At 33.6% G+C, this 243,176-nt stretch overlaps 6 protein-coding genes across 9 annotated transcripts; 3 read left to right on the top strand and 3 right to left on the bottom strand.

Moving 5' to 3' along the window:
* Nucleotides 1–98,283: 98,283 nt before the first annotated feature.
* LOC147065750 (pseudouridine-5'-phosphatase-like) lies at nt 98,284–106,981 on the bottom strand. Its single transcript, XM_085956799.1, has 4 exons — nt 106,730–106,981; nt 103,266–103,484; nt 101,486–101,718; nt 98,284–100,011 (listed from the first exon to the last, which is right to left on the bottom strand). The coding sequence occupies exons 1-4, from the start codon at nt 106,782–106,784 to the stop codon at nt 99,832–99,834; spliced, it is 687 nt and encodes a 228-aa protein (XP_085812925.1). The 5' UTR covers nt 106,785–106,981; the 3' UTR covers nt 98,284–99,831.
* Nucleotides 106,982–107,375: 394 nt separating this feature from the next.
* Nucleotides 107,376–129,399, top strand: LOC147065749 (uncharacterized). Its single transcript, XM_085957068.1, has 18 exons — nt 107,376–107,617; nt 108,937–109,069; nt 110,028–110,327; nt 111,997–112,085; nt 114,144–114,300; nt 114,766–114,979; nt 115,077–115,143; nt 115,578–115,796; nt 118,007–118,160; nt 118,252–118,375; nt 119,444–119,666; nt 120,869–121,048; nt 121,984–122,182; nt 124,290–124,369; nt 124,459–124,579; nt 124,814–124,977; nt 126,506–126,973; nt 128,691–129,399. Exons 1-18 carry the CDS (start codon nt 107,501–107,503, stop codon nt 128,814–128,816), a joined length of 3,135 nt encoding a protein of 1,044 aa, XP_085813194.1. The 5' UTR covers nt 107,376–107,500; the 3' UTR covers nt 128,817–129,399.
* Nucleotides 129,400–129,438: 39 nt separating this feature from the next.
* LOC147065748 (aminomethyltransferase, mitochondrial) lies at nt 129,439–130,692 on the bottom strand. The gene has a single exon (XM_085957073.1). It carries the CDS (start codon nt 130,690–130,692, stop codon nt 129,439–129,441), a length of 1,254 nt encoding a protein of 417 aa, XP_085813199.1.
* Nucleotides 130,693–144,208: 13,516 nt separating this feature from the next.
* Nucleotides 144,209–145,098, bottom strand: LOC147065747 (proteasome assembly chaperone 2). The gene has a single exon (XM_085956318.1). It carries the CDS (start codon nt 144,996–144,998, stop codon nt 144,285–144,287), a length of 714 nt encoding a protein of 237 aa, XP_085812444.1. The 5' UTR covers nt 144,999–145,098; the 3' UTR covers nt 144,209–144,284.
* Nucleotides 145,099–145,423: 325 nt separating this feature from the next.
* On the top strand, nt 145,424–147,425 carry Pex3 (peroxisomal biogenesis factor 3). The gene is made up of 2 exons (XM_085956940.1): nt 145,424–145,560; nt 145,781–147,425. The coding sequence occupies exon 2, from the start codon at nt 146,008–146,010 to the stop codon at nt 147,130–147,132; it is 1,125 nt and encodes a 374-aa protein (XP_085813066.1). The 5' UTR covers nt 145,424–145,560; nt 145,781–146,007; the 3' UTR covers nt 147,133–147,425.
* A 10,819-nt stretch (nt 147,426–158,244) lies between these two features.
* On the top strand, nt 158,245–242,532 carry FucTA (glycoprotein 3-alpha-L-fucosyltransferase A). 4 transcript variants are annotated; one of them, XM_085956304.1, is made up of 8 exons: nt 158,245–158,559; nt 222,080–222,286; nt 225,491–225,634; nt 228,970–229,416; nt 235,722–235,916; nt 239,868–240,103; nt 241,159–241,330; nt 242,157–242,532. In XM_085956304.1, exons 2-8 carry the CDS (start codon nt 222,197–222,199, stop codon nt 242,352–242,354), a joined length of 1,482 nt encoding a protein of 493 aa, XP_085812430.1. In that variant the 5' UTR covers nt 158,245–158,559; nt 222,080–222,196; the 3' UTR covers nt 242,355–242,532. The 4 variants fall into 4 exon arrangements, with proteins under 4 accessions (XP_085812430.1, XP_085812429.1, XP_085812431.1 ...); XM_085956303.1 differs by lacking the exon at nt 158,245–158,559 and adding an exon at nt 165,905–166,068; XM_085956305.1 differs by lacking the exon at nt 158,245–158,559 and adding an exon at nt 165,905–166,073.
* The last annotated feature ends 644 nt before the right edge of the window (nt 242,533–243,176 follow it).

Below are 243,176 nucleotides of genomic sequence, written 5' to 3'. Positions count from 1 at the left end.
CTCTTCAAAAATGCTGGACAAACTCACTGAAGCCTTGGCTGTTGTTATATTTTCGCATATATTTGTAATAAAAATACATATCAGCAGCAGTATAATCTGAACAATTGACTATGCAGAACATTTTCAGTGGGGATAAATTCACAAGCTTATTCAAATACTATTAATGATAGTGGATTAAGATAGTAGATAGATGACAACACTATGATGTATAATAATACTGATTGGATAGTCTACTTTATAATTTTGAACAGCCATTTAATGATCCACTACTCAATTTTTCTCTGTATCCAGTTCTGAATAATGCAGCAACCATAAACTGAACAAAGATAATATGATTAAAAAAAACATGACATTAAAAATATGTTAAACCTAGAGTTTGTTTTCAATAAGTTGTGACAAACGGATTTTATTGTGACTACTACTTTCACGATAACATCGTGTACCTACCTAAATAATTATATTACCATAATTACATAAGAAGTTATCTAATACAATTACTTAATATAATATTGTGATTATTTTGAAATATGTGTATTAATTCGAGGGCGTAATGTCAAACAACACTATCTACAATAGTGCAAGAAGCAAGAAGAAATCAGAAACGATTGACATAACGTTGTTTGACTATCATGTAGCCGGAAATGTAAAATAACATTATATCAACAACAACAAAAAAACACTTTTTTGTAGATAACGTAGTTTGACTTTAAGCAATCGAATTGTGATCTTTCGTAGGTACCATCTAGCACGAAAGACTGTATATAGATTACTTTGGTATTAGGTGAAGTAAAACGTCTTAATTAATATAGAAAGATCTTTTAGACTTTTTTTATCGAGATATCAGTGTCGCAAATTGTAAGTTTTCTTTCACTGATATCGCGTGTGTCTGCGACGTGAATACATCCGAAACAGTTGGTTTGTTGATAAAAAGTAATCCTGTTTACAAAATGATAGTGATTCGAAATAATAACATTATTAATAATAATATCATACTGCACTTTTTATCGCGTATAAAAAATTGTAAAACAGTTTAAAACTGTCAAGACAAAATCGTCTACTTGCTTACTACTACTTACTAATTACTCACCATTATTATTTAGTTATATTACACCGATGTCAGTTGAATTGATCGCATGTAATTTTATGAAAACAGGTGTGCGATGGTAAATTTGCCGAAACAATCAGGCCGATTCACAAAAGGCAGAACATCATTCAAGCCTAATCCAATTTCCATCGATCAGCACTTGGGCCATGGCCCCCACATCCTGAAGCGGCCCCCCAGACCAGGATGTATGGCGGCCCCCCTAGCTACCACTAAGGTTAAGGGCAGGGTGATTTTCGACAGTAGTGTTCCTCAAATGGTTTCCGCGGAACCCCATAGATAATGTGATTCTGTGTATTTTCAGCGATTTTCAGCGAAGCACTGATCGCGACCTCCTATTGAAGTAGCCAAATAATATGCAACCCTTCCTCATATTGGGTAAATATAAATTTTCAGGAAACACACTTAAAATGATTATAAAATAAAATTGTACACATGAATTATCATTTAATTATCATAATATCACATCAAATTGCAACGCACATCCATTTATTTTTAAATGTAAATATTCCTCGAGGAAAATAGAGCCGCAGTTCACTATTCGAGCAAATTTGTGTTGTGTTTTTCTCACTTAACTGGTTCCTGCCGGGCCCTCCTTAAGCCCGGGCCCCCAGGCTAGAAATCAGCCGACCCTTGTGGAGGTCATGACTTGGGCACTTGGGAAAAGCGATAATTAAGTGTGTCCCTTCAGTTGAATTCAAACAGAGCCTAGCCTACCCTAGAACTACATCATTGAAAGTGTGTAAAGTGCTTCCCAAACTCATGGGTCGCGGCCCCCCGGACTTCTGAGGGGGGCCATGAAATTATTTAGTAGGACTATAAAAAATTACTTATCAATATTTTTTACAAACATAAATGTAATGTATACTTATGTTTAAATCTGTCAGATAAGAAAATATTACGCAATATTTTTATTCAAATATTTATATTGACCGAAAATATGATGGAATTTTATAATAGTTAGAGTTACAATTAAATATGAATGCGATTTGCCAAATCTTTTAACATAATAAGCTCAAGAAGAATTATTGATCGATATGAAATCAGATAATTCACTTGAAGTGAAATTTATTGAAGAAAATATTTCAGAATTTTAGATTAGGCGACAGCTAAGCAGCATTGACAGCTATAATTCATTTTGCGACACCGTACCTGTGCGAAACAGCATTTTCGTCATTGCTCATATTAAAAATAAACACAGGTCATGCCATTCAACGGATACTTTCGAAGATTCCCTGCGAATTACCATTTTCAACATTGAATCCAATATTGAGAATAATGCAACCACATCCCTCTTATTAAGGCTTTACGTATTGTAAAATTTTCTTATTTTATTTTGTTTATGATAAAGATATAGGTATTATATAACGAAAATAATTTATTTTTGACGTAAGGGGGCCGGGGATTTTTTTTCCCATAATTTGGGAGGCTTCATATGAAAAAGTTTGGGAAGCACTTAAGCACGGTAAACAATTAATAGGCAAGCAAAATACACTAAAATACCTAAGAGTAGTATTATTTTAAAGAATGAAATCATTATTATATAAATAAAAAATAGGTATAAAGTTACATTTCTTACACTTCCGGTAACGGTGGCTGGTATCTAGGTTTTGAAAGAGACGTACGGATTTAGAGTTATAAACACATTCATCCTTATACAAGCAACTACATTTCAATGGTACACGTGTCAAAATCAACAATAGATCCAGCATTTATATTAAATAGCATTTGACCTAATATCATTCAATACTTTTTATATTGTAATGAGCTCAGTTCTAATTTCGAACACCTGACAATTTATGATGGTAGGTATATCATAAGAAAAATGTAATTAGTTGACATTGGCGTTGAAAAAAAATGTAATAAGTGTTTGGATCGCTTTACTATTCATAAATTCCATAAACTTTCATGGAAATGATGCCCTCAAGCTTAAAATGTTAATGGCGGTATTGTTTTATTGGTGGTAGTTTTATTTTTACATTCATATAAACTACATAATATGATTGTTGTTTTTATTTAATAAAACGCAAATTTCTTTTTTTGTACTTATTACACTTTTAATCAAGAGATTAGGACCGGTTTCGTCCGCCTCAGAGGGACATTTTCAACATAATATATATAAAATAAAAGAAAAAAAAACATAATATGACTCGCGAGTCGCAATTTGTCGACCTCTGGTCTGGAGCATTATGCACTTATTTAATGTTCACCATTATAGATGGAAACTAATATGTAATTTAATAAATTCAGATAGATTTTTACCTACCGTAAAGGTTTTCGGAAGAGAAAAACTGTCCATATATTTACATGGCATAGAAAAAGGCTATTTATGTTAATAGGAAAAAGGTGAAATATATTCCGCTTAGGGATAAAAGTCATCCATAGTTATTTATGTTAAGATAGTTTGTGTGAGAACTACAAACTGCCCACGTGAATAATTTTATGCGGCCATTGATCAAAAATTAAATTCAATGACTTCCGATACACATTTTAATAATACAAAAGTGTCTTGGTGTCATTGGAAATGAATTATAAAAAGCTTAGAATATCAATGGAAACCGGTTGTCAAGATGGATATAGGTATATTTAAATTTTAAATATATTTACGATTTTGGAATACATTTTTATTGTGCAAGCCACCACGTTTAGTTTTTAAAATAGAAATGTCATCTGACAGATTTTTACTGAGAAGTGTGAATGAATTGAAGTCAATATTAAAGTAATTATATGAGGCTATTGTTACTTATCAGAAAGCGCATTTACGCATACAAACAACACAGCGTAATGTAGAAGTAAATAATATTGGATTTTTCGGCTATGCCAATAATGTTTTATCTAGAAAATATTTATTACGAAAACTATAAATAATATATATTACTTGCGACTTTCGCGGTTCGTTGGTTCATTGTCATTAATTATACATATTTCGTGCGTCGTTCTTATCCGCACACGTAATAGTAAACACTACCATTACTAACACTAACCACTGCGAATTTTAATAGAATATCGTATATTGAGACAGTACGCAGAAGATACTTATGTCAAATATAAATAATTATAACCGTTAAATTAATAAAAGTAGCTTTTCCAAGAGAATATAGAATTTATCGTAATTTCGCTGGAAAGACAACATTTAAATTGAACCTAGTGACATTAGAAAACCTTGTTTTATATTGGTACTAAGATTAATGATTAAACCATCTACCAGTCATTTCATATTACAAATACATTTGTAAAAAAAATAAGTTTTTTTTATACAATAACCCGTCATTATTTAGGATGCCCACGATGACCGCGCGGCTTAAGCGTCGGCCTATAATGTCGTGGGTCACAGGGTCGTATCCTAGGTCTGGCAAGTACACATATTGTTTTTCAATTTGTGTATGAGTCAGAGTATGGACCTAATAGGTTGAGCAAGTGGCCAACATCCATTTCACGTAAAAAAATCTGTCAATACAAAACCTCAACTCTTCGAAGGCACATATGATCTTATTAGGATCGGGCATGGTAAAAAAAAATAGAATTAACAATCACAGAGCAAGTAGGTACGACAGGATGCCTTGCATTCCTAATGTATAACCAAACGCTAAAACTTACAACTATCTTGTAACTAGGCACCATTTTTAATGCGCTACCCGACTTATTAAATTGTCTATAGAAAAGTTCATGTATATCGCTCTAGTTTTGGAGCATTGTAGTTTTGTCGTTGATTGTGTAAATGCGTTTAGTTTGTAAAACTCATAAATCCCTTTTTGGTAAAAATAAAAATAGAATTTTAATGAATATGCCGGTATTGTCAAATATCAACTTTTATGTGAGATTTTCGCATTCATAACACATCTAATCATTTCAAAAACCAATCCGGAAAAACTGACTAACGCGTGTCCGGAAAACAATGGTAAACATTTAAATACCGGAAGTCGTCGGATATTTTGTGTCTAGAGAGTTTGTTCTATGTTTTTATTTTTCGAATTTCGAACGTTCATTCAAATTGAACACTAGACGTTTCAACTGTCACCGGAAAATTTGTTTTGGATTTTTGAGATTTACAGGATATAAAGACAGTATCGCTGTTGAATTCGTCGAGCATTTGGAAATGTGTTCGAATAATCACATCGTCCGGAGCCGGCCTTATGTAACAAGGTCAACGTACAGTATGGTATTTCGGGATATCTTTATAAACAAATTGAACTGCGTTTAATGCACACGACCTGCATTGAATTCATTTTTAGCGTAACTGCAGTGATGGAGCAATATTGACAAATAATGCAAATCCGCATATTTACACGTGCAACAAACTAAGATACAATGAACCCGACATTTTGCCAAAAAACACAACATTGCGATTACTTAAGTATTTACTTATCGTCATCATCAAAAAATCAATGATAATATTATTCAATTTGAATAGGAAGGTATCACTACATGTGTATGACTTTAATCTAATTAGTAGATACCAATAAACATATTTGATACTAAATTAGGTATTATTTCTGTACATCAGAGGTAAAAGGTCGGGTGTCACATTATTATAAATTTCATTGTTCATAAGAGAGCAACATGTAATATTATAATTCCACTGTTTTGGTACATATTCAGTGGTTAAAATTATGTGTTTTAATTATCTTTTTTATATTTCTGTATACCAGAGGTAAACTGTTGTAACTCCAAAAATCGTGAAATGGAGTTATTGTTATATTGTTACTTCATTACTTATCCTGCATACGTGGTAAACAGCTGTAACTCATATTACTCTTATTATAAAAGTTAAAAATTAAAAATGTCATTGTAACTCCATAACTATAGAGGTAAACAACAGTAAGAAAACATACAATTCTTTTGATGAAGCTTATAATCAAACTACAGCAGTAAACAAATAAAAAGGTTTTGATAAATAGATAAATTTTATCTTTTTCCATTCACGAATGCCACAAGTTGAAAATTCCAAAAATCACAAATTCGTCTCTCCTGTGAAGTTGTCATTTTGGATTTGCCGTAGTTTACCTCTGGTATACAGATTTTTCCTGTCATTATTATAATAATATTATGCTGTCATAATGAATTGACATGTTATATTGTTTCAGGCTTTGAAGTATGCACCTATCTGGGCTACAAAATTTTGTCTTCTAAAAATACTTTTGAGACCCGACTTTATTTATTTATTTAACTTCGTAATTTTTCATTAGGTGTATCCAGTGGCGGCTCGTCCATATGCACTGCGATACTGCAGCACCCCAAGCAAATTGAGACAAATGTAATATTATAATATACATAAATTTATGTATATTATATGAAAATATCAATATTATTAAGCGTGTAATCAGCTCGCACGCGCATCGATACATTTACTGTCCAATAATATTGGCATACACCGCGGTAGGTACTTGATTTTGCACAGTACCGATTTCAATAGAATATTCTCGAGTCGGCGAAGGAGGGCGCGGGCAGCGGTGCTCGCAAATGGAAGCCTAATCGGTACTGCGGATCAGACAGTCCGATTTCAGTATTTCTCCGTTTCTGCGTCGCGCGTGAGCACGCGACGCAAATATAGCTAGGTATAATGATTTATTAACATTGTTAAAATTTATTTCTGCAAGCAATTTATGCAAAATTTTTTGCAAAATTCAAAATTTATGCAATTTATCAAGTTCTTTTTTTAATCTAATACATAAAAAATAATATTTGTGTGTTTGTGTGTTTGTTTGTTCGTATTTAATGCGCAGCCATACCGTTCATCCGATTGCGATAAAACTTTGTAAACTTATTGCTTGCACTTGCGGAAAGAGTATAGGCTATACTAATATATAAAAATGAATGTCTGTCTGTCTGTATGTCTGTATGTCTGTCTGTCTGTGTGTCTGTCCCGTATGCGTTCCTATACCATTCATCCGATTGCAATGAAATTTTGGTAAGTGGCTGCATTCACACCCATAAAGGTTTCTGAATTAGAAAAATCATCATCATCTTCTTCTTCTTCATTATATTTTCTTTTATTCGTATGGTTCCTATACCATTCATCCGATTGCAATGAAATTTTGGTAAGTGGTTGTATGCACACCCATGAAGGTTTCTGAATTAGAAAAATCATCATTTTTTTCTTCTTCTTCATTCTATCTTCTTTTATTCGTATGGTCCCTATACCATTCATCCGATTGCAATGAAACCTTTGTCAGTTGTTGTGGTAACACCCGCAATGGTTTTTGAATTAGTACAACCATCTTCTTCTTCTGCTTCTATTATATATTCTTCCATTCGTATGCGTTCCTATTCCATTCATCCGATTGCGATGAAACTTTTGTCAGTTGTGTGCGCACACCTACGAAGGTTTCTAAATTATTATTATATAACATACATAGTTTGTTGTTTGTTTGTTCCATTCAATTTTGATTTTTTTTTTACTACATATTAATAACATTAATAATGTTTTCATATTTTGGATTCGATTTTAATTTAGTGTTCTTATGTTTGACCTTTACTCCTATTAGAATTATTTTCATATTGCCATATTGTATTACACAGATATTTTAATATTAAAAAAATAATTACCTCTTATTATTTTTCAAATATCTAATATAAATATAACCACGAAGCGACCCTGTGCGAAGCCGGGTACTTCAGCTAGTTATTAATATAATTAATTATTTATATTTAATATTGATGTCAATAGTAAAATATAATCCAAATAAACATTAATTTTTATTTTTAATCAACCGCAGCACCCCCAAATATTTTATCCACGAGCGGCCACTGGGTACATCCATTCTTTTGCCAATATTAAAAAAATCAGAATGATTACTTTCATAACTCATTCAAGTAAAAATGGACACCCTAACTTTTAATAATTATGCTATACATAATAATGTTCAAAGTGAATTAATAATAAATATGTTTATAATGACAACTTGTCAGATCAAAGATTTGAAAAACTTCGTATGTTTCTGTGTGAAATTATGTATTAATTCAGCAGTATTGTTTGTTGTAGTAATATTTTAGGCATATATATTTTTTTAAATTTGAATTCAAAAAGTCCTGCTATGTCTCCCAAATACTGTGTTTGAATCTTAATATTTCGTATTAATTCATTCTTCTACGTCTAGTAAAATTTGAAAAACTGGGGAAACTTTTAAATTTTAATCAGTACCTAATAAAATATATCGAAATCCAAAACGAGATGTTTTTCTCATAAATAATAATGAACTTCTGCGTAAAATAATTAAGTGTGGGTATTAATTTATTTTGATTGCTTAATTTGTCCTTGATGTGTAAAAATTGATTAGATGGCAAAGAATATGGGTTTTTGCTATCGTAATCGATAACAAAAAAAATCAAATCACATTTGTTCAAATCAACATTCATTAACAGCGTATTGTTTAAAATAACGATATCATCATCATCAGCCTGCATCTCGTCACTGTTCTGGCAGAAAACACTGATTAGAAAACATGACATATTGAGTTAGTACCAAAATGTTCCTTATTTCAAACTTTACCGTCTGGAAACCTTCTTAACGGCCCACATGCTCGTCGTAGGTCAAAATTGAGTTTTTATTGTATTTTCAAACCATGATCCTGGACACTCCTTAAACGTTGTAGATAATCTAGTTATATAATTTTTAAGCCTTATTATCCTTTATATTTATTTTAAACATTATTTGATGACTGCATAAAGTATTTTTGTTACATAAAATAGTATTCTTTTAAACCTCTCGCTCTAATGTTTTAGAATATAGTCATATTTCGGTACATGAATGTGCAGTGGTGTTAAGATTTTTTACGTTTATTAATTTTTAATTGCATTTATAAAACCATTAGTATAATTTATGACGAGATAATTTTAGTAAAATATTCACGATAAAAAATTATATTGATAGTCTCTGTGATCCCAAATTTGACAAGAATTAGGCATTTTATTATTCAAAAAATCGGCAAGATTAACACATTATAACACAAATATAAAACTAGGTAAGTCTGAAGTTAATGGGAATTAATTTTTTCAGTAAATAAATAAAATAATATATCATCATCAGCCTGAATCTATCCACCGCTGGATGATGGCCCCTTCAAGCTGCTTCCACTTCTCTCGGTCCTGTGCGTTGCATTGCCACGTACTTCCGCAGAACTTTATCATTTCATCAATCCAACGGCCCCTAGGTCTACCTTGCGGACGTTTTGTACCTCTTGGAAACCACTGGATGACTAAATTTGTCCAACGATTCGGTTTTTAATGAACTCTATTAATCGCAAACCCTTGTCTGCTTCTTTATCCACTCATTCCTCTTTTTGTCCTTTCGCGTTATGCTCAGAATGCACCTCTCCATACCACGTTGTGCTACTCAAAGTTTCTGGATCTCTCTTTTACTTGGGGTCCATGTTTCACACGCAAATGTGATTACGGGAAGCACACACTGGTAGAACATTTTGTGCTTTAGACACAGTGGAAGGTCACTTTTGAAGAATAATGATATATGGGTAATAAAATAAGTAATAATACAAGATGTTATTACTAAAAGTACCTAAATCAAATGTCCCCCCTCCCCTTGATATAATATAATATAAAAATATTGATTAAAAAATATTGATTAAAAAATAAGGATTTGTCAATTATCAATTGCGTCACCATTATTTCTGTATGACAAATAATAATATTAATTAAATAGGTAGCGATATTTCAAAATGTACTTATAAGTTATGAGTATTTATACCCACTTACATATTATAGAAGTCTGAAATTGTAATTATGAGATTAAGAAATTTTTATCATTTTCAATTTCCTGATGACTTTTTCAGTACTTACCTATCATATCGCTTGGGAGTTTATTAAAAACTCTAGAATATCATCATCATCAGCCTGAATCTATCCACTGCTGGATGAAGGCCTCTTCAAGCTGCTTCCACTTCTCTCGGTCCTGTGGCGTTGCGTTGCTACGTACTCCCGCAGAACTTTATCATTTCATCAATCCAGCGGCCTCTAGGTCTACCTTGCTGACGTTTTGTACCTCTTGGAAACCACTGGATGACTAAATTTGTCCAACGATTCGGTTTTTAATGAACTCTATTAATCGCAAACCCTTGTCTGCTTCTTTATCCACTCATTCCTCTTTTTTTCCTTTCGCGTTATGCTCAGAATGCACCTCTCCATACCACGTTGTGCTACTCAAAGTTTCTGGATCTCTCTTTTACTTAGGGACCATGTTGCACACGCATATGTGATCACGGGAAGCACACACTGATTGAACACTTTGCGCTTTAGGCACAGTGGAAGGTGATTTTTCTTTTTTTGAGAATGTTAATTAGTCCCATAGGCTCTTTTTCTTCTTCATATAATTATTTTCATATTTTCACAATACACGGCGGTATATTTGTACAGTTTCTCATAGTTTTTTTTGTTAAACCGTTAACCTCAAGTTAACCGTTGAGCGCATCATCAGCGACTGGCGGATCGGAAGTGACTAGCAGCAACCATGCTGGACATGTGCGCCTAGTATGCTAAAACAATACTCAAATCTTATCGGCTGTGCTACCCGCTTGGTCCAGAGAGCTACAATATTTATGTCGAATTCCACTGAAAAAAAATGTTCTTTTGATTTACACTACCATCGACTAGTGGGTGTAGTCGTTCTTTTCGCCGAATGTTTATCGTCGATTTTTGGTTTTTTAATGTTGAAGTTCGAAAATATTAATTGAAAACGGACAAAAAACGTATTAAGTATTGCATTTAAATTATACACAAACCTACTCAACACAACACAGCCTAATTTCTCGTTTATCGGTCTTTTGTCTTTTTTATAATTATCTCGGAATAAAAAATATGGAGTAAACTTACTTTGTGACTGCTACCCTTAATAATTGTGAATTTACCGACAGTCGCATATTAAGTACCCATTAGGTAGTAATTAAAGATATAGACCATTGAAGTTAAATTCCCTCCACCAAACCTGCCCCGTACCACCCGGTCGGTCTTTTGTCTATTGCACTCGGTGTACCTACACCATGGCCCCCACATCCTAAAACGGGCCCTCAGGCTAGGATATTTGGCGGCCCCCCTACCTACCGTTAAGATTAAAGGCGTTGTGAAATACTACATTCACGTTTTCAAATTGTGTTTTAGTTCAAATTAAAGGTACTTAATTATTGGTGATTTTTAATACATCTACTTTAATAATAGAGTTGTCAAGTATCGACACATAATAATCAGAAAATATGTTGCACAATTTTATAATCTAAAATGTTCATGGCCATGAAGTATAATAGTGCCGCAGTCGACTTTTTTTTACTATTAAAGCTAATTTATGATGTGTGTTTATCTCACTTATCTGGTCAACCCGACACGCCGGGCCACCAGGCTAGAGCCCTGTCATCCCTCCCCAGCCATGACCTACACCATTCCGGAATTCGGGTGGGTACCGAGATTTTTTTGACAGTTCCATTAAGGATTGGGTTTCTAAAAAAACCCGACATTAGTGTTTCGAAATTTTTATGTCAGAAATTAAAATCATTTTTTTGCCGTGTTTTTATTTGTATAAGCACAAGGTATAGTTTATTGGCTTTCAATTTCAATGTTTAAAATCATTCTGATAATTTTCATGTTTGGGGGGTGCCAGGGCCCCTTGCCCCCCCCCTGGGTGCGCCACTGGTAACGATATATGGCTAATAAAATAAGTAATAATACAAGATGTTTTTATTAAAAGTAAATGAAATGTTCGCCCCCCCTTGAGTAATATAATATAAAATATTGATTAAAAAAAAATCATCAATTGCGCCACTATTATTTCACTATTATTACACTATTATTACACTATTATTTCTGTACAACAAATAATAATATTAATTAAATAGGTAGCTATATTTCAAAATGTAATAAGACTAATAAGTATACCTACTTTCATAAATAATAGAAGTCTAAATTGTAATTATCCATGGTTCCATGGTTGCCGATCCAATGGTAGATTAATAATACAATATGTTGTTTTATTATTAAAAGTAAATGAAATGTTCCCCCCCCCCTTGACATAATATAAAAATATTGATTAAAAAATTCATCAATTGCGCCACTATTATTTCTGTACAATAAATAATAATATTAATTAAATAGGTAGCGATATTTCAAAATGTACTATGTACCTATACCCATTTACATAATATAATAAAAGTCTGAAATTGAAATTATGAGATTAAGAAATTTTTATCATTTTCAATTTCCTGATGACTTTTTCAAAACTTACCTATCATATCGCTTGGGAGTTTATTAAAAACTATAGCTAGTGAGTCGAATATATAGAATATAAATAACATAAAAAACTGATTTTTATTTCAAAATAAAAAACTGGAAAAAGAATTTAAACCACAGAAACACACATACCTACTTATTAGAAAAAAACCTAGAGGAGAAGTTGTACTTACCGAATGGATCTCAAACTCACATCATTCAGTTTTCGAGTTTTTTCGACATCGGGCTATCGCGAATTTCTTATAACTACGCTTTAATCAGGAGGCAATCTGCTTTGTAATCAATTGGGGTAATAATGACATTACTTTTGACATACCTACCACATAAGTGTGCAGTTCGTAGTTAGAGCGACGCCGAATGAAAGAAAACGATGCAATAGGGTTAATGTAAGAGCAGTCGGAAGTAATAAAGGAACCTATCAATAATTAAATTTACCCTATGTAATTCGTGCGCAGTAGAAGAAATCGAATCTGCGCAATTTCAAGTTTAAGTTATTTCACTATAACTTAATGATAACAGACGTGAGTCGCCAGCCAAGTTTCTATATATAAGAAGAGTCTAACATAATGATTTTATGATTTTAAAACTATTTTATTTACTGACGCGTTTTCATAAGACAGGGTTTGTCGTAGCTATGGCAACTTGACATGGTAATAAAAAAAAAACTCTTGATTCTACAATATGATGTGAACCTTGGCCGCCTCTTACTACCTTCTACATTTAAATGAAACGCGTAGTTACTTGACGCTCGAGTAAAATAAGTGCCCCCACAAATCCAAGCTCACGCGTATGCCGGCGTTATAATATGTAAGGTCTATAAACCTCTGCAGATTGTTGATACATCTACAATAGTTTTTAGTAAAATTTAAAATGAATCTGCAAACATTAAAAAAATATTTCATTAGGTACGTAGGTAAGTGGGTAGATATTAAAAAAAATCTGCAATTTGTTACAAAATTAACCATTTCGGTAGTAGGTATATGTTTGATCGAAATGACTCCTCCAATGACAATGTCATTTCGATCTTTAATCGAATTTTAGTTAAAATGAGGAATTAATTCAAAAATATTGTATATATTTCACAGTAGATTAATATTATATAAATTAATATCTACAATTAATATGTTGTCTACAATTAATATAGAAATATCTTGTGAGTAACTGTTTTGTAATTCATTAAAAGTAAATAAAAATATTTCGCAAACCGTGTTCAATTTTCACACACTAATCTTTTTAATATACTTTTTATCTGAAAAATGACAGAAATGTTTATTAATAATTATTTTTATTATTATTTATCGTTAATAAAATGTCAACAAAATTAAAAATTACCTACCTATGATATAGTCATATCATAACATTATATTATAATGATAATACTCACCTACAAATGTTTGATTTTTATTTTTATGAAAAACTCATAGCAACACTGACATTCTGACAACACATCAAAATTTTATTAATTGTATCTGCTTTAAAAAAATAATATACTTACTGATAATAAATTATTGAATAAATGTAAATTCAACTTTCGCCGTTGCCGATCCACTGGTATATTAGGGCCTTAACAAGTCTTTATCCGCTTCCTCTCGATCCATGGTCATCCGTTGCCACGTATTTCTGCCAAACATAGTTATTTCATTAAAACACTGACACTTATGATGGAATTTTAATCGTTTTTACTTCTTGATGACTGAACGTGTCCAAAAATTATCCTGTCTTCGGGATATATTCATTGTCATTTCATTTATTTGGCAAACTTCATCACTTCACTACACGTACTCTCGTACGTTCCCTTACCCATTGGTTCCTTTTTATGGCCTTGCGCATTATACTTCACATGCGCCTTTACACCTCACCCTGTTTACTCTATCTTTTTAGATTTTGGGAGCGCTATAATAGTATTATGTAGCAAGTCAGAAAATCGTATGAAGTATCGCCCGTGGGTATGCCATATAAAACTAGTCTCAATAGTCACTGTCATTGGTGTTATTATTATATTGTTGGTATCAGTGGCGAAGAGTGGAGGTAGGCCGTTAAGATCCGAGATAAATAGTGCACATTAAACTTTCTTCGTCATGCGTATTTGTTTTTATTGAACTAAAACTAGATTAAGAAGAATTTGCAGATGTTGTTGGTTAGTTTTTAAAAATCAATCAAGCCCTGCCTAAACCAAACCATAGTAATTTGGGTATATTTTGAGTGATTCGACAAAATTGTGCACACCCTTTCATTCACACTTATTTGTTTTCGTTGAATCAGAAATACATATTTCACATATTATTGGCAAAGTTCTTTAACAGAATAGGAGTGAGGACATGCTCGGCGTATTCCCTTCTAGAAGAGAAGAGGCGATATGACAGTGAGTCGCAGTCAAAGCCTCGGTAAAATCACAAAAAAAAAACAAATTATAATATGTAGGTACCTAGATAAAAAATATTATTCTATCTATACTTATTAATATCCAAAATTATGTATGATTTAATTGCATAATTTTATAGATACGAGGGTGGGTCAATAAGTCCTTAGAAAAGCCGACAGGTGGCGCGACTAGTACTGTAAGCGGTTTGTTTTCATGCAGCGGCACTACCGATTCAGTATGCTGCGAAGTTTCAATCAGATTGGTCGGGTTGTTGTGTGTTTCTCGTACATTTAAAAAAAAAAAATGCTTGTGGAAAATGGAGAAAATTGAGTTTAGAGCTGTTATTAAAAAATAAAAAATGAGTTGGATTTAGTTCACGGCATATCTGCTCCTTCACTTGCAACTATTTATAACTGGTTAAATGAATTTAAACGTGGTCGTACATCAACAAAGGATGAACCACGCTCAGGACCTCCTGTAGAGGTGACTACACCAGAAATGATCAATAAAATCCACGATATGGTGTTAAGTGACCGAAGATTAAAGTTGAGTGAGATAATTGAGGTTACAGGGATCTCAAAAGGTAGCGTCATTTCTATTTTACATGACAAATTGGGCATGAAAAAAATTTCTGCAAGATGGGTGCCGCGTTTGCTCACCGTCGACAATAAACGCAATAGGGTGGTGGCCTCTAAAGCCCTGTTGTCGCTCATGCAACGCAGTCCGGATGAATTTTTTCGTCGCTTTGTGACTGTAGATGAAACATGGATACACCACTATACTCCCGAGACGAAAGAACAGTCAAAGCAGTGGATTGCGAAAGGCGAACCATGTCCAAAGAAGGCGAAAACCGTAAAATCAGCTGGTAAGGTTATGGCTACTGTATTTTGGGATGCACGTGGAATTATTTTTGTTGACTATTTGGAAAAAGGAAAAACAATAACAGGGGATTATTATGCATCTTTATTGGACCAGCTAAAAAACGAAATTGAAGAAAAACGGCCTCATTTAAACAGGAAAAAAATCCTCTTTCATCAGGACAATGCCCGTGTTCACACATGTTTACGATCAATGGCTAAAATTGAAGAATTGAAGTTCGAATTGGTCGACCACCCACCGTATTCGCCAGATTTAGCCCCCAGTGACTTTTTCCTTTTCCCAAACTTAAAAAAATGGCTAAGTGGACAACGTTTTTTTTCAAATGAAGAAGTCATCGATCGGACAAATGCTTATTTTGAGGACCTTCCAAAAACTTATTTTTCTGACGGTTTAAAAGAAATTGAGAAACGTCTAACCAAGTGTATTGAGCTCCAAGGAGATTATGTTGAGAAATAAAAAAAAATACAAAAATAAAAACTGTTTTAATGCTTTTTTCTAAGGAATTATTGACCCACCCTCGTATGTAGATGAATATTTTTGACTATTATAATATAGTATGGGTTTAATTGAATTTTTATAACTAACCAAAACGAAATTGTAGTCTTAGTTTAATGAAAACAAATACGTATAAATGAAAAAGTTTAGTGTCCACTATTTATGGCGGATCTTGAAAGCCTACCTCCACTCTTCGCCACTGGTTGGTATTAGCAGAGTCTTGCCGATGTTTGATGTAAGCCATTTTTAGTAAAGCTGTTTTATGCGACCAGAAATTCGGAGGTTGAAAATATACTTATATTTTTAACATGGAGGTTCAGGTAATCTACCCCTTGAGATTTTATGGTTATATTTGGCGGTTAGGTACCAGTTTTCTCAGGCGATCTAATTCCGAGTTCGTTTCAGCTCCACAGAATATGAAATAAAAATGATAATAAAAAACACGCGAAATACAATACAGGGCTGGTTTTTGCGTAAGTTTAAAACGGTGTGTAAAACCTAAACAAGTTAGACTTTCAAAAAGAAATAAACAAAGAATGTCGGCTGCCCGAAACCGGTTTTTGCAAAACATCACAAATACAATTTGAAGATATATTATATTCATATTTTTTTAAGTGCGTTTTATTGTCAAGAAAGTTTCGGCGTATAGGTAGTGGTGGTCTGATAATTATGTAGTAGGTACTTATAAGTATATTAAAGCTTCTTCTACTCTAATTGTGTAAAAAATAATAATATACCTACCTACATTGTTAAAAATATATTTGAATGAATTAATCAATGATAAAAGCTCATCACAAATTTAAGGAGGTAGGTACTTGCTGGACACATTCTTGTTTATGTCATTTATTCACATTGAAAAGGTAATTTTGGACATTCAAATATGTAGATAATTTCAGAATAACACCAAAAATGCAATTATTTATTTCCTTTTTTGCACCTTGCTATTGAGAATTTCATTGTCTTTTGATATCCTTGTAACCATATTTCTAAATCACTTCCATCTGGGCAAAAAAATAGTTTTGTTCAGATTCAATTAATTAAAATGTACCTATTGCAATAATATTTTACAGCTATATGATCACATTTGTAACAATTGAAATTATGTTCGAATAATCCCTTTCAATGTGAAAACAATACATAATGTAAGCTGTTAAAAATTATTGGGATGATCCATTTGTATGTCTAAAATACCCCTATTGATGTTGATCAAAGAATTATTATGTAAAGGGCACTTTTCAATCTTGATGAGTCGCCTAGACTCATAACTCACATTGTCGCTAGGTACTCGTTCTTGGAAGGTGTGATTTATGGCTGTGCGGCAGACGGGCGAGTTTAGATGTGAGAGCCGGCTAAAACTAAGTCCAAAAAAATCTATAAAGTCACTTTGAGCACCATTTTTCTTTTTACGTAAATATATTTTGATCATTTGCAATTTTTGGGCACCCCAATACATTTAAACACAGAGCCATTCCAAGTGTCAATTTGACCATGAGAAGAAAGCTAAATTCTAAAACTAAAAATTATTATATCGTAGTCAATACTGTAAACATTGTAAACATAGAAATATGCATATATTTTAATTATTTTCTAGTCAGTTTTACGCTCTTTCTACTTTCTATATTAAACGGATAAAATTACCTTATCACTATATCGTCTACAATCTACACACTATAAATTCTAACATTGTAGGTACCTATTTACAATTTCCCAGAGGTTCTCAAATTTTTTTCGACGTCCTCGGTGTTACTTTTTGTTTTACATAATTTCCAGACAATCTTAATTCACTATTACAATATACATATTATGAGATTATTTGTATACTTTGGTGACTGTATTCTTTAGTTAGGTGATAATAAAATATCAGCATACTGCTCTTTGTTTCTCACAGACATTATGCATGGGACCGAAATTGGTTCTGATTTCATTTCACTATCTAATTAAAGTAATATGGAGAAGTTAGCATGGATAGAAGTCACATTCAGGATCCAATCCACATCTAACTTTATATCAGTAGATGAAGAGAGTGTGATGAATCTGTCTTGCGACTTCTTCTTGTCGGGTTCTCACGATCAACGTTTGGTTTGGCTCCACCTCTGTCGCCATTCAGATTCACGCAGAATCTGTATCAGCGGGTCGGTTTTATTTGATGGAAGCTCTTCCTCGTCCTTTCCGACCTTCGACCTGACAAAATACCACGTGTATTTCCAGGTTATCATCTTCCCCGTAGGCTATAAGACTAAAAAACTGTCTCGAATCTGGAGATTACTGATGATTAATTAACTCGTTTGTTTGTTTAGTTTGTACCTGTATGGTATTGTTTCGGTCTTCCAAATTAGTTGTAGTTTTGATGTTGTAATAGTTTTTTCTTTCTACTTTTGATAACAGCCTTGCATCCACCTCTATAAAAGATGCTCGGCGTATTGCGATAATAAATTAAAAATAAAATTCGTAGATATGGAACTGGTTGAGTTAAAAAAAAAATGACGAAAATAGTTTGCTGAATTCAGCGAATTCTGGTTCCATTTGCGACAGCTACTACAGCAGTCGTACTTTTTCGAAACTGGGTTTTTGGCAGTAGCTGTACCTAATACAAAGCAAACATTACTCAATAACCTACGTGTGTGGTGAAAATAGGCTCACCTATCCTAAAATTTAGTATATTTTTAGGGCGCCATTACAGATTGGAAACCACTGACTTGCACCAATAAAACGTACGCATGAGCATGCATTTCTTATAGAATCGATGCAACTGAAATCCTTGAATTACTATCTCTAGTGATAATAATAATCATATCCTTTATTTAGGGTAAATATTGAAAGCAATAAATACATAGTACTTACTTACATATTCATTTAAAAATAAAAAATATTTTAAACTAAGTATTATAGAGAAAAAATATAATATAATATTTTATATGTACTTATCGAATTTATTTATTTTCAGTTATATACAAAGAGATTGAATCTCTTTGGTTATATAGGTATTATACTGAAGTTCAACCACGCGAATGGTAGATATCTAATACTATTCTTGAATAAAATAATAAAGAATAAGTAAAGTAAAATGGCATAAGTATTTATTTAGTTTTAACATTGAGTTTATAAATATATGTAATATATTATATATTCTAAAAATAGTCATAATATATTAGTAAAATGTTATACAGTATTACGAGTAGGTATTATACTTTGCTAAAAATATGGAGCAAGGACATCTTATGGTTAAGGTGGAGTTTTCAAATTTAACACAAGGATTGTGCGTAGTAATAATACAATATTGTTCAAATAATAATATATTATTATATAGATAACGTGGCTTATCACAAAATAAAAAATGCACTTGGCAATAAAATGTAATGTACATACTGCATCGTTTACTCATTCAGATTCATTCATTCATTCAAATTATCATTTCCATGGCATGTTTTGTGTGTATATAATACATTGTAATCCTTATCATTTTATTATCTTCATTGACTTTAATACGGCTTGGATCATGGACGGGCCCTCGCTTCCGAGCAGGTTTCTCCGAGACGTTTACGAGAAATGACCATTCGCTATTCTTTCTTCATTTTATTTTTAATTTTTACTCCTTGCACGCTCCTTAGTTGAAGCATACAGGTATGGTATACATAATGTGACCAGACGTCCCGTTTTCAGGCGGCTTGTCCCGGTGTCCCCAAACACAGCTTCGGGACGCCAAAGTGTCCCGTTTTCGAAAAGAAGGAAACTTGTGACCAAAATACAAAAATATTTGATGAGTATTCACTTTTTTTCTAATTACATTACACCGCAAAAAGTGTCTGAATGGAACACTGGGAATATTTCAACCGAAAGTCATTGGGTGGAGTTGTTCACACACTTTCACATCACACATCACACATCACACGATCACAAAAATTTTCGTATAATTATTGAATATAGGTATTTTATGTCTACCCGGCACTAATGCACCAGTAGAAAGGGTCTACTCTCTTGTGAATAAGTTGTAAATAAGTGAAAAGACACACTTGAAAGTAGATGTCTTTAAAGCAATGTTAATTATTATAAAAGTAAATTCGAAAAAATCCTGCCAAGAATTTCATGCGCTTTTGAAATCAACACCAGAATTATATACTAAATTTGTTCATCGGAAAAATATAACATCAGATAAATTTTCATGTATTCATATACCTGTGTGTACTTTTCATTAATAAATAAAATAATATGTACATACTATTAAAAAATATGTAGGAACTCAAGCGTTGTATGCGCCTACTCAAACGTACCTACTGACAATCTTCAAATAAATAAATATAATAGGTAACCTAATATGATATGAAAAAACATTACAGGCGCCTAAAATGGATAAGTAGGTACCTACTTTTTTAAGTGCCCCGGTTTGGGGGAAAAAATAAATGGTCACGTTAGGTATACACCACGATGTTAGAATCCCGTAACTCTGCCTGTGGATGGTATTTAATCACCCTTCCAGGACGCCGGAATTAGGTTAGCTTGAAGAAAAGGCAGGGAATGGTTAACCTCTCTTGAGGCAGTTGTAGCACGCGACTGAACAAGGTCCAACGTCGCTTCTTGACTTTCAACGTGACGAAAGACTGCATGCTACTCTATGATTTCCACATTACTCTTAAATTGGTAACACTGTCATTTAATGTCGGGGTCACCACCGGAGTTGTATAGGGATGCTCCGATTTTCTTCGTAATATTCAAATGCATTCTTAAAAAATGTAATTCTTAAATATAAAATTTAAGAATAAAGCATTTCTGTATTGAATACAAATGGCACACTCAGCACAGCGCTTGAAATGCAATAATTATGGGCTCAAATACCATTCGGTGCAAATATTGAAAAAAGTATATTTCTTATGTGTTACGAATATATACATATGTGTGTGTTGTATGTACGAATAAAGCAATACTGTATTAATTATCGATTATCTACGCAAATACAAAATGAAAAATAGGTATTTAAATAATTTGCAAGTATTTAATCGGTTAATTTAATGGGAAAATTAAGGAATACCATGGGCATTGAATATTATTTTTTAATTTATGTGTATTGTGCACTTTTAATACTTTTACCATTGATTGTATACCAATTAAAATATGTATTTACAAGTAGATAATTAAAAAAAAAACGATAATATTTCTTATTGCAGGAAGCGGGATCGTCCTCTTAGTTACTTGTTTGCGATCTATCATTCAAATCTATGCATACCGTTCCTAATATTTTTTTTCGACCATGTCCGATCTTAATAAGATCATAATATGGGCCTCCACAGAATAGAGGTTTGTATTAACAGGTTTTTGTTTTTACGAGAAATGGATGTCAGCCACTTGCTCAAGCTATTAGGTCCATACTCTGGCTCATACACAAATTGTAAAACAATATGTGTACTTGCCAGACACAGGATTCGAGCCTGGGACCCATGACGCTATAGGCCGACGCTTAAGCCGCACGGTCATCGTGGCTCACTGTTTTTCCTAATAATTAGTTGTCCATAACGTCGACATTCTATCCATCAGGCAGTAGACCATAACAATCGTAAAATATGTGTAGGTATTATGCATATGAACCTACTAAAAATATAAATTATCAAGTTTCTAAATATATATTTAAAAAAATAAATATAAAATAGTAGGTACCAAATTATTGAAAAAATAACATAGCTGGTTTGTGTCAATTTATTTAACCATACGAGACATGATTTCGTCAAGAAAATGAACAAATGAGAGCAACCCCGTCAAGAAACCATGTCTACAATTTATACCTATTGGGTTTTATTTTTATTTTTAGAAGTATTAATAACCATGTCATTGCTTTTTCGTACAAGGTGGTTGTTAGTAATTTTGGACAATCACAAACACCCGGGCTTTGAGAAAAACACATAATTATTGTGTCCTCACTGGGAATCGAATCCAGAACTCTCGGGCGGAAGGCCAGCGCCTTACCCACTGCACCACGAGAGCCGCCTACCTATAGGAGTTACAATATCCTCGCATAGTGTCGTTTGTATACATAAATAATGTGCAATCTATGACAACGTCCTTGGTTAGGTTTCAAATGAAATAGGTAAGTAGAATAATTATCACAATTCCATCAAGGATTGGTAATGTTGAAAATATAATTATATTTGTTCCAGTTTTGATCAAAACATTTTTCCCTCGCCTAGTGATGTGATGTGGCCGATTAATAGTGATGAGTCGAGAGCTGACTCGATATCCGCAGGTGTTTGGTTCGGAATCCAAATACCCGGTTCTCGTTTCTAAATGATGGCTCAATACGGCTTTATTGACTTCAGGTGTATTCAAGTACTGCAAGTAACGCAGCCTCATAATTGAAATAAAACACGTAGCTATTATTTTTTATTTATTCAGTAAATAAATAATTTTGTGACATTATTAGTGTTATGGAACGGCGGGATCATTTTCATATAAACAACTTTTACCTTATTAGGCTTAAGCGCCGGCCTATAGCGTCGTGGGTCCCAGGTTCGAATCCTAGGTCTGGCGGGTATACATATTGTTTTTAAATTTGTGTACCTATGAGTCAGAGTACGGACCTAATAGGTTGAGCAAGTGGCTGACATCCATTTCTCGTAAAAAACAAAAAAAATCTGTTAATATAAACCTCTACTCTGAGGCATAATGATCTTAGTAGGATCGGACATGGTCGGAAAATAATACATATAGTAGATTATGTTTTAGAGTTTTTAGACGATAACTTGATAACAGTCTGGTTTGATACAGTGACTGAATGCAGTCGATGCATCCTTCTTTAAGGTTATAGGTAGTTAACTGAACTGAAAAGCTATTTTGATTAGGTATTTATAAATCAAACTTCATTAATACTATGCATGGCATTCTTCGACATTGTTAAAGAAGGTGGACACCTATACGACAATATCCGTTACTATGAAGTTTGAAACAATGATTGATAAAAATGCCCAGTCGATTAGATTGATAAGAACACATGCATTTACAGCCATTCATTATGCATGCTTATTAATACTTGATAAGCATACAAATGCAATGATAGGCTCAAAGTTGCAGGCTATACCAACATTTTAAAGCAGTGCTCCGCAACCGGTGTGCCGCGAGACAATGCTAGGTGTGCCGCGGAGCATTGCTTAAAAAACACAAATGATTTTGTATATTATACAATAATTACTTGATAGCCAAAATTGCGTACTTGGCTGGTAATAAATAAATTTGAGCACCTGCATAAATTTAATAAAACAATGCAAGGTCAGAATGAAAATGTATTGACGTGATCTGACAAATTAGAAGGATTTAAGACAAGGATCTCTACAAATGTACCAAAGGACCTACCAGACCACCAATGAAAACAAGCAATTAATTTTGGATCCGTCTCCAAAACATTTAACTTTGCTTTAAAAGAAATTTCATCATTACTTTCATCCAATCAATACGACTGGATTCGAAACCCTTTTGCAACCAATGCCAAAAATTCTATAGAAGCGCGTATGCTATTTTTTGGATTTCGGTTAATAAAGAATATCCTCGTATTTTTGACAAGGCTACCAAACTAAGTAAAAGGCTAAAAACTTTTACGTTCATTGAAACAAACTCTGGTATCATATTAATTAGTTATTCTATTGCTAATACAAATACATAGGAATATGTAGGTATTGTGGGGCCCAAGCTCAGGGGGGGGGGGGCGGCGTGGCAGGTCAAGCAGATAAGTGAGATAAACACAAATTACATTTTTGCTCTAATAGCAAAAAAGTCGTCTGCGGTGCTGTTTTACTTCGCTAACGTTACTATTTTAGCACATACAATTTATTATTATTGTGTCAATACTCGACATATAATTATTGTTAAAACGACAACTAACCGTAATTCAAGTGGATGTATGTATTAATAAATACAAAAAGTCGCTAAACATAAAATCAATGCGATTAATTTTACATCGAACGTCATTTGAAAAAACGCTATTTTTAAGTATCACACTGTCTTTAACCCTAGCGATAGGTAGGGGGGCGCCGAATATTCTGGCCTGGGTTCAATGTTCTGGTGTATAAATTGTTTTACGTGTGGTGTGCCGCGGAATTCCGGGAAGAACTGTAGTGTGCCGTGGCTGAGAAAAAGTTTCGGAGCACTGGTTTAAAGAGTCACATATTATTATACAATGAATTCAAACGCAAAAGAATACAACGAACGAACATAAAACATGCACTTACCTACTTAATGGCATGATCTATTAATTGCTGATACAAATATTTTAATAATAAAAGCTAACATATTAACCTCACATTATACAGCATAACGAAGCACCATGTGTGAACTACAATGAGGTACGAGGGTGGGTCAATAATTCCTTAGAAAAAAGCATTAAAACAGTTTTTATTTTTGTATTTTTTTCTTATTTCTCAACATAATCTCCTTGGAGCTCAATACACTTGGTTAGACGTTTCTCAATTTTTTTTAAACCGTCAGAAAAATAAGTTTTCGGAAGGTCCTCAAAATAAGCATTTGTCCGATCGATGACTTCTTCATTTGAAAAAAAACGTTGTTCACTTAGCCATTTTTTTAAGTTTGGGAAAAGGAAACAGTCACTGTTTGAAACGCTGAAACCTGGCTAATAGGGTGGGTGGTCGACCAATTCGAACTTCAATTCTTCAATTTTAGCCATTGATCGTAAACATGTGTGAACACGGGCATTGTCCTGATGAAAGAGGATTTTTTTCCTGTTTAAATGAGGCCGTTTTTCTTCAATTTTGTTTTTTAGCTGGTCCAATAAAGATGCATAATAATCCCCTGTTATTGTTTCTCCTTTTCCCAAATAGTCAACGAAAATAATTCCACGTGCATCCCAAAATACAGTAGCCATAACCTTACCAGCTGATTTTACGGTTTTCGCCTTCTTTGGACATGGTTCGCCTTTTGCAATCCACTGCTTTGACTGTTCTTTCGTCTCGGGAGTATAGTGGTGTGTCCATGTTTCATCTACAGTCACAAAGCGACGAAAAAATTCATCCGGATTGCGTTGCATGAGCGACAACAGGGCTTTAGAGGCCACCACCCTATTGCGTTTATTGTCGACTGTGAGCAAACGCGGCACCCATCTTGCAGAAATTTTTTTCATGCCCAATTTGTCATGTAAAATAGAAATGACGCTACCTTTTGAGATCCCTGTAACCTCAATTATCTCACTCAACTTTAATCTTCGGTCACTTAACACCATATCGTGGATTTTATTGATCATTTCTGGTATAGTCACCTCTACAGGACGTCCTGAGCGTGGTTCATCCTTTGTTGATGTACGACCACGTTTAAATTCATTTAACCAGTTATAAATAGTTGCAAGTGAAGGAGCAGATATGCCGTGAACTAAATCCAACTCATTTTTTATTTCCTTTGCTGTTAACCCTTTTATATTAAAATGTTTAATAACAGCTCTAAACTCAATTTTCTCAATTTTCCATTTTTCCATTTTCCACAAGCAATTTTTTTTTAAATGTACGAGAAACACACAACAACCCGACCAATCTGATTGAAACTTTGCAGCATACTGAATCGGTAGTGCCGCTGCATGAAAACAAACCGCTTACAGTACTAGTCGCGCCACCTGTCGGCTTTTCTAAGGACTTATTGACCCACCCTCGTATTTTATTAACTTCAATTTCATATATATAAAGTTCCCATGTCCACAGACAAAGCTTTACTTATATATACAATATAAACATACTCCAATTAGGTACTTGTTCTGAAAGAAATAATGGACAAATCTTTTATTTGTATAGTGTTGTTAATAGTATGACAATCGAAATAAATATCGATTAATACACCAACCGAATTTAATGTAATCCAAATAATTGTCATTTTGGACAAAACTGTCGTTTTATTTTTACAGTATGATTTATTGATTCTTAATGTCTTCTTAGGCGCGCACATAACAGGGGGGGTTTCTTCTTCGTCAGGGCCTTGTGACTAGGGATCGTAACCCGGATGTATTGGCTATCTCAACGGGTTGACCTCTCTCCTTTCAGCATTCTACGTATGTGTTAGGCCACGTGCACTCCATAGCTACTCAATGTGATAGGTCGAAGATGAGTAGGTGATAACTCGTGAAGTGAGGTGAGCATACGTAGTTATAGCTGCAGACCAGGTATTCATCGTTAGATTCAAAGTGAGGAGTGGAGGGTATGGGGAATGTGCATGAAAAACTGATAAATTAGCGGGGTAAATATGGTAAAAGTCAATGACACCCTCATTGTAATAATATGGAGAGAGTAGGTATTGTTCGACAAAATGAAGCCGTGTTTCTTGCGTATAACGTACAGTAGAACCTCAATTTTATTTTTAATAACTTAACTATCATCACTGTTGACATAGTTAACTATATTTTCTACTAAATTAACTAAAAATAATTACTTACCACTATCTTTATATCACAAAAACAATAAATTTCAGCAACACGTGCTCGCAGTTTTTATATGACTGTAGTCATTCAAATCAATGTTTACCGGCGACGTGAAAAAAATATTTAATTCAACCGTAGAAATTCTGTCTTACTCTAACGCATATTGCTAAATATAAACGTGCCGAATGCTTTCTCACTCGCACTTATGGTTAGTTTTTATTCAGGCTTTGGTGACACCTGCTAGATTTTGATAAACCACTCCGGATTTAAAAAAAAATGTAATAAATCATTATGGATATTTTTTCGAAAGGTAACCCTGTATAGTGTATACCATTAATTGTCTGTGTGCGCACATGTAACTATCTTTTGTTTCCATAGCTTGATCGAGTCGAATAACCATGTGCTTAATCTCAGAGTAGAAACGATGAAAAACTATTTTATTGCATGGAGTCCATATTATATTGAAAGCATCTATAACGTACTCATACGTAGCATTTTTTCTAAGCCATTTCGTCTGGAACGAAACCTATAGCAACCTAGTGTAGGTAAATACTTCACCTGGTTGAACATCGTATCCGAATGTACCTCTTCGTGATTGCTAACTCTTTCATTCTGGGGGTGAAGAGGGACAGAGGTAAATCGGACTGGTTGTTCGGGCAGAATGATCAGCCTTACGATGCATAACCAATTGGTTTGGATGAAGATTGTATTTCATTGGAATACGTTTGAATCTATGTCTGACGAAAAGCCTTCATTCCTTATATAATAATAACATTAATGTTTAGTTGAACAGATATTGCCAAAAGAAACTTAAATTTTGTTATAAATTATTATTATTATATTATATTATTAAACCTATTGTTTTATCAATAAATACATGAATTGACCATTTCTAGCACGAATAATTAGAATACCTACTATATTATATCGGTCGTGAAGGGTGAATGATCCGACATAAATAATGCACACTAAACTTTGTCAGTCATACTTCAATGAAAACAAATAAGCATACAATTAATTGCAGACGGTATTGGTTAGTTTTTAAAATTTAATTAAACCCTGCATTAGGTACTTAAAACATATTAAATATCTAAGATTATGACATTAAATCATATACAACTTTAGATATTTTATAGATGTACGAATATTTTTTTTATATGGTTTGGTTTAGTAAGTTTAGTTTATGCAAGGTTTAATCACATTTTTACCACGTTTTTCTTAGCTCGAATTCTTGTTTGTGCGGTGGTTGTTTATCCAGTACAAATCTCGCAATCGATTTTTAACTTCCCGACTAGCTAGACATTTGAAAATTTTAGAATAGGTATATCAGAACACGACGCCAAAACATTCTTTTAATACTTTTAGCCATCTTTAAGTAGAATTGAATTCATTTTCAGTTAATTCTGTTTTGTATGAAAAGTTATTTCGGAAGAAATCCGTAATCCAATCCACAATTATTGGTTGCTAAAGGGGTGGTCCTAGCAACTAAATTATTAATATATACGTGCGTTACTATGGGAATCAAAATGACTTTTAAGTATTTTATATTTGTTTGCTTGTTGAAAATTGCCTTATTTGTCCTAAATTATTAATAGAAAGATTTGTCTATTGTACAAGTTTATATGATTCAACAGAAAATTTAAAAACGTGGTATATAAAAAGTTCTTTTTATCTTGTAATTATTAATCTGTAATCTGTAATTTGTATTATTTGTTCAATGAAATTATATTATTTATTTATTTAAGAAAACAAAACATTGTGGACATAACAAATCTAAATTCAATACGTGCACAACATGTAATGATTGTCCTCTCCATCTCCACAGCATATCTCCACTAATTAAAAAACTAACCACACTGAGCACACTGGCACGAATTCAGCGTTTACAGGTTCAAATCCCGTCGTTTTCTAGTGTGTATTATATTATTATATGCATGAGATGTTTTCAAATTATTTATGTTTATTATGTCTTATTAGTTTAGACAAGAATAACTTTCGTTTGCTATTTTAATTATTAAGTATACTTTATTAATTAAATATTAACTCACAAAAGCATCATAATAATATTATATAGGAAGTTAGCGTTCCCACGTTATATTTAACCTCTTTTGATACTCGCGTAATATTAAATAATAAGTAATATTATTATTATCCATGAACATCGCCATAATAAAAAAAATGTTGCACACATTTATGCCATAATAGCACGTCTGCGAATTTACCGAAGTAGGTATACAAGAATACAATAGAAATCACGTTTGTAAAAAAATATAAAATAACCAGATGCCGTTTCTCCATGTTGGGATGCAATTGAAACTTCAATTAAAACATACAATGTTTCAATATTAGTTACTTACTTTACGCCATTTTGAATAATGTATATTGATTTATTTGCCTTTCACGCCTTTTGCACATATCGACACGAGTTGATACTTAAACTCTATCTAACTGCATCTTTGTGCATTTAATGCAATAGTACATATGTGCATACAGGGGCGGCTCCACATTAAGGCTTCGTAGGGACCATCCCCATATCGTTATCATGTCAAAAATACACGTCCGATATTTTTATCATTGTCATAATATACCCACATAATTACATGATTAAATGAACTATTTAATTTATTTTATCCATTTAAACCCGTCGCTATTTTATAGAGATATTTTTTATTTGTATACAAATGAATAAAGCAATGATGGTAAATTACGTTAGGTATAACACAATGATGATTGCACGGAATTGAAATAATTAATTAAAATTAATACTCCTTATTTCTACCGGACCAACTATGGCGTCTATTTTTCGCTGACCGGGGTCACTCAGTCCCATCCCGTCGCCGCAATACAAATCGCGTTGTACAAATGATGTGAATGCATTAGCGTTGGTATACGCATACTGGGGAGCGAATTAAATGACCCCGATGTGAGTAAAAACGCTCGCTGAATATCGTTGTTAAAAACTGATGATGGTAAGTCTATAATAATCATTATTATCAATTAAGTCGACTGAGTTTATCATATTATTATAAGTAGCTCGGTTCAGAGTGTATAATATGAGAAAGTTGGTAGGTATGTAGATTTAATAATTAATGCATAAACCCCACCACCTTGAAAGTCGTCGAGCCGCCACTGGGTACATACATTAAGGGATTCCAATACCCGTGGAGTGACCTGCAATACGCAGCCGACAATAAATGTACACATTTTAATTAATTTAATAATTTAGACGACCGTTATGTTTCTGTTCACTATTTATAGTGTATTAAATCTAAACTAAACGTACTTTAAATTCTAATGGATTTAAGTTTTGTACTATTCCATTTGAGTCGTTTTTTGCGACCCGGGTTTCGTCTTTCGGCATCTTCGGGCGCTGTGTGCACTCACCAAAGGCAAACGCACACTGACAACGAACACTTGACTCTAGCTTATATAATAAATCAATACAATAAAGTACGTAAGAACCCCATTACCTACCTATCAAGTCAAGGGTCACAATAAAAAAAATACAACAAACAATTCATGAATAGTTGAAGTGTTACTAAAAAATCTAATTAGTAATAAAGACCCATATCTTAGAGATAGGTGGGTAGATAATATAGAGTGTACGTATGACATTTGGATTCTTGAATGATTTGGCTTGTCGTATGATGAATCCTAGAAGCTTACTAAGAAGATTGCTAAGCTGACACTAAAACGATACATATAAAATATAAATGACATTCAAATCGAAAGGGTCGACAACTAACTACTTTAGAGAGCGACCGTCTCTTGGAGGAAGACACAGTATATGGAAATATTGCTCGTAGAATTAAACTAGCATCGAGCACATTCGGGCGTCTGAATAGTATATTTACATTTTACATAAAGCGCAGAAGGAGAAGGGGGCCTTCATCCAGCCGTGGATCAACACCGGCTGTCGATGGTTCATTTTAATGACAGCCATCACGACACTATGCAACGATGCTACAACAGTGCCGGTATAAAAAGGCAATAGTGCACGACGTAGCTGTGCACCGAATGAAGTGGCGAGATCTTGTGCTGGTCCAATGCTTCAATGACGAATCTAGATAGGGTGAAGTAAGTAAATACTACGGGTTATCATCGATCTGAGATCTACCGATATTGTGATATTAATAATATCTAATATAATAATTATGGTACAGTTATATTATGATAATTAAGGTTGAAGAAGCGAAAAGATCAGCTTATACTGCTACTAGGCGGCAGTGATGGCGAACCTATAGCACGTGAGATGATTTTGCATGGCACGCGAATGTTTTATTTTGAAAAGAAAAAAAACCTACAATAATTTAAAAAATACAAAAAAGATTTACAAATAAATGTATCTATCTACTTATATGTCATCATCATCATCAGCCGGGGTCAATCCACTGCTGGATGAAGGCCTCCCCAAGCTTTCTCCAACTCTCTCGGTCCTGTGTCGTTCGCTGCCACGTATTTCCGCCGAACTTTACCAGTTCGTCAATCCAGCGGCTTTTAGGGCGACCCTGTGGCCGTTTCGTACCCCTTGGGTACCACTGGATGACAGCATTTGTCCAGCGGCCGTCCTTTCGGCGAGCAATTTGCCCCGCCCATCTCCATTTCAGCTGTTTGGCAACGTCTATTACATCGCGTACTCTTGTCTGTTTCCTAACCCATCGAAGGTAGGAAACTTATATGTAAATATATAATATTTAAAAATTATGGTGACATAGCAATGCGTGTTTTTTTGGTTTTTATTTACCAATCGATGCGCAAATGAAAACGATGAAAGTCATGCAAAAATGACAGATCACATTGTATAAAGATACAGAGTAGGCAAAATACTCTTCAAGAATATTCATTACGTTTAATGTAAATATATAATTACATAGGTCCATCCTTAGGTTTTATGCATCACATAATATTATCGCACTGACCTCATCAGGCTACGGGGAAAGTCGCGCAGCGACACTCTGATATTGACCGATTTACAATGATTGAGTCAAATCGGCCAATTAAAAATAAAAATATTCAACCAACAAACTAGATGAAATTTATCCGCAGTCATTCAAAACAGCTATTTAATATTATTTTGCCTCAAACATAATCACAAAAAATGGAAAACCGTTCAGTGATTTGGAATATAATAATATGAAAGATGCGTAGCTAAAATGCTTCCACGATCTCTTTGAAAATATCGAAAACAAGGAAAAAAATATTCAACAAATAAAAGATTAGCCTTCAGCTAGAAACACAGCGAAAATAGAACCTCAAGAACTCAATTGTAATCTTTAAAGTTTTTTAATAGCATTCCTAACTGTTTTTTTTTTCATTTTTCCCCACGACTGCCCGGCACGCCAGAGAGTCGAAAAATAATATTTGGGAAATTTTGGCACGCGTATGTAAAAAGGTTCGCCAACCATGCAATAGGGATTGTAATCGGGAAAAAATATTTTATTTCCGGGACATGCATACTCCAAGCAACTGTGAAAATCCCAATAATTATTTATTAGAATAAGCTTTAGTGATCAAATCAATTATTAGACATAAAAAAATAATGTGTATCGGTGGCAAACACTCCTTACTAAGCGATTATTGAGTGCTTACTTTAAAAATACGAATGGCTAAGACGCGGTCGTAAATTATTATTTAACATTTAAAGTTTACTTTGACCTATGTCCACTGCATTATGAAGACCTCTCCTAGCTACCTCCACTCTTCTCGGTCCTCAATTCTTCGCAGCCACGTACATGCACCCAACTTTATGAGTTCGGCTATCCAGCGGGTTTTAGAACATCTTTGTGGGCGTTTCGTGCCCCTTCGGTAGTATGGTAGCATTTGTCCAGCGGTTGTCCACTCGCCTAGCAACATGTCCAGCCCATTGCCATTTCATCTATTTAACGACCTCTATCACATCGCGTACTCTTGTATGCTTTTCTATACATTGGCTTCTTTTGTGATCTTTCCGCGTTATGCCCCTCATACACCTTTCCATTCCACGTTGTGCTACTCGATATTTTTTAATTTCTCTTAGGTACATTAATAGTTCATGTTTCACAGGCACACGCCGGCGTGGGTAGCGCAAATTGGTCGAACACCTTACGCTTAAGACACACCGAGAGCACATTTTTAAAGATACTATTCAGGGTTACTATTCAATGATTTTTATATTTAAAATTAGGATCAGTGATAATTATATAATCTAAATAGAATCTAGATACCTAATAATAATTGGAGAAGATTTGAGTTTTCCCATCTCCACCCGCCATGTATATGCAGCCGCGGTTTATGCACGGCCGTCTTCCATGACGCTATAAACGTGTCAAAATGAAAAGATTTTAGTGCCACACTTCCTTGTCCCGAAGCGATGCTCCACGGGACTGATGTAGCAACCATACACCTTAGTGCAGAAGAGTTTTAGAAAATAAAAATAATCTTGACTTGCTCTGCCATCATTTATCTTTAATGACATGACACTGTACCCGTGTACTGAAACTCGGCCGAAACAGAGGAGTCAGGAGTTGAAAGTGATGAATCTAAGGAGGGATCGGAATTATTCTGGAGAGTTTAAATTAATTGAAAACGGCGGTAATGTGCCAGAAAGAAATAAACGTGTTGTACGGGAAAACATGACACCTAGCAATCAGCTTGCCGTATTAACCAGAAAAATAAAACTGTATATTTGCAAATAGAGAATTGTAAGAAAATAACAGTCTGCTGATTCTGGTTTTAAACTCGACTTTGATAAATTTGAAATAAAAAATAAAATTTTTAGGTAAATAATTAATATGCCTACAAAGTCATTATTTAAATATATTTGAATTGAAATAAAATAAATGTACTTACACGTTATGACGCATTTAATACGCTTTATAGTAGCCACAACATAGCTTGTTGTGGCGACTACTGTGTTTATGGACGTAAAACATACCATATTGTATTATTTGATTGCATCTATTGTATTTTATTATTTATATACTCATACTATAGATGTTCTCATAGTGAATGAGAGGTAGATCATACGTTTCGGTAAATGACATGCTATAATAAATTGACATTAGATGTGCGCTTTTTCGGTTACCCATCGCTTACCTACCTCGAACAGGCACTCTTCGCTTTTGATGTGCATGCATTACAATCAATATGTGTTGTAGATAATTTGAGTAAATTTTACCTGTCAAAATAATGTGTAAATAAAAAAATTACAAAATAAAAAAGAACTTTTTATATACCACGTTTTTAAATTTTCTGTTGAATCATATAAACTTGACAATTATAATATGTATTAATAAATACTTTTTTTGTACTTGATAGAAATACTGAATAAAAATAGAATACTGAAATGTCATTTTGACATTTCATATTGATTTCTATAGTAACGCACGTATATATTAATAATTTAGTTGCTAGGACCCTCTTAGCAACCAATAATAGTGTTTTACTTTTTACGATTTTTTTTTCCGAAATAATTTTCCATACAAAACAGAATTAACTGAAAATGAATTCAATTCTGCTTAAAGATGGCTAAAAGTATTAAAAGGAATGCATTGTCGTCGTGTTCTCATATATTCTAAAAGTTTCAAATGTCTAGCTAGTCGGGAAGTTAATTAAACATCTTCAATCGTCCAATACAAATCTTGGACAAACAAGAATACGAGTTAATAAAAACGTGGTAAAATGCGACAACATTAGTAAAATACCGGTGTATGGAATCTCTTATTTAAAAACCATAGCTGTCACCCGGTAACCTAATAAAACTATATATCTTGCAGTTATTATTATTTTCTGACTTGATATTAATATAAATAATTACTTAATTAATGATATAACGTAAATTGATAAAATATGTAAATGGTCATTAATAATTATTGATATACACGCATAATGCTTTTTTATTATTTTCTTCAGTTATGCAATGCCTAATCGTAATCATTATTGTAATAATAATAAAATTGACCTATTGCCTACATACGAATTACTCATACGAAAATACGTAAATATTTGATCCACTGACTTCTATATTATTTAGAACAGTGCTTCTCAAATTTTTTATACCACGGCCCTCCTCCCCAAAAATTTTAGACTTTAGTGACCAATAGTACTTTATTTACCTTTAATTATTATTATAGGAACGTATTAAACGTAATAGAAAATTTTTCATTTACTTGCTTATAAAGCAAAAATTAAAAAAAAATATTACAGGTACAGCCCCAAGAGGGGTGTGATTGCATATTTTTACATAATAAATCAATATCCAGTACAATGTTTGTAATGAAAACTCGCAGGGTTTGCTCCAAAGTCTCCGTTGAAAGACACAAACTGTGTTTATTTTTTATTACCAGTAATGATAAAAATAATGCTGTTTTGCATAGGTATATTGTCTCAAAAAGAATTATTATTCTTGCTGTCGCCTTATCCAAAATTCTGCAAGACTTCTTTCATTAAATTCGACTTCAACAATGACATTAATATGGACGAAGCATCTAGACAATAAAATGACACTCACTTTGTGTCGGGTCTGCCGGATGGCGAAATTCATATTTTAATATCGGTATCCTACGCTCAAATGAACATTCTGCTTGCAAGCGGTCTGGCGACACCGCTGGGTCTGCCCATACAAAATTTCCGACTGTCAGGTTTCGACTCCGCCGTTATTATTGTGTTACAAAATGCCAATGTGCCTAGTTAAAAATTGTAAAAAAATCTACTTAACACTCCAAGAAAGATGGGATATCACTTTGCATGTGTTAGTATTATTTATTATTTATAAAATGCCATTTTAAGATATTGATGAATGTTTATTCAATGCAATTGAATGACAGGAACCATTGGACAGTCAGTCGCCTGTGATTCGCTGGGCTCACTTGCGTCTAATCTCCGAGAAGTCGTAAGTAACCGAGAATCTGTTTCTAACGCAATGAGTCATGACACTAATACGCCATTACAATAAAGGTTATATTACTATAAATTCTCGAAGCTTGTATCGCATAATGGAAACGGATACGTCAATGGTCACGTGACATCTACCTATATATCTGTGAATGACTTTCATGCACAATTTCTCGTGCGCGCCGGGTATGAAGTGAGTCGTCCATTTAATATGTCATTGGACTTCAAGGGAATTATCTGATCTAATAATATTAATCAATTCTTCTTGAGCTATCCACGTAATATGATCATATTTTAAGGATTTACCAAATTTATCCAATCAAATTGTACTTTTAGTCTTCATTTAAGTTTGGGAGATATTTGTTGAAATACTAAAATATTTCGCGGCTCCCTGGCAAGAGTTACAGGGCCCCCAGAGAGGCCGCGCCCCCCAGTTTGAGAAGTAACGAATTAGAAGGCAGTGGCTGAATGATGGTTTAAAATATTATTATTTATTATTCAATGTCTTTGGTCATAAATTTAAAATAGGTAGTGCTGATGTAGGTAATAGAACTGTTTAAAAATTTTCGACAGGCGCATTATTTTGATGTTCATCACAAATCAGTGAAGTTTGGTAAAATTTTCTGTGGTAGATTGTAATTGACACGTAATTTTGAAGTACTTAATTGAAAGAAAAAAAACAAACAAAAACACACCTATCAAATTGTGGTTTACACAGCTTCATGCATATGATTCATATTATTCTTTTCCCACGGTCATCTACATCTACAAGATCATAGACATAAACAATGAAATGTATTTTTTATAATTATCTTAATATTAAACTTGTGTAACTATTTAAAACATTTTATTTTTATATTTATATCCACAATGCAAATGTATTATGGTTTTTTCGTATAGTAAATTCCTAGTAGATAAAGAAGCGGAATAGTCATATTATGGAGTCAATGAAGGCCCAAATAGTCTCACAATACAATAATACATTGTAAAGATATATCGTGCATGAATTTAAATGAATAAGTTGACCGCGGAATCGAACTTGTACTAAACCATTTTGTAGAATTAGGCAACTTCATATAATTACATAATATGTTCAACCTTCAATGACTCAAACAGTTGTGAAAAGGAAATTCGTTTTTATCAAGATATGAAAAATCTCAGCAACACAAAAACGGCTATATGTCAATTGTACGAATTACATTTCACCAGTTAACCATGAGATGTCTATTAAATGAAATAGTATATTAGTATATGACGGAAAGACACGGGCAGATTAAAAAATGATCCACTGTTAGCTAGAGATCCGACTAGCTGGAGAGGACGGTGATCACCGGTAGCGTCGCAGGAAGGATCTCGCAAAAGGTTGGACGGAAATTTGGAGTTCCGTCAGTCGTATCAGGGGTTCCGCGAGAATTATAAAAACCTTGCAGAAAGGTATAACTTGAAACCTTTTTGAAATTTAGATGTGTAGGTATATGAAGTAGTCTGCAATTCGTTGTCCCTTTTAATGCAAACCAGTTCCGACAACTGAGTGACTTGTCTGGATAATACTATGGCAGTCCAAATCTGTTCATTTTTTATTTTTTATTGTTTATTTTTTAATTTTTAACCCTATGCTCTACTTAGCAGTCACGTCCACTCTCATAGCAATGTGAATTTTAGTGTGTGCGTTTAAAATTTATTATCAATTTATCCAAAAACACTACACAGCTGTTTTAAATTTGATTAGAATACATGCTTAATATCAGCGTACGGAGTATTAATTATACATTATATCATAGGACACGTTACCCACTTTTATAATAAAAATGGGAAAATACATTATAAAAATATAAAATATATTGGGTTAATTGATGATTAGTTTTTTTAATGGCGAACACATGGAATATTGGCGACTGGGATCCATGGAGATATCGCGTATTATTCATTTGGTCTAATCAGGAAGCGAATATGATGGAATAAAAAGAATATACTATAATATCATTGTTAGTTGTGAGCTGCTTCTCCCTTAACTGCTAGACATAATATTACAGCTGTGTTGTCTACCGATTTTCTATGATTTTGATAAAATTAAAATAAATTTAATCTGCACGTAGATAAGTTTATATATTTGATTTTTTTTAAACCGGAAGAAAATATCTTTTATCTGTAGAGGTCACGACTGATCGATCACCATGCAAACGAAATGTATCATCCTAATAAAATAATGTCGATCAGTGACGGATTTCTTATCATTACAATATATTTTATGTAAAAAATAGTTTTACAATTTTTATTTACCTTTAATACGGGTTTGATGTCTCTTCTTACAATTGCTTCTATTTTTATCCCTACTCTACCTACTGCAAAAAATCTTTTGCTATTGTTAACTTTATTTTATGGAATCTTATATTATGGTGTTTTTCGTTCGATATATTTTTTAATTATTTGAAAAATGTATTAAAATGCAGGTTCGTATTATATCGAATTATCGAAATTTCGCAAAACGAATCATCTTATATCGTATCACTATACTGAAATTGATGTAGGTATATATTATGTATGGCATCTGTATATATTATATATATATAGACTTGAGAAATAGTAAAAAAATGTGACACGTTTACAAACCATATGAAAATAGTGTTACACATTCGTATTCATAAGTCATTATGCACTGAAAAAGTAGTTTCTAGATAAATTCCACATGCTAAACTTCTTATTTCTTTCTGTTTTCTTGTGACCATGTACGATCCTAATAAGATCATATTAATAGGTCTTCGCAGAGTGGAGGTTTGAATTAACAGTTTTTACGTGAAAAGGGTGTTAGCCACTCTGCTCAACCTTTTAAGTCCATACTTCGACTCGAACACAAATTGAAAAACAATATGTGTATTTGCTTGACTCAGGATTCGAACTTGGAAGCCACGACGTTATAGAGTTATAGACTGACGTTTAAAAGAGCATACTTCAGTACGTTGCCAATCGGAGAGCGATAGTCGACCTGTGAGCACGTCACTTTCTTTTGTGATGGTGTCGGAGGAATTAATTCTTAAATCGTGTAAAGATGAATAAAAAACGTTACGTATTCACTCGAAAAACAAAACATGTCAATGAATACATCATTATTATTACTTAAATAACAATACACAACATTAAATGGACGCATGTTGAATTTTTATGACAATTATGTTTTGTTCGTCACGCGTCGTTTGCACAGTCTGCGCGTCGCGTTTCAGTTTAGACCAATGATACTCAACCTTTTTTTTCTTCGGGCTAAATACATATATTTGTAAAGTAACGCGGGCCGCATCACTACTAGTGTGACGAAAAAAATCATGAAACCCCCCCTTTTTTACAAAACATTTTTAGATTTAAAAAATTATAAACAAAAGTAATGTGTGTCAAGCGTTTATTTCAAAATTAAAAATCATGTTCCTGATAATAAATGTGTTTCGGGCCGCACATAAAAGCCAGAAGGGCCGCAGGTTGAGTATCGCTGGTTTAGACCATGCCTCAGCTGAATTATAGCCTTAAGTCGCTCTAAACTATTTTTACACATTAAAAAACGTTTGTCGAAAGATTTTGGCAGAATTAACTGTTTGGATAATAATATATTGTTTTCATAGTAAACAGTTGATATTATTGCAGTCGTTTTCATTTTGCTCGTACTAGCTATTAAAATATTATAATATAATATTACAACATAATATACTTGACCCCTGTGTGAAAGGGCCATGCCAACAGAAATTAAATTTGTTGGACAAAGTTCAAATAACAGTTTTATTTAAATAAATGGTAACGTTTGATGATTTATTCAGTCGAATTTCAATAGCCGGATAATTTTTGGAATACATCTTTTTATATACAAAACAAATCTCAATGAATTTGGTTTGTAGAATACTTTTTTGGGAATTTATAAAATGTGTTACATTATGATAATGGCATCGACTAGAGAATTGGCCTTTTCAGATGTTAATTCTTAATTTAAAGTTTTTTTTATATACATCAACATATTACATGACAATTTCACAGAATACAGGAAGTCGGTGTCTAATTCTTACTGTTGATTTTCTTCTGCGGTAGTAAAGCTTTGCCGAACTTTAAGAATGAAGCAAGCAGGAAAAGCTCTATTTTATAATATAAGCATAAAAGGCTTTCTTAACAGTTGAGATTTTAGACTTAGAATAACAATTTATGTCAAATGGGGCCGTATCGGATTTTGAAAATCCACAGCATACGGGCGGTACCTGTACTCTATCTGCACTGTGGTAAAAATATAAAATAATGTAAAATGTAACTATCACATAGTTACTCAGCTCAGTAATAGTTGACTAAGCTCAGTGACGTCCCGTGGGGGTAAGCAGATTGAGCATCGTAGTAGATTTTTGGGTTTCCACCGTGTGTCCTTCTTCCTTCTTTACTCGACGTTTCGGGCTCGTTGCAGAGGCCATTATCAAGAGATGATAATGGCCTCTGCAACGAGCCCGAAACGTCGAGTAAAGAAGGAAGAAGGACACACGGTGGAAACCCAAAAATCTACCACGATAAAAAACAACCGTGAAAGCCTCAAACAGATTGAGTATCGCTTGGGGGCGGCAGTTACTACACTACACCTACATAAACTTAGTAATAACGGAAATATCTTTCCATTAAAAAAATCACCCCACTAGTTGGAAACACAATGTATTAATTAACATAAAAGGTTTAGCATGACTGTAATTTTTTGTATGGTTTGCGATGTCTAGTTTACTTCCGTTGTCCTTGAACGTAACGTCCTTGGTGACCAGCAATGACACGTGCAGAATTACGAATTATATTTGAATTATGGATAGATACATACTTAAATAATTAATTTATCCGAATATTTTTGCCAGTCACTCGCGAGTTTTGAAAGTTATCATGTGTATTTCTGAATGTATCTGAAACCGTGAACTCGTAACATTGTCTATTGAAGTGGAGATGGCATTTCAATTAGGTTAAGTGGTATATATTTTGTTAGTAATGTATCCATACAATACATTTCTTAGATATTGGTGTCATGAAAGGGTGATAAAAAATACTGAATAGAAAAATGGGGCGGCATTTTGGCGCTGCATAGGGTCGGCATTTTGTCTAGGGACGTCACTGACTAAACTTGTAGAATACGCAAACGAAGGGATTTATACTTTTGCTTGATAAGAAAAATTAGAGCACCGGTATATTATACTTATTATAATATATTACTTATTATATTATTAAAATTTTTGTTATGTTTTTTTAATCCCTTGGTTACCTATTTGAACCATAAAATTAATTGCCGTTTACAGAACATAACTTCATTATAATCGTGAGAAATATATTTTTATTTGTTTCTTTTGATATCATACGAATTATTATTAAATTATTTTGTACCTAAGTATTCGATATATTTACGTTTATATTCACATTTCACACTTGCGAGAACTTCGCAAAGTTATCACAAACAAAACGATAAGCAGGGTTCGAAATGGACCGGAGCGCCGTTCCGGTTCGTGAAATCGATAATATTATCGCTCCGTCTCGTGAAAAAATTATTTGACCATCTGAGCTAGCTATGGTATATGTGTCGTTACATTTAAAAATCAGCTAAGTCCACCATATTAATTATTTTTTTATTGGTATTTTTTACTTTTTTGTGAATTGCTGAAGAACTACTGCTTTCTGACATTTATTTTTTATCAAAATGTGGAATTTATTAATTTTAAATATTTTATACTCGAAATAATATAAACTTTCACCCTTGTGACTGTGTATTTCAAAAAACAAAAGGCAATTTTTCTCCTATTCATCTATTATGGACTTGGCTGATTTTGAAATCTAGCGACACATATAACAAAATATCTAACACACTTCTTTTTATAAAATACAAATACAATTTGATACCTATGTAATAATCTTCAGAAAATTGACGAACGCTCCCGTTCGTAGACTTTTCCATTTCGAGCGCTGATGAATAGAATTTTCCATTTGGGTAAATTGTATACATTGAAGTCAAATAACTAAATTTAAGAAGTACCTAAGTCTAACATGTTTGTAACAAGAAAATAAATTTGAATTAACAATAATTACAATTCTTTAAATAATTTAAATAGTGTTATGAATGGATTTTAAAAATTAAGATTCTCTGTCATATAAAAGGTAAGGTCCGTTGCGCGTATTATCCTGCTCCCCTGCTAAATGGGTCACGATCGCTGCCTTTACTGACCCCTGGAGTCAAGTCATTTCTCATCACGATTGGCAGGGACTCTAACACCATCTGGCGGATGATCACAGGAAACCTTATTAAAGATTTCCCAGACGATAAATTTATATGACGTGCTGCATCCAAACACAACGAGACACTGATTATAAGTAAGTAATTGTAAATATTATATAATGCTAAGGCTTGACGGCTATTTACCCATACTAAGAAAAAGTCCAGGACCGCCATAGTTGTATATTCGCCCAATATTTTATCACGATACTAAATTAAATATATTTATTATATTCGATCGAATTAATTTGTCGATTGCCTGAATAGTATCTTCAAATGTGACTTTATTATGCATAATGCCAATGTGTACTACTAGTGATAATGTATGCATGTTAGACATACTACGAAGAGACAATAAAATACACCAATGGATAAGCAGACTGACAAAAGTACGCGATGTTACAGAATTCGTAAGCTGATTAAATGGACAGGGGCCAGAAAGTCACACGACGATTGGATAACTGATGGGGGGGACATGCACGTAAGCATACTCAAGGGGCATTCAAAATCACAGAACCACTTAATTGACGAAATCAAGTTTGGTGGAAGTATCGGTACCAAGCCGACAAATTGTAAGGGTTGATTACGAAAATAAATAATAATAAACCGGCAACGTTGTACATGTTTGGCGCCAAAATTTAATATTGGCAACACCGCATTGATATCGCTTCGTAAGCGGCCATTTTTTATTTGGCGCGACAGAACGCTGCAGACAGTCAAAGAGTAAACATTGTTAACTCGCGCTACGCATAAAAGAAATTATTATAAAAATGTAACCATTAGTACATATTAACGCAAATAAAAATCGTCGTTTCTGACCACAATTCCGATGTGTTATTTTTTCACCTCCAAGTCCCGAATCCAGACGAAAAATCATAAAAGAATAAAAGTGACAGCATCTTTTCTCTTTCTCAAATGGAGTGAGATGACACCCTCTTCAGCGACGAAATGAATTACTCAAATTGGTTCAACCATCTGTCGAACTATTTGGCCGTGTTGATTTGGTAGTCAAACATGCGGTGCATATGGATAGCGAGTAGGTCTAGTATAGAAGATGTTTTTTATTATTTAGGTTCTCTACTTTTTATTATGAAATTATTGAAAATAATATGTAAAGCATACGAGCGTCATTGCCCCTAAGATATACCCATCAACAAACTAAAAAATGCTTGAAGTTACTATGTTGCTTTACGCCAAGTTATAAAAAGTGTGAAGCCGTAGTGGGAAAGTGTTAAAAAACCAAATATACTTATTTTTAATACGATGATATTAATAATATACCTACTTATAAATATAAGGTTATCGTTTTTATCTGTGAAAGGTAGAGCTTTCATTCTACGTCATAGTTTGTTAATAAGCTTTTTATTGTAATGCATGTAACTGATATTCAGTACAAAACAATCAGACAGAACCATCTCCAGTATAAAGCATAGTGAGGAAGTGCGGGAGACGGGACCACACATAGGGATTGCAATACCGAATGGAAATATTAATATCGGTATTTTCGGCATTTCCTATTGAATACCGGTATTATTGGAATATATAAAAAACAACAATATCTACTATAAATATATATATTATATATAAAAAGGTCTTTAAAATATTAATATTTTATAGCACGTGCCATTGTTGGTGTCCAAGGGCGTTGACGAGCAACAGTAAAAGTAAACCATACATCGTGCAACTCGACAAAAATACAGTCATATTAAACCTTTTTATGTTGGGTAATTAATACATTTTATTTTCACTGTATTTCGGTATCGAAAAATCCTGGGATACCTGTTTTGAAATATCGGTATTGCAATCCTTAACCATACAGCCATTCTTTGAATTCTTCATTTCAGAATTAATTTGTTAAGAGTGCGAAGCATTGTTTTTCCAATCTTTCTCGTTTTTATTAATTTATGTGAAAAAATAAAATGAATCGGCAGCTTACACATGGGTATAAATCAAACTTCATTCAAACTCAGTTTTAACTTCAGAACTCAGTAGTTATTTGTTATTAAAAGTATTTTTTCTGTTATATTTTCGTTTTTTTTATTTTCCATAAAAATTGATAAAAAAAATCAATCCCGAAAGTTTCGGGATTATGTTTATCAATCCCGGGATTCATAGGTATCGAAAATAGCTCGGGATCCCGGGATCTCGGGATTGGAATCCCTAGTGCCGAGGAAACAACGGAATACGTATCGATAACATTGTGTTAGCCGTAGGTATAATATATTAAGCTTTTCAAATTTAATTATATTGTATCCAGTATGTAATCATGCTTTCCGGGAACGACATCAAAGTGTATTATTAAAATGTGACATTGTTCAACCTTCTGGTTTTCCACACGTCTGCAAAGGGATCCTAGTAAACATAACATTATTATTATTATTTCGTCAGGTTAGTAGTAGGTACCTACAAAAATCTACGAGAGGCCGACAAAAATATTATTTTTATATCATGAGATAAATCTCTATATATATAAAAATCTCGTGTCACGATGTTTGTGGTCGAACTCCTCCGAAATGGCTCGACAAATTTTTATGAATTTTTTAATGTGTATTTTTTAGGTATGCGAATAGGTCAACAAGTATATTTCATACCGCTAGGTGATTAGGGTATCTCTATCCAGAAAAATTCTCTTTTATTTTTTTTGACAATTTTTTTTTGTATTTTTTTTAATATTTGGCATAAAAAAATACTTATAACCCCAAATTTTCACATTCCTACCTTCACCCTTCCATTTTTAATCGCGATTTTATTATTTTTGTTTAACCGTCGTTCGTATTTCAAACAGAACGAAATTGTTTATGTTGTTGAATGACAGATGGCGCTACGTCCGAGGAGAATTCAAGAGAAGCGTCGCGTCATTTTGACATTTTATTCGGCATATCACAACGCAGTGCGTGCAAAATTTTGTACGATTTATTTTAATTTATCTATTTTTATGTGCGTGTATTACAGTGCATAATGCCAGCAAGACGCAAGGGGGGCCATTTGGGCCGTCGAACGAATAAAGCAACAAACATGCAAACAAATCCAACAAGATAACAAAAACGTGCGTGTAAGCATGTTGCAATTGCGTGCATCTCAACCACAAGAGGCACGAGCTGGACGAAATCAACAACGACAATTGGAATGGAGCTAAGCGCGCCGGTTCGTAGTTAACACACGCAGAGCAAATGACCGACAACGCCACCAAGTACATCGAACATTTACATCCGCTTCGTTCCTTCGTCTCGCATTCGAGTACGAGCCAGATATTGAATATTCCGCTCATCCGAAAGTGCTGATTGGTGCTATGGACAAAGAATGTCCCCATTGTCATGCGCTCAAATTCAAACATGAGTCAGCCGGGATGTGTTGCGCATCAGGAAAAGTGCAACTACCAGAAATTGAGATACCACCAGAACCATTGAACGGCTTGCTCATCGGCACGGTTCCAGATTCAAACCTGTTCCTGAAGTCCATTCGCACATTCAATTCATGCTTCCGAATGATTTCGTTCGGAGCAACAGAAATAGTTCACAATACTGCGGCAAATGGTCAACAATTCCATTCTAAGTTCAAAATCAAAGGCCAAGTATACCACAAAGTAGGCTCATTGCTGCCAATGCCAAACGAACCACATAAATTTTTACAAATCTACTTCATGGGCGGTGAGGACATCAATCATGTGGATGCACGTTGCGGCTACAATAGCCTCAATTCGCCTTATGCCAGGCGCATCGTCGGTGAACTGGACGCCCTGTTGAATGAGCACAATGAATTATTGAAATTCTTCAAAGCACATATGCACGAATTGCAAAGTGACAATCACGCTATTGTCATCAATCCTGATAAAACACTAGCTGGAGAGCACGTGCGTCGATTCAATGCGCCTGTTCTTGACGACATTGCTGGAATCATGGTTGGCGACCGCACATCGACGCGAGAAATCGTGATTCGAAGAAAAAACAATAATCTGGAGTTCATCGCTGACATACACCGTTCATACGACGCTCTCCAATATTCGCTAATTTTCTGGAAGGGACAAGACGGATATTGCATAAACATTAAACAACCAGAACCTGTCACAGGTAATTCATTCATTATGAACATCATTACTCATTTTGAATTGAGAAAGTGAATGGTTGATGTTTTTTTTGTTTTTATCGGCGGTCATCGTCTACAGCGCTCTATTCCTCTTTATGTCATAGATCCCATCCCCACACACTTACGATACATTCGTTATTTTTTATTTAACAACCAAAGTATTCACTAGAAATAATTTATATGGCAGAACAACGTTTGCCGGGTCAGCTAGTATATTAATAATTATGTATTAAATGTGCGGGTCTGGATTGTACTAAATCATTTGAAAATAGCCTTTGAAACGTTTTGCAGCAATAAATCGATTGAGTCTATGGCTATCCTGTTTTGTCTATTCCCATGAGAAACGCGTCAGGTCTATGAATCTGGCTAGGCAAAAGCAATTTTAAATTATGAACTATGGAGAATCGTAATGCAATAAAAACCCAAGTAGGTACATGGACAACACCATAATAATTTAAATTCTAATTATTTTGCATTTATTTAATGTAAAATAAAGAATCTTGAGATCATCTGTTGCAAATTATACAACAATAATTACAAGATAAAAAGAACTTTTTATATACCACGTTTTTAAATTTTCTGTTGAGTCATATAAACTTGACAATTCTATGTATTAATAAAAACTTTTTATTGTACTTTATAGAAATACTGAATAAATATAGAATACTGAAATGTCATTTTGACATTTCATATTGATTTCTATAGTAACGCACGTATATATTAATAATTTAGTTGCTAGGACCATCTTAGCAACCAACAATAATAACTTTCCATACAAAACAGAATTAACTGAAAATTAATTCAATTCTGCTGAAAAATGGCTAAAAGTATTAAAAGAATGCATTGCCGCCGTGTTCTGATATATTCTAAAAGTTTCAAATGTCTAGCTAGTCGGGAAGTTAGTTAAAAATCTTCAATCGTCCAATACAAATCTTGGACAAACAAGAAACAAATTGTACTGGACACACAAGGTAATGGACAAACAAGAATACGAGTAGAGAATCCAATCCCGAGCCAAAATTCTGATCCCGGGATTTCGGGATTACAATTTGACAATCCCGGGATCCCGGGACTGGTCCCGGGAATGGCATTTTTTTTCCATTGTTAATATAAAATTTTTATATTTACAAATAACATATAATACAATTGGTCAAAAATAAATCTAGTATAATTTATTCTATTTAAGACATTTATATTGTATACGTTCAATCTTGGAAATACACAAGTTGAATGGAGTAAATAATATTGTAATATAAATAATAATGTGAATTTAATATGAGATTGCTGTTTCTGATAATAAAGACACAATGAATGGATTAGCGTGATTTAAAATAGTAAAGCAAATAATCATGGCGTACTTATGGCCCTTCCGCTTCATAAATCTAATTAGTCAGCCAAATATGAAACTGCCATAAAACGTATGATATCATGGTGGAATTACTTTGTTAAAAGTGCGAAGCATTGTTTTTTTCCAATCTTTCTCATTTTTAATAATTTATGTGAAAAAATAAAATGAATCGGCTACCTACACATGGGTATAAATCAAATTTCATTCAAACTCAGTTTATTTCTAATGTAGTTATTTTTTGACGATGGCCGCGTGGATTAAGCGCCGGTCTTTAAGTGTCGAGGGTTCCAGGTTAGAATCCTGGGTCTGGCAAGTTGACATATTGTTTTTCAATTTGTGCATGTGTCAGAGTATGGTCCTAATAGGTTGAGCAAGTGGCTGACATCCATTTCTCGCAAAATAAAATCTGTTAATACAAAACTCTACTCTGTGGAGGCCCATATGATCCTGGATCGGAAATAGTCAAAAGAAAGAAGAAAAAGAAGTTATTTTTTATTAAAAGTATTTTTTCTGTCATATTTTCGCTTTTATTTTATTTTCCATAAAAATTGATAAAAAAATCAATCCCGAAATCCCGGGAATATGTTTATCAATCCCGGGATTCATAGGTATCGAAAATAGCTCGGGATCCCGGGATTGGAATCCCTAAATACGAGCTAATAAAAACGTGGTAATATGGAACAATTTTAACCACCAATAGAAAATTTACGGAATAAGTTTTACTATAATAATTATACACTAGCTGAGCCAGCTGGCTCTCGCCAGTCTGTCTCGCTAGGTCTTGCAGACAGCTTTTCGTCATAGTGACTTGGTGTTGGATTTTAATATAATAATTGTAAATTGTGTATAGACGGCGCCATAGTTTTCTCTTCGGGATGGATTTTCATTCACGTCAGACAGTTGAAAATTTAGCTGATTTGTCAGTTTTACGAGCTGCATGTCGTCACTGCCAATACAAATTTGGAGTCATGTGCGTGTTCTATTCTGGAGTCTGGTCTTCTCAATATCGTCTGACACCATTTCAGGCTGCTAGGTTTAGCAGAGCAGCTGGCAATCGCCGATTGCTACCACTGTTATTTTAATTTTAATACAATATATGTGTAGGTATGCGCATTTAAATATGATAAATAATTATACATCTCAATAGTGATTATCATAAATAGCGATCCAATATAACGCGAATATTAATCTCTTACGGGTCCCATTTACATAATAGAAGAAGGTTAGCAGCATAAAAAATAAATTTAAACATTATTTTGTTTCATTGTCTATAAAAAATAAATGCTTGGAATCAGAATAATATTTTAAAAATCATATTTTGATTTAAAAATTAACCTTAAACAATATAGTTTCCCGGTGCGGGACATTCATATCGACACAAATGTTGATAAATAATGAAGCAATACATATTATATCTGATAAGAATAGGAATTTATAAGACCTAAAGATGTGGAATCAGCTTAAAGAGGCCTTCATCCAGCAGTGGATTGATACAGGTTGATGACGATAATGACGATATAAATGGGTAGGTATATAAAATCACAAATTTAAAAAAATATTGCAGTTTATATGACCAAGAAGAGTAGAATTAGGTTGGGATAACCTTCATCCAGCAGTGGATTAATCTCGGTTGATGATGATAATGACGATATTACGAATGGGTAAATATAATATCAGCAATTTTGATAAATATAGCAATTCATATGACCGACAGAAATTCAAACAACTTAAGAGAGGCCTTCATCCATCGGTGGATTGATTCAGGCTCATAATGATAATGGAAATATAAATAGATATAATATAATATCACCGATTTTGATAAATACAGCAATTCAAATGACAGAAAGGAGTAGAATCAGGCATGGGAGGCCTTTATCCAGCAGTAGATGGGTTCAGGTCAATGATGATAAGGAAGATATAAATAGGTATAATATAGTAGTAGAATCAGGTTGCGGAACCCTCCATCCAGCAGTGGATTGATTCTGGTTGATGATGATGACGATATGAATATGTAGATAAATGTAATATCACCGATTTTGATAAATACAGAAATTCATATCACAGAAAGGAGTAGAATCAGGCTAAGGAGGTCTTTATTAAGCAGTGGATTGGTTCAGGTCGATGATGATGACGATATGAATATGTAAATAAATATAATATCACCGATTTTGATAAATACAGAAATTCATATGACAGAAAGGAGTAGAATCAGGCTAGCGAGGTCTTTATTAAGCAGTGGATTGGTTCAGGTCGATGATGACGATATGAATATGTAGATAAATATAATATCTCCGATTTTGATAAATACAGCAATTCATATGACAGAAAGGAGTAGAATCAGGCTAAGGGGGTCTTTATTAAGCAGTGGATTGATTCAGGTCGATGATGATGATGATATGAATATGTAGATAAATATAATATCACCGATTTTGATAAATACAGAAATTCATTTGACAGAAAGGAGTAGAATCAGGCTAGGGAGGTCTTTATTAAGCAGTGGATTAATCCTTGTTGTTGATGATGATGATATGAATATGCTGATAAATATAATATCACCGATTTTTATAAATACAGGGATTCATATGACAGAACGGAGTACAATCAGGCTAGGGAGGTCTTTATTAAGCAGTGTATTGGTTCAGGTCGGTGTGATGATGATGATGACGATATGAATATGTAGATAAATATAATATAACCGATTTTGATAAATACAGAAATTCATATGACAAAAAAGAGTAGAATCAGCCTATGGAGGTCTTTATTAAGCAGAGGATTGATCCTGATTGATGATGATGATGATAACAATATGAATTTGTAGATAAATATAGTATCACTGATTTTGATAAATACAGCAATTCATATGACAGAAAGGAGTAGATTCGGGCTAGGGAGGCCATTATCCAGCAGTGGATTGGTTCAAGTCGATGATGATAAGATGGATAGAAATATGTATAATATCACAAATTCGTTAAACCAATAGTAGTAGAATCAGGTTGCGGAACTCTTCATCCAGCAGTGGATTGATCCTGGTTGATGATGATGATGATTATGATGACGATATGAATATGTAGATAAATAGCATTAGAAATTCAATACTGTCAAGAATACAATCAACGTAGAGAGGCCTTCATCCAGCAGTGGATTTATTGAGGCTCGTGATAATAATGGCATTATATATAGATAGGTAGATAATAATATAATATCACTGATTTTGATAAATATAACAATTCATGTGTAAGTAAGGAGTAGAATAAGGCTTAGGAGGCCTTCATCCAGCAGTGGATAGGTCAAGATTGATGATGATAGGGACGATAAAAATAGGTAGATATTATACAATATCACACATTTTGATGACTATAACAATTCGTATTAATTTCTTTCATTGTTTGCAATGGCAACTTTGTTAGTTTAATATGACTATATTCTGATCTATGGAAATTAATAGCCTAGGTAATTTTTCAATAAAAAAAGATTGAGTGAACAGCCACAAAGTATTTTAAAAAATCAAATTTGGAATATCACGTTATCTATGAAATGGCGGACAGTGGCGTACCCCGCTGTCAAAAGATATTATACGTAGTGAATTGTACCAAGATTATAGTTTTTTTCACCGGAAAAAAGTGCGCCAATGCCTACATTACGATATTTGAATAAAAATAATCGAATCCGTTTGTCAAATAAAGGATTAGAAGGTCTTAAGCGACGATTCTGTGAGGCGTAAACAGTAAATATGGCGATTGTATACGATGTGTAAGAAAATATCGGATATAAACGTCACGTACATGTAAAATCATGGAAAATTTCTGAAATGTGTTCAATTCAATCGGTAGATGAATCGGTAGCGCACATTTCGAAGTGAAGATGTAAAAATAACAATAGAATGTCGCTTAAATGCGCTGTTAGTGCATTTTCCAAAATCTCTTAGGATAATAATATATAGGAGATACCTGATAGTATCTAAGTGGACAGAATAATTTGGAAAAGTGTTAGAACCACGGATATGTGTATAATTCTCATTCTAAGCATGCAGTTTAAACCAATAGTATTAAAATTTTAATGGATTTAAGTTTTGTAAGAAAATAATGCAATCCAGTATTGACAATTTTACACCTCTTGAATGTAGTATTATTGTATGATCTATTATTAAGGTTTTGACAATATATACGCATATTGATTGTATTATTAGTGATAACGGTTTTTTTTACAAACTATTCATAATTTGTTTGTTACGTTTTTTATTGTGATCCTTGACTTAATAGGTAGGTGATAAAGTTTTTATCTACCTTGTTGTATTAATTAAGTAGTAAGTAATAGAAGAATTAATTGGATTCGTTGTCAGTCATTTTATTTTAGAAACCCGGGTCACAAAAAACGACTCAAATGTAATAGTACAAAACTTAAATACTTATAATATAAATAATTACAAGATAAAAATAACTTTTTATGTATCATGTTTTTAAATTTTCTGATGAATCGTATTATAAACTTGACAATTCTATGTATTAATAAAAACTTTTTATTGAACTTGATAGAAATACTGAATAAATATTATAGAATACAGAAATTTCATTGTGATTTCCATAGTAACGAACGTATATATTAATAATTTAGTTGCTAGGACCAGCCCATTAGCAACCAATAATAGTCGTTTACTTTTTACGGATTTTTCTGAAATAACTTTCCATAAAAAACCGAATTAACTGAAAATGAATTCAATTCTGCTTAAAGATGGCTAAAAGTATTAAAATAATGCATCGGCATCGTGTTCTGATATATTCTATAAGTTTCAAATGTCTAGCTAGTCGGGAGGTTAGTTAAAAATGGATTGCAAGATTTGTACTGGATAAAAAACCACCGGACAAACAAGAATACGAGCTAAGAAAAACGTGGTAAAATAAGTACATTCGGTCGATAGTATTAATGTAATATTATTTTAATGACGTGAATTTGGTTTTATGTGGTAATTTAATAATTCGCATGGTGGGAGAAGAAAGGGCATCATAATGACATAAATATCTTTACTACATATTTTACCGATTATTCATGCTTAAATCCCTAATACAAACTTTTTTTCCTATAATCTATTTACAAGAATAAACGCACGACTAAAGACAAATTATTGTTGGCTCGACTTTCAATTGTTATAATAGTGTTATTAAAGTGCATAATTTTAAATTGATTAATAAAAAAATGTGAATGGACTGGTTGCAGATTTTTATTAGGGACTATGTGCATAATATCGTCAGTCATTTTAATATTGCATATAATGCAGGTTATTTGTAAGCATTTAATTTCGTGAAGAATGTGCATTATTTGGGAAATCATAATTTTATTGTTTTATTTTTAAAGATAATTTTGTCTGACCTTTCATTGTTTTATTTTATATTTCAGACGATTGACAGTGAATTAATAAATTATTATTGACATTAATTACGTTATTTTTTAAAGATTTATTTTAATAAATTGTTGGCATCGATTTTTTTTTTGTAATCAATTTATTATTCTCGTTAATACCTATAAATACTTGTATCAAGTTAGGTATTGTCAACATTAATAATGATAAGTTAACAGCTGTAGTTTATAACTTATAACTTAGTACAAGATAAAAAGAACTTTTTATATACCACGTTTTTAAATTTTCTGTTGAGTCATATAAACTTGACAATTCTATGTATTAATAAAAACTTTTTATTGTACTTTATAGAAATACTGAATAAATATAGAATACTGAAATGTCATTTTGACATTTCATATTGATTTCTATAGTAACGCACGTATATATTAATAATTTAGTTGCTAGGACCATCTTAGCAACCAACAATAATAACTTTCCATACAAAACAGAATTAACTGAAAATTAATTCAATTCTGCTGAAAAATGGCTAAAAGTATTAAAAGAATGCATTGCCGCCGTGTTCTGATATATTCTAAAAGTTTCAAATGTCTAGCTAGTCGGGAAGTTAGTTAAAAATCTTCAATCGTCCAATACAAATCTTGGACAAACAAGAAACAAATTGTACTGGACACACAAGGTAATGGACAAACAAGAATACGAGTAGAGAATCCAATCCCGAGCCAAAATTCTGATCCCGGGATTTCGGGATTACAATTTGACAATCCCGGGATCCCGGGACTGGTCCCGGGAATGGCATTTTTTTTCCATTGTTAATATAAAATTTTTATATTTACAAATAACATATAATACAATTGGTCAAAAATAAATCTAGTATAATTTATTCTATTTAAGACATTTATATTGTATACGTTCAATCTTGGAAATACACAAGTTGAATGGAGTAAATAATATTGTAATATAAATAATAATGTGAATTTAATATGAGATTGCTGTTTCTGATAATAAAGACACAATGAATGGATTAGCGTGATTTAAAATAGTAAAGCAAATAATCATGGCGTACTTATGGCCCTTCCGCTTCATAAATCTAATTAGTCAGCCAAATATGAAACTGCCATAAAACGTATGATATCATGGTGGAATTACTTTGTTAAAAGTGCGAAGCATTGTTTTTTTCCAATCTTTCTCATTTTTAATAATTTATGTGAAAAAATAAAATGAATCGGCTACCTACACATGGGTATAAATCAAATTTCATTCAAACTCAGTTTATTTCTAATGTAGTTATTTTTTGACGATGGCCGCGTGGATTAAGCGCCGGTCTTTAAGTGTCGAGGGTTCCAGGTTAGAATCCTGGGTCTGGCAAGTTGACATATTGTTTTTCAATTTGTGCATGTGTCAGAGTATGGTCCTAATAGGTTGAGCAAGTGGCTGACATCCATTTCTCGCAAAATAAAATCTGTTAATACAAAACTCTACTCTGTGGAGGCCCATATGATCCTGGATCGGAAATAGTCAAAAGAAAGAAGAAAAAGAAGTTATTTTTTATTAAAAGTATTTTTTCTGTCATATTTTCGCTTTTATTTTATTTTCCATAAAAATTGATAAAAAAATCAATCCCGAAATCCCGGGAATATGTTTATCAATCCCGGGATTCATAGGTATCGAAAATAGCTCGGGATCCCGGGATTGGAATCCCTAAATACGAGCTAATAAAAACGTGGTAATATGGAACAATTTTAACCACCAATAGAAAATTTACGGAATAAGTTTTACTATAATAATTATACACTAGCTGAGCCAGCTGGCTCTCGCCAGTCTGTCTCGCTAGGTCTTGCAGACAGCTTTTCGTCATAGTGACTTGGTGTTGGATTTTAATATAATAATTGTAAATTGTGTATAGACGGCGCCATAGTTTTCTCTTCGGGATGGATTTTCATTCACGTCAGACAGTTGAAAATTTAGCTGATTTGTCAGTTTTACGAGCTGCATGTCGTCACTGCCAATACAAATTTGGAGTCATGTGCGTGTTCTATTCTGGAGTCTGGTCTTCTCAATATCGTCTGACACCATTTCAGGCTGCTAGGTTTAGCAGAGCAGCTGGCAATCGCCGATTGCTACCACTGTTATTTTAATTTTAATACAATATATGTGTAGGTATGCGCATTTAAATATGATAAATAATTATACATCTCAATAGTGATTATCATAAATAGCGATCCAATATAACGCGAATATTAATCTCTTACGGGTCCCATTTACATAATAGAAGAAGGTTAGCAGCATAAAAAATAAATTTAAACATTATTTTGTTTCATTGTCTATAAAAAATAAATGCTTGGAATCAGAATAATATTTTAAAAATCATATTTTGATTTAAAAATTAACCTTAAACAATATAGTTTCCCGGTGCGGGACATTCATATCGACACAAATGTTGATAAATAATGAAGCAATACATATTATATCTGATAAGAATAGGAATTTATAAGACCTAAAGATGTGGAATCAGCTTAAAGAGGCCTTCATCCAGCAGTGGATTGATACAGGTTGATGACGATAATGACGATATAAATGGGTAGGTATATAAAATCACAAATTTAAAAAAATATTGCAGTTTATATGACCAAGAAGAGTAGAATTAGGTTGGGATAACCTTCATCCAGCAGTGGATTAATCTCGGTTGATGATGATAATGACGATATTACGAATGGGTAAATATAATATCAGCAATTTTGATAAATATAGCAATTCATATGACCGACAGAAATTCAAACAACTTAAGAGAGGCCTTCATCCATCGGTGGATTGATTCAGGCTCATAATGATAATGGAAATATAAATAGATATAATATAATATCACCGATTTTGATAAATACAGCAATTCAAATGACAGAAAGGAGTAGAATCAGGCATGGGAGGCCTTTATCCAGCAGTAGATGGGTTCAGGTCAATGATGATAAGGAAGATATAAATAGGTATAATATAGTAGTAGAATCAGGTTGCGGAACCCTCCATCCAGCAGTGGATTGATTCTGGTTGATGATGATGACGATATGAATATGTAGATAAATGTAATATCACCGATTTTGATAAATACAGAAATTCATATCACAGAAAGGAGTAGAATCAGGCTAAGGAGGTCTTTATTAAGCAGTGGATTGGTTCAGGTCGATGATGATGACGATATGAATATGTAAATAAATATAATATCACCGATTTTGATAAATACAGAAATTCATATGACAGAAAGGAGTAGAATCAGGCTAGCGAGGTCTTTATTAAGCAGTGGATTGGTTCAGGTCGATGATGACGATATGAATATGTAGATAAATATAATATCTCCGATTTTGATAAATACAGCAATTCATATGACAGAAAGGAGTAGAATCAGGCTAAGGGGGTCTTTATTAAGCAGTGGATTGATTCAGGTCGATGATGATGATGATATGAATATGTAGATAAATATAATATCACCGATTTTGATAAATACAGAAATTCATTTGACAGAAAGGAGTAGAATCAGGCTAGGGAGGTCTTTATTAAGCAGTGGATTAATCCTTGTTGTTGATGATGATGATATGAATATGCTGATAAATATAATATCACCGATTTTTATAAATACAGGGATTCATATGACAGAACGGAGTACAATCAGGCTAGGGAGGTCTTTATTAAGCAGTGTATTGGTTCAGGTCGGTGTGATGATGATGATGACGATATGAATATGTAGATAAATATAATATAACCGATTTTGATAAATACAGAAATTCATATGACAAAAAAGAGTAGAATCAGCCTATGGAGGTCTTTATTAAGCAGAGGATTGATCCTGATTGATGATGATGATGATAACAATATGAATTTGTAGATAAATATAGTATCACTGATTTTGATAAATACAGCAATTCATATGACAGAAAGGAGTAGATTCGGGCTAGGGAGGCCATTATCCAGCAGTGGATTGGTTCAAGTCGATGATGATAAGATGGATAGAAATATGTATAATATCACAAATTCGTTAAACCAATAGTAGTAGAATCAGGTTGCGGAACTCTTCATCCAGCAGTGGATTGATCCTGGTTGATGATGATGATGATTATGATGACGATATGAATATGTAGATAAATAGCATTAGAAATTCAATACTGTCAAGAATACAATCAACGTAGAGAGGCCTTCATCCAGCAGTGGATTTATTGAGGCTCGTGATAATAATGGCATTATATATAGATAGGTAGATAATAATATAATATCACTGATTTTGATAAATATAACAATTCATGTGTAAGTAAGGAGTAGAATAAGGCTTAGGAGGCCTTCATCCAGCAGTGGATAGGTCAAGATTGATGATGATAGGGACGATAAAAATAGGTAGATATTATACAATATCACACATTTTGATGACTATAACAATTCGTATTAATTTCTTTCATTGTTTGCAATGGCAACTTTGTTAGTTTAATATGACTATATTCTGATCTATGGAAATTAATAGCCTAGGTAATTTTTCAATAAAAAAAGATTGAGTGAACAGCCACAAAGTATTTTAAAAAATCAAATTTGGAATATCACGTTATCTATGAAATGGCGGACAGTGGCGTACCCCGCTGTCAAAAGATATTATACGTAGTGAATTGTACCAAGATTATAGTTTTTTTCACCGGAAAAAAGTGCGCCAATGCCTACATTACGATATTTGAATAAAAATAATCGAATCCGTTTGTCAAATAAAGGATTAGAAGGTCTTAAGCGACGATTCTGTGAGGCGTAAACAGTAAATATGGCGATTGTATACGATGTGTAAGAAAATATCGGATATAAACGTCACGTACATGTAAAATCATGGAAAATTTCTGAAATGTGTTCAATTCAATCGGTAGATGAATCGGTAGCGCACATTTCGAAGTGAAGATGTAAAAATAACAATAGAATGTCGCTTAAATGCGCTGTTAGTGCATTTTCCAAAATCTCTTAGGATAATAATATATAGGAGATACCTGATAGTATCTAAGTGGACAGAATAATTTGGAAAAGTGTTAGAACCACGGATATGTGTATAATTCTCATTCTAAGCATGCAGTTTAAACCAATAGTATTAAAATTTTAATGGATTTAAGTTTTGTAAGAAAATAATGCAATCCAGTATTGACAATTTTACACCTCTTGAATGTAGTATTATTGTATGATCTATTATTAAGGTTTTGACAATATATACGCATATTGATTGTATTATTAGTGATAACGGTTTTTTTTACAAACTATTCATAATTTGTTTGTTACGTTTTTTATTGTGATCCTTGACTTAATAGGTAGGTGATAAAGTTTTTATCTACCTTGTTGTATTAATTAAGTAGTAAGTAATAGAAGAATTAATTGGATTCGTTGTCAGTCATTTTATTTTAGAAACCCGGGTCACAAAAAACGACTCAAATGTAATAGTACAAAACTTAAATACTTATAATATAAATAATTACAAGATAAAAATAACTTTTTATGTATCATGTTTTTAAATTTTCTGATGAATCGTATTATAAACTTGACAATTCTATGTATTAATAAAAACTTTTTATTGAACTTGATAGAAATACTGAATAAATATTATAGAATACAGAAATTTCATTGTGATTTCCATAGTAACGAACGTATATATTAATAATTTAGTTGCTAGGACCAGCCCATTAGCAACCAATAATAGTCGTTTACTTTTTACGGATTTTTCTGAAATAACTTTCCATAAAAAACCGAATTAACTGAAAATGAATTCAATTCTGCTTAAAGATGGCTAAAAGTATTAAAATAATGCATCGGCATCGTGTTCTGATATATTCTATAAGTTTCAAATGTCTAGCTAGTCGGGAGGTTAGTTAAAAATGGATTGCAAGATTTGTACTGGATAAAAAACCACCGGACAAACAAGAATACGAGCTAAGAAAAACGTGGTAAAATAAGTACATTCGGTCGATAGTATTAATGTAATATTATTTTAATGACGTGAATTTGGTTTTATGTGGTAATTTAATAATTCGCATGGTGGGAGAAGAAAGGGCATCATAATGACATAAATATCTTTACTACATATTTTACCGATTATTCATGCTTAAATCCCTAATACAAACTTTTTTTCCTATAATCTATTTACAAGAATAAACGCACGACTAAAGACAAATTATTGTTGGCTCGACTTTCAATTGTTATAATAGTGTTATTAAAGTGCATAATTTTAAATTGATTAATAAAAAAATGTGAATGGACTGGTTGCAGATTTTTATTAGGGACTATGTGCATAATATCGTCAGTCATTTTAATATTGCATATAATGCAGGTTATTTGTAAGCATTTAATTTCGTGAAGAATGTGCATTATTTGGGAAATCATAATTTTATTGTTTTATTTTTAAAGATAATTTTGTCTGACCTTTCATTGTTTTATTTTATATTTCAGACGATTGACAGTGAATTAATAAATTATTATTGACATTAATTACGTTATTTTTTAAAGATTTATTTTAATAAATTGTTGGCATCGATTTTTTTTTTGTAATCAATTTATTATTCTCGTTAATACCTATAAATACTTGTATCAAGTTAGGTATTGTCAACATTAATAATGATAAGTTAACAGCTGTAGTTTCGATAAGTTTAGATCGGAAAATGATAATAAAAATTTTGCACTAATACCCCGTTTACACGTGCATGGATTTATTGCTGACAATAAGTACATTTTATCGCCGCCATAACGAGAAAATGTACGTGGAACAGGTGGAACTTGTGCGATGTCTGCGCCTGCGTGATAGATCTATATAGTGGCGAACCTGACCCCGCGCAGAGCATTTTTACGTTTACCAATTTTCACAACCTATCAAATAACACCGTACAATGGCAAGAACGCGTCTCGCTTACGCTTGAAGAATGAGATTGACGAGACAGTCAGCACTTTTATGTGTAAACACTAATTATTATCGCTAATTATTAATTAAAGTACGGAGTAAAATTGTGTTAACGCGCGTGTTTGAACATGTACCTAACCGATTTTTTAAATTTTTTTTTAAACGGTACATGTTCAAACACGCGCGTCAATATCGTTTTACTCCCGACTTAAATTATAGTTTGTCAATTTATGGCTACGGCCGTATGTTGTAGCTTAACCACTGGGGAATGACAAAAGAAATGGCGTATTTCAAAAAAACACTACCTTATTCTTAGGTCAAAAATTATTATAAAGCAATCATTATTCATAAGATGTTTATCACACTTGAATGGTCAAAAACATAGCTTATAATTATTATCTTTAGAATCATCTTCAAATGTGTTAATCTTGCCAATTTTTTGAATAATAAAATGCCTAATTCTTGTAAAATTTGGGATCACAGAGATTATCAATATAATTTTTTATCGTGAATATTTTATAAAAATTATCTCATAATAAATTATACTAATGGTTTTATAAATGCGTTTAAAAATTAATAAATGTAAAAAATCTTAACACCACTGCACAGTTATGTACCGAAATATGACTATATTCTAAAATATTAGAGCGAGAGGTTTGAAAGAATACTATTTTATGTAACAAAAATACTTTATGCAGTCATCAAATATTTAAAATAACTATAAATGATAATAAAGCTTCAAAATTATATAAATAGATTATCTACAACGTTTAAGGAGTGTCCAGGATCATGGTTTTAAAATACAATAAAAACTCAATTTTGACCTACGACGAGCATGTGGGCCGTTTTATAGTTTCCATACTAGATATCCCTAGTAAACGCTACGGTAGCACTTATTTTGCATTAACCCTTAAATTGTGTACATATTTTCAGATAAATATATTTAAACCGTGTACCTATCTATTCATTTTCAACCAGAATATTTATTATTTTAAATAAGTATGCTTATTAATGATTAAAAAGAAAAAAACTCTTTTAATATTTGCACATAAAAGATTTTCCAGCCTTCATGACTCACAAAAAATAATGTCATTTCAAAACGTGTACCAAATTGTCTGTCTAGCATTTTGTATATTGTAATAATATTTTTCGGATAAAGAATGTGAACCTTGATTAATTTAATTATATTTTTGATACAACTTCGCTCGTTACAGTTGTTTGACTTAAGGGGGATTGTAATAGGAAAATACTAAATACCTACCTAAAACAAGGGATATGAAACACGCAATAATTGAAAAGAATTTACTGCATGAGAATAAATCAATACGTATCTAAAAACAATATTATGTTATACTATTACTATTATAATTTAAACTATTTTTTTTGGGAAACAATTCAAAAATATATCAAACACTCGCGTTGACATGATCTTACTCCCCACCAGTGTTGCCATGTCTACTGAAATTTTAGTAGATCTACTGATATTTTTGCCAACAGGTATAGTTGCTGAATGTTTGATTTTCTTTTTTTCTTAATCCAAGAAATCTACTGATATTTAGGTATTTTTCATATTTGTAAGATAACTGATGATTATTTTAATAATGAACTTAAAAAGATTAACGTACGTCTTTTTTGATGTATATTAAAAAAAATATCACGCTTTTAAAATGACAAAATAATCATTGTGACCCTATCCAAGGGCGGCATTTTACCCACTGACAATTATCATTGTTTATAAACTATAATTTATAATAAATTAATATTATTATTCTTATTACATAAACCATATTCTTTGTTATGCTGTTTGTGACCAGTAAATAAAATTGAATATGGTTGAAAAATTTCATTATTGTGAGCATCAGGTAACGAAATAAAAACGAGAGGCAAAATTCAAAAATTTCATTCGGTTTGTTTTATTATCATTATTGTTATTTTATTTTATGCATGTCAAATTGACGGCGCAAAGAAATCATTGAAGAAATCATCATGACGCATCTCGACATAATTTATAATACTTATAGTATTTTATAAATTTTGGCCGTGCGGTGGAGCATATCCATCGGCTTAGGAGCGTGGCGCCGGACTATTATACATGTACCATATAATTTTCTTAATTATGGTAGAAAATATATTTGTAATACAAATAAAAACATTTAAAAATGAATCATTTGGAGCTGAACCGAAAAACGGTTATTTTTTTCGTAACGAAAACCGAAACGAAAACAATAACGGTTCGAAGCCCTGAAAAACCCCCCAGCCATAAATAATTGTAAAAGAAAATACATAAGCTTTTCTTTTATTTGTAATGAAAAATATATCAACAATAAATTAGGTTTCATTCAAAGAGATTGAAAGACTGTCGGCCCGAGAGATTTCCTCTTCTTGAAGTTAAAAGGTTTAGTGCCTGTATAATTATGACATAGAACATTTATATTTCTACAGCTTCCAATTCAAAGAAACTAAAAATCAAATGTTATTCAAAAAAATCATTATGTACCTACTTGTACTTACCTCTCCACCCTTCGCTAGTGCTAGATAGTATAATATTATACTAGGTACCTACGCATTCTTTGGGATGAAGTTTTCTTTATAAAATATTATATGAGGATCAAAATAATAACGTAAACGTTAGTTAACTATTGCAATCAATTTTTAGCGCTAGATTTTTTTTTTTTATTAAAACATTTTACCGACAGAAAGATTTAGAGAATAAAGTCATGCTAATTGTCAAATGAACCTTGATTTAGAAATAATAATATTAAACGCAAAAAAACTAAATCCTCAGGCATTTTGTGTAAATAGGCATTGAAGTGCCATTTATAATAATAATAATCGATAAAGCTATCACAATGAATAATGCAACAGACCAGCGTTGCTCAAACTCTGCAATGAGATTGTTCGGTATTTTTTTAAACACTTTTCGTAAAACTGTACAACAGTAATTTATTAAAGATTTATTTTTAGTGAGTGACATTATACATTGGTTACTTAAATTAAAAAGAGGTAAGAATTTGTCTAAAATCATTTTTCTGTCTCTCTTAAAAGAAATGTCAAATGTTACGAATATTTATTAGTACTTTATTATGAACATATTTAAATATTTTAAATGTGAATAGAACCTGCTTGTGTCACTTTTAAGAAAATTAGACAAATATATGAAATTCTGATATAATTTTACCTATACGTTCTTTTGGAAAATACTAAAAGACTGGTGAGTGACAGAGATTTTCCGTCCCCGAAAATACACAAAGAGGCATCGCATAGTTTCCATATCTACTGACTAAAAAGTAGACATGGACAAAGAAAAACATTAGTTATTTAACGATGCCATCATTGACGAAAACCTACTTCGTTATAGTTGAAACATATTTTATTACATGAATGAGAAGCTACTAATAAGGTTTAAATGGCTAATTATTTAATTATCTGCAATCATTTCGTATTACGTATTGATTTGCAATCAAATTTATAATAATTATGCTCTAAAATTTATTTTGCAGGGATGTAGTTGAGATGAAAACGTACTGCCCATGCATAAAGTGTACATAATATTAATAATAATAAATTGTATACATAAATAATAACGTAAAATTGCAAATCACATTAAATATGTAATTAAAAAATCAAAGGTCACAGAGAGGAGAGGAAGGGCTCAATGAGAGGGACCGGATTTAAGGTTTGTGTTTGTCTGATTATGTAACCCGACAAACATCATGTGAGCTGTTGGTTGACACCACCCAACGACGTACTTGTGCTCTTCTCTGACGAGGTACATTTTCATCTTAGTGGCAGTGTTAACAAACAGAATATGCGGTACTGGAGTGAAACAAATTCTAGGGTAATTCATGAGACCCCCCTTCTCGGTGTCACGGTATTGTGTGCAATTTCAAGAGTAGGGATCATCCGTCCTTAGTTTTTTCAAGAAAACGGTTGTGCTGTAACCGTGGATTAAGACCATTATTTGACAATGATCCAGGAGTTTTTTTGCCTGATCTCGAAGAAATGGAACTAGACAATGTGTGGTTTCAGCAAGATAGGGCCACAGCCTATACCGCCAGGGTTCCAATGGATTTTTCTTAGACAAGCCTTCTCCGGGCGGCTGATCTCCCTGAGAGGGGACGTAAACTGGTCAATGCGCTCGCTTGATTTAGCCCCCTGTGATTATTTCCAGTGGGGTTATCTCAAATCCTATTTATAACGATCGTCCACAGACCTTGAAAGACCTACATACCAACATCTGAGCCAAAATTACGAATATATCGGTCGGAATGCTTGAAAGAGTGAACCGAAACTTCCTAATTCGACTGAATCAGTGTATTGACAATGGAGGGCGACATTTACAAGATATTAATTTTTAAACGGTGTAAAATCAAATGTAAAAGTTGTGTGACAGGCAAAAAATAAGAATAAAAAAAAATTTAAACCTGTACAGTATTTTATTTCATTTTCAAAAACGGTTCCCATGCCTCACCCTTTATATAAAGCTACTAAAACTCTACACTCTTTGATAATACGATTAGGTAAATTTACATATATCAATTTTAAAACTGTATCTATAATAATATGTTGAGGGGCCGCTGCAGCAAACCAAATGGGGAACGCTATACCAGATGATTAGTAAGAAACATCTGAAATAGATTTTTATTGTAATGTTGATTCGTTGTGATCTTGAAAAAATCAAGGCCAACATGTGAGAGGATATACGATATGAGGAAATGTTGAAGGGTAACCGGGTGATTCTTGATTTTTTTTCGTTAGTGTTACAAAGAATTATTTCTTATTATGTATTGCATAATGGCAACACGGAGTCGTTCGTCTGGTCTAGACAGGTCAATAAATTAATCAACTACATCATTACCGGCAGAAATAATTAAGAAAATCTTAGGTAGCTTTAAGGCTAGGTCGATGAGTGTTGTTATTTTTAAAGATGCTAATAAACAATAAATGAAAAAAATGAGTTTGGATTTTTTCATCCGCTTTGGACATGTTTATAAGCATATGAAATGTTGTGAGTGTAGGGAACTCACAAATAAGTGGAACTGAAATACCTAACGGGTAAGGAGAAGCAGGCAACCGATCTCGAGTAAGGAAGAATACGAGATAAATTTAAACACGTGTCAAGAATACGTCATACGTTTATGATTATTGGGGACATTAAGGTCAAGCATAACCATCATACAGCATGGAAGGCTGGGCATGATCAGACTGACTATATCATGTTTAGCATATATCGTTCGAAAGTGAGACAAGCTGTTCGACGGGCCTATCGAACATATATGGAAACGGTAGGAGATTCCATTCGAGAAAATCCTAAATTGTTTTGGAATTACGTAAAATCGTTAAGAAGAGATGGTGGGTTTACCGATAGGATGAGTTGGAAGGGCGAAGAGGTGACCGGACATGGAGTGGCAGAAGCATTTGCTGGTCATTTCAAGTCTGTCTACGCAAGTAGTATTCCAAATCTGGATGTTGCCTCAACGTCAGTAAAACCGTCATGTGGTGCCCAATCCGTCGATATTTTTTCAATTAATGAGGGCGATGTACTTCAGTTTATTAAAAAACTAAAGAATACTCGCTCTTTGGGACCTGATTATGTTCCTACATTTTTTTAAAGGGTTGTATTGACTTCGTCAAAGGCCCGCTTTCATATATATTTAATCTCGCAATGGAGACAGGTATCTTCCCGGAAACGTGGAAGATGTCGAAGATTACTCCAATCCATAAGAGTGGTACAGAGTCATCAGTGGAGAATTACAGGCCGGTAGCTGTTCTCTCTGCACCAGCAAAAGTTCTTGAGATGATCATGCACAACATGATTTCTCCAAAAATTGAGTCATTTATAATAAATGAACAGCATGGATTTAGAGCAGGCCGATCAACGGAAACTCACCTGATGGTATTTACCGATTATGTGTCATCGGCACTGGATAGAGGCCACCAGGTTGACTGTTCTTACAATGACTTCTCGAAAGCATTTGACAAGGTCGATCATGACATCCTGATGGAAAAACTCCAACTTATTGGATTGTCGGATCGATTTTTGAAGCTATTCGGGAGTTATTTTAGGAACCGTCAACAATACGTATCGTACGGCTTTTATCAGTCACAGACCTTTTACACATTTTCTGATGTCCCCCAGGGCTCAAACTTAGGGCCGTTGCTGTTCACGATTTTTATAAATGACATAGCATTGGTAAAAAAAAATGCTATGATTTTGTTGTTCGCTGATGACTTGAAACTCTTTTTGGAAGTTGTCACCTTGGACGATTGTCGTCAGCTCCAACTTGATATAGATACTATATTAAATTGGGGCAGGCGTAACAAACTAGAATTCAATATTGATAAATGCAATCTTTTATCGTTTACCAGAGCCTCAAAAGTGTTGTTTTTCCAATACTCGATGCACGGCAGAGTTCTGTCACGAATATCATCTGAAAGGGATCTTGGCATTACGTTTGAGAGTAAACTGACATTTATTAGCCATATAGTTACCATTTGTAACAAAGCGCTTAAAATGTTGGGTTTCGTCATGCGTACTTCCCGGGTCTTTTCAGATGTTACGGTATTAAAACTTTTAGTTAATTCTTTAGTTCGAAGCAGACTTGAGAGTGGGTCTATTGTTTGGGCACCAGTTGAAGTATGGCCTTATGGTGGAGAGGGTACAGAAGAAATTATTGAGACTCCTTTACTTGAGGTTGTATGGATACTATCCGTGGCTTTATCCAACCGACTTTCTCTTAGGCATGCTTACATACTGCAGTCTGCAATTTAGAAGAAATCTTTATTAAGGGGGGACATGCTCGTCGAAGGTCAAAATTGAGTTTTTATTGTATTTTCAAACCATGATCCTGGACATTCCTTAAACGTTGTAGATAATCTATTTATATAATTTTGAAGCCTTATTATCCTTTATAGTTATTTTAAACATTTGATGACTGCATAAAGTATTTTTGTTACATAAAATAGTATTCTTTTAAGCCTCTCGCTCTAATGTTTTAGAATATAGTCATATTTCGGTACATAACTGTGCAGTGGTGTTAAGATTTTTTACATTTATTAATTTTTAAACGCATTTATAAAACCATTAGCATAATTTATTACGAGATAATTTTTGAAAAATATTCACGATAAAAAATTATATTGATAATCTCTGTGATCCCAAATTTGACAAGAATTAGGCATTTTATTATTCAAAAAATCGGCAAGATTAACACATTTGAAGATGATTCTAAAGATATTTATTATAAGCTATGTCTTTGACCATTCAATTGTGATAAACATCTTATGAATAATGATTGCTTTATAATAATTATTGACCTAAGAATAAGGTAGTGTTTTTTTGAAATACGCCATTTCTTTTGTCATTCCCCAGTAGTTAAGCTACAACATACGGCCGTAGCCATAAATTGACAAACTATAATTGATGTAGGGAGTAAAATGATATTGACGCGCGTGTTTGAACATGTACCGTTTAAAAAAAAATAAAAAAAAAATTCGGTTAGGTACATGTTCAAACACGCGCGTTAACATAATTTTACTCCCTACATCAATTATAGTTTGTCATTTTATGGCTACGGCCGTATGTTGTAGCTTAACTACTAGGGAATGACAAAAGAAATGGCGTATTTCAAAAATACACTACCTTATTCTTAGGTCAATAATTATTATAAAGCAATCATTATTCATAAGATTTTTATCACACTTGAATGGTCAAAGACATAGCTTATAATAAGTATCTTTAGAATCATCTTCAAATGTGTTAATCTTGCCGATTTTTTGAATAATAAAATGCCTAATTCTTGTCAAATTTGGGATCACAGAGATTATCAAAATAATTTTTTATCGTGAATATTTTACAAAAATTATCTCGTAATAAATTATACTAATGGTTTTATAAATGCGTTTAAAAATTAATAAATGTAAAAAATCTTAACACCACTGCACAGTTCTGTACCGAAATATGACTATATTCTAAAACATTAGAGCGAGAGGTTTAAAAGAATACTATTTTATGTAACAAAAATACTTCATGCAGTCATCAAATGTGTAAAATAACTATAAAGGATAATAAGGCTTCAAAATTATATAAATAGATTATCTACAACGTTTAAGGAGTGTCCAGGATCATGGTTTGAAAATACAATAAAAACTCAATTTTGACCTTCGACGAGCATGTCCCCCCTTAAGCTACGTATTTTTTTCGACTTATACAAGGTATAAATGAGAACTCTGCCATTCTGGGCAGTGTTGACCTGTGTGTCCCTGATAACTATCTTAGAAATAGAGACCATCAGTTGTTTATTCTCCCAAGGTGCAGAACCAACCTGCCACTGGTAATGCCAATTGGGAGAGTGATAACTATGTTCAACGAAATTGCTTCGGGTGTTGATATATTCCACCTACGTGCGAATGAGTTTAGGTGGATGTTGTTTTATAAATTCTTAAAATAGGGTCTGCTTAACTCATCCGGTGTACTTCCTTGTACTTATCTAATTCATCTACTGATATATCTCTTTTTTTATGTAATACTGTTATATTTATATATCTTTGTTTCTAAATGTCATGTTGTGAACGTCTTAAACTTATAATTTGTAATGTCCACAATATGTTAAAAAAAATAAATGAATTGAATTGAATTGAATTGAATACTGACAACTGCTCTCAGTTTATGCATTCTCTCATTTAATATTGGTATATTACACACATTATTGCTCGTCTATAATGCGTGGTTCATTTTCGTAGGACACTCACACATTCAAATCCCTGCTTCAATAATTTACTGTAATGGTATAAAGCAGGAGTGGCTAAAGCGTCGACCGAGTAACTATTCAGTCGCCCGCCTGTCTGAACACATCTCTGATGCCCGTCACACGACAGAGACAACGCGCTACAATCTCGAAGTTGGTCGATTATCAACGACTGTCTCTCTCTAAAACCCGACAGGTAAACCAAGAGTTGACTTGTAGGTAGCTCACGTAAAATAAAAGAACATCTTGTTTTATTTACATACTATTTTTATGTTTGTCTGAAGTCTGAAGTTTAAATAGACCGCCGCCAATAATTTCAAAAGCAGGTCGCCCGTAGTGGTTAAAAGTTTGGCCACCCCATATAGCTTATTAGAATTCTATTTATTATCTGTTCTGTCTGTGAGTGGTTCTATTGCCCGGACTCCGTGGTATGACCTTAGGGTGGAGAGGGTTCAATAGATTTTTTTCAGACCACTTTACTTGAGACTGTGTGGATACCATTCCACTGATTTTTTAAAGTATTCATACATAGTGTAACTAAGTCTAAATTTTCATCTATATTTAGTTTTCCGGCTTATCCGAAGAGTAAATAAGAACTCTGCCATTTTTGGTAGCATTGACCTGTGTGTCTCGGATAACTAAGATAAGCGATAATGGATAAGGGCAATAACTATATTGATATATTCCACTTGTGTCAATTTTGTTAGACGTTGTTTAATAAGGTTTTTTTTTTAAATATGGTCTTTTGTCAATACTTATTTTCTTTGTCATGGTGTGAACACTGTGAACGCCTATTATGTGAAATAAATAGATTTTTAAATTGAGTGATGAAATTAATACACCGTGTTTGGAAACTTATACGTATGCAGTTCGTTGAATCACACATCACCGTGAAATGTTGTATCGGAAATATATGGCCGTATATTAAAGAGCGTCCAACCTCTTTGGGTCGAATAGTACTGACATAAAATTCATGTCTAAATAAAACACAATTCTTGTCGGTTTACACTTTACAGGAAGCCAGCAGCAAACAAAATTTGAAAATAGCCAATATATTGGATTTTTTGTTAGGTTAGGTTAGGTTTTCATTCTTGAATTCATAAATTTTGCCAAAATCAACTATGAAAATTGAATTAATGTTCATATTGAATCTAATAAAATTGGTAACCGTATAGTATACGGTCATCTCTTTCCGATAGAAAGCTCACGGTGAACTGTGCCACGGTGAAATGTTTTACGTACAATATACATGTAACCGAAATACACAAGATAGGTTAATAATTAAGTTTAGTGAATTAATCAAGACGTATTACCCAATGAATAGTAGAACATTTGAATGGTCTTTGTGAAACGGCATTTTATACAGCGCTCAAAATGGAAAATTGTACGAACCGGAGCGCTTGATAATTAAACGAAAATATTAACACTGTTGCTTATCTAATTCTATACATATATGTATTTAAAAAACGATTTTGTCAGATTTTTTTTTATAATATGACATATCTCGCACAGACGGTCAAATTAATATTTACACGAGACGGAGCGATAATTTTGGGGATTGTATGAACCGGAACGGTGCTCCGGTGCGTTCCGGTCCATTTCGAGCCCTGATTTTATATAATAAATACTTAGGGAGAGTCCATGAAGTGTCACGATTTTAGATATTTTTGACCCCCTCCCATTTATTGAAAATGATCGATTTCAGTATAATATTCTCATGGGATATTTTATTTGGAGTTTATATTTTGTTCGTTTTGTGACGTTATATTATTAAGTATCTATAACCTCCCTATATGGTTCGTCACACTATGCCAAACCTTTGTTTGTTGTTGAAATTGTGTTAACAGATTTTTGTTTTTACCACTTGCTCAAGTTATCATGCCCATATTCTGACTGCAGCAAAAATACATTAAAAAATCACACGTGAATGCAACAGATCCGGGATTTGAACCCACGACATTATAAGACGACACGTTACCGCTCAGCTACAACTAGCGTTAACCCCCTACCATTTTCACCGTTTTAATTTCAAATAAAGATCAGGAATTGTTTTTTGCTATGTGAAATGATAATTTTTTCAATTACGTTTATTTTAATTAGTTAATACAACAGCGTCGTGTAATTCTCACTTGATTGAAATAAATCAAGGTAGAATTCTGAAATTTATTTTTTGTTTTGTTTATCTCTTTCAATAATATACTAACATAATTTGTTGTAGCATGCAATTCGTTGCATATCAACACCGTATTAGCCCGTAGGTAGAGCAATTTTCATATTTCAGTAAAACATTTTTTCCTAATGAGGCAATCATGTGCAACGACTTCATCACCCCCGGTGCTTTGTTTTCCAAATTAACTAATGGAACACTCTGATTATAGAGAGCTATGCATATTGATTAAAAAAACGGCAAGACGTTATGAAAAGAAACCAAAAATACATACATTGTAGGTACATGTACATTGAATCAGAACCGTGATGACGAAATTATATTACATGGTGGTAGGGATTGCAATACCGGTATTTCAAAACCGTTTTCCCAATATTTTTTAATACCGAAATACCGGTATTAAAAATCAGACAATACAGATATATTTGGTATTGAATGTTAAAACAAAATGTATCAATTAACATAAACGGTTATGCAGGAGCATTATTTTGTCGTGTAACGCGATGTCTACTTTACTTCTGTTGCCCTTCGATTTCCTTGGTGAACACATACACATTTGCATTATATGTACTTACTTCCTTAATTTTAAATGTATCCTAATGTTTCGCCAGTCGCTTACGGGTTTTAAAAGTTATCAGGTGTATTTTACAAAGTTTTTTTTATCTCGTATTCTTATTTGTCCGGTATAAATCTTGCAATCGATTATAACTAACTTCCCGACTAGCTAGACATTAGAAACTTTTAGAATATATCAGAACACAATGCCAATGCATTTTTAATAGTTTTAGCCATCTTTAAGTAGAATTGAATTCATTTTCAGTTAATTCTGTTTTTTATGAAAAGTTATTTCGATATCATTATTGGTTGCTAGGGGTCTGGGGTTCTAGAAACTAAATTATTAATATAGACGTGCGTTACTATGGAAATCAATATGTCATTTCAGTATTATTTCTATCAAGTACTTACAATTTTTTTTTATCGTTTAAGCTAGTCAAGTCAAGCTTATATGATTCAACAGAAAATTTAAAAACGTTGTATATAAAAAGTTATTTTTATCTTGTAATTATTTAGATGTAACTTATTTGAAATCACGGTAAAATACTTTTCGTTTGTATAATCATCTCAACCCTAGTGGCGAATATTTCATGATGTCTGTGCTTAATTTTTCGATGTTTATCTACGATACTAAAGAGTATTGTATAAAATAAACATACAATAATGGAGACATATAATTTTGTTGAACAACAAAAGTGAGCGACATTGTGTTTGGTTTTACTTCTTACGAGATAAAAGTAAATATATTGCTAAGCGTAAAAAGTGCAATAAACTAATAAAACCGGTGGAATTATCAGTGGGTCATATACATATTATCGAACAACACTAAATAGTCTTCATAATATACATTTATTTTATTGAAAGATCATTCGAAGTAGAAGGTGCCAATAGTAATCCAACTAAGTACTAGATATAGGTACCTACGTAAACATCAGCATCTCTACCATATCTTACCTTTACCTATTTTTAAAGGATTACTTATTATGATATGTACATATTTGATATTAATATTTTAAAGAGCTTTATTTATTGGTCGATACTGTTTTTTTCCATATATAGGTAGGTATATCACGAATACCGGTATTGGCAATTTCATTCGGTATTGCAATAATTATCTAAATGTTGCCAAATACACAGTAATAATATGACAAAAAGACGGTCACACAAAGCCTTCTGAGACTCTTTACATTGATAATAGGTATCTATAATAATATTTTATACGGTCGACATTTTTCCATATAGCCTTCAATATTTTTAAGTATAGTATTTTTTGTGTTAAATTTTATAAGAATAAAAAATAATCATAGATGACTCATTTATAAAACATATTTTTAATAATATTTGATTAAATAATATATATATTATAGTCAATTACAAAATTGATATGAGTAATATGACCCCGTAAAGCTGAAAAAAAAACTATCAAAAAATAAAGGAAAATGTTGTCTTTGCCCGTTGTAATCCGGCCTCCAATTGTCAGTGCCAGGGTTAGGTATTCGTGTGCCCACTCTTGAAATTTAGCAGCCTATTTATTATGGTAATAATTATTATAGAGTCGATGTGCAGCGTAAGACACGGAAAAAGTGACCAATGAGCCGTTGTTTGTTGTTAAATATTAAACACAGCCTTGGAGTTGATACTCAAGGAGTATTATTGGCAAAAGGCCAAACTCCGCCATGAATTCTATACGAAAATCCTTGGTGCGACATACCTAATTGACGATTAATATGTCGTGTTATATTTTGTCGTATAAGACTTGGCCTTATTTGAGAGACCTCTTATTGTGTAGGTGTAGGTACATATAATATATGTTTGAATGATCCACGAACACATATTTTAAAATGCGAATATGATATTATTATATTGGAAATTAATTTAACGTTATCAAAAGGATACACTTTATAATCTTCACGATAAAAGGCATATACATAACGTATACTGTAGAATTCAATTATTTTTAGTTAGGTATCACAAAAGAAATGACTATATTCTATATTAGTGGTGGCAAACCTATTGCACGCATGCCACCAGTGGTACCCTAAATGATTTTGCACGGCACGCGTTTGAAGAGAAAAAATACCTATAATAATAATAAATGACAAATCGCATTGTATAAAAAATTACAGGCAAATACTCTTCAAGAATAAGCATTACGTTTAATGTAAATATATATCGTTACTTAGGTTTTATGCGTCACATATAATATTATCGCAATAATCTCATCAGGTGGCAGGGATGCCGCGCCACGAACCTGAATTTTGTTCGATTTGCAATGCTTGAGACCACTGTAGCAAAAGAATGCCTCATCTGATCGAAGCTATTCTGGTGTCGATCTGTGCGTAAAAAACAAACTAATTAATAGATTAACAAAAAATTTAATTTACACCCACAAAATAGCTGCACCAATAAGAAACTAAAACTCGGTGTACTGCTGGCAGACAGTTTCAAAATTGGTGGACCGAATGTGTGGCGTGATTGAGAAAAATGATAAACGCGTACGTAAAAAGGTTCGCCAACCCTGTTCTATATAAACAGAGTATTCAGAGTTTTACGATGTTTAGTGGTTTTATAAGATTTAATAAGTCTAGCTAATCAATAAATTTTAAGGTAGTCCAGGATATTAGGGTATTAATTTGTATACAAGAAAACTATTACGGCAAATACTAATCGGTCCTGCTTTTGCATTAAAATCACGTACAAGAGCGGCTTATGTCTTAAATTTTAATTTTTTAAAGTTTACTTTATGTATATACCTAAATATAAATGAATTTGAAAAATAAATATATTTGTAGTCGCATTTGAAAGATGAATGAATACTTTAAGATATTAGGAGTAGACAACTGGATAGAAACTGCCCATGGCAGGGATTTTTGGAGGCGGATTCTCAAGGAGGTCATGACCCATATTGGTTTATAGTGCCAGAAGAAGAAGACATTGATATATTATTTGACCAATAGCAAAATATGATTGTAAAATAAATAATTAGTACATTTATTTGAAGTCATTTAATTTCAAAATTTGCATTTTAAACTAAGACTGATGATTAATCTAATGTTCGTAAATATCTCAGAACGAAAGTGGATGGAGACTATACAGTGTATACCATGACCCCCACAAGGGTGGGCTGACAGAGCTCTAGCCCGGCGTGGCGGGTCAACCAGATAAGTGAGATAAACATACAACTAAAATTTGCTCTATTAGTAAAAAAAATTCCCTTCAATAATGTTATTATCTAAATTGATGTGGTTCTACGATACAATTTTTAATTCTGTATCGATACTCGACAATTCCATAATTTAAATGGATGTAGGTATACAAAAAACACTAAATATACACATTAATTTTACCGCGTACAGAATTTGGAAAACGCTACTGCAGAGCGTCACACACAATAGGTAGGAGGGCCGCCAAAGATCCTAGCCTGGGGGCCCACTTCAGGATGTAGGGGCCATGGTGTATACCCTCTATATTTAGATACATATATTTAATTATTTTATATTGTTAGTGACGTAGCTCGATGTACGAATAGTATGCTTAGGAGGTGATTAAAATCCCTCTCGTTTAATCTAAATGCGGAGAAGCTCGAAGCACTGAGCATGTTGTTGAAACGTAAATTCTGCCATCCAACAACCTGACGAAACGCGCTGACATAATAATATTATAAAGACTCTACCGATGTTTCTCTAGTTACATAGTAACATTAATAAAATAACCAAACCAATTTCGTCCACTTCAAAGGGACATTGACAACTAGTGACTAACTAACCCAGAATAATATTAAACTAAATGGAATGAGTACATATTAAATAGTGTGCTTTATTTTAATTAATACAATATATTTCCACCAAGAATTGACAGTTAACACAAAATAATTATCCTTGCTCACGTCGGTCGTGCGGTATGTTGGTATGTTGATGACTGTAATATTGTTTCTGTGGATATTTCCATACTGTCACTTACAACATGCTGGCATACGAATGAATGAAAGAATCATTGATGTAAAAAACTATAATGTAAGTATGTGAATGCGGAATTCCAGTCTACAAATGCATAAGTTCAAGTGATAAAATTGTGCATCCTTGCACTTCATTGACATGTAGCAATTATTGCAATTGTGTTTTCATTGTCGCTTCGGACATTAAGTTCCTTTATTGAATGCAGTTGACTAAATTATTTTACTTATTGAGGCATGGCGAAGAACAGTAGCGTGTTACATAGCTCGCCAAAAGGGGGTTAAATAATTATAAATTAATAAACATTTTTTTTATTCTGCGAATAATTTATATGATTTGAGAATGTAACGTTATTTATATATTGAATATAGGTACATAATTTTAAAACACTCCAGAAACATACCTACTGCCCGCCGACAGTAAATCTTGGTTTTATTCAGATCAATATCCTCCTAGTGAATGAAAATTCATAGTCAAGTGATTTTGATCACTTCAGGAAGAGAACCTGTAAATCATCATAAATCATTGATAGTTTGGAAATATTTTTTATCAATTCTAGAATATTGTTGTCTCGGGCATGAAGCCCATCATCAGAACAATCCAACCATGATTTTAAATATCACAGGCACACGACAGTGGCAAAGAGTTTTCAGTTCTATAAAATGTCTTTATTTTTATTATTAAAGATTTTAAAATGCCTGATAGGTGGGTGGAAGTAATTGGGGTAGGTACTGAAAATATTACTTAACCAATTATCTAAACTAAACGCACATTTTGTAACTGAATAATGATTAGGTACATTTGCATTAATATTATTGTAGTACCTATATCTGGAAAGTGTATGATTCCGAGCAAAAGAGAGATTGAAGCTCTATTTTTATTTATAAAAATATCATCAATACAATATAGTATACATACAATAAATTGAGCACCTATATAATTACAATATAAGTAATTCTACAAATTATAATATAAAACATCGTGTTTCTTAATCAATACAATTTATGGCCATTTGTAGAATTATCATGGTAAAGTTTTGTGAAAACAAAATTATGGAATGGTCCTTCAAAACCAGCTACTCCTCGTTGTGGCGGCAAGAGTTTGTGACAATGTTAGAATTATCAAAATATGTCTTAAATACATTTTTTTCGTCGGGACCTTATGATTGAAGATCGTGGTCCTGGTGATTTGACCATCTGACAGCCTCCACCATCACTTGGCTCCATTTTTCTCGGTAGGTACCTACTCAGTGGTATGCTGGGTCAATAAAAACTCAAGGCATCTTGATTTGATCCGCCCGTCTGGACGAAGCTTTTTCTCGTCCCCTCCACACCTTCGACTTGAGCAAATACAACGAAATTTTTCTGATTGCCTGAGCGATATACCGCTATGCAGTAATAATTCATATTATGTTGGTATGTTTTTTTATAGTTTGATGAGCTTTTACTCAAATTAAAAATAATTATTTAGGTTTTAATGTTAATGGGTAATTTCTGACAAAGCGTCCGCTTTACCTGCTTCACAAGAAACCGCCACTGCTAATAACAATAATAATAAACTATTTAATTATTACATAATTTAAATATCATTCCAAGTGTGCACACCACTGGCAGTATCACATTAATGTGAATGCTTTCATTGCGTTCTGCGTTGAAATATTGTTATCAATGTTAGTTTTGTTGATCTGTTGATGCATCAATTAATAATTTATTGCGTTTATTGACAAATAAATTTAAAATTGAGGGCGACCATGTCATTTCTGTGTCAACGCAAAGAATAATGCGGCCAATATATGAAATAATTGTTACATTGTCAAACCTTGATACTGAATGCATGGGTATATTTGTATAATGACATCTTCATTCATATTATCCATCCCTTCCTCTTCCACGTTATTCCAGAAAAAAAATATTCTAGTTACTTAACAAAATAATTGTTCAGTTTATAATTCGCATTCATGTCCTCCACTGTTGAAGACAGTGTCTCTTTTCAAATGTTATGGGTATTTATGTCTCTCCAGCGTTCCCCGTATTCCGTCCTCCACACAACTTAATGCCAGCGCTCCATTGGCGAGCCAAAAGTCCGAGGACAATAAATCGCCCGATTTGTCTATGCTTTGCTACTAGGGAATCCAATCCCGAGCCAAAATTCTGATCCCGGGATTACAATTTGACAATCCCGGGATCCCGGGACTGGTCCCGGGATTGGCATTTTTTTCGATTGTTAATATAATTTTTTTATATTCACAAATAACATTAATAAAATCGGTCAAAAATAAATCTAGTATAATTTATACTATTTAAGACATATTAAATTGTTAATATTGTATACGTTCAATCTTGAAAATACATTGGAGTAAATAATATTGTAATATAAATAATAATGTGAATTTAATATGAGATTGATGTTTCTGATAGTAAAGACTAATCGAATGGATTAGCGAGATTTAAAATAGTAAAGCAAATAATCATGGCGTACTTATGGCCTTTCCGCTTCATAAATCTTATTAGTCAGCCAAATATGAAACTGCCGTAAAACGTATGAGATCATGGTGGAATTACTTTGTTAAAAGTGCGGAGCATTGTTTTTTCAATCTTTCTCATTTTTAATAATTTATGTGAAAAAATAAAATAAATCGGCAACTTACACATGGGTATAAATCAAACTTCACTTAAACTCAGTTTATTTCTAATGTAGTTATTTTTTATTATAAGTATTTTTTCTGTTATATTTTTGCTTTTATTTTATGTTCCATAAAAATTGATAAAAAAATTCAATCCCGAAATCCCGGGATTATGTTTATCAATCCCGGGATTCATAGGTATCGAAAATAGCTCAGGATCCCGGGATCCCGGGATTCGGGATCCCGGGATTGGAATCCCTATTTGCTACTGATCAACGAACGAATAAAAAAGTCGAGCTGTCAAAAGTGAAAAGTTATGATTCTCGTAATGTTTTCCGATAATCCTATAAGTTTGTGTTATTTATATGTAGACTTGCATAAAATAATATAGCAGTGAAAACAACACAAGTTTTACGATTTCTTTTATGAATTTCATAAATACAAATAAAAAAATAATTGGTAAATCTCTCATTTTCTAATGTGTAAATTAACAAAATAATCAATGAAAATGTTTAAAACAATTACAGATTTTTTTTCGGTCCGAATGATTGCGTATTAATGTAAAATCGAATTTGCATAGTGATCGACTGACGAAGTCTGGCAAAAATATCAAAAATGTTTGAAATCCAACGAGCCTGGTCTGCGGATTAAAAAGTCCGCAGGCCTGGGGTGCTCCACGCGAAAAAAAAGTCCGAAGACTGTAAATCGTCTGACTTGCGTGCCAATGGAGCGCCGGCTTTATGTATTGACAGACCGTTAGCATCCTTCACCTGGTAGGACCATTTTGTGGCCGACCTCTCTGTTCCAGTTTGACCCTCGAAGAAAAGAACTTTTCTAAATTATATTTTTCATTCTGGCAATGTGGCCAAAATATGCAGAACTCTTTGGATACATATTTTTGAGATCCGGTATTTAACGTTTAATCCTTTCAGAGTAGAGCTGATATAAGTTCTAATTTATTGAATAAGATTAGGGTAACTATCTTAGTTTATTTGTTACAATGTAATATAGGTCAGTTCGATCGTACTCACTGTACTGGATGGGTCTGAATATTTCAACGGCCATTGTTGATGTTTGGTTGAAATGATGATGCCGACTCATATCGATATCAAATCAACAAATTATTTAACTAAATAGATTATTCTTATTTTTCATCAGGACCTCATGACTGAGGATCGTGACCTGGATTATTTGGCTGTCGAACAGTCTTCGGGTTGGCTCCACTCAACTCTTCATTGCAAGCATGACCTGTGGCCACTGGATTACACATGGCTTTCAGAAATTCTATCTAATGTTTGCTTTAATATTCCGATGTGGCATGTCTTAAACACAAGACGACATACACAGGCCCCAGCGATCCTAATAATTATGACCGTTGTGCTATGCTCATTCTACAACCACCTGTGGATGCGACAGCTCGCAATAAATAAGCACTCTGTTAGACCCGATATTTATCGATATACATAATGTGCGGAGTGTCTGAATATGGGGAATGTATCTGGAAAAATACGGAGATTCACGATTGAAGCGACGATGAGCTATAAATAATAGGCGGATTATATGCGTAAGTCAGTGGCATTTGCAAGATTTTCATAACCCCATCCCTTTCCGCCGCCTTAAAAATCAATTAAAAATATTATGGATATATTTTTAAATGGACTCCTCTAAACCATTTTGCTGTCTACGCATCTGATCAGTATGAATACCATTTAATTTTTTTACCTTTTAGTAGGTACGTTGGATAATCAGCTCGGGAAAATTATATTTTTGTTTTCTAATGATGTGGTGCTTTTGCTGATACCACGCAGAGTTTCCTGGTTTTTCTCAGTTGTTTGAGGATATCATCATGGCCTCCACAAAGGGGGGGCTGACAGGGCTCTAGCTTGGGGGCCCGGGCGAATCAACCAGATAAGTGATTTAAGCACATCACAAATTCTCTCGAATAGTAAAAAAAGGCGGCGCTATTTATCTTCAATATTAATATTATTTAAACTTATGTGGTTGTACGATACAATGTTTAATTGTGTATCGATACTCGATAACTCCATAATTCAAATATACAAAAAACACTAAATATAGGTACATATTAATTTTACCGCGTACACCATTTGGAAAACGCTACTACAGAGCATCACACTGCCTTTATCTTTAGCGATAGGTAGGGGGCCGTCAAAGATCCTAGCCTGGGGGCCCGCTTCAGGATGTGGAGGCCATGGATATCATTATTCATTTAATTAGTCACTCAGTCAATCCGATGGATCTTGAATCTTGAGTATCGACTCTTGAGAACATCTTTAATACTTAGGAGCGAAATTATATTAGTAGGTACATACTCACGTGATTTTTTTGCAAATCTGTCCCGTTTGATTTTGTAAGTTTTGTTTTCTTATTTTGATCATTTACAAAACAGCATCGCAAAAACACGATCGGCCGATGTATCTAGGGCAACTAACGGTTCATATAATATATAAAAAATATGTTTTGAAGATCTACTATGATATCGATATAATCTAAACGGCCATCGGAAATACCAGATCCTCTTGTCAGGCAACTTAAAAAAATGTGACAGCCATCAAACTATCATTAATTAAAATAAAACAGTCCAGCTTGTAATGCTGAAAGTATAAACATCTATGAATGCACCGGAAGAAATTAATACGGTGTTTATTAATTAAAGTGGTAATACCAAAGAGATTGGACTCCTCTCTCTAATCTCTTTGGGTAATACACATTGGCGATTTAAAATTAAATAATAAAAACATACTATGCCATTCATAATTTGCATAATAAATTATTTGTATATCGGATTATTTTTGTATATGCATTCTTTGGTGCATGCGGGTTCGAGTCCCGCCAGGCACACTTTTTTTCTACGTTGTTGTTTCCGAATATGTAATGTATGTTCAATAAAGTTTGTTACACTAGTTTAAAATTTTGTGAATTATTCGTTGAATAAAGAAATTGATTTTTTAAAAAGCATTCTTTATTTTTATTATTGGTATTTTGTAGAGCGTTGCAGTGGAGGTCGGAGCAGTGGAGCAATGGGGTTTTACCCGGAGCAAGAGCGGAGCCGGAGCACCGAAAATTTGTAGTGCTCTACTGCTCCGGATGTTTTTTTATTATTATTAATTTTTCATAATTGAATAATGAAAATGACGAATAATAAACATTATTTTAAAACTACTTCAGTATTAAAAAAAACATTTGTGTACATACTCGTATAATGCATATTAAAACCTTTTACCGGAGCGGAGCAGACCCTGAAGCGGAGCTGGAGCAAGTATTAGGTCCCGGAACGGAGCTGGAGCGGAGCAACTCAAAAAAGGTACGGTCCAACGCTCTGCTATTTTGTGCCTACTTGTTTATATACCTTCGCGCCAATCGTACCGATAATGTCAAATTTTCCAAATAAACTGTAATGCCATGACTTAAAATATTATACAAAATAAATAAATGTAATGTAAAAAGTACTATGTACCTGTATTATTGTTAATTAAATTGAAGTATTATTGATGATTTCAGATACTTTAATAACGATCAGCACTGGTTTCATTAGCTTAGAGCGACATTACCAACAAACACCAAATATACATTGTCACAAAAAATAATGATGTCAGTCTCACCCGAGGAGGACCAAATTGAGAATCGGAGGTTCTCGTAGAATCGGTAAGGTCAGCAGAGCGTCTATTCCCGGAGCCAGTCTCAAGTACCGAAAATGGAAAGCTCTCAACAAACTTGCAGCCATGGCAGAGCGCATTCCATACAATATGGTGAATTGAAGGTTATCTGGTGATTAAGCCTGCAAGTGTGACGAAATGCAATACATGCAACGCATCTTTTTAAGCAATAAATGCTCACTGAAATGCAATTTGAATGCGATTTTACAAACTATAAAAAATGATGTTTCTTTTGCTAACTAATGGAGTGATACAATGTAACCATTGATGACCGGACACGATGAAGAAGAATATAATCATGGAGTAAGATAAGAAAGAGATTTAAAATAGTATAAAATTTAATAACCATGTTGGCTTTATTCTAATTACCTATGTATCAGGAGAACGTTTCACGTCTAAGAAAACGTATGCACATTCAAGATCTATTAAATGTTAACAAAATGCCAGCGTACCACACTTTCAGGAAAATTCCCCCCCTAGATCGTAATATCATACTAATATCAGTTATCACGAATTAGCACTATCTATTCTATGAATAAAATAATTCTGAGCTATTGTTTTTTATCCGTTATCAAAAATGAATGAAGCTTTGGCGCTCGAGATCTGTCGAAGACCTCTAAGAGGTTCAAACGGTAACTGTACATCTACGAATATCAATATCTACACTTGAAATATAATATAACCGTAAATTATTTTTTTTATTTTGATGAAAATCATTTCGGCGACCTTAGAACGATTACACGTGTCCGATACAGGTATGATAAGCGCGAGTATATCCGTGTGAAAGGCTCTTTTATTACAATGTAAACACAGATACACGAATCATCCGCTTGAAACCTCTCTAATGTTTTCAAACACTCACTATTAAATCCCAACATCAATAAAATGATTGAATTACCTTATTTCTTAGAATACATGCAAACAAGTTACGTTTTAAATAATTTCAATACTTCGTCTAGAGAAATTTTTCGAGTACAGGAAGCTGAGATTAGATTTGTGATTGGGTCAAGGGGCCCAGATTAATAACAAAATGCGTGACCTTCACCATGATTACCAGAGGTCAAGTTGCCATGCTTTATTTATGAATTAAATGTATTAAATTAAATCAATGTTATATTATTTGCTACTAGTGCAGAACGAATTATTATTTTAATTACTTAGTAGATATTATCTCTTGCGTATTTTTAGTTTTGTTTATTTATCCACTTGTATGTGTAGTAACAATAAACAGTTGTTATAATCAAGATATTTTTCAAACTCAGTTAAAAATTCACATATGTATGCTTTGTTTCTACTATGAATTATTGATTTACCTATACCAGCGACGCCCACGGTGGCCGCGCGGCTTAAGCGTTGGACTATCAAGCCGTGGGTCCCAGGTTCGAATCCTGGGTCTGGCAAGTACACATATTGTTTTTCAATTGGTGGGTGTCAGGGTATGTACCTAATAGGTTGAGCAAGTGGCTGACATCCATTTCTCGTAAAAAAAAAAACAAAAATCTGTCAATACAAGCCTCTACTCTGTGGAGGCCCATATGATCCTATTAGGATCGGACATGGTCGAAAGAATACCAGCGACGGCATATACGTGGCACGCGTGCCCAACTTGGCACGCTGAAAGTTTTTGACGGCACGCCAAAAAATAAATTCTGAATAATGTATTCAATATGGAAATTTCTTTTCTTACACTCTTGATTGGGTGCAATTGGAAAATTTTGAATAAATATTATAAATTTGCAATCTAATCCAATTTGGACTGAAGAATTTGTAAACATGCGAAAATGTATCGAAGAATTGAAATGTCATCGGCTTTCTCAAATTGATGAATCGGAATGCCGAATTGAAAATATGGAAAAGCATGACTGCATGACTGATACTTTTATATATATTTAACAACTGGTAATTTCGTTGTTGACCATTTTTTCTTCCATCTACTTATGAAAAAGTATTTTTTTCAATATTGAATACAATGAAATGGCGGATGATCTGGCAAATGAAGCTGTCCATTCAGGGGTACCATATCAGTGGATACCAGAAAACCTGGACTGGAATGAGGCTATAAAGAAAATGGGCCTAAGTATGTGGATAGATTTTCACCATAGGGCATCATTAGAAAAGGGGAAGTGGAGTAAGTCTATTCTACCATCACCACGAGAGGTGCCCTGGTTTGTAGAGTCTCTTTTGACGAGGAATGAGCTTAAGTTAATACTGAGGCTAAGAACAGGGCACACAATGGGTAACAGATTTGATGGGAAGAAGCGAATCGCAGCTCTGCGATGAATGTCATGTTTTAGAGGACATTGTACATATAGCACTACAATGCCCTAAATATGAACTTCACAAAGTACAGCTGCGAATTGCGGATATCTATGAGAATGTCGACGAATTAAAGGGTGTCCTAGCGGTGCGTAAGATAGAAGAGCTAGGCAAAATTGTAAAGTTTTTTAACAGAATAGGAGTGAGGACCTGATCGACGGATCCCCTTCTAGAAGAGAAGAGGCGATATGGCAGCGAGTCGCAGTCAAAGCCTCGGTAAATTCACAAAAAAAAATGAATCATGTACATTCAAAGACTAGAAATAGGTTGACAAAGGAAGATTCAGCAGCATGAATTAATTTGCAATCAACGACATATTAGCCTGATATAAAAAAAGTAATGAAAAGTCAAATGACATGAAACAAAAAACCTCAAACAAAAATTAGTGTGTTATTAAATGTTTTTATATTTCCTTATTTTCTTTCATTTTATAGTTACCAATTTACCTAATTGTTTCTTTTATTAAAAAAATATCATTTAGAGTGTGGGTGGCCAACCCGCGGCCTGCTGGGTGTCAGCTTGTGGCCCGTGGAGCAGTGAGAAAATAAAAATAATATCAAATGCTGTCGCCAAATGTGCTAATTTCGCAAATTGATATTCGATATTGACTCAAGATTTTAAAAAGCACTGTATGCTGTTTGCTGCATTTTCAACGCCATTCTTCGTAAACGTGAATTTATTACCGGGAAATTTACAAATGCAATATTGTGAAATATGTTGCAATGAACAGTTAAAGGAGAAATTCCATCAGGTTAATTTGGAAGAGTTTTACAAAACATATTTGGACAAGAAGAATTATCCTGCATTTTACAAACATGCTCTAATGATGACTTCGCTATTTGGAAACACTTACACGTGTGAACAGCTTTTTAGACGGATGAAGCATATCAAATCCCGAGTGAGAACACGAATCACTGATGTGCATTTGGAAAACTGTTTGTGTGTAGGAACAACCTCATTCGATATCGATATTTACGCACTTAGTTCTGCCACATAAAATCAAACTTCTCTCTAAAATTTATTATTTTATATTATTTTGTTTATTTTTTTATAATTTAAAAAAAGCCTAATTTAATAAATATGTTTGATTCTCATTTTTGTTTGATTTTATTCATATATAATATATATATTTCTTTTTTGTTTTGTATAATAAAAAAAATCGGTTGTGCGCCTGGTAGGAAATCTCATTTTTAGAAACTGACCCGGCTGCTGAAAAAATTGGCCACCCATGATTTAGAGAATATCATGTGTAGGTATATCTAAAAAGGAATGGCACACGCCACGAATTTAAAAAAATCAGCTTATTTTGGCACGCCGATCAAATCCTATTTACCATCCCTGACCTATACCCAGATACCCCTCATCAGTGTGAATTTGTATAGTCGGTATTTAATATTCGAATTTAATAACATTAGGTTTTTTATTACACGTATCAGGCTTATGAAACGCCAGTTATATCGACATATTATTATTCGGTGATGCATTATGGCTCTAGTTTTTTCAATCGGTGTTTATTAATATGTAAAAAGTATTTTTATATCTCAAGAAAGATTTCGGCCCGTTTCGCGTCCTATTGGTAGAGTTATGCAGAAAAACTGCATACTTCGGTCATATTTTCCGTAATAAATCCGTTAAGGAAATGCAGAAGGCAGCAAATGCCAAAGATTTTCTTTCTCTGTAAGTGGCTCGATGTATAACACATTTGTGATCTAACGTGACTATCCCAGGTTTGAGAGATGTAGTGCAATTTTGTCGTCAACTTTCGATATGAAATTGCACCTAAAGAAGAAGTAAAGATTCAGCCAGTGTTATGGTTTATATTGAAATATATGTCATAACGGGATTTGAGGGTGTGTTTTACCTATTGGGCGACCCCTAAGTACACACCTCTTTTTATTGTGTAATTTTAAAACATAAATACATTTTTTATTCGGCAAGGAAAATGCTCGAAATAGAAAATTTACTGTCACAATATTTACAAATGTAGATACGTAAACTGTCATTTTGAATAATTGAAAACAAACCGGTTAAATAGATGTTCCTGCAGTTCACATCATATTTGATAGTACATACCGATTGTAATAAACAAACTGTTGTTTTGTGGTTCTTGATTGCTGTTTCTGTGTTGACTATTTCACTTGACGCCATTTTGGAATTAATCGAGTAGGTATTTCACTTTCGGTGACACGTGTTTAAACAAAAAGTGAATCCGTTAATCCAATTCCCTGCGGAGGATCATCCGCAGTGACTCTTTAAGTCTTTTCTAAATGAGCCTTTATTTAAAATTCAAATAAAAATAAAACTCGAATTTTAGCATATTCTACTTGGCCGTATTTTATAATAAAATATTATTATGATGAAAGTGAGCTATGTCACGTAGCCAGCTTGATATTTTGGAAACAAAGAAATAATTAATCAATAAACGGATTAAGAGTACCATTTTCCTTATTTTATATATCTACATACCTACGTCGAATGTCATTTACGAGGAAAAAATATGTTTTTTTGTCTACTTGTCTACTTGGTAATCAGCGTAAATTTCAATTAGGTTATGTCCTTCAAAGTGAACCTTCCGAAAATATTTTTTTGCGATTTGGGGAAATTATCAACTTATTCATAATACCTACTAATTTGAGAGCTACGAATCGGTTCGTAGAAGTAAATTAAAACTTGCCCACATATGTATGCCACTACGTGTAATTGATAATAAAATAATTCCATTATCTAATATAGTGGGTATGGTATAAAATGAATATATCAGGAAGTAGATGTTTTGTAAATTAATGGTGATCAGCGCTAGAAATGGAAAAGTTTACGAACCGGAGTGCTCGACAATTTTCTGAAGATATTTACATAGTTATCAAATTTTATGTGTAATTATTTTATAAAAGTAATTACAAGATAAAAAGAACTTTTTATATAAGACAACGTTTTTAAATTTTCTGTTGAATTATTATGCTCAATATGCTCAAACTTGTACTTGATATGAAGTAAATAAAAAACAAACAAATATAGAATACTGAAATGTCATTTTGACATTTCATTTTGATTTCCATAGTAACGCACGTATATATTAATAATTTAGTTGCTAGGACCACCCCCTTAGCAACCAATAATAGTCTTTTACTTTTTACGGATTTTTCTGAAATAAATTTCCATACAAAACAGAATTAACTGAAATGAATTCAATTATGCTTAAAGATGGCTAACATGCTGGATCTTAACAGCCATCTTCCACCATTCGCCACTGATATGAGTACCTACTATTTTATTATTATAACATATAAGTGATATCTCCATCTATTATCCACACTTAATAATTACTTTTGACTGCTAAGATATGTCACAATTTACAATCTTTCATATTTGAAATTCTGCCCAACTGTCAAATAGGTACCTACCTACTTATAAAACAATTAATATGTCTTCTTTCCTGAATTATCTAGTGTCTTGAAGCATTATTATTATTATCATCTCTACTTAACTACAGGGCTCGAAATGGACCGGAGCGCACCGTAACGCCGTTCCGGTTCGTGAAAATGGTTAAATTATCGCTCCGTCTCGCGGAAAAAATATGTTGACCGTCTGCGCTTGATAGACCATATAATAGAAAATCTAACACACTTATTATTGCAACGTTTTTATTAGCTCGTATTCTTGTTTGTCCGGTACAAATCTTGCGATCGATTTTTAACTAACTTCACGACTAGCTAGACACTTGAAACTCTTTGAATATATCAGAACACGATGCCAATGCATTTTTTTTAATACTTTTAGCCATTTTTAAGTATTAAATTAAATTCATTTTCAGTTAATTCTGTTTTGTATGAAAAGTTATTTCGGAAGATATCCGTAATCCAATCCACTATTATTGGTTGCTAGAGTCCTAACAACTAAATTATTAATATATACGTGCGTTACTATGGAAATCAATATGAGTGTCAAAATGACATTTCAGTATTATTTCTATCAAATACAATTTTTTTTGATCGTTTGAGCTAGTCAAGTCAAGTTTATATGATTCAACAGAAAATTTAAAAACGTGGTATATAAAAAGTTCTTTTTATATTGTATTTAAATTAATATCTTTTGCTGTTTTTATTTCTTTAAACCGATGTGACATTCTACCAGTGGCGCACCCAGGATTTAATATTGGGGGGGGGGGGCAAGGAGGAGAATGTAAATTAGTCCTATAGGCTGTTTTTCTTCTTCACAGCCTAATTTCTCGTTTATCGGTCTTTTGTCTATTGCACTCGGTGTACCTACATCATGGTCCCCACATCCTGAAGCGGGCCCTTAGGCTAGGATATTTGAGGGGCCCCCTACCTACCGCTAAGATTAAAGGCAGTGTGAAATACTACATTAACGTTTTTCAAATTGTGTTTTAGTTCAAATTAAGGGTACTTATACAGTGAGTTATTGGCGATTTTTAATACCTACATCTACTTTAATAATGGAGCTGTCGAGTATTGACACATAATAATCGAAAAATATATTGCACAATTATATAAGTAATTGAAAATGTTCATGGCCTTGAAGTATAATAGCGACTTTTTTTTACTATTAAAGCTAATTTATGATGTGTGTTTATCTCACTTATCTGGTCAACCCGACACGCCGGGCCCCCCACATCCCGGGCCCCCAGACTAGAGCCCTGTCAGCCCTCCCCAGCCATGACCTACACCACTCCGGAATTCGGGTGGAAACCGAGAATTTTTTGACAGTTCCATTAGGGATTGGGTTTCTAAAAAACCTGACATTAGTGTTTCGAAATTTTTGTGTTAGAAATTAAAATCTAAGAAATTTTTCTAAAAAGGGTGCTGGAGAATTATTACAAATAATTTTTTTGCCGTGTTTTTATTTGTGCCCAAATGTATAGTTTATTGGCTTTCAATTTCAATGTTTAAAATCATTCTGATAATTTTCATTTTTGGGGGGTGCCAGGGCCCCTTGCCCCCCCCCCTGGGTGTGCCACTGCATTCTACACTATTCTACAGAAAGCTCATATAAATATGAACATAACAACGTGAAATGTGAAACAATCAGCTACTTACAGAAGTCTTTACCAGTGAACTACCGACATTCTTAAATTTTTCTTAGCTTGGGTAATTTATGATTATAAGCGACATTTCCTACGCATACTGTTGAACATAATCACCTTGTCCGGTGTTAAAATGGATCCATATTTTTCCTCTTTCTGGGAAAATGCCAAAAAATCTGATTTGGCCAGACAAAGGCAATAAAGAAAAATGTAATTACCCGGTCTTGTGGGAACAGAGCCATGAGTCTGGTCTCAGTAATTCACGTATTTTAGTAAGTAGTAACTTATATAACTAACTATGTATAGATTAAGACGATACATCAGTGAAACGGCAAATAATTTTCAACTATAGGCGCGACGAAATGTTGGACTCGCTGGCATTCGGAGAGCGAACGTCAATTTGTTTCGTGATGGCGACGGGGGTATTAATTCTTAAATCGTGTAGAGATGACTAAAAACGTTACCGATTTACTTGAAAAAGAAAACATGTCAATGAATATATTATTATCGTTACTAATAGAACAATAAACAGAATGGACGCATGTTGGATTTATATGACAAATTATATTTCGTTCGGCATGCGTCATTTGCACCCGCGACCCGCAATCCGCGCATCGCCTAGCCACGATCTTTTTAGACCATGCCTCAACTGAGGTAGGTATAGCCTTAATAGTTTAGTAGTAGGTATTTATACCAAAATTAATAAAAAAAATACTATATAGTTTTAATAAACTATTATTCTTTTAAATACACAAAATTTGAGAATGTAACATTCTATTTATTGGACATCCTGACATCCATAATTATTAATACCTATCTTGATTTAATATACAAAAACAGATAGCCAACATTATCAACGCAATTTGAAAAGCATTTCATTTAAGAACTAGTAGTTAAATTCGTCGTAATTCAGTAAGATGCCCGTAGCTTGATTGGAAAAGCACATTGGCGCGAAACCAGTGGTGACAGGTTCAAGTCTTGTCGGCATAGCCGCCATATTCTGAGCGGGCCCCCAGTCTACGATGTTTGGCTCCCCCCCAACCTATCGCTAAAATTCTGGACAGTGTAATGTTATAAAGTAGTGTTCCCGAAATGGTATTCCGTGCTTTTTAGCGATTTTTTGGTATTTTTAAATAAATCCAATTGAATTGTCGACTTATGATCATATTATGAAACACTTATCGTAACCCCCTTTTGTGATAATCAAGAAACATGCGACCCTTTGCCATATTGAATAGTCATTTTTATCGGTCAGGGAAAATGCTAAAAATAATTATAAAATTAAAACCCATTCGTGAAATAGCGCCGCAAATGCAAATTTTTAGTGTGTGTTTATCTCATTTAACTGGTCGACCCGCCACGCCGCCCTTCCTAAGTTCCTAGCTCCTAGCCCCCCCTTGTGAGGGCCATGCTTGTCGGGTGTCGTATTTTAAAAAAATGATTTTTTCAAGTGGGATGTTTTCAAATTTTGTATCTTTAACGTAGATTGGTAATTAATTTGTAATTATTTCAATCAATATATTGTTTATAAATTGGTAGGTAATTGTGTTCAAAAACTATTTTATCTAACTAAACTAAACTATATTATCATATCATGGTGCAGTATATTGTACGGTGAACTTCTTTAATATAAATAGTTAGATTTTTTGATTCAGTAAATAGCTAGTTTCTAGCTACAAGAAATGAAAATATAATTAATATTAAATTCTACGGGTCTACAGGTACAAAACCTGTAGAATTTAATATTAATTATATTTTCATTTCTTGTAAAATGGAATTCTACCAAGTAAATGCTAACTCAATTAATAGTTTCTAGCTGTTAAATATTATCGTTTTATATTTTCTCTTATATTGGTTACATACCTATAATTATTATTATGTTTTCTATTTTTTTTACCTTCGTAATGATACTGATTATATAGGTACCTCCTGATATCTACTGTATATTTTTGTTTGTGCCCTATAATGTATGGCGCACTGGCCAATGTTACGGTTACGCGGAGGTACTGATAGTTTTTGCGAGTATTGATTGTTATTCATTCGCTCAAACTCATTACAAAGACGCAATGTTTAAATAATGAGATAAGAAAGCGTAAAATAAGTTGTATCTACATATCAGGGTTGCCGAACCTTTTTACATGCGCATGCCAAATTTTCCCAAATATTATTTTTCGACTATCTGACGTGCCGAAAAATAAAGATTTTTAAGAAGTCTATGGAAAATGTTTAAAAATTACAATTGAGTTCTTGAGATTCTATTATCCACCGTGTTTCTTGCCGAAGGTATATCGTTTGTTCTTTGAATATTTTTTCCTTGTTTCCAAAACAAGAGATCGTGCGAGCACCACCACTGAACGGTTTTCAATTTTTATCGATTATGTTTGAGGCAAAATATCAAGCAATAACAATAATGTCAATGGCAGTGTTGACAACTTAAAAATGTATAGGTGTACGGCAAGATAAAAATATATAAGTAAATAAGTCCGGAAATACTATGTACAAAAAATTGAATTTTTAAATCGTTCAAGTGCCAGTTAAATTTTCCTACGTGCCACCTTTGGCACGCGTGCCATAGGTTCGCAAACCCTGCTATAATTATTGTTATTATATAAAATGCACCATCATTATTAAAGATCATGTTTGATTCTACTATAAGCAGAGCATTATTAATTATAAGATCATTTAAAATCGCCATATAACAAAATGCAGTTTTGTCCACAGTTTCGTATTTATACAAAGACAGCTGCTTTATGTACAAAGCCAATGTTATCAATTTTAACTCAAAACGTTCTGGAAACCAGAACTGAGGGTTGTAAAACGAGGTTTTCAGTTTGCTCACTACATGTATTATATTTAGAGAGTGCAATCATTATTAAATGACGATGTATTAATTATCAATAATATCCATCGTTGAATTGTTGAAGATGGCGCTCTTTGGAGCTATTCTAAATTCCTTGGTGACCAGACCATTATACTTAATAATAAATTAATCAAACTAACTGTTAAGCTAAATGCTTTGAAGTGCTGACCTATTATTTACGATCGATTCAAAATGTATAATCAATAAATAAATGATCAGGCATAGCATTTTCATATGGGAATATTGATTGCTTCAACACAAAAGTAAGTTTTATAAGACAATAAAAAATTTAACATGCGGGTGAACGGGAGTAGGTACCATTCAATGTTCGTAAGCCAGATCCTGAGAATGCATTCCGAGTTTATTTATAGATTGTTTAATATTTTCAACCGAATACTTTATCATCATCATATACATACAGCCTAATGCAGGGATGGCGAACCTTTTTACGTACGCGTACCAAAATTTCCCAAATAATATTTTTAGACTGTCTGACGTGCCAAACAGTATTTTTATGGCGATTTTTTTTTTAGTTTTCAAAAAATTACCTGGTTTTTAAGAGTTCTATTAAAAAGGTTTCAAAATTACAAATGAGTTATTAATATTTTATCTTTCACCGTATTACTAGCCGATGGCATGTCTTTTATTCTTTGAAAAGAGATCGGTGGAAGCATTTAAACCACTCTTCTTTCATATTATATTCTCCATCACTGAGCGGTTTTCCTATTTAGAGATTATGTTTGAGGTAAAATAACAAGCAGTTATTATATTTGAGTGACTGCCGATAATTAATTTCAAAAGGTTTGTTGATTGTATATTTAATTCCCCGATCCTAAGGACCGACCTATGCAATCGTATATTTACATTAAACGTAATGTATATTCTTTAAAATGATTTCCCTGCAATTTTGTATACAATGCGATTTGTCATTATTTATGCATGAATTTCGTCGTTTCCGTTTCCGCACCGATTGGTACCTAAACATAATATGAAAAACCGAAGAAAATACGCATGGCTATGTATCTACCTACTTAAGTATATATATATTTATTTAAAAAAAAAAAAAAAATATATAAGTATATAAAATAGTAATATTTCTTTTCACTTCAAAATGAAACATTCGCGTGCCATGCAAAATCATCACGCGTGCCATAGGTTCGCCATCCCTGGCCTAAGGTGAGTCCTGGTTTCCTCTCAAAACTATTTCCATCTTTTCGTATATAATACGGCCATTTTCCAGTTCGATACTCCAAGAATCTATATAATACTATGCGTGTCCGGAAACTTGTACGTATACAGTTCGCCGTATCACATTTCACCGTGAAATATTTGTATCGGAAATATATGGCCGTATATTAAAGACCGTCCCACCTCTTTGGGTCGTATAGTACTGACATAAAATTCATCTCTAAATAAAACACGGTTCTTGTCGGTTTACACTTTACAGGAAGCCAGCAGCAAACAAATTTTGAAAATAGCCGATATACTGGGTTATGTTTTGTTGGGTTAGGTTTTCATTATTGGATTCATGAATTTTGCCAAAATCAACTATGAAAATTGAATTAATGTTCATATTGAATCATAGTATACGGTCATCTCTTTCCGATAGAAAGCTCACGGCGAAATGTTTTACGAACAATTTACATGTAACCAATAGTAGGTATGTGGCAAGAACACTTATTGTTTTTCAATTTGTGTGTGAGTCAGGGTATGGACCTAATAGGCTGAGCAAGTGGCTCACATCCATTTCTCGTAAAAAACAAAATCTGTTAATACAAACTTCTATTCTGTGGAGGCCCATATTATGATCGGACATGGTCGAAAGAAAAAAGAAGAATAGTATGTGGAAGTCATCGCTAAATCTATTTAGCCATGTGCGGAAAATTATACGTAATACAGTTGGCCGTACCACAGTTCACCGTGAGCTATCGTATCAGAAATATATGTTCGTTAAAAGCCAACCAATACCATCTGCAATTTATATTCTTAGTTCAATGAAAACAAATAAGTATGACTAAATGTGCACTATTTATGTCGGATCTCGACAGCCTACCTCCACCCTTCGTCACTGCAGTATAATATTGAGATCAAATTCATGTCTAAATAAAATGCGTTATAGGTACAAGGGAAAGACAGAAGAAAATAGGTAGGTATGTAAATTAGAAATACAATCATATAGTAGGTATACCTATATTTATTTCTTGTAGGTGCTCGGAAGTATCAAGTCATACCTATCAAATATTAGATACCAATCAGTGATGCCAACCGTACTATAATTACAGTACCTACAATACTATAATTTTGATTTCGCGAAAAATGTAAAATACTATAATTTTACGCCAAATATACCAAAATACTATAATTTTAAAGGATTCAAGACGAAAAATGTTCCTGTACTATATATTTTTCAGAAATACTATAATTTTTACGCCTTTGTACTATAATCAGCATAGAAAAATATGGGAACACTGATACCAATCAATATTAAATTAATATTCTTATTGAATTTAATTAAATTGGAATATCTATCTATCTAATATTGATCTCAATGCTATACCGCCATCTCTTTATAATAAGACAGCTGCTTATGGTGAACTGTGATACGGCGAAATGTAATAATAGTATATATTTTCATTGAAAGTAGCTACCTACTTTTGACAAGCTTTTCGACCCTGTAAATTCATTTGGGTGGGGGTGGCCGCTTTGCCTGTCTAAATGTTTTGACATGTTCAAATTTTGTGTTACCAGTGTTTTCTTCAAGTCAAGGGATTCCAATTACCTGGAAAGCTGTTAATATTGGACGCTTAAGATGCGTTTAGCGATCAGGTGGCCATTAGATATAATTGGCATGCTATTTATATGTGGTAATTAATTAGTAATTATCTAGTCAGCAGTCAATGTGATCCAGAGAATACTTACACAGATAAAAAAAAATTGGGAATCTGATTCTGAAAGAAAAAATCAAATCGTTTAAAAAATGATTCAGCTTCATTTACCATAATATATCTACGTTGTATAGATTTTAGATTTTTAAGGATTTAAATTCCCATCGACCAAAATTGATGAATATTTTTCTCTATTCTGCAGCGCCGTAACGCGCTATTTATTGAATATATAAAAAAATATTTCAGACAAAAGTTGTGGCAAATTATGTTTTCTACAAAATTTATAACTAATTCAATCGTTGTGCCTACTGGTGAAGAGATATTGTGAAAAAAATGGTTCTGTGCATCATTTTTCCAATGTGTATCAGTATTAGATCTAGCAAAATGCTTGGTTTTGTTATGAGGGTTTCAAAATCATTCGAAAATGTCTGAGTGCTACATACATTATAATATATCAATTCTCGAATATGCCAGCATTATTTGGAGTCCTCATCCACAATGAAGTTGGATCGAGTTCACAACAGATTTCTCTACTTAAGGACATATGAATTATTATTCTTTCTTTATGATAATGATAATAAAAGAATTTTCTGACTCGTTGTCTTCTGGGTACGCTATCAATGCAATCCTTGTTCACCCGATGAGTGCTCTTTTAAAGCATTTCTTTTTACTTCTTCGTGAGTTCATTTACAATCCGTCTATATTGGCAAATATTAATTTCCCTGTTCCCACCAATATCATTCGTAAGTCTGCGGTCTTCATGATACCTCGTCGCAGGACAGATGTGATATTTCATGATGCTATGTATTGTGCGATTAACCTGCTTGATGACATCGTAAAGGTTGATTTTTTTAATTAGATAATATATAATTTTCGATAGATTAAATTTGTAATTGTTTTTATCATTTTACTTTAATATTTAAATACATACATACAGAATCCTACTTTCTCTTCTACTTTATTGTTATATTGGTTATTTGTAATTAAATCATTTTTATATTTTGTGTTGTGTATTATGTTATAATATCTGTAAATGCCGTCATGATTGATTCAGATGTCATGGCTAAAAACTATGTTTCCACCCATCCAACATCTATCATGAATGACCTGAAGATAGGAGCGAATCTAGAGTACCAGGTCTAGTACTGTCTGACTCACTACTGCCTTCAGAACGTTTTCCATGAATGCGTTAGATGAGAATTTTTATTATTCGTGACTCGAATGACCTAATCATTAAGAATGAAACATGAAATGTAATTGATGCAGTTTATGTTCAAATTTAAGTGACTCTTTCCCATGATTAATTGACATTTGACACTTGAAACGAATTGAACACCATGCCATAAAATATTGCTACATAGTGAATTCTTGCACTGAATGTTCAATTGATCCTATCTATACGTTGTGTAATTGACAAGTTAAAATTGACACTTTGTCAGATGGTGTACGCCCAAAAAAAAGTCTGAAGTATTTTGAAAATAGTTTTATTTATGTGTCATTAATATCACATTTACACTTATCTACTTATTATCGAAACAGTTTGTCATTATTATATTATATACACTAGCTTTCTTTTGTGATTACCTAAGAGATACCGCAACAGATTTCAAGGAAAAAATGCGATGTCAATTTAAAAAATGCCTTGAAATTTTAACAGCTGCACAATATTTTTTTATAGTTAGCGCAAAATAATGTGGAGGGATAGAATAAGCTCTGATTAGTCAATTCTTTAATCGGTATTTACTAAGAAATCATTCAAATTAATAAACGTTAAGCCATTTGCAACCTATCGTGTATTATCTCTAGAATAAAATTGAAAATATTTATTTCGCTATCTAGGATGCCACTTATGTTAAGTTGGCACCAAAATTAACACTTTTACTTATGTGATAATTGTTGAAAAAAAAAATGAATGTTAATTTTTTTATTTACAATCATTCATAATTTATAGTAAAAGAATATTTCTCTACCTTTACTTTTATTATAATATGTTAATATAGTCAATATATTTCATTAACAGCTACCTAAATTGGCATAAATTGTCAGTGAAATAAACAATAATTCTTATTGATGAAATTGTTTCAAGAAAATATTAGATATCTAACAGTGACATAACTAATGGCTTGAGAGAAAATCGCTAAACTTATTCATGACAATATGTGTTAACAATTAAGTTGTGGCACACTTTATTACTTGGTATCTACAATAATAATTCGAAATACCACATCTAAGATTTTACAGAGCTGAGCATTCTGAACATTCAATTATTCAGGAACTGATTTCCTACTATAAAAAAAATTTCAATTCCCTTAAGGGATCACTAACAGAAAAACAAACTGGCGACATAAATGTTCCATTTTTTAGAAAATTATACTGATTGATGTTCCAGAAAGATCGAACCACCAAAAATTATAATATTATGTATTAACATTATATAAGTGTACATAGAAGATATTATGATAACTTCGTTTGTGCAAAACTATTAATATTTTCATAACAAGTTGACTCCTAACCGAGTGCCACAAACAGTAACTATTGTGTCTCAACATAAATTAATATTCTTAATTGAGTTTTCTATGATTCAATTTGATATTTAATGAAATTTCTTGTATATTATTGTTAAAATCATACAACTGTGCGCTAATATTATTTTTGATTGTAACCATTTATAAACCATTTTTAAATCCAATAATAGAAGAGTTGTTACTGTAAAACTTTATTAGTTCTAAATTTAAATGACTGAAATTTCGAATCATAAATTTAATGAAACTTATACCTCGTTTATACGTGCATGGATTTACTGTGCACAGTAAGAAAATGTATGGGGAAACATGTATTATCCTGCAGTTGGCAAGATTGCGTGCACGAATCAAACAAGTTTGGAAGCTTCTGAATTGTGCTGATTTTTTATGCGCAGTAGACGATAATGGCAAACCTGCTGGTAAAAAAACGAACTACTCATTTTGAGGTTGACCGATTTTCAATACGTTCTGTCAAATAATAGTATAAAATGACAACATTGCGTCTCACTTACTCTTCAAGAATGAGATTGTGAGAGACAGTCAGCATTTTTACGTGTAAACAGTTATTGTCACGATAGTTCAAAATAAGCACTATTGCCGACAGTAATTCCATGCACGTATGCAGGCGCTATTAAAATACTTTGAATTCATTTTGAATACAGAAAAGTTGTGTAATTATTTTTTTTACTCAAAGATAATGGAGAGAATCATCAATAAAGATTCATATTCAAAAATCTAACTCAATTTCGATTTATCTAATTAAAATCATTAGTGTTCACTGAATTAGTGTTCAGTGAATAAATCTTAAAAGCAACACTATTTTACTGTATATGTATTTATTTATGAATTGCAATAATATTTGACTTCCAAATGTGAATATCTGGTTAAAATGGAGTTAACAAGTAACCAGGAAATAAATAGTAATTCACTACTTAATTTTAACTATTTGACTGGTGGATATATTTATCATTATTCATAATTAAAATAACTAATAAAATATTAAAATGAAAGATATAGTGAATCGCAGCATTCGAAAATATTAAATTATTATTTAAGTGGATAAGTATGCTGAAATCATGTTTACAACACTATACTAGCCAAAAATATGCAGGAATTTATTTTGATTTACTTGAAGAATAAAGCTATTTTACTTGTGCATTCACTATAAGCATTCTACACACTCATAATATGCAGCAATAATTAATGTGATTTCCACTAGTCTATAATAAATAATATAAGAATGCAAAATCTCATAAAAATAACAGTGGTTTACACTCGGTAGAATGCGTGCGTTGAATGCACAAGAAAAATAATTATCTTCATTTTTAAATTTATAAATAAATAAGTTATAGATCGAAGATTGAATTTACGACAAAAAAAATATGCTATATTTTTATGTGTGCTTTATAAATATGTAATAATAACAATTTCAATTTAATAATACTTGTAGCGCATTGATCACACAATGAATTATCTTTAATGGCAACACTTTTCTCACATTATAAAAAATCTTGCATAAACCCTGTGTCAAAGAAAACCTTAACGCAACGTATTATTATCAAACGAATGTTTAATGAAACACTCGATACACTTGCCAATATTGTTTTTTATTTATATTTTTAAGATGAGATTATAGGGAGATATTAGTATGGATAGAAATTTAATATAATAAATAAATACAAAAACAATATTATGTATGTATATATTCATACATCAAGTTGTTGTATAAAAACATAATGAATTTATTGCAAGTTATACTGGTCCCAAAGTAGTGACAATTTTTAATCCAGTCAATACTATGCGGATAGGTGGAGCTATGCATGATATTTTTTTTGCTATGAAACAACACGTTGTCTAGCTAGAGCATGCCTATGAGACTATGTAAGTCTTTATTCGGCATGCATATAATAGTTACCAGTTTATACATTAATAGAAAATTCATATTATCTATTCATATTACAATTTTCTTAGAACACTGGGGTTACAGTAATCAGTTAGGATTTAAAGACAAATTATTAGTACAGTAAATGTAAAAAGTTCATCCAAAGTGTATACATCATTCTGCAGTTCACATATTTAATAAGAGACAAGTGTGTATAGTAAAATTTATTAGTCGAAGTTTATATAATCAAAAAATATAGTTTCCACTTTAATAATCAATTGAATTTAATTAGCAGCGTATTAGTCGGACAGAGTGCCATACAATATATTAGAGAACAATAATTGTGATGATAATTTTTTAAATTATCAAGGGTTTAGATATGTAATTTTTTTTATTATTTTAAAACTAGAATGTATAAATAAACGCAGAGTAGCCAAATAATAAAATAAAATTTGAAGACTGTAACAATCACGTAAAATAAACCGATGTAATATTAGAAATAAAGTCACAAAGGAATGTAACAACCATAGTTAGAAGTTAGAATATTAATAATTAAGCCTATTTACAAAAATTTAAAAAAATCACTTCATATTCTCATATTTACAATGCTTTCCGAATAATACTAAATTGCATGGGTGAGATGCATGCATTGTATAAATTCTGCCATTACTCATAGGACATTTCTTTAATAACCTTGGATATGTAATATAATTTAGGTTCCTACTTTTTTATAAGCATTACTTTGTGTTAGGTTAGGTTGCAAGAACAAAAAAAATATTCAATTTTATTGACCGGTGTCGGTAGAACTATTGCCGTACCTGCCATTCTCAAAAAAAAGAAGAAAATATAGAATTAACAAGAAATATAGCGAACTGGCAACAGAAGGATGGCAAGATAAAAAATATTTAGATTTTTTAGGCCTGGCAATTGTATAATTTAAAATAACTAGTATTACCAATATAATTCAAATATGTGTAGGTAGAGAGCATACATAAAAGTGGTTACATACAATGAATGGAAGAAATCCAATTCAAGGGTATCAATTATTTTTGAATTGCCTTTATGGCAGAAATAAAAACTTATGTTTATTGTGTAATTCTATGTAACTAATTACTGATATTAAATGTCAACTAATATAATATTTATGTATGATTAGTAAATTAACCATGATTTAACTAAATGATTAATAATAAATAATAAATTAGATTCCTGAAAGAATTTAAATAATATTAACACACAACAAATATTGGTAAAATCCATTCACAAGTTACATCTTTGGCATGTGATGGCACAGTAAGAGTGTAAAAGTGTTTGGCTTTTGTTTCCGATATAACTTAAGTATTGGGCATTGGCTAATCTTCAAACGGCGGAAGACCGAAGAGTTGAGGTTTGAAATCTTGGAGGGAGGGCAGGACGAGGGTGGCCTCCCTGGTGAGGGACTCGTCCAGCCTCATGTCAGGCACCATTACTACTTGCATGTTAGCTGCTACTCCCGCCTTCACCCCGTTCGGGGCATCTTCGAACACTAGACACTGCAAGAGTAAACATTTAGAAATCAATGAGGGCCACTGAAAAATGTACTGTAAAATCTTTTTTATTCAAACATATTATTTATAAAGTTGGTAACACTGTCACATTAGGCTTTAATTAAATAAAGAAATTGCATTGGTACATTTTGCAATTCAAATTATTACCAATATGTTGGTACCTTCGGCTTCTAGTAAATAAGGTTTTATTGTACTTATGATAACTACAATGTTATCTGATAAAATAATACCATTTTATGTTGATTACATTATTGATTGGCTAGATAACATACATTTTCTAAATATTCCACTTCACCTTTCTAACACATTACTAAATAAATACATAAATATGTTAATATTGGCATCAGAAATAGGTATTTCTCAAGAAAATTTTAATTAACCCGCCATGCTATTTAGATAATATTTTGCTTTGTGACATGATGATCAATTCCACAATTAAAAAATAAGATGAAGGATGGAGGGTATCATCAAAGATAGCTTGAATCCTAATTCATAATACTACATATAAATAATTGGGATCAAACGTTTTAAAAATGGGTTCATAGCACAACATAGGGGTTAAGAACTCGTTTAAAACTGTAGAATGAATGAAAATTTCTATTCTAATGGATTTAAGTTATGTACTATTATTCCATTTGAGTCGTTTTTGGAGACCCGGGTTTCGCCTTTCGGCATCTTCAGGCACAGTGTACACTCACCAAAAGGCAAATAAACACTGACTTGTCATTGACGACACTGTCATTGTTTATTTGCCTTTTGGTGAGTGTACACGGTGCCAGAAGATGCCGAAAGGCAAAACCTGGGTCGCCAAAAATGACTCAAATGGAATAGTACATAACTTAAATCCATTAGAATTTAAATTCAAATTCCATCAAGTACCATCGGTTGATAGTATTAATATGAAAATTTCTATATTAAAAGACATTATTTCTTGCCACCTTTTTAATAGAAAAGTGTAAAAATAAATGAGTTTGCGTGACAAACACATGCGACGAAAGTCAAACTTTTTTTTTTGCATAGTAAATTTTCAAAAATATTTTTATGTACGTAATTGGTATTTTTATTGGAAATATAATTCTCAATTAAAATTGTAATGTATACAGCCATTATTACCTTTCCTACAATAACAATTGTATATATTACCATCTGTTAATACCAACAACTTTTAAAATCAATAATTTATTGGTTTGCATTTACAATAATAGTTTTCGTCGATGAAAGAAAATCATATAAATAAAAATTGTCATTTGCCCGATGGCTGGAATAGCACAATCGGCAACGTAATCTTTCTATTCGAAAAGTCTATGAATCAATTCTACCCGTTAACTATGGTTTTTATTTCGTTCGTCTAGTAAATCATGACAGTTTTTTATCACGGATCAGTAATATTGACACTTCCATGAGTTTTCATATACTGAGCGTAAAAAGGTTTCACTTCAAAAATACATGCTATACTTACGTCTTTTGGATCAGGATTATCGCTAAACTTGGACGCGCAGATCAAAAATATATCGGGCTCGGGTTTGCCCCTTTTTACTTCGGGATTGGAAGTTCCAAATATTTTATGAGCAAAGAGGTTGAAAAATGCTTTGTGGTTCTGCATTTTGAGATCGGCGTTGTCTTGGCTGGAACTAGAGGCTAAAGCGAAAGGAATATTCTTCTTGTGAAGATGTTGAACCAAGCGGTCAGCACCTGAAAAACATTCTGCATAAGTGGGGCGTCAAAAGGTAAATTTTGGGACATTGTGAATTTATCATTTATTCTGGGTTAATTAAAAATTAACTACCGTATTATATGCGCATAAGCGTAGCATAACAGACTCCACAGAGCGAAGGTTACCTCAATAGATTTTGTTTACGAGGAAAGATTGTTAACCTATCATTCAACCAATTGGATCCATGCTCTAAATCAAACATACATTAAAAAATAAAAACATGCATGTATGCCACATGTCATCGGTAATTTTCTACAAACACGTATCTCAAAGAACACAACTTTTCAGGAGAGGCAAATAACAACTTTATTCTCTCAGTTTTTATTTTAGAAATAAATTTTCTTCTATGAAATATCCATTTAGTATAGTTACACATATTTTCATGAAAAAAATGTTGTTTCTTCAATTTGAGATGAGTCATAATGTTGAAGATACGAGAATGCGTTGCAACTTTACTGTGAATATTACTGCAGCAAACACGTATCTTCACTTACGAGAAAGAACTTCTGAATCATCTGTCGGAGTTCAGTATTCTGTATACTTACAAACACGTAACTCAAGATATGAGTTTATAATATTTATAAAAGTCTTTTACTGTGATACGAGTTTTTTGTTATTGCTTAAATCTATTATGTTATAAAGTATGTTTTGAGATGCGTATTAGTGGAATATGAGAGAATTCAAATTCTGAATTCATTACATAAAACAACTCAAAACCGACAAAAATTGAGATACTTGTTTATAGAAAATTGTCGACGATATGAGATTCGAGTCTGTCACCCATTTTTTCCTCGCCATTGCAGAAAATGCGAAAAGTGATAATAATAATTATTTTCATTATACTTTGACAATCAAGCCAAATTTGAGGCTGATACGATTGATGGTGTAATTATGTATATAAGAGGATTAGTTATTGGACATTGGTTTAATGCTTAATCCCTCGTTTATAACAACTGATAATCTTTATTTACAAAAATCACTTGAAATTGTCATGATAGTAGTCAGGTAGGAAAAGTTATTGATTTTAACACGTTTTTATTAACCAATTTCCAATTATATATTGTCCAAGATTTGTATTGGATGATTGAAGATTTTTAACTAACTTCCCGACTAGATAGACATTTGAAACTTAGAATATATCATAACACGATGACAATGCATTCTTTTAATACTTTTGGCCATCTTTAAGCAGAATTGAATTCATTTTCAGTTAATTCTGTTTTGTATGGAAAGTTATTTCGGAAAAAATCCGTAAAAAGTAAAACACTATTATTGGTTGCTAAGGGGTCCTAGCAACAAAATTATTAATATATACGTGCGTTACTATGGAAATCAATTTGAAATGTCAAAATGACATTTCAGTATTCTATATTATTTATTCAGTATTTCTATGAAGTACAAAAAAAGTATTCATTAATACATAGAATTGTCAAGTTTATATGATTCAACAGAAAATTTAAAAACGTGGTATATAAAAAGTTCTTTTTGTCTTGTAATTATTTTATTATTATTATGAATCATTCACCTGGCATAAGTTCAACATCAGGAAAGAGATTTTCAAAATGTTTCCGTGTCTCTTCAATGAATTGTTCAATTGTAATGGGCAGCTCGAGGGCTTTGATGATCATTTCGGCGCACTCCCGCCCCTGCTTTCCCATCAGCTGAACTTTCAAATCCCACGTGTACTCCTTGCCGTATGCCTCAATCACATTTTGAAAGCCTATTGTGTATAGCCGTTCCGAATCTGTCGAAAAACAAAAGAAAAATTTGTTTGGCAAGGATAGGTGACACTTAGTACTTTATTCAATAAGGTTACCAATTATAGTACTTATTTTCTGATCCGCACGCAAGAGATCAATAATTTAAGCCCTAAGGCATAAAGCCCACCAAAGTGGCGCTCGGTGCGCTCTTTACGAAGTAGGCCCCCTTGTAATTAATATTCACGATGACATCATTCTACCAGCGAAATATCGGCACGCAATAACTAAACAAAGAGTTCACTGTTATTAAATAATGCCTTCTCGGACGTCTTATCGACGACGCTGCCAGAAGCGTGATTTTGTTTGCCGTGTTCAATGAATGGACTACGTTGTATTTTCGTTAATTCGGCCGCTGAGAAGCCACACAACGGTGACTCATGGGGCGGGCGGGCACAATGCGTCGTCAAATCCAATGTGCGCTGGCGTATTTGATTACGTTGTATTTTCGATGATTCACATAGAATATGCGCGAGCGCCCCGCAAGTCCGCTTTAGTGGACTTTATGCCTAAAACATTGTTTATTGTATTTTTTTATACACATTTAGCTGAGATTAATACCTTTTATAGATGGTGTCACATCATATCACATAAATTGTGTGCATTTTCATTATTGGTATATCGCCGGACAGTGCAAAAAGGAGGTTGTCGAAAAAAAATTGTTTTGTCTTTGACATATCATCGGTGTTTTGTAAAAAGGGCTAATTAACCAAAATTTGAATTAGTTTTAGTTAATTAATTTGAAGAGGATTTTTAACTTTTGAGATTTGTTAATTACCTGCGGATGATTATAAACGATTATAGTACTTTCCTGTGGAGATAAAAATTCGCCGTTTTTACACAACAAAGCTAGTGAAGTACATTATTATTGTTTTTTAAATCTCGATTTCGCCAAATCGGTTGATTCATCCTTTTTACAAAACACCGACGATATATATCTGACTTAGACCATTCATAAATTGTATATTCTTTTATTATTATTATTACCAACATAAATTTAATATTTTTTTATTCAATAAATAATTTAATTTTTTTATTTTATATTGTCCAGGATTCAAAAAACAAAATAATGGTAAGACTATGTATATGTTGACTTATTTCAATAAAATTATATTTATACCATTAGGGTATGTGAGCCACTAGGAATCACAGATGATAATAAAACATGGGTCCATATAATTAACCGGATGGTTGTCAATAACGTCTTAAGGTGACGCATCAGTGAAACGCCAAATAATTTTCAACTGTACGCGCGACGAAATTTTGGACTCGCTGCCATTCACTGAGAGAATGTTGACCCAGGAACACGTCACTTTGCTGCGTGATGGCGACGGGTCAATTAATTCTAAAATCGTGTAAAGATGACTAAAAACGTTACCCATTTACTTTAAAAAGAAAACATGTCAATGAATATATTATTATTGTTACTAATAGAACAATAAACAGAACATAAAATGGACGTATGTTGGATTTATATGACAATTAATATTTCGTTTGACAGGCGTCATTTTCACCTGCCACCCGCAATCCGCGCATCGCCTAGCGACGATCTTTTTAGACCGTGCCTCAACTAATGCATGGCCTTAAGACGCGAACTTTTCCGTGAACGGAACGCCGCTCATACAAAAATGACGTCTTCGGACGTACCGCTTTAAATAGGATTTTACTAATGTAAATCAATTATTTTAAAAATACAAATCATAAACATTTTAATTTTGTTATTATGGGTAAATGGCGGCACAATCACTCTTCATTTATTTGGTAAGTTTTTATAAATTAACTTTACTTAATACATTTTTTATTTTTGCAATAAAATTTGCAGCGTGCAAGGTGCCATACATACACCAGAAATGATGGGATTCTCACAGGAGTGGATTTAAGTAGCCAGGGGCCCTGGTTACCGCTCCAGTTAGGGTAATAACGTTAATAAACAAAATTTAACTCCCTACCTGCCTAAAATGGCAAGACATAAAAACCAGTATTTTTTTAAATTGAGTTATACCTAATATTAAGTTATTTTGTAATATTTTGGTATCTCATAAATTCAACATTGATGAATAATTTTGAAACAGATAGTATCTCGAAATACTTGCAAATTTAAAAGTATTGGAAAAAAAATATTGGCTGGTAATTCTTATGGAATATTCTCTACTAGAGATGTAGGTTCTATTATTATTGCTTAATATTTTTTTTAATTAGGGGACTCCTGCGTGCACTCAAATGTACTGGTAAATTCGCCCATGATCCACAAGTTCACAGAAAATTGGTTGCAACTGATATTTTTATTTCCATTTAATATTTAGGTACTTTATGGTTGATTACGAATGGATAAAAAGAAAATTAATGAGTCATTTAATTGGCTATAAACTTGAATTATTTAAAATTATAAAGGAAACACTGCAAACTGTATTATTAAACATTTTTGTGGTGAAACAAAATGCTCGAAACAGACACATTGTTTTGCATTGTCATAGTGATTAGTAATTTTATCAGTAAGACGGTAATAGTTTAGTCAATAAGCTTGTGAATTTATCGGCCAATTGTATGGGTATGCACAAACATGGCATGGTAGATGCACGTTCAATACAACCAGGAAGGGCTATAAAAGACACCTATGGACAAGGATACCAATAAGATAGATGTTGCCACTGTTGACATGATAATGGATAATGTGAATTTCCATCAGCGAGTGGATATCTGCTGGATGAATGTCATCATAATAAGTAGGTACTAAACCTAATAAGTATTAAACAATGGCCACAAAACTGCCATAAACCCCACTTGATCAACGACTGGTCACTAGACCTACTTAATTCAACATAGATATGTGAAAGCGAAAGTTAGGGACCCAGAGAAGTGAAAAGTAAGACAACATCCAGCAGTGGATCGACCACAACAATATTATAAGAAATTTCGATTAAAAGAGCTTATCCCAAAAATTTGAAGAAAACCCCCCAAATATAAATTGATTTAACCTGATACCGAAAAATAACCATTTCAAAAGAATTTCCATTGCTGTTATAATGTCGAGTAATAATTGGTCAATTGTGTTTCATATTATAAATTTATGAAAAATCATGAAAATTATATTTTTTCCTATACGTTTGGCGGTCGATGTAGGTCACCTAAAATGCTAGTTGTCATCGTTATCAACGGAAACAGTTGAATCAATACTTATTTATAATTCAATGGAGAGTTATTTAATAAATTGTTTATTTTAATGGGTACTTACCGATCAGAAGACCGTCCATGTCAAAGATGACATGAGTGACTTTATTGAATGCCATTTTTAAATAATTGTCAAAAAAATATGTAAGAATATATTTTAAAAATATAATATCTTACAAGCTAAGCGTAACCGCGATCACGTTGTCATGTTACATAATCCGGAATAATAATTGTTCCGGAAATATCTAAGCTTTGCCTTCAACCCTTTAACAAAAAATCTACTGATAAGACCCTCCAAACAGAAAACTACATGTGCGCGCAACTCGCGCGCAGACAAGTCATGTCATTTTAAATGTATTGCAACATTAAAATAAATGTCAAAAATAATACTTTGATGGTATACCTAAACCAAATCTTTAGCACAAAATAACATTTATTTTAAACTGTAATGTTTAATTATCAAATTCATAAACGTGGAGAAAATATCTTGGAATAAAAATACGAATAGTCTGAACAATCTTTTTGGTCCAAACATGAAATTAATAAAGTCCACGTTAACATTAATTATTTAGGTAGATAATATATATTTTGGAAAAAAAAATTAATTTATAAAAATCTAAATACAAAAAATCAAATTCAAGTTGTATGAAAGCGGTTGAGTTTTATTGTACAAGCAATACTGCACATCGCGTTTTGTTTACTCGTTTACTGACTCTGACAGGTATTTAATTCGCGGTTATTGTGAAACCGGTTTTTACATAGTATAATCATGCAAACGTCATTGAGAAATAACTTCAGAATATCATAAAATGCAAAATAATATCCAGCCTTAATCATGGATGGACCTGGAATGAGTTTATTCAATGGGGCGGGAAGTATACATCTGAATACGAGCGGACAGCGGATCGAGGAAGAAGAGGCAATCGAAGATCAGAAGAGGCGAAATGAAGAGGTTAGCTATCCCAATTTAGAGAACGTATTCAAGTATTTGGATCTTATTCATCAATACCGTTGCTGTTCAGAGTATTACAATATACATTCGGAGGAACTATTAATTGTACAATGGAAAACATTTTATCTTGCGCAAAATTTGTCACACTATGTTGTTTTTAATTGGAACGATCGTATTCGCTTACTACCATCTCTGTGATGCATATAATTTGATAGTCATATTGATTTGTGACTTCCAGAAGAACCTTTGAATAGTTGTTTATGGTCATTCCTATTTTTTAACAGCTAACATACTTCTAATGAGATGATATTTTTGCTAGGTACGTAATGCACGAAACTATTGCCGTACATTCATATTGGGTTTTAAATTTTCACGAATAATACCCTGTTTACACGTGTAATGCATGTACTGACAGTACGTACTATCCGGCCATAACATGAAACTGCACATTTAAACACGTATTATCGTGTAAATTGCAAGACTGCATGCATTGATCAAATAAGTCCAGCGGCTTCTGAATTTTCACGCGATAGTTGAAACTTGCACGATAAATATATTGGCGAACCTGACGGGAAAAAATACGAACCACACCGCGCAGAACATTTTGATGTTTACCGATTATCTATGAACCTGTCCGAACCTGTGAAATAGCACCACACAAAGACAACAAGTGCGTTCGCTAACATTTGAAGAATAAGATTGGCGAGACAGTCAGCACTTTTACGTGTAAACAGTTATTATCGTAATAGTTTAATTTACAGACTATAGGTGCCAGGAAATCCATGCATGTGTACAGGCGCTATTATAACCGCACAGGATTGCTCATGTGCCTTTAGGCTGGAGAACATGGCTTTCAGATGATATCTATTTTCTGTCCATGTTTTGATATATTCGGCCAAAAAAAACATTTGGTACAAGTCGGTTATGGGGAAGCCAGTGGCAAACACATTTTGAAAATAGCTGGTACTAGATTATTTGTTAGGTTTGGTTAGTTTAGGTTAGTTTAGGTTAAGTTAAGTTAGATTAGGTTAGGTTTTCATTCTTGAATTCATGAATTTTGCCAAAATCGGCCATGAAAATTAGCACGGTTCCCGCCTGGCTTCCGCATAACCGACTTGTACCTAACGTTTTTTAAAGATAAAAGGTTGCACAATTAGTTATTCATCCAAATCTTTAATTTTTGAGCACCCCTTCCCCTATTGAGTATAATTCCTGCGAAATAAACTATCTCAGTTGGAAACTGTGAATTAATATGAGTGAGTCAATTTGTTTTTAGATGACTGTCTTGAATATTTAACGTATATTGATTTTGTTTCCAGCTACAAAATGAGCTGCGCAATGGCTTTGATGATTTTATCGATGATGACGATGAGTCAGTAAATGACAGTGTGAATTTTGGGTCTCTGAGTATTTCTAGATCCCGAATGGCAGGGAACAACAGCAATCTATCAGGTTTGCCCTTTCAATTAATTTCTTCGGCGGTTTTCGCAGGGTTTAATTGAATTTTAAAAACCAACCAACAGCAAAATTGTAGTCTTATTTTAATGAAAACAAATACGTATGACTGACAAAGTTTAGTGTGCACTATTTATGGCGGATCTTAACAGCATACCTCCACCCTTCGCCACTGCTGACAACTATTAATTAAGGTGAGGAATGGCAGTTTGAAGAATTGATGGCTCACAATATACCAGCAATAAACACATCACGATACTAGCACCATTCATTCATCATTGTCTATAAACCTGTATTGCTATTTTTTTAGTTTGTTCTAATAATTGTTAACCTCTGTTCAGTAGGTAGTTTTCGCCACTGCCATAGCTATATGAAATGCTAACCGACACCTAGGTGTTGCCTTTAATGTTGGCAGCTTTATGGAAAATGAATATAATTAAATATCTGTTTCCATGAAGTACCCTCAATATTAATACATTATCTACCCACAATACATAATCGTTATCATAATTAACTATTTCTTTTATTCAACGAATAATTCACGAGATTTTATGAATGTACTATTTTAATTATTGAGCATAAATAATTTTGAAAACACTTCTGAGAAAATATATTATAATATATTTCTCAATAGAAATAATCTTTTTGAAAAAAGTAATAAACCCGGCAGGAATTGAACCTGCGTCTCTTGGGTTCCGCGCCCTGTGCATTACCATTATGCTATGACTGCCATGCTTAATTGCGACAAATTTTAACTATTGGCCTTTTTAATACCTGCTCATAAGCGCTCTCCAAATTGCCTCCAAGAGACGCAGGTTCGATTCCTGCTGGGTGCCTTACTTCTTTCAAAAAGATTTTTTCTATTGGTTATAATATATTTTCTCAGAACTGTTTTCAAAATTATGTATGTTCAATAATCATTATCAATTGGCAATAATCATTCTTGTTTCTATAGGTTTTAAGAACCCTTCCAGAAAACTACATTCCGAATTTGATGCGAAAGGAAAAAAACAATTCGATCAAAACAAAAACCGCAAGCATAGCTTTGGAAGAGCGAGGGAAGATGGCGATACGCCTATTGTAAATAATAACGGCCTGGAAGATCCGAGGCAGGCATTTAATGGATATGTTGAGTATCAGGGACAATATTCGGAGGCCAATCCCATGTATCATGGCCCCATACGCACAGGAGACTCTCGAAAGACTGAACATTTCCACCATTGCTACCAGCCGCCTGTGGTCGGAGCCTTTGAGAGTATGTATTGCTAAATGAAAACATATGTACATAGTATGTAGTATATTATATCCAAATTACTATAATATAAAAGACTTTTAAATACATTTAAAGTAGAAGTTAACTATTTCTTTTATTCAACGAATATTTTTTAACAAGATATTTACATTCGATAGATACATTCTTTATTAAACACACATAATTTGAAAACACGTCGAAGAAATATATAACTGACAGAAAAAATCCCCCAGACAAAGACACCCAGGAGGATTTGAACCAGCAAATCCCGGTAATTTTTTCTAATGGTTATATATTTCGCTGGCGTGTTTTCAAATTATGTATGTTAAATGGTTGTTATATGCTTATATACCTGCGGATTGTATCATCCAGTGATACGATATGATGCAATAGTGTCTAATATAATTTATTAAATTACACACTATAAGTACCAAATATGTTGAAAAAAACTTTCTCTACCAGACAGTGCCTAAATATGTGAAAGTGAAGCTTGAAAAATGAACTCGTTGTCTACTGATTAAATTAGCTTTAAGTCATTTCGCATTGTGGATTAATTTGTAGCAAACTTCACACTATTATCGTATCTTCCGTATCTATCAAATACCACAAGCATTTCTAATACAATTTTAAATTCACCCAAATAGGTCAATTGTTAAATATGCAACTATTGTCAAGAATTTGTTACAAATTGATTTTATAGTTTTCTATTCTCTTCTTGGTCGTGCACTCATGGCTGAGGATCGTGACCACATTTAAATTTCGCCATCCTTTGAGCGACCAAGACTTTCCATCCTTCTCGATCTTCCACTTCTCTCAGGGCAGAATGGATGGTGTCATAGTCAGCTCTTTCACTTGGTCGCTCCATCGCGCAGACGCTCTTCCTCTGCTTCACCTTCCCTGGAGGCTACCCAAAACTACCAGTCTCTCCAGGTTGTCCGGTCCGCGTCTGACAGTATTTCCAAAAAACTGCAGAATTCTTCTCAGACATATCGTCGAGAGCCGTTTTTTTATCTTCAGTCTCTGGATGATTGACTGGTTCGTCCTGTGCTCCGTCCAAGAATTGCGAAGCATTCGGCGCCAACACCACATCTCAAAGGCATCAATTGCCTTCCGTTCTCTTGCCTTCAGGGTCCACGACTCAACTCCGTATAGAAATATCGAGAACACTAATGTTTGCACAAACATCATTTTTGTGGCAATCGAAATTCCCCGATCCTTCCATATAGTGGTAAGGCATGTAATCGCATTTTTTGCAATCTGTGTGCGCCTTCTTATTTCCGCTTCGCATCCGCCCTTTCCACTGATGGTCGATCCCAGATATAGAAACTCGTCGACTGTTTCGAGGTTTTGGAGTGTACTTGGTGTTGGTAGAAGGTTGGCCCGATCAACAACCATTATAGTTTTATTAAGCCAAAAAATATGTTACTAAACCATTAACATGCTTCGTATCTGTGACCCTCACTGTTGAGAATCGTGATTCCTATCAAATCTCCCATGTTATGTCTTTCCAGCGATTCATGTATTCTGCCACCTACATATTTGAATGTAGTGAGAGACCCCTGACATCCTTTACTCGTTGAACCTCCTTCTCCTTTTGATTGATATTTTAATTTGAGTTGTCTTCCTGAATGACATTGATATATTCTTTATGAAAATATATATTTTTATTTAGATTTGCATACATTACCAGGACCAAAGAATGCCGAATTCACGCCAATCAACAACAATCACACGGATGAGCAGCTACAAAGTTTATATGAGGTTAGTAACAGTTTCTTAACTTCAGTAGCAATTATTTTAACAATGTGTAAAAACAATTTGTATATGAGAACATGATCCCAAGAGATGTCACTGTGTATATTATTATGTTTGATTTATTAAAACCACATACGTTGCGTAGTATAGTGAGCAACGGCGGCTCCTCTAATACCATGCAAGTGCTACGCACTGCATGCATTTTTGAAGACATCGCTCAACTTTTCATTGTTATTCATACGTGTATCACTCACTTCGCGAAGTAGAACCTGTAGCAGTATTATGAACAATACTCCGTTCATGAGCGCAAAGCGATTGCGATCCAAGCAGATTTTCAGTTTGCACAGGATTACAATGAGTTCATTGTATACTACTTAAACGGTGGCCGAATGTTCCTGTAATGGCGTTTTGTGTGGAATTTTTTACACACTTTTAGATCGGCGTACGAAACGAAGGACTCTAGAAACAAAAACGCCAGTTTCTGTTTTATAACAATGTTGGCGAGCTAATTTTTAACAATTTTACAGTTAACATATTTTTTGTTAGGAGATGAAATAAGGAACCGGAGGGTAGGTTGACTCCAATGAATAACTCAGAATTTGGTGCGTGAATGAAATGAACCCTGGTTTTATTATCTCCTTCCAAATAAATATTAATTTAATTATTACAGGTACGTTTACAGATTATAATTTAGCTGAGTGAAATCACGAGTATGCGTTCTGATGAATTACGAAGTGCGATCGGGCAGAGCAGAACGATAACCTTACGGTTAAATTTTTGATAACTGACTGACATGTTGATTTCATGTACTTAGTGTTTTTATAGTGATTCGATACAATAGGAAATGCTGCTATCACTACTTGAATATTTTGATAATCATGCTTTATTGTGTAACGCATAATTCGTTTCATAAAGTATAAACAATTGATTTCAATTTGAACAATTATTCACTTTTTAATAATTAGGCAAGATTGATTTTCATATAAACAACTTTTGTGCATATCATGATAAATCGTTTTGTAAATTATAAATAATTATTGATTAATATAATTATTGAATTATTTTTGCTAAATTAGCTTTGTTGAAATTTGATTGATTCACATACATCGCTTGATTTGCAATTTTAACAATATTATGTTGCAAGATACATTGTAATTATAAATTGATGGTTTCCTGCCAAGTCATGCGGATGGTAGGGTATTCACCCTACACATTTAATGAATCGCCAACATGTTACGAAAATACAAACTCCCGCGTTTATTTCTAAACCACTCAAATACATTCAAAATAAAAATAAACACATCAGTGGTTATTTCTTTGGCTGACGCATGATTCGCTCGGAGCGTAAAGCCATAAACTGTGAGATTTATATTTCTTTAGTGATATTAAATCATTCTGTTCAAAAACTTTTTTGAGAAATAGTATAAATAAACAAAAAAAGACGTATTTAATTTACCTTCTGAGAAGTCGGTAAGAGAACACGGCAGCCTTCGGTGATTGAGGTAATCATGAAAAGACGCTTTACGACCTTACGTGGCTAGGACACGTATTCCGGATGCCGCCAAAGAGTGTGACACTTCGTACCCTTATGGCATAGCCTCAAGGGTTCCGTCGCCATGGCCGGCCCTCCCTCACCCTGCAGCGGTGCCACATAAGCGACCTACGTGCTGCAGGTCTGACATGGCGGGAGGCGCAAGAGTTGGCGATGGACCGAGGGAAGTGGCGCGAACTTGTGCTTGCCCTATGCCCCAATGCTGGGTCGTGACAAGGTGAAAGAAGAAGATCTTCTCTTTATAGAAGGTAAACCATTGCGCACTACCAGAAAATGCTATTCTGAAGACCACCGGCCGTCACTGATAGTGAGTGTAAGTAGAGAGTACATATACGCTTATTTTCTATCGCCGGCACTGCGCGCACGGAATTGTAGAGCGTGTTAACATATTCTACATCTTTGGTGCAAAATATCTAAATATAAGTTTTCAAATATAATGTTAGATCTACTTGAATTTTTGTAATATCCTTTTCAGTATGCATCTAATTACCACCCTAATATAATTATTGTAGATGAGGGTTCGTGAGGTTCAAAGACTTGGCGATGAGTTGACAGCGTGCAGAAGAGATGCGACGGCGTCTCACGATTTGCTCTATGGTCGACTCGCTGTGGCCGAAGCGGAGAGAGAAAGAGCACAATTGTCATTGCAGCAGTCACAAGAGCTTGTCGGTGAGAAAGACTATTTCCATCTCCAATTTTTTTACACTACCCTATAATATCTTTACTGTGACACTAACCTGTTCCTTTGTATTAATGGAAAAGGCACAGTATGTGCATTGAACAATAAGTGTTTAATGTTAACTTCATATAATTTAATTATGTATCGACGAGACTTTGTTAATTGTATGATATGAGGCGTCTAATTCCAAAAAGCGATAAGTCCATATTTGATCAAAATCGAGAAAAAAATACGCACGTATTCTTTGTATAATTTTACACAATATGTATTGATCTATAAATTCCAAAACGCCACAAAACCCTATGAAAAAAATTATTTTGGCATGTGACTATCATGGGTTTTAGTGCTGATGGTTGATTGTATTAAAACTCTTAAGAGCGAAACTTTTATAACAGATATTTTGTTAAATGTCACTTTATAGATTGAATTAAAATGTGTGTTTTTGTTTGACGCAGCCAACAGTAAGCATCGTATCACGGAACTGGAGCGTCAGGTTTCGACCCTCAACTCCAAAATGTCTTCCTTGCAATCCCGCAATGATGAATTATCTGCCGAAGTGACAGCCGCCACCGCTGGTCTCATGGATGCTCAGCACCGTCTCCACGCTTTCAAAACTAACAAAGACTCAGCACAGAACACCGACACTCTCTTCAAATTACAGCAAGAGAGGTTAGTCATCGAGACTGTAATTGAGTCAAAAGAAAATTAATTGAATATAATAATATTGATTCTGAAAAACATTATGATTTTTTGTAATTCATTTCAGATACAAGGAGGAAACTGAACGATTGGAAAAAGATTTATCAAAAACAAAAAATAAATTAATGGATAAGGTAGGCACTTTTACAAATTCTTGTCTTATGTAGGACGGGAATAACAATTTCAGGATGTTTTTCCTCATTTATCTACTGCTTGATGACCAGGATTTATAATATGAAATTTATTTATGAAATAAACATTCAGAAAATAGGGGTACTTATGTGGCATCGATGGTAACCGAATCTATAGCGAAAAATCCTTGGAATCCTTCAAGATTCCGATCAAAAATAGTCGTATTCTTCATTAAAGATTCAAAAATTCTTTATCAAAAGTAGGCTTAAAAATAATTAGGTACCTAGTTGAGATTTTATAAAAATACAGAAAAATATTAACAATGACATTTTTAATATGAATTGCTTTTTATTTAAAATTCTTACTTTTTCTACTCATTGTAATTTGGAAATGTTATCAGCTATCCCTAGTTATAATATTGATTATTTTTTTGCAGGAAAATGATATGCTCATATTGGAAAAACGTTTCATTGATTTGGAACGACTGAAAGAGGATCTGTTGGTAGAAAAAGGCTCGACCATAAATAAGCTAGCGATGGAATTGGAACAGGCGCAAAACAGACTTGCCGGTAGTGAAACGGCCGAATTGAAAGAGAAGATATCCCATTTAGCCATTGAGAGAAACACTGCCAGACTACACTTTAAAGATATGGCTGTAAGATAATCTTTCCCTTTTTCTTAAGTATATGCAGTATTATGTATACAGGAGGACCTCGACTTTCGCACATAATTGGTTCCTGAAAAGGTGTGCGAATGTTGAATGTTCGAAAGTAGAGGGAAGTAAAAAAAATAAATTGTGTATTTTGAAATATTTATCTATCAAGTAAATATAAGATGTTTAAGAGACATGTTTAAGTGGAGTTTGCGGGTGTTTCCCTTAAAAAATTATCAAGAGTTAGCTCTTTGCCACTCTTCTTTTTCTTATTTTAAATGGTAAATCATTAACTTTACAATATTGCTTAACTGCTGGCACGAAATGTAAAGTGAACCAATCATTTAATATTAACGCAGTAAACCCAGGTTTTTTTATTTGATTACTGTAAGCAATTCTTTATCCTTCCCTTTCAATGCTCTGGGATTTTCTGGTTGATAAATTAACATTGGCATCAATTTTAAATCACCAGCCAAGTTTCCACCAAGAAGCAATGTCAATCGGTTTTTAGAAGTTTTATGTCCTGGGGCAACTGATTCTTCCTTAGATAAGAATGTACGATTAGGCATTTTTTTCCAAAATAAACCTGTGTAATCTACATTAAATATTTGGCTAGAGGAATATTCTCCATCTTCAATAATTTTGGATATTGATGAAATAAATTCTTTTGCAGCATCTTTATCCGCATCAGCCGATTTTCCAGTGAATTTAATATAAACCAACTGTTACTTGCTTGAAAAATTGTGTTAGAATCTTCTTTTTCTAGCCTTACAATCTTTGTACAAACTAAGAGCCTTCGCTTGAATAATTGAAATATTCAGAGGGACATCTTTTTGATGTTGGTCGTCGATCCATGATGACAAATATTTTTCCATTTCATCCATAACTATGCCGTGTCCTTTAGAAACAACCTTTAAAGATAATATATTTCCACAATTTTGAACGTATTCCTTAATTTTATTTTTATTTTTCAAAATTGAACATATCGTAGTAGACCTGTTTGTATCATACGAACGTCCGATTGAAGCAAAAGATTCACCGCAATCAGAGCGTCATGTGAAGTTTATAAGTCCTTGATTTCTTTTTGTTCGTATCAACACTGCAGTTTTTCCGTTTCTCGCTCATGTTTATAAATTTTTAGGGTGAAGTATTTCAAATGAAGAAAATTAGCAAAACGCACAACATGACACGCCCCCACGCGCTCCTGCGCAAGACACCTATCCTAGCTAGCTCACAAGCAAAGTGATGGGTGCGAGCAGGATGCAAGTGACGCAAAAAACGCACTTGCTTGTGAGCGAGCGAGAAGGGGATATCTTAACCCTACGGCCAGCGCGTCGTTTTAAAAAAACGATTTTTTTTGAAATGTGCGAAATAGCGAATTGTGCGAAAGTCGAACGTTTGTAAATCGAGGTCCGCCTGTATTTTAAACTAAATTTGTACGATTGATGTGTTAACGGATTATTGTTGAATACTCCTGTCAGTCTAGCTCAGTGGCTGTCTGGAAATTAGAAAAATTCAGTTAGTTACTAATCCTCTGTGTAATGTTGGCAATAAATACAGGTTAGAGGAAATAACTTATGGCAGGAAATATCAATGTTACAAAACTTTGACAGGCTACTGTAACGGGGAATGAATGCGGCCGGTGGAGAAGTCCAAGATCCTCATAGAGTTCTATAGAGACTTCAGACTGCAATCATAGTTAGGAAAGGAAATACCGTTTCTATATCTCTCTATTCTTTTGTTCTCCATTGTGAATGAACCCAAATTATAATGTCCAGTTTTTAAATTCCCTTCGGTTATCATTGCAGCACATAATAATTGTATGCATTTGCCACCATGTATATTACATCAGCAGCGTAGCCAAATCAGTGAATAAAGATTGACCCCAACGTGTAAACCCAAGAAATTGAAATTCTAACTTCATAGAAGATTTGTACAATATATAAATAGTTTGCTGATGTTGGTTCCGCTTTCTGTTGGTTGCCCGATTCAAGCTTTCAGCTTCTTGACTCCGATAACAGATTGTTTTTTATAGTGCTCTTCGTTGCGGACCGCATGGAACAGGTTCTCTTGTTCTCCCCACTTCTTTTTCCTCCATAATAATTTGGAGGACTTCCTATTTCGGTCGTCACATGTAGTATCCGAAGTAAGCAATTTGTTATTTTGATGTTAGTTGGTACTATAAGTCTTTTAACATTGAAATGTGTTTTCAGGGAAAACTTGAAGCAACTGCCACAGAGCTTGTCGAGGCTCGCACAAAACTGATCAGAATGCAGGAAGAAAGAAGTGAGTTGGAAATGGTCCTTGAACAATTAACCGATGATAGAGAGTCAGATTCCTTCAAGCAGATCACATCGTCAAAAACAGGTCGGTATACATGCTTATTCAATAATTTGTTATATTTTACACATTCATTAAATTAATATTTAAAATTTGAATTTTTAAATTTGTTTTCCAGGCCGCGGCTTTTCTTCAACATCCGACAGAATGGGCCTACTTCGCAGTGAGCTTACCAAGAGTATTTCATCACAAAAGCTAAAAAGAGAACAAATTAACAAATTGACTAAGAACATTCAACAAAAGTAAATATCGGATTATGACCACACCAGTAGCAAATTTCATTTTGATACATAGCAATAAAAAAAATCTTCTGTTTTGTACATCAACACTATACATAAATATAGGACATTTGAGATATAATATAAGAAATGCTTTTCGTTAAATTCGTTAATAATAAATGAGTTCTTTAACTTTATACTGACAAATCATAAAAATCGTTTTGCACCCACGGTAGCCGTAGGTTGCTGCTTTAAATCCGGTGCCTATCAAAATCACATACTGTTTATACAGTATATATTTGATCCAGAGCAAGTACGCAATGGGATGGTTAGGTTAGGTTAGGTTCCAAATCCAAGCAACTCCAGTACTCTCTCAGTAATCCGCCACCCCAAAAACCACACAAGTGTCCAATTAGTGAAAAAGTAAGGATTATAATAGTGCATATATACAAAATATGGTAAAAATTAAAACAGGTATTTCGTAAAAATAGTTTTTTTAAGAAATTTGTACTAGCAAATTACGATTATATTTATTATTTTTTAACAAAATCAAGTATTTACTAAATTATACATATATTTAAAATCATTAACTAAATATTAAACAGTAAATCACTTGACACAACCAGTTGTTCACTGAGGCAGATATTCTTGAATGGCTTAGGATTCCTGGCTTTTCCTATGACCAAAAGCTTCATTTTGTGTGTCCCGGTTGCATTGGAGCACGGCATAATTATTGTGATGCGGTCCTTGGGCACTTTCCTCCCTGGTATATTACTTTCTTCACGATGAACGTACGTTTTACGAAGGAGAAGTTTCCAAATTAAACCTGTCTCATCTGCATTGTATATTTGTATGCGACGGACTACTGAATTTGACAAGCGAATACCTGCGAATTATAGAGCTTGATTTTGTGCTTTCAACTAGTAAAAATAACGGCGGATTATAGTGATTTCGGATAATCGAGCGACGGTTTACTGAGAATGTACTGTATTCTTCGTAAAAAAGGTTTGTTAATATAGATTTTCTGTGAAAGGCACTAAAAAAATATCACCAGTATGGCACCGGATGTAATAATTCTTTTTTCAATTTCAGAGACCGATTAATTGAATCTTATAAAGAAGCGGAGAATAAATTAATGGAAGAAATAGAAAATTTTAAATTAAAAGAAGTGAAACTAACAAATGAACTGAAGATCCTTCAAAATCAGGCAGAGCTGAACAAGTCAAATTCAAAGCCTGAACTTTTGCACAGTTTAAAAAGTCGTAATGTTGAATTGGATGCTGACCTGAAGAACGCCAAAGCGGAACTCGATTCTGTCAGTATATTTATAATCATTCTTAAAATGAGAGCTTCATTTAAAACAATTATCATCATACACTGTGACACTATACATAATACACCACGTGTGTTGACAATCTTTTGATAAATCCAATTGGACAGATAATTAAAGTGATTCCTGATGAACTTTGTAGTGGATACTGTAATGACATCTGTGTACAGTAAAACCTCGTTAATACGAATTCCATGGGACCGAAAATCGAAAAAAAATTCGAATTACGAATTATGAAATGTATGGGGGAAAAATACAAAAATTTTGAAAATTTTTTTTTTTGATTTTCATTAATTTCGTTTCCGATCATAGATGTGTCTGCCAAATTGGGTCATAAAATGTCAGGATTATTTTTATTACCTTCATAAAATAAGCAATTTATGTTTTAAAAAAAGTCTGTCACAATTTTCAATGACTGACTCATGAAATAGTGTACATTATTACGATTTATTGAATATTTTTATATGCTAGGACACTGAAATAATTTCGAATTACAAAATTCGAATTAAAGGTATGGTTTTATATGAAAATAATGTTCAAGGGCCTTTTTCTTCATGAAAATTTCGAATTACGGGGATTTTCGAATTAAAGGTATGGTTTTATATGAAAATAATGTTCAAGGGCCTTTTTCTTCATGAATATTTCGAATTACGGGGATTTTCGAATTATCACTGTTCTTACTAAAGAGGTTTTACTGTAATATAATATTTTATAGTTGTCGCCAACTCAATGTATTTTCTGTAAAATATTACTTCAGAAATAACAGACGATATATTTTATATGAGAAATTGACAGTGTCATTTGATACAGTGACTTGTCCAAGAAAATATAATGGACAATCATTTTGCATTGTACATTTGTAAACTGCAGGTGATCATTACGGTAATCGTATTTCTATGAAAATTAGATAACAATATCAATCAGTTGGTCAGTGATTTCACAAACCATTTCTTACAAAAAAAATTTTTTAAGCATTTCTTTTTTTTAGCCCAATGACAGTAATTTAGTAGTAGTCGCAGTGAAATAATCACAGAAACACCCACCCTTTGAGAAAATCACATAGATGTTTTGTAATTTCACTGGAAATCGAACCTGAAGCCCCCGGATGAGAAACCAGCGCTTTACAGCAATTTTCTTGTATGTTTTTATTTATTATAATTAATTTGTTGGTATTTTTCAACTTACAGCTGCGCTTCAAGCATTCAGACCTTGAAGTGAAATATGAGACAATCAGTTCGGAAATCGACCGACGGAAATCTTTGGAAAAGAATCAAAATGCCGATCTACTGAAGGAAAACGATAAATTAACCTATCAGCTTAAAGATGCTAGAAAACAAATTGATGATTTGAAGAATATGTATGTGGAAGTGAGTAATTTTATTTTTGTTAATACGTCTTGTCATTAAAATTTATTTAAATAATTTTTGTTTAACAAACAACTTGGCATTCAACCTCGTACCAAAAATCAGTGATTAAATTACAGTATACTGACCCCATGGTGGCCTAGTTGGTAGGGCAGGTCTCTGAAGACAAAAGTGTAATATGTTGCTTTATCAATGGATGTTTAATCCAGTGGGTTAAGGAAATGGCCAACAACCATCCCTCACAAAAAGTCTTTTAAAATACTTCTGTGAATAGCTTATATTGTAATTGATTATAGCCATCTCATTTTCTTCTTACCATGTCCGATCTAATAAGATCATATTATGAGCCTCCACGGTGTGGAGGTTTGTATTAGCAGATTTAGTTTTTACGAGAAATAAATGTCAGTCACTTGCTCAACCTATTAGGTCCATACTCTGACTCATACACAAATTTAAAAACAATGTGTGAACTTGCCAGACCCAGGATTCGAATCTAGGATCCACGACGCTATAGGCTGACGCTTAAACCGCGCGTACAATACCTATTCTCTGATATAATGAGTAACGCTTATGACAAGCAAATTCAGTCGGTCCCATCTTCCTCGTAATAACCAAGTTCGACTATATGGTATAAAACATTTTTTTTTTCATTGCGCGTTTCATCCAACTCGCGAATTGGTTGCTTAACTGTTTTTTTTTCCCATAAATAAACGGATGTCAGTCACTTCCTCCACTTATTGGATCCACACTGTGTACATAATGTATGTCCTTTAAAAATGATCTCATTGCAATAAGGGTGATTATTGCAACTTTGTATTCTCTTTGACCTATTATGTTAACGTGTATGCTTTAATATTTTATATGCGAGTGTCGTGGTGTAAGCAAGTCAATGTAGGTATGTCACAAATCTGTATACTTTTATTTGAATTTTTTCCTAGATATGTGGTACAAAAGAGAAATTTTTGAAAGAACTGAACGAAGTAAAGAATTCCGATGCTTATTCGGAGGTATTCAAACAAAAAGCATTAGTCGATGAATTGAAGAATGAACTGCAGAAGGAGAAAGAAAAGGTCGATAAGCTCGGCAGGAATCTTTTAGACCAGCAAAAGCAGGAATTCGATGACCATTTAGAAAATTGTAAGTTGCACTATAATACAACCGTTTATTTTACAAAAGAACCCCTCAACCAAATATGTTAAAGAACCTTCCATACTAGATCGAGTTTAAATAATATGGTTACATGTAAATTGTACGTAAAACATTTCACCGTAGCATAGTTCGCCTTGAGCTTTCTATCCGAAAGATCGCATACGGTCTCCAATTTTATTAGATTCAATATGAACATTAATTCAATTTTCATAGCCGATTTTGGCAAAATTCATGAATTCAAGAATGAAAACCTAACCTAACAAATAATCCGGTATATCGGCTATTTTCAACATTTGTTTGCCTCTGGGTTCCTGTAAACCGATAAGAACCGTGTTTTATTTAGACATGAATTTTATCTCAGTAGGTACTATACGACCCGAAGAGGTTGGACGGTCTTTAATATACAACAATATATTTCCGATACAACATTTCACGGTGAAGTGTGATACGGCGAATTGCATACATACAAATTTCCAGACACGAAATAATGTATGAAAGTTAAGTTGAAAAAAAAGACTAATGTACTGAATAATGTTTTGATTAGCTGCAGGTCATTTTACATTGTGCATTCATTTGTAGCCAACTAACTTTACACTATTATCGCCTGTGTCAATTTTTCCATTATATTAAAGCAAAAAACACTAACTAAAAGTCAAATACACTTAACTACAATTTTTTAGAATATTTTTATGAACAACCACAAAAATCGTCATATCTATACATATTTCTGAAACGTCAACTCCCTAATCAACCGCCTGTAAATAATGCTGCTGTGTTTCAATGCGCCAAGTGATAAAATATTATTTTAACTTAACCACCAATTTGATCACACTTCAAACGTTGCAGAAATGCCATCAAATGCAGTAGTACTAAAAGTTTACAAGATCTCCTCTCCTTTTCCACAACCCTTACGAATGCATAATCTGTAAACCAGCCAACTGCACTTTTGACCAAAAATGAGATTTTGATGCCATTTTGTTATAAACTATTATAAAGCATGTTTTCTATGCTCACACAAAATTTCAAACTCCTAAACCTCCTATAAATAAATGCATTATCGTTCTTTAAACAAAACAGCCAACTACAGGCGTCAAATTTCCAATAACGTTAATGGAACAACTCCGCTCTTTATATAAATGTCCTTTATAGGTATATAAAAGGGAAACTAAAATACAGTAAAACCTCGTTAGTAAGAACACTGATAATTCGAAATTCGCCATAATTTGAAATTTTCCCAAAAAAAAAGTCCCTTGAACATTATTTTCATATAAAACCATACCTTTAATTTTAATTTCATAATTCGAAATGATTTCAGAGTCCCTGGCATACAAAAATATTCAATAAATCGTAATAAAGTACACTATTTCATGAGTCAGTCATTGAAAATTGTGACAGACTTTTCTTAAAAAATCAAAAATTACTTATTTTAAGGTAATAAAAATAATCCTGACATTTTATGACCCAATTCGGTAGGCACATCTATGATCGGAAACAAAATGAATGAAAATCAAAAATTTTTTTTTTTCAAAATTTTAATTTTTTTCCCCCATAGGTAGGTACATTTCATAATTCATAATTCGATTTTTTTTTCGTTTTTCGGTCCCATGGAATTCGTATTAACGAGGTTTTACTGTAGTGTATTAATTCATAGCATCTGCAGCTTATTTGTAAAAAAAAAATCCAAATGTATTTTTGGAATTGTTCAATTCCGCTCGATAGTTAAATTATTATGTTTTTTCTCCTTCCTGAACAATTTGCCCAAATCAACTGGAATTAGCCAGTTTGCGGATTAAGCAGTTGATTTGCGTCATTGATATTGGTTCATTGGTAAACATCTACAGTTAAAAACTGTAGAATGACTGATACACACTCACCAAAACCATCTAATAGAGAAATAGGGGGAAAAAATTGATTGAAGAATGATTATTTTATTCTTGTTATAGTTTTCTTTACTTCAACCATCTCGCTCTGCATTATCGAGGCCTTATAACTGAAGATAGGAACCTACATAATTATTTTCCCAGTTAGCCTTTTGTGCAATCGGGTATCTTTTTACATTTGAAAAAACGAACTGATTGTTTTACATTATTTTCAGATAAACAGATACAAGAAGCGACAGATTCTAAATCAAAGGACAACATAGTGATAGATGAACGGCAAAGAATAATTAAACAGGTGTGTACAGCAATGAGAATGTTTTTTTATCTCGTATATGTATAAATTTGCGGATAAATATGTATACTTGATCATCTATTTTTTTCTAGTATGAGGATGACAATGGAAAGTTAAAATTAATCTGCGAAGATCAGCAGAGTCGTCTCAAAACACTTACCACTGAAATCGAAGAAGCCAGAAAGTCCATCAAGCAACTTCGATCACAAGTCGGTGAGTCATTACAATATAGAAATGTGTCATAAAAGAAAACTGAAGAAGTAAATTTGCTAACTTTCTAATTATTCTGCCTTGGTAAATGTCTTATTATGCAATATTTTCCTATTGCATAATTATTTGCATCGTCGTATTTGTGCAGTGCATTTCTCTTCCGACTCCTCGCAATAGTGGTCCGGCTGACAGTTAAGTAACAATCTTTCTGATAAACAATATTTTGATATTTTGCAGAACTCCAAGGTGAAAGAGACAGAATGATTGCCGATGCGAAAGAGAAGGCCAAGCAGTTTGAGCAGTACGTAATAAATCAGAAAAATAGATTGATGAATCGGCGAGACGCGAGTACTTCTCCTATTCCCGATCTGCAACCGACTACTCCAGTGGTAAATGATCAGGTACATATAATATTTATTTTAACACAAAGTGATATTTGTTATGTACAAAAATATAATTCTGACAACTCTTTTAATAGATTAATGAACCACCATAGATCAACTGGTATATTGCAGTTGTATTTCATTTAGTAGTACAAGAGCTTTCCAAGATGCATAGTGAATTTTTCTTTCTAAATATAATTATGATGATGGCCGAGATAAGCGGAAGCACGCGTCAGTTTATAATGTCGTGGGTCCCAGGTTCGAATCCAGGGTCTGGCAAAAATACACATTATTTTTCAATTTGTGTTTGGAGTATGGACCTAATAGGTTGAGCGAGTGACTATAACATACATTTCTCGTAAAAACAAAAATCTATTAACACAAACCACTATACTGTCGAGGCCCATATGATCCTATTAGGATCGGACATGGTCAAAAGAAAAAAAGAAGGGAAATTCTAAGAATTTTTAATTACTTTGGTCCCACTTTTAGAGGTATTTGTCGACTGTCTTTGATTTGACAAGCGTTCATTAAATTCTTTGAAAGTACGGCTATTTTAATACAACGTGTTCACGATTTTCTTGAGCGAGTTTCTCGACCGCATCTGCTACAGGTGGATCCAGTGTGCGTATTAGAGGTGGGAAAACTGGTTGATTTCGAAGACTAAGTATACTTACTGCCAGTATAAAAAAATACTTAGTATCGAAACTTGTTCCAAAATACTTACTAGTATTTGGGATATTATATAGAGCGTTTGGCGTGCAAAGCTGTGTCAGTGCTTTTTGTTTATATAATTATTATCCATTTACACAATCACGCATAAAATTTGAATTCAGTGTATAAGTTCCAATTATAACTAATATTATATATAATAACTAACTAAAAATCGAGAAACTCGATGTGACGAAACCGGATAGACGCGTAAATACTTATCAGTCTCATACTCAACTGGAACTAAAACTAACTCCATATTATTACTATAAAACGAACTTGTCACCATTTCTGTCCTTCACTATACCAACTTCACAACTACTGGGGAGAAAGGGAGAGCAATGACGCCAATGACAGTTGAGTATACATACGTGTATTATGCTATCTCGCTTGCGCGCATTTAATGTCGATAATATTGAAAATCTACCAACATTACCAACTAGCGAGTCACGGCTATGATCTCATCGCACGCGTTCGAACTTTGAACAAGTTTATTGGGCCACACGTACTGAGTATGGGTAGTAGCATGCCGAGACTTAAGTACACAAACTGGTGACAGTATTTCACCTCTAGTCCGTATAGTATACATAAAATCTGTATCCTGCGTGAGTGAGACGAAATCCAAACAATTGAGCAAATCGTTGAGACTTGCTAGCTGTATCTTACTGAGTCTTACCTGGGGGAAGTCCAGATATCCTCCTATCTGATCTGAATGTCCTGGCATATGCATTACTGTATTTTGTACACTATTTTGAGTGTTATTGTGTGTTGGGTTCTGTGGTTGTGTTTTGCATGTGAAAGGAATGCATTTCCAATGCAGTTTTTTAATTTTCAGGTCATATCTGAAGTAAAGGAAAAAATTAAACAAGATGTAATGAAACACTTTGCACTGGAGCTAAGAAATTCAGAATTGCTGTTCAACAGTAAACTGGCGGAAACGGAACACGAATACAATTGTCACATGGTCCAACTCGGCGATATGTTAAAAGTGAAAACACGAGAAGTATCGACTCTCCAGGAAGTCATTATGTCTGAAAGAATAAAATTGCAAGAGGCTATCGAAAAATTATCTATTAAGGACAACATCAGCCAAGAAAAACTCCATGAGGAGTGCATTAGGCGGCTGGACAGGTGCCAGAAGGAGATCAAAAAACTGCTTGTGGAGAATGAATCATTGAGTTTGTCCAAAAAAGCGTCTCCGGAAATCGTGGAGTTAAAGAATAAATTGATGCAGAGCGAAGAAGAATTAGAAAAATTAAGAGAAAAATATAAAACTATCAAAAAGACTGCTATGAAATATAAGGTAAAAATTGGGTGATTCTTATCAGACATCTTAAGCCGCATTTAGACCAAGCGAGCGAAAGTTTGTTCTTCCCCCACTTCAGCGAAATTCTTATGCTTGCTCAACAAAAAGCGAGAGAATTTCGCAGGAGTGGGGATAGAACAAACATTCGCCCACTTGGTCTAAATACAGCTTTATGCACCCACGGTGATCTAATTGGTAGAGCTGCCGTTACTGAAGCCGTGTGTTCGATCCTGTGACCGGCAACAAAATGCATGCTTTTCTTTTTAATATGTGTTTGAACCACTGCGAGAATTGGGCGGTTGGCTACTAACTATTCCTCATAAAAAAAGTCTGTTAATATAACCTCCATTATAACATAATATGCTCCGCTTAAGAGCCAACATGCGCATCTATTCTATACACAAGACTGCTATAGGAAACTATCGAGGGTAGTTTTTCATTTTTTGTATCGAAGTATTAACACTTATCGTAACAATGACAACACCTCCTCTCTTGGCTGTGTTAACTTTTAGAGCGAGATAGAGTAAGTCAATTACATATTGAGATGTGACCATTTTGAAAAATAATATACATCATGGCCGCTGCGTCAATTTATAGTTCCCCGCGAGCTGTCAAATATCTAGTGGCGAGTATTAACATATTTTTTTTACATACTGCGATGGCAGTGTATCTCGAGTTGACTTTACTCGCAGCTACATCTCTGTCTGGCTGACATGACTCATAAAATTGTAGGTTATGTTCAATTCCTGTTTGACGTTTGTGCTTGTATACAAAATTTCGGGGTTCGGATGGAAAAACCATAGATACGCCTGCACGAGCATATCCGAATTTGACTGAGCTCCGCAAATAAGAGACATGTTTCACATGACGGGCATACCGACTTAAATTTTTGCCATGTTACGAATTACCAATTATGGTAGATACCGCCTTGTGTATGAAATTGCTTCTGTGTTATTTTGGAACAGTAAAAATAATGGAAAAGTGTTACTGTGTTAACAGTTAAGAGTAGCTCTGCAGGTTTATTTCTATTTAAAAGTATACTTCAGTGAAACGGCAAATAATTTTCAACAGTAGGTGGGATCTAATTTCGCACGCGTTGCCATTCGGAAAGCGATAGTCGACCTGTGAGCAGGTCAATTTGCTTTGTGATGGCGTCGGAGGAATTAATTCTTAAATCGTGTAAAGATGACTAAAAAACGTTACGTATTTACTCGAAAAACAAAACGTGTCAATGAATATATTATTATTATTACTAAATAACAATAAACATAACATTAAATGGACGCATGTTGAATTTTTATGACAAATTATGTTTTGTTCGTCACGCGTCGTTTGCACAATCTGCGCGTCGCGTATTCACAATCGTTTTAGACCATGCCTCAGCTGAAGTATAGACTTAACTAAAAAATAGGGTATTGTTCGGTTATCAGGAATACAGCGGAAAACACATTTTGAAAATACCCGATATACTGGATTATTTGTTAGTTTAGGTTAGGTTAACCTAACAAATAATCCAGTTTATCGGCTATTTTCAAAATGTGTTTTCCACTGTATTCCTGATAACCGAACAGTACCAAAAATAGAACTGATCTTGATACCTTCATGAATACATATACAGACGATGGGAAAGTACTTACAGAATCAGAATCAAGACTTGAAACTAGTCTGAAATATGAGTCACCTATTTCTAATAAATAATGTATCCTTTTTTCAGGAATACATTGTAGAACGGGATAAACATGTTGAACGAGAAATCGAGAGGATAAAACAGGATTACGAGACTGCTCTGACAAAAATGCAACAGAGATTAGATACGTGTATAAATTATGAAGACATCTGACATTGTTGACTATTTAAAATAATATATTGTGTTATTGTAATGTCCTACATACATGAATAATAGGTCAACTATTATCGTCATAATAGTGCTCTTGTGATAATTTGTAATAAAATTATTTATTATATTCCTTATAGGTTTTATTGAAAGTGCAATAAGCATTAATCGGGACCCAGGTATAGGTGTTGATGATGTTTTTCCCTTCCTTCTCACTTTTCTGGCACCCTGAATAATTGAGCTTAAGTGAATGCCTAATGCCGGGTCCACACCGAAAACAAGTCGCGCGACAACTCGTTAAATTTTACGATAAGCATGATAATTATCGTAAAATTTCTTAAGCAATTATGATAATTATCGTAAAATTTAACGAGTTGTCGCGCAACTTGTTGCCGGTGTGGCCGCACTTTAATAATCGACTACTTGTAAAAACTGTCACACATCGTGGGTTATATGAAATTTGAAAATACCTAAATTAAAAAATAAAATTGTTAAATATGTGGGAACAATGTATATTATTTATTTTTAGGAATGATTCATAGTTTACAGCTCTCAGTATTTTTTATACATATGAAATAAATTGTTTTATAAAACTGGTGTTTTATTTATATTTTAACTAGTTTAGAGTTTATTTTTTAATATAGTACCTTGCCGGGGTGAACGGCATCTTTGCTACATAACAAGGAGTGTCTCTATTGCGTATGCTCACCAATAGATTGGTTTTTAATTTTTTGAACTCTTCCTGCACGTATCCCATCGCTATGTTCCCTCCCAGAGAAGGACTCGGACATCCGCTGGTCACTGTTCCGATGACTTCCGTATTTCCCGGAGAAGAGATGTGAACTCCTCGACGTGCCGGAGGTCCCGATTCCAGTCTCAACCCCACGCGTCTTCTGCTTACACCGTCCTTCAGCTGCAGTAGAATGACTTCCGAACCGGGGAAATTGTTTTCGCTTCTCCGCCGTTTGGATATGAGCCAGGACAGGTTCGCTTCGACGGGAGTTATCGTGTCGTAAATATCGTTACCATATAAACATAAGCCAGCTTCTAATCGTAGTGAATCGCGGGCGCCCAATCCTGCCAGCTTAACAACGGAGTGTTCCAGTAAAGCTTCGCACACGTGAGAAGCTTTATTCGACGGCATTGAAATTTCAAATCCGTCTTCCCCTGTGTATCCGCACCTTGTTACTCTGCAATCCTCCACTCCTGCTACGGTCATTTCTTTCGAATTCATAAAATATAATCCTGAAAGATCTGTTTTGCACAAATTTTGTAAGGACTCAGCCGCTTTCGGACCCTGCAAAGCGACCAACGACTGATCTGTGACATTCAAAAAATTTAAGTGAATATCGCGATTGTTTTTTTTGAAATCTTCGTACGACTCCGTCATGTGCTGTTTGTCGTGTTCCATACGGCCCGCATTTGAAACGATATATAAGCTGTTATCATTGACTTTCGTAACAATGAGATCGTCCAAGATTCCTCCTTGATGGTTCAAAAAGACTGTCAGAGCCGATGAGCCGTGTGGCATCCACTTCAGATCCACCGGGCACAACGTTTCAAGCCATGCCACGCAGTCCTTGCCCGTCACCAAAGTTTGCAACATATGCGATACGTCGAATAATGATGCGCCACTTCTGGTGTGCAGGTGCGACTCTGATACACTCAAATTGGAATATTGCACGGGGAGTAAATGTCCCGCAAAATCCACCATTTTCCCGCCATTTTTAATGTGGAAATCATAAAGTGAAGTTTTGACCGGAGTATCTGAAGAACTGTTCAAAACATAAGTGGTGCAAATTGATCGGGGTGCACTGGTAATTGCTGGAGTTTTCACTTTTCTAAGCAAAGAATACAAGCACTTATTTCTTATGAGTGACATTATGGATGAACAGATACAGTTCTACTGAATGTATTTACCATTTAAAGTTGGTTAATATTAGTTTTGAACATATCTAAGGTCACAGGTCAACAGTGTAAATTTTATCATAAACAAAGAAGAGTTTGCTAGAATTAATTTAATACAAAGATATTTTTACGTTATCTCCTACTATGACGACATTTTTTCATTTAGCATTACAAATTTGCTTCCCCCTTTTACACATGCACCGGGTTTCAAAAATATTTGTATATTTTCAATTATGTAAAGAAATTACAATTTTTTTCACATCAATCGTTATTAATAAGTAAATAAGCTTTATTTTAAATTTAATCTAACTTTTTAGCCCCTTAAAGTCAAAGAAACTTATCTTAATTTTGAGTTATGTATGGTACTGGACATTATGTTAAGTGACAAAGAAAAGAGACTTACAAAAAATCATGAAAGTAAAGATAGTGCAATACATATCCAACGCGCCGGCTAGACGACAGCGAATTGCCTACGCGGTACAGTTTGTGCAAACTACTTTTACAGCGCTTTTCGTTTTGGGCGAGCTACAGTTTTCTCGTCCATACACACGGGCTTCCTGATACAAACCAGTTTGCACGGGTAAGCCTGTGGTAAAGCGTGAGCGACTAGCCGGCGCTTTACACTTTCATGTAAATGGACTTGTGTTTTCGCTCTCCTACAAAGCAGAGAAAAATAAGATGTTTTGTTAACCGTAAGAGGCCGATTTGTGAAGACATCTTTTGCTGTCATATATTATTGTAAACCAGACTGTGGATCTTATGTTTTGACCCAAAACAACATGGTTGACTATCAACTTTCAGAAGAACATATTCGTCATGTTCGATCGAGATTTAACGCAACAACCATAACAATAAAAAAAGTCAATATGTGTCAACATTGTTTCAGAATGTTTGTCACTGGTGATTTTTGCTTATTGGACTATTTGATGTGAACATCCTGCTGAATTCGACAATGATGATTGAGTTAGATCCATGTTTAAACATGCTAAAAATAGCTGATACACTCGGTCGACAGTGCAAAGACATCATGAAATCGGAAATGTATCAAGGCAAGTCAGCAGAAAACGCAACATCTGCGCAGTGTGATGGTGCTACAACACAAGAAAAAATAAACCAGCTTTACCGGGACGGAAATCTTGTCATTTATTTAGAACTATGGAATATTCCCTCAAAAATAAAATGTTCCAATGTTCAAGTTTACCTTAGATCATATTTTTTATTACATCCAGCATATTATTTTTATCAGAGGAATTGAAAATTTTCAGAAGAGATGGCAAAAGGTCTGCATTCGCAATATTCACATAGATAATTGATTAGAAAAAAGAAAAAAAAATAGAAAATGTCACATAAATTTTTCAATTCCCTCAGTATCTTTTGGGCCATGCTGTATGTTGAACTTATAAATATGATTGATTACTTATTGGTACCCGTATAATATTGTTTGGATGGTTTGGTTAGGATGAGAAATTCTAATTTCATATAAACAAGTAAACATTTATCACTGAAGAGTTACTTCTGATCATAACCACGCCATATCAAAATATACTTATTAGTTGTAATTTATTACATCTTTAATTATTCGCTTTCAATTTATATTTTAAAAAGTCAAACTTAACTGAGCAAAGGACCATAGCTAGTAGCGTAGCATTGAGTTAGAATGCCAACTCAATATAGCCAGGGTACTTTCACCCGACTGACGAAAATACAACATTGTCATGATCAAAACTTGGGAATCGGAACAAGAATGGTAAGATTATAATATGTCTCGGATGTGTTGCCACTCACAGAAACAATGCTTAGAAAACTTGAAACTTAAAGATGCATGCTCCGTATTGGCTGGAAGCACAAAGTTGCGAATGTCGAGAATATTGCGGATTGAAAAGACTAAAGAACTAATTAAAATGAGCCAAAACCTTAGACTATAGATAAATCTAGACGCCACCCGTTGCATTGCTAAATGAAGCCGCGTGCCTTGCGTTTGGCTTATGAGCGAGCGAACGCATTCGTCTACAAATGTTCGAGACCATAGACCATTTCGCTAGTGCTCGCACTAGACGCTCAGAATTAAAATATAATTTTCTATTTTTCTACGTTATATAGTATTTTTAAGCGGTCAAAATGCAACCATTAGATAAAGATATCCATGATGTAAGTTGTTTTAAAGAAAAACTCGGTCACTGATATTAAAATATATAATAAAATACAAATAAATTATCACGAACATGTATCAACTCACTTATGAAACGTAATACCATCTTCTTGCTTATCAGTACGGCTACCACATTTTAAGACAACACACAGAACCATCTTTTCTACTTAATTAACCAAAAATATTTACCACTGACTTTATGTTTAACACAAAAAATATCAATTTTAGCAACACGAGCTCGCAAGTTATCGACGCTATGTGAAGCGTTTCGCCCCGATTTGATGGCGATACTTTTGGAAACTGGCTTGTAGCTAGTAGACCTTTTATCTTACTCTAGCACGTGTCGCAGAGATTGTAAGGGTGCCGAATACTTTCTCACTCGCACTCATGCATCGTTTTTGTTCAGGCCTTGGCCAAAACTGAAGAATTGGGATATTTTAGTCGCATCTAGAGATATTATGTCAACTTTTGCACCTCCAGAGCAGTGACAGACAGAAATAGATGGCCATAATCATTGCTGACGAAAGAAGATATTGTACAGTTATTAATGATTGAAATCTTTGAAACAGTGTGTATGAATTTTGATATTTGACCTTTCAGTTGGATTTATTAATTATTGAGTCCCACACAGATAAAAAAATATAAAATTGCGAATGAATATAAATATTCAATAAAATTTAGTCTTACATTTGTTGTTGGCAGTATTTTGGAAGCTATTCTACCTATTTATGCTGAGTTATAAGCACATAATTATTATATTATTAATAAAAACATTGCATGTGCTACCTGCCTAAAAACAGATGACGTGTCATGTGAGTCGATACAGTAACTATCACCAGGTCAATCATATTTCAATGAAGTTTGCTGATGGATCAACAGACAAGGCTGATGAAGATTTAAGAAGACCGTCATTCTAAAGTGGAGATACAGACAGCGACTGACTAAAATGATGTTTGTGTTTTTGAATAAAGGCTATTATTTAACACGTCTTTGTTGAAAAGAAAATAAATAGACATTCATTAATTATTGTTTTATCAAGTTACTGACTAAATATCTGTACCTCAGAGGCAGACGGATGCAACTCCATTTTTGGGGAAAATGAGTTTTTTTAAGAATCGTCATGCTAAAAGCTTTATCTATTAGTGGCAGAGAGATGAAAGTCCTAGTCCAAGATATGCATAGAATAAAGATGCAAATGCCATACCTACCTTAGAAGCAGAAGGATGCAAATCCGATAATCCACTAATATAAAATTCTCTCAAACCGTCTGCAATATGTACTAGACGAGAACCAGCCAGGAGAACGAGCTTTAGAGGAGGATACAGCACTATGGACCATATGATAGTCATCAGAGAAATCAGAGCGGTAACAGGAATACAAGCTGCCGCTATCCATGGGTTTTATAGACTATGAGAAAGCGTTCGATTCCATAAAGAAATTTTCAAAACTCGATGCACTCAGAAATCAAGGAATCCCCGGGCGCTATATAAATATTTTCAATAATATATACAGTAGCGCAACAACATCTCCATAAACCATCGCGCATTTCCTATCAGCAAAGGAGTCCGACAAGGTGATACAATCTCACCTAAACTATTTACAGCTACATTTGAAGACTTATTTAGACAACTTGACTGGAATGACACGGGTCCCCATAAATGGAGAATACATGAGTCATCTATGCTTTGCCGATAACAATAAATAGTAGTTTGCAAAACTCAGAAGGCCTCCAAAGCAGAATGCAGTAACTCGCTGGAGTAAGCAACAAAGTAGGCTTGAAAATAAATGTATCAAAGAATAAAGTCATGTTCAACTGGTTTGCGGGCCAAAAAGAGATCCTCATCAATGGCATTCAGCTCGAACAGGTGAAAAACTACATCTATCTGGCACAATAAGTGTCTATAGATGGATGTATATTTGATGAAATTGTTCGCAGAGTAAAGCTAGCCTGGAGTGCTTTTGGCCGCCTGAATAATTTCTTCGAAAATGCCTAAAGTGCAAAGTATTCAACCAGTGTGTACTTCCCGTAACCACATGCGTGTGAAACATTGAGCCTAAGTAAAAGAGAGATCCAGAAACTTAGAGTAGCACAACGTGGTATGGAAAGGTGCATGCTGGGCATAATGCAAAAGGACAAAAAAAGGAATGAGTGGATAAGGGAACAGACAAGGATTAATGATGTGATAGAGTTTGCTAAAAACCTCAAATGGAAAGAGGCTGGAACAAAGCTCGAAGAAAGGACAATCGTTGGACAAATTTAGTCATCCAGTGGTATCCAAGAGGTAAAAAACATCCGCAAGGTAGACCTAGAGGCTGCTGGATCGATGAAATGATAAAGTTCTGCCGAAAAACTTGGCAACGCAACGCACAGGAACGAGAGAAGTGGAATCAGCTTGGAGATTAGCGAGGCCTTCATCCAGCAGTGAATAGATTCAGGCTGGTGATGATGATGATGACATAATTGTTATATTTATACCTATAAATTTTTTTAACTTATAAATTGTTTTATTTTGGCTAGGTAAATAAGATACAAATCCACATATCTTTAGAGGCAGAAGGATGCAAATCCACACTACGTTTTTTATTTTATTTTTTTTAGATATAAAATTTTCCTTTTTAGATATTAAATATTTCTTTCTTACATATTACAGAAGTACTTTAATTGAATTAGAATAAAAAAATAATGATCATTTTTTTATGTATATTTTCTTAGAAGTTATGAGTATTTGTTTAAAATAAACTGTTTAAAATAAGCTCTCCTGAACAATTGGGTATTTGGATTTGCATCCGTCCGCCTCTGAGGGACAGATATTAATTATAATAGCAAGATCAGATGTGAGATTTAGATTTGTATTTTTCAAATAGAATAAGTACGGTGTCCAACATACTTATATAATAAGTTATATCAAAACATTTCACTTTTGAAAAGAAAGTTTTAATATTGCTGCAAAGTCAAAGTCAAAGCTAAGATAATTATTTATAGGTATTCTGCAGGTCTCTCTATTTGTCATGCAAAATGAATCACAAGACAATTACATTTCATGACTCATTCTAATTGATTAGTTCAGTGCTTTACGGCGACGAAGAGTGCCTGTTGGAGGGAAGTAAGCTATGGGTTACCGAAAAAAAGGTGAAAGGATAGTCACACTTACTTAAAGGACTAGAAGTTGAATTTTGTTTCATCAGTTGTTTACTTACAATAATTATTAACTGGTAATAAATATATTATATTTTACAAAATGATAACGTCACCTGTAACCTTGTAACTCCATATTGACCAACTTTACAGGAGGAAGAAAAAACTGTCTTAAAATTAAACGGACAGGTTTAGGAAAATTTTGAAAAAATACTATTAGTATTTTAATGTTATAATGCGTAAATCTGGTCATTTTTACCAAATATTTATTAATAAGGAAGATAGAGTAGTTCCATGGTTTGCTTTTGTTTTTTTTGAGATTTGAGCTGGGAGTTATAATGTTTGAATTAAAATCAAAAACAAATTTGGTACTGTTTTGTCAAAAAAACCAAAAAATACTTTTTTTTGGTTTTTTTGGCGAGTACTACATATTTTTCTGGTTTGTAGCTCCATCACTATACAGAATAATGGTTTTATAGTCGTCAGGAAGAGGTAGAAAAGGAAGAATAAATTGACTTATTACACTGGAAAGGTAATTTGTAGTAAACCCACTTTCGACTTCAATCCGAACATAGCAATGACCATCAATCGTTTTTGGTTGTAGAGGGTAAAATTATGAATGGCACGTTTTGTTTTAAAATATGCGCTGGACACGTTAGATTTTGGATATAACAAAACACATTGTAGGTCCATTGTAAACACATATTTTTCAGTAATTTTGTCAGATTTATTTTCACTTCTGCCATATTTTTTTCTTTCCTTGCTGAAAAACGTATTTTAGGCCATCTAAATTATTTGTTATATTATATTGTCATATATATTTCTTAGACTGAAATAGTTTTCAATTCAGGTATTCAAATTTCTGACTCAAACTCCCATACTATATATAAAATGTTTATTTATCCCTATGGTCAAAATCAGTGTTTCTAAACTTTTTTACACCTGTGGACTACTGAAAATATCAGAAACGTTTTATGCACCACTAACTCATAAAGAAAACATATTATTTATAATATAATAGCGTATGATCGTAGTTGATTTTGTCACGTAATATATTAATATATTTTAAGAACACATTAATATATTTTAAGAACAAAAACACAATGCTCAAACACTTGCAGGTGCACAGGTTTTGAAGGATTTTATTGAAATTTTTAGCATAGGCATTTGGACGCCAAAAATTCGCAGACCACCAGAAACTTTCTGAGTACCACCGGTTGAGAAACACTGGTCGAAATTATACATTGGCATAATTAAATATACAACCAAACTTACTGCTTTCCGCTTTCTTGGGCCATGATTAATCAAATTTGATGTAAAGCAGAAACAATGATCAACTTTGACACAAGACAACACGCGTGGACTTTTTTGTATGACTTCACTGGAGTTACAGGGTATGAAAACTGACAAATGACGAAATATAAATAACATTAAATTCTACAGAATGTTAATTTTGCATGTACCTACATACGAGGGTGGGTCAATAAGTCCTTAGAAAAGCCGACAGGTGGCGCGACTAGTACTGTAAGCGGTTTGTTTTCATGCAGCGGCACTACCGATTCAGTATGCTGCGAAGTTTCAATCAGATTGGTCGGGTTGTTGTTTTTTATTTTCGTACATTTAAAAAAAAAATTTGCTTGTTTACAAAAATGGAGAAAATTGAGTTTAGAGCTGTTATTAAACATTTTAATATAAAAGGGTTAACAGCAAAGGAAATAAAAAATGAGTTGGATTTAGTTCACGGCATATCTGCTCCTTCACTTGCAACTATTTATAACTGGTTAAATGAATTTAAACGTGGTCGTACATCAACAAAGGATAAACCACGCTCAGGACGTCCTGTAGAGGTGACTACACCAGAAATGATCAATAAAATCCAAGATATGGTGTTAAGTGACTGAAGATTAAAGTTGAGTGAGATAATTGAGGTTACAGGGATCTCAAAAGGTAGCGTCATTTCTATTTTACATGACAAATTGGGCATGAAAAAAGTTTCTGCAAGATGGGTGCCGCGTTTGCTCACAGTCGACAATAAACGCAATAGGGTGGTGGCCTCTAAAGCCCTGTTGTCGCTCATGCAACGCAATCCGGATGAATTTTTTCGTCGCTTTGTGACTGTAGATGAAACATGGATACACCACTATACTCCCGAGACGAAAGAACAGTCAAAGCAGTGGATTGCGAAAGGCGAACCATGTCCAAAGAAGGCGAAAACCGTAAAATCAGCTGGTAAGGTTATGGCTACTGTATTTTGGGATGCACGTGGAATTATTTTCGTTGACTATTTGGAAAAAGGAAAAACAATAACAGGGGATTATTATGCATTTTTATTGGACCAGCTAAAAAACGAAATTGAAGAAAAACGGCCTCATTTAAACAGGAAAAAAATCCTCTTTCATCAGGACAATGCCCGTGTTCACACATGTTTACGATCAATGGCTAAAATTGAAGAATTGAAGTTCGAATTGGTCGACCACCCACCGTATTCGCCAGATTTAGCCCCCAGTGACTTTTTCCTTTTCCCAAACTTAAAAAAATGGCTAAGTGGACAACGTTTTTTTTCAAATGAAGAAGTCATCGATCGGACAAATGCTTATTTTTAGGACCTTCCGAAAACTTATTTTTCTGACGGTTTAAAAAAAATTGAGAAACGTCTAACCAAGTGTATTGAGCTCCAAGGAGATTATGTTGAGAAATAAAAAAAAAATACAAAAATAAAAACTGTTTTAATGCTTTTTTCTAAGGAATTATTGACCCACCCTCGTAACATGGCCAATTGCATTATTTATAATGATAATGCCTCAGAACATGAAAATTGAACAAGATATGAAGCCGAACAATTTATAATGGCCTGCATGAAAGTAAATTAATTGTTTTAAACCACACCTGCGCAAACTACGTACTGGGAAATACAAATAGAAATGGCGTTTCAAAAAAATACTACCTTATTCTTAGGTCAATAATTATAATAAAACAATCATTATTCGTAGGATGTTTATCACATTTGAATGGTCAAAGACATAGCTTATAATCAGTATCTTTAGAATTATCTTCAAATGGGTTAATCGTGCCCATTTTTTGAATAATAAAATGCTTAATTCTTGTCAAATTTGGAATCACAGAGATTATAAATATAATTTTTTATCGTAAATATTTCACTATAATTTCAACATAAATTTTACTAATGGTTTTATAAATGCGTTAAAAAATTAATAAAACTAAAAAATCTTAACACCACTGCACATGGATGTACTGAAATAGAGAGGTTAAAAATATTATTATTATATGTAATAAAAATACTTTATGCAGTCATCAAATATTTAAAATAAATATAAAGGATAATAAGGCTTCAAAATTATATAAATAGACTAGCTGACCCGGCAAACGTTGTTCTGCCATATAAATTATTTCTCGTTAATATTTTGGTTGTTAAATAAAAAATAACGAATGTATTGTAAGTGTGTGGGGATGGGATCTATGACAGAAAGAGGAATGGAGCGCTGTAGACGATGACCGCCGATAAAAACAAAAAAACACCAACCATTCATTTTCTCAATTCAAAATGAGTAATGATGTTCATAATGAATGAATTACCTGTGACAGGATCTCGTTGTTTAATGTTTATGCAATATCCGTCTTGTCCCTTCCAGAAAATTAGCGGATATTGGAGAGCGTCGTATGAACGGTGTGTGTCAGCGATGAACTCCAGATTATTGTTTCTTCTTCGAATCACGATTTCTCGCGTCGATGTGCGGTCGCCAACCATGATTCCAGCAATGTCGTCAACAACAGGCGCATTGAATCGACGCACATGCTCTCCAGCTGGTGTTTTATCAGGATTGATGACAATAGCGTGATTGTCACTTTGGAATTCGTGCATGTGTGCTTTGAAGAATTTCAATAATTCATTGTGCTCATTCAATAGGGCGTCTAGTTTGCCGACGATGCGCCTGGCATTAGGCTAATTGAGGTTATTGTAGCCGCAACGTGCATCCACACGATTGATGTCCTCACCGCTCATGAAGTAGATTTGTAAAATTTATGTGGTTCGTTTGGCATTGGCAGCAATGAGCCTACTTTGTGGAATACTTGGCCTTTGATTTTGAACGTAAAATGGAATTGTTGACCATTTGCCGCAGTATTGTGAATTATTTCTGTTGCTCCGAACGAAGTCATTTGGAAGCATGAATTGAATGTGCGAATGGACTTCAGGAACAGGTTTGAATCTGGAACCGTGCCGATGAGCAAGCCGTTCAATGGTTCTGGTGGTATCTCAATTTCTGGTAGTTGCACTTTTCCTGATGCGCAACACATCCCGGCTGACTCATGTTTGAATTTGAGCGCATGACAATGGGGACATTCTTTGTCCATAGCACCAATCAGCACTTTCGGATGAGCGGAATATTTAATATCTGGCTCCTACTCGAATGCGAGACGAAGGAACGAAGCGGATGTAAATGCTCGATGTACTTGTTGGCGATGTCGGTCATTTGCTCTGCGTGTGTTAACTACGAACTGGCGCGCTTGGCTCCGTTCCAATTGTCGTTGTTGATTTCGTTCAGCTCGAGCCTCTTGTGATTGAGATGCACACAATTGGGACATGCTCACACGCACGTTTTTGTTATCTTGTTGGACTTGTATGTTTGTTGCCTTATTCGTTCGACGGCCCAAATGACCCCCCTTGCGTCTTGCTGGCATTGTGCACTGTAATACACGCACACAAAAATAGATTAATTAAAATAAATCGTACAAAATTTTGCACGCACTGCGTTGTGATATGCCGAATGAAATGTCAAAATGACGCGACGCTTCTCTTGAATTCTTCTCGGACGTAGCGCCATCTGTCATTCAACAACATAAATAATTTCGTTCTGTTTGAATTAATACGAACGACGGTTAAATTTGTTCATTCAAAATAATAAAATCGCGATTAAAAAATGGGAGGGTGGGGATAGGAGAGTGAAAATTTGGGATTATAGGTATTTTTTGATGCCAAATAATAAAAAAAATACAAAAAAAAATTGTCAAAAAAATAAAAGAAAAATTTTTCTGGATAGAGATCCCTAATCACCTAGCGGTATGAAATATACTTGTTGACCTATTCTCATACCTAACAAATATACATTAAAAAAATCATAAAAATCGGTTAAGCCATTTCGGAGGAGTGCGACCACAAACATCGTGACATGAGATTTTTATATATATAGAGATTATCTACAACGTTTAAGGAATGTCCAGGCATATGCTCTGAAAATACCATAAAAACTCCATTTTGACCTACGTTGGGGATGTGGGCCGTTAACAAAGATTTTATTTCGGTGTCAGAAGACTTCCATCTGTTATTTCAACACGGTTGAGGAGTCTGAGTCATGATTTATGATATTTTTATCGCATTTTATTTTAAACTATTTGATCCTGTTCAGTGGTGGGTTTATGGACTTGGAGGCCTGAGTCACTGACTGATTATGAGACCCCTATGAAAAAAAAAATACCACAAATTACCAACGCATCTAATAAAAATATCAAAGTATCTCTTTCCTGGAATCACATTCTGCAATTAAAAATAATTATTAAGTAGGTGTTGAAGATGACGGGGATAATATGTACGAGGGTGGGTCAATAAGTCCTTAGAAAAGCCGACAGGTGGCGCGACTAGTACTGTAAGCGGTTTGTTTTCATGCAGCGGCACTACCGATTCAGTATGCTGCGAAGTTTCAATCAGATTGGTCGGGTTGTTGTTTTTTATTTTCGTACATTTAAAAAAAAATTTGCTTGTTTATAAAAATGGAGAAAATTGAGTTTAGAGCTGTTATTAAACATTTTAATATAAAAGGGTTAACAGCAAAGGAAATAAAAAATGAGTTGGATTTAGTTCACGGCATATCTGCTCCTTCACTTGCAACTATTTATAACTGGTTAAATGAATTTAAACGTGGTCGTACATCAACAAAGGATGAACCACGCTCAGGACGTCCTGTAGAGGTGACTACACCAGAAATGATCAATGAAATCCACGATATGGTGTTAAGTGACCGAAGATTAAAGTTGAGTGAGATAATTGAGGTTACAGGGATCTCAAAAGGTAGCGTCATTTCTATTTTACATGACAAATTGGGCATGAAAAAAGTTTCTGCAAGATGGGTGCCGCGTTTGCTCACAGTCGACAATAAACGCAATAGGGTGGTGGCCTTTAAAGCCCTGTTGTCGCTCATGCAACGCAATCCGGATGAATTTTTTCGTTGCTTTGTGACTGTAGATGAAACATGGATCCACCACTATACTCCCGAGACGAAAGAACAGTCAAAGCAGTGGATTGCGAAAGGCGAACCATGTCCAAAGAAGGCGAAAACCGTAAAATCAGCTGGTAAGGTTATGGCTACTGTATTTTGGGATGCACGTGGAATTATTTTCGTTGACTATTTGGAAAAAGGAAAAACAATAACAGGGGATTATTATGCATTTTTATTGGACCAGCTAAAAAACGAAATTGAAGAAAAACGGCCTCATTTAAACAGGAAAAAAATCCTCTTTCATCAGGACAATGCCCGTGTTCACACATGTTTACAATCAATGGCTAAAATTGAAGAATTGAAGTTCGAATTGGTCGACCACCCACCGTATTCGCCAGATTTAGCCCCCAGTGACTTTTTCCTTTTCCCAAACTTAAAAAAATGGCTAAGTGGACAACGTTTTTTTTCAAATGAAGAAGTCATCGATCGGACAAATGCTTATTTTGAGGACCTTACGAAAACTTATTTTTCTGACGGTTTAAAAAAAATTGAGAAACGTCTAACCAAGTTAGTGTATTGAGCTCCAAGGAGATTATGTTGAGAAATAAAAAAAAAATACAAAAATAAAAACTGTTTTAATGCTTTTTTCTAAGGAATTATTGACCCACCCTCGTAATAACTCTTCTTGGTTCGCCCATGGCTAAGGATCATGACCACCTTGAATTTCAGTCATCTTCTGAGCGACTGAGATTCTACACCCCTCTCGGTCACCAGCTTCTCTCAGGGCACAGTACAGGCTGCCACCGGTAAGCCCCTTCAGTTGGTCGCTCCGTCGCGCTGATACTCCTCCTCTGCGTCTCCTTCCCTGGAAGCTACCGAAACCCACTAGTCTCTCCAGGTTATCTGGATCACGGCAAATAATATGCCCAAAAAACTGCAGAATGCGTCTCATACATGTAGTGACATTAGTGATTTATTTGTATGTTTACAAGTACGTCTCTATTTGAACGGTTGTTATAGGCCATTTTGATGTCAGTTGCCGGGATTGTTATGTTTTGGATTATAATGATATTACAGAAGAAATCAACAAGAGAATCATGTCGGCCAATAAATGCTACTTTGGCCTGTTAAGATATTTTAAGTCCCGCATACTATCTCGCCGAACTAAAAGCACTCTTTACAAGACACTTGTAAAGCCAGTGCTCACCTACGCATCGGAAACCTGGACATTAACTCTGCGAAATGAACGAGCCCTGAACATTTTTGAAAGAAAAATTCTCCGCCGTATATATGGACCGATCAGGGACGGCACCAATTGGAGGAGAAGATATAATGCTGAGCTCTACGAAGATTGCAGCGCAGTTCAATCAATTAAGATTGGGTGACTGCGATGGCTAGGTCATGTGCACCGTATGAATGACAATGAACCGGCAAAGAGAGTGATGTCCGGCAATCCAATAGGGCAGGGCGTAGAAGAAGAGGCAGGCCAAAGATTCGCTGGTCAGGTCCAAGCTTTGGACCCAAACGCACATTAGGAAACATATTGTGAACTTATCAGACACGAGATTCAAACTCCCAACCGTCAACACTGTAAACAGACACTTGGCCATCACGGGCTTAAGTATAATGGTCAGGATACAAATTTATTCATATTCCCCATTTACATGTGCATGGATTTACTGCTGACTTTGAAATTCGTGCAAGTTGCATGCATGGATCAAAAAAGTTCAGAAGCTTCTGAATTTTCACACGATAGTTCTAACTTGCATGATGTATGCGCATGTGCAGTAAAACGATAGTGGTGAACCTACCAGAAAAAATATGAACTACACCAAGCAAAGCATTTTAACATTTAACAGTGTTCACAACCTATCGAATAGCACCATAGAATGACAACAATGCGCCTCTGGTGCCAGTAAATCTATGCACGTGTACAGGCGCCTAATATGCAATGTTAATAAAAAACATATTGAAATAATATTTAAAACAAACATTGTTTATTGGTGGAAATTACATGTTTCTTTTGAATCTTCACATTATTATCACAAGTTCTAATATATATTTGAAGGAGGTGGATTACCAAATAACAATTTCCACGATGGCGGATGAATAAAATTTTGATCGTCAGAAAAGTTAATAAAGCCATTCAAATATTTCAACATGTCCACTGCATCCGGTATATTATCGCCTTCAGAACAATATTTGAATAAAACAACGGACGGGAACTTCAATTCGGTGCATTGTTCAAGCATCTTCATGGCGAAGCCTCCACCGTGGATAACTTTGTTCTCTTGATCGGTGTTGTAATCGATCCATCCCAACTGTTTCAGTTTCTCTGTATCAGTACTGAAATCATTGCTTATATATCTGAAAGGAGCTGTAGTCATACTGTGTCTTTCAGAAGCAAAACTGCTAGTTAGAACCACTACCTTTGAAACAGATTGCTTTTTACAAAGGTCAATTATCGCATTGAGAAAATCTTTAGTGTATTTTTTAACTAGCGGCGAACGTAATTGTAGAATGCAAATTTGCGTTGTCGTGTTCGCATATAGCTCACAAGAGGCCATCAGCGAGACAGAGTTCAAATCGTAAGGATCTCCACCGACGACTGGAATAATGGCTGGATCTGACACAACACCGACTTTTTCCAACCTCAAAGTGGATATCAACAGATCTGCAGCCAACTGTCCCACATTTCCCACGGAAACACACGGTACAATTAAAGTGTACCCTGTCAAATTAATATTTGAAATAAACTTAATCATTTTTTTAACTTATTACACAGATTTATTTTAACTTTACCGGTAAAATAAAACCAATTTGTGACAATGCAAATTTTTGAAGGATGACAACAATGAAGTTAGCATCAGTCTTTTAGTATTTTATTTTCAACCAGTGATGCCAACCGTACCATAATTATAGTATGTACTATACTATAAATTTAAATTCCGCGAAAAATGTAAAATACTGTAACTTTACGCTAAATATACCCAAAACACTATAATTTTAAAAGATTCAACATGAAAAATGTTCCTGTACTATATATTTTCCAGAAATACTATAATTTTTACGCTTTTGTACTATAATCTGCATAGAAAAATATGTCAACAGTGTTTTCAACTTGCTTCTATATACAGCTAGGTTAGCCAACGTGAAAAATGCTAGATGGATAATCATAGAGAAAATGAGAACTAAATGCAGATAACTTCAAGTGTAATTCTTTGGAATGTCCTTGACGTTTGTCTCGACTGCTTTTGACAAGACTTGAGATTTTTGTAAAATAATTGTTTCCGTAATATTACGACATATTAACAGAAAATTTTAACTGTAAGTAATTACAAATAGAAATTTAGTATTATTTTGGTAGCAAAATGCAGTAATTTATGCTGTCCTGGCAAAAACAATCATATTATTTTTTCTGTATCCATTGTATTTTATCTCCTATGTAAGTAGTGTGTAATTTTCGCGTTTCTAATTAAATAATTCGCTCAACTGGACACCCCAGAATTTCATATTAATAGAGGTCGATGTGAAAATGCTTTTGCAGGTAACTCTCTGCGGATATCCATTATTTTCCGAGAACATTGAACCCGGTAGATAACGAGACGTCATCGCGGTGTCAAAGATTTCCAGACGACACTGAATGATTCTCGATATAAATATTAGCGGAAAAATGTAAAATACACTCACCGATACTGCATCAGTAATAATTTATATGAAGTATTCCCGTTTATGAGATCTTATTTGTGATATTGTTATCGGAAGTGTTCGAAGATGTTTTCCAGTCTTCGCGGTTTTCTCAACAGACATAAGAGAAAATTTTTTGTGGCTAGCGTCGTGATCGGAGGATCAGCGATCGCCCTCGGCTACGCCCAGAAGAAACTGAGAGAATGGCAGGAGAGCGAGACCAGGAAGTTCTTAGACATGACCAGAAAGAAACAGCACTTCGAAAGCACCGAGAGAACGTGCAATCAGACCATTCTCTCTCTGGCCCCGGCGATATGCGAAGAAGTCATGAGGTCTCTCGACACGCGGGGAGTTTTAGCTCTCTTGAGAGATAATCCAGAAAACAAAGTCGAATTATGGGAAGAATTGAAAATTTTAACATTTTCACGGGTGTCGGCGTTGATTTATTCTTTCACAATTCTAGTCGTCACTTTAAGAATACAGCTGAACATAATCGGAGGATATCTGTACAAAGACTCGGTGAAGCATGAGTCACAACCTCAAATTGACAGCAATCTGCAACAGAAATACTTATCCCTGTGCCATTATTTTGTTTCGGAAGGCGTTTATAAACTCTGCCAACACATTGAATCCAAAGTGAAGACCGTAGTGGAGCCCGTCTCTCTGAAACAAAAGTTATCTCTCAAAGATACCGAACAGATATTCTGGTCGATACAGGCCGCTCTCTGCTTGGACAATTCGGATCCTCTCAAACAGATAGCTTCGTATCTTATAGACGACGACGATCTTAGTTCCGACGATCTATTCAAGAAGATGCTGAACGAGACCATGGACTTGATGGAGAGCGAAGAAGTTCAATCGGCGAGCATATCGTGCGTTAGCCGCGGGTTCGCGATGCTCGTCGACCAGATTGCGGAGTTCTTCAATCCGGTGTCGCCCACGAATGGAAAAGTCTCAATTGTGGAGATCAGCGAGCAGAGCACCTCCTCATCGAACGGCTACAGCGGCAAATCGCACTTGAATTCATTCGTTAACGTCAACACGATGAACTTGCCCCTCGCTAAACTCATTCCCATAATGAACGGACTGATATCGCAACCGTTAGGACGCAATTTATCCGGCGCTCCCGACGCGGCAGTCCAGCAACTAATCATGAACGATAAACTTAAACAGTTAGGTGCCAATATCTATGATGTGTTTAGCAATAATTAAGTGGTGACTGTGGATGCGGATACATTATTATTTTGTTATACGGTCTAGGGGTTTTATAATTAACGGTTAGCGAAGGACAGGTTTTGTAATTAATAAAGCTCTCTTGTATTATGGTAAATAATCAAGTCTGATGTTAATATGCTGGTGATTATAGTATTGTAAATCTTGTTATCAATGTGATGTGTTTAAGGGTCCGATTATATTATTACAACATTAAACCTTTAAGCCACTAACTTTTTTCCACTAAAATAGACTTCCTCACTAGTAAAATTGACTTTTCACTTATATTATCTAAAAAAAATATTTTATTTTAAATTTTCAATAAATATTTATATTGAATTTATTACTATCCTAAAGCAGTGGTGCACAAGCTTTTTGAAAAAAGGGCCAATTTATCGATTTTCTAATTTTTCACGGGCCGCAAAGGGTAAAAGTGTTGAAAAATAATGATTTATTATACTAGATGAGATATACATTTTATTTTTAATTTAATAGTTACATAATTTCATCAGCAACTTCAATCATTCCAATCACTCCACTCCGCATTACGTGCATATTCGCACAAAGAAAATTAGTTCAGACATAAAGTACTAAGTACATAAAGAACTTTATACATACATAAATGTACCCAAACAAATGTTTCATAATCGAACTGTATTTTTTCTGTTAAGACAAGCGATTTTTTAATATCGATAAACAAACGTTGTGCACTAATACCGTTGCTACTGCATAATTTGTTCACATATCGAACACAGATTTTTATCATATTCAATGAAAAATTTGGTGATGAAGTACTTGTTATTTTGGGCCGCAACAAATGTCATTTCGGGCCGCGTTTGCGCACCACTGTCCTAAAGGGTCTAAATAATAATTGATGAATAATTAGTTGTAACTTTCAATAAATTAATTCTTTGAATAAATACAATTTATGAATTAAAATCGTTCATTAAGTACCTACCTATATTGTCAATCATTGATTAATATTTCATTTACCCTTGTACTGAGTATTTATTCTTAGTTTTGGAAATCATGTAATAATAAACTAAGTAAAGCAAGTTCTTTAAGCCATTATTGAACAGACAGATATAAAATAGATAAGTGATATGTAAGATTTTATAGAAATATCTCATTTATAATTTATTAGATTTGTATGAGATTTACAAAGTATTTTTCAGTGCGTTCCAGTTGACATTCACTCTAATATTTCACTGCAAATTTGGTGGAACTCGATTATTTACTTAAACACAAATTATTTGATTGATTTCCATCGTCACCAGGCTTTTACTTTGCGGCAAAGTAAATTATTCTTTTATATTACATATTAAATGTGTAATAATGCTTATATCGCAAATGAAAATTTCACTCAACATTTACGTATTGCGTTACCTGTTTGTATAATATTTTTCTGTTGTAAATATTCCATATTTTTAGTCAGTTATCGGTCACTTTTTTTTAATTGACTGTTGTAGTATGGTTTATTTATACCAGGGGGGGCAAACTTTTTGGCTGGAGGGCCAAATTCAAGAATTCAAAATGAGAGGCGGGCTGGGCCGCAAGTAAAATACCATTTTTAGATATACACTATTTATTATCACGAAAAATAAACATTACAAAAAAATTAATGAGAAGAATGAAACTGTTGTACCTACACTGTTGTGTTTTTTTTAAATTCAGGTGTTAATTTTGTAGTTGATATTCTCAAAACTGCTTGTAAATGGGCATCGGAGATATTTGATCGTTAAGAATTTTTATTGAGGTTCATGATCGAAAATGTTTGTTCACATATATAGGTTGATCCAAAAATAACGAACATTTTTCTTGCATAATCTTTACGTTGGTAGAATTTGTCGGAATTAAGGGCATTGTAAAATTTGGACATTTCTTCACGACGATGCAATTCTCGTAAATCAGTGTCACACTGCAGATCAATAATCTCAAGATGTAGCTCTGTCAGTACACTATCAATATCTATTGAAAATGGATCGCGTACTATTGCTAAATAAATTTTAATCTATCGTCAATATTTTTTAAAAAATACATAAAAAAGTTATTTGTTATCAGAATTACAATTAATGATATCGGGCCCCAAAAAAATACCCGGCGGGCCACATGCGGCCCGCGGGCCGCAGTTTGCCCCCCACTGATTTATACCAATATTATAATCCTTTTGGTTTAATTTATTTGCATAATGTTGAATGTTATAAACTTACAACTTAAAACTGGAGAGAATGAAAGAAAGTATTTTTTTGTACTTTACAATGATGTATAAATATTTCTGTTTATTAAATATGTTTTTTTTGATAATTCTGTATTTTTATTAATTCATCGTTGTTATTTCTGTTTCACAATTTTCTCCATATTTTCATATATGATTATATCATTGTTTTCAAGTAATTTTTTTCTCAATTTTCCAGAGAAAAGTAGCAAAGTTTTCAGTTAATAAATTAATATGTTTTATTCATTTTTAATGCTTGTTTGAAAACAACCATATACATCAGTGGTTTTCAACTTTGAAATTTAACTATGGCCGCACAATTGACATTGACAGTTCTATGGAAACGTCTGGTGGCCGCACCAAATTTCACTTTTGTTATGATTGAAAAAATTAAAGCTAAATTTTATTTACTAAAAAAATGGATCAATTTATTTATGGACAAGTCCATTTAATAAAAGACATTTGAACATTTTAGTTATATTTATTTAAAAATAATGGAAATTCCTCAATACTCCTTTTTTCCAATGCGAGCCGCATGGCTGCTTCTAAGTTTACATCCGTCAACTGGCTTCGATAATTGTTTTTATGAAGTGCATATACTGAATAATCTCTCACAGTATACAGTAGTAGGGAAAATCGACAATATTAATAAAGCATTGTTGCCAATTCTTTGAATTGACTTGATTCTTGGTCAATGTATAACTTCGACCAAAATTTTCCAACCATGTTATTATTAAAATGGTTTTTAAGTAAGTCCATGGAATATTTTATGCTTTATATTTTCATACAAAGCAGTTACGTTTGAATCGTATTCTACGCATAAATATGAATTGATATGAAAATTGTCCCCAACTCATTTTTAATTACATGACATGAGAATATTATCACTTGTAGGTACTTAAATTCTTAGCACCTCAATTATTTTTAATAAAGGCTTTCATAATAGCACAATATGGAGCAGGTTATAATTATCAAAGGGTCCTTGGGTTATATGAAAATAATTACATGTCGACTGATAATGATTATTAGTTGTGCGATGTATGCATTTGTGCATTTACCTTAATTAATGCCGAGTTCAGACCAAGACACATCGGTTCGGTGAATATCGTAAACAAATTGTTTGAAAGTTATAAAAGTTGTTACTGAACATTTACTGAAACAAAATAATATTATGTCGATGTATTTTTCCGACGTGGATGAGAAACATTGTTTATAAATACAGATGTTCTTGGTCTGAACTAGACTTAAGGGGGACATGTGATGTTAACGCGCGTGTTTGAACATGTACTGTTTAAAAAAAAAAAAAAAAACAATTTCGGTTAGGTACATGTTCAAACACGCGCGTTAACATCATTTTACTCCCTACTTCAATTATAGTTTGTCAATGTATGGCTACGTCCGTATGTTGTAGCTTAACCACTGGGGAATGCCAAAAGAAATGGCGTATTTCAAAAAAACACTACCTTATCCTTAGGTCAATAATTATTGTAAAGCAATCATTATTCGTAGGATGTTTATCACAATTGAATGGTCAAAGACATAGCTTATAATTAGTATCTTTAGAAATATCTTCAAATGTGTTAATCTTGCCCATTTTTTTGAATAATAACATGCCTAATTCTTGTCAAATTTGGGATCACAGATTATCAATATATTTTTTTGTGGTAAATATTTCACTATAATAATGTCGATGTAAATTATACTGATGGTTTTATAAATGCGTTTAAAAATTAATAAATGTAAAAAATCTTAACACCACTGCACATTTATGTACTGAAATATGACTATATTCTAAAACATTAGAGCGAGAGGTTTAAAAGAATACCATTTTATGTAATAAAAATACATTATGCAGTCATCAAATGTTTAAAATAAATATAAAGGATAATAAGGCTTCAAAATTATATAAATAGATTATCTACAACGTTTAAGGTATGTCCAGGATCATGCTTTGAAAATAGAAAAAAAAGTTCCATTTTGACCCACGCTGAGCACGTCCGCCCTTAAGGCAGCAAATATGCGGGATAGTACAACATTTTATTCTTTGCCTTCAATTGAATATTGGAGTTTTATATTTAGCTTTTGAAAATAAGCTATTATCGTTAAACTTCGTCTAAACACAAACATAGTCACGAAAATGTCTGCAGATGAATAGGTACCTACCCAAATTCAACGGATGCGCGATGTTAATAGGGCGCTTAAATATTACTGTAGGTACCCAACAATGTTTTACGATTGAAAACCTCTGCCTGAGCCAATCGGCTAAAGATTGTGTCATATGCTAATTCTGGAATCTCTTTGTTCATAGATAAGTCATGATTTTTTAAAAATCTAGTAAGTATATACATACCTACTTACTAATTCAAATTAAATGTAGGTACCTATAATAGGTAAGCAGCTACCAATTTTCTCACCAATTCAATACAATATTACCGAAAGAATCTAGGTACTCGGTATTTCTAAACTGACGGAGTAGGTACAGAGTTCAAATAAAACCTGCTTGTAAAGAGGCTATACACAATATTAGTTGTGTTTGTAGTCGAAAACATGTGTGATTGTTAAAACACCTACAAAAAATCGATCTTTCCACTACAATAATAGGCGGGGAAAATGTTTGAAAAAACTTGAAATTTAATTGAATATTGTCAGTAAATATAATTATACCAATATTGTTTATGACTGGTTCAATCAGATAATGTTTACCGTCATAATATCTTTTAGCCTTTTTTTATTTTTCCAATATGTAATGGGTGGAGGAAGGAAAGAATAATAAAATTCCCCATATCATACAATTTTTCAAAAGCATATGATATACTATCTCATGGAGGGTCGTCAAAGACAATTAGGTAAGTACACGAATTATTAGTTTTGATATTGACAAATCGAAACCATAATCACAAACAACTATTTTGATCCATACGTGGAAAAATGTACATTGCACAAGGGTGACCGAATTTGGAGGGTGGTTTTCATTTTACATAATATATTAATAATATTGTAGTTGGGAAATAATATTATATTTCTTATGTATTTAAAATAAAAGTTTTCATGTAGTATGTATTTTCGCCACCCTTCGTATCAATCCATGTGCTTCAGGCATGGCCCCCAGTGACGTCCCTAGACAAAATGCCGCCCCTAGGCAACGCCAAAATGCCGCTCCATTTTTTATGCAGTATTTTTTATCATCCTTTCATGACTTCAATATGTAAGAAATGTGTTGTATACAAACATTACTAACAAAATATAATACCACTATATCTAATTTAAATGCCATCTATACTTTTATAGACAGTAGTGCGTGTCCACGGTTTCAGATACATTTAAAAATACACCTGACAACTTTCAAAACTCGGTGACCGGCAAAAATATTTGGATAAATTAAGTAGGCAAGTATGTACCTACCTATGATTCAAATATAATTCGCAAATCTGCACTTGTCATTGCAGTTCATCAATTACGTGACGTCCAAGGACAACGGAAGTATACTAGACACCGCGAACCCGACAAAAAAATTACAGTCCTGTTAAACCTTCTATGTCAATTAATACATTTTATTTCCAAGCAGTGAGCTGATTTTTTTAATGGAAAGATATTTCCGTTATTACCAAGTTTGGGTAGCTATTTCTATATATACCGAATGATTCTCCTCGATTTGCCGCTCTTCAAGTAACTGGCGCCCCCAAGCGACGCTCAATCTGCCTACCCCCACGGGACGTCACTGATGGCCCCTACATCCTGAAGTGGGCCCCCCTACCTATCGCCAAAGATAAAAGCAGTGTGACGCTCTACAGTAGTGTTTTCCAAATGGTGTACGCGGTAAAATTAATGTGTAGATATATATCGTGTTTTTTGTACATATTAATCATTGATATACTACTAGATGAGGAGTTCCCATACAAGTGTCATTTCAAAAATGTACCACAAAAGATATTACGAATATTGTCTTATAATATTTCCTTGTAGGTATAATGCGTTAAGACCGTTAACATGGATTCCCGAATTTCACCCGTATTGCCCTGGCTGTAAAACTAAATTTGCGTTCTTGGAATAGTGAACCTAAGGGTACTGCAACCCAAAGCAGACAGAGCAAGTCGTCATGCGGTGACTATTAGTTAGAGTAAGATGCAAGCTAGATCGGGCTTACTCAGTAAGTTTTAACATTGGCCGAGTCGCTGAAAATCGGGCGTCATTTTAAGAAGCATATGATTCATCCAGTAGTATATCAATGATATTAATACATCCATTTGAATTACTTATGCAGTTGTCGAGTATCGATACATAATTAAAATTTGTATCGTACAACCACATGATTTAAAAAAAATAGCATTATCGAAGAAAAATAGCGCGAATATTAGAGAGAATTTGTGATATGTGTTTATATCACTTATCTGGTCGACTCGCCACGCCGGACCCTTTCTGAGCCCGGGCCTCCAGGCTAGAGCCCTGTTACTGTTAGCCTCCTCTTTGTGGGGGCCATGGTATAAGGTTGCGATTATACTACACAGTACCTGTCATTCATATTCATAATAATTTTAATGCAGGGATATTTTATAGGGAGAACATTATTATTTGGGTCCTGGGAAAACAAATTTGAATTGATTGAATTAGATTCTTTCGTGGTTTTTAGAATTAGGGGGGCAGATTTTTGGGACTGTATAGTGGCGACTCGAATCCCTTGGGCGGGCCCGATTTAATGGCATTTTATTATTTTTGACGAGCCTAATGCCGTATCAGACTCTTACTCGATATATGCCGAGCGCGAGTGTGTAGTAGACCAGTGGCGCACCCAGGAGGGGGGGGACAAGGGGCCTTGCCCCCCCCCCCAAAACATTGAAAGCCAATAGATTAGACAAATAATAACACGGCAAAAAAATGATTTGAAATTCTCCAGCACCCTCTTTAGAAAAATTTCTTAGATATTAATTTCTAACACAAAAATGTTTTTTTAGAAACTCAATCTCTAATGGAAATGTCAAAAAATTCTCGGTGTCCATCCGAATTCTGGAATTCTGGAGGCCCTGGCACCCCACAATCATGAAAATTATCAGAATGATTTTAAGCATTGACATTGAAAGCCAATAAACTATACCTTTGGGCTCAGACAAATAAAAAAACGGCAAAAAAATGAGTTGTAATAATTCTCCAGCACCCTTTTTAGAAAAAATTCTTAGATTTTAATTTTTAACACAAAAATTTCGAAACACTAATGTCAGGTTTTTTTAGAAACCCAATACCTAAGGGAACTGTCAAAAAATTCTCGGTGTCCACCCGAATTCCGGAGTGGTGTAGGTCATGGCTGGGGAGGGCTGACAGGGCTCTAGCCTAGGGGCCCGGGCTGTGGGGGGCCCGGCGTGTCAGGTTGACCAGATAAGTGAGATAAACACACATCATGAATTAGCTTTAATAGTAAAAAAGTCGCCTGCGGCGCTATTACTCTTCATGGCCATGAACATTTTCAATTACTTATATAATTGTGCAATATATTTTTTGATTATTATGTGTCGATACTCGACAGCTCCATTATTAAAGTAGATGTATTAAAAGTCGCCAATAATTCACTGTATAAGTACCCTTAATTTGAACTAAAACACAATCTGAAAAACGTTAATGTAGTGTTTCACACTGCATTTAATCTTAGCGGTAGGTAGGGGGCCCGCCAAATATCCTAGCCTGAGGGCCCGTTTCAAGATGTGGGGACCATGGTATAGGTACACCGAGTGCAATAGACAGAAGACTGATAAACGAGAAATTAAGCTGTGAAGAAGAAAAGAGTCTATGGGACTAATTTACATTCTCCTCCTTGGGCCCCCCCAATATTAAATCCTGGGTGCGCCACTGTAGTAGACGCACTCGGCCTCTCTCGTGTAGCAAATAGTATCAGGGAAAGTCGGCGAGAGTGATATGGCAAACGATTAATAATATGTACATATAGTAAGGTGGAACTTATCTTTGAATATTTAGGTAGGTACTACGTAAGTACTTTCATAAGCAATTGTCCAATGGGGTTGAAGTGTCTAGCATTCGATAGGAAGGGAGAAAGAATAAGTTTACAATTTAAAAATAGATGCAAGTATACGGGGTGGAATTCTGGATTCTGGTCGATGGAAAAATCGTGTGAAAGTGAGACGAAGTTATTCCATTAGTTTTGTACATATTTATGAACCGGGAAGAGTGGAAATGGGACGTGCCAGATATTGACCACGGTCCACGACGCTGATATTATAATTCAAATTTATTTATTTTACATATTATAATGAACATAACAAATTCAAAGCGTTCACGACATGACATAAAATAAGCGTTAACAATTTTTGAAATATAAATTACAGAGCATTGTTAATAATACAATACGAAATAAAATAACATACTTACATAAATAAAAGTAAATGGAAGCACACAGAGTGAACCATTGATAGACCCTATCTTAAAAACTTATAAAACAACGTCCACCTAAATTCACCCTCACGTAAGTGGAATATATCAATATCTGAAGCGATTTCATTAAACATGGTTATTGCTCTCCCAATTGGCATCACTAATGGCAGGTTAGTTCTGCACCTTGTGAGAACATAAGCAACGGATGCCCTCGATTCCTAAGATAATTATCAGAGATACACAAGCCAACACCACCAAGAATGGCAGTTTCCATTTACGCCGCGTATAAGTCAGAAAAAATGTAGCTAAATAAAGATCCCTTCTAAATGTTAAGCTACAGTATGTAAGTATACCTAAGAGAAAGTTAGTCGGATAGAGCCACGGATAATATCCATACAGCCGAAAGTAAAGGAGTCTCAAAAATTTCTTCTGGACACTCCACCATAAGGCAGTACTTCAACCGATGCGGGGACTGCTTATAACTATTATATTAAACAATACCTGCATATATCATACATTTTGTGATTTTTTTTTAAAATTTCGTTCAATACATAGATACATAACACCTTCGTTGGCCTACTTGTACATACATATTCTTTGTTTTGTATATTGATGCATTAGCAGATAGTCATAAATTTTACTATGAAAGTTTGATAGGAAATCCCTAGCAACGGTTTGTTTAACCTTGCCAAAGGCGTTTCTACGGAGGGTGGCCATCTTTGGGGGTGACGTCACGCTCTGCGCCGACCTCCACGAAAATGTTTCTTTTGCGATCCCGACACATTTCTATGGTGAATAATACTTACAAGGGTGACCATTGACTACCTACTATCTTTGCTTATTTTCAATGCAAAATGAATTCAGAATATATAGTTGTATTCACAAAACTTAAATTCGAAAAATACATTTTTTTTAAAATTCAATGCTTAGAATTTAGATAGGTACTAATTGTTTCGTCGCGTGCATGGATTTGATTGCACCGATAGTGAGTATTTTAAACTATCATGATAATAGCTGTTTACACGTAAAAGTGCTGACTATCTCGCCTATCTCATTCTTCAAGGGTAAGCGAGACACGATGTTGTCATTTTATGGTACTATTTGACAGGTCGTTAAAATCGGTTAACGTAAAAATGAGTCTCGCGGTGTACCTAGTTCGTTTTTTTCAGGTAGGTTCGCCATTGTCGTTCTACAGTGCAGGCGAAGATAAAGAACAAATCCCAACTGTCGCGTGAAAATTCAGAAGCTTCCGAACTTTCTTGATTCATCCAGGCAATCTTGCAACTTGCACGATAATATTATGTAAGTACTATCAGCAGTAAATCCATGCACTTGTAAACGGGTTATGACGCTACAATGCTTTGCGAGTGTTGGCAATCTTCCTCATTCACTTACAATCAAATCTGGCTAAAGCCCATAATACATTTAAAAAATTAAATTGTTTTGTTTTTAATTATTAAAAAAATATATATTATAGGTAAGTACGTACATATTATTCTATTAACACGACAACAGGCCATGTGACCCAACGACAATAGTATAGTGAAACAGTATTGCAGTAGTATTATGAGAAACAATCACATAAACACCCAGGCTGAGAAAATCACACAAATGTATTATAACCTCACCAGAAATCGAACCCTATGAACTGGACTATAATTCCATCATATTAATGTTTTATACAAAATGGATTTTAAGTATCTGTGCGATGTTTAGGAACTTTGAACAGAACACTTTGGACAGACTGAAGCGACATTTTTTATTGACTAATAAAATTCTGGTGTAAATGTGTAATATTTTTTTCATGACCTATAAATACAAAAATTAGTTTTATTGCCCACGTATTGGCATTTTATTTCCGTAGGTACCTAATTTGACGTAACAAAATATTTATATGATTATTGATTTAACTTTATAGTTAAAAAATAACCCTGATTTTGTTGTGACAATTTTTTTCCACAATAAATATTGTAGGTGTATAATATATCTTGATTTTAAAATTAGAATAAAAATAACAATAGACAAATAATAAAGGATTTATTCTGCAGAATTTGGATTCTTTAAAAGGCCGTTCTTTATGACCTATAAGGCCGCAGACTCCCTATGTCTGATTTAGGTTATTAATAAAGAACAACAATATTTTAGAAATATGTAGGTACGAAACAAAGACCAAGATTACGTAAGTAACATAGACAATATACCTAGGTACTTTAAAATGGTATTGTATTCTTTCTTCTTGCAAACTAAATTTTCAAATCTATATGCTCCGTCTGGGGTGGGGAGGATACGTGTACGTACAGTAGAACACTAATTTATTATATTTATTATACTTACACAATGAATGTGGCTTTCCTTATGTGTGTACCTTCATACAATTACTTAGCGTTCGAACCCCATAGATAGAACACGAACGAGCTGACCCATCTTGTTTGCAAGTAAAATGCGGTCCACCCTATTTCCGATGCTCATGGCCCATGGGGTAGCGACGGCGCCTGCGTCGGGACGCCCTCTTATGGATTTTCACAGCTTAAGGGATGCTGAGAGGCAAAACGATACCGGCCGCCTGCCAGTCCGTGACTATTTGTCACACCACCCTTACAACGAACGCACGAAAAACTATCGAGAAATTTAGTGAAAACAAAGAAAGAAAAATACTGTATCAAACGTGACAAACATTACATTATAAGAAAGTTATTGTTTACTAAAATATTTCGTTATTGTTGGAAATATGTTTTGCTTTTTGTTAATAATAAATTACGTTTTCACAATTTGGTGAATTAATATTGTGACTACATAATACAACATATTTAGTTATAGTGTGAATTGAGGGACAATATGTAAGTTTTATATTATTATTATTATGATTTGTCTACCATACCTACTGTCAAAAAATATAACTTGCGTTATAAGTTATAATCTAATATCAAATGTGTTCATTTAGTACTTGTCATAATATAGCATAAGACTAATGATTGGCAAGGTAATATAGTATTGTACAAATCTTTTACAGTTAATATTAATATAAGGGTAGGTGTTCACATAAAATTCATTACGTATAAATATGATTATGCTTTATTATAGTTGCCATATTTGAATAATATTGTGCATTCATCCGTTTCGGCCATGTCATTATAGTGAAACTAAAACATGTTTTTCGCAATATAAAATCAACTAAGTACATGATATAATATTATAAATTTGAAAAACAATATTTTCGTCGTAGACGTAAGAACATTTTAGTAAAATATAATAGGTATAATATAAACCAACAGTCAAATTATTTCTTGTTTTTATATTAATAATATTATCTGCTCATAATATTTAAAAGTCTTCGTAACATCAATCAGTATTTTCGGTTTTTAATTAGGTAATAAATACTATCTCTTAGTAAAGAAATTTTGTGTTATAAATATCTTTTAACAAGGTTACCTACATATTATTAAAATAGCCGTAAATGTGGGAATTATTATGTTGGTTACTTACCTATCGTCACTGTTCTGGCAGAAGACACTAATTCGAAAAAATGACATATTGAGTTAGTTATACCAAAATGTTCCTTATTTAAAACTTTGCCGTCTGGAAACCTTCTTAATAAATAAACAGTCTTTATTTTAAAGTCATCCTATTTACGATTACTTAATAAACTCACATGATAGACCATTTCAAATATTTTGACAACTTCAAAGTCAAATTACTCAAAACTAGTATTCTCAAGTTAGTGTGTTCTGCCAGAACAGAGACGCTATGTTGGAATTATTTACCTAGTATTAGGAATTTAAATTATAATTACACACCTAATATAATAAATACTCTAAGACTCGGATTTAGTGACCGGGTTTCGCCTTTCGGTAGCTCTGGCCTCGATATACATATACGTTAACTTATAATAATAATAAATACACAAACTACTGATTAGCAAGTAAGTTGTTCGTAACTATATTTAAATAATATCATAGGTAGATAGATAAGCATGGATCTTGACGCTAAAACTGATTCATATGGAACAGTACAGAACATTTTTTATCAAATATAAATTAAATTCAATTCTTCCAAAGGATTTATAACGAAATATTCCTGTCCCCCAATAATAGCTCTGTATTTAATTTATTTGAGATATTAATATGTTAAGCTTGTGCACTAATTCTAGTGATAAACACTTCTTTTATATTCACAATATTTCACTGTGATATTATACTGTGTAATTAAGGGGAGAGGTATAGAAATTATTATTATTAAATTAAAACTTTAAACATATTTTAATTGATCAATATATATCTAAATACAATAATCCATTACATTTTCGAAATTTGGCGTTTCAATAAGTTCCATACTATCTTTATAGAAAATGATTTTTTTCTCAAAAACCTATAAAACTTACAACCAACGATGCTAAAATAAGCATATTATATGAAGGGTTTCTTCAACTTCTCTGATGATGTCATAATTAAAAAAATATATGTAGGTATATTATGTTTGTGTGCTATTATTCAGAAAATAATTCTACATAGTTTTTTTTCCATCTTTATCAATACTAAGTAGGTACCTAATTATCTCTCAAATAATAATAATATTATTATAAATTTTGCATGTAGAGATAGGTAGGTAACTAAGATTAAAATAATTTAGACTAATATCGCTAGATGGCGGATGAAAACGGCTTGATTCGTAGAAGTAACAGGTCAGAATAAAGTAATAAAATTGATAATATTGATAGAATATAATATTTATGATAGTAAATGTAGTGTTATATTATGATTATAAATTAGTATTCCAATAAAACGCACACTTAGCTATGTTCTAAATTTGTTCAGTATAAGATTTTATAATTAATTACTATGCAAACTAAATACCGATTCTTTTTTACTAGTTGTATGCATCATAATAATATAGGTAATACTTAATTATTATTAATAATAACATTATGGGGGCAGGTCAGTGATGCCAACCGTACTATAATTATAGTACAATACTATAATTTTGATTTCGCGAAAAATGTAAAATACTATAAGTTTACGCCAAATATACCAAAATACTATAATTTAAAAGGATTCAAGACGAAAAATGTTCCTGTTCTATATATTTTTCAGAAATACTATAATTTTTACGCCTTTGTACTATAATCAGCATAGAAAAATATGGCAACACTGGGGCAGGTACACTTCGATAAAATATCCCTAATATAACAGTTAGTTATTATTTTTTACGGACGGAATTGATATTGTGATTTTGATATGTCGTATGTCACCCCTTATGGAGTTTGTAAAATTCACACTTAACCTGTACCACTGCACCCGCTCTTACTCCGCCGTCTACTTACAGTGTCTCGTCCCGACGATGCTCATTTACGACTCGAGTCACTGCATCATGTCGCACCCACGAGTGGTTATCGTGTGAGAATGTCGGTTGTTGTCATTCATGCCACACTGTTCCGTATATTAGAAATATTGAAATAGAATAGAAGTAGTGAAATAATCGGCAAATTTCCCATTGGACTTTGGGCATTTTACGTTCTGTACCTACTTGTCAAGCGAAACCAAAATATTAATTAGAATATCAGTCAATCTCTTATCAGTATCATATTGACATATATTATGTGATTGAGATGGGAATGGTTGATCTTTTAAAAAATAAGATAGTTCACTGAGATCAAAATAAAGGTCTTTGGTGCCGTATTCGAGAAAGATGGCAGGTGGTGAGGAAGGTATAACCACGAACTGTACGCATTCTACGATGATCCCATCGTCTCACACGTGATAATGGGCGACTCTGTTTAGCAAGCCATGTCTCAAATGATGGATGACACTCAACCACCAGAAGCGGAAAAGGAGGGTCCATGGTGGTTAGACGGTGTAGAATGAATCACATCATAATTATCTGATGCTAAGACGGTTGGGGTGGTTTGCCACAGATAGAGGGGAGTAGAGACGTTTCTTTGAGGCGCCCAAAACCTAGATTGGATTATAGAGCCAATGATAATGTAATTATAATAATGTGACAAGCATACAAAATAATAATCATAAATAGTACAGTCAGGTAGAGTTTTATGCAACAACAACACAATGCATTCGTTAAATTTTAAATAAAAAGTATAATAACATAAAAATAGTACCTATATCAAATTATGAAAACAAGTTGAGTAGATAGATACCAGATTTATTTTTATTTTTAATGCTTGAGTGCCTGCACTGAGGTATTGAAGATGTCAATAGAAAGACTAATAGAAAGATAATAATATATCCTTGGTATTGGAGAATAAACAGAGAAGTTAATAATGTACCTATGTATTACGTGGGTCTGTAGAAATGATGCATATTTGAAGTTGTCATAATAAAAAATGATTAATTTTCGAAATCTTTTTTTAAATTAATTAATACTCGAGCATCCGCCGAATTGGCCAAATTTATTTACGATAGTATATTCATTCAGCTGAAGGTGTACAACTACATCCTACTTACTAATCTATATTGCAATCTTGTACGGTGCAATAACTATTGCAATTCATTTCGTTAACCTTTATAAATAGTACCGATATTTTGTTCCGTGATTCACTATTGAATAATCTCGATTAAAAGCAGACTGCGCGGAACAACGCCGCCAGATGATCTCTCATTTCTGTCCTTCGCATTGTTTTGCCATTTATAGTAAACTTTCGAAAAACAGTACATGCTTATTTCAAATTAGACGTTCCTGAATATGCATTCTTTAATTTCATAGGTCAGTTAATATTACACTGTATTATAACAGCGGTGGTGAACCTATGGCACGCGAGATGATTTTGCATGGCACGCATTTGAAGAGAAAAAAATAACTATAATAATAATAAATGACAAATCGCGTTGTATAAAATATAGCAGACAAATACTCATCAAGATTAAGGCTATACCTCAGCTGAGGCATGGTCTAAAAAGATCGTGACTAGGCGATGCGCGGATTGCGGGTCGCGGGTGCAAATGACGCGAACCAAACTAAATATAATTTGTCATAAAAATTCAACATGCGTCCTTTGTTTATTATTATATTCGTAATAATAATAGTATATTCATTGACATGTTTCCCTTTTCAAGTACATGCGTAACGTTTTTAAGTCACCTTTACACGATTTAAGAATATATTTATCCGACTCCATTACAAAAGAAATTGACGTGCGAACAGGTCGACTATCCTCTCCGAATGGCAACGCGCCTGACGGCCGAAATTTCGTTATACACAGTGTTGAAAATCATTTGCCGTTTCACTTATGTACGCTCTTAAGTATTACGTATAATTAAAATATATGATTGCATAGGTCGCCTATGTATCACACATAATATTATCGCACTAATTTCATAAGGCGGCGGGAATGCCGCGCCGCGAACCTCTAATTTTGGTCGATTTACAATGCTCAAGACCACTGTAGCGAGTTAATGCCTCATCTGATCGGACTAATTCAGGTGTCAATGTGTGTGTAAATAACCAAACTAATTAATACATTAACAAAAAATTTCATTTCTACCCACAAAAAATGACTGCACCAAATAAGGAACAAAAACTTGGTGGAACTAGTGGTAGTAATTCTAAACAGTTTCAAAATTGGTGGACCGAAATGTATGTTGTAATTGAAAAAAAGTTGTAAATCTACATCTGTTCTATGTTCTGTAAGTGGTATCTAGAACTTCGTCATTTTTTTGATAGAATTTTTAAAAAATATTTTTTTGTTATAACTGCTCGGCACGTCAGACAGATGAAGAATAATATTTGGGAAATTTCGGCACGCGTACGTAAAAAGATTCGCCAACCCTGTAATATAGGATAGTCTCACGCTCGTCTTGTTCATTCAGTATCAATGCATTGGTTCTGTGTCCCATCCAGGACACCTCAGCAGTCATTGCATTATTTATATTATAATACATTTTTATTTCAAATATTATAATTACTATTAGCCGTTATTATAATACCAGTAATTTGTCACAAACTCAAGAATCTTGACCGCAAAAGCACAATCGATAAGATTTGATAAGCACAGCGTTGCTTCCTTCACACACGATAAAAATAATCTTTAAAAAACCCGATAAATGTTTTATGTTCATTATTTTCTGTTGCTGGACTAAAATTTCAAGAAAAACACCCACATGTTAATTACGGTCGTAATTAATGCAGTTAACTGTTACTAATATGAATGCTTTTCATTCTAGCAACATTACACAGGTAACAAAATGGATTAGGTACTAACAAACTACATATACATACGGTGAAATTCTCTGCTAGATGCAAACAATAATTTTACTATGGCTTTGTCATTTCAAAAAATCATAAAATGTTACCATTACAATGTGAAAAGTGACCTTACTCACTTCTAACTTTTAAACACTATGAGTGTGCTTGAAACATTCACGCAACAAGCGACGGCGATTTTCTTTGACGCAGATGATTAATCCGAAAATTTATAATAGGGCCTCAAAAATGTTCAAACCAGTTATTTATTTTATTAATAATATCGCTTTAGATTTCACAGAACAAACGCTCGACTATCATTAAAAAATGTTAAAATCAGTGACGTCCTGTGAGACTAGGCAGATCATGTGTTGCTAAGAGACAGCAAATTAAGGTAGAAATTTTCAATATTATATAATATTATGTACCTACATACAATGAGATAGTAGTTTTCGTCGACATGGACGTGGACACTGGCAACTAGCACTTAGTGGACGGGGATCGCTTCACATATTTTGTCTCATTATAGAGGACAAAATTGTGAACACTTTTTCATTGGATTCAGAATACATGGAATATTGTTGGTTCATTTTTTTTAATTCATCAAGCCCTGCCTAAACCAAGCTATAATAGATACAAAATATTATTCTATCTATAAAATATCCAAATTTATGTATGATTTTATAATATAATTTTAGATAGACAAATATTTTTTGACTGTTATCTATTATGGCTTGGTTTTCGCAGGGTTTAATTGATTTTTAAATACTCACCACCACCATCTGTAAATTGTAGTCTTATTGCAATAAAAACAAATACGTATGACCATGACCCCCACAAAGGGGGGGCTGACAGGGCTCTAGCCTGAGGGCCCGGCGTGGCGAATCTACCAGATAAGTGATTTAAACACACATCACAAATTCTTTCGAATAGTAAAAAAAGTCGTCTGCGGCGCTATTTATCTTCAATATTAGTATTATTTCAAATTTTGTGGTTGTACGATACAATCTTTGATTGTGTATCGATACTCGACAACTCCATAATTCAAATAGATGAATTCAAATATACAAAAAACACTAAATATAGGTACACATTAATTTTACCGCGTACACCATTTGGAAAACGCTACTGTAGAGCATCGCACTGCCTTTATCTTTAGCGATATGTAGGGGGCCCGTCAAAGATCCTAGCCTTGGGGCCCGCTTCAGGATGTGGGGGCCATGCGTATGACTGACAAAGTTTAGTATGCACTATTTATGGCGGATCTTACCAGCCTACTTCCACCCTTCGCCACTGAGGTAGCATAATATGATAGGAAGATTGTCAAAGGCACAAAATACCTATCCAGTGAAGTCCCTAGACAAAATGCCGCCCCTAGGCAGTGGCCATAGTGCCGCCCCATTTTTGTTTACAATATTTTTTATCATCCGTGTTCGTGTTGTTCCCACCAAGGACGTCAAAGGGCAACGGAAGTGAACTAGACATCGCGAACCCGACAAAAAAGTCCTGTTAAACCTTTTATGTTAATTAATGCATTTTGTTTCCAACCAGTGAGCTGATTTATTTAAAGGAAAGATATTTTCGTTATTAAGTACTCAGCTTAGGTAGCTATTTCTATATATTCCAAATGATTCTCCTCGATTTGCCGCCCTTGGAGTAACTGCCGCCCCCAAGCGACGCTCAATCTGCCTACCCCCACGGGACGTCACTGTACCTATCGTCAATTGGTTAGTCGTACCGTATTGTATCTTTAAAGACTGTGAAACTGACAGTGAACTTTATTTAAATTTGATAGAAATATTATTAAAAATATGTTTTATTCTAATATCAAAAGTTTTTATCTTAGTCTAATATGCTGAGGATACATACACACTGTTTTGCCGTTATCTACCGCAAGCTATGCGTACCTATTAATTGTTAATGATTGTGAATGTCACTTTTTTATATAAACATGCTTCATGCTTTTGATTTTCCTTTCATGAGCAGCGTATCACTTCGAACAGGACGTTCGTAACGGCAACATCGTGAAAATTTTAACGCGTTCGAAAAAGTGACAACATTTTAATTGTAACATAATTTTCGCGCGTTTTTATCCAATGCCGTTATAATATTTCGAGCTTGAATTAAAATAAAGTTGGCGTATAATGTAACTTAGTGTAAGGTGATTTTATGTGACCAAGCTTTTTAAAATAGATATTGTAATCGTATTGTGTCACGTTTTTTCTGTGACTGTGACAAAATTGATCAAAACAGTGATCGAAAGAGTGAAAAAGTTTCTTGTTTTTTTTTTTTTTTTTAATTAGATTGAAATCCTTATTAATATGTACACAGTAACATACCATTAAACTAGTAGGTGCTTATTTATTTATATATTATACTACTTAGTATTCCTAGCAGTTCACGAAGAATTGACCGTGCACTAGTAGCGAAGGGTGGAGGTAGTCTATTAAGATCCACTATAAATAGTGCACATTACACTTTGTTAGTCATACGTATTTGTTTTTATTGAACTAAGACCACAATTTACAGATGGTACAGTTAGTTTTTAAAAATCAATTAAACCCTGCCTAAACCAAACCATAATAGTTTTGTGCGATACAACGAAATTGTGCACACTTTCATTCTTTCTTATTTGTTTTCGTTGGATTAAGAATACATATAACTCATATGGTTGGTTTACTTTTTTTTTTAAATTCATTAAGCCCTGCCTAAACCAAACTATAATTATTATTCTATCTATAAAATAGGTATCTAAAGTTATGTATGATTTAATTGCATAATTTTAGATATTTTATAGATAGACGAGTATTTTTTTGACTATTATTTATTATGGCTTGGTTTCGCAGGGTTTGATTGAATTTTAAAAAACTAATCAACACCATCTGTAAATTGTAGTCTTAGTTTAATAAAAACAAATACCTTTGACTAACAAAGTTTAGTGTTCACTATTTATGTCGGATCTCAACAGCCAACCTCCACTCTTCGCCACTGTCGCGCGCACATTCGAGCCCAGAAAACAGCATATTTTAAACATTTATTTGTTTGCCTTATGGTTACTTTATTATTCATAAATAAATAAGAAAATACATTATCGTAATCAGGGCTCGAAATAGACCGGAGCGCCGTCCGGTTCATACAATCGCCAAAATTATCGCTCCGTCACGTGGAATGAGATATTTGACCATCTGAGTTACATAGGCCATATAACAAAAATCTAACACACTTATTTATATAAAATACGTAAAATTATCAAGCGCTCCGGTTCGTAAAGTTTTCCATTTCGAGCGCAGATCGTAATACATTTCATTTCCGTAAATTCAAATCATTCAAAATTCTAAATGAGACACTTTAATCAATCCGAATAATTTATTACTATAGCCGAATTGTCAAGACACAATTCACTATTAATTATTGTCGTTGTGATTTCGCAGAAAGTAAGTTATATATATAACATTTTAAATAAGTCTATAAATCCTGTCCCGGATTTTTTTTTCAAAAATATTAGGAACGCAATCATAAATTTTTGCCGCCAGGTGAACGATGAATCTGATGTAATCATAATCAGCTTCTTTATTTTAAAATTTAATCAAAAAGTGATGAATTGTAAATTAATTACATTAATAACAATATAATCTAAAAATAAAGTGCCTATAATTGTCGTCATGGTAATCAATAATCATATAGCAATAGTTTTAATAAACTAATCCTTAGCAAATGTGGGTAGACAGATTCATAATAGTATGATTTCTTTTAAGTATAGTTACGGTATCTTTTTTGGAAAAATTGTAGATAGTAGGTATTGAATTTTTCTTCTTGCCAATATCTAATTTTCAGCGCCCCTTTTTTTCTGAGAGTCGAAGGGTCTTGATCGGAATCAAGAGGTTTTTCTACAGATCAGTGGAAATAAAGTACGGTTTTCAAAATGAAGAATGAAACTATGTTTTTTTTTATAAAGAAAAACAAATCTAAGGGACTGTCGTTTAAAGTGAAGGGTGAATGGTAATCTTCCAAATTCATATTATGAACTTATTGGGTAATATTTTCATAGCGAATCCAGCACATTTTTAGTAAAGTCGAAATGACAATCAGAAAAATGAATACAATATAAATAAAACATCAGATGGTGGCCTATTTTGATGTTTTGCTTTGTATACGTTTTTTACTTTTGTATTATTATATTGTGATTGGTTACCCAAAAATGACTTCTTCTAGTCTACTAATATACTAATATGTACTAGGCTTTTATAATAATTAAGTCAGCGCTCGTAATGAAGCAGAACGCACCGGAGCGCCGTTCCGGTTCGTGGGATTTCCGAGGATGGCGTTCCTGTTCGTAAAAACCTCGAAAATGGCGTACCGGTTCGTAAAATATCTGACTTCCAGCGAGCTGTCTAGTAGAATCCTCAAGCGTCTTACTAATATTATAACGTTCCAGTTCTTAAATCTGTTTTTTTAATATACGCGAAGAATAATAATATTTTCTTGAAATACGGAAGAGCAGCATTTTCAGTCTATTTAAGGGGTAGCACATGTCCTAGGGACGCCCCTGATTATGTTATTACTAAATCAACATATTAAATCAAATCAATCAAAATAAATACATTATTAATTATAAGTAAAAATACAGTGACGTCCCGTGGGGGTAGATGGTACATATGCAGAAAATAGAGACAAAAAAGAAAATTAATATATATTTTTAGAGTATATTTGGTAAAAATGCGTTTTATTTTCGCCTGCGGCGCTGAAAAACGTTGCCTATCCATATCTTCATTTTGAATGGCTATTTTCATTTTATCCTTCCATGGTAGGTAGTTTAGGTACCTATAGGTATAATAAAAATTCTCGCAGACGTAATTTTTTGGAAAATTATCGAGCGCTCCGGTTCGTAAAATTTTCTATTTCGAGCACTGAATTAAGTGCTTCCATGATAAATAGATCGCAGAGCATACGTGTGTGTAGAGCAGTGGTTCTCATGTGCGGCCACCAGAGGATTTTGTTGCGGCCACCAACGCTTTACAGAATAATAATATGTCAAAAATTTATTTATAAAATTATGAAATTCGTTGAATGCACATGACTTATCATCTTTTATTTTTTATTTCTTTCCACGCTCAAATGATCCATAATGTGTTTTTGTGATTAGATCATGTGTGGAGTGGTCCGTTTCTGAGAATAAAGTCAATTCAAAGAATTGGCAACAATTGCTTTGTGAAAGATCATTCAGTGTAATGCACTTCATAAAAAACAAATATCGAAGCCAGTTGACAGCTAATGTAAACTTTGAAGCAGCCATGCGGTTCGAATTGGAAAAAATGAGTATTGAGGAATTTCCATTTTATTTTTAAATAAATAGATATGTACTAAAATGTTCAAATGTATTTTATTAAATGGATTTATCTATAAATAAAATTTAGCTTTAATTTTAAACAAAGGTGAAATTTGGTGCGACCACCAGACATTTCCATAGAACTGTCAATAATTGTCCGGCCACAGTTAAATTTCACGTGAGAACCACTGGTGTAGAGTGCATGTTGCTAAAATTGTATTGTATTCGTTATGTAATGCGACATACTCGTAACTTGAATTCAACAACCATACTGTTCCATTTTACTCGAATACGTTTTTCTACAATATAGTAATTCGATAATCAAAAAATGTGCGGGGCGTACCAACTTGATTAGGTACAGATAAATTTAGCGTTTTGCCCTATGGGTTATTTTGTCATGAAAAATTATGTACAAATGCTCTTTTACGTGTAGCGCCCGAAATGGACCGGAACGCACCGAAGCGAGAGTCGAGACTATCGCTCCGTCTCATGGAAAAATAATAAAAATGACGCGTGACAATCATTTCTTTAATTTACTTTTTTAAACAATGTTTAATAATAAACTTGATAAATGTTATACACACCTATTTCTACAAATAATAATAAGATATTGTGCGATATTGTTATAAAGTTTTATGCGATCTTATTAGTGTACCAATCCATAGGATTCGCCTTCCAAGTCATCAATGGGAGTGAATATTGTATGATATTACTAATTTAACTAATTGAACGATTGTAAATAGTATATTATTTTTATAAGTACAAAGCAGTTATGTCTCGTGTGTCAGTGGTAGACACACCGCACACTGTTTAGTGCTTTTATCCGGTAGATAAAGTAAGGAAAAATTAATACAAATTTTGACAGCATATTTCGTAAAACATAGTTTTTTCGTCTGTGGTGCTGAAAAACCTTGCCTTCAAAAATCTTTAGTAGTAGTGTGTATCAGATGTCTAAAGATTAATGGACCGTAAATGTAGTTAGGTAGATATGTATATAGAGTATATAAAAAACTAGCACACTAGTATTTTGGAAAAATTATCAAGCGCTCCGGTTCATAAACTTTTCTATTTCGAGCGCCGGTGTGAGCTATAGTAAAAAAGTTATAGTAGGTATAACATATTATGCAAAGGTATGTAAGAGGGCAGAATTTCCATAATTCTTGCTATCAGACTAGCCCACCGTAGGCTATAACAGTATTGATCAAAAACTATAAAATATGTCACCCAAAATTCAGATATTTCAGTGTCCATAATTGCGTGGGAAATTATTTAATATTTCTACAATCTTGAAAACATACAAGGAAGTCACACTGTTTGAAATAGATAGGTAAGAGTAATTATGTAAAACACAAGTTGAATTTTTACAACGTTTTTATTAGCTCGTATTCTTGTTTGTCCGGTGGTTGTTTGTCCAGTAAAAATCTTGCAACAGATTTTTAACTATCTTCCCGACTAGCCAGACATTTGAAACTTTTAGAATATATCAGAACACGATGCCAATGCATTATTTTAATACTTTTAGCCATCTTTAACGGCCCAGATGCTCAGCGTAGGTCAACATGGAGCTTTTATGGTATATTCAGAGCATAACCCTGGACATTCCTTAAACGTTTTAAATAATCTATTTACATAATTTTGAAGCCTTATTATCCTTTATATTTATTTTAAGCATTTGGTGACTAGATAAAGTATTTTTATTACATAAAAGAGCATTCTTTTAAACATCTCGCTCTTATGTTTTAGAATATAGTTATATTTCAGTACATCCATGTGCAGTGGTGTTAAGAATTTTTAGATTTATTAAATTTTAAACGCATTTACAAAACCATTAGTAAAATTAATGTTAACATAATATAGTGACATATTTACGATAACAAATTATATTTTATAATCTTTGTGATCCCAAATTTGACAAGAATTAGGCATTTTATTATTCAAAAAATGGGCACGATTAACACATTTGAAGATAATTCTAATGAAACTGATTATAAGTTATGTCTTTGACCATTCAAATGTGATAAACATCCTATGAATGATTGCTTTATAATAATTATTGACCTAAAAATAAGGTAGTATTTTTTTTAAATACGCCATTTCCATTGGCATTTCCCAGTGGTTAAGCTACAACATAGGGCCGTAGCCATAAATTGACAAACGATAAATGAAGTAGGGAGTAAGATCATGGTAACGCGCGTGTTTGAACATGAACCGTTTTTTAAAAAAATATTTTTTTTCGGTTAGTTTTGGTTAGTTTAGGTTTTGACCTACACGGCGCACGTCCCCCCTTAAGCAGAATTGAATTCATTTTCAGTTAATTCTGTTTTATATGGAAAGTTATTTCAGAAAAATCCGTAAAAACTAAAAGACTATTATTGGTTGCTAAGGGGGTGGTCCTAGAAATTAAGTTATTAATATATACGTGCTACTGTGGAAATCAAAATAAAATGTCAAAATGACATTTCAGTATTCTATAATTGTTTGGTTTTTTATTTACTTCATATCAAGTACAAGTTTGAGAATATTGAGCATAATAATTCAACAGAAAATTTAAAAACGTTGTAAATAAAAAGTTCTTTTTATCTTGTAATTATTTTAATCTATGTTGTATATAATCCGGGTTGCTAATTATTTAAGTGTATCTATTTTGCATAGTAAATACAAATTTAAACAATGCTAAATCGATAATAAAAATAAACTTAGTGCAACCTATGTATATTATGTTATTGTTTCCGTTATTTCATAGCTAATTTTAAACCTGTTATAAATATTTCTTGTCAGCATTTAATAATTTGTGTTAACATAATATTATTATTATTATAAGTTAAGGAATTCCAAATAAAATCTGGTACATACAAGATTACAAAACAGAGAGATTGCTTAGTATTTGCTATGCTGGTGTAAGGTATAAGTGCATTTTGTTACAAATTAACGAAATAAAACGTGAGTTTAATCACTCGACAAAACCGCAAAATGCTTAATTTCAATGTTACTGCAACAATTATTTACACCGAGAAAAGTACTGTAGAAATTACTCTCGTAATTGAAAATAAACATATTATGCCAGTTACAAGACAATTAATGCTCCAGATTTACAGAGTTTCTCAAACTTCTTCGGCCTAAATACCACCCCTTTTTAGAAAATATAATATATATTCACCATTACTTCACAAATTATTATATTATAACTTATAACATAAAATAGCACACACTTACCGGTAAAAAGCAATTACTTAAATGCGATCTTTTTATAAGCAGAGCTTATTACAAATAACATGACAAAATATTGCCCTGTCTTACTGATCTAAAGATATAAAGATATAAAGTTGGGCGTATATCTGACATAGCAGAACTGTTTTAAGTTAAAATATAAGAATTTTTGTTTTAAAATTAATTTATGATGATTGTTGGTTCTTTAAATTGTAAAAAAAAAATGAAAATTATTTTAACTTCAAACAGACATATTTTGACCTGCCTAAGGGCTTCTTTAATGCCACTCTTGCGATGCCTTTTTGACTTTCTGCGCACCAGTCTCCTAGCGACTCCGGAGCGAAATTGATTCTACTTTGGGAATCACTGATTCACAGCCTAAACGTCTTAATAGTTATAAACGTAGCTAATCATTCAACTTCTTGTAAACATTTACCGTCTTCAGCAGGGGTACTCAACCTTTTTATACCTACCGCCCACTTTTGTATCTCTGTTAGTAGTAAAATTTTCTAACCGCCCACCGGTTCCACAGTAATAATGATTTATTTTACTTTATGTCAGACGTTCGCTAAGTTCGGCAGAAGAAATCTTTACTTACTGTAGTTAAATCTATCTTTTTATTTATACTTCGCATACACATGGAAGCATGAAGTCTGATTCAATTACATTTAATTAATTAAATTATTAATGAGATCCCTGAAGCTGATGCTGCGAAACTAAATACTGGATATCTGGCTCAATTTTTGAGGAACAAATGAAGGTCTCCTCTTTCGGAAATAAGTCCCTACCGCACACGATAAAAGCTGGAACGCCCACTAGTGGGCGGAAGGCCCAGGTTGACTACCCCTGGTCTAAAGACTGCAATAATAATAATACGTACGTATACTACATCGGAGGTATATAAAAGGTTCGATGGCCTATTTTACTAACATTCTGAACTTCGACTCTATACAAGGAGATAGTCTAGTTAGGTCACATCGACCTTTTGACAGATTGAGAAAATTTACTATTTTTCTTCTTCTTCCCTAAAAAGTTTATGTTTACTAGCAACAGAACAAATACATCATCTCTCTTATCAGCTCCATAATATATGACATTCAGCAAGATGTCATCTGTCTTTGCCAGTGGCGTAGAAAGGGTTGGGCGAGCGTGGCAGCCGCTCTGGGTGCAATGCGAGCCGGGGCGCAGAATTATCAATTTTCGTACGTCGAAATCTAGTCATTATTTAATATTACTTGTCAGCTAAAACTTTTCAAAAGAATAATAAAAAATAAACGTGTGGACATTTTACCATTTAAAAATATTAAAAAAAAGCCGACGACAGTAACAAATAATATGTCATTACGCGTATTAGGCCGATGATTAGCAAACTAGATGTTGGTGGTAACATAAAACAGGTGAACTTAAAATTTATAGGTAGTATATGTATAATTCGTGCTAAGGTACAAGTTCTGTATTATGTAAAGAACGCATTTTTTTTATTTCTGGCCCGGGCGCTAAAACACCTTGCTACGCTCCTGATATTTACGATATTGGTTGAAATGGATTTGACGTTGTTTGAAAATAAACCTGCCAGGATTTGTCCACTATCAAATCAATATTTAGTAGGGTTATTAAATGATTTGAAGAGTTCTGAAAATCACATAATGTCAAGCGCTTTCAAGAGAATGCCACCAATTTTTTTTTTGAGTTTACCACTTTTAAAAATTACCTTGAATGATAATACCATATCTCTTGTTATTATCACGTGAAATGAATAATTATATAATTAGGAAAGAAACAATTCTCATCTATGACAAAAATGTATATTTAATAATTGTTATGGGGTTTCGTTTAAATTGTATCTGAATAATAATAATATATAACTAGTGAGTAAGTCTCAAGTCTAGAATATTTATAATATTTATTTAATACGATGACCGCGTATTCACCACATCATTTGCCTACAGATCTAGTGTTCAGATTTTAGAGATAATAATTATTCTTTACTTTTATTTGTGATAACTGATAAACATTACGAAAAATCTCATAAAAATAAACAGATAGATAACGATGTTTATGATAAGATAATAATTATAACAATTTCTACTTCAAATCGTATCATGGCATGAATCTTTCTAGTATTATACTATTATCTCTCTCAATATCAGCGAATCCCAAATGGGTTCCGCTATAAAATAAAAATATTGCACCTACATACGTATATATCTGGGAGACGAAATCATATTTGGATCAGGTTGGTGCTCCTACCAGTCCTACCACTGGACACTTTGTGTGTTAATCTGCCTTTAAAACTGTACATACCTGTAACCCATAACTCACACAACTCATGCATGGATATCAATTATCATCCTATCCACATTACCTACCTCTATACTAGGCAACTGGTAGCTTAGATTGATTACACTCCGTGTTCCCGGAAACCCGCTTATGTAGAACACTAGAAACTGCAAGATGGTAACACGTGCTGTATTCACACTTATTCGATAGTTTTATAATTCTGCGTATTTCATTTATACGTTTTGTAAAACAATTTATCGTTAAGTTAGTTTTTTTCTTTTCTTTCGACCATGTTCGAGGTCTATGGTCTCGAACATTTGTAGACGAATGCGTTCGCTCGCCCACAAACCAAACGCAAGGCACGCGGCTTCATTTAACAATGCAACGGGTGGCGTCTAGATGTATCTATAGTCTAAGGTCCACACTCTGGCTCATACACGATTTGAAAAACAATATGTGTACTTGTCAGACCCAGGATTCGAACTCGGAACCCACGACGCTATAGGCCGATGCTTAAGCCGCGCGGCCATCGTGGACGTTATGTTATAATGAAATTATATTACTATATAATTAGAATTATTCAGCATTTACAGCAACTGAAATAAAACCATTAATTATTTACGGGCCATGAAAGAGGATAAAACGTGATGTTGCTTTCCCTATGCAAATTTATTTTTTAATTTTATGTTATATAAACATTAATCAAGATTTTTTGCCTGCGACCCTCTTTTTTGTTACGTTAAAAATGTTTCAGAGTTTTTATTATGTTGTTAAAAATATAAATTAATGGTTCTGTGCCTACAATTACTTGGTAAATGCTGCTCTATAGACATAATATATATGGAATATAATATATCGCTATTTAGTTAATTTAAAAAATACAGGATTTGGAATATATCTAGAGGAAACCTTATGAACTTTAGTATTACAGTAATAGTTGCAACGTTTGTTTTATTGGTAGCCACAGGCAAAATATTTTTTTTTACGTTGGTACTAGTACCTACATTCAAACATGATGACCTATGTATATTTGACGTTCCGCGTCAACGTAAAATGTCAAACGTTTTGTGTTCATCTAAATCAGGGGTCTACAAAGTGTGTCCCGCGAGCTCATTTTTATTTGTATACAATATTCTGTTGAACTTTTATAACACGTTATTGAAATAGTATTTTTCTTCATGCGGAATATTAACAATAATTAAGAAATATCTTCTTGTTAAAATCAATCGTCAAACTTTTTCATATTTTATGTAGTCGTGCGCATGTATGAAGGAATACGATTTGACGCAGGTACAGTTGCAGTTATGAATGCTTCACTGCTGGTAGCGGTCGTTTTCAAGTGTGTAAAATCTTAAACATAATATAATATAATGTATAAAAAGTAATCTATCGAATAGAAAAAAATAAGAGATATATTTTAAGCCATCATCTTGGTATTTTATGGGCCTCCAATTGCAAAATGTCAAGTTTAACTAGAAATTAGTATCCAGCACTATAAACATCCAACAGAAATTTAATCAAATCAAATGGTGACTATAGTACCTAAATTCTCCGCCATTTTGTAACTGGGTAAATTTTGAAGCGACTCGATATCATATTCCTCGGGTGTTCGTGTTTTTACAGAAAAGTGCACAGTTCGCTTAATTTTACAAGCACAGCCATCGGACAAACCCTTATTTCACACTATACGGTTTTAACCGTACGGAAAAAATCGATCGGTAAAAATCCGAATCGGCAACAAGTTCACGCTCTTTTCACATTATACGGTTTATGCACGGTTTTTTCCGTCATAAGCTCAGTTTGTGGTTGGGTGTTGTGCTGACCGTACGGTTTAAAACCGTCTAATATAAAAGCGTGCATTAGGTCACGTATACCACTGAGTCACCAGTGGCCGACCGGGTGCCGTGACTACAGTGGTAATGGATGGCTGCTATACGACGCCGTTTCGATTTTTAACCGTCGCCGTGTAATGTGAAAAGGACCATGCTATTCTTCACGCCAGTAAAAGAATGTCGCCGTTCGATTTTTTGCCGTACGGTCAAAAAGTAGCGTTATGCCTATTGTAAATTAATAACCGATTCTGTTAAAAATTATCACCATAAAATTAAAATGAATAAAAGGAGTCGAATTATAAAAAAAAACATCGTTTTATGTCTCATTCATAAATAAAATATATGAGTTATGAACGACTATAAAATAAAATTTCACAGATATTGGATCAGTCGGTTGATACTCTTTCTCGTAAATATGCAGTTGGAAGATAACACAGAAGCAAATACTTAAATCTTAATTTAAATTTATTTGAATTCTACAATGGTATTTTACTTTAGGTACGTCAAACACGCTTATCAAAAAGTATTATTTGGAAGTACGTATAATTGTGAAAAAAAAACACCTACCTTGAGACAAATTAGCTGAAAGCTTTTATACGTTGAGTGAGTAAATATTATTTTATTTCAGTCAAATACTCAAATCATTGAAAGCTATAAGTTGTCCGTTGATTTATTGGCTACGGCGTAGGCCGTAGATGCTCTACGGAGAATACGAAAATCGATATGATTGATATTATTTTTATCTTTTACTACTAGTAACGGAAAAGAGGGAAGAGGTTCCATTTTATCAAAAAAAGAGGTCACACGTAACTGTCATAGCTTACCTACCAGTGGCGAAAACTCGATTAAGCGATATTTAATATGTTTTACGTTAATTCGTAAACCCTGATCCCAATAAATAAATTCGGATAGGATAAGATGCTTTTAAATGTAATACTGATACCGACAAAAACAGTTTTCTGTACCCCCTTAAAAATTGACTTTAGTCAGATAGATACTATTGTCAGGTCACCGTCGTTTTGCACGTTGTTTTTTTTTGTTATACACAATTAATAGCACCTGTGGCGAAGGGTAGGGGTAGGCTGTTAAGATTCGCCATAAATAGTGCACACTAAACTTTGTTGGTCATACGTATTTGTTTTCATTGAAATAAGACTGCAATTTACAGACGGTGTTGGTTAGTTGAAACAAATCCATAATAAATAATTAGTCAAAAACTACACGTCTATCTATAAAATATTTTAAATTATGCAATTAAATCATACATAACTTTAGATATTTTATAGAAATAATAACATTTTTATCTAGTATAGTGTGCATGGCCCCCACAAAGGGGGGGCTGACAGGGCTCTAGCCTGGGGGCCCGGGCTCAGGAAGGGCCCGACGTGACGAGTCGACCAGATGAGTGAGATAAACGAGACCACAAATTTGCTCTAATAGAAAAAAAGTCGCCTGCGCCGCTATTTTACTTCAATAATTATTAATAATTAAAGTATTTGATTATACGATGCAATTTTTAACTGTGTGCCGATACTTGACAACTCCATAATTCAAATGGATGTAGATATTAAAAATACAAAAAATTGCTAAAAATACACCTTAATTTTACCGCGTAGGTACACCATGGAAAACGCTAAAGTAGCGTGTCACACTGCTTTTACCCTGAGAAGCGGGCCCCCTCGCTTCAGGGTGTGGGGTCCATGATAGTGTGGTCCAGGCAGGTTTAAAAAAAAGAACCAACTATGTGTGCAATATGCATTCTTAATTCAACGAAAACAAAATAAGTATGAACGAAGTGTGCATAATTTTGTTGTATCGCCCAAAGTATACCAAAACTATAATGGTTTGATTTAGGCAGGGTTTAATTGATTTTTAAAAACTAACCAGCATCATCTGTAAATTGTAATCTTAGTTCAATAAAAACAAATACGTATGACTAAGTTAAATTCACACTATTTATGGCGGATCTTAACAGCCTACCTCCACCCTTCGCTACTGACCTGTACACGTGCATGGATTTACTTAGTGTGTATTTTAAACTATTGCGATAATAACTGTTTGTGCTGACTGTTTCGCCAATCTCATTCTTCGAGAGTAAACGAGACGCGATGTTGTCATTTTATAATACTATTTGATAGGTAAAATCGGTTAAACTCTATATGAGTCTGCGCGGTGTAGTTCGTTTTTATACCGGCAGGTTCACCACTATCGTTCTACTGCCCAGGCGCAGGTATATAACAAATCCCAACTGCCGCGTGAAAATTAGAAGCTTCCAAACTTATATGAATCATCATCAACGCTACTATTCTATATTTTTATTATATTGATTAATTTTGTTATATGTTTAGATGTCATATGTTTTCAGAAACTTCTTTGTATTAAATAAATAAACATTTTTTATAAAATGTATTGTGATAAAAAATTATCTGTGCGGTCAGTTGTTGGAGATAATGCGTAACTTTTTTTTAATGTTATCTAAAATTTATTATAAATTACCTACGTGATGAAAATAAAGTATTCTACTGTTATGTATAATAATATATTTATCTGTTTATATATAAATAATAAAAGGATGGGTTTGTTACTATAGACAACAATCTGGAAAACAATTTTATCGAAGTAGGTTCTAGCTTTAATCGTTAATACAAACCAAGTTTTTTGGACAATACTATAAATAATTCCGTATTTACTAAATCGTTATAAGAATGATAATATAAAAAAGCACAGTATTAATTAGATACCTACTTGTAATTAACTGTGTTATTATTTAAATAAAGCAGTCCAACTTTTTCTACATTGTCGTCCAGGATAAAATCGTCTTTGGGAACTGCCAATATAATAATATTATTATTATGTGTGATACTATTTTATTCTGGTCCATCATCGCAAACGATTGAAATTGTTATGAAAATAGTATACAGATTACTTTAAACATCATAATATTGTTTATAATGGACATCAATAACTGAAAATTGGTGAAAACTTCTTCTTATTTGTGGCGCTAAAACCCTGGCCTTCTCCAGCATCTGTCTTCATCCAGTTTTGTCCAAATTTGCCTCCCCCTAGTTTCAAGTTGTCATGGTTGATCAGGATTTCGTTTTTCAGTGTCATAATCATGCGTGAATCGTTCATCCTGTGTACATAACCCAGCCAAATAAGGCGGCCCAATTTGATGTATTGTACAATGTACGGGCCTCCGTACAAAGCGTACAGCTCGTAATCGCCACTCCAACTGTGTGTCATTGAGGATCCGAAGATACCAAGCAGCACACTCAGCCCAAATGAGCTCAACACTCTTTCCATGCTTTTAGTCAAGCGCCAGGTCTCCAAACCATTCACGACTACTAACTGGTCGTATTAGTGTTTTGTACAAGATGTATTTCGTGTCGATTCAATGCCACGGAACGTAGCACTTTCATTAGACGGAAACAACATTATTTGTTACTTAGGACAATTATTATTCTTTTAATTTCGATATCTAGACTATCCCCAGGTACCTGAAATTCTTGATCCTCTCAAAAGCACCGTTGTGCGTCCTGAAAGTATTACATATGTCGGGCACTCTTGATAAAAACATACATTATTTGGATTCTCCACATTAATATTCAGTCCTAGTGTGCTGACGTTTTTTTTAATGAAGACAAATACTTCTCTGACACAATTTTCGATTAATCATGATTCAACATATTTTATAAACAGAAGATATCACTATCTACTGTCTAGCTGTATTTCTTCAACACAATGTTTCTAACATCAACAATCGCTCACAGATTACACGCATGCACAGATTCTGTTATACTGCCATCTTCTTTCCAAAGAATTTAATTACAATTATTATTAAGATTTATTCTGTCCAATATTGAATCTGTAGACGATATCCACCTACACTACCAAAAATTAATTATTGTAGATCAGTGGAGCACAAGCTTTTTGAAAGTAGGGCCAATTTATCCATTTTCTAAAAATGTTGAAAAATAATGATATATTATACTAGATGAGATATACATGTTATGTTTTATTTTTAATTTAATAGTTACATATTAATTTTATCAGCAACTTCAATCACTCTCCACTCCACATTCTCAACTCCACGAAGAAAATAATTAGGTCAGAGACGATTAATTTGTTAGAAAATAATAAAAGTATATTTATACACGCACTATACATACATAATAATCGAACAGTATTTTTTCTGTTAAGACAAGCGATTTTCTAATATCGATTCACAAACGACGTGCACTGACAAAATTCCTGGAGAACTAACACTAAAATGCGCGTTTTGAAAACAATAATCTAAAAATTGACTGCACCTGCACCACAGACGGTGTGACTCATTGTAAAAAGATGAATTTCCGTCGCAAATCTATACATGTGAAAATATAATCATATTAAATAATAAAAAATAGCATTAAGTTTTCTATCAGTGACGATTCAGATTATATACCGTTGCTACTGCATAATTTGTTTACATATCGAACACAGATTTTTCAATGAAAAACTTGGTGATGAAGTACTTGTTATTTTAGGCTGCGACAAATACCAATTCGGGCCGCATGCGGCCCACGAGACGCGTTTGTGCACCACTGTTGTAGATGAACATATTATGTTATATTGTGTTTTGTTTTATTCTTTTATATGTAGTTACTAGTTTATTTTGGTTAAGGATATGAATAGCGACAGTACCTACGTAAGGTGTCAAAAATTAAATTAAATCAGTTCGCTCGACTAGGTAAACAGCTGGTTTCTTCACCGTCCGCAAAATAAGCATGCTAATTTGTTAAACCATGACCTACCTGGAAATAAAGCCACATCTGCATTGCATTAATACTATCCAAATAAAACGATACATTCAATGAATTGCTATTTTGCGTAGGTATATGAATGTTTACTTAGTAGATACAAACCTCTACGGAAAATCATCTTTCAAAATGAATTGTAATGTTTGTTTGTGTTAAAAAATATATATAAACATAGTGATACGTGGTGTCGTATACAGGGTTGGATTCTCCATAGATTTACTGAAAGAGATAATACACCCCAATGCCTCATAATTGACAGGAGCCTCGGGGGCTGAAAAATAGATTAATTCTCAAGAGAACGGTCTTTTTCCAAGTTGCCATGAATTAAAAATCATTTAGGTACGCGACCGGCAACACCATTGGTCAATATTGATTTTGTTCACTTCCTCTAATAAATTTAAATATAGAACAAAGATTCTGAAATGTTGAATTTAAGGGGTTTTGATTACACAACAGAATAATAACAATTCTGCGTACCCTGATTTTAATTAAATGTCGTAAAATATAACTGCACATTTTTTTAAACTGTCTTAATTAGTGATAGCTACCTGCGACTGGCGGGACGCGTGCGGTCCACATAAAGATACTATTTTTTTATAATAATAGTTTATTTATAATTACGCAATATATATTGTATATGTATATATATATAGAGAGAGGTATGTAAATGCGGCGCTCAATAAGTTTTTTGTATTAGATTTGATTATCTTGAAATAAAAGGTTGGCTATCACTTTTTCGGAACAAAAAACCAAAATAAATATATTTTTTAAACCAGGTTCAGGTTACTAACGTTTACTTAATTCGTGAAGGTCATAAACTTTAATTTGTAATGTTAAATTCGTTTAAATAATTTATTTTAAATTTGGTATTTATAATTTTCGAGACTGTATTGTGTTGAAACAAATGTATCGCAGCCATGGCCTCCACATCTTGAAGAGGGCCCCCAGGTCAGGATATTTGGCGGGTCCCCCTACCCATCACTAGGATTAAAGGCAGTCGGACGTTCTACAGAATAGTTTTCTAAATGTTGTTTCAAGTAAAATTAAGGGTGTTGAATAAATCCACTTGAATTATGGAGTTGTCGAATATCGTCACACAATTAGATATTTTGAAATGTTAGGGCCGCAGGCGAATTTTTTCCCATTAGAGTAAATTGTTATTGTGATGTGTGTTTATCTCACTTGTCAGGTCAACCCATCACACCGGGCCCCCACAGTCCGGGCCCTCAGGCTAGAGCCCTGGCAGTCCCCTGGGGGCCATGATCGCATTGATAGAATATCATTTTTGTCTCTCCCGAAATCCAAATTGAAACCTTTTTTGATGTATTCCCTAAAAAAAATCCTCACAGACTCTAAATTTATAGTATGATTTAATATTGGTAAGAAAGAATTTGCATGATAAGTAAAAACGAAATCGGTTGGGGAAAAGTTTCATTTTGTCGTCGTATATTTTTGATGACATTTATTCAAGAAATCGATTGAATCAGAAAATGAAAGATAAGAAAATAATTTCAATAGAATGAGAAAATGCCAATGGTATGTTACATTTATTGCGGTTATCATGACTCATCCGTCTAATTTTATCCTGTATTATATCTGCACATTATTAATATTAGCTTTAGATGTTGCTTTGTATGTAAGTAAATAAAGACTGACAAATTGAGACGGTTGAATTGATAGTTCAATGTTATCCTGGGTTAGCATGTAGATAGTAAAGTTTTGTTTTATAAATAGTATAATATTAATTTTATTATAATTATTACTTTTTTATCAAGCACCAAAAAGACTGCATCGGCTATATTTTCCGCAATGAGTAGTGCAATTTACTCCAACTCATAATGGAAGAAAGATATAGGGCAGTAAAGGCCCGAGCAGAAAGAGGTTCTCCTGCCACCTCCATTAGACGTTGTTCTCCGTCGGTGATCTTATACGATATAACCAGTGGCGGCTAGTCCATATGCACTGCAGAACTGCAGCACCCCCAAGCAAATTGAGAAAAATAGAATATTATAATATACACAAATTTATGTATATCATATTATGAAAATATTAATATTATTTAAGCGTGAATTAAGCTCGCCCGCGCACCGATATATCCAATAATTATCATACACCGCGGTACTGCAGTACTGTTTTCAAACGAGTATGCTCGAAAGAGGGCGGGAGAGGTGCGGGAAGCGGGGCACGCAGCTGGGAGCTTGATCGGTACTGCAGGCCCGACAGTGTATCGCCGTTTCTGCGTTCGTTCGTGAGTTCGTGCGCGACAGCGGAGGAAAGAAATATAGCTTTAATAATTTATTAACATTGTTAAAATTTATTTCTGCGAGCAATTTATGCAAAGTTTTTTATTTTAGTTAATTATTAATTTTTATTTAATTTTGTTAATAGTAAAATATAATCCAAATAAACATTTTTTTTATTTTTAATCAATCGCAGCACCCCCAGATATCTTATGCACGAGCCGCCACTGGTTATAACTGATCAGTAATAGGTAGGTGTACTACAATTTTGTCACGTGAGTGCAATTCGGTTTATTCGATAGCAATTTTAGTCGTCACACTTTTCTCAAGATTTTGGCTTAAATATATATTGTATAATATTCATTTGAATAACATTTTTACGAATAAATTTAAACCACTGGTTTCCAACCCATGGGTCGCGTGATTTCTAGGGGGTCTACTCTTAGATTATGATGAAAAGTAACATATTCACACACTACTAATTTATTCCATGATTAGTTTAAAAATACTATTTTATTTCGCATAAGTATATAAACATTTAAATATTTGTAGTTGCACGACGTACAGGTATTATATTGTATTCTTCATTTTATTTTTAAAACAAGCAAAAGTCATTATAGATGAATAGACATTATTGACTCTACAAAAAAAAATCCTTCGTTATAAATATACAAGCAAAAGTCACTATACTATGGATGGTGAGTTTTACTGATTTGTCATTTGAAAACTTCTAACACTTGTCTTAAATACACAAAAATAACCAAACAGGAATAGTTTACCTTAGCTTGTTATAATAAGATCGCTTTGGTCTAAATTAAATCAAACAAAACTCACCATAGCGTAATGGTGACATTTGTCTGCTCGTAAATGCAGTACAGTGATGACGAAAAATAAACAAGCAAAAGTCACCAAACCATAATTGAGCTACCTTGCCTCCTTCAAAACCTTCCAGATGTTTTAATTAGCATCAAAAAGTAAAAGTACCTTAAATAAATTATTAAGAAGTCATGAGAAAATAATGTGATGTAGATAAAACCTTAAAAACATTAAAATCTGATTTTTCCTGCATTTTCAAACTTTCAAATTGCGATATCTCAAAACAATGTTTTTAGGGTTGGTGACTTTTGCCTGAACGGTGACGATATAGTCCCTAGGGTTCCGCGGAATATCAGTTGGGAAACGATGCTGGAGGTAGAGTGTAGATGTAAAACATTACACTGCACTTAGCAATTATTGGTAGAGGGCCCGCCAAAGATATTCAACTAACGGGCGGGCATGATCAAAAAAGAAGTGTTTTTGCCAAATTTAATAACGGTGGTGATATATGCATAATACGATTTGTGACAGTATTATTTTTGGATACTTCTTTACTAACTTGGAGCTGCTATACTATATTGTTTGAAAATGTATCTTTTTGTAAATGCCTTAATCGTTTTGCAGTAGTATCGATTGACAGAGTCAGAGCAGAACTGTTTTTTCAAAGATTTCCCGAGCGACTTATAAAGTGGATTATAAAGTGTTTCACGTTGACAATTAAAATCCGATTAGATAATACGGAGTAGATAAGTTGGGTTTAACCGATAGAGAGTGAACATAATATACACTGTGGCACGGTTAAGAAAGAGTGTGGCAGTTTTACGAATTTAAATACTTGCTATACTCCTACAATAATTCATATTAGATATTTTATTTTAAAGTGAATTAAACAGTCTTAATATAAACACTATTAGACTGTAGAAAGGAAAAAGGGCAGGGCGTAACCCTTCGTTTTTTCAAAATAGGTTTTATTGCATAATAATAACTAAATACACGTTGTATCCAAAGGATGTAAGCCGATTTATTATCTAAATTTAACTATTAATTAAAAAGAAACGACTTAACCATCATTTTTGTTGGTTTTTTTAATAATTTAATAATTAATATCAGATTAACTTTATAAAAACCAAATTATTAATTATCATGCACTTCAAATTATATCTTTTTGTATTTTAACTTTGACCGAAAACCATAACAAAAACGTTTTTGTGCCTCCTGTAAAATTTGAGTTCTGTGGATTATTCTACATATCTTAAATTCTATATTCTTACATGAACCTTTTTTGGTTGGCGGAACCCTTGGAGCATTATATAAAATCTCGGAGAACCTGGTTCATACATACCTATTAAGATTCAGAGGGGTAAATTACAAAATTGACGCGTAAATCATTAAGTAGTGAAGTACCTAAGCGTAGTGTCCAATTTTATTATTTACTAGCTGAAGTACCCGGCTTCGCACGGGGGTTATATTTATCTTAGATATTTGAAAAATAATAAGAGGTAATTATTTCTTTAATATTAAAATATCTGTGTAATACAATATGGCAATATGAAAATAATTATAATAGGAGTAAAGGTCAAACATAAGAACACTAAATTAAAATCGAATCCAAAATATGAAAACGTTATTAATGTTATAAATATGTAATAAAAAAAAATCAAAGTTGGATGGAACAAACAAACAACAAACTTTGTATGTTATATAATAATAATTTAGAAACCGCACACAACTGACAAAAGTTTCATCGCAATCGGATGAATGGTATAGGAACGCATACGAATAGTAGAAGAAGATGATTTTTTAATTCAGAAACCTTCGTGGGCATGCGCATGACAACTCACCAAAGTTTCATTGCAATCGGATTAATGGTATAGGAACGCATACGAATAGAAGAAGAAGAAGATGGTTGTACTAATTCAAAAACCTTCGCGAGCTTGCGCACAACAACTGGTCAAAATTTCATCACAATCGGATGAATGGCATAAGAACGCATACATATAGAAGAAGAAAAAGATGATTGTAGTAATTCAGAAACCTTTGCGGGCAAGGGCACAACAACTCACCAAAGTTTCATTGCAATCGGATGAATGGTATAGGAACGCATACGAATAGAAGAAGAAGAAGATGATTGTACTAATTCAGAACTCTTCGCGGGCGTGCTCACAACAACTGGTCAAAATTTCATCGCAATCGGATGAATGGTATAAGAACGCATACAAATAGAAGAAGATAAAATAGAAGAAAAAGAAGATTGTTGTAACAATTCAGAGACCTTTGCGGCGTGAGCACAACAGTTGATCAAAATTTCATTGCAATCGGATGAATGGTATAGGAACGCATACGAATAGAAGATAGAATAGAAGAAGAAGAAGAAGAAGAAGATAGTTGTACTAATTCAAAAACCATTGCGGGTGTTACCACAACAACTGACGAAGGTTTCATCGCAATCGGATAAATGGTATAGGGACAATACGAATAAAAGAAGATAGAATGAAGAAGAAGAAGAAGAAGAAGAAGATGGTTGTACTAATTCAGAAACCTTCGCGGGTGTAGGCACAATTACTAACGACAATTTTATTGCAATCGGATGAATGGAATAGGAACGCATACGAATAGAAGAATATAGAATAGAAGAAGAAGAAGAAGAAGATGGTTGTACTAATTAAAAAACCATTGCGGGTGTTACCACAACAACTGATGAAGGTTTCATTGCAATCGGATGAATGGTATAGGGACCATACGAATAAAAGAAGATAGAATGAAGAAGAAGAAGAAGAAGAAGAAGAAGATAGTTGTACTAATTCAGAAACCTTTGCGGGTGTTGGCACAATTACTGACGAAAATTTTATTGCAATCGGATGAATGGAATAGGAACGCATACGAATAGAAGAATATAGAATAGAAGAAGAAGAAGAAGAAGAAGAAGAAGATGGTTGTACTAATTCAAAAACCATTGCGGGTGTTACCACAACAACTGATGAAGGTTTCATCGCAATCGGATGAATGGTATAGGGACCATACGAATAAAAGAAGATAGAATGAAGAAGAAGAAGAATATGATGATTGTACTAATTCAGAAACCTTCGCGGGTGTAGACACAATTACTAACGAAAATTTTATTGCAATCGGATGAATGGAATAGGAACGCATACGAATAGAAGAATATAGAATAGAAGAAGAAGAAGAAGAAGATGGTTGTACTAATTAAAAAAACCATTGCGGGTGTTACCACAACAACTGATGAAGGTTTCATTGCAATCGGATGAATGGTATAGGGACCATACGAATAAAAGAAGATAGAATGAAGAAGAAGAAGAAGAAGAAGAAGATAGTTGTACTAATTCAGAAACCTTTGCGGGTGTTGGCATAATTACTGACGAAAATTTTATTGCAATCGGATGAATGGAATAGGAACGCATACGAATAGAAGAATATAGAATAGAAGAAGAAGAAGAAGAAGAAGATGGTTGTACTAATTCAAAAACCATTGCGGGTGTTACCACAACAACTGATGAAGGTTTCATCGCAATCGGATGAATGGTATAGGGACCATACGAATAAAAGAAGATAGAATGAAGAAGAAGAAGAAAGTGATGATTTTTCTAATTTAGAAACTTTCATGGGTGTGCATACAACCACTTGCCAAAATTTCATTGCAATCGGATGAATGGTATAGGAACCATACGAATAAAAGAAGATAGAATGAAGAAGAAGAAGAAGATGATGATTTTTCTAATTCAGCAACCTTTATGGGTGTGCATACAACCACTTACCAAAATTTCATTGCAATCGGATGAATGGTATAGGAACCATACGAATAAAAGAAAATATAATGAAGAAGAAGAAGAAGATGATGATTTTTCTAATTCAAAAACCTTTATGGGTATGCATACAACCACTTACCAAAATTTCATTGCAATCGGATGAATGGTATAGGAACGCATACGGGACAGACACACAGACAGACAGACATACAGACAGACAGACATTCATTTTTATATATTAGTATAGCCTATACTCTTCCCGCAAGTGCAAGCAATAAGTTTACAAAGTTTTATCGCAATCGGATGAACGGTATGGCTGCGCATTAAATACGAACAAACAAACACACAAATATTATTTTTTATATATTAGATAATCTTAGCACCGCAGGCGAAACTTTTGTTATTTTCAAGTAATCTATTAGATATACCCCCTTAAAACATGCCGCTACCAAATATCGAATAACCTAACTACATGCAATTGTAAGTCACTGGTGGTAGTAGGTAAATGTTGATTATGTAATTAATATTTTTCTATAACATATTTATTTCCTACATTTCGGATACACGAGTAGTTAACACACTTGGAATATAATTAAACACTGCATACTAATTGATTTGTATGATAACAAAACATTTTTTTAAAAAACCTTTTAAAATGAATTTAATATCAGCCGACGAAAAAATAAAATACTGCCACATTTCTGGTTTTTATACTTACTGCCGATAAATATTCATTTTTTTGTTGCATAAAATACTTTCGTGGAAATAAAACAAATGGCAATTCATAGTAGGTGGCAACATTCGCATTCTTGCGTTGATTGTTGTTAAAACATTTTTTCTTCTACTAGGTACTCGCTAGGCACCTACTTTTTTGAATTTACGTCTTCTAGACATGCTAATTAAAAAAAAGTTTATTGTTTAATTTTTTTATTACTTACCTATTACCTACCAAAAAATGTGTGCGGGTTCTCGGAACCCCGGTTGGGAATCAATGGGTATTAATGAAAATAAAGTGCCATTCTGTGTTATCGAAATATTCGCCTTTTGATCAAGGTGTTGACTATTTTCCTGAAACCTAACGACAAAATATTTTTTTTTGACATCAGTACCTATGTTAATTAAAATAAAAACAATATAAAGTACTAATTCCGTTTAGTTTAATATTAAACAGGGCCGGTTACCTCCGCTTTAACTGAACAATGAACCAGTTAATAAGGTCCCTTTAAAACGGACGAAACCGGTGCTGATTAATATTAAACCGAGTGGAATAAGTATTATAGTATTGCGTTTTAATTTTAAATAATACAATGTATTTTCACCATAAAAAGATGCAAATGAAGTCATAATATTTTGGTAAATACTTTAGGTGTATGTGGTTATAGCACATTTTAAAATAATATGTATGCATTGTAATTGCAGTTTAATTAATAAATAACATTATTCGCTCAACTTTGCAATTGACTCGTAATTATGAAGAAATTGTAACACTTTGATTTGTTTATTAGATATGATATAATATTATGTATTTATAATATGGTCGAATGCTATATTATTATCTCAGGGTCCATTATTTCAATTCACGCCGTCCAATGACCCTTATTATATCATCAGATGATAATTGTGATAATGGCAAAGTTTACTTTGAAAATAGTCACAACTCCACTATCGATTCAATCTCCCATCCTCAACGTGCCGCAGTTATTATACTAAATTAATTTACGCCCATTTTTTGATAAGATTGTAGTTACGTTCAGATTTACACGTTTTTTTTAATATTCTGAATTTAGTGATTCGCTGTAAACTAATTATTATCTCGTGAAAATGACGATATCATTAATTAATATGATAAAATCATATCCCTGCTAAATAATACTGAAAAATAACTAGAGAATACAACACAAACGTGCTATCAAATGACATGTCCATCCAATGATAATATATGCACGTACGTGTGGTGTATTATCTTTTATCTCATATGTCCATATTATTGTGTATTAAAACTAACCACAATAATAAGAGGTGGTTCATTTTAAAACAAATATTAATAATTATTATTGAATATCCGTTTTATTAAATGGTCACGAGTCACGACTCACGACATATTTACGTAAAAGTGTATTAATAATGATATAGGCATATAAAGAAATACGTAGGTACTTACTATTATGTCAAATTTACATAGGATACAGTAAAATGATTAGGTACCTACTTCATTTTTATTATGCCATCCCCTAGTAGTGCCTAGGTCGACCACCGTAAGGGTAATCTTCATTATAAATGTGAACTCTGCCATTCTTGGTGGTGTTGGCTTGTGTGTCTCTGATAATTACCTTAGGAATCGAGGGCATCCGTTGTTTGTTCTCCCACGGTGCAGAACTAACCTGCCATTAGTAATGCCAATTGGGAGGGCAATAACCATGTTTAATGAAATCGCTTCGGATATTGATATATTCCACTTACGTGAGGGCGAATTTAGGTGGACGTTGTTTTATAAGTTATTAAGATAGGGTCTATCAAAGTTCACTATGTGTGCTTCCATCTACTTTCATTTTGTTATTTTTGTTATTTCTTTTCTTATTTTATTTCTTATTAACTCACACTTCTCTGTATTTTTATTTTTAAAAAATATTAACACTTATTTTATGTCATGTCGTGAATGCTTTGAATTTATAATTTGTTATGTTCATTATATGTAAAAAAATAATAAATAAATTTGAATATAAATTTGATATTTGAATTTAATAAAGTGACTGCTGCCCATCATAGCTCGTCGGACCTATACCATTGTCGGTTTCAATGGCGTCCTATGCTCTATTCGTGTGAAATTTTAGGAGTATGGATAAGAAAAACAAAAGTTCATCCTATTTACGTTATAAATCTTGTAAATTCATATAAAAAGGAAAATTTTCATACATTTTTCTGGCGAAACATTTCTTGTGTAGTAAAAAACCATGCGATAGCTTTTTTTCTACCTACTAGATAATTCTTCTTCTTCTTTCTCGGCACTACATCCCGGGGCGGGATTTGGCCTCCTCTACAATTGTCTTCCACACGCTCCTTTCCCTGGCTGCTCCTCTCCAGTCTCCAGCCCTCCCCATCTTTCTTCAGTCGTCTTCGATACAGTCAGCCCACCTCTTCTTTGGTCTGCCCCTAGACCGTTTCCACTGTGGGATCCACTTGGTCATGATTTTTGGCGTCCTGTGCTCAGGCATTCTCTCAACGTGTCTAGCCCACCTTAGTCTTTGGGATCGACAGAATTTCACCACCGTTTCATGTTTTATTAACTCTTCTAACTCGTGGTTCATTTTTATCCTGTAACTTCCATTTTCCAATGTGGGCCCGAAAATTCTCCTGAGGATCTTTCTTTCGAATATGGCCAGTTTATGTTCTTCCCTTTGAATGAGGCACCATGTCTCACAGCCATAGGTAGCTACTGGTCGAATAACTGTTTTGTAGATAAGCAGTTTGCTATTCTTGCTTAGGATTTTCGAAATCAGTAGACCCTTACAGGCGTAGAAGCACTTATTAGCAGCTATGAGTCGTATGTTCACCTCTTCTGTTGTTTTATTGAGTGTGTTTAGGTTAGAGCCCAGGTACGTGAAGCTCTGAACCTCTTCCCATATCTGCTGCTCCACACAGATATTTCGAGGTGGACCCTGCTCTCGCGTGGATACCATGTATTTTGTTTTGCAGGCATTTATTTCTAATCCAAGCTTTTCCGCTTCCTTTTTAAATGTTGTGGCATGGTCGATCAGTCTTTGTTTGGATCGGCTAGTTATGACTATGTCAGCCTACTAGATAATAATATTATCTTTAAATATTCTATATAAACCGTCGACTATATTTAAGTGGGTAGTAATTAACCACCCTTTGGCTCCGAATGAAAACGGGGAGGAATTGCAGGAGAGAGGGGTGGAATGTTTTTGGTGGGGACGTGAACTTATTTATTGATACAGTAGAAATTATAAATATGATATAAAATATTGTAATTGCATAACGCGTGTGCGTGGAAGAGTTTAGAACCAAGTATTTAGAACGCATCCAAATGCTTCAACATGGACGTCGGTACAGTTCAAAGTTCGCGGCGTCGCTTGTCGGAACAATAAAATACATATTATTATTATTATTTCTCTCGTAGGTACAGCGCGTGTACATGAGATGAGTATGATCAAAAATGCGACATGATCTGGCGGCTGAAAAGCGGATACTAAAAACAAAATAATAAAACACTTTCAAATAGGGAGGAATGAACTCTGTGAATCCGGGGTAATGTAAACACAATCCGTAGCGAGTTTGTTTTCACAACCGCGCGTAGACCGGGAGCTTAGTAGTGAGTAGATAGTTTTTATCTGAAAAAATGCTATTTGTGTATAGTTTAGGAGTTTTTAGAAAATATCTATGTTATCAATATTATTTGCCAAAACTGGTTTGAAGATATCTATTATATCACGTACTCAAGGTACCTTCTGTTGTCTGCTACCCTACACAGCTTATTTTGTGGTATTTTCGTGTCATGTCCAGCATGGACATGTTATGTTGCGTTACTCCTGTTTTTAAAGTCTCTTATATCTGTCTATCACACATACTAAACGACTACTAGTCCACCACTATATTATCATGACGGTCTACAAAATTCCCCCCTCCCTGTGGCCCTTTCATGTACATTTATCAATGACATTATTAATGGACAACGCACTCAGTACAGTAGCTAGCAAGTAAATTCGCGCATAGCGACATTCGAACATGTATAGGTAGATGTCACGTGACAAAATTTCGCAATTTCCATTATGCGATATCACGCATCGGGAATTTATAGCAATATCACCTTTATTGTAATGGCGTTAGAACAGATTATGCCATTCGGCAGACCAGACAAAAAAAAGTAAGTGTCATTTTTTTTCCAGATAATTCGTCCATATTAATGTCATTCACATTTATATATCCAGACCCTATTTTTTGTCCTGTATACTACATACAATACTGTAAAATTGCAGATATGACAGGTTGGTTTTAGAAAAAAAACGTTCAATTGTCGAGCTAGTTCGGTGGATGTAAACGGCAACGAAAAACTAAATACCGAGGGACATGGATGGAACATGGGGAGGCCGTCGTTCTGCAGTAAATTGTATCCAGCTGATGATGACTACAATGAAGGACGTTTAAATACATTCGTTCAACTTATTGTGCAATTATTTTTCTGACGGCAAAGTTATTACTTTCCTCGGGTCTTTGTTTAAAAAAATTACAGCCTTTACATCACTGTCGCGTAAAGCGTGCTGGCCTTATGGATACTTGGTTAAAAAAAACGTTGAGTTTTGGTACAATATACCTATTTTAGAATAGCTTTGTTCTTTTGATCAGATCATCTGTCGGCCGAAGCGAATGAATAAATTAACATGCAAATGAATTGTTTCGCTTTTGTTTCCAACCCCGTGCAAATAAATTATCCATAACAGTAACTCTAACCACATTTCGTGCTCATAACGGCTCTTTGTAATTAATCACGGAATTATAAGCAAAAATTAACAATATAACTGTACTCATCCAACAGGCATATACATTTATATTTATAATAGGCATACATTTAGTAGGTATACATATTTATATAATGTTATAAATAGTAAAAAGGGTTTACAGTACCTACATAAAGCAGTAATTCTCAACATTTTATAGAATATCGGGCATGCATGTAATATTAAAGTTCAGTTGGCAAATTACAATATATATGTTAGCAGTTACAGTGTTGCTAACCGTACTATAATTATAGTATTTGTACTATAATTTTGGTCCGCGTACTATGTACGATATAAAATAGGTATAGTACGCCCAAAATACTATAATTTTGAAAATCGTACTATAATTTTATATAAAAGTACTATAATTCAGCATTTGCCATTTCGCAATCGAGTGGTCTTCGAAAATTTGGAAATCTGCGGCCCGCGGCGAAATATTTTTCCCAAAAAAAACAAGCCGACCACGAAAAATCGGGAACCTGCGGCCCGCGACGAAATATTTTTCCTAAAAAAAACAAGCCGACTATGAAAAATCGGGAACCTGCGGCCCGCGACGAAATATTTTTCCTAATAAAAACGAGCCGACTATGAAAAATTGGGAAAATTTTCATTTTCAACAGATGACAACGCGTACTATATTTTATCTCCAAATACTATAATTTTGGAGCCTCTGTACTATAATTCCACTTTCAAAATATGGCAACACTGAGCAGTTAGTAGGTAATGGGTACTGACATACCTACGCAAATGTAGTATACTAAAAATGCCGCCCTTTACTAACCTCAGTCGCAAATTGTTTTTAAATTCTTTCTGTGTGATTATCATAGACTGGTAGAGTCTCCGTCACGTAACATTTGGAATATATGTTTTTGGAATGAATTTACTAATACAATTATACGGCGTACGTGTGTAAACCAATCGAGTGGACGGCTTTTACTAATACATTTATACGGTTGCGTATACACACAAATCCTTGTCACTGTGTACAATGGCAAGGTTACGTGGAGGATAGTCTAGTCAGGGACTCCCTGTCTTAAAATGCCAGTAAGTAACCCATTTTACTGAGGTATTGAATACATGCTTTTCAGTATTTTTGTATAAAACTACGATGAATTTATTAGTCATACATCAAAGATAATATACCCCTAAATAAAATTATTATTATTATGTATTAAAAAAAATATTTTGCGTTGGTTCGTTGATTTCGTTCGTTGAACACAGTTGGTACTTCACATATTTCAACATAGGATTCAGATTGCATGAATAATTATATTTACTAGCTGAGCCAGCTGGCTCTCGCCAGTCTGTCTCGCTAGATCTTACAGACAGCTTGGCATCCTAATGACATGGTGTTGGATTTGAATACAATTATTGTGAAGAATGCATAGACGACGCCATAGTTTTCCCTTGTTTGAGGTCATCCGCGTAGTTTAGTCTGGCCTTCAGAATGTTGTCTGATACCAACTCAGGCTGCTAGGTCTAGCAAAATCACCGATTGCTACCACTGACATTTTGATATAATATGTGTATAGGTAATATGAATGTTTCGTTAAATCACGTGCATTTAAATATGATAAATTATACATCTCAACCGTTCGAATACAATGCAATATGTGATTATCATGAAAATAGCGATCCAATATAACGTGAATATTAATCTACCGCGGGGCCCATTTAGAGTAGAAGAAGGTACATAAGCAATGTAAAAAATAATTTTTAACATTATTTTGTTTCAATGTCGGTGCGGGACATTTATATCGAAAGAAATGTTGATTAAAAATGAAGCAATGTATACATCTGAGAGGAATTAATCAATTCTGATTAGAATAGGAATTTATAAGACCCAAAGGTGTGGCATCAGCTTAGAGAGGCCTTCATCCAGCAGTGGATTAATCCAGATGATGATGATAATGACGATATTATGAATGGGCAAATATAATATCAGCAATTTTGATAAATATAGTAATTCATATGACCAACAGAAATACAAATAACTTAGAGAGGCCTTCATCTACCATGGATTGATTCAGGCTCATGATGATAATGGAATTATAAATAGATATAATATAAAATCACTGATTTTGATAAATACAGCAATTTAAATGACAGAAAGAAGTAGAATCAGGCTAAAGATGCCTTTATCCAGCAGTGGATGGGTTCAGGTCGACGATGATAAGGACGATAGAAATAGGTATAATATCACAAATTCGTTAAACCGATAGTAGTAGAATCAGGTTGCGGAACCCTTCATCCAACAGTGGATTGATCCTGGTTGATGATGACGATATGAATATGTAGATAAATATAATATCACCGATTTTGATAAATACAGCAATTCATATGACAAAAAGGAGTAGAATTAGGCTAGGGAGCCCTTTATCCAGCAGTGGATTGGTTCAGGTTGATGATGATAAAGACGATAGAAATAGGTATAATATCACAAATTCGTTAAACCGATAGTAGTAGAATAGAGGTTGCGGAACCCTTCATCCAGCAGTGGATTGATCCTGGTTGATGATGATGATGATGATGATGACGATATGAATATGTATATAAATATAATATCACCGATTTGAATAAATACAGCAATTCATATGACCGAAAGGAGTAGAATTAGGCTAGGGAGCCCTTTATCCAGCAGTGGATTGGGTCAGGTCGATGATGATAAAGACGATAGAAATAGGTATAATATCACATATTCGTTACTTCATCCAGCAGTGGATTGATCCTGGTTGATAATGATAACGATATGAATATGTAGATAAATCTAATATCACCGATTTTGATAAATACAGCAATTCAAATGACAGAAAGGAGTATAATCAGGCTATGGGAGCCCTTTATTCAGCAGTGGATTGGTTCAAGTCGAAGATGATAAGGATGATAGAAATAGTTATAATATCACAAATTCGTTAAACCGATAGTAGTAGAATCAGGTTGCGGAACCCTTCATCCAGCAGTGGATTTATCCTGGTTGATGATGATGATATGAATATGTAGATATGATAAATATAATATCACCGATTTTGATAAATATAGCAATTCATATGACCGACAGGGATACAATCAGCATAGAGAAGCCATCATCCAGCAGTGGATTGATACTGGTTAATGACGATAATGATGATATAAATGGGTAGGTATATAAAAACACGATTTTTAAACATATAATATAGCAATTTCTATCACCAAGAAAAGTAGAATCAAGTTGGGATAACCTTCATCCAACAGTGGATTAATCCAGATGATGATAATGACGATATGAATAGTAGATAATTATCATAAATTTTGATAAATATAATAATATATTGGTTCAAAAAAATAGTATTTATAGCCATACTTTAAAAAAAGAACACTATGTGTGTATAAATTAATTTATGATGACGTTACATTTATTTTGAGGTTATGGGTACCTATTTAATTTCTGAGACGATGTTATGAATTAATTCGGATTTAATATCTCTCGGGAACATGATTAAATCAAATAAAGTATGTGTATCAGCCGATCCGATGTGTGTGAAAAATGAATTTTAATTTTAAATTATATTTATATCCAGGCTTTAAATAGTTTTCATTGGTTCAAAAAAATAGTATTTATAGCCATACTCTAAAAAACAAAAAAAGAACACTATGTGTGTATCAATGTGTGAATACATATTTTTATGATGACGTTACATTTATTTTGAGGTTATGGGTACTTATTTAATTTTTGAGTCGATATTATGAATTAATTCGCATTTAATATCTCTCGGGAACATGATTAAATTAAATAAAGTATGTGTATCACTCGATCCGATTAGGAATTGTCTGTCAAAATGCATTTTAATATAAATATCGCACTCAAAAGTATATTAGTACTACATTGTTGCAAACATTTAAACGTGACAGCCGTAAAAAAATATTTAAAAAGAATCAAATTTGGAACAGCAGTAGCGCACGCGGCTATCAAAAGGTAATTTACCAAATGAATTGTACCAAAATTATGGTTTTTTCACCGGAAAAAGTGCGCCAATGCCTACATTATCATATTTGAATAAAAATAATTGAATCCGTTTGTCAAATAAAGGATTAGAAGGTCTTAAGCGACGAAGACGTCATTCTGTGAGGCGTAAACAGTAAATATGGCGATTGTAAACGGTGTGTAAGAAAATATCGGATATAAACGTCACGTACATGTAAAATCATGGAAAATTTCTGAAATGTGTTCAATTCAGTCGGTAGATGAATCGGTAGCGCACATTTCGAAGTGAAGATGTAAAAATAACAATAAAATGTCGCTTAAATGAGCTGTTAGTGCGTTTTCCAAAATCTCTTAGGATAATAATATATAGGAGATACATAATGATAAAAATATTTTTTGTGGGGCTTGTCGCTCCCTGAAACCTGCCACCCGGGTGCTTCGCACTCCCAACACCCCCGCATACGGATTACAACACATAAGGATTCAGGCATTGACTGATTTCTTAAAGGCTTAATTACATTGGCAGACGCGCAGACCCAACCCGATCCAACAAACGTCGTGGCCAAAATCACTATTTGCGATTACACGCAACGATTCAATCGCATTGGTCCTTGCTTTTTATTGGTTTAAAATAAACATAGTGTTGCTATTATTAAAAATATATGTTGACCGAAAACTATACATTTCTTAAATTGGTGGCTACACTAAAAGTATTCCCGCCCAATTTTACGTCAAAAAACTGAGCTGTCAAACCTAGCGAGCGTCTGATGAAATTTTCGCGGCCGTTTGACATTTATAGAAAGTTTTGTATACTTATTGTTAATTTACATCATGAATAACTGGGCGAGCTTGAATTTCCAAGCCAATCGATTACGACTAATTGTAGCGAGTATGGCTATATTTCAACTGGCGTGTATTAATTCGACGAGGACCTCAGCGCTAGTCCATATATTTTTTTTTAATTTCGCCATCTTGTAGTTGTTGAAACCGAGCAGTAGAATGAATGACAGTTTGCGTGGCTCGCGAGCGGGCGCGTATTCGGCTATTTTCGTACGCTTTCGGCAATCTTCGCTTGCTAATGAATGGATCGCACGACGGAATAATAGAAAATTTTCCACTTTCGTCCCGATCGCTCACGATCCTTGAAAATATGTTGAAAACAATAGAGAATAGAGTTTGACAGTCATGGGAGACGATCGGGCCAGACCAAAGAGATTGGACTCTCTCTTTGGGCCAGACGCAATCTGCCAATGTAATTTAAGCTTTAGTCTTATTGCATTCATATAATTAGCGTAAATAAATCGATTTACGTGACGTATGGATCGGTTTTGTATTTTATTTATTCGTATCTTATGACGGTATTAAAAGTTACCCCTTTGCTAAAATTAACCTGTCCAGTAAGTCACCATTGAGTATTGTTAAATTTTGCGTATAGACCAGGCTTCCATAGACTTTTCGTATACACCCGATCCTCTTTTTGCACGGGGGATGCGTTCCAAAGACTTCCGTGCAAAACAAACCGTGTAAAAAAAGATACGGTGTCCATACAAAAATGGTAGATAGGTTCCATTACTTAAAATCAACTCAAAATATGAAATTCATGAACTGAAAAATAAATCGAATTTATTTATTATTTATAAATTAAAATATTTATACATAAAAATACATAGTTTTCAATTTAAATTAAATTTAGCATCGAGAAATGTATTCATTCAGTTTCGTTACTTGACAATAAACGTGCCAATTTACTGCTGTTTTTCTCTGGCAAAAATCACTCATCGCTGGAAATATTTAATGACGCTTTGTATCTGGGAATTGCTAAATTTTCGTCGTAATACAGTGTTCGAAATAAACAATTTCACGAACCGGAGAGCTCGATAATTTTCCGAAAATATTAACATATTTATGTAATAATTTAACTATTATATAAAAACAGTGTAGGTATGTATTCGATTTTTTGTTGTATACGTACCTACCAAGATTAGACGGTTTAATGGGCCAGTTTTGTGGGATGCGAGATTTGGGCATAATCGGCAAGGTAGATGACAATTGAGGTTTACATCACGTCATTAACATTATTTTTTATATGATTCCGATAAGTTTCATATAAACCTTAAGAATTATATTTAAATATGTAAATAATTATATTAATTTTTAATAATTCACGAATTGTAGTGCAACTTTTCATTTTTCCACGAGACGGAGCGATAATCTCGAGGATTTCACGAACAGGAGCTGCGCTCCGGTGCGTTCCAGTCCATTTCGAGCGCTGTCGTAATACATAGAAGTGACATAAATACATGTTATAAAATTCACATATCTCGTCTTGATTGTGTTCACCAAATATATTACACAATATTTAATAAGACACCTGCTACGTTTACATGGTAAACGTTATCAAGTATAAGTAAGTATAAATTTTGGGACTAAATTTCATGAAGCATACAATATTCTCAACTTCAATCGATCAACCATGTTTGTCATGTACTCATGTCAGACAGTTCTGATAAGGTATTATATTATCAAGATACCTGTTATCAATAATATTTTTTACGTTTACATAGGTACACTGATAGTAAGTAGTACTTACCTAAAAAAGAAAAGTAATAATAGTAAAAAATATACTTACATGTCCAATCTAAAAAAGATGGCATTTGTAAATAATTCTAATGCTAGGCACACTCGAAGGCATATCCTTGCTGTCTTCACTTTTCTCGGTTCTTAAGTTTGCGTCACCACGTACTTTTGGTAATCTTGCTTATCATTGATCCAGTGAGCTCGTAGATATTTTAATACTTCTTAGCTACAACTGGATGAAGAGATTTGTCGAGCAATGTTCTATTCTTTTAGTAATGTTGCCAACCCGTCTCCACTTCGAGGTCTTGTTCTCCAGCATCTGCTTCAATCCAGGTCTGTCTAAACCTGTTTCCGTCCAGATGAAGATGCCCAATGGGTTATATTCAGAGGTTTACGCTTGTATATAACAAGCATCGCACTTAAATGTGTTTTTTGAGTGTCTCATTCTAAGTGTTTTTAATTGGTCAAAACTACCGTGCTACTATATTTTAACGGTTTTCTACCGGTACAAACATGTAATTTTATTTGTTTTTTTTTTAAGTTACAATTCATTCTGATCGCATAAGAAAAAAGTAAGACACCCCCGCAGGTATCGAACCTGCATATCTCGGGTATCGCGCCAATGCACATATACCACTATGCTAAAGGAGTCATACTTGATTGCGACAAATTTTAACCAATGGCTTTTAATAGCCATTGAAGTGCTTTCCAAATTGAGCTACTTTAACGATCGGCTTTTGTATTTTAAATCAAAAATATTTTTTTCTATTGGTTACACCTACCTAATATATTTTCTCAGAAGTGTTTTCAAAATTATGTATGTTCAATAATTAGAATGTTACATTCTTAAATCTTGTGAATTATTCATATATTATTTTCGTAATATTAATTGCTTTAATGGGAATCTCTGGTGTAGACTTTTTAATGATAGGTTTTGCATACTCTGCATTCTTTTTTCTACATATTTTACTCTGAAAACGTCTTAGTCAATAAATAATTTTATTTTAAAATATTTCCTTCCGATTTTCTACACATTAAAATGACATTTTAGTGCACGAATAAATCAAATAATGCAAGGTTCCCTTATTTATTAGTTCATAAAAAATATCAGTGTTGTTTTATTATTTTGCGACCCTGAGATAATATTATATACAAGGTATTAATTATTAAAATACAACACAATATACAGTTTGGTCAAGAATATAATGCACCGTGGAAAGCTCATATTAAAATATCGGTTTACTGTAAGTTAAATTAATTATTGATTAAATGAAGCATAAGCCTTTTTCTAATTCTGGAAAATGCGCTTGCATTTAATTTGTAATTAAACACCGATAATTCTCAAGGCTGACATGGTTTCAGAGTCGGGATCAGTGTTGCCAACCGTACTATAATTATAGTACAATACTATAATTTTGAATCCACCAAAAATGTTAAATACTATAATTTTACGCAAATATCACAAAAATACTATAATTTTGAAGGATTAGAGACGAAAAATGTTCCTGTACTATAGTTTTTTTCTGAAATACTATAATTTTACCCTTTTGTACTATAATCAACATAGAAAAAGATGGCAACACTGGTCGGGATGTTAATGCTCCAAAACTAGCGATTGTTGTTGCTCATATGAAAATACTTCATCTTAGAATAAATGTTTATAAAAACAAGTTGAATTTAATAAGGCAAAGCTTTAAATCCAGAAGTAAAATTCGCCAGACGGTTGGACGGAATATTAGCTACGCGTCGTCTTAATTCTAACATATCGTAAGTCATTTTTCTTCAGATTTCATGTTTTGGTGATTTTGATTTACATGTATGATAACGCATCTATTTCATTCGTTTAATATCCAAATATGCAAGTGGAAAAGAGATAGAATCATGTAAACGTTGTAAACTAACATAGCGTATCTCAGTAGTGTCGTATTATCTATGGTAGAGTCTCGACAGCCAGTCGAACATCACGTATGTCATAAGTTTGCAAGCTATAATGTCAGTGAGTTAGCTGCGTTTGACTCGATAATAACACGTAACTCATACGCTTGATAGTTCTGATAACATGTAAGTCCTGTAGATACATTAAGTATATTTAAAAATTATTAAGGGGGGACATGCTCGTCGAAGGTCAAAATTGAGTTTTTATTGTATTTTCAAACCATGATCCTGGACACTCCTTAAACGTTGTAGATGATCTATTTATATAATTTTGAAGCCTTATTATCCTTTATAGTTATTTTAAACATTTGATGACTGCATGAAGTATTTTTGTTACATAAAATAGTATTCTTTTAAACCTCTCGCTCTAATGTTTTAGAATATAGTCATATTTTGGTACATAACTGTGCAGTGGTGTTAAGATTTTTTACATTTATTAATTTTTCAACGCATTTATAAAACCATTAGCATAATTTATTATGAGATAATTTTTGTAAAATATTCACGATAAAAAATTATATTGATAATCTCTGTGATCGCAAATTTGACAAGAATTAGGCATTTTATTATTCAAAAAATCGGCAAGATTAACACATTTGATGATAATTCTAAAGATATTTATTATAAGCTATGTCTTTGAACATTCAAGTGTGATAAACATCTTATGAATAATGATTGCTTTATAATAATTATTGACCTAAGAATAAGGTAGTGTTTTTTTGAAATACGCCATTTTTTTTTGTCATTCCCCAGTGGTTAAGCTACAACATACGGCCGTAGCCATAAATTGACAAACTATAATTGAAGTAGGGAGTAAAATAATATTGACGCGCGTGTTTGAACATGTACCGTTTAAAAAAAAAAAAAAAAAATTCGGTTAGGTACATGTTCAAACACGCGCGTTAACATAATTTTACTCCCTACTTCAATTATAGTTTGTCATTTTATGGTTACGGCCGTATGTTGTAGCTTAACCACTAGGGAATGACAAAAAAAATGGCGTATTTCAAAAAAACACTACCTTATTCTTAGGTCAATAATTATTATAAAGCAATCATTATTCAAAAGATTTTTATCACACTTGAATGGCCAAAGACATAACTTATAATAAATATCTTTAGAATCATCTTCAAATGTGTTAATCTTGCCGATTTTTTGAATAATAAAATGCCTAATTCTTGTCAAATTTGGGATCACAGAGATTATCAAAATAATTTTTTATCGTGAATATTTTACAAAAATTATCTCGTAATAAATTATACTAATGGTTTTATAAATGCGTTTAAAAATTAATAAATGTAAAAAATTTTAACACCACTGCACAGTTATGTACCGAAATATGACTATATTCTAAAACATTAGAGCGAGAGGTTTAAAAGAATACTATTTTATGTAACAAAAATACTTCATGCAGTCATCAAATGTTTAAAATAACTATAAAGGATAATAAGGCTTCAAAATTATGTAAATAGATTATCTACAACGTTTAAGGAGTGTCCAGGATCATGGTTTGAAAATACAATAAAAACTCAATTTTGACCTTCGACGAGCATGTCCCCCCTTAAATATTTTGTTTAAAGTATAATTCAGAATAATGAAAGATTATCCTACAACAAATAAGTATATGCATTTTGATTCCGTAAGTTGAAATATTTAGTTTTAACTGCCTCCTGAACACTTAGGTTAAACTGACTTACGATATGTTAGAATTAAGCCGACGTACGGCCGATGAACGCTTGATAAAGTGAAAAAGTCGATTTTGAGATATTGAAGATTTTATCTAAATAATGAATCAATCGGGATTTTTTGAAAATTGTAATTCACCATTTAAATGAGAAATGCAACTGTTGCATTTATTAAAATTGTCCTATACCTTCAAACCAACACTGGAAAAATTGAGATAACCCACTGTTGCTTTTAGATCGATTAGATTATGGGCAGCAACACTGTAATATTTTTTAATAACATAATTAATACTAGAATAAAAACGGAAAAGGGTGGTTTTATCGAAACTGTTATGATATGTAGCCTGGTAGCAGTGACGAGGGGTGGAGGTAGACTGTTACGATCCGACATAAATAGTGCACATTAAACTTTGTCTTTTAAAAAAATAATTATACCTTGCTTTTGGCATATTTTGGGTGGTACGACAAAATTGTGCACAGTTTTTCATTCATACTTATTTGTTTTAGTTGGATTAAGAATACATTATTACAAATATTTTTGGTTCATTTTTTGGAATTCATTAAGCCCTGCCTAAACCAAACTAGAATAGATAAAAAATATTATTCTATCTTCAAAATATCAAAATTTATGTGTGATATAATCGTATAATTTTAGATATTTCATAGATAGATGAGTATTTTTTTACTATTATCTATTATGGCTTGGTTTTCGTAAAGTTTAATTGAATTTTAAAAACTAACCAATACCATCTGTAGATTTTAGTCTTATTTCAATGAAAATAAATACGAATGACTGACAAAGTTTAATGTGCACTATTTATGGCGAATCCTAACAGCCTACCTCCACCCTTCGCCACTGCCTGGTAGGTATTGCTCCGGATCGCAATACGGAAAGTAATAATTTCATTAAGAGCGTACTTCAGTGAAACGGCAAATAATTTTCAACAATAGGTGCGACGAAATTTCTCTCTAGTCGCCAATCGGAGACCGAAAGTCGAGGTGTCCGCACGTCGATTCGTTTTGTCATGGCGTCAGATGAAAATATTCTTAAATCGTGTAAAGATGACTAAAAAACTTTAAAAAAGAAAACATGTCAATGAATATACTATTATTATTAGTAATATAACATTAAATGGATAATAAGATCATATAAGTGTTCAACTAATGAGTCTCGCCGTTGCCATGCAAAGACCAAACTAGTATACATTAAGCCAAGCCGCGGAAAAGGCCTTTGGACGGTCAACTAACTTAGGTCACGATCCTTGGTTTTGATGAAGAAGAATACACTTACTTATTAATATGAAATTAAATTTTCAAACGGGGCCTCATCGTAGGCCTTTATAGATTAAATACTACACTGAGAACTTTATAAGCTCAATAGTCTTGCATGTTGGAAAAGCCTACACATAGGCACTTATTAAATTCTAGAAAAGTCTTGGACTGAGTGATTTGAGCAACGCATATGTCACTGAGCCGTCGTCTTAGTGACGTCCCGTGGAGTTAGGCAGATTGAGCGTCTCTTGGGGGGTGGCAGTTACTCAAACGACGGCAAAACGAGGAAAATAATTAGGTATATCTACTAGCTACCCAAACTTAGTAATAACGGAAATATCTTTCCATTACAAAAAATCAGCTCACTGGTTGGAATCAAAATGTATTAATTAAGATACAAGATTTAACATGACTGTATTTATTGTGTCGGGTTCGCGATCTCTAGTTTACTTCCGTTGTCCTTGGAGGTCACGTCCTTGATGACCAGCAATGACACGTGTAGATTTTCGAATTATAAGTAGGTTCATACTTACCTAATTTAAAATTTATCCAAATATTTTTGCCAGTCTCTCGCGAGTTTTGGAAGTTGTCAGATCTATTTTTAAATGTATCTGAAACCGTGGATTAGCAATATTGTCTATTGAAGCAGAGATGGCATTTAAATTAGATTTAGCGGTATATATTTTATTAGTAATGTATCTATGCTTATAACACATTTTTTCGATATTTTAGTCATCATAAAGGATGATAAAAAAACTGAATAAAATAGAAGATAAAAAGAACTTTTTATATACCTACCACGTTTTTAAATTTTCTGTTGAATCATATAAACTTGATAATTCTGTGTATTAATAAATACTTTTTTTGTACTTGATAGAAATACTGAATAAATATAGAATACTGAAATGTCATTTTGAGATTTCATATTGATTTCCATAGTAACGCACGTATATATAATAATTTATTTGCTAGGACCCCTTTAGCCACCAATAATAGTGTTTTACTTTTAATGAATTTTTTCCGAAACATACAAAACAGAATTAACTGAAAATGAATTCAATTTCTACGTAAAGATGGCTAAAAGTATTAAAAGAATGCATTGTCGTCGTGTTCTGATATATTCTAAAAGTTTCAAATGTCTAGCTAGTCGGGAAGTTAGTTAAAAATCTTCAATCGTCCAATACAAATCTTGGGCAAACAAGAAAAAATTTGTACTGGACATACAAGAAAAAATCTGTACCTAATAAAAACGTAGTAAAAATGGGGTGGCATTTGGCGCTACCTAGGGGCGGTATTTTGTCTAGGGACGTCACTGCTCAAGTGCCTTCCCGTCCCAACCGAGTGAGGTTAGTCAATAATGACGCACGGGCAACACATTTTAATGGTTGGAAACTTGTGGAAATTAAAAATTAAACCATAGTATATACATTCCGCCCCATAGCTGTTGTTGACTGTTTCCAGACTTCTTCCAGCATTAAATAAATAACAACATTTTTTTAATGATTTGAAATTAGATGGTATCACGAGAATTTGCAGTTGGACGTGTGTTTTGTAAAATACTTTTAATTATTAGAAGCTTTTTAATATTATCATTTTTAAATTACATAAATGGATATAATATGTTATTGCGATGTAAAAAAACTCATTACGTATTAATTTTATTGAATAAAATTAATATTGTAAGCTCTGTTATATTATAGTGTGAGGGGTGAGAGTTATTAAACGATAGGTATCTACATAAATATATAATATTATGTACTTCACTATTTAGGTACCCTACATCATGAGCCATGATGAGTATTCTCTACTGCAGTGTTTCCCAAACTTTCGACATCTGTGTACCCCTTCAATGCTTCAATAATTTTCTTATTACTGAGTACCTGTATGTAAATAAAATGCATATACTTTAATAACAATCAAAATATATTTTTTTTCAGTTTTTAGTACCTGCCTACATAAACAAAATAATAATATACGAAAAATAAAATTCATTCATAATAAAATATAAATAAAAGTTATATTATAAAAAATAGCATAGGTACATTATAATCAATGAGAAGGATGAAATTGTTTATGTTGAGACAGATCATCATAATTTGGTTCCCTGGTTGTTAATTTTAATCTGAGATGCGGTTCCACATCCAAAAGCCTTTTCCTTTTTTTGACTTAAGATCTACAAATGCTGAAAAAGCAACATCACATAGATATGAGGTTAGAAAAGGCAAGATGTATTTCAGAGCTTTCTCTGTTAAAACTGGATAGGTACACATGTTGCATTTGCAACCAGAATGATGTTAAAGTACACTTCTTATATTTATTTTTCAAGAATCCGTCTAAAGCTAATTCCAACAATTGCTCTTTTCCGCATGCGATAAACCTTCTAGCATGGATGTTGTATTAATGTCGTATTAATGCTTGTTGCACCAGGCGCAGCCAAAGCCCGGTGCAGCGCATACCCCCACCAAACTCTTCCCGTACCCCAGGGGGTTACGCGTACCACACTTTGGGAATCACGGCTCTACTGTATTATAATGGCGTGATGCATTATATTATCCAATATGTACGATAAGCGAGACCCGAGGCCAGACAAAGTCATGACAAACTGATTATTGAGTATCAACCAGTTTGGATAAATTTTCGGTTAATGGATTAACCTCATTGGTTAGTTGCAGTAGTTAAATTACAAGTAAGATAAGAAAATTAAAATGTGACATGAAAAATATTATCAAAGGAATATAAAACCTCGTACTTTGAAAACATCTATAAAAATGTGGAAATACTCAGTCAACTACAAAACAAGTTGAGTAATATTATTGTACATGTCTAGATATCAGTGTTATATTTGAAATATAACTGTTTGAATAATATGTATTTTGTTATAATGACAATAAGTACTGTTATGTTATGATATTAGTTCTCATATACATGTTATTGTAAAAGTCACAGGTTTTTTAAAAATATAATCAAAATAGGTACAATGGAATGACTCTGATAACGGAAATATATTTGGCTACTATGAATGAAATTAGATGAAAAACGTATCCGTTGGTTATGTAATATTATAATTTGATAATTGTTATATCAATACTAGACACCTACTGGCTACTTACTATAATTATGGTTGAATTATTATAATTAAAATAATGATTATGGACATAGTTGTATAGCTTACAGTTTGTGTGATATTATAATGTAAACTTATCGTAAACATTTTCAATACGACACATTAACACCAATATAATTATTAAGGTCCTCAACGATCAGTTTAGATATCCGTTTCGTGTCAATTTCTGTTAGGTAAGTTAAACTGATGTGTAAACGCAAACACTGAAGCGGATGACTGAAACTGAAACGTTGTTCTATCAGTAAAGTTGTCGTATTCAGTTTTAGAGAGTCAGTTAAATTGACGTGTAAACGACTTTAATTAAAGTTAATTGAGATTTATAGGAACTGTTTATGTTTATGGAAAAAAGAGTGATCTCCAAATCACCAATAAAAAAATTACGAAAAATGGAATTATCGATGTTATGTAACTAAGAAAGTGTGCACCTAATTAATTGTGGTGCCCTATTTAACGAAATTAATCTGCGCCTTTTGGCATGATCGTACCATTTAGTACGATCTACGTACTATTGTCCGACAACATGAAATCAGCGATAACAGGAAGTCGCTGTAGTCGCACGTAGACGTCTTCTAGTGACGCTTCTGTCATGGCGGCAACGCGTGCTAGAGGCGTATTTAAATAATGCATCAGCTCTTCTTTTAGATGCGACTCTTTTTATTCTTATATTCTTCGCAATAAACCAAAAGTTTATTAATAATTCTAACATAACTCCTGATCGTTTTATAGATATGTTTATAACAAAAAGCTTCAAATTACGTAAATTGACAGATCCTTACACCACGGGAGCGTAAAATGAAATGATACATTTTGGGGCGTTCCTCATTTGAAAACAGCAGTGCGATTAGCTGTACTGGAGGGGATTGTTAGTTCACAGATTTAACATGTGGACAATAAGTTCTTGTTCGACAGTAGTTGTCGTATGTTTTATATTACTTTTCTAATTTCAATTGAAATATTACTATATCTTAAAATACCGCATTATACTAATCGACATGTTTAGAAAGTTTTTATAAAAACAATATTCATTTTTAGTGGTACGAAATACAAAACTACTTAAAATATACATCGCCTTTTTCGAACTGCACGAACAACTGAACTGATCGTCTAAATACATCGCCATTTCCAAACTGAAACGGTGACAACTTACTGAACTGACGTCTGAAAGGACCTTTAGGTGTGATACTGATATCGTATGTTTCCTGTTATAATGAGAATAATTGTGTATATGTTACGCCGAATGTGCAAAATTGACTATTACATTTAATGGGCAAAATTTTGCCTAATTCATGTAATAGTCAAGCTCGTTGCCTTATTCATGAATTAGGTAAATTATCTGCCGAGTGCGTAAATTCGCCAGAGTATGGAATTCTTAAACTGCCAACATGAGAGTAGAAAAAGTACATTTAATACGGATGGTTTTATTAGTTATAATTGAACATAATATAATATTATTAGGTTAGGTTAGGTTTTGAAATTCTGAATTCAACTGAATTTCCATTTTGAGGTTAGCTAACAAGTGTCAACAAACTATCAAAAAATCATACTATCACAAACAAACAATCGACCATTGGACGATTGATACCCAAGCACGAATCAAATCGCGAAAATACCTTTTAATAAAATTCTTAGATAGATTTTTTTGGGCATAGTAAATGGATATTAACGTGATTGGTATTTTTTTTATATAATCAATCATATTTGACACATTTGGTTTAGTTGCAAAAAACACCACCGTAGTGCTACTATCTAATTTGCCCAAAGCATGAACTAGGCAGAAAAATTACTACCGAATTCACGCACCTGGCAGATATTTTGCCTAATTCATGAATAAGGTAACGGGCTTGCATTTTTCATGAAATAGTCGATTTCGCACGTAACATAATATATACATTAATAAATTCAGAATTTAATAAAATACCATAACACAAAATTGATTATATCAATTTATCGAAATAATATACAATATACCTACATTATGTATTTACCGTGAATATCATTGTGTCAAATTTCAAATATAATGTTATACTATAAATATATCGTAATCGTATATATTGATTCTATGAGCATTGTCTTCTTCTGCTTTAGAAGCTTTTTTATCATACCAAGTAGTACGTATTACTTACAATAATATAAATACACGCTTTTGCAAATTAACACATACAATGTTGTATTACTATAAATAAATCATACATAGGTAATCGTCGTGTGACAAATTTAATTCATTTCATGCATTTTTTAATCGTGCAATATTGGAACAAAATATGTATAATCCGTCAGCAACCATTGTATACGGCCATTTTTGCATGCATATTTTCACAAACAACATAACATTGTGAATTGAAATAATAAAATTATTATAATTTACCTGCAGTTATTTACAAAACAATAAATGGTAGGTATACACCAGGGTTATTAATCATTTTCCGTTGTTGTAAGAGTGTTGATTTTAGATTTCTCTCTGATTAGTGATGCAGTGGCGTCTCGTGGGCAACGTTTCCTCTAATTTTTCTATTGTGTGTGCGGATCATCAACGCATCTGTGCAGCGGCGCAACTAGGGTTAATGTCACCCGGTGCGATAAATATACACCCCCCCCCCCTCCACAAACACACATACATTTTTTCATTAAAACTTATATTTTTAAGGTATTTATTAATTTCATTGATCTTATATAATAATATCACTAACAACGATATTTTTTAAGTAAATAAAGAAAATCGATATAAATATCCTAAATATCATCAACAATTAATGTAAGAAACCGAAACTTCCGTAATTCGTCAAAAAAATCTTTTTTAATGACTGGATTAATGCATTCGTTCGCATAATTTTTACTTCGCTAGCTTTCGGGAATATGTCATTTATTTTTATAGCCAATAGTATATTACCAATCAGCACTTTGACTAGATCGCAACCAGATTTTTTGCGTTCAGCGATGTCAATCCTATTCTTTCGTTCTTCAAGTGTTTCCGTCATTATTTTCAAAAGTCCACCACTTTTCAATAAAATTTCTTCCGAGAAATGAGTCGAAGAAATGTGCATGTGATGGTTTCGTGCATTCGAGAAAAACTAAACTTTCTTTACTTACTTTTTACAAACTTTTTTTTCTACTATTTTCTTTACTACTAGGATACTTACGTATTTATTAATTAAAACACTTTTAAATGTAAATTCTCAAAAAGAATGTCTCAAATTCCAAGCTTCGTATTTTTCCACTAGGTCCCTCTAGTTTAGTAGGTGAAATATTCACATTACGACTGAAAAATACAAGAGGAGGTATTTTTGATAAGCGTTGATCATAATTTTATTATAATGCATAAGCGTGTAGATACGCGAACACTGGGGAATTCAGTGGCGGTTCGACAACTTTCTAGGTGGTGGGGTTTAGCCATTAATTATTAAATATAAATACCTACCTACTTTCTCATATTATACACATAATGTACTAAGCTACTTATAATATGATTTTATTAAGGAGGAAATGAGTAATTTTTCAGAATAAATAATATTATTCACATCATATCTAAAAAGCTTGCTTGAAAATATTAACTTAATTAATATTAATAATTATTATAGACTAACCATTATCAGTGTTGAACAACGACATACAGCGAGCGTTTTTTACTCACATAGGGGTTATTTGATTCGCTCCCCAGTATGCATATACTAACGCTAATGCATTCTCATCCTTTGTAGAACGAGATTTGTACCGCGGAGACGGGATGGGACTGAGTGACCCCGGTCATCGAAAAATAGACGCCATAGCTTTCTTAATTTGTAGATAGGTGTCACCGTACAATAGGGCGTATTTAATTTAATTAATTATTTTAATACCGCATAATCATAATTATGTTATATTACATAATTTACAATTATTTCTTTATTTATTTGTATACTTATAATTATATATATCTCTATAAAATTGCGACTAGTGAATATGGATAAAATATATTAAATAATTCATTTAATCATGTAGTTAAGTAGGTATCATCATCATCATCATCATCAGCCTGAATCTATCCACTGCTGGATGAAGGCCTCTTCAAGTTGCTTCCACTTTTCTCGGTCCTGTGCATTGCGTAACCACGTACTTCCGCAGAACTTTATCATTTCATCGATCCAGCGGCCTCTAGGTCTACCTTGTGGACGTTTTGTACTTCTTGGATACCATTGGATGACTAGATTTGTCCAACGATTGTCTCTTCTTCGAGCTATGTGTCCAGCCCATCTCCATTTAAGGCTTTTAATAAACTCTATTACATCGCAAACCCTTGTCTGCTTCCTTATCCACTCATTCCTCTTTTTGTCCTTTCGCGTTATGCCCAGCATGCACCTCTCCATACCACATTGTGCTACTCTAAGTTTCTGGATCTCTCTTTTACTTAGGCTCAATGTTTCACACGCATATGTCATCACGGGAAGCACACACTGGTTGAACACTTTGCGCTTTAGGCACAGTGGAAGGTCACTTTTGAAGATATTATTCAGGCGGCCAAAAGCACTCCAGCCTAGCTTTACTCTGCGAACAATTTCATCAAATATACATCCATCTATAGGCACTTGTTGTCCCAGATAGATGTAGCTTTTCACCTGTTCGAGCTGAGTGCCATTGATGAGGATCTCTTTTTAGCCTGCAAAGCAGTTGAACATGACTTTCGTCTTTGTTACATTTATTTTCAGACCTACTTTGTTGCTTACTTCAGCGAGTTCCTGCATTCTGCTTTAGGTATATTGTGACAATAATAAAAATATCGGATGTGTATTTTTGAGATGATAACGATGTGGGGATGGTCCCTGCGAACCCTTCAGGTAGAGCCGCCCCTGCTGGGGATTATCAATATACACCGATTGGATAGTTTTATATTTTGAAAAATGATATCCAAGGATTTCTATTGATTATGATCCAAATTTTATTTATGATGCCACATGTATGTCAACATTTTATTTATTGACAACAATATACAAACACCAACATATGTACATCTAACGCGGAAGTATAGTGATACAAATTAGTGATTTATTAGGTGTTGACTCAGCTTGCCTCGCCTCGTTTAAAGAATAAATATTGACACGACATTGACACACCAACGTATTCCTGAAAGTCTTACTTTTGTACAGTCGGTTTTGGAGCCTACTTGCGAATAGGTACCCTCATGTTTAGTTTCTGTTTGTGGATCTACATATTATTACCTGTGCAAATTGATAATTTCTTCAATGAATCTATTCAAAAGAAAGCATCACACTCGATTGACAAAAATTATAATAAGTAATTGATTGCATGCTTACAATAGTGGTAAGTACCTACTTATGTGCCACAGTACAAAAAATGGTAACAGGACAATTACCCCCTGGATAAAAGCCCCCGGACAAAAAAACCCTCATGTAAATAACCCCCCGGACATTAATAGAACGGTATATAAATATGTTTTTGTAGATTAAATGTTATATAAAATAATAAATAAATTGAAAAAAAATAGCGAAGCATTTAGTTACAAAAAAGTACATTTTCGTACCATTTTAAATCATTCATATACCACCAGAGGCACCCGTACCTACCACAGTTTGGGAGCTTAACTTAAGTAGAATCGAGAGTGAAGTTAGTGTATAGATGGAGGTGGAATATAATGTGAACGGGTTTTTTATACACTGGCTATAGATGGCCCACTATTTCATCCGCGGGAAACCCGGAAATAATAAGTATACAGATATACGATAATATACCCCACCGCTAGTGGAATGTATCGCGCCGAAATTATTGAGCTATTATTACCCTTGTTACTCTAAGTAACTAAGGGTACAATAAGTCAATAATCCAGTTGCGATATATTCTACTCGGAGTGGGTACAATAGAATAAGGTGCTGGATCACCCCCGTTATCCCCAAAAGGAAAGTCGATATTACGACGTAATCGAGTTAATTGCGTTCTCCTGGCAGTCTAGAGCTCGTTGCCCTTTACCTATATGTATATCGCTTCATTACTTGAATTCGAAGTTTTTTTTTGTATTTTGATAACGTAAAGAACCCGCGTTATCTCCTGACATGTTTTTCAGGAGATATGTGTGGGTATATATAATATTAAATAGCTATATAACCTGTTTTTAGTTTGTTCAGCGCATGTGACAACATCCGATAGTTAGTTTAAACTGTTTAAAGTGAATGTATAATTAAGCAATTTTTTTGCGTTACACTTAGGTAGAGCTATTAATATTATGTGATTATTTGAACTAGTCTTTTGACAAGCTATCATTATAATAGTATTATAATTATTTTGTAAACGTTAAATATATACCTAGGTATGTAGATACTATAGACTAGAGGTGAGTTGGTAATACTGTCACCAGTTTGTGTACTCAAGTTTCGGATGAAACTACCCAAACTAAGTATTTGTGGCCCAATAAACTTATTCCAAAAAACTTGTGATGATATCATCGCGAGTCGCTGTTCTGTGCACTCGCCAGTTGGTAGACTTTCAACACTATTGACATTAAATGCACACGAATGAAATAGCACTTGAATATATGTATATTTAAATTTATTAGTCTATTGCGTTCGAATGTATGAATAATAATATGTCATAAATTTTGTGTCGCAGCACAGTGGTGAGATGACGCACAGGCTTAGGCTTGTTATATACCGCTCAAAACATGTTAAAAATTAAAAAAATCATTGTTATTAATTTTTGTTAACAATAATATTGTAACCTAACAGAAAAACAACTCATAAATTTAAAATTTTATAATAAATGGGACTTTTCGACAAGCGGAGCTCAGCGTATTTTTAGCGATTATATTGAGCCGATATACAGTCTGAGATCCCTGAGCCGATACGTATTTTAAAATACGAGGGTGGGTCAATAAGTCCTTAGAAAAGCCGACAAGTGGCGCGACTAGTACTGTAAGCGGTTTGTTTTCATGCAGCGGTACTACCGATTCAGTATGCTGCGAAGTTTCAATCAGATTGGTCGGGTTGTTGTGTGTTTTTCGTACATTTAAAAAAAAAATTGCTTGTGGAAAATGGAAAAATGGAAAATGGAGAAAATTGAGTTTAGAGCTGTTATTAAACATTTTAATATTAAAGGGTTAACAGCAAAGGAAATAAAAAATGAGTTGGATTTAGTTCACGGCATATCTGCTCCTTCACTTGCAACTATTTATAACTGGTTAAATGAATTTAAACGTGGTCGTACATCAACAAAGGATGAACCACGCTCAGGACGTCCTGTAGAGGTGACTACACCAGAAATGATCAATAAAATCCACGATATGGTGTTAAGTGACCGAAGATTAAAGTTGAGTGAGATAATTGAGGTTACAGGGATCTCAAAAGGTAGCGTCATTTCTATTTTACATGACAAATTGGGCATGAAAAAAATTTCTGCAAGATGGGTGCCGCGTTTGCTCACAGTCGACAATAAACGCAATAGGGTGGTGGCCTCTAAAGCCCTGTTGTCGCTCACGCAACGCAATCCGGATGAATTTTTTCGTCGCTTTGTGACTGTAGATGAAACATGGATACACCACTATACTCCCGAGACGAAAGAACAGTCAAAGCAGTGGATTGCGAAGACAAACCATGTCCAAAGAAGGCGAAAACCGTAAAATCAGCTGGTAAGGTTATGGCTACTGTATTTTGGGATGCACGTGAAATTATTTTCGTTGACTATTTGGAAAAAGGAAAAACAAAAACAGGGGATTATTATGCATCTTTATTGGACCAGCTAAAAAACGAAATTGAAGAAAAATGGCCTCATTTAAACAGGAAAAAAATCCTCTTTCATCAGGACAATGCCCGTGTTCACACATGTTTACGATCAATGGCTAAAATTGAAGAATTGAAGTTCGAATTGGTCGACCATCCACCGTATTCGTCAGATTTAGCCCCCAGTGACTTTTTCCTTTTCCCAAACTTAAAAAAATGGCTAAGTGGACAACGTTTTTTTTCAAATGAAGAAGTCATCGATCGGACAAATGCTTATTTTGAGGACCTTCCGAAAACTTATTTTTCTGACGGTTTAAAAAAAATTGAGAAACGTCTAACCAAGTGTATTGAGCTCCAAGGAGATTATGTTGAGAAATAAAAAAAAAATACAAAAATAAAAACTGTTTTAATGCTTTTTTCTAAGGAATTATTGACCCACCCTCGTACTAATAATATGGAGATGGTTTTAGTTTCAGTTGAGTATGAAACTTTTGTCGCATACGCACGCCAAACGATCTATATAGTATTCCAAATACTAGTAAGTATTTTTTTATGCTGGTAGTAAGTATACTTAGTCTTCAAAATCGACCAGTTTTCTCATCTCTACTATAGACGTCTTTTGAACGTATTGGTTAATTCAGAACCGCACACAAGGGGGTCTTCAGGACCGAACCATTCCCAGGAAAGAATAAAATCACAATTAATTATGTACATAGATGAATGGAATATTACTTACTTCAGTGATATTTTGAGAAATTCTTGCGACAAAAAAACATGAAAAAGAGTGGCGCGGAGCCAATGCCACAAACAATCCTAATATTAAGTATCCTTAGGCCACGCCACAAATGATTATCACAAATAAATTAATTAAAGATGTTAATAATAAATTGAAATCTTACAAAAAGGTAATACCAGCAGGCCAGAGTCAAAGCGCGATGTGTTTGGGAAAACACAGTGTTCTGCAGTAGAAGCGACAAGACACAGTGAAAACAGATCACATTATAATCAAAATCACATTGATTTTTTCTTCAAAATTTTATTACAAATTCATTACAATTTTTTTTAAAGATCCCCCTCACCAACGTTCCATCTAATTTTTATATTGTATGTTCAGATCATCAACGCGTCTGAGCAGTGGCGTAACTAGGGTTGGTGTTACCCTTCAGTGACGGGCCGTCTAAGAAATATAGAGACCCGGCACATAGGTGGTCATTGATAAACACTATAATACATATTATCTTCTTTTCGTGTACTTTGGCACGCGATAGAACGGGACGGATATAGTGATCCCGCGCGACGTAAAATTTCACTTGCGTGCTCGCGCTAGTCGCACTTGACCTTCGCCTTCCGAGAAACGAGTCGAAGAATTGTGCATGTGATGGTTTCGTGCATTCGAGCAAAACTAAAATCTGGCAAAGGAAACTTTCTTTTACAATATTTTTGTGTGAGGACTGTGCGGGGGATGAAAACATGTGTGCGGACACATTTTGTAGGTGAGCGCGCGCACACGCGCCCCTCACACCATTTTTCTGAGTATGTTCAATGTATATATGCAGTGACGTACCTAGACAAAATGCCGCACCTAGGCAATGCCAAAATGCCGCCACATTTTTTTATACTTACAGTACTTTTTATCATCCTTTCATGACTCCAATATCTAAGAAATGTGTTGTATGGATACATTACTAATGATACCACTAATTAATCTAATTTAAATGCCATTTCTGCGTCAATACACTATATAATCGAATATTTCGAATCTACGATTTCAGATAGGTACATTTAAAAATATGCCTGACAACTTGGTAACTAGCAAACATATTTGAATAAATTTGAAATTAATGCAAGTATGTACCTACCTACAATTCAAATATTATTAATTTTAATATTAATTACAAATTTTGTAATCTACACGTGTCGTTGCTGTTCACTAAGGACGTGACGTTCAAGGACAACGGAAGTAAACAAGACATCGCGAACCTGACAAAAAAAATAAAGTCCTTTTAAAACTTTTATAGTAATAATTAATACATTTTGTTTCCAACCAGTGAGCTGAATTTTTTAATGGAAATATATTTCCGTTATTACTAAGCTTAGGTAGCTATTTCTATATATAAATAGATTCTCCTCGATTTGCCGCCTTTCGGGTAAGTGCCGCCCCCAAGCGACGCTCAATCTGCCTACCCCCGCGGGACGTAACTGTATATATGTGTACAATGTTCTATATTTATGAAGCTATGGCCATGGCATTTTCAATAAGCTACGTATGTCCTGATCAAAGTTTTCTATCCTAGGATCCAGGGATTAGCCAAAAACTACACAAATTAAAAACAAAATTGTGCGACGAATCAAAGATCCTTTTTAATATATTCTGAGTAGCTAATTGAAAATCTTCCATTCACGATCAGATTTGTGACGATTAAATAGTTTCCCTACTAAATCAGATTCGATCGCTCTCTCTGGCGTTATCGCCTTCTCTCAGTAGCGAATGGTGGAGGTAGGCTGTTAAGATCCGCCATAAATAGTCCACACTAAACTTTGTGAGTCATACGTGTTTGTTTTCATTGGACTAAGACTACAGTTAATAGATGATGTGATTTAGTTTTTAAAATTCAATTAAACCCTGCGAAACCAAACCATAATAGATAGCAGTCAAATAATACTCGTCTATCTATAAAATATCTAAAATTATGCCATTAAATCATACATAATTTTGGATATTTCATAAATTTGCATCTATTGTAGTTTGGTTTAGGCAGGACATAATGAATTTTTAATAATTAACATGTATTTCTGATTCAACGAAAACAAATAAGTATGAATGAACAAGTTTGCACAATTTTGTTAGATCGTCCAAAATATACCAAAAATATATTAGGTATGGTTTTTTTTAAAACTTACACTATCTGTAAATTATAGTATGTGTTCAATAAAAACAAATACGAATGACTAACAAAATTTAATGTGTACTTTTTATGGCGGATGTTAACAGCCTACCTCCACCCTTCGCCACTGTGCATAGATATCTTCTTGTAATATGACATAGGAATTAAATAATACGCGTCTCTCGTGTATATAAGAGATGATGATATTTGATGTCAAGCTTTTCCAACATGGTGACATTTGTGCGTATGGTCGTCCATGAAATGAGAAGCATCCTCCGGCAGCACGACATCTTAAACGCGTCTATTATCTTCTCATTCATTTCTCTGGACGTTCGGGTTTCTACCCTGTTCGGTTTAATATCACCGTTTTTTTAGTAACCTTTGTGATGTTGTGGTTTTTCATATCTTGGTAAGACGACCCACGGTTATTCTTGGACAACACAGTTATTTGCTTAAGTTCCTACTCGCAGCTACCATAAGAATTTAAGCTAGAGCCGAGGTATACGGTATCGCTTTCAAAATGGATTAGCCTGTCGGGCATAGGGATTGCAATACCGGTATTCCAGTATTTATCAATACCGAAATACCGTTTTTAAAAATCCAAAATACCGGAATTTTCGGTATTAAGAAAGCACACTCGTTTACGTTTTTGAAAATGAATTAAAAGTTATGTGCTGTTAAAATTCAAATATATTGAGTGAATCCAACAGAGGTGTAAAAATAATAAATTTCATAATATATATTTTTATATGTAATTGTCGCGATGAATTATCATAATATTATTTCGTAAATAGAAAACATCCGTGACAAAAATCTTCAATTTATTATTCTATAATTATTAATTATTAATGACTGTACAAGCGTTGAATTTAAGAACCTTTTTCTGCAGCCGGACTTATTTGCACTTAATGAACTTTTGAGGGCTTTAGTTGAAATTATCGATATATTGAAATTATTTGTATAAAATCACTAGTTCTACAATTATGATCAATACATATTTTTAAATGTCAACATAATAAATGTAGGTATGTAGATTTTCGATAAAAAATAATATTTATTGATAAGCATCTACTTTTTTTTTGAATGTTTAAGAAATACCGGCATTCAATAATAAATACCGAAAAACCGATATTGAAATTTTCATTCGGTATTACAATCCCTACTCAGTGAGGACACGCTTGTCAGTTTGATCGACAATCGTTAATTTCGTTTTGGATTCGTTAATGCCAAGGCTTTATTCAGCGATTGATAAGGTACCCCGACTGATTATTATGACGTTGACATAATGCTTGCTAACATATTGTACTGGCAACTTTTCCCCAGCAGACTTTTTACAAATACATTTTACCTTTTTTCCAAAATACTATATCACGTAGATTTCCCAAAGGTAATTTCTTCAGGCAATAAAAAAATGTTTGTTACTTACATTTCAATAATAAATTTCACAAAAACCAGTAGAATTTTTTTATAGCGCCGTTTTATGGCCATTTCGGTTTTCTTTTTGTGTAAATTTTGTTAATCATTAAACGATTGCGCAAATACGCGAACAAAAATTGCGGTAAATTGAACGCCATAGGCAATTGTACGCGACCAGATCCTTAAGTTAATTTAATAACGATATTACATAATCACTGTGATGTTGAAGAAAATGAACCATAACCATTATGGCATTGCAAATTTTGTGTATTGACCATGGCCTCGACAGGGGGCTGACAGGGCTCTAGTCTGTGGGCAAGAGACTTTAGCGTTATTATTTAGGGATGCATTTATGAACAGTGCAGCAACCGTATGGGATTGTAAAACAATCTTGAATTCAAATACGTTCGTCTGCGGTCAATTAACCGTGAGCTGATTGTGCCATATTCGTACAAATAATGGTGTTTACTTTCACGCCGTTACGTAAATTTTCAAACACAACAACAATAATTACAAGATAAAAAAAACTTTTATATACTTTTTTAAATTTTCTGTTGAATCATATAAATTGACTTGACTAGCTTAAGGGCGGACATGCTCAGCGTGGGTCAAAATGGAGCTTTTTTCTATTTTTAAATCATGATCCTGGACATACCTTAAACTTTGTAGATAATCTATTTATATAACTTTGAAGCCTTATTATCCTTTATATTTATTTTAAACATTTGATGACTGCATAAAGTATTTTTATTACATAAAACAGTATTCTTTTAAACCTCTCGCTCTAATGTTTTAGAATATACCTAGTCATATTTCAGTACATAAATGTGCAGTGGTGTTAAGATTATTTACATTTATTAATTTTCAAAGACATTTATAAAACCAATAGTATAATTTATGTCGACATTATTATAGTGAAATATTTACGATAAAAAATTATATTGATAATCTCTGTGATCCCAAATTTGACAAGAATAAGACATTTTATTATTCAAAAAATGGGCAAGATTAACACATTTGAAGATAATTCTAAAGATACTAATTATAAGCTATGTCTTTGACCATTCAAGTGTGATAAACATCCTACGAATAATGATTGCTTTATAATAATTATTAACCTAAGAATAAGGTAGTGTTTTTTTGAAATACGCAATTTCTTTTGGCAGTCCCCAGTGATTAAGCTACAACATACAGCCGTAGCCATAAATTAACAAACTATAATTGAAGTAGGAAGTGAAATGATGTTAACGCGCGTGTTTGAACATGTACGGTTTAAAAAAAAATTGGTTAGGTACATGTTCAAACACGCGCGTTAACATCATTTCACTTCCTACTTCAATTATAGTTTGTAAATTTTGAGCATGTTTAACTATATGTTTAACTAGAATTGATGAGCATGTTTAACTATATTTGGATATACCTCAAGTGAAAGTTCTTTGTAGAATTCAATTAAATTCTTATCACGATAAGATACATCCTCATACACACATCAAAGTTTGTGACCGTTCATTCTTGCCAAAGGATATTTCATTTTAAATGTAATTTTTAATATTCGATATGAAAAATAAAAAATAATACAGATTTAACATAAATCTTGCGGGACACATCAAAAAGTCACGCGGGACACACTTTGTGAACCCCTGACCTAGGTGGATACTCTGAATTCAAACCCAGTGAATTGCCTACGATAAATTTATTTATTAATCAAGATAAACAAAGGCACGTTTAGACAGCGATTCATGCAAAATGTTCCGTGTAAAGTGCAGTATTATTAATATTATATTATAATTTTATTTAAAAATGCGTTCTTCACTAAGCTGTGTGTTAATAATTTACAGGCTGAATCCATAATGAAGGATGTCATCGACATAATGAAAAGTGATCAATCAATGTGAATAATTGTTGGTGGAACGTGGTAAATTTTGTGAAGAAGAAGATCTTCCCAGACATGCGCCATGTTACGGCCGAGGGTCTCGCTGCGGAGAGGCTTGTTCGTACTAGTGCTACTGACGGGTGGTCTGCTCTTCTGGCTGAACATTCTTCAGGTGAGACAACTTATTTTGAAATTGATAGGTACAGTAAACTTCTAAATATTCAACAGTAAATCACTTGACACAACCAGTTGTTCAGTGAGGCAGATAATTGTTTAATGGCTTAGGATTCCTGGCTTTCCTTATCACCAAAAGCTTCAGTTTGTGTGTCCCGGTTTCATTAGAGCACGGCATAATTGTGACGCAATCCTTGGGCGCTTTCCTCCCTGATACATTACTTTCTTTGCGATGAACGTACGTTTTATGAAGGAGAAGTTTCCAAAATAAACCCGTCTCATCTGTACGCGGCGGACTACTGAATTTGACAATTGAATACCGGTGAATTACAGAGCTTGATTTTGTGCTTTCAACTAGTAAAAATAACGGCGGACTATAGTTAGTAGTTGTCGGATAATCGAGCGGCGGATTATGCGTCAATTACATTGAGCTACTTTACGAGCTGTTTGTTGGCGAATTTAAAAGCGGGCGATTCAGCTACTGCGATTGTGATGATGACACAAAAAACTTTCCATTCGCTTAGAAGCCAACAAGCTAGCGACTATTTTGACAGAACGTAGTTCGTTTTTACCGGGAGGTCGCTACTACGCTCTACTGCGCAGACGTAGTAGGCCCACACGCCGGCGTGTAGCGTGTAAAGTTGACCGGCTTTCAACTTTTCTCGGTAGATTGTTTACAATCTGCTTGTTAGCTTGTTCGATGATGACACTGGGTGACTTTACAGTCAGATTGTAAATTCGCCAACAAACAGCTCGTAAAGTAGCTCAATGTAATTGACGCATTAGTAGTTGTCGGATAATCGAGCGGCGGATTACTGACCGCCGTATGCATGAAATTTCAAAATCCGTCGAAATTAATCAATAGATGAACTGGTAGTTAGCTTAATCAACTGATTATGACGTTGCAATTGTGACGTCACTCATATCACTTCCTAATTATTGAACATGGCCGCCTGTGATTTATAATCTGCAAAAATGGATTCACACTTCAACAAAGGTTTGCTTGAGACCTTCGTTCATTTTTTAGATTCTGTAGAGCATTTGCGATCTTTAAAAACAGTAATCGTGCTGTTTACAAAACAAAGTTTATAAACATGTATAATTTAGTAAATACTTGATTTTGATTATAAATAAAACCGTACTTTGTTAGTATCTAAAAATTTCTCGAAAAAAAAACTATTTTTACGAAATACCTGTTTTAATTTTTACCATATTTTGTATGTATGCACTATGATCCGCCGCTTTTACTAATTGGACACTTGCCTGGTTTTTGGGGTGGCGGATTACTGAGAGAGTACTGTACCTAGTTTATGTATATTCCAGCCAGGAATAACTTTTGTGTAGCGCTACTATACGTAGATTGACCACTAAATAAAGAAGTTTACATAGTCTGTTCGAGTTGAGGAAAAGTGATAATGAGAAGGTATATGCCATGCCCGTAGTATACGGCAGTAGCGAAGGGTGGACGTAGGCCGGTAAGATACGCCATAAATACTGCACATTGAACTTTGTTAGTCATACGTATTTGTTTTTATTGACTTTAGACCACAATGTACAGATAGTGTTTGTTAGTTTTTAAAAATCAATTAAACTATGCATAACCAAACCATAATAGGTTTGGTATATTTTGGGTGATACGACAAAATTTTGCACATTTTTTTATCTATACTTATTTGTTTTCGTTGGATTAAGAATACATGTTACACATATTATTGTTGGTTCATTTTTTTAAATTCATTACGCCCTGCCTAAACCAGCTATTCTAGATAGAAATCAGGGCTCGAAATGGAACGGAACGCACCGGAGCGCCGTTCCGGCTCGTGAAATTTGTAAAATTATCGTTCCGTCTCGTGGAAAAAATATGTTGACCGTCTGAGCTAGATAGGCCATAGAATAGAAAATCTGACACACTTATTTTTTTAAATACACATACGATTTGATGACTATGTAAATATCTTCAGAAAATTTGTCGAGCGCTCCGGTTCGTAAACTTTTCCATTTCGATCGCTGATAGAAATATTATTCTATCTATAAAATATCCAGAGTTATGTATGATTTAATGTCATAATTTTAGCTATTTTATAGATTGACGTGTATTTTTTGACTATTATCAGGTAGTATGGCTTGGTTTTCGCAGGGTTTGATTGTATTTTAAAAACTAGCCAACACCATTTGTAAATAATTGTAGTATTATTTCAATGAAGGACAAATACGTGTGACTGACAAAGTTTAGTGTACACTATTTATAGCGGATCTTAACAGCCTATCGCATGACCTACCTCCACCCTTCGCCACTAAAACTATTTCAGTATTTTGTTGCCTAAAATGTTGCCATATAAAGTAAAAAGGTTCAGCTTAAAAAATACATAACAATAACAATAAAAAAAATGTAGAGTCCAATATATTTTCAAACGTCCAGTAAGGAAAAATTATGGCAAAATAATAAATACGAAGTAGGAACACCTAGTTTGGGCGGCAAATACCTGTATACTTTTTTTTATTATTAAGCTACAAAGTCTCAATTGAGTCTTATTTAGCTTATCGTTTACATAGACACTGAATACATATGATTACAATACTTACTCATGCAGTTATTACAATTCAAATTTACAGGAGAGAGAAAAAAAAATTTACACTTGTAGTCCACATTCCCTCAGAAACACACTGGAACGTCTTGATATTCGGCCGAGCCAAAAAAATCAAAAGGTTCAGTGGCAATTGGTACTTTTATTTGCTAGTTCTTCAAGAAGTCTCTGTATCTGGGTATCATACAGAAGTATGACAACGTGATTAATAACTTCAATCTCACTTCCGTACTGGCACATGGGGTCATTTATTATACCCAAGCGAGCCAGAGAGCTACAGCGATTAATGGTGACAATTATTGTTCCCCTATTTAGCATTTTATTGGTATAACATGGTTTGGTTTCAGAACTGTAATATGTTTAAAAGAACTTTTCCCCTTTTATTAGACCTTGTTTTTTGATTGTATTATCTGTTTCAGTTTTAGCTATTCTCTTGAATTCCGGCCTATATACTAAAGGTGGAATTGGTATCTCCCGTCACATTTTATTGACATTGTATTGTGTTTACCGTTATCTATCTATGTATATTATGTATTTATATTGTACTGTATTATATAACATTTAAGACTGTTACTTTGTTTCATGGGAAAATATATACAAGTAATATATTTCTGCAGGTCACTGTTTTCACCGGAAGCGGTTCCGGTAAGCAGAACTCTCTGGAGGCTTCCGGGTCGCCGGATCCGAACGACCGGAAGGGGGTACGGCAAGGGTGGAAGTTGGTCATGGGAATTAAGACGGAGGAATGGCCTATTGATGATGTAAGCTATGTTCTTTGTATTACTATTGCTTTATTTCCATATATATCTATACAATATATTGTACGACCCAGTGGCGAAGGATGGAGGTAGGCTGTTAAGATCCGCCATAAACAGTGGACACTAAACTTTGTCAGTTATATGTATTTGTTTTCATTGAAATAAGACTACAATTATTTACAGATGGTGTTGGTTAGTTTTTAAAATTCGATTAAACCCTGCGAAAACCAAGTCATAATAGATAATAGTAAAAAAACACTTGTCTATCTATAAAATATCTAAAATTATGCAATTAAATCATACTTAACTTTGAATATGTTATAGATAGAATAATATTTTTTATCTATTACGGTTTGATTTAGGCAGGGCTTTGAATTTAAAAAAAAATGAACAAACAATAATAAATGTGAAATATGTATTTTTAATCCAACGAAAAAAATAAGTATGAATGAAAAAGTGTGCACAATTTTGTGGTATCCCCCAAAATATACGGTTTGGTTTAGGCAGGGCTTAATTGATTTTTAAAAACTAACCAATACCATCTGTACATTGTAGCATAAGTTCAATAAAAACAAATACGTATGACTAACAAAGTTTAATGTGCTCTATTTATGGCGGATCTTAACATCCTGCCTCCACCTTGCGCTACTGGTACGACCCTCAGGGGTTGAGTAAATTATTACAAATCATGATAAATAATATTTAGATAACTTTGCGTAATATCTGTTTTATAATACACAATGTTGAAATAAAGAAATTACTTCAAATTAAAGGTTGTGAATTCTATACTTTCTTAGATTTTAGAGAATTTCAGAATTCGAGAGATAAGGAATATTTGATTTTCAAGAATTCAAGATTGATGTTTTGGTTTTAAGAATTTTTTAAATCTTTACCAGGTAAACGTTAAAATATTTTTCAAATTAAATTTTCAAAATAACTTTTCTTCCACATTTTTCCCCGTCTAATACATAGTTGCCTTCTTTTGTCAACAACATTATAGTAGATAACTTTTACAAAGAGCGGAAACCAGCAACGGTGTCTTTTTTCCCTAGATTCGTATATAGATGTAGATTTTTTATCAGAACACAAATTATAACAATATGAGGTTTACATAAGTAATTGAATGACAACCATCATTCATAATTTACGCAGAAATGATTCAATGTGTTGAATGGACGCATGTCGTGTAAATGTCTAAAATTCTAATCTTAAATTAACATTCTAAAAAAAGTCACACTAATTCTCGAAAAAGACATTAAAAATTTCACGAAAAAATCTTGATCATATATTTTAGCGAATTCTAGATCACAATTACCTACTACTAAATACATAACTATGGTCTACGATATCTTGCAATAGATTTTTAATTAACTTCACGATAGCTAGACATTTGAAACTTTTAGAATATGCTATATAAGATGCCAATGCATTATTTTAATACTTTTAGCCTTTTCAGTTAATTCTGTTTTGTATGAAAAGTTATTTCAGAAAAATCCGTAAAAAATAAAAGACTATTATTGGTTGCTAAGGAGGTGGTCCTAGCAACTAAATTATTAATATATACTTGCGTATGGAAATCAAAATGAAATGTCAAAATGACATTTCAGTATTCTATATTTGTTTGTTTGTTTGTTTTTTATTTACTTCATATCAAGTACAAGTTTGAGCATAATAATTCAACAGAAAATTTAAAAACGTTGTATATAAAAAGTTCTTTTTATCTTGTAATTATTAATGATTATCTTCTCGGGTTTTTCTTTTGGGCACATCTGAATCATAGATAAGATACTTATAGATTCGCAAGTGTCGAACAAAATTATTCCCGCTATACAGCGCCATCTCTGAGCTGTACCTGAACTACTATTGAAAAAGCCCGCCAATTTTGAAAATATATTTTAATTAAAAATTGGAATATAAAATAACATACACTTAATTATTATAGAAGTTATATATTTTTATTTTTCGTACTTATTTCTACAGTCATATTTAAATTGAGTATGTCATAAAGACAAACCCGATATTAAATATAATTGTGGAAATAAGTAAGAAAAATTAAAATATATAATTACATAATAATTAAGTGTATGTTATTCTCTTACACGTCAATCTAACAATAAATAGTTTAACTCACTCTAATGACGTTAATTGGACAGTTAGTATAATAATTATTCGATTAGTATTAATTGTCAACGTATCATAAATACATAATATGTACCCGGAGAAATACTCGCTGATTTGATACCTGGGATCTTTCGTATCAGTGCAGACTTTTGATGGTATCTATACACTTTCTATTATATAAACGAGATGTGGCGATACCATTATAATATCTATCATTATCAAAATTTACTTTTTTCCGATTTTACACAGTCGATATCTTTGGCATAAAAAAATAAGCAAAAAACAGCAGGAATATTCAATTCGTTACATTTTTCTACATTTAAACGGATATTCAAAATCTGATTACACGTACCTTTGCCCCTAACAAGCTGGCTTATTCCTATTGAATTTATGGGCTTGTGTTTGAGCTTAGTTGAGACAGTTGATGTATCATAATCATCAATTTCTGTAAATTATTGATGGAAGGACTTTACTAGCAGGAGTGATATATATGTAGTTAATTTGATATTAATTATTGTCGCATTTTCTCGTGGATACTTTTTGTGTAGGTACTAAGATAAACTTGGATACGTAAGGACAGTGTTGCCAACTGTCGTTGAAAAAACATAATAGACGGGATACGAAAACAAGCTATTTGGCAGGAAAAAACGCTAGATTTTCTGAAAATAAAATTGCAAGTAAATTTCATTATTCTACCAAGAACGAAGTCAAAACCTTTCCTTCATTCCGATAATCGCTAAACTGATGTCACTTACCTAAGCACACATTAGATTACATATATGATACACTTCACTATAAGTCCATGAATACTCATATTGTTTCAACGTGTTAAATTATGTTGTTTTATTCTCATGCTACTAAAATATGTACCTACCGAGCTATCTGCGTTAAGTATGTTTCTGATGAAATTTGATGCGCATGAAAATAAATAAACTAAATATCTAGCGTATTTTCAGCACATTGAAAGCTTTTGGAGGGATCAACAAATGCTAGTAAAAACGTCACAAGCTATTATGCGTTTTTTGCAAGCTAGATGCTTATCGAAAATTCTAGATCAGGCAAGAAAAGTGCAAAATTAGCAACGCTGCGCGTAGGGACTGTCCAATATTTTTAGTTTCAATAATTCAATTGGTTTCTCATTTTCTCCATACGAGATTGAAGATATTCTAGTAAATATTTAAAATAATAAATAATAACAATCATTTAATTATCTTCAGAATCAGCCAGAGCTTACTGCGGCGGTTGTTCCTGTTGACAATCAAGATGGAGCTATTGGAACGGTGAACCGCGGTCGGATACTTCCGCTGCCATGGTTTGTGCAGGGAGGAAGCAGAAGACCAGAGAAGGCTCTCCGAGATCTTCAAACGGGTCACAGATCAGCAAGACTCTTCCCGTCAGAATCCCCTGACGATAGAATAGCAAACCAGTTGATGTTCCTACCCCCTGACTACGAGGAGAGCGGGCAGAAAACCAAAAAGATTCTCCTTCCAAACGGATTGGGAGCGTGGAATGTTAAACTCGGGAGGGATGTCTTCATGAAGGCCACTGAATGTCCGGTGAGCACGTGCGAGATTACTGCTGATCATGCGGCAGCTTCTGACGCTGATGCCATCATCTACAAGGACCATTATATACCGACGAATGTGGCGAGGCCTCAAAACCAGGTGAGACGTTATAAGTATATATTTTTTAAACAATATTACGAGGATAGTATAGTGTCCTCGTCATATCCACAACATGTTCAGGTTTTAGTTTATTTAATTAAATATCAAAGTGAGACTATTGAAAACTGGAAAGCAGGGAGTGACAGCAGGCGTTGGAAGATGGTATAGGCATTAGGATGAACTTACTATGATAGGACAAGATAATATAAACCGATAGGTACTTCTTACATATAATTTTATAAGTCTATCGGGATAGATGTTCATTAGTCAGACATAGATCAGCAGACAAGTCATCAGGAGCTATGAATAAACAATTTGTGTCATTTTATGTGTTTTTCAGTTGTAATACCATCTGTATGTATGGTTGTATAAGAACAAACATCCCATTATAAATAGTTTTTTTGTTATAAAATAATTTTAAAAGCATTTTGAGTGACTTTATGATGAAATAACACATGCTCTAAAAATACGATAGCTCTGGGTTAGCTGGTTACTATTGTTTCAGACGATTTTGAGTCTGACAGCATTTTGAAACTAAGCGCGTCACAAGTTGAATATGTATTAGGCAGACAAGTTTTAGTAGGTAGGTAGTTACATTAATATCCATTATTGAGAATAATTGTCATAAATTATATGTACTTATTTATTTTACTAGTTTAAACCATATTATTGGAACACGTGCCGCCCTATTTTTCATTATCCTTTCATGACTAAAATATCTAAGAAATGTGTTTTATATATATGTACATTACCGACAAAATATATACTACTAAATCTAATTGAAATGCTATCCCTGCTTCAATAGAAATATTGTGAGTCTTAGGTTTCAGATACATTTAAAAATACACCTGGCAACTTCGTGACTGGCAAAAATATTTGGAAAATTTTTAAATTAGGCAAGTATGTACCTACCTATAATTAAAAAATCTGCACGTGTCATTGCTGGTCATAAAAGACGTGACCTCCATGGACAACAGAAGTAAACTAGATATCTCGAACCCGACAAAAAATACAGTCATGTTAAACCTAGTAGGTATGTTTTTTTTTTTTTTTTTTTTTTTGTGATTTTACCGAGGCTTTGACTGCGTAGTAGGTATGTTAATTACTTAATACATTTTGTTTCCAACCAGTGAGCTGATTTTTAATGGAAATATATTTCCGTTATTACTAAGTTTAGGCAGCTATTTATATATATACTTAATGATTCTCCTCCATTTGCCGCCCTTCGAGTAACTGCCGCCCCCAAGCGACGCTCAATCTGCCTACCCCACGGGACGTCACTGACTCTAGATATTTAAGAATTTTCCCCTATTCATTTGTGGCGTGTAAATGTTTACATTGATATGTTCTGTCAGTAGCGCACCCAGGGGGGGGGCCAGGGGGCCTTGGCCCCCCCCAAAATATGAAAATCATCAGAATGATTTTACACATTAAAATCGAAAGCCAATAAACTATACCTTGGGCTTAGACAAACAACACGACAAAAAATGATTTGTAATTCTCCAGCACCCTTTTTAGCAAAATTTCTTAGATTTTACTTTCTAACAGAAAAATTTCGAAACACTGATGTCAGGTTTTTTTAGAAACCTGTTCCCTAATGAAATTCTCGGTATCCACCCAAATTCTGGAGTGGTATAGGTGATGGCTGGGGAGGGTTGATAGGGCTCAAGCCTGGGGGCCCGGGCTGTGGGGGGCCAGCGTGTCGGATTGACCAGATAAGTGAGATAAACATACATCATAAATTATCTTTAAAAGTAAAAAAGTCGCCTGCGGCGCTATTACACTTCAAGGCTATGAACATTTTAAATTATATAATTGTCCAATATATTTTCAGATTATTATGTGTCGATACTCGACAGCTCCATTATTCAAGTAGATGTATTGAAAATCGCCAATAATTCACTGTATAAGTACCTTCAATTTGAACTAAAACACAATTTGAAAAACGTTAATGTAGTGTTTCACACTGTCTTTAATCTAAGTGGTGGATAGGGGGCCCGTCAAATACCCTAGCCCAATGGTCGGCAAACTCATTAGTCAATAGAGCCAAATATCAACAGTACAACGATTGAGATTTTTTTTGAGAGCCAAATTTCTTAAACTGAAATTATATGCGTAGGTAGTATGTAGGTACACTGCTAATTTACTTAATAAACTTTAGTTAAAGTTTTAAGTCCTAATTAAATTATAGGTAGGTACACTGAATAAAACTGAATATCATACGTAATAATGATCTTATTTATTAATAAAAATTAAATTGTAAGTCAGGTATCCATAAAATTGAATCATGACAATGACTGACAAACTCAATGTGAATAATGGCCTTGCATCTCCTTGTAAAGTTTGGGTAAGTCAGGTTCGTATGTTGTTGATTTAATTTTAAGCACGATTCCAGGTTCTCATCAATAAATCGATTTCTCATTTTACTTTCTTGGTAATCTTTTTACTAACCACAAAATTTGCAATATTAACATTGTTGAAAGATTTTATTCAGGACCTAATTAAATACAGAACTTTATTTTTCTTGACGCTTCTCCTCAGCTGCTTTCTTCCTTGCATCATCGACAGAATATTTAGCGCAAAATTACGAGTTTTTAGTTGTAGTATCTCTCTAAATTTGAATGCGCTAATTTTTCCCGACACATAAATAAAGGTCGGTAAGCCATTTAAGTTTTAAATAAACGCGAAGTCTCGGTCTATTCAACATTACATTTACGGTTATCTTCTTCCATTTTCTTTGCTTCTTCTTTGTAGCCATGTCAAATATGGCAGAGAGCATCTGTGGCAGAGTCGCACTCAAGGGGCCAAAGAGCCGCAGTTTTTCGACCACTGCTCTAGCCTGAGGGCCCGTTTCAGGATGTCGGAGCCATGGTGTAGGTACACCGAGTGCAATAGACAAAAGACCGATTAATGAGATATTAGGCTGTGTTGTATTGAGTAGGTTGTGTATAATTTAAAAGCAATAATACTTTTTTTGTCCATTTTCAATTAATATGTTGAAACCTCAATATTAAAAAACCAAAAATCTGCGATAAACATTCGGCGAAAAGAACGACTACACCCACTACGGTGGTGGTGTAAATCAAAAGAATATTTTTTTCGGTGGAATTCGGCATAAATATTGTAGCTCTCTAGACCAGTGTTCCCCAAACTTTCGACATCTGTGTACCCCTTCTATAATTTTCGTAACACTGAGTACTCCTCGTCAAAGAAAAATGCATATAAGTACTTTAATAACAATCAAAATATATTCCTTTTGTAGAACATAAACAAAATAATAATAAACGAAAAATAAAATTCATTCATAATAAAATATAAATAAAAGTTATATTATAAAAAATAACATTCATTATAAACCATGAGAAGGATGAAATTATTTATGTTGAAACGACAGATCATCATAATTTGGTTCCCTGGTTATTAATTTTAATCTGAGATGCGGTTCCACACCCAAAGGCTGTTCCTTTTTTTTACTTAATATCTACAAATGCTGAAAAAGCAACTTCACATAGATATGAAGTTGAAAAAGGCAATGTATTTCAGGAATTTCTCTGTTAAAACTGGATACACATGTTGCATTTGCAACCTAAATGATGTTTAAGTACACTCCTTATATTTATTTTGCAAGAATGCGTCTGAAGCTAATAATTCCAACAATTGCTCTTCTTCCGCATGCGATAAACCTTCTAGCATGGATGTTGTATTAATGCTTGTTGCACCAGGCGTAGCCATAACCAGGTGCAGCGCGTACCCCCACCAAACTCTTCCCGTACCCCAGGGGGTATGCGTACCACACTTTGGGAAACACTGCTCTAGACCAAGCAGGTAGCACAGTCGATATTATTTAAGTAATGTTTAAGCATACTCGGTACACATGTCCAGCATGGTCGCTGTTCACTTCCAATCCGCCAATCGCTGATGACACGCTCAACGGTTACCGCCACTATGCCTCCAATTTAATAAAAACTAGGAGAAACTGTACAAATATATCGCCGTGTATTGTGAAATTATGTAAAAATATTTATATGAAGAAGAAAAAGAGCATATGGGACTAATTTCCATTCTCCTCCTTCGGCCCCCCCCCAATAATAAATCCTGGGTGCGCCACTGTGTTCTGTGAGGAAAATGAAACTACGATATTATGTGTATATCATTCATTGACTCACCTGCATGCATAATCTCGTCTTGTAATTTTGTAACATCTAAGCATTCTAAGCAAATGTTTGTATGAATGATTATAGCCTACATTCTAAGCGTAGTTCATTAACTTTACATCGAGAAATTTATTTAGGCACGCATATTCACATGGTCGGTCATTTGACTTTGAAGGAGCCATGGGATAATAGTACTTATGTACATACATATAGGAGAAAATTAAGAATAATATTGGTCCATTTTTCTAAGTCTAAAAAAATAACATTTCGAATATCGAATTAAATGTGTCGCGTAAATGATTTTAATTCATGGCAAACTGAAAAAAAGATTTTCCCCATATGAATTATATTCTCCCTGCCAATTAAAACGGGTCCTGCAGAGCTTTTAACACTTTTCCGTTATGTTTCTTGATCCAAAATAACACGGATATCACTCAGAGTAATTCCGTATACCAGGCGGCTATCTACAATAATTGGTAACACAGTGATAAGCGTGATAAGACATACTGCTCTGAGTCTTACCTGATTCCAAATGCATCAGTTTAGAACATGATATTTTTTTTTTATCCAATTGTAGATTAAAAGTAGGATGCATTGTAAATCAAGTATGACGCATTTATAATATATACTGCTACTACTACTCAACGAGGCTTGCGATGGATTTTCGAAATCGCTGCATTTCACTATGCAATTGTCGTATTACATCTTGCTGTAAACAGTTAACACGGACGTGAGCGGCCGTGTTAAAAAAATGACACCTGGCAGTTCACATCCCAGGATAATTATTAACTGTCTGATTACGATAAAGCATATTTATCTTTTTTTTTTATTTTGGGGTAAAGTGATATGTTAGAATAGCCTGGCTATAGCTTCAAATAATATGAAAACAATGCCATCGCATCACATGAACTCAAGGTAAGCCCCGCCATGGGCAAGACGTGTGCAATGTCATGTTAGGCCCGTTTCAGACGGGACACCGGTGTCGCGCTCAATATAATATAGGAGGCCTTTGAATTCGAATAAACGTGCTTTTGTATTATGTTTATGAACGCCCCAGAGCTAATTAGTCAACGCATAATTTCGCGTTATAAATTAAAATATAAAACTGGCTGCGGTAAGAAAAACAAGTGTGTCGGCGGCTTGAGAATGTAGCGGCCGACGGAAACGTGTACCAGACACGCGTTGACTCATTATCTCTGTAGCGTTCATAAAAATAATACAAAGGCCCTTTATTCGAATACAAAGACCTCCTTATTATATACGAGCGCGACACCGGTGTCCCGTCTGAAACGGGGGTTACTCGGTATATAAATGTATAAATTAGACTCAACCAACCTCACGTGTGGCAAATCGTGTTTTTAATTTCTACAAATTTACACAATTTAGATCACGCGATTTTACGTATTTATTATTGAAGTGGTTTAGAAAGGAGATACGAGTGACAGGTAATTGACACCATGTTTTTGTAGGTTGTCAATTTTTATTAATAATAATATGAACTCACGTGACATGGTGATAATGACGTGTTTCTAGCTTTAGTCATGTAGTAACTCAAGGCCAGTCCATTCATCACTTCATTTTTTTTTTATAATACTATTGTTTATCTATTATATTAACGATTTCAAAGTATTCAGTTTTATTTCCTCCGTTTTCATAATATTATGAATAATAAAATCGTAAATTACAACTGATAAACTGTGTATTTATATTTTGTAATACTGTTCTGAAAACATAGATAATAAGTGTTTCTCTGACACATTATAATATTGATTGATAACATTGATAAAAGGGCATGTGAGACTAGAGACGAAAGTAACAGTCATGTTTTAATAAACGTCTCAAACGGGAATATCTTACACAATCACTGTCTTCATCAATGAGAACACAGAAGCACACAGTTTGGCAGACACTGTCTTAGTGATTAAACCAGGTTAGCAAAACATTCACAGATAAAAATACAATATCTTTTGAATCTCCGTCTGTAACGCTGATTAAGTCTGTGTTTATAACGCGTTTCCCATAAAATCGATATTTACGATCAACAAAGTTTTGCAACACCTAAAGAGGAAGATAAAAATGACACGTTATTTTAATACTTAGGTATTTTTATTTTACAGTGAATCAATATAATAATGGGTCCATCTTTTTTAGGTGTGGATGCTTTATTATCTTGAGTGTCCCTATCACACCCCCAACATCAAGAGTCCAGATGTGTTCAACTGGACAGCCACATACCGCAGAGACAGCGACATCGTGGCTCCGTATGAGAAGTGGCATTACTTCAACCCCCAGGTGACACAGGTTGATAACACTGACAGAAACTATGCACTCAACAAGACCAAAAAGGTAAATACTTACTACTATTCTACAGTACCTATTATATGACACATGCTGTAAGAAGTCAGTTAGCTAAATCATACTGTTTCAGCCTTAACGCGTAGGTATTCAATTCAAAATGTAAAAAGAGAACATAATATAAACATACAAAAGCAGTGAAAATACAATTATACATCTATATAAGAGATCCTATTTTAAGAATTTATAAAAAAGCGTCCACCTAAACTCACTTTCACGCAAGTGGAATATATCAACACCCGAAGCAACTTAGATGAACATAGTTATCGCCCTCCCAATTGTCATTACCAGTGGCAGGTTGGTTCTGCACCTTGGGAGAATAAACAACAGATGCTCTCTATTTCTAAGATAGTTGTCAGGGACACACAGGTCAACACTGCCCAGAATGGCAGAGTTCTCATTTATTCCTTAAGTCCAAAAAAATACGTAGCTAGATAAAGATCTCTTCTAAATTTTAAATCAGATTTAAATTTCTAATCTAGATGCAATATAGGTACGTGAGCACAGTACAGTGATAATAAATAGAATTCCAATAAGCTATAATGTCAATACAGTAAATTTTGACGCAGGGTTTTCAATGTGTGAGTGTCCTACGAAAATGAACCACATATAATAGACTTGCAATAGTGTATGTAATACACCAATATTAAATGAGCGTCAACGCATAAACCTAGAACAGTTGTCGGTATTCGACGTATGACGTATTCTTGACAGGTGTATAAATTTATCCCGTATTCTCTGTATTCGACATCGGTTGCCTGCTTCTCCTTACCCGTTAGGTATTTCATTTCCCATTATTTCTGAGTTCCCTGTACGTGCGTAGGTACACATACAAAAACCCGTAGACACCAACACAAAGTAAAGAATGCTTTGTTTCTGACTTCCTGTTTAACAGCGATTACCACACCTATATAACAATTTGAAATCACCATGATAGTAATGATGACTATTTTACTGATAATGATTAGAAGATAACATATTATATGTACCATGAATAGATTCGCCGAAGAAGTTTATTAAAACCATTTAATACGATTTTCGTTTGTAAGAACGTGTCTATGAGAAAAATACAAATCAAACCTTATTGTAATTAACCATTTATTTTATTCAACGAATAATTCACAAGATTTAAAAATGTACCATTCTAATTATTGAACATAGATAATTTTGAAAAACACTTTCTGAATTGATTGAATCGCTTGATTTAGAAGAGCGCTGATGGGTGGGTATTAAAAGTGGCCAATAGTTAAAAATTTGTCGCGATTAGTATATCACCGCGTAGCATCGAGGTAATGCGCGGATGGGGTGTAAACCCGGGAAATGTAGTGTTTGATTCCCTGCCGGGGTGGCTTCAAAAAAGATTTTTTTCTATTGGTTATAATATATTTTCTAAGAAAGTGTTTTTCAAAATTATGTATGTTCAAACCTTATTAAAAACCTTATTGATTTAAACACATCGCACCCATGTCAGCCTTATGCCGTGTCCACACTGGCAACCTCATTAGATTTTACGATAATTAAGATAATTATCGTAAAATATAATTTGGTTGCCAGCAACTTGTTGCCAGTGTGGACACGGTATTATACTCGTATTTTAATAATAGAACGTAGATGGCCTATAATCAATAGCTATACGGTGGTATAGCCTAGGGATGGACAAATTACTGCCAAGGACCAGATCCGGTTCCACCTCTTTTTGTACGGTCCAAATCTTGTCAAGCTGATGAGTGAATGCATGTTCTCAAAAATTTGAATTAAAAACGTAAAATCTCCATTTCCACTCACATTTGCAGCGGATATATTATTTTCTGAGCTCAAACTACAATTAAAGCAGCATCTTTAGGTTCTTGATGCAAGTGCAGAAGGGAATGGGACAACTGGACGCCAGGACAATTAATTGGACGCCGCACTATTGTAGACACGTAAACAGAACGTAGACGATGAATTTTAATCAGGTTATATTTAATATTTAGTAGTTTTAATTCATTTTACTCTTAACATAATGTTTTTTTTTATTGTGGATTGAGAATTACCATGCCTAATGCTTTATATAAAAATAAAAAAAAAACTCTTTTTTAGTTGGAACTGAACATATGCACGATTAAATTAAAGTAATGATAAACATACTGGAATTCATACGCAGGTCAATTAATGTGAACTTATACGATATGATGCTTTCAATTTTTAAAATTTGTTATCGATCCATTTAAAAATAAAAAAATGAATAGGCATTTATATAAAACTACCATAGGCGGAAGCCATGGGACGAACGCCGTCTTTCCTCACTAGTGACTAGGACTAGACCTTCCTGCCAGCATCGCGTTGTAACGAATTCATGATAAATTATAAAATAAATCAAATAAATGTGACAAAAAAAAATACTTCATAGTTATATGCTGTACTTAGTTTTTGTAGTTACTGTAAAAGTATCTTCATGGTTTTTACAGTAACTCGCTGACATTTTGGCTAGAATTCTTAGTTTTTTCAATGCTCCCGTGTTTCTAGTGAATGTGCTTACTGAATTAATGAATGCATATATTGCCGGCTGAAGTAGAAAGCCGATACATTCACAACGACTGGTCCTATTTTTCCGCCCCTCTCGTTGTTGTCTATGGATAACCTGTCATTGTTCTATAGAGTGCTCATACTGACGCGTCTGTCGTGTTCATACAGGGAATGGTTTGATTTGAATAGATAAGTTACATGATAAATAATACACTAGCATTTATTTGATTATTTTCTATAATTCAATTTGAAACAAGATAGGGTCAATCAATATGTCAAGCAATCTGGGATCTGATTTTGACAGCTGAACAGTGGACCACTCGTTGCTTGTGCAAAAAGATATGCTCAGGCTTTATTAATCTAAAGATGGCGCTGATGCATACCATTACTAATTTATAGCTAATTTAGTGAATATGTAAAAAATTAAGTGATTAATTACATTATCACTACTATTTTTCCATGCAAAAATTTAAACTTTGGAATTATTATCACTAACAAGCTTTATGGTTGTAAATACGGTTGTATGTAAAACATTTCACCGTAGCACAGTTCGCCGTAAGCATTCTATCAGAAAGATATGACCGAAGATATACTATACGGTCTCCAATTTTATTAGTTTCAATATGAACATTAATTCAATTTTCATAGCTGATTTTGGCAAAATTCAAGAATGAAAACCTAACCTAACTAAAAATAATCCGGTATAATATTGGCTATTTTCAAAATTTGTTTACCGCTGGCTTCCTGTATACAGACAAGAATCGTGTTTTATTTAGACCTGAATATTATGTCAGTATTATGCATGGCTCGAAATGGACCGGAACGCACTGGAGCGCCGTTCCGGTTCATACATTCCCCAAAATTATCGCTCCGTCTCGTCTAAATATTAATTTTACCGTCTGAGCGAGATAAGTCATATTATAAAAAAAAATTTAACACAATCGTTTTTTTAAATACATATATGTATAGAATTAAATAAGTAACAGTGTTAATATTTTCGTAAAATTACCAAGCGCTCCGGTTCGTAACATTTTCCATTTCGAGCGCTGGTACTATGCGACCCAAAGAGGTTGTGCTGTCTTTAATATACTGCCATATATTTCCGATACAACATTTCACGGTGAAATATGATACGGCGAACTGCATATGTACAAGTTTCCGGACACGGGCTAGATTTACCATATCTTTCGGGCTAAAAGAGCTAAAACTAAGGTCCCCAAAATTGACAGAGGCATCAGAGCATGAAAAATAGTTTGAAAGTATTCATTAAAAAAATCTTGACGCATGATTATCACTCCCGAGAGTGTCGCTTCTCTCATAATAATTATATTATCGGTAGGTAGACATTTGTAAAAGTTCATGTTATCATCGCATAGTGAGACATATTAAAAGATTGTTTATGAAAATCGAAAAGATAATAATAATTTTCTGTTCAAGGTCGCATGGTTCGTCTCCAACTGCGGTGCTCGTAACCATAGGCTGCAGTACGCCCTAGAGCTGAAGAAGTACATCCAAGTGGACATCTACGGCGCTTGCGGCTCCATGAGATGCCCACGCTACAACGCTGATAAATGCTTCGAGATCCTCGACAAGGATTACAAGTTCTATCTGGCATTCGAGAACTCCAACTGCCAGGATTATATCACGGAAAAGTTTTTCGTCAATGGATTAGGGTGAGTGGTTCTGTTTTATTCTTTAAACTCTTTACAGCGTTATCCCCGTTTTTAAGCTCTTCTCAAAAGAGTTATAAGTATACCATCGTATCAAGTTCACGTTGACATTAATACTAGCTAACACTCTCACCAGTCCCACGATGGCCGCGCGGCTTAAGCATCGGCCTATAGCGTCATGGGTCGCAGGTTCAAATCCTGGGTCTGGCAAGTATACATATTGTTTTCAATTTGTGTATGAGTCAGAGTATGGACCTACTAGGTTGAGCAAGTGGCTGACATCCATTTCTCGTAAAAACCAAATCTGTTAATACAAACCTCCACTCTATGGAGGCCCATATGATCATATTAGGATCGGACATGGTCAAAAGAAAGAAAGAAATAAATAAATAAATAACACTATCACAGGGCCGAAGATGATTAAGGGAAAAAGATTATGTACCTACATATCGAAATAAATTAAGAATTATTCTACAGAGATTTACTTTTACTTATCACTAGTTTATTTACAAGTGGTGTATTAATCTAATAAACTATTTTTTTTATCCAACGAATAATTCACAATATTTAAGAATGTAATATTCTAAGTATTGAACATACATAATTTTGAAAACACTTCTGAAAAAATGTATTATAACTTATAACCAATAGAAAAAATCATTTTGAAAAAAGTAAGACAACCCGCAGGAATCGAACCTGCATCTCTACAGGTATCGCGCCCGTCACGCATAGACTACTATGCTAAAGCTGTCATACTAATTACCTACGGCAAATTTTAACTATTGGTTGTTATAATACTCTCTGAAGCGCTTCCCAAATTGAGCTACAATTGGCAATCGACTTTTGTATTTTAAATTAAAGTAGGTATTACTTCAATTACTAGCCGATGTCACGGATTACTCCAAGATATTTTTGTGTTGTAACTTACTTCAGCTTGCTAATAATTTAAAAAACTATTTTTTTTATTCAAAGAATAATTCACAAGATTTAAGAATGTAATATTCTAAGTATTGAACATACATAATTTTGAAAATTGAAAATTGTGTATTAATCCTTAGGCGAAACATATTGCCGATCGTGATGGGAGCTCGCCCTGAAGATTACGAAGTAGCCGCCCCATACAACTCCTACATCCACGTAGACGAGTTTGAGAGTCCGAAGGAGTTGGCTGAATACCTTCACAGACTTGACAAGGATGACGAATTGTACAATTCTTATTTCAAATGGAAGGTAAGGTTCTTTACACTTATTACTATAGTGTGCATATTGTATAGATAGATCATATTCCAAAATTTCAGTGAAAAAAACGAGTCGCTTTCGAATTTCGATGGGGAAAAGTATTTTGGTGAAAACAGATAAAATCAACAATTCGATAAACACGCCCTCCAAACCAAACCCGCCTCGCACCGCACTCTGTCTTAATCGAGCTTATCACGAGGCACTACGTTTGATGTGAAGCATTTGTACAGTTGTTTACGCCTGGTAATGTCCCTGGAGCAGTTACCCGAGACTGAGGTCGCCACGCTCTCAAGTGAGCTTTGTCTGAGTTTACTGATTTTACTCTAATGCAAAGTGTCGGGGAGAGAAAAGGCACAAGGAAATTGTCAAAAATGAAAGGAATTTTAAAAATGTAACAAAAAAACGAAGCTAATCATATGATTTGACTTCAGCTTAGGCCGTTTAGGGCGCCGTGAAAAATACGTGATCATTTTGGTCGCCATGTTGGATATCCATATATGTCCAGGCTGCTTGTGAAACATGGCCGCCATTTTATTAGTGGGATAAATTTGAGGTGGTTCCCCTTCCTAAATGTCGACAATGCGCTTGGACATGAACATGACGTGCGTATGCCTAGTTTGGTACTTTCCTCAAAAAGTGCAGCTTTTTTCCTTATTCGTCCATCTAAAATGGATGAAACAAACTCAGTTGAAGGCTTATACTCTAGCAGTAGCTGATTATGATACCATTAAATGAATTAAAAAGATAATAAGTCGACCTTCTGCTTAAGTTATGGAGCTACTACTCGATTACAGATGCAAGTATTTTAAAATTTCAGGGCACCGGAGAATTCATCAACACCTATTTCTGGTGCCGGGTTTGCGCCATGCTGCACGACGAGATTCAGCCGAGGACCTATAGAGACGTCAACGAGTGGTGGAGAGGTCACGGCGTTTGCACACACGGATCCTGGAGACGGAAAGGCTTCCCGGACTCTGAACCTCAGGAAACTGAAGAAAACGCCGAAGGGATTTAAATGAAAATATTAAGTGTGAAACAATTTTGTTATACTGACATTCAGAACAGTTACGGTGATAGAAGCAAGGTTGTAGAAGTTTTATTGACTATGATATATAACGGAAGTTACCACATCTAGTGACGGAGTACCGAGTATTTGGAAAAGTTTCAGATTAATTTTCCACCAATTATTTTGTAAAAAAAAAAATGCTACGTATTTACTTAACTGTATTATAATAATTATGACAAAGTCAAATTTTAGATAATATTAGTTAACTGACAGTGAATTGAATGATGAGGTGTTAGAGAGTAAATTAAACATAATTACTATTTCCGATAACCTATTCCTATATATTTTTATTTGGCTAGTGATACATACAGTAAGTGAATACCTAAGAGACCAATATTGAATTATGTGCGACTGACAAAAACATGATCGTAATTTTATGTTTTACTGTGTTTGCGATTATGTACTGAAGATGTTTTGTTTTTAAATCTATACAATCATTAATTTTATGTTATCCAGAGTGGAGAAAACGTCTACTTTAGGTACTTATGTACCTAATAAATTGTTTAAGTTAGTTTTTATGCTATTTTAAAACAGAAGGGTACAAACCTGTTTGATGGAGGTATTATTTTACACCAAACTATGTGATTGTGCATAACTAATAAGTTTAAAACGTGTTCATTCATTTTTCATATTTATATTTTATTTATTTATGTATATTATTTGATTTTAATCCAATTAAGTAAAAAAACAGTGATTTCCTTATGTTTACCTATTTTAGTTTGAACATTTTCGTGCATTATTTTATTTTGCACAACCAGAAATACGTCAATG

The sequence above is a fragment of the Rhyacophila brunnea genome, unplaced genomic scaffold, assembly GCF_057557595.1.
Source record: "Rhyacophila brunnea isolate RB1 unplaced genomic scaffold, BYU_Rbru_1.0 scaffold_6, whole genome shotgun sequence".
NCBI lineage: Eukaryota > Metazoa > Arthropoda > Insecta > Trichoptera > Rhyacophilidae > Rhyacophila > Rhyacophila brunnea.
Note: the sequence above shows the minus strand (reverse complement) of the source record. Positions and strands in the feature narration are given on the sequence as shown.

Bases quoted from the DNA above. Each gene is read 5' to 3' on its own strand.
- LOC147065750 (XM_085956799.1), bottom strand. From the start codon at position 106,784: ATGGCATTCAATAAAGTCACTCATGTCATCTTTGACATGGACGGTCTT. The intron at 101,719-103,265 runs GTGAATGATTCA...AATGTTTTTCAG, and splicing joins TGATGTTGAACTTATGCCAG to GTGCTGACCGCTTGGTTCAA. The intron at 100,012-101,485 runs GTAAGTATAGCA...TTACTCTTGCAG, and splicing joins ATAATCCTGATCCAAAAGAC to TGTCTAGTGTTCGAAGATGC.
- FucTA (XM_085956304.1), top strand. From the start codon at position 222,197: ATGTTACGGCCGAGGGTCTCGCTGCGGAGAGGCTTGTTCGTACTAGTG. The intron at 225,635-228,969 runs GTAAGCTATGTT...AATTATCTTCAG, and splicing joins AGGAATGGCCTATTGATGAT to AATCAGCCAGAGCTTACTGC. The intron at 229,417-235,721 runs GTGAGACGTTAT...CATCTTTTTTAG, and splicing joins TGGCGAGGCCTCAAAACCAG to GTGTGGATGCTTTATTATCT.
- Pex3 (XM_085956940.1), top strand. From the start codon at position 146,008: ATGTTTTCCAGTCTTCGCGGTTTTCTCAACAGACATAAGAGAAAATTT.
- LOC147065749 (XM_085957068.1), top strand. From the start codon at position 107,501: ATGGATGGACCTGGAATGAGTTTATTCAATGGGGCGGGAAGTATACAT. The intron at 110,328-111,996 runs GTATGTATTGCT...ATTTTTATTTAG, and splicing joins TGTGGTCGGAGCCTTTGAGA to ATTTGCATACATTACCAGGA. The intron at 124,978-126,505 runs GTACATATAATA...TTTAATTTTCAG, and splicing joins CTCCAGTGGTAAATGATCAG to GTCATATCTGAAGTAAAGGA.
- LOC147065747 (XM_085956318.1), bottom strand. From the start codon at position 144,998: ATGATTAAGTTTATTTCAAATATTAATTTGACAGGGTACACTTTAATT.
- LOC147065748 (XM_085957073.1), bottom strand. From the start codon at position 130,692: ATGTCACTCATAAGAAATAAGTGCTTGTATTCTTTGCTTAGAAAAGTG.